Here is a 288358-nt window from a genome sequence, read left to right on the forward strand (position 1 = left end):
CAGCAGAAGTTATACTCTGCTGCAGGCCCATCTTTGAAATATTACATTCTGTAAATGCCAGAAACTATTGTTAGAATTGCATAGTGCACATCTCATCTCTGAGTCATCCTCCTTATCTTTTACCTTCGTTCTAATTATAGTATTACATTGATTAGAGGCTGTAGTGTCAACTGACTGAGTACAAAGTGTAGTTCTGGGTTGTAATTGTCAGAAGGACATTTAAGTGTTGCCATTGTATTTATACTTTCTTTGGATTGATTCTTTAATATATGACTAAACTTTGTAAAACTGTTCAGGGATTGCACACACTAAATGCCATCCTATGTAAAGACATAATAAAGCATGTTTCTTATTGTTGCAAGCGTTTTTAATTTACTGAACATCTTTGCTCATATGGTCAAACTGGAAGCATAGCAGATAGTGTTAAGGCTATGAGCTCTTAAATGGCTTCATTATAAATTCCTGACCCCCACCCATTCTTCTCTGGCTCTAAGCAGTCTACTTAAATATATTGTTTTCTAAGGTCACCCTGAAAAGAAGTACTTCTGGTTCCAGTATTTTATCTGTTTATCATATTAAACACAGACAAATATTTATCTTCTATAGAAATTGTCAACACTTGATTCGATAGCATTATAAAAGTTACTTATTACAATACATTCTTTCCTTTAAAATCAAAGTTAATAACTAGGTTTATAAATAAAACAGATCAATAGTTTTGAAGAAGGTGTCCATATTTCTGTTAAGGTATAAGAGTAATTAAAGACAGAATGGTTACTCACGCCAATTTGTTTTATACTTTTGTGAAAACCATTTTTATAAAGGTGCTTCTTCATTTTGTGTAAAGTAGCATATTAACTATTAACTGTCAGGTCCAATAATCTCTTCTATTTGATTTCAGTAACTGTTTTATCCCATGACAGGGCACATGAAAGCTGAAGCCTGTTCCAGCAAGCAATGGGAAAAAGGCACAGAACCAGTCCTAGCTGGCAGTAATCCCCCACAAAATGCAGACACTTTCACATACACACTTATGGACAAGTCGAAGCATGAGCAATTTGCCTATCAGCATGTCTTCAGGACATGAAAGGAAACCACAAACCTCAGTAAAAACTGAGACACAGTTAGGTAACATTTGTTCTTACCAAAACTAAACAAAAAGCAACTTTTCTGTCTGTACTTCGTCCCCCATGCATCCAACATGGTGGCTGTGCCCCCACACTCTCGGAAATTAAATATAGTAACTCCAGGGTACACAACCTCATAGAAGGGGGAAAAAACTGAATTATGTTAATGGTCAATCTGCTGAAGTTTAACCACTACATAATTTGACAAACTGTACCACCACCAAAAAAAAATCAACATTTCAGCACACAATGAAATGCATGCAGTAACAAATTATATAGTGTTCATATTCATAGTAAGAAAAATGCATACAGTTATTCATGAATTCAGTTTTAAAATGTCAAACCATGTTCAGCTTATTAATTGTTTTGATGCCACCATGGGAGACTTGCTACTTGCTACTTACATTGTGCAATGTTTTTTAACTGGATAACTCACTACATACCAATGCCTGGTGTGGGAGTACAGTGGCTTCTTCAGTCAGACACCAGAAAGCTTGTTAATATCTCATAACCTTAACTGCCTGTGTTGTACTGCTAGACAAATCAAAGACTTAAACTATATTGTACTGTTAATGACATTCCAAATGACAAACAAACTCCCACTGTTGCTAAATGTAATAGGCAACAAAACATACGGACTGTTGTGTGGTTTGGTAGCTAAATCATCTAGCAGCCTTTGAGGAAGATTATATATTTTACAAAAGCATTTGATTCTGAAAATCTTGCTGAATGAATAATGTTTTGGGTTTCTTAAGTGGAATCAAATAAAATATGAATGCAGTTTTGACTATATCACAGGGCTCTGTAAACTAAAGTTACTTGACAAGAATACAGTTCATTTGTGACCACCACAGAAAGGTGTAATCACAAAGGAGTGAAACCTCGCAGATGAGAAAAGCATCTAGGATTAAGAAAATCAAGAAAAGAAAATTGTAGAAAGCAAGCCCCTTCATCCCCAATATGGGAGCTGCACTGTCACAATAGAGGGTCTATATTATATCCTCGAGCGCTTAAAAAAGCGAACGCTGATTGATCAAACTTATTTTCGCGAAACTGCAAAATATCGAAGCAGCAGAAACTCTAATTTTTTCCTAGGGAAAGAATTCAGTTGTCCGTTTCTGTTGTTTCGGTATTTTCAGTGTTATGTGGAAAGTTACCGGTCGGATTCAGGTAAGTGTGCGATTGTGTGGATGCGAGTGTTAGGGTGATTTAGGTGAGCTAGGGTTAGGGCTGGGGTTAGGTGTGTGTGCGACTGAGTGGACATGAGGGTTAGGGCGGATTTAAGTGAGTTAGGGTTAGGGAGTGGGTGAGGTGAGTGTGCGATAGTGACGGACCTTAGGGTTAGGGTTTGGGTTAAGGTAAGTGGGTAGTTAGTGGTGTGTGCATAGTTTAGTGTAGGGTTAGGTATCAGATTTTAAATGTATGTGTGTGGATTTCTGTTTGTTTGGTGTGCTTATGTCGTGTGTATGTATTTTGGATCAGCGATTTTTTTCCCTGGGAAAAAAATCGCTGATCTGACAGTTTGAGATTGTAAGCTTTCGCTTAAATTAGGTCGATCAATCAGCGTTCGCTTTTTTAAGCATTCAATGATATAATATAGACCCACAATAGATATGCATATGACTCTAATTCACTACATCTCCAGCACACTACATTAACATTTAGTAAACCACCAAAAATTGTTGAAATTCAGAACTTCAGTATCAAATAATAAAAAATAATGTTTTTTTTTGTAAGGGAGCAAGCCCTTGTGCACCTCCTCATATCCCCTGACATTTATATATACCAACTCTGAGATCGCACAACAAAGCAGAAAGGGCAAAACCCCACTCCCCACTGTTATATAGATATCTACAACATCGCACCAACACAGCCAAAGGGGAAGTCTCTTGTATACCAGCAATTTCCAAAGAAAAGTTGGCCAGTCACTTATTAGTGATCACACAAATGAGTGATGATTACTAGTATTTCAAAAGCAATCCTGCCTACTGGGTGTCTTTTAACAGTGTAGTGTTATTAAATGCAAATACCCAGTACCTTCTTCCCTTTCTCAGGTTCATCACTGACTACATTTTGCATATTTTCAGAAATGTTAGTGGGTCAGTGCTACTGATGTCAGGGACTTATACTTAGTTTTATTATGATGAAAGCAGTTATTTTCATGGTAGTAAACATTTGTCATTTATGTTTACTTATATACATATCTCTGCTCTATACTTTTATATAATTTTCACCGGGGTCATGGCTAAAAAGTGCCTTAATGGTTCATAGTACTTCCCTATGTTAATGTTTGAATAAATGACTGATTAAATAAATAAATAAATGTAACCATTCTGAATATATTTATAGTATGCAATTAAAGTAACACCACATTACAACATACATGTAAAGCCCTTGTGACGACCCACCACTGGACCAGTAATCAAGGAGCTTCAATCCTTACCACTAGCACCAGAGGAGGATGTACATGGGAAAGATGACAAGGTACGCACACAGTATTTCCAAATGCAGCTTTCTGCTTCAAGTGCAATTTCCCTAAAGAGCACATAGAGATCACAGTCAGTCTGGGGCTGGTTTCTCCCTCTTTTTCCAGATCCCCAATAAGACTCTCCACTGGCAGAGCTATAGAGTTGAGATCTCAGCTGAGTGGCCAAGCCAAGACCTCCAGCACCCTCTCTGTCCAACCAGTGCTTCGTGTCCCTGCCCAAGTAGCTGACACACACACTCTTTGAGGTTTGATTAATACACACACACACACACACACACACACACACACACACACACACACACACACACACACACACACACACACACACACACACACCTGGGAAAGGCTGGTACAGGTTTACTAGCTATGCCCCCTTTTGCATAGACTATAAGCTAGTTATCACTGCCACCAGCCAGCTCCTTATCAGTAACTTTAAGGCCCTTAACAATGGGTGTCCAATCCTTGCTGTGTAATGTTATTATTAATATAAATGGTAGTTTGACCAAGAGCAAGGCTATTAGGAGTGGCCTACCACTAAATAAATATGCAAATACTCTCAGAACTTAAATATCTCTACACAGATCAGCCACAGTGAAAGGTGTAGATATATTTAATAATAAATAATAAAATGGCAAGACAATATACTAAATAAATAATTATATATATATATATATATATATATATATATATATATATATATGTACAGTGACATCAGTGTTCAAAACCACAGGAAATATTTACAACAACATTGCAGGGCAGTCTCAAATAAATAAATGAAAATATCTAAACTAAGCTTTGCTATATTCCTGACTATATCTAAGAGAACTTGATATATCCTAGTTAACTTACTTAAGAGCAAGGCAGATGTGGTGAATGGATCTTCTAGCTGATATTGTCAGGTCCAAGACAGAATACAGAATGCTGTGTCTCTCTAAGAGACCTCTCAAATTAATATCTCAAATATTACTGCTGGGCTAGCTTGCAGAATGACATCATTTTTAGTCATCTGACTTCTAGTCTCCAGACCCAAAATAACCATTATTAGCAGCTGTAGCATTTAGCATCTACCTGTGAAAATACATAGACCTCAGATCTTTGGCAGATACTGGAAGTCATAAAACAAGTTACATTCCTCCACATTTAAAGACAATGCAGAAAGTTCCCTAGTACAGGCATTATGTCTCCCACAGCACTGAAACTGAAAGATAACATCTTTTTATGGCCTAGCCATAAAGTTATTTAATTTTAGTTATTTTTCTGAAGTTAACCTCCTGTATTCCAGTTTCCACTGTTAAAATGTACATTTATACAGTTACAATAGTGCATGTACATTTCTGTTATTTTCCAGTAGGGTACACTGTGGATACATTTCAATCATTTTGCAAAAACCTTTTCAACACACACTTCTGTACCAGCAGTTTGATATATACATAACATACAATTCTAATCCATTTGCAATGCAAGCATCTTATATGCATCTTATTGATATTCATAAATGATATATAATTATTTACAATATTCCAGATAGCTGTGCTGGCAGTATCTCCTTTCATCACACTTCTTCCCCCTTGAAGATTTAAGCTAAGTTTTTAAGTGACCATTGAGAAATGTTGATTGAGATGGATAAGCCTATCTGAGAATTCATTACCCCATTCCCTGTCTTCAGAGCGCATCTGGGTTGGAATTGCAAACCCCACTGTGGTGCTGCACTGTCATATCATATACCTGCAACCCTAGACACTACCTTTGTAACTTGACATTTTATTGTCTGGCTTGCTGTAGCCATTTTAATGGATTGTGGTCTGCAACTACAGTGAATTTCCTTCCATACAGATAAGGCTGATGTTTCTGCAATGCCCACACTATGGCTAGACATTCCTTTTCTACAGCTGCATAGCATTGCTCCCTGGGTTGGAGCCTATAGCTGAGATGTACCACTGGGTGCTCTTCTCCCTCTGAGGAAACCTGGCTGAGTACAGCCCCCACCCCATGGTTTGAAGCATTCACCTGCACAACAAATTATTTGCTGTAATCTGGACTGGCTAACATGGGGGTCCTCTCTAAGCTCCTTTAAGCTTCTGGAATGCCTGCTTACATGCTCGGGTCCACACTACCTTATCTGGCTTGTTTTTCCTTGTCAGGTCTGTGAGGGGAGCAGCTATGGTACTATAAATGGGGACAAGCTTTCTGTTGTACCCTGCTATCCCTATGAATACCCTCATCTGCTTTTTGGTAACAGGGACAGGCCATGCCTGAATGGCTTTCACATTGGCAGGTTCTGATCTGATCTTACCGCTCCCCATTCTATCTCCCAGGTAGGAAACCTCTGACATACCCACCTGACACTAAAATAATGTCTTTCAGCTTTTCCTGGTTAGGGGTCGCCAAAGTAGAACTCCGATCAGCTAATGATTGTCAGTGGATTTTTACGGTGCCAAGGTGCCAGCCCAATGTCCAACCTTAAAAGAAGGCACACCTATTCACGCACGCACCCACCTGCATGTCTTTAAATGTCACCTGACCATGGGGAGGACATGCAGACTCCACACAGAAGGCGCTCTAGCCGAGAATCGAACTGGGAACCTCTTGCTGTGAGATGACAAAGCTAACCACTGCACCACCACCAGGGCCCTGCCATACCCACCTGACAGAGACTGTGCTTAATGGTCAACCCTGCCCTCTGTAGTCTTCCCAGCACCTCTCTGACATGCTGAAGGTGTTCTTGCCAGGAATGGCTTTAGATGGCAATATCATCCAGGTAAGCAAGGGCATAATCTCCTGCTTCTGTTAGGATATGATCTACCAGCCTCTGGAAAGTCACTGGGGCATTTTTCATCCCAAAGGGCATCTTCATGAACTCATAAAATCTGAAAGGAGTCACAAAGGCTGACCTCTCACTAGTGGTGGGAGTCAATGGCACCTGAAAGTCGTCCTTGGTAAGATCAGTAGTGGTAAGATACTTAGCCCCACCCAGCTTCTCTAGGGCTTCATCTGTCATAGGCATTGGGTAAGCATCTGATTTTGTGTGATTATTTCATTTCCTGTAGTCCACACAGAACCTAGTGCTGCCATCCTTCTTTGGTACCAGCTCCACTGGGGAAGCTCAGGGAATGCTGGACTCCTGGATTACCCTTAGTTCCAACATTTCCTGTATCTCCTCCCTCAGAGTCTGTCTGACTTTGTCAGGCACTCTATAAGGGGTCTGCTTAATATGCCTTTGGGGTCCTATATCCACATGGTGCTGCACCACGTAGGTGTGCCCTGGTTTCCCATGAACATGCCCGTAAACTCCTGTGACATAGCTTGGATTTCTCAAACCTGGGTAGGGGATAGCTGCTGGGACATTGCTACCCCTTCCACTGAGGTGTCAGTCTGAGCCTCACTGAGGAGATCAGTCACTAGATCCCCCTCAGACTCCTCCTGCTATCCACTGCAAATACTCACCACTTTGAAGAGTCTCTCTCAAGCTACCTGCAGCTTCTTTTGTCTGACAGGAATGAGAACCATTACCTGCTGCCCCACAGCATACTCTCTAACTCAAACATTCCTGTCATACCAGACCTTTTACTGCTGTTGGGCTTCTGCCAGGTTCTCCTGGGGCAAGCCTATGGGTTCCCTAAGCTTTGTCTTGCTGTTTAGGACATATACTGCAACAGACTCTTTGTGGGATTCACACTAAACCTCTCACTCATCACAAATCAAATCCTGAGGTCCCCTCACCCTATGCCCATACAACTCAAAGGATGAAAAACCTGGGGATTCCTGGGGGACCTCTCTGTAAGCAAACAACAGATGAGGCAAATATTTGCACCACTCCCTCTTAAACTGGTCTCCAAATGCCTGTATCATGGTCTTTAGTGTAGAGTTTAACCTCTCCAGAAGACCATTAGTCTGAGGATGGTAGGTGGTTGTCTTTAGGTATTTCACCCCACAGTGCTTCCACAGACAAGCCAGCAGGTCTGACATGAAATTGGCACCTCTGTCAGTCAGTATTTCTTCTAGGAAACCTACCCCACTGAAACTCTTTAATAAAACATTTGCAACCTTTTCTGCCTCAATGGAGGACAGAACCACCACCTCAGGGTATCTGGTAGCATACGTTACTACTAATAGGATATACTTCGTCCCTGTGGAACTTGGGGTTCTCAGGGGCACCACAATACCATAGCTACCCTCTGAAATGGCTCTTAAATCACAGGCAAAGAAATAAAAGAAGGTTTCACCTTGTCTCCTGCCTTGCCTACCTTTTGGCCCTACTCACAGGTCCTGCAGTACCCTGTTACATCTCTGGAAATCCCAGGCCAATAAAAGTTCTGTATAATAAATCTCTTTGTATGCTTTATGCCCATGTGACCTGCAAAGGGAATTACATGGGCTATGGCAAAAAGTGCCAGATGGTAGGCTCTGGGCACTACTAACTGCTGTAGTCTCTCACCCTCTAGCCCTCCCTCAGGGTCCACTCTTTATATAGTAACCCTTTGTCCCAGTATACAGAACCCCCTTTTCCTTGAGAATCAGGCACCTCTCTGGCTATCTGTCTCAAGCCCTGCAATGTAGGGTCTGAGAGCTGAGCCTGTCTCAACTATCTCTTTGTAACCCTCCCCAGCTTCCCTTCCACAGGAAGTCTGGATTTTCTGACAGCAGTGGCTCACTATCATCCTGGGTACTACTATTCACCTCTGCCCTTGCAATAACTCTGTCCAAGTGAACATCAGTACCCACAAGCAGCTGTGGCTCACCTTCAGTCTCACTGCTACAGGGTAGCTCCCTCCCTGAAGTAGCCACCTCACCAGTCCTGGCTTCAAGTGTGCGGTCTGTCTGGGTCCCACTCCCATGCTACGAGAACCACATGCTTGTCTCCAAGCTTTACTGTGTGTAACTGCATGCACACAAGGTACTGCATTATTAAAGCCATTCCCTATCAGGACATCTGCAGGGATATCCCCAAACACACCTACTTGCTTGCTTCCTTTTCTAATCTCCCAGTCAAGGTGAACCTGAGCCAAAGGTATTTGGAATGGGGTCCCTCGTATAGCTCTGACTGGAGTAGACTGCCCAAGCAAGTAGTGCTTCTCTTTAAGCATTGCAGGCTTCACAATGGTTAGGACAGAGGCTGTGTCTCTCTTATCAATGGAATGTTTCCATCTACTAAGATAGGATACAACCTAATTTGATAGTTGGTACCCTTGTTGTCTCCAGACAACTTACTGTTAGCATTCTGTCATTCCTTTTACTGGCTGACCAACCTTTGGTTCCCCACCTTGCCTCCATGGGCATCTATATGCTACATTGCCCCACTGGTTATATTTAAAACTCATTAAGAAGCTGAGTTCCCTCATAAAATCATCCAAATCTAGTTATGAAAATAAAATTGCCAAATATTCCAAAGACAACCACAAGGCATTTTATAACAATGTCAAGAATCTAAATGGCAATGCTCAGATATGCTCTGAGCTACAACAGAATGGCATTAAATATACTGATCCCAAGGATATTGCCAATATCCTGGCAGATCAATTCAGTGACAACTTCATTCCCCTCTCACCCCCTAAACGGCCCATATCAATACCGTAAGATTGTCAAATTCCGGTAATAACAGACACACAGGTAAAAAACGCACACTCTCCAAAGCTAAGAATACAGCATCCATGGAACCAGATGACATCTTGGGCTGTGTACAACTTGAACTACAAAATGAACTGGCACCTCACCTAAGTGTCATGTTTAATCATAGCCTTACCTCAGGCTTCGTGCCCACTGAGTGGCGCACAGCTACAGTTATCCCACTCCACAAGCAGGGATCCATCTTGGATCCCAGGAACTACCGCCCCATCAGTCTGACAAGCCTGATCTGCAAGGCCATGGAACGTATTATCATGGAACTTATAAACAAAGACATTGGCAATCTTCAATCACTGGACCCCACCCAGTTCGGGTTCATGAAAGGCCGATCTTGTCTCCTGAACCTGATTGACTTCTTTGAATCAGTCTCCAGAGCCATGGATGAGGGTAAGGTGGTCCACACAGCCTATATGGACCTCGCCAAGGCCTTTGACACCATCTCCCACTCTGGAATCATAGATAGACTTACTAAGCTGGGCATTAATCCCTACATCACTCGATGAGTTTCTAACTGGCTTACTGACAGAACCCACAGTGTAAAAGTAGCAGACTCCAAATCCAGCTAAAGACAAGTGACAAGTGGAGTTCCTCAGGGTTCAGTCCTGGGACCGCTCTTGTTTGACATCTACTTCTCTGAATTACAGGCCAACACTAAGGGACTCTGGCTAACAAAGTTCGCAGATGACTGCAAACTGGGAGCCATTACTGAATCCCCAAATGATGTGGCTACTCTAAAAAAGGGCCTTACAGAAAAAGATGCTTGGTGCCAGAGCCATGGGCTCAAGCTTAATGCCAAGAAATGTATAGTTATCCCCTTTGGGAAAAAACATGTACCTGTGAATTACCACATAAGTGACAGTACACTAAACACTGAAAGTGTGATAAGAGACTTAGGGACACAGGTGGACAGTGGTCTCACCTTTGATAACCACATTGCCACAACAGTCAGGAAATCCTTCTATGTGGCACACCTCATCACTAAGGGCTCATCCCTTATTAGACCCATTTTCGAATACAACGCCCCGTTTAGTATGTACCTCTCAAGACATCTGCAACAACTAGAAAGGCCACAGAAATACTTCACTAAAAGAATCACAGGCCTAAAACAGATGCCCTACACTGACCGCCTTAAAAAACTCCAGCTATACCCTGTCGTATATCGTCTACTCAGCGGCGATCTCTGCTTAACATACAAGGCCATGTCAAACCCAGAGCTGTTGAACATGCTACATTTAAAGAAATCCCAATCCTTCAGAGCCACATGCTCCAGGAATCTAAACATTGTCATCACAATAAACAAAACATGCTGGAGGGATAGGTTCCTGACTCAGAGACTCCCCAGACTCTGGAATAAACTGCCCATACATGTCAAGCAGAGCTCCTCTTTGGCCCTCTTCAAAAATAACCTTGACAATTGGATGGGAGAAAGGAAATTCACCTCGGGGATCACGTCAGTCACCCTGCAAGACAGGGGTCCAGGGAAGTAAATAGTGTGGGAAGAAATAGCCAGGGAATTGTTATGGCTAGCTTGTATAGGCCCTAGGGCTGATAACCTAGTACCAACCTATGAACCTATGAACTTTTAACCGTGGGTCCTGGCCATGTACCTGAACTTGTGGCTTCCCCTGATACTGGTGGACTCTGCTGGAGCAGTTCACCTATCTATAAAAATAGTGCTTAACTCAGCAATATATTCACACACACTTTCATCTGCCTTGCGTCTATGCTCACAAAACTTTTTTCTACATTGTGTATTTTCTATTACACTGTAATAAACAATTTTTAATAGTATTATAATTTAAGCAATCAGTATCAGACAATTTAGAAATAGCAGTTACAGCTTTACTATGCAGTAAAGGGGTCAGGAACCGTACCCAGAGTCCTTGGTCAACATCATACTGTTTACATACCCTTTCAAACATATGAATGAAACTATCAAAATTATAACCCTCTGTAAATTGTGGAAGAAATGTCCTGACTTTTATTGCTTCTGGGGTTCTGATATGGCTTTGTTGTACTGTATTAACCACCGTCCATTTCGTGCAGGAATGGGAGTGGCCAAAGTAATTGACATGCCTACTGGCTGTGATGTAGAATGCAAATGATCCATGATTGACATGCCATGCAGAATTGCATCTGACATCATGAATATTCATTATCTAATTGTACTTTACCCACTTCCTCAATGTAGTGCGATCTCGGAGTTGGTATATTTAAGTAGTGGGGTGCAGGGGGGCTTGCTCCCCTGAAAAAGCGAAGGGGAAAAAAATTAAGATTTTGTGTGTATGTGTGTCTTTGTGTGAACTCCTGGTCTGCACTACTGCACCATCAGCAAAGCACTTGTCAATTGTACCACCTAACAACTTGTGCCAAGGTCATCCTCCCACTTGGCTATGCCATAGTTATTGCTGTTTGGATTATTCAGAAGATAATTCAAAGCATATTCTGGCTGACTTATGAGCAAACACACCACACTGTAATTTAATAAGGAAAAGGGGTGTTTTCCAATAGGTTTAACTATACCGCACACATATGATCCTTTCTAAACTTGCTGAATACATGTCTCAGACAAGTATGTTGCTAACCTTAAGCAGCATTCTACTGTCACCCAGAATTATGCCTCAATACAAACAGAAAATATTGAGTTTAACATTTGGCTTAGTTTCTGGTGTCATTCCAAGGGGATCCAGTACCTGACAATCCTGGATGACATGATTGACAAACCAAGTTGCTTTGCCAGAGATGGCCAGCATCTGTCTCCCTTGGGTTTGAGACTCCTTGCAAAAGTTCTTGCCTCCCCCATATTGTCTTTTTTGTGCCATGCCATAAGGTCAAAACTACCAACATGAGAATTTCATCAAAATGCAAATTAAAGGTCATGCTGCTAAACGCTAAGAGTCTAAACATGAAACTGCACTCATTGCAAGCATTCTTAACCCTGGAAGATGTTGACATTTGTGCAGTCACAGAAACCTGGTTCAAAGCTGCAGAGAGCACCCCAGCCATACCAGGTTACTCATCCTAGCATACATTCAGACCCCGAACAATATATATATATATATATATATATATATATATATATATATATATATATATATATATATATAAAAGACATACACACCTGCAAGCTGGTCAAACAATATGATGCACAGGAGACACTCCAAGTGCAGTTAACAACTGATAAGACACCTATTCAAATCATAACTAGCTATAGGCCTCCAACTTTGACTCAAGATGCCCACTCCACCTATCTGGACCTCTTCGGATCTATCAAGATTCAACCCTTTACCCTGATCGTGGGCGACTTTGACTATCCAACCATAGATTGGAAGAAATACTCATCCCAAAACACAAATGCCCAGAGATTCCATGATTTCGTTAATGCAAATGTCTTTGACCAGTTGGTCGACACCACTACAAGAGGTGAAAATATTTTGGACTTGATATTAACCAGCATGAGTAACCACTGCAGCATCCCTACAGTGTCATCATCCCTAGTAAGAGCGGACCACAATGCTGTCACTTTCGAAGTTACCATCTCCCCTGCCCCCCCCCTCCCAGTTAGGGCCAAACAAAAAAACTTCTCCAAAGCTGATTACAACCTTCTGAGGGAAGGTATAAACAGCTTCACAGCCCCCTCCCCCACCATAGGAACAGGTACATATGTCCAAACCTACACCAAAGTACTATACAAGCATTTATATAGCTGCATGGAATCAGGAATACCTGACAGGGTCAAATCATTCTCCTCAAGGAAAATTCTATAGTAAAAGGAAAAAAATTGCTGTCCAGGATCAAGAAGGAGCAGGTGCCTAATTGGAAGCAATCTCTTCTTAGCCTGAATAAGCAAATAAGAGCACTAGTGAAATCTTCCAAAGCAAACTTCGAGTACAAACTGGTCACATATACTAAAGACAATCATAAAGCCTTCTTTACATATGTCCACAATCTCATAGGAAGCACCCAGATCTGCTCAGAACTGGTGGTCAAGGGCACCACATACACAAATGCCGTAGATATAGCCAACCTGCTGGCAGACAGGTTCAGTGAAAACTTCCCATTCTGTCCCCCCATCAGTAAATCAAGACATTCCCAGCACCTGCCCCACCCACTCCCCTTATCTCTAGGGAGCAAATCATCACTGCCTCTCAAAGGCAAAAAATACAGCCTCCATGGGACCCAGTAATAGCCAAGGCTGTATCCTGCATGAACTCAGACAAGAACTTCTAGCACCATTAGGCACCCTATTCAACCAAAGCCTGAGTACTGGCTTCATCCCAGCCAAGTGGAGGACAGACACTGTCATCCCTTTGCACAAAGGTGGAACATTCACCGATCCAGGAAATTATAGACCCATCAGCCTAATTAGCCTGATCGGCAAGGTCATGGAATGGATTATCATGGACCTCATTAACAAGGATATTGCCAACCTCCAAACACTCGATCCCAGACAGTTTGGTTTCATCAAGGGGAGGTCATTTAGTCGACTTCTTTAAGACAATCACCAAATCCAGGGATGAGGGGAAGACAGTGCACACCACCTATATTGAGCTGGCCAAAGCCTTAGATACTATTCCCCACTCAGGTATAATAGATAAACTCTCAAAACTAGACATCAATCTATATGTTACCAGATGGGTTGCGAACTGGCTTCTGATAGAACCCACCCAGTCAAAATAGGGGAAGCCACCACAAGCAGTAGACCAATAATGAGTGGGGATACCCCAGGAATCAGTCTTGGGCCCTCTGTTGTTTGGGATATAGTTTTCTGAGGTGCAGGCCGAAACCAGTGGTCTATGGCTGACCACGTTTCCAGATGACTGCAAGCTGGGTGCTGTCATCAATTCCCCTAGTAATCTGAACATCCTCCAAGAGGGTCTCACCCAAACAAAAAAACAAATGGCTGGTGCCAGAAACATGGCCTCAAACTGAATGCCAAAAAATGCATCATCATCCTCTTTAGGGAGAGTGATGTCCCCACAAATTATCACATAAATAATAAGGTCTTAAGCATGCAATCAGTCCTGAGGGATTTGGGCAACCCAGTTTATAGCAAACTGACATTTGACCACCATATTGCTTCCATTGTATGGAAAGCTTTATATATGGCCCACCTCATTAGTAAGGGTATCTCATCCAGGGACAAGATGGTCGTAACATCCCTGTATTTTTCCTTATAAGACCCATTATTGAGTACAATGCCCCTTTCAGCATGTACCTCATAAAGCACATGCAGCAGCTGGACAGACCACAGAGGTTCCTCACTAGGAGAATCCAGGGCCACAAAAATCTACCATACACAGATAGGCTAAAGGCCCTGTCCCTCTACTCAGTCTCCTACAGACTCCTCAGAGGTGACCTCTGTCTGGCATATAAAGCAATCTCAGACCCTGCCTTGATGGGACTGCTGCATATTTGCAAGTCAAGCTCCACTCAAGTAACTTGCACACGCAACCTCAACCTGGTTTGTGAGTTCAAAAGAATTTGTTGGCGGAACACATTTGTATCACAGAGATTCCAACTTTTGTGTAATAGACTTCCTCAACATGTCAAGCAGAGTACCTCATTAACCCTTTTAAGGCGCAACCTGGATAACTGGATGGGAACAGATGTACACCTCTGGGATTCCACCTGTGGCCCTGCTAGACAGTGGCATCAGGTGCTGACCTGTTGGAACATGGGCTAAATTCTTGGCTAGGCTTGTAAGGGTCTCAGGGCCAGTAGCCTCATAACTTCCTATGATCCTAAGTTACTACTGTCCCCTATTCTGCATGAAGTCCTTGATATTATTTTACTGAACTATTGCAATAATTATAATTATGGCAAATCACTGTGGATTAAAGTTGACCAATAATGCCATACATGTGCATATAAATAAAAATGACACAGAAGAAGACAAACATTAAATAAGTGCATGAAAGTTATGCAGTATTAATTGATCCTGAAGAACATTGTTAAATATCTTTGTGCAAAAATCACTGTAGTCCCAAGACTTGTTTCCTTTTGGTTCACTGGTAACAGGTGTCGAGGTTACAAGGTACACACACAGTATTTCCAGATGCAGCTTTCTGCATCATGTGCAATTTCCCTTAAGAGCAAAGAGACCACAGTCAGTTCAGGGCTAGTTTCCCCCTCTTTCTCCAGATCCCCAATAAGACTCGCCACTGGCACAGCTATAGGGTTGAGATCTCAGCTGAGGGGCCAGGCCAAGACTTCCATCACCCTCTCTGTCTAACCAGTGCTTTGTGTCCCTGCACAAGTAACTGACACACACACTCTTTGAGGTTTGATTTACACACACACACACACACACACACACACACACACACACACACACACACACACACACACACCTGAGAAAGGCTGGCACAGGTTTACTAGCTATGCCCTCTTTTGCCCAGACTATAAGGTAGTTATCACTGCCACCAGTCAGCTCCTTATCAACTGCTTTAAGGCCCTTAACAAAGGCTGTCCAATCTTTCTGTGTAATGTTACTATTAATACAAATGGTAGTTTGACAAAGAGCAGGGCTATTAGGAGTCGCCTACACAGTGCACCAAATAAATATGCAAGTACTCTCAGAACTTAAATATCTCTACACAGATCAGCCACAATGAAAGGTTTAAATATATTTAATGCTGTTGTTGTTGTGTTTTTCGGCTTTTCCCAGTTAGGGGACACCACAGCGGAACTCCGGTCCGCTAATGATTGGCAGTAGATTTTTACATACCAAGTTGCCGGCCCTGACGCACAACCTTCAATGAAGGTACGCTCTTTCACGCATGTCTCCACACAGAAGACGCTCCAGCTGAGAATCGAACAGGACGTCTTACTGTGAGCTACTAATAAATACGAAAAGAACAAGACCATACTAAATATATATATATATATATATATATATATATATATATATATATATATATATATATATATATATATATACAGTGACATCAGAGTTCAAAACCACAGAAAATATTTAAAACAACATATTGCAGGACAGTCTCAAATAAATAAAGGAAAATATATAAACTAAGCTTTGCTATATTCCTGACTATATCTAAGAGAATTACTATACCCTAGTTAATTTACTTAAGAGCAAGGCAGATGTGGTGAATGGATCTTCTAGCCGACGTTGCCAGATCCAAGACAGAATACAGAATGCTGTGTCTCTCTAAGACACCTCTCAAATTAATATCTCAAATATTACTGCTGGGCTAGCTTGCAGAATTATATAATTTCTTGTCATCTGACTTCTAGTCCCCAGACCCAAAACAACCATTGATGGCAGCTGGTAGCATTTAGCATCTACCTATGAAAATACATATCTTTGACAGATACTGGGAGTCATAAAACAATTTACATTCCTCCACATTTAAAGACAATACAGAAATGTCCCTAGTACAAACATTATGTCTCCCATAGCACTGAAACTGAAAGATAACATCTTTTTATGGTCTAGCCATAAAGTAATTTAATTTCAGTTATTTTTCTGAAGTTAACTTCCTGTTTTCCCGTTTCCACTCTTAAAATATACAGTTAGACAGTTGCAATAGTGCATGTACATTTCTGTTCTTTTCCAGTAGGGTACACTGTGGATACATTTGAAGCACTGTGCAAACACCTTTTCAACACACACTTCTGTACCAGCAGTTTGATATATACATGGCATACAGTTCTAATACATTTGTAACACAAGCATTTTATATGAATCATGTTGATAATCACAAATAGCATAATTATTTACTAAATTCCAGATAGCTGGACTGGCACTATCTCCTTTTGTTGCAGCCCTTATAACAAATTATTTCCTTTTCTGCATCAGTTCAGTTTGAAAGAGTTTATTAACCTCATTAGCAATAAATAGTTGGCAGATGAAGTGAATAAAAGTGAGAACTGTGCTTAAATCTCTTTCAGATACTTCATCTATTGCTCTTCCTCCTCTTTATGGTGACATCAGTACTAAACCACTAGACACATTTGTATAAGATATAATAGAGAATTGTAGTAAAATATCTCAAACAGTAATTTCCTAAACACTGCAACAAACAAGATGAAATAGCATTTGATAAAAATAAAGTTGAAAATGTAGTTGTTTGTTTTGCTTGGAGGATCAAAGCTCCCTCCACACAGCTATGAGCACTAAGGGATCTCCTGCCCTCTTCCATTTAATTGTACCCAGCAGTACAGCCACCTACATTGCAGCTCCTTGATATGTGGCAATTCAGTTGCATGACATTTTGATGAGTTTACTTAATTTTGTAAATCCCATTGCAATTTAATTATAATTGGGTCCTATATATACAAAGTAATGATTAACCACCATATTCATGAGCATAATGTGCAGCTACATAAAGCATCTGTGTGCATTGTGTGTAGTACATGATCATGTCATTAGCATAATTCATGAACACAGATCATGCCAATGACATAACAACACAAAGAAGTAATGAAGTGCATACTGTTGAGCATAATGTATGTATATACATATATATATATATATATATATATATATATATATATATATATATATATATATATATATATATGTGTGTGTGTGTGTGTGTGTGTGTGTGTGTGTGTGTGTGTGTGTGTGTGTGTGTACTACATGCAGTACTGGCAGGGAAGTTATTGCTTATGTGTCTGTACACTGTGTATATAGTAGGTACCCTACAGGCACAGCATGTGCCCCACAGTGTGTGTCCTGCTGGGGACAAAGGCTGACAGGCACAGTACAACCAGAAGGCACAGAAGCCAAACTTGTACAAGCAGAGCTGTTGTTCATTGAAGAGGCAACAATATACATTCCTCAACAGTCACAGGCAAGAGCATATCACAAAAAAACATTTAGCTCACTGTCCATGACTGTGAAGTGCACTGCATTATCCTATAGGATAAGGGAAGGGATCTAGTTGACCTATCACCCGTACTGGAAGGAGATCAACTGCATCACTGTGTGGTCAGGTGTGGTTGGGAAAGTGTGCTTGTGTGCACTGAACTGTACACTGGGAAATGCCATTGCCTTCCTTTACAAAAGGCCTTTATAACTGCTGCCTGGCTCTGCATCAGTGATGGTGACATAATTTATTGATCTTTTTTGTGTTGATTAAAATATCACTATTTGTTGGGTGCCAGGCTGCAATTTTTGTACTGTATATCTAGAACTGGATGCTTGCAAATCATGGACCATGCTCTGCAGTGCAGCCAGTTCACAATTCATACACTTGTTTATCATGGCCTATACTGTAGAACCTCATTTGTATGCCAGCTGCATACCTGGAATCCTCCCGGTACATGCTTGTGCATGTCATTACATTTGTCAGGTACATTCTTGTACATGTCATTACTCTTGACTCCTCCAGGAACATAGTTGTGTGTGTTGTTACTCCTGGACTCCTCCAGGTACATCCTTGTGTATGTAATTACTCCTGGGCTCCTCCATGTACATACTTGAGTGTATCATTACTCCTGGATTCCTCCAGGTACATAGTTGTAAATGTAGCCACTCCTGTGTGCCTGCAGGTACATACTTGTGCATTTAATTACTTCTGGACTGTTCTAGGTACATACTTGTGCATGTTGTTACTCCTGGACTCCTCCAGGTACATACTTGAGCATGTCATTACATTTGGACTCCTCCCGGTACATCCTTGTACATGTCATTACCCCTAACTCCTCCTGGAACATAACTCTGTATGTTGTTACTCCTGGACTCCTCCAGGTACATCCTTGTGTATGTCATTAGTTGTGGGCTCCTCCAGGTGCATACTTGGGTATGTCATTAGTCCTGGCCTCCTCCAGGTGCATACTTGAGTATATCATTACTCCTGGATTTCTCCAGGTACATAGTTGTATATGTTGTTACTCCTGGGTTCCTCCAAGTACATACTTGTGCATGCCATTACTCCTGGACTCTTCTAGGTACATACTTGTGCATGTCACTACATTTGGACTCCTTCAGGTACATCCTTGTGCATGTCATTGGCTCTTCCAGGTACATAACTGAGCATATCATTACTCCTGGATTCCTCCAGGTGCATAGCTGCATATGTTGTTACTCCTGGGCTTCTCCAGGTACATACTTGTTCATGTTATTACTCCTGGACTCCGCCAGGTACATACTTGAGCATGTTGTTACTCCTTGCCTCCTCCAGGTACATAGTTGTGTATATTATTACTACTGGGTCCTCTAACTACATACTTGCGCATGTTGTAACATCTGGACTCTTCCAGGTACATACTTGTATATGTTGTTACTCCTGGACTCCTCCTGATAAATACTTGTGCATGTTGTTACTCCTGGATTCCTCCAGATACTTAGTTTTGTATGTTATTATGTCTGAACTCCTCCAGGTACACCTACATAGCTGTGTATGCTGTTACTCCTTGTCCAGGTACATCCTTGTGAATGTCATTCCTCTTGGGCTCCTCCAAGTATGTAGTTGTGTATGTTTGTACTCCTGGACTAATCCAGATACATACTTGAGCATGTCATTACTCCTGGACTCCTCCAGATACTTAGTTTTGTATGTTGTTATGTCTGACCTCCTCCAGGTACACCCTTGTCCATGAGTCACACATTGTTGTGTTATGTAGCTTGTACCAAGCACCAGCACTGTACAACTGCAAATTGTGTCTATGATTCCTGGCCACTGCTACTACGTACTGATCTAGTTATAGTACAGCTAATGGAAGTGTGTGGTTCTTATATAAAAAGTAACCATTAGTTTACTTCTTTCTTACAAGATTTTAAGGATAGATAATGCACATATATGTTAGCTTTAGCAAGTTGTCGATGAGACTATATGAATCTCTTGCCCTTTAAATATTATAATAAACTCAGGGTGCATCATGAAAAGAACTTTATTGTAATATTATTACTTGATTTGTGGAATATAGTAGGAGCATTCCTCAGCAAAAGTAGTCATTTCCATTTGTAGAGTAAATAAACCATGCACCATGAGGCAGCAACTTTTCTGGTTGTACTTTAAATACTCCTGTGGTAATAACGTCCTTTCTCTCTATTACAATTTAGCAGTCAATTGAGGAAAAAAAATAACTGTTAAGCAATTATCAGTTCTGATTGCCTCATGCACTATAAAGGCAAAAACATGAAAAATAAAATTCATACCACATACATATCAACATTAACAGAAAACTCAGTACAAAGATTATTAGTGATGCATACAGGAATCATAATAATTTGTGATACACATAACACATTTTGTAACCTGAATTTCTACAAATGTAACAGCTAGTGAATAATAATGGATTATTTTTGAGGTCAGATCACTATCTGCTACAGTCATGTTTGCATACAATGGCTGGAACTCATAAAACGTCTTATGCCCAGAACATGGGACGTGAAATAAACAAAATACAGAATAATAAGGAAATGTGGGAATCAAAAATTCTCCCTACTACAGGGCACAACTAACTCTATACCACAGGTACACAAATCTGCCTTGGTTATATACAGCAGTGGTGTGCTGTTAATAGGGAACCTGCTCTATGCCAGGTATCCATGATAGTAGTACAGCTGCAGAGATTGTGTTGGAAAACAACCAACAAAAAAGCAATAACACACAAAATAACATAACCCCATGCCTATAAAGCTATGTTCTCAGAAATCAGCAAACTTGCACACACACACACACACACACACACACACACACACACACACACACACACACACACACACACACACACACACACACACACACACACACACACACGGGTGCACACATGCAATGGACCCCAGAAGCATAGCGCCACAGCACCCAGCAGGGAGCATTACTGCTCTTAGCAATCCCATGTCTTCCCACATTGATTAAAAAGCAGACATATGGCTGCCACATCCCACCTCCTTGGTTAACACTCCAGTACCAGGGATCCTAAAAGAAGCCAAGTGAATGGTAGCAGGGTCAGGAGAAAATCCCTATGCCAATTGTCTGAATTCATTGCAACATTATATGATACCATTAATATCTAGAACTTTAGGAACACAATTGACTATCCATTTTATCTTCCTGTTTCTTGCACCATAGTAGAAAAATATTCTTTTTTTTTTCATTCCCAGTTTTCTACTGTACTAATCTGAGTTTTAGCATCAAACACCTTAGATAATATTTTACCAGTGGCTTTATATTTTGAAACCTTGCTATAATCCTATGATCAGTACTTCTAAATATTAATATTTCTAACTGTATATTGTGATATACAACTTCACACGTTTGTCTTTTTTTAGAACATTTGGGCATAAAGTCATGCCATTGTTATTTTTTCTGTTATAACAGTTAAGTAGTTTCAGAATGTTCTCACAAAAGTAAGAGCTGAGCTGATTTCTTTTAGCAGACCAAAGAATAAACCCATCTATTTAAAAGTAAAACTACCGTAAAATATTTCCTAGCACTGTTAAATTATAAAAATGTAACTTTATAGCAATAAAGTTAAATTAATCCTTTACCGGCATGACCTATTAGGCTTATTAATTTTGCTAGTTTCACCTGACATCCCTTACTAGATTGTTTTTAATGTAAGCTATAAATTGCAATTACTTTTTTAATTTTTTAAATCATTCTCCTTCACCTATATCAGAAAACAATAAAGATAATGAATCCATCACTGTATTAATTTTGTTTGTCTCACCCAATATCCCTTATTAGATTGTTTTTTTTTAACACAAGCTGTAAATTCCAATTACTTTATAGGTTCATAGGTGTTTACTAGGCTAATGACCACAAGGGCCTTTTTAAGCCTGGCCATGCATCCCCAAATCTCTGACAAGCTGTGATAGATAAGTGTAAGCATGGGCCTGGGAGATGAACCATTTACAGGAGACATAGGTGCCAAGCCAGTTTCCCATCTAATTGTCCATTTTGCACTTGGATTGGGTTAGGGAGGAAATCTACTTCACATGGATGGGGAGGCCTGCTCCATAGATGGGATAGTCTCTGGGATACATACCTATCTCTCCAGCAGGTCCTATTTATATCACAGGCAAGGTTTAAGTCATTAGAATGGGTCATCCTGGTGCTCCTTGTTTTGTGAATATGGAGGAGGTCCATCAGAGTGGGGGCTGACAATGCTCTGTATGCCAGGCACAGATCTCCCCCTCAAAAGCCTGTAGGAGACAGAATACAGAGATAGGACATTGAGGCTGTCTGCATAGGACATTTGTCTTACGCCCTGTATTCTTTTAGTGAGGAACCTCTGTGGATGTTCCAATTGTTGGATATGCCTGGTTAGGTACATGCCAAAGGGAGCATTGTACTCAATGATAGGTCTGATGAATGCCGAATACAGTTGAACAATGACTTCCTTGGACCTAGATGTCGTAACTTTGTTTATAAGTTGCACAACATAGGATAATTTCCTCACCACTGTAGACACGTGATGGTCAAAGGCTAGATTGCTATCTATGTGTGTCCCTAAGTCCCTGACTACTAGGACAAGTCTAAGGGGTGTGTTGTCAATATGATAGTTACCAGGGATGAATGACTTCCCAAAGGATATTATTGTGCATTTCTTGGCATTTAGTTTTAGTCCATGGCTCTGAAACCAGTTGTTTGTCGGTGTCAGCCCCTCCTGGAGAACATTTGTGCCAGTATGAGATTCAATGACAGCTCCTAATTTGAAATCATCTGCAAATTTAGTCAGCCAGAGACCACTGACATTGGCCTTGACGTCTGAGTCCAAGGACTGATCCCTGAGGGACTCCAACTTTTGACTGGCCTCTTTGTAGAAGTGGACTCCGCAATTCTAACTTCCTGGGTCCTGTCTGGGAGCCAGTTGACTATCCACTGGGTGACATATGGATTTGTACCTAAACTCCTGAGTTTGTCAATAATGGCTGAGTGGGGTATTGTGTCACATGCTTGGCCAGGTTAAGGTAGACAGTGTGAACGATTTTGCCCCCATCCATTGCTTTGGTGACCTTCTCAAAGAAGTCCACCAGGTTAAGTAGGCATGATCCGCCCTTGACAAAACCAAATTGTGTTGTGTCCAGTGTCTGGAGGTTTACTATATCTCTGTTCATCATCTCCATAATAATTCTTTCCATAGCTTTACATATAAGTCTAGTGAGACTTATGGGTGTATAGATTCCAGGGTCTGAGAATGTCTCACCTTTGTGCAGAGGGATGACTATTGCCTTTCTTCATTCATGAGGCACACAGCCTGTTTGGAGGCTACAGTTAAATAGTAATTCCAGAGGCTCTGATAGGTCATGCTTCATGCTACTTAGAAGGCATCTGTGGATATTGTCTGGGCCCATTGATGCAGCATTCTTGGTCATAGAGAGAGCATTAAAGACCTGTTCCCTAGTGATAGTAGGGGGGAGTTATATTTCATGATAATAATTATTGTCATCCTCCTTTGTCTATATTACTGTACTTAGAATATGCATGTTCATGGTGCATTCTGTGATAAGGATTTTTCTACTATGTATTATAGACCCATTATCTGCTTTTTTAATTGTAGGACTATATTTGAAAGTTTGCTTATAGGTACTTACTAGATAGGCATGCAGTCTAAGGGCATTAAGGAGACCTGTCTAAATTCTTAATTGCCCCAAAATACTGTCATCTTAAGTAACTTACTCAAGTTCATAGAGTAAGACTGGAGAATCAAACCCTGTACCACAGGATGTGTTTTTTTTTCTTAGGTATTGCTACACTCCTTATAAATAACTTAATGCTAACCAAATTTCTCAAACATATTGTTACTGCATTCTCAAATGTAAAAATAAATGTAAAAAAAAGTAAAACTAAAATTTGTACTGTAGTAACAGCTGATAGCCTTAATCCCCTTCACTAACTATGACACTCTATACGTCCTGAGTCCAACCTATTTGAATCGACCTTGTGTTTAGGTGATTAAAAGCAAGGAACATGATTTGCAAGCATCCAATTACAGACATACAGTAGCTGTAAGCAAGGAACACCTTCTGATAAATAGCCAATTAAAATGTGACTAATGGCTTCTCCATTGCTGTCAGTATTTGAACAAGGCAAATTACAACTGATAAAAAGAATGCTATAATTTAAGTATATTTGCATAATAATGGTTTCCTAACAGTTTTTAACCTTTGATCGTTATAATTACACTTTGCGTCATGAGTAATCATATAACCATTAACTTTAAAGGCTATGGAAGAGCATATGGAAAAGTGAACAAGTGGTAGAGTGTTACATTATTTATTTTAATGCTGCATCTCCCTGTGTCAGTTGCTTATTTGTTTAAATGATAAAGGCTGTCACATCCTGATATGTTCGTTAATAGCTGTATTATGTGCTACAACACATACTCTCTCACATCACATCACTTGTGACGCAAACAAAACTGGTTAGCATAAAAATGCCAAAACACAGACTGTGAGTGTAGCTAAAAGCCACATAAGCCTCTCAGATTGCCTGTACTTCTACATGTTGTACAGTGTAGCAGCCATATGACTGTGCAGCAGCCTACATCCTAACATCGTTCACTGAACCTGACTTACTTGTGTCTGACTGTCTGTCATCTGCATCCATATCCTACATCTCTCCTTGATAGGCTAGTCATTATTTCCCCTATTGTCCCTTTCAGTGAACTTCAAGGGCCCGCAATCAGTGATGGCCCCTTACTTGATGCACAAGATAAAAAGAAAAAAAAAAACAGAAACCTAACAGTTTGCTCTCTTATATGGTAATAATTTAACATTTGCCTGCATTTCATGGTTGATTACAAAGTAGAGATTAACTCTGTTTTACACAAACCATTCAGTTTTGCAATAATCTTTTGTTACCATGCTATCATCTAACTGGAGAAAATATGCAAAAGCAGTCTGTAACTCTTTTACTCGAACTTTTACCAGATATACCGCAGAGCTATGTTCTGTTTTACAGGAAAGGCAGCAAATACCAGAAACTAAGTACCTGAATAGCAAATACAGAAAGTGAACAGACTCTTGTGGAATGAGATTAAAAACACCAGTGGATAAATAATATCAATACAACTTCATTATGTTCATAGGTTCATAGGTGTTTACTAGGCTAACAACCATAAGGGCCTTTTTAAGCCTAGTCATGCATCCCACATCTCTGACAAGTTCTGATACCCTTGATAATACGTGTAAGCATGGGCCTGGGAGTTGAACATTTCACAGGTTACCTGTGTCCCTTAGAGACATAGGTACCAAACCAGGGATGAATTTCTCGTCTCCCATCCAATTGTCCAAGTTGCACTTGAATTGGGTTAGGGAGGAACTCTGTGTATCATGGATGGGGAGCCTGTTCCATAGACGGGGTAGTCTCTGGGATACATACCTATGTCTCCACCAGGTCCTATTTATATCACAGGCAAGGTTTAAGTCTTTACAATGGGTAATTCTGGTACTGTTTGTTTTGTAGATATCCAGGAGGTCCATTAGAGTGGGGTCTGACAATGTCCTGTATGCGAGGCATAGATCTCCCCCCTCAAAAGCTCAATGTTTCTTAAAATTAGTATGTCTTCAGAGATATTTTAAAGGAAACTGCTGTGGTACACTCTTGAAAAGGATAAGACAGTATAAGAAAAAAGAGGTGAAAGACTGAAGTACAGAATATGGCTCAGGCTGTGGAAATACAAAAACAGTTAGAGGAAAATTGTACAAATGATCTATGTGCTGAAAACAATGGGATTAATAAGACTACTGGTGAGGAAGATTCTTTTGTAACAACTGAAAGAGCAGACATTATTGAATTAGAGGTGGGAGATTCTTCAGATTTGGTCAGATATTATATACTAGTGACTGGAGATTCTGTTTTTAAAGGGAGTGATACTGAACATTTGCAGAGAGAATAATGAACATAAAACATTGTTATGCTTGCCGGGGCAAAAATACTGGAAGTGAGTAAAGCCTTAGTACTCCTTTACATAAGAAAGTATGGAGCTATTTTCATTCATGTTGATTAAAATGATCTCATCTTTAAGGACTCACTGACTTTTAATAGGGAACTTTCAGCCCTCTTATATAACACAGCTTCTACAGGTGTTGGGACTTATTTTCACAAATCACATATAGGAAAGGGAGGCAGGTCAGCAAGAATGAAAAGATTTTGGGCTAAATACCTACATGAGAAAATGGCCCATTTTTTTTTAAAGGTGGAATTGTGTAGAAAATCCAAGTCTAATTTGGGCACACATATAGAATGGAGTCCACTTCTTAAGACAAAGGAAGAACATTTTTTCAGCAGATTGCATGAATTTGTCAGGTCAGAAATGTAAAAGTTCATAGGCAGCATTATTTGATTTATCTATGCTGGTTGTTCATGCTAGGAGTATTAGTAGTCATATTTTTATATTGCAAAATGTGCTGCATTCGCATAAAGTTAATGATGTTGTTTGTGAAACATAGTTAAAGAACAATGACTGGAAATCACATCTGTCATGCTATATATGCTTTTTGTGTAATAGACATTCTAACAAAAAGTCAGGTGGAGGTGTTATGATAAGGATTAAAGGTTATTATGAAACCTGTGATTATTGCATATTAGATGATGGTGCCAGTGCTGTAAACTGTGTAACTGTGATATTACAGAAACCTCTTAAACAGATTAAAATTGTTGGGGTGTATAGACCACCAAAGTCAAGTGCTGATGACCTAGAGGAATTTGTAAATTTCTTACATGAAATACAGGATAAAAGACCATTACAGCTAGGGACTTAAATTCATCAGAAACAGACTGAGATAATATTGATTCTACACTAGTAAGAAACTTATTTATAGTATATACTCAGGAAGAAACAGTTGCTGCAGATTGCGAATAAACCTATCAGGCATCCGGACATACTAGATATCATTTGTATTCCTAAAGAGATGAGTGTTACTTCATGTCATGTTTTGCCACCTTTGATGTGCAGTGACCATGGGGTTATTAACAATTACAAACCAATAAAGCCAGCAGCTGTTGGTACCAAAATACAGATAATTTATTACATGATAACTGAGAGACAAATCCCTCAGATGTCAGATATACAATACAGACCGGTTTCGGCTCAACAGAGCCTTCCTCAGTGAAAAAAATTTTTAAATGTCTGCTCACAAAAGCTCCAAACACAGTATATATATTGGCAAAAACCAATCACAGTAAATAATTAACCAATCATGATTAACAAGTCACAATTGGTCATTAAGACCAGGTGGAAACATTGCCCCAAGTTTTATTATCCATTTCCTCTCTTTGGAAGTCAGCAATTCATGCCACTTTATTTTGTCCTGACATTTACCCTTGATGTAGTCAATAATGCAAAACATAAAACTAGCTGTAGTATGTTTTAAACTATGCTTATATAGTGCATTATTACTACGCTTGTTTTTAATGTCACTGATGTGTTCACCAATTCTAAGACGAAATGCCCTAGAGGTCTGGCCAACATAAAACGCAGAACAGGTGCAGGTCACTAAATATATAACCCACCCAGAACTGCAGTTGGCCCAAAAATTGATCTCAAAATGTCAGGTGTATTTTGACTGCTAAATTCCCCAATACGTTGAACCTTGTTACAAAATTTACAGTGGCCACATGGAAAACATCCAACCACTGGAGCCCCTGTAAGAGTTGATTGAGTATAAACTTTTGAATCAGGCAAAGACTTCTTATAATGACTCAAATGTGACCCAATAGTGCGTCCCCTTTTGAAAGAAAAAGAACATCTGTCCCTAAGAAAATTATGCAATCTGTTATCCGCCAAAAGAATATTCCAATGTCTATCGATAATTTTCATAAAGCCTCGAGTATTGCGTCCATAAGAAGTAACTAACCTGAGCGGTTGCTGCAACCCATCTCGGTTATGATCTTTATAACTAATAAATCAGTTCTGTCAAATTTTGAAGCCCACTGTTTAGCCATATATATTGTCCCTGAACGATACCCCCTATCCTTAAATCTGGCGGCCAAGTCATCACTGGTCTTAGCATAAGACCCTTGGTTGGAACAAATTCTCCTAGCTCGTAAAAATTGAGACTTAGGAATATTCCGGATGATATGTTGTGGGTGGAAGCTGGTGGCATGCAATAAAGAATTATACTCTGGAAATTTCCTGAATAGGGTAGTAGAAAGAGGATTGTCCATATTCCTATGAATTTCAACATCCAAAAAAATTATTTTGCACCTATCAAAACTTATCTTAAATTCAATACCCCATATGTTGTTATTAAGATAATCAAGAAATTCCATAAGATACTTGTCATCAGCCTTCCACACCAACCAACAATCATCCAGATATCGACGCCACATATCCATTTCACACATGTAGATGTTATGGCTGGCGTCATAAATTATAATCTCCTCGATATATGCCATAAACAAATCTGCATAAATGGGTGCAAAAGATGCACCCATAGCAGTTCCCTTAATTTGCCAAAAGCATTTATTCTGATAATAGAAAATATTGCTAGTTAGCACATATTCCGTGAGGCAAACCAGAAAGGTGTTAAAGCCTGGTTTGTATAAATCAGATCTGACCAACCAATATTCTAATGCTTGTAGGCCTGCCCAATGTGGAATATTAGTGTAGAGGGACGTAATATCAAGGGTACATAATAGCCATTCGGGCTCCAATTGAATATCACCAATAATATCCAAAAATTGTGTGGTGTCTTGGATACGAGCTCTAATCAACCCTAATAAAGGTTTTAAATAAAAAGTCAGATATTCCGATAAGGGTTCCGTTAAGGACCCATGTCCAGAAACAATTGGTCGGCCAGGGGGATTACTAACATTTTTGTGTATTTTGGGAAGCATATAGAGATATTGTTTTTTGGGGACGACACCATCAATTGTTCCTTGGTAGCCTGTTGGATTATACCCTCCTCTACTGCTGATGTAAGAAACTCATCAATCTTACGCTGTAAATTGGAGGATGGATCCAAAGGCATAGCCATATAGTGGTCTCTATTCCCCAACTGTCTCATAGCCTCCTGATCATAAGAATCTCTATCCTGAATCACCACAGCCCCACCTTTATCTGACTGTGTAATCACCACATTTTTATTTTGAGCTAACTCATCCAAACTACACACTTCATCCCTGGATAAATTGTTGTAAGACAGAGGAAAATCCTTATAGTGATAGTGTAGATCATACAATACATTCCTTTGAAAAACACCCACCAATTGAGTCATAGGTGGACTAAAAGACGATTTCTTAAATCTAAACTCATGAGATTTGTCACTATCACTATCAGCAAATAACAGTTTTAGATTTAATAATCTACAAAAGTTAACCACATCCAAGGCTAAAGACTGTTCAGGTACAAAAAAACCCGGGACAAAGTTCAATCCTTTATTTAATAATGAACTCTGTGTAGTAGTTAACTCAATAGAAGAAATGTTATGAACATTGGAATGGCACATTACTGTGCTGTCATCAGTTTCAATAATGCCTCCATGCTTTGTTTTGGCGTATCCTTTCCTATGTTTCCGCCCCCCTCGTCTGTAAGTGCGGCGGGAGGGTGTGACAAATTGTCACGTTTTGCATTTGGCAAAGCATCAGACTGGTTCTCTTCAAATTCCCCTTCTGTATTAGATGAATTTTCATCACCTGAAGTAAAATTAGAAGATTCAGAAGTATTCTTAAGAATTGATTTAGGTCTTTTTCTTTTCGGGGTAGAAAATCTCTTAATCCCCCTATCATACTCTCCAGGTACCCTAAACGAAACGTTTTTGGAGCTATCAAAAGGTTTCCCCTTTTCGTAGTCCCCAACATCTCTAAAAAATTTTTTAATCTTCCTCTCCTTAAGTACCAATTCCATCTTGGAGAGATCTGATGTAAGTTTTTTAATCTGTGTTGAAAAAGAGTCACAAGTTTCAAACTTGCTAGCATCAACACATATTGTTTCCAGATCTTTAACCCCTTTCTGTACTTATGCTAAGACCAGTGATGACTTGGCCGCCAGTCTAAGGGGTGTGTTGTCAATATGATAGTTACCAGGGATGAATGACTTCCCAAAGGATATTATTGTGCATTTCATGGCATTTAGTTTTAGTCCATGGCTCTGAAACCAGTTGTTTGTCAGTGTCAGCCCCTCCTGGAGAACATTTGTGCCAGTATGAGATTCAATGACAGCTCCTAATTTGAAATCATCTGCAAATTTAGTCAGCCAGAGACCACTGACATTGGCCTTGACTTCTGAGTCCAAGGACTGATCCCTGAGGGACTCCACTTTTGACTGGTCTCTTTGTAGAAGTGGACTCCGCAATTCTAACTTCCTGGGTCCTGTCTGCGAGCCAGTTGACTATCCACTGGGTGACATATGGATTTGTACCTAAACTCCTGAGTTTGTCAATAATGGCTGAGTGGGGTATTGTGTCACATGCTTGGCCAGGTTAAGGTAGACAGTGTGAACGATTTTGCCCCCATCCATTGCTTTGGTGACCTTCTCAAAGAAGTCCACCAGGTTGAGTAGGCATGATCTGCCCTCGACAAAACCAAATTGTGTTGGGTCCAGTGTCTGGAGGTTTACTATATCTCTGTTGATCATCTCCATAATAATTCTTTCCATAGCTTTACATATAAGTCTAGTGAGACTTATGGGTCTATAGATTCCAGGGTCTGAGGATGTCTCACCTTTGTGCAGAGGGATGACTATTGCCTTTCTTCATTCATGAGGCACACAGCCTGTTTGGAGGCTACAGTTAAATAGTAATTCCAGAGGCTCTGATAGGTCATGCTTTATGCTATTTAGAAGGCATCTGGGGATATTGTCTGGGCCCATTGATGCAGCATTCTTGGTCATAGAGAGAGGATTAAGGACCTGTTCCCTAGTGATAGTAGAGGGGAGTTATATTTCATGATAATAGTTATTGTCATCCTCCTTTGTCTATATTACTGTACTTAGAATATGCATGTTCATGGTGCATTCTGTGATAAGGATTTTTCTACTATGTATTATAGACCCATTATCTGCTTTTTTAATTGTAGGACTATATTTGAAAGTTTGCTTATAGGTACTTACTAGATAGGCATGCAGTCTAAGGGAATTAAGGAGACCTGTCTAAATTCTTAATTGCCCCAGAATACTGTCATCTTAAGTAACTTACTCAAGTTCATAGAGTAAGACTGGAGAATCAAACCCTGTACCACAGGATGTGTTTTTTTTCTTAGGTATTGCTACACTCCTTATAAATAACTTAATGCTAACCAAATTTCTCAAACATATTGTTACTGCATTCTCAAATGTAAAAATAAATGTAAAAAAAAGTAAAACTAAAATTTGTACTGTAGTAACAGCTGATAGCCTTAATCCCCTTTACTAACTATGACACTCTATAAGTCCTGAGTCCAACCTATTTGAATCTACCTTGTGTTTAGGTGATTAAAAGCAAGGACCATGATTTGCAAGCATCCGATTACAGACATACAGTAGCTGTAAGCAAGGAACACCTTCTGATAAATAGCCAATTAAAATGTGACTAATGGCTTCTCCATTGCTGTCAGTATTTGAACAAGGCAAATTACAACTGATAAAAAGAATGCTATAATTTAAGTATATTTGCATAATAATGGTTTCCTAACAGTTTTTAACCTTTGATCGTTATAATTACACTTTGCGTCATGAGTAATCACATAACCATTAACTTTAAAGGCTATGGAAGAGCATATGGAAAAGTGAACAAGTGGTAGAGTGTTACATTATTTATTTTAATGCTGCATCTCCCTGTGTCAATTGCTTATTTGTTTAAATGATAAAGGCTGTCACATCCTTGATATGTTCGTTAATAGCTGTATTATGTGCTACAACACATACTCTCTCACATCACATCACTTGTGACGCAAACAAAACTGGTTAGCATAAAAATGCCAAAACACAGACTGTGAGTGTAGGTAAAAGCCACATAAGCCTCTCAGATTTCCTGTACCTCTACATGTTGTACAGTGTAGCAGCCATATGACTGTGCAGAAGCCTACATCCTAACATCATTCATTGCACCTGACTTACTTGTGTCTGACTGTCTGTCATCTGCATCCGTATCCTACATCTCTCCTTGATAGGCTAGTCATTGTTTCCCCTATTGTCCCTTTCAGTGAATTTCAAGGGCCTGCAATCAGTGATGGCCCCTTACTTGATGCACAAAATAAAAATAAAAAAAAAAAAACAGAAACCTAACAGTTTGCTCTCTTATATGGTAATAATTTAACATTTGCCTGCATTTCGTGGTTGATTACAAAGTAGAGATTAACTCTGTTTTACACAAACCATTCAGTTTTGCAATAATCTTTTGTTACCATGCTATCATCTAACTGGAGAAAATATGCAAAAGCAGTCTGTAACTCTTTTACTCGAACTTTTACCAGATATACCACAGAGCTATGTTCTGTTTTACAGGAAAGGCAGCAAATACCAGAAACTAAGTACCTGAATAGCAAATACAGAAAGCGAACAGACTCTCGTGGAATGAGATTAAAAACACCAGTGGATAAATAATATCAATACAACTTCATTATGTTCATAGGTTCATAGGTGTTTACTAGGCTAACAACCATAAGGGCCTTTTTAAGCCTAGTCATGCATCCCACATCTCTGACAAGTTCTGATACCCTTGATAATACGTGTAAGCATGGGCCTGGGAGTGGAACCTTTCACAGGTTACCTGTGTCGCTTAGAGACATAGGTGCCAAACTAGGGATGAATTTCTCATCTCCCATCCAATTGTCCAAGTTGCACTTGAATTGGGTTAGGGAGGAACTCTGTGTATCATGGATGGGGAGCCTGTTCCATAGACGGGGTAGTCTCTGGGATACATACCTATGTCTCCACCAGGTCCTATTTATATCACAGGCAAGGTTTAAGTCTTTACAATGGGTAATTCTGGTACTGTTTGTTTTGTAGATATCCAGGAGGTCCATTAGAGTGGGGTCTGACAATGTCCTGTATGTGAGGCATAGATCTCCCCCTCAAAAGCTCAATGTTTCTTAAAATTAGTATGTCTTCAGATATATTTTAAAGGAAACTGCTGTGGTACACTCTTGAAAAGGATAAGCCAGTGTAAGAAAAAAGAGGTGAAAGACTGAAGTACAGAATATGGCTCAGGCTGTGGAAATACAAAAACAGTTAGAGGTAAATTGTACAAATGATCTATGTGCTGAAAACAATGGGATTAATAAGACTACTGGTGAGGAAGATTCTTTTGTAACAACTGAAAGAGCAGACATTATTGAATTAGAGGTGGGAGATTCTTCAGATTTGGTCAGATATTATATACTAGTGACTCGAGATTCTGTTTTTAAAGGGAGTGATACTGAACATTTGCAGAGAGAATAATGAACATAAAATAGTGTTATGCTTGCCGGGGCAAAAATACTGGAAGTGAGTAGAGCCTTAGTACTCCTTTACATAAAGTATGGAGCTATTTTCATTCATGTTGATTAAAATGATCTCATCTTTAAGGACTCACTGACTTTTAATAGGGAATTTTCAGCCCTCTTAGATAACATAGCTTCTACAGGTTTTGGGACTTATTTTCACAAATCACATATAGGAAAAGGAGACAGGTCAGCAAGAATGAAAAGATTTTGGGCTAAATACCTACGTGAGAAAATGGCCCATTTTTTTTTAAAGGTGGAATTGTGTAGAAAATCCAAGTCTAATTTGGGCACACGTATAGAATGGAGTCCACTTCTTAAGACAAAGGAAGAACATTTTTGCAGCAGATTGCATGAATCAGGAATTTTGTCAGGTCAGAAATGTAAAAGTTCATAGGCAGCATTATTTGATTTATCTGTGCTGGTTGTTCATGCTAGGAGTATTAGTAGTCATATTTTTATATTGCAAAATGTGCTACATTCGCATAAAATTAATTATGTTGTTTGTGAAACATAGTTAAAGAACAATGACTGGAAATCACATCTGTCATGCTATATATGCTTTTTGTGTAATAGACATTCTAACAAAAAGTCAGGTGGAGGTGTTATGATAAGGATTAAAGGTTATTATGAAACCTGTGATTATTGCATATTAGATGATGGTGCCAGTGCTGTAAATTGTGTAACTGTGATATTACAGAAACCTCTTAAACAGATTAAAATTGTTGGGGTGTATAAACCACCAAAGTCAAGTGCTGATGACCCAGAGGAATTTGTAAATTTCTTACATGAAATACAGGATAAAAGACCATTACAGCTAGGGACTTAAATTCATCAGAAACAGACTGAGATAATATTGATTCTACACTAGTAAGGAACTTATTTATAGTATATACTCAGGAAGAAACAGTTGCTGCAGATTGCGAATAAACCTACCAGGCATCCGAACATACTAGATATCATTTGTATTCTTAAAGAGATGATTGTTACTTCATGTCATGTTTTGCCACCTTTGATGTGCAGTGACCATGGGGTTATTAATGGTTAAACTACTGCTAGATAATGGCAAACTGAAATCTAAATCAAAGCACAGGTTAATAGTAGACAATATGGAAGCAAAACAGTCATTATGTAAAATTAATTAGAGTGATGCATTCAGTTGAAGCCAGCAGAAGGAATGTGGCAAGTTTTGAAAGGGAAGTTGAATGCAAAAAAAAATCACAAAAGTATTTAACATCATTATCTAGGCACACAAGTGGGTGGCCACGGTGGTGCAGTGGTTAGTGTTGCCGCCTCACAGCAAGAGGTTTTCCGGTTCGATCCTCAGCTGGGGTGCCTTCTGTGTGGAGTCTGCATGTTTTCCCTGTGGTCGCGTGGGTTTCCTCTGGGTGCTCTGGTTTCCTCCCATATCCCAAAGACACGCTGTAAGTGGATTGGACACTCTAAATTGGCGTGAGTGCATGCGTTTGTGTGCCTTCTGTGGAAGGTTGGGTGCCGGGCTGGCAACTCAACGCTGTAAAACTCCACTGCCAATCATGAGCGGACAGGTGATATGCTGTGGCGACCACTAACCAGGAATAGCTGAAAGAAGAAGAAGATCTAGGCACACAAGGAGGAAACAGTTCCATAAGTACAGGATATTTAATTATGTTGAGAGATAAAAAAATATAAGAAATGGAAATGAGGTCAAACTATAACTTTGAAATTTGAAATAAATAAACAGGGTAAATTAAACATAAGCCAGGATTCAAAAAGCATCACAACATCATGCCAAGTGAAGATGTATGATGAGCAAGGATGAACAGGTGTTTGCAATACAGGAAACACAGCTACATAAGGAGGATGGCTGAAAAACAAGGCTCATCCAAGATATATGCTAATGACCATATAATGAACTGTTCTGTATGCAAATGAAGTAAAAAAATCATGGCAGAGCAATTCAGAAAGTATAAAAGATGCTCAGATATGCTCCACATGCATTAGCAATGAACACGGCTACATGCTTATGAACAAGCAGAGGAAATCTCAAAAATATGCTAGAGGTTGCCACAGCAATAGTAAACCTGCATCTGTTAAAGGTTCTAGTAGCATCTACTGCTCCTGATGATGTGCAAAATCACTGATGGAGGTGTCAGGTGCTCCATCCACTTATAACCTTTCATGAACTCCATGACACTAACATAAAAGGCTGCTACTGAGTGGACAGAGACACCATACAACAAATTGTGGACATGTGCCAGCCTCATTTGTAGCCCCATGGGATTCATGGAAAATATAATCCAGTGGATACAAAGGTATATGTGGCTTTACATATATTAATTATAGTCCTATGGGAGTCATGTGGTACCTATCCCAGTGGATAGCAAGATATATGTGGCTTTAAATATATTAACTACAGTCCCATGGGAATCATGGAGTACCTATCCCAGTGGATACTAAGGTATGTTTGGCTTTACATATATTAACTACAGCCCTGTGGGAGTCATGGTCTACCTATCCCAATGGATACAAAGGTATGTGCAGCTTTACATATATTAACTACGAGTCTATAGCATATGAGCGAATCACACATATTGCGAGCGCTCATAATATCGAATGTACCAGACTTCGAACTTTCTATTGTGGGGGGCTGTTACCCCCCACCCCACCCCACTAAATATATATTCCAACTCCGAGATCTCGAACAGTGAGGAAAAGGCAAATATCCCATTCTTCACTGTACCACAATCTCAGAAAAAGCACTTTGAGGTCCTGTACATTCGATATTATGAGCGTTTGCATTTTGTGCAATTTGCTCATATGATATAGACCCATTATCTACAGCCCTGTGGATGTCATGGAGTACCTATCCCAGTGTATACAAAGGTATGTGTGGCTTTATGTATATTACTTACAGAGACCTTTATGGGTGTAGCTCAAGCATCTGCATCTAGAGTACTCCACCAATTCCTTGATGACAGGTATCAGAATTTTCATAGGTTCATAGTACTAGACATTGCCTCAAGGCCCTTATAAGCCTAGCCATGCAATCCAATTGTGAACCACAAATTTGATTTCTATAGGGATGATTTTACTGACTGTTTCTATCCATCAAAGACATAGGCGCCATATCAGGTGAATTTCTGATTACCCATCCATTGGTCCAACTTGCACTTAAATAAAGATAGGGGGGTGCTCTGCTTCACATGGATGGGGAGCCTGTTCCAGAGAATGTGAATTCTCTGAGAAATTTATCTGTCTCTCCAAAATGTCTTATTTATGTCACAAGCAAAATTTATTTTTTTTAATCTAGTAGTTCTGATGTTGTTTGCTTTGTAAATGTGCAAAAGGTTCATCAAAACAGGTTCCAGGGGTGCCTTGTATGCCAGACAAAGATCATCTTTCAGAAGTCTGTTTGATACTGAGTAAAGGCACAGGGCTTTGCAATGATCAGTGTATGACATTTTGTTTACTCCCTGAAATAATTTTGTATGGAACTATTGTGGACATTTGCTGCACGTGTCTGGTCAGGTACATATAGAAGGGGGCGTTATACTCTATGATGGGTCTGATGAGGACCAAATACAGTGGTATGATGAACTCTTTGAACATAGATGCCAAGCTCTTGCATATAAGCTGAGCAACATAGAAAGATTTTCTTATTACCTTGGACACATGTTGAATGAAGGCTAGGTTACTACCTACATGAATTCCCAGATCCATGACTACTGAATCAACTTTTAGGGTTGTTGTATTGATGATATAGTTACTTGGGGTGGTCACCTTCCCAAAAGGTGCTATAATGAATTTCTTGGTATTGAGGTTTAAGCCATGGCTTTGGCACCAAGTGTTTGTCTGTTAGACCTTCCTGTAGGGTGTTTTCATCTTGGGACGACTCAATGACTGCTACCAGTTTGCAATCATCTGCAAACTTGGTTAGCCAGAGGCCTTTAACATTGGCTTTGACATCCAAGGAGTAGATGCTAAAGAGGAGTTGGCCTAGTACAGAGCCCCCGGGGACTCCACTGGTGACCGGCACCTTTGTGGAGGGGGGGGGGCGCTTCACTGATTATAACCTCCTGAGCCAGCTAGCTATCCATCATGTTATAAAGTGGTTTATTCCTAGTTCCATAAGTTTGCTGACAATGTCCAAGTGAGGTATTGTATCAAATGCTTTAGCCATATCTAGGTAGGCACTATTTTCCTCCATCCATAATATTAGAGATCTTTTCAAAGAAGTCCACCAGATTCAGTAAGCATGACCTTCTTCTGGCAAAGCCAAATTGGGATGGATCCAGTGTCTGCAGGTGTACTATGTCCTTACTGATAAATTCAATGATAATTCTTTCCATGGCTTTACAAATAAGACTAGTCAGACCAGTGGGTCTGTAGTTTCCAGGATCTGTTGACAGTCCTCCCTTATGAAGGGAGATGACCGTCACTGCCCTTCATTCTATGGCACAAAACTTATTTTAAGACTATAGTTAAATAATGACTCCAAGGGTCCTGGAAGTCATATTTTAGACTGTTCAGGAGGCATCCTGGGATGTTATTTGGGACCCATTGAGGTTGAATTTCTGGCTTTAGTGAGTGCAGCCAGTACATGCTGCCTGTCTGAGGATATTTCTTAGAGGGTGGTTGTGGATGGGGGGTGGTGGTAAAGCTGGAACTGAATTTGTCTTCTAACAGGTTTGCTATATTGCTATTCTCAGTAAATGTGACACCATTAATTACAAGTTCAGCATATTGCTGTGTGCTGCCCTTGGGGTTTCTGACCTAGATGAAGAAGGCCTTATGATTATCATTCACATGGGAGGATATCTTAACCTCAAAGTTGTCTTTGCTTGTCCTAATTAACCCTCTTAGTTGCCTATTTAGTTTGATGAGAGTTTTTATCTTTATTGGGAGTTGCCTTTCCTGATTTTTGCACAAGTTTTTTTTTTTTCTTTTGCTGTATATCTGTTTAATCTGGGACGCCATCAGGGCAGTTTGTTTCTGGTACTAGTCTTATGCTTACATCTAGTAGGTACAGAAGCCACTATACAGCCATTGACATAGTTGTAGAGTTTCTAAGAGCAATTCAGCACAGGCTGCCTTGTTCTCTGGGTTTGGAGGGACATTGAATTTTGACAAACCATCAGTTAAATAGAAGTAATTTACCTTGGAATACTTCCGAACTGTTACTGGTTTTAATGGGATTATGGAGTTGATTTTGATTTTAAATGAGACAGCTTTATGGTTGGACCTTACCGGGGAGGACGAGACATTGGGCGGTGTGGGGGGTGCAGCATTCTCCCATGTTTGTGAGCACAAGGTCCAGTATGTTGGAGCCTCTAGAGGGAGTATTCACTCTTTGGTCAAGGGTGTTTGCATTTACAAAGTCCAGGAAACTCTGTGCCTATAGATATGAGGCTGTGTAGAACTCCCAGTCTATAGAGGGGTAATTAAAGTCTACCATGATGAGTAGGGTATTAGGTTGGGTGGTAATTGTCTCCAGTAGGTCCAAATATGCATTGCAAGCTTCTTGGGAGATGTGGGTTGACCTATAACTGTCTAGGATATGGTAGGAGGTTTTGTCTATGGTAATCTGCACATGGAGAAACTCCAGCACATTTGTAGGGAGCATATGTGGTTCTCATGTACCCCAGAGGAAATAACCAACACAATGAAGGACTATTATGCTACTACCCATCTTCCTGAAGCACTTGGGACCATGGACTGTAACTACATCAAAATAAAGGCTGACCTGGTGAACTGGGAAGGAGGTACATGAACTGGAAAGGGAATTACTGCATCAAGTGCCAGGTGGTCTGTACTATATAGGGTATCATCTACAATGTGCTTGCATGCTGGTCAAGCAGTTTCCATGACTGACACATATGGCACACATGTGACTCTTATAATGATTTGAGAAGGGTGACTTTCCATAGGGATATCTAGTGGTGGATGCTAGAACCTTGTCTCATGACCTGAATGAGAAATCCATATAATTCAACAGAGCAAGGTTACAAGCACGCCCTATAACAAACAAAAAACATCACAGAGTGTGTGTTTGGGCTGCTGAAGTTAAGATTCCACTGCCTGGATACATCTGGTGGAGCCCTGCAGTACGATCCTTCCACTTGTGCAAAAATTCTGTTTGTGCAATTCTACATAACATAATACTGAGGAAACAAATAGAACAGAGTGGTGTTGGTGGCCACAAATCCCAGCACCCCAGAAACTTGCAACTGAGGCAGATGAGGAGACAGAGAAGGGACAGCAGCAACAAATTACCATGCCAGACAAAGAAAGGCACAATATGCCATGGTAATTGTGATGCCCCACCACTGGACTGGTAATCAAGGAGCTTTAATCCTCACCACTGGCAACAGTGATAGATGTACACTGGGAGGATAACAAGTACACACAGTATTTCCAGATGCATCTCTCTGCATCAAGTGCAATTTCCCTTAAGAGCACACAGAGACCGCAGTCAGTCCAGGGCTGGTTTCTCCCTCTTTCTCCACATCCCCAGTAAGACCTCCTATTGGCACAGCTATAGAGTAGAGTTCTTAGCCAGGGTTCTAAGCAAAGTCCTCCAACACTCTATCTGTCAAACCAGTTAGCTGACACAGACATTCTTGGAGATTTGTTTTACATGCACACACACGCACCTGGGAAAGGCTGGCACAGGTTTATTAGCTATGCCCCCTTCTGCCCAGACTATAAGGTAGTTATCACCACCACCAGAACCCCTTATCGGCTACTTTAAGGACCTTAACAAAGGGTGTCCAATCTTACTGTGTAATGTTACTATTAATACAATGGTAGTTTGACCAAGAGCAAGGGTATTAGGAGTAGCTTACACAGTGTCAACAGATAAATATGCAAGTACTTTCGAAACTTAAATATCTCTACACAGATTAGCCACAATGAAAGGTTGAAATATATTTAATAATAAATAATAAAAGAACAAGACAATACTAAATATATATTTACAGTGTCATCAGAGTTCAAAATCACAGGAAATATTTAAAACAACATTGTAGGACAGTCTCAAATAAAAGAAGAAAACATCTAAACTATCCTTCACTATTTTCCTGACTAAACCTAAGAGAATTACTATACCCTAGTTAACTTACTTACAGAGCAAGGCAGATGTGATGACTGGATCCTGGTGTTATCAGATCCAAGACAGAATACAGAATTCTGTGTTTTACTTAGAGACTTCTTATATTAATATCTCAAACATTACTGCTGGGATTGCTTGCAAAATGACACAATTTCTTGTCATCTAACTCTATTCCAGGTGAAACCTCTACTGCTGGAATCTGGCAGTATTTAGCATTTACCTGTGAAAATACATAGACAATGACTTTTCCTCAGATGTTTGGTAGATGCTGGAAGTCATAAAACAATAAAACAGTTCCAAGACAATACAGAAAGTTCCCTAGTTTTAGACATTGTATCTCCTTGCTGCCATAAAGTAATTTAATTTCAGCTATGTTTTTGAAATTTACTAGACTGAAGTTAACTTCCTGTGTTCCATTTTCCACTGTTAAAATATACACATTTAAACAGTTACAGTAGTGTATGTACATTTCTGTTCTCTTACAGCAGGGCACACTGTGGATACATCTTTAAGCTCAGTATTTTACAATCCCTTTGCAACACACATGTCTGTACAAACAAGTTTTATATACACATAACATATGGTTATAATACAGTTGTAACACAAGCATGTTACACAAATCATTTTGATATTCACCAATGGCATATAATTATTTACAAAAATTCCAGATAGTTGTTCCCCACTTGAAGACCCAAGCTAGTTTTTCAAGTGGCCCTTGAGAAACGTTACTTGAGAGGGATGAGTCTATCTAGGAATACCTTACTCCATTCCCTGTCTTGAGAGCCCATCTGTGTTGGAATTGCTAACCCCACTGCACTGCTGCACTGTCATATCATATGCCTGCAACACTAGGCTCCACCTTAGTAACTTGGCTTTTTGCTGACTGGGTTGATCAAGCCATGTTAAGGGATTGTGACCTGTAACTACAGTGAATTTTCTTCCATACAGATAAGGCTGAAGTTTTTGCAATGCCCATACTATGGTTAGACATTCCTTTTCTACAGCTGCATAGCATTCCTCCTTGTGCTGGAGTCTATGGCTGAGATATACCACTGGGAGCTCTTCTCCCTCTGAAGAAAGTTGGCTGAGTACAGCCCCCACCCCATGGTTTAAAGGATGTACCTGCACAACACATTATTTGCTGTAATCTGGACTGGCTAACACAGGGGATCCTCCCAAAGCTCATTTAAGCTTCTGGAATCCCTGCTTACATGCTGGAGTTCACACCACCTTATCTGGCCTGTTGTTTCTTGTCAGGTTTGTGAGGAGAGCAGCTATAGTATTATAACTGGAGAAAACTTTCTGTAGTACCCTGCTGTTCCTAAGAATGATCTCACCTGCTTTTTGATAACAGGAGCAGGCCATGCCTGAATTGCTTCCACTTTGGCAGGTTCTGGCCTGTTTTTACCACTCTCCACTCTATGTTCCAGGTAGGAGACCTCTGCCATACCCACCTGACATGTACTGGGCTTAATGGTCAAACCTGCCCTCTGTATTCTGCCCAGCACCACCCTAACATGCTGAAAGTGCTCTTACCAGGAATGGCTGTGGATGGCAATATCATCCAGGTAAGCAAGGGCAAAATCTCTTGTTCCTACTAGCATATGCTCTACCAGCATCTGGAAAGTTGCTGGGGCATTTTTCATCCCAAAGGGCATCTTTGTGAACTCATACAAGCCAAAAGGAGTCACAAAGGCTGACCTCTCTGCAGCACTGGGAGTCAAGGGCACCTGCCAGTATCCCTTGGTAAGATCAATAGTGGTAAAATACTTAGCCCCACTCAGCTGCTATAGGGCTTCATCTGTCCTAGGCATTGGGTAAGCATCTGACTCTGTGTGACTACTTAATTTCTTGTAGTCCACACAGAACCTGGTGCTGCCATCCTTCTTTGGTACCAGCAGTGCTGGGGAGGCCCATGGACTGCTGGAGTCCTGGATTACCCCTAGATCTAACATTTCCCATATCTCCTCCCTCAGAGTCTGTTTGACTCTCTCAGGCACCATATAATAGGCTTAACAGGCCTTTGGGGTCCTGTATTCACATGATACTGCACCAGATGGGTGCATCCCAATTTCAAAGTGAACATGTCCCCAAACTCCTGTAACACTGCTTGGATATCTCGAATTGGGTAGGGGATAACTGCTGGGACATTGCTACCCCTTCCACTGAGGTGTCAGTCCGAGCCTCACTGAGGCGATCAGTCACCAGATCCCCCCAAAACTCCTCCTGCCATCCACTGCAAATACTCAGCACAAGGGCCTCTCTATCAGGGCAAGGTTTCATCATGTTAACATGGTATGATTTGTGCCTCTGCCTTCAGCCTAGCAGTTCTACCATGTAGTTAACATCATTGACCTTCCTTACCACATTGAAGGATCCCTCCCAAGCTACCTGCAGCTTGTTGTGCCTGACAGGAATGAGAACCATAACCTGCTGCCCCACAGCATAATCTCTAGCTTGAGCATTCCTGTCATACCAGACCTTTTTCCTGCTGTTGGGCCTCTGTTAGATTCTCCTGGGCTACGCCCATGAGTTGCCTGAGCCTTGTCCTGAGGTTTAGGACATATGCCACAACAGACTCCTTGTGGGATCCACACTCATTCTCCCACTCACCATGAGTCAAATCTAGAGGTCCCTTCACCCTATGCCCATACAGCAACTCAAAGGGTGAAAAACCTGTGGATTTCGGGGCACCTCCCTGTAAGCAAACAACAGATGGGGCAAATATTTGTCCCACTCCCTCTTAAACTGGTTTGCAAATTCCTGTAGCATGGTCTTTAGTGTAGAGTTTAACCTCTCCACAAAACCATTATTTTGGGGGGGGTCTTTAGGTGCTTCACCCCACAGCACTCCCAAAGACAAGCCAGAAGATCTGACATTAAATTGGCAACTCTATCAGTCATTATTTCTTTTGGGAAACCTACCCTGCTGAAAATCTCTAACAAAACATTTGCCACCTTTTCTGTCTGAATGGATGACAGGGCCATCTCTTCAGGGTATCTGGTAGCAAAATCTACTACCACTAGGATATACTTCTTCCCTGTGGAATGTGGGATACTCAGAGGCCCCACAATATCCATAGCTACCCTCTGAAATGGCTTCTCAGTCACAGGCAAAGGTACCAAGAGAGCTTTCACCTTGTCTCCTGCCTTGCCTACCTTTTAGCAGTGCTCACAGGTCTTGTAATACCCTGTTACAGCTCTGGGAATCTCAGGCCATTAAATGTTCTGCATAATGTGTCTCTTTGTATGCTTTATGCCCATATGACCTGCAAAGGGAATGTCATGGGCTATGGCTAGAAGTGACAGATGGTATTCTCTGGGCACTACCAACTGCTGTATTATCTCACCCTCTAGCCCTCCCTCAGGGGAACATCTTCTGTACAGTAACCCTTTGTCCCAGTATACAGATTTCCTCCTTTCTTTGAGAATCAGGTGCTTTGCTGGCTACCTCCCTTAGGCATTGTAGTGTGGGGTCTGAGAGCTGAGCCTGTCTCAACTCTCTCTTTGAAACCCTTCTCAGCTCCCCTTTCACAGGAAGTCTGGTATCCTCTGGCAGCAGTGCCTCACTGTCAGCCTGGGTACTACTACTCACCTTTGCCCTTGCAGCCACTCTGTCCAAGGTAACATCAGTACCCACAAGCAGCTGTGGCTCACTTTCAGTCTCAGTGCTACAGGGTAGCTCCCTCCCTGAAGTAGCCACCTCACCAGTCCTGGCTTCAACTATGCAGCCTGTCTGGGTCCCCCCAGGCTACCAGTCCCACATGCCTGTCTCCAAGCCTGACTGCATGTCACTGCATGCACACTAGGTATTGCATTATCAAAATCATTCCCTATCAGGACATCTGCAGGGATATCCTCAAACACACATACTTGCTTGCTTCCTTTTCCACCCTCCCTGTCAAGATGAACCCTAGCCAAAGGTATTTGGATTGGGGTACCTCCTAATGCTCTGACTGGATTAGACTGCCCAAGCAAGTAGTGCTGCTCTTTAACCATTGCATGCTTCAGAATGGTGAGGTCAGAAGCTGTGTTTCTCTTAGCAATGGCCTGTTTTCCATCTACTAGGATAGGATATAACCTCTTGTGATAGTTTGGTAGTCTTGTTGTCTCCAGACAACTTACTTCTGGCAATCTGTCAGTCCCACTTACTGGCTCTCCCACATTTGTTCCCCACCTTGCTTCCTTGGACATCTATATGCTACATGGCCCCATTGGTTGCTCTTAAAACATCTAACCCTTGATCCTGACCATGTACCTAAACTAGTGCATCCCCTGTTACTGGCGTACTCTGTTGGGGTGGTTTAAGCTGCCCACCATGGGTTCCCTTAGACCCCTGAGCAGCACTGGGTATCCCTTTCCTGTGCAGTGATGCCCTGCTTGCTAGATATAGGTCTCCTTCTTTCCCCAACTCATCTGTGATATTACATTATCTATCTGCTAACCAGATTCTCATGTACTCAGGAAAAGTGTTGAGGGCTTGTTCTCTTACCAAAAGGTCTGCCAGCCCTTCAAAAGTGGGGACCTGACTCCCACTCACCCATCTATGAAAATAAATGCTTAACTCAGCAATAGATTTATACACACTTTCATCTGTCTTGCGTCTGTGCTCATGAACCTTTTTTCTATAAGCTTCAGGTGTTAACTTAAAACACTCTAATAAACAATTTTTAACAGTATTATAATTTAAGTAATCAGAATTAGACAATGTAGAAATAGCAGTTACAGCTGTACCATGGAGTAATGGGGTCAGGAACCGTACCCAGAGCCCTTGATCAACATTATGCTGTTTGCATACCCTTTCAGACATATGAATAAAACTATCAAGATTATCACCCTCTGTAAATTGTGAAAGAAATGTACTGACGTTTATTGCTTCTGGGTTTGGTTGCTCCCTTCCCCATTACCTCCATGACCTTGGCGAAGAATCAGCATCTCCTTTTCATGTTGCCTCTGCCTCTCATTTTCTTCAGCTTCAAGATGTCTCAGTCTCTGCTGCTTCTAATTTCAACCATTTGTCCTCCAGTTCAAGTCTTTAACTCCAGACAGATTTTTAAGTCCTCTGTGGAAAGGCTGAACTGTCCATTTTCTGAGAGGTGTACATCCCCAAGGCCAGTCTGGTTGTCCTCCTGGTTGCTGGTCTGTGATGCAGCTGTGACTAAGGCTGCAGTCATTTCTGCTTTAGTCAGGTTGACATGCACCAGTCCTTTGGCTTGGCACATCTCAGCCAACTGGCTCCTTTTCAGCCTTCCATAATCCTTTGCTGACATCCTTGCCTGCTCTCCCTGACTAACTAAGCTAACAAAAATTGATAAATAAATAAAACTGCTGTGATATGAAACTCTGAATGTTCACTGTGTGGCTGCTTGAGAGTACCTTCTTTAGTGACCACTGTTGATAGGCTACAGGAGTTCAATATCCACACCACTGAATCCCAATATGTGGATACCCCACCACTGTTTACCAATAAATGTGATGCCCCACAACTGGACTAGTAGTCAAGGAGCCTCAATTCCTCACCACTGGCACCAGCTGGGGATGTACATTGGGAGGATGACAAGTGCACACACAGTATTTCCAGATACAGCTCTCTGCATCAAGTGTATTTCCCTTAACAGCACACAGAGACCACAGTCAGTCTGGGGCTGGTTTCTCCCTCTTTCCCCAGATCCCCAGTAAGACTCCCCTCTGGCACAGCTATAGAGTTGAGTCCTCAGCCAGGGTTCTAAGCCAACTCTTCCAACACTCTCTCTGTCCAAGCAGTGCTTCATATCCCTGCCCAAGTATCTGACACACACACACACACACACACACACACACACACACACACACACACACACACACACACACACACACACACACACACACACACCCACACACCTAGGAAAGGCTGGCATAGGTTTACTAACTATGTCCCCTTCTGCCCAGACTATAAGCTAGTTATTACTGCCACCAGAACCCCTTATCAGCTAATTTAAGGCCCTTAACAAATGGCATCCAATATTACTGTGTAATGTATTATTAATACAAATGGTAATTTGACCAAGAGCAAGGCTATTAGGAATGGCCTACACAGTGTCACCAAATAAATATGGAAGTACTCCCAGAACATAAATATCTCTACACAGATCAGCCACAATGAAAGATTGAAATATATTTAATAATAAATAATAAAAGGACAATACAATACTAAATATATATTTACAGTGACATCAGAGTTCAAAATCACAGGAAATATTTAAAACAACATTGCAAGGCAGTCTCAATTAAATGAAGAAAAAACATCTAAACTATGCTTCACTATATTTCTGACTAAATCTAAAATAATTACTATACCCTAGTTAACTTACTTATGTAGTAAGGTAGATGTGGTGAGTGGATCTTGATGTTATCAGGTCCAAGAGAATATATAGAATGCTGTGTGTCACTCAGAGAATTCTTAAATTATTATCTAAAATATTACTGCTGGGATAGCTTGCAGAATGACATCATGTCTTGTCATCCAACTCTATCCCAGGTGAAATTCCCACTGCTGGAATCTGGCAGTATTTAGCATCTACCTGTGAAAATACATAGGCAAGGGTTTTTCCTCAGATCTTTGGTAGATGCTGGAAATCATAAAACAATAAAACACTTGCAAGGCAATACAGAAAGTTCCCTAGTTTTAGACATTGTATCTCCTTGCTGCCATAAAGTAATTTAATTTCAGCTATTTTTCTGAAATTTACTAGACTGAAGTTCACCTCCCGTGTTCCAGTTTCCACTGTTAAAATATACACATTTAAACAGTTACAATAGTGTATATACACTTCTGTTCTCTTCCAGCAGGGCACAGTGTGGATTAATCTTTAGGCTTAGTACTTTACAAACCATTTTCAACACGCATTTATGTACAAACAAGTTTGATATACACATGCAGTTCTAATACAGTTGTAACACAAGCATCTTACACAAATCATTTTGATATTCACCAATGACATATAATTATTTACAAAATTCCAGTTAGCTGTGCTGCAATCTCCCTTTGTCACAGTAATATCTAAGAGGCAGTGGACTGCACATAGTTTAACTACCTAACCATGCATGAGCTAAGTAAGAACAGACATTAAAATGATGTATACAAAAACACCAAGCTGTGCTTACCCTCTCATGAGCTGGCCTCTCTGTGCATCAGATGTAGGCAGCCCAAGTCAGAATGTGCAAAGGCCTGGGCACTCTCACCATCATTTGCAGAGGTAGGGAAGGAAGCTTAAATATATAACTTTATAATACCTAAGCAGATATAGACAAGTAACAATGATGCATACAAAGACACCAGACTGTGTTTATTCATGCATAAGCTGACCACACTATGTATCAGACAAAGGCAGCCCAAGTTAGAAGGTACAAATGCTGGGGCACTCCCATCATCATCATCATCATCATCATCATCATCATTTGCACAGGTGAGGGAGGAAGCTTTACTAAATACTATTCAATATCTAAGCAGATACAGACAATTAACAGTGATGAAAGCAAAAACATGAGACTCTGGTTACCAATATATAAGCTGGGCACTCTGTGCATTAGATCGACTCAGTTTAATCAAAATGTGCAAAGAGCAGGGCACAGTTATCATTATTTGCACCGGTAGGGGGGGGGGTACAGGAGTCTATGTCTTTCACTGGGACATGCATGAATGTGAGTGCTGAGATCTAACAAAATGAATAGGTGTACTTACAGGTTTATAGGTACATACTAGGCTAATGACCACCATAGCCTTTATAAGCTTAGCCGTGCAACCCAAACCAATTGAGTCCATATGTACCATGGGCATTTATTAGGAGGGGTATGTTAATTAGAAAGTTTCTAGAGGTTATGTGGGGGGAATGCTAGTTTGGGCATTACTGTCTGCCCATGATGGCCAGACCGAGAGTGAATTTCTTATTTCCCATCCATTGGTTAAGGTTACACTTAAATAGGGTTGGAGTGGACTCTGCTTCACATGGATGGGGGCTTGTTCCAAAGCATGGAGATCCTCTGAGACATATCTGTCTTGCCAAGATGTCTTATTTACATATGTCACAAGCAAAATTTCAGTCCTTGGATCTAGTGGATCTGATGCTGTTTGTTTTGGATCTCTGGATGCCTTTTATGCCAGACATAGATCTCCTCTCAATCACCTCAAGAAGACCAAGTATAGAGATAGGACTTTAAGGTCACCCGTATAAAATAATGTCTTAATACCCTAGATTCTCCTGGTAAAAAACTTTGTGGGCATTCCAGCTATTGAATACATTTAGTCAGGTAAATGCCAAACATGGAATTATACTCAATGACAGTATGATATGGGTCAGATAAAGGAGAACTGTGACTTCCATGGATCTGGATGCCATGCCATTACTTGGGTCTATGTCAGAAGATCGAAAGTTCAAAAGAATAAAAATCAAAATATCTAAAACTCAAAATATCAAAACATTTTTAATGCAGGTGAGAAGCCCCCCCCGCACCCTTCATGTCACGGACTGCACCCCCACACCCCCTGCTAATTGCATATACCAACTCAGAGATCACACAAGAGTGGAGAAGGAACAGATTCCATTTTAAATATTTTAAGTTTTAGATATTTTGATTTTCAATCTTTTGAATTTTTGATATTCTTAAGGGGACCCTATTACTTATATGTGGGGAGACATAAAATTATTTTCTTGCTACCTTGGCTATATGTTGGACAAAGGCCAGATTACTGACTACATGTGTTCCCAGATCCCTGACTACTGGGTCAACTCTCATGGGTGTCTTATGGATGGAGTAATTAGCCTGGGTGGCAGTTTTCCCAAAAGGTACTATAATGCATTTCTTAGCATTGAGTTTTAATCCATGACTTTGGCACCAGTCATTTGTCTGTGTTAGACTCTCTTGTAACATGTTTGTGTCAAGGGGGTATCTATGATAGCACCCAGTTTGCAGTCATCTGTGAACATGATAAGCCAAAGGCCCTTGACATTAACCTTTACCTCTGAGAAATAGATGCCAAATAGGATAGGTCTCCATACAGAGCACTAAGGTACTCCACTGGTGAGCAGTCTCTTAGTAGAGGTGGTCTTACCAATCCTGACTTTCTGGGTTCTGTCTGTGAGCCAGCTGGCAATACAGTGAATTATGTAGGGATAATGCCCAGTTTGGTGAGTTTGTCAAATATACCTGAGTGGGGTATTGTATCAAACTCCTTAGCCAGGTCCTGGTAGGCAGTATGCACTGTTTTCCCCTCATCCATTGTCTTGGTGACCTTCTCAAAGAAGTCCACCGGGTTTAGTAGATAGGATCTTCCCTTGGCAAAGCCAGACTGGGTTCCAGTGAATGAAGGTTGCCTATGTCTTTGTTGATCATTTCCATGATAATTCATTCCATGGCTTTGCATATTAGACTAGTCAGACTGATAGGTCTGTAGTTTCTGGGGTCAGTTGATGGTCCACCCTTGTGAAGTGGGATAACCACTGCAATCCTCCATTCTCATGGTACAAAGCCTGTTATGAGGCTATAGTTGTAAAGTGACCTAACTGGTCCTGATAGGTCATGTTTTAAGCTATTTAGGAGGCATGCTGGGATATTGTCAGGGGCCCATTGAGGCTATATTTTTGGCCTTAGCTAGTGCTACCAGGACCCGGTCCATGTTAATATGTGGAGGGTATGCTAATAGGTACTACATGGGGGAAAAGGGGGGAGTGGGAAGTGAAGTTTGAACTGAAATTGTCTGCCATCAAATTCACTGTGTCGCTCTGCTCATTAAGGGTGGCATCATTGAACACCATGCTTCTTAGCCTTTTAGTACAAGAACTCTAGACAAAAGCAAAAATAATGGGGAGACAAAGGACCAATTAATAGGAACAGGTTTTAAATATAACTCTTATAAATGTAGAAAGTTGCTAGAACAATAGGTTTTGCATTGGCATGCATTCTCTTAAGGATATGAAGTCTGAAACGCAAATGTCTGTCATTATTTACTGACTTCAGTTCTCTATGATTTTCCAGAAAACCAGAAATTTTAGGAGTAAGACCAAAGATATGAGGCAAAAGTCAGGGCATTCTCTAAAAGTCAGGACAGATCAGAAGTGCTGACCACCAGTTTGGCACACTGATGCATGTTGCTTTCGAGGTTTGTGGAAGGTTTTGTGGTTGTGTTTAGCCTATGAGGCTATTTTGATCTTGTAAATGACCTTGCTGAACTTAAATAGTCCTCTTAGTTTTGTGTTTAGTTTAATTAGAGAGCTCCTATCATTATGGGAGCTTATCTTCCTGATTTTATTCATGACATATTTTGCCTTTTGTTATATACCCTGTTAGGGTTAGGATTCCACCAGTGTAGTTTGTTTTTAGAATTTGTTTTGGGCTTACTTTTAGAAGGTACAGCAGCCTCTATACAGCCATTTACATGGTTGTATAGGGTCTCTGTAAGCAATTCTGTATAGGTTGCTGTGAACTCAGAGTTGGGGGCGGCATTTAATTTTGACAAACTATACTTAATAGGATGTAGTTTGCTTTGAAATAGTTCCTAACTGTTACAGGGTCTGATGCGGTTACCAAGCTGATTTTTATTTTGAAGGAGACAACTCTGTGGTCCAATCTCACCATTGAGGACGTGACACATCGGGTTCAGCTGTCTCCCATATTGGTGAGTATTAGGTCCACTATGTTTGAACCCCCAGTGGGTGTGCACACTATGTGGTCAAGGGCATTTATGTTAATAAAGTCCAGGAATCACTGTGCCTATGAGTATGAAGCAGTGTAAACTTCCCAGTGTAAGTCTCCCATGAATAGGGTATTTGGTTTAAGGGTGAGTGTCTTCAGGGATAATATGAATTATGGGATTCTAGGGACATAGAGGGTGACCTGTAGCTTGCTAGGATATGGTATTGTACTTTGTCTATGGTGACTTGCACGCAGATACATTCCAGGGCATCATCCTGTTTAACCAGGGTAGAGTTATAGAGTGAGAGTGCTCCATCTTTTGTCCCTGTCTGTGCAGCTCATGGTCTGAATGTGTGGAAGACACTGTAGCCTTCCACTGATGGAGTACTTTCTATGGATTTAAACAGCATCTTGGTAACAGCACAGATGTCTATATTCTCCAGAGTGAGTAGAGCTTATAGGGTGAGACGTTTCTTGTTTATGCTGCTAGCACTGAACAGTAATACCCTTAGATTTCTTTGGGTTTTATTTGTTTTGTTATTAGGTTTGTCAATTTAACATTGCCTAAAAAAGGCTTTCAGAAGTGGATAAAGTTTTGACAATATTTAAAGTCTATGGAATGTAGGTGCAAACCATCCTTTTCAGAGCAATGTAGTTTGTTAACCATATTCTCCCATGCTTTTCAATATTGAATTGTCCTAGAAAGACACAAGAAACTAAGACAATTATTGAAGCCAGTCATCTTTTGTTCGTAGTGAGACATCCTCCTTGGTGAAGTTAGAATGCTGCTCAAATCAAGGCACATACCTGCCTGAGACACATATTAAGAGATCAACAAAGTCTCTCTTCCTATAATCCAGGTAAGTACATCTCAGGTCATTAATACCCACATGGACTATGATGGACTCATACTGGAACCTGTGTTGTAGTGACCTGAGTGCATGCCTAACTTGGTGGATCCTGGCTCCAGATAAGCAACTAGTTCATACTGTGGTATCATCCTTGGTGAAGGTAGAATGCTGCTCAATGCAAAGCACATACCTGCCTGAGACATATTCAGAGATCAACAATGTCTCGCTTCATATAGTCCATGGATGTACATCTCAGGTCATTAATGCCACATGGACTATGATATAATCATTTTGGTAATGATAGAGTCATACTTATGGGCAATGCTTAGAGGTTTTAGGTTGGAGGGTAAATGGGTTACGTGCCTGGTTCCTGGATTCATATGTAAGTACTAGGCTAGCTGCCCTTGTGGGTCATTTTAAGCCTAGCCAATTTTCCTTAAAGGTAAGAATCAAATCTTGTACCTTGTGGATGTGAGGTAAACACCTTGAATGTTATGCCAACCACCAACCCCACTGTGTGCAGGGGGTGTCCCATATGGAGTTCATGAGGGCCTGCAGGGAGACAACCTCAGCATGTGGGGCAGGACTGCACTGTGAACTACCAGGCAGGTCAAAGGCATGCATAACAGAGAGTTCAGCTTCCAGTGTATGGCCCTGCCCATGAGAACTGTCTCCACCGAGAGTTGCACTGACTGTCCCACAGCCCTGGCTAGATGTTGGTGTGCTACATGAATATGGTGAATGTATGGTGGAACAGGTGTCAGCATAGCCACACCCACTGGGATGGCCTCTCCTGGGTGTAGACATTTCCTCAACCAATGTAGCAGTGGAAATGCTACCACTATGGCCATCCATGGCCAGGTCAGCTAACATCTGAGGATGTGACACATGACCAGTCTCAAGAACAATCCCTTGGACCTGATAGACAATCCAGAACAGTCATCCGATGTCCAATGGTTTATTCATCCTGTTCAATGAGTCACACACACAGTTCATGCAATCTTGTATGTCAGCATGCAATGCCTGGATGTCCCTCACATCCTCTGCAGAGTCCCTGGTGGAACTCCCCTTTGCCCCCACAATGGCACTGAACATGCATTGGATGGCAGCTACTAACCGAATGACATCAGGGGGAGGGCAGTAATCATACCTCCTACAAAGACTGCTACTGACCCCCTCCTGCCTACAATGCTTAGGGCCATATTCTGATATCTCTGTACCTGGGGCCACCATACATCCCTGATCTACAGTGTTCGCATCAGCCTGTCCATTCTCAAATGGTAGTGTGTCATGGGTATATACAGGCAAGAGATTCTGACCATAGTCTGAGAAAGGGATGTTTGTTTCACACTCCCTGTGTCCAGCTTATGCTCTGCAGCCCTGGACTGTGCCTGTTCACCCCTGCCGTCATCATCAGAGGTTAAGGATCCTCCAACTTCAGACAGGGGTAGTTATACAGTGCTGGTATCAGACAATACTTCACCTGTGAATACATCAAAACAAAACATAATCAGTGTAACCATGCCTAAGCGCGACAACTACACATACAAATTATATCATTACAGCATTTAATAAATAAAACTAAATGTAACTATGTCCATACCTTGTGCAGGAGGTTGTTTCACCACAAGCAAAATGTACCTATACACAATAGATGAGATAGGTTTTATAAACAATAATGTGACTAACAGCTACAAATGAGGGACATACTAAAGGTAGGACTACATACCTGGGATGTCACCTGCAGAAATCCTTTGGTGCCTATCCATCTCTACTCAAAATCTAGCTCCATAGTGTGGAACTCTGAGGTGGTGGTGCTGCCTTTGTCTGAGGCCAGGAACTCCTCCATCTCTTTAAGTGATGGCACAGTAGTCCACCGTTCCCATGCCAAGGCCTTCACTCTGAGGGTGTCATTATGGATCATTTCAGTGGCTCTCCATTGGACCATTTCATAGTTACAGCCCTGTCCACCTACTCCATTGACATCATTCACAACCTGCTACCATCACTATCACAAAGGGGCTAGCTGACATTTTGCAAACATGGAAACAGAGGTCCTGTAGTACAACATCATTCTCAGCATCAGTAAAATGAGGCTTTTGGCAGGATGTGCTCTTAGCCACCTGTGTCTTAAACATATCTTTGTTGGTATGGAAAACAGTGAAATTAATAGCCATGGTCCTACACTGGTAGTACACATCATAACGTTATGAAAATGCTACTAATAGGCCATATGACACGGTCTATAAGGGTCTAAAGGCAACATAGGTGTATCTAAAAAAACAACACCACAGTCTTAGTCATTTCCATTTGTCCTGCCCCTCCACCCCTGGTGCATGAGTGTAAGTTAGCAGGCACACAACCTCCCAAACATAGGTACAATATAAACACCCTCCACCCCTGGTGCAGGAGTGTAAGTCAGTAGGCAGACAACCTCCCAAACATAGGTACAATATAAACACTCTCTACCCCAGGTGCAAGAATGTAAGTTAGCAGGCAGGCACACAACCTCCCAAATGTAGGTACAATATGCACACCCTCCATCCCTGGTGCAGGAGTGTAAGATAGCAGGCACACTACCTCCCAAACATAGGTACAATATACACAGGCGTAACAAGACTTATCTCATAGAAGGATGTTTTAAGGTAGCCAACATTCCACTAGTACATAGTAGCCTATAGTCATAACACCCAACTTTGGCATGCTGGTATGCTACAATAGCCAGATAGGAGGCAATGTACCCTGCAGACAGAATTTATTAATAAAGCTGCACTTATAGAAAAACTAAACAGTCTTTGTAGCCCCTATAAGTATGCAACACACATAAAAGCTAAGCTTGAACAAAGAAACAGGTCTAACAAGTAACATATACTCTAAATTTTACAGACTCCTATAGTGCAGGAACAGCATTTTTAGTAGTATCTCATATAAAACAGAGAAATTCATCTTCCATAGCATGATGACTTCATCATTTAGATTCCCTCCTCTGGCCATGATGTGTATAGTAGTTAGGTATCAACTCATTATTGTTACTGAATCACTCAAGGTACATGAAGAACAAACCAGCTAAACCTCGTTCTAAATAATGTGCACATATCTAAGCAGCTGCGGTGAACTCTGTGCTTGTGTGGGAAGTTCATATAGCAAGGAGTGAGAAACTGACAGGCTTATAACTTCCAAATATACATCATTTGGAGTAATGTTAGTTCTTAAAGAGCCATGTTCCTAAAATGAATATTGAACACAAGGGTCCATCACACTTTCAAGTGATACAAACATTTAAGTAATAGCCAAGGAATGCTGTTAATACAACAAAATAACTTTGTAGAAAAGTATATTGTCACATTTGTATTACTCTATGAGAGTTCATCTTGTAGGTGTTGGTAAGATGTCAGTAGAGTTTTACACATATTGGCCATTTATTCAACAATTATCTGAGGTCAGGTGGGTATTCCACACTCTGTAGATGGAAGATTCATAATAATGGTCATGCTATCTATAATCACTTGAACATGGTGTCACTGCTGAGTATATATTCTCAGGGGTCTACCGGATAACACCGACAATCCAAAACACCACCAACAAAATAACCAACACGAAAAAAATGAAAAAAAAGAAAGTTCAAAAACATGAAACTTCACATGCCCGACAAACCAAAATCTCGACAATCAACAAAACAAATACCTTTTCCGAAAAACACACACACAACACAAGCACACCAAAAACCTTACAAACCTACACTAAACCTTACATACACAACTATCTATGCACTAACCTTAACCTAAACCCTAACCCTAAGGTCCGTCACTATCGCACACTTACCTTACCTGCACCCTAACTCTAACTCACTTAATCCGCCCCTAACCCTTAACTCTGTCACTATCGCACACTTACCTTACCTGCACCCTAACCCTAACTCACTTAATCTGCCCCTAACCCTCAAGTCCATCACTATCGCACACTTACCTGACCCGCACCCTACCCTAACATCCATCACTATCACAAACTTACCTTACCCACACCCTGACCCTAACGTCCGTCCCTATCATACACTTACCTTAACATGTCGGTGTTCTCAGTGTTGGGATTCTCAACTGTCGGTCTTCTCCATTGTTGATCTTCCGGTGTCAGTGTTCTCATTGTCGGCGTTGTGGAATTTTGGCGTTTTCAGGTAGACCCATTCTCAGTAGCAGACAGAGGGATGGAAGTCTGCTATGTTTCACACCTTAAAGTGAAGGCTGGGATCATGATTGGATAATACTAACATTTTATTAGTATGTCATCTCTGTCTCGTCTTCCCATTTCCAAACTTTAATTTGGTGAATAGATAGAGAAACATTAAACCCATATGTCCAAAAAGGACATATGCAATGAAATTCCTATCTTTATATTCATGCATAGCATGAGAGTTGGCATAGAGCAGCACTGCTGGTCATAGATGAACAGAGGGTAATGCTAGTTCACCTCTTATTGCAAAAAACAAAGAAAATTCCTATGCATGCACTAACACTTCACTACACCCAGGCTGAGCATTGGTGCATATCAGTAAGCAATTCTGACATTCAAAAAAATATAAGTCTTGTAGGGTGATCATGTTCTCTGCACCAGCTTCCATGACTCAATGTCTTAATGATGTGAGACTTCCATTTCAGTGCACTGTGTGCACTGTTCTAATCCACTGAGGGTAGGATGCTGTTGCACAATTTTGTTTTCAGTATGTGGCTGTTGTCCATTACACTGAATATCTTTTTACACCTTTGGCCTGAGAGTTTCAGTGGCATATCTGGCTTATGCTTTGATTAGAAGACTACGGCTGAGCTGTGGATAGGTTTGAATTCCATCAGGTGTGTTTCTTTCTACTTGATGTCCAGTGTTTTGTTAATCTGAAATGTACTTTATTGACACATGTCCTGTGAAAGATATGTGACGTGTAGTTATTGCTGTGCTTAGAGACTTTCAGCAGCATATATTCAAGTGTTCAGATCCAGTGTTATTTAAATTTTAGATGATGTTTGTGATGAAAGGAGATACTGCCAGCACAGCTAGCTGGAATTTTTGAAATAATTGTATATCATTGGTGAATATTGAAATGATTTATACAAGATGCTTGTGTGACAAATGTATTAGAAATGTATGTCATGTGTATATCAAACTGCTCTGTACAGTTGTTTTTGTTGAAAAGGTATTTGTAAAAGTGCTGTGTTTAAAATGTATCCACAGTGTGCCCTTCTGGAAGACAACAGAAATGTGCATGCACTATTGTAACTGTTTAAATGTATATATTTTAACAGTGGAAACTGGGATACAGGAGGTTAACCTCAGTCTAGTAAACTTTAGAAAAAATATCTGAGCTTGAATTACTTTATAGGACACAATAAAGAGGCTACCTCTCAAGTTTTCAATGCAGCTTGAGACACAGTGTCTGTGCTAGGAAGCTTTCAGTATTGTCTTTGGAGTAAAATACTTGCTACGTTTGAAGCATGAAGGAATACAATTGTTTTATGACTTCTAGCATCTGCCAAAGATCTGAGGAAAAGCCCTTGTCTGTATATTTTTACAGGTAGATGTTAAATGCTGCCAGCTTCTAGGTTTTGGCCTGGGAACTAGAAGTCAGATGACCAGAAGTTATGTCAATCTGCAAGCTATCCCAGCAGTAATATTTTAGATATTAATTTGAGAAGTCTCTGAGTGAGACAGAGCATTCTGCATTCTGTCTTGGACCCGACAACAACTAGAAGATCCATTCACCACACCTGCTTTGCTCAAATGATGTAAATTTCTAGGGAACAGTATAATTCTCTTAGATGCAGTCAGGGGTATAGTGAAGTTTAGTTTGGATGTTTTTCTTTATTTGTGTGAGCCTGGACTACAATGTTATTTTAAATATTTCCTGTGGTTTTGAACTCTGATGCAACTCTGAATATATGTTTAGTATTGTATTTTTATTTTATTATTATTAAATATATTTAAACCTTTTATTGTGGCTGATCTGTGTAAAGATATTTAAGTTTTCAGAGTACTTGCATATTTATTTGGTGACACTGTGTGGGCCACTCCTAATAGCCTTGCTCTTGGTCAAACTACCATTTGTATTAGTACTAATATTACATAGATTGGTCACCCTTTGTTAAGTGACTGGTGACAGTGATAACTACCTTATAGTCTGGGCAGATGGGGGCAAAACTAGTAAACCTGTGCCAACCTTTCCCAGGTGTGTGTGTGTGTTTTGTGTGTGTGTGTATGTGTGTGTGTTTGTGTGTGTGTGTGTGTGTGTGTATGAGTGTGTGTGTGTGTGTGTGTGTGTTTTGTGTGTGTGTGTGTGTGTGTGTGTGTGTGTGTGTGTGTGTGTGTGTGTGTAAATTTCAGCTACTTGGGCAAGGACATGAAGCATTGGTTGGGCAGAGAATGTGCTGGGGGTCTTGACTTGGTCACTCAGCTGAGATCGCAACTCTATAGCTGTGCCATTGGGAGTCTTACTGGGGACCTGGAGGAAGAGTGAGAAACCAGCCCCAGACTGACTGTGGTCTCTGTGTGCTCTTAAGGGAAATTGCACTCGATGCAGAGAGCTGCATCTGGAAATACTGCATTGTGTGTACTTGTCATCCTCTCAGTGAACGTCCCCCACTGTTGCCAGTGGTGAGCATTGAGGCTTCTTGATTACTGTTCCAATAGGGGGTCATCACAATGTTTTTTTAATATATTATGATGAAATGAAACATTCCTATTATCAATACATACATTCTGCAGTAGATGAGAAAATGTATGTATGCATGTTTGTTGCAGTCTTTTATCAATAACTTAATAATATGATTTGAAAAACAAAATATTTAGTGCTTTGACTATGTATCCCTAACTAGCTTAGTGTATGATGTTCTACAATGGTGAGTTTGCAGTCTATCATCAATAACTTAATAATAAGATGTGAGTAATAAAATATTTAGTGCTTTGACTATGTATCCTTTACCAGCTTAGTGCACGTTGTTCTACTATGGTGTGTTTGCCATCTGTAAATATCCTACATTTCCACAGTATGTGTACATCATGAGCCCTATGCAGTCTTACACCCCCCACACCCCCCATGGCTATTTGTTTAGCTTATATAGCTAATCCAATAGTAGTGTATCACAGTGACAGTCATGGGTAGATACCAAACATTCCTCCATTATGCTCATTCAGTATTTAATCACACGGTAAACCTTTAACATGTTGTAAAATGACATAAACACAATACTCACATGCACACATACACACAAATGCACACATACACATAAATGACTTAGGAATAAATCAAAGCAATAATTATATAACCATAAGGTGGCATTATTAGTTGAACTGTAACACCTTCTATGGCTCATTTTACTCCAAACTTGATGTCTAATTTGCCAGTAAGTTATGTGGAGGCTTTGGATCCCCAGATTATATAATCCTGTTTAACACTGCTTATTTTGCAGGATTCTCTACTGTTTTACAACACCCAAAAATCTGTGCTGCCTGACACGTTTAACGTTCATTATTCTGTGGCATCTGTAGGTACTAGACAGCTCAAAATATTAAGAGTTATGAAGGCAGGGTTTCAGATTCCTTGTTGTGTAAGTTGTAGTATTATGAACTGTGGCCCTGATGATTATGTTCATCTCATTTGTCTTGTGAATCATTCCACGTGCACTTGCTCTGGAAGCTAAATCAGTCAAGTTAAATATAACTGATATCTCATTATTAGCCAACTTAATCAGGAGTCACTGCTGAGCGTGTACTCTCAGCAGCAAACAGAGGGAAGGAGGACTGCCATGTTTCATACCTTAAAGTGACATTCAAGCTGTAACATTACAGCACAGTATATGTATTATATTTATTTTTGCATCTGTCATGCAAATGTGATTCTCCCTGGTCAAAAGTCTCAACTGTACAGATTTTAGCATCATATTATTGGTCTGCACCTCATAAAAATTGTGTTTTTTTTTTGAGAAATCACTGGGATAATCTAAGGATTAAAGTCAGTAAATAATGACATGTATTTGAGTTTCAGACTTCATATCCTTCAGAAAATGCATACTAACACAAATCCTGTTATTCTAGCAACTTTCTATATTTATAAAAGCAATATTTAAAATGTGTCCCTATTTTTGGGCCTTTGTCCTCCCATTATGTCAGGCTTTGTAAAGATTTCTTGTGCTAAGAGGTTGAGAGGTATATCCCTGGTTCCTGTTGTTGCATGAAGGATAGCAAAAGTGAGATTTGCTTTGAGCACTGATTCAGTGCCATTTTCCTGACATCTCTGAGGGAGAGACATATTGCCTGTGAAGGGAAAGGTAGTGCTCCTTTTCAAGCACTGAGGTGGTGTGAGGAGGAGACCAAGAACTTTCTGATCCTCCTCATACAGCATTACAGTGGCAGGCTCCTACCGGGGGGGGTTATACTGGGTCTCAATCCCCCATTATACTGGCATTCTACACATGAGAGAACTGTGCTGCCATCACTATAATAATATAAGCAGTAAAAGCTTGAACTCCTTAGCCGATGGAAGAGAGAGATTTGAGCTCAGTCACTACCTTCATACTGCAAGTATAACAGAATTTACCCATCCTTACATCTTGCCAATGCATGGCACCATACACATTTTCATTATGCTCACTCTCTATAGCTCCAGCTCCTGAATAGATTAAACAGAATTAGGAGATGCGTCAGGAGTAACTGGAGTGCCTAAGAGGGCACCAGGGTAAGTATAGTTTATGTTGTAAGACATGAGTGTTGTTTCAGTAGTGACAGTTGGTAATTAAAATATTGGTAAATTACATTCATACAGCAATACAACATCTGCCATAGTGACACTTCATGCAGTAAATATTATGACTGTGCAAAGGTTAAGAGTACTGATTCTGTGTGCCACCATCTGTAAAGATGGAGAGGTGGTTTATCATGTTACATCTGTGGACTAAATTGTTACGATGGCCATGGGTTCAATCCCCACCAAGTCAAAAACAAATAAGCTTGCTGTTTTCATGGCCTAAATTAATAATTTCATGATAGATAAATTAATACTATCATAAATAACATAGTTAAGATGTTAAAATAAATGTGTAGGTCCTATGTTGAAATTATTATTCTCCTTCACTGTAATGTATAATTATGAAAAAATACTTAAGGATGTAATTCTTATTATTTTTGTGTGCCTTTCCCTCACCTGCCTTGTCAATTTTTGTTTGTTATTTTCTCCTTTTCTGTTACTATTATGTACAGCAGCACAGAGAACTGGACGGACTATTCTGGCACAGCCTGTCATTCTCCCATCATCCTCCCACAGGTATTACCCCCACCACCACCACCACCACAAGAGCCACACAACTGAGTCACAGCTTGCTAGAGTTGCCTCCACACCTACCACCCTTCCTATACCACCTGCATTAGGTAGCTTTGCCTGGGCAATGATGCATCGGTACCCACCAGGACCTGTGTCAGCAGAGGTGTGACTTCATCACATGTTAAGACCTATCAGAGCTAGCTGGGGATATTATGGGTAGGAGGTTTGAAGCAATATGCTCAATGAGTTCCTTCCCTTCCTGCAGTTAACTGAGGCAGGATTCAGTCATGAAATCTTTAAGGGTTAGAAGTATTTTCCAAACTCTGTCAAAGCTAGTAAAGTATGCATCTGAAAACATCCCCATACTATCTCCAAACCTACTGTTCACTCACCCTTTTGTTTTTATAAGTACCCTTGTTATGCTATGCAATCCACCTTTTACCACTGTCTGCCCTCTGTTGGATGTCTCCTTCACCAATGTGTCCCTGTCAGTCATGTCTGCTTTCTCTTCTACCTAACTTCCTACTCTTATTACCTGTTACATCCCTGACATTCTTCCCTAACTTTCCCCGTCAAAGAAAAAAGTGGGCACCTGCCCCCCCCAAAAAAAATTACATCCAACTTATACCTCTCAGCTTCACACCTATGTGTCATTTACATGAATGATTCAGATCAACTGTTCAGTCTACAAAGTTTGTTATTTTGACACAATTTATTTACAGTCTCATCATCCAAAAACATTCAAAAATAATAAATATAATCATGATTATTTAGAGAAGAAGTTGAGAGATATGGTCCTATCCCTCATCCATCTTGATTGTTCCTGAATTGCTTACCTGATATTCTACCCTCTGCTTGCTTCCCATTTTAATCTCTGTCTTATCCTTCTATTTCCAAGCTTTAATATGGTCTATTAAATAAACACAATACACACATGGCCATGAATGGCTTACATGCAGAGATAACCATTTCTACACTCATTCATTACACAACAGTTGACAGAGAGGAGTATCACTGGTCATTGAAGAACAGACAGTAATGCTAGTTCTCCTCCTATGGCAAAACCATAGAAAATCCTTACACATGTGCTCAGGCTTTGCCATCTCGCACATGGGCTAAGCATCAGAAAGCATCTCTAACATAACTAAAATAAGGTAAGGTGAATCAGATTTCTATAACTGTTTTCATGACTCAATATATATATAAATAATGTGAGGAGTTTATTCCAATGCACTCAGTGCATCACATACAGGGGCAAAAAAGGGTGCTGTGATGCCCCCACTCTGGGTCAGTCATCAAGGAGCCTGAATCCTCACCACTGACACTGGAGAGGGATGTTCACTTGGAATAAAAATGGATAAACTCAGTATTTCCATGTACAGACCTGTCTGCATCTAGCAAAATTTCCATTAAGAGCACCCAGGACACACTCAATCAGGGGGGCTGGTTCCTGTCTATATCTGTCCAGATCTCTAGTAAGACTTGCCAATGGCACAGCTTAGAGCTGAGTCCTTAGCTAGGGTTCCAAGCTAAGTCCTCCCACACCCTCTCTGTGAAACCAGTGCTTTGTGTCCCTGCTCCAAGCAGCTGACACACACACTCATTGAGATCTGATTTGCACACGCACACACACACACACACACACACACACACACACACACACACACACACACACACACACACACACACACCTGGGAAAGGCTGTCACAGATTCACCTGCTGTGCCTCCTTCTGCCCAGACTATAAGGTAGTTATCACTGCCACCAGAATCCCTGCCAGCTTTTTAAGGCTCTTACAAGGATACCCAATTATACTGAGTGAAATTAATATTATTACAAATGGTGATGTTGACCAGACAGCCAGGCTTTCAGGAGTGAACAGAGTTATCACCAAATAAATATCTACAAATACTCTCAAAACTTAAATATTTTTTTTAAAAAGGACCAGTCACAATGAAAAGTTTAAGTATATTTAATAATAAATAATAGAAAAACAAGAAAACACCAAATATCTATTTAGAGTAAAAAACAGAGTTTCAGTCACAGGGAATCTTAAAAATAACACTGATGGAAAGTTTCACAAAGTTATAGAAAAACAGTATTTAGCTAATCTCACTATCTATTCCTGATTGACTAAATCAATTACTGTTCTTACTTACTGAATAGAGCAAGGCAAGATGGATGAGTGGGCCTTAGTAGTCTGACTCTGTTTCTTGCATTGTCCCCTATCATTAGAAGCTGCCAAGGTTTAGCACCTATGTACTACTGTACACACAGCTAGAGCTTTGCTCAGATATGGTGCAGCTGCTGAAAGTCATAAAACCGTAAAACCATTTAACTCTTCCTACAGGCACTGCAACCTCTTTTCTAGCACATACATTGCATCTCTGTCTCCCTTCAAAGCTGTGGGATAACATATTTATGGCTTAACCCATAAAGTAATTTAATTTCAAGATTATTTTGCAAAATTGGATGGATTAAGAATAACCCTTTCACTTCCAGTATATGCTGTTACAATGTATACATTTTAAACAGTTACAATAATGTGTGTATATTTATTTTCCTTCCAGAAGGGCACACTGTTGATACATTTTAACACAAGTAAACCTCACAAATACATTTTCAGCACAAGCATCTGCACAGATCAGTTTAATATACAAATGACTTATAATCATTTACAAAGTTCCAGTTAGCTGTACTGGCACATATTACAAATCCACTGCCCTATTTTTCCTGGCATGGCTGGCAGTACCTCCTATTGTTACAGGTGTCACAATGCAGCAAATCATCTATCTGTGGTGTCATTTGCATTGCAGTTGATGGTGAGCAACTTGGCTGTCCTAAAGTAAGCAAAGAGGAATGACAATTCTCATTTTACAATAAAAATGAGGAATATTCCTCAGATGCACTAAGAACTCAGCTTTCATGCAGTTGAAGTAACTACCAGTACACGATACCAGGCAATAGTAACATAAGGTAACATTAATAGTCGCATTGCTACACCTTCTCTGTGGTTTGTTGTCATAATGTGAGGACCATGAGTCCATGATTGTTAATTGTTGTGTACAAGGATCATTTTATAGTCTTCCACAGTGTACTAACATTCCCTGGAAATGTGTGTTTAAGTATAACCTCATAATAACTCCTTCTGTGGCATCACTTGCTAATGTGCTGGTCTGAAGAGTGTCAGTTAGAGAGGCAGACATTCAAATCCACGATGGTCTACCTTGTATAATACTAGCAAATACCATTGTCATGTATCATAACCTCAGTGAAACTCGGTCCAGCAGCAGGAATTCAATAAAGGCCAACACACGACTGTAATAAACTATAGAACACTTTAATAAAATGATTTAGCGCTTTCGTTCCACTACAAACCGAAACTTCATTAGAATAAATTCCCCGCTTCCAAAACCCCACTAAATAGTACATTTGCAAATTCTATTGGTTAATTCCCTTTACAAACTAACAAATAATTGCCCTTTCAACTGTTTACACTATTGCTAATGGAAACAAGGAGTTATCCATAGTCACACACACACACACACACACACACACACACACACACACACACACACACCTATATATAAAAAACAGTAAAAACACTTGAAGGGTGTAAAATGACTATACAACTATTTAAGGTAATCCTATCATAATTTAATTTGGCAGCCTTCCTTTTCAATGCTGGCACCAGTGATACATGGTTGTTTAAACCAGGGGGGTGTATGCTTCTAAACATATCTACCACATTAATTCTTGATACTCCAAACTGGTTTCCCAGTTACCCCTCCCACTCTAAAGGTTCCACTTGTTCTAGTACCCAAAACTTAAAAATTGTTTGTGTACATGTAAGGGTGTGTCTATACAAAGTGTTTGTGTCCTTCCTTCTACCAATGTCATAAAGATGTTCATATATCCTCAGTGTTTCAGCCTTCTCTCCATCTTCCCAACATAATAACGCCAACATGTTGTACAATATGCTAAATATATCACCCCTTTTGAAAGACAATTGAAACACCCACTTGGTTTGAACTTATAACTACTTCCCTAGGTCACCAATTCATGAGAATTGGCAATAAAAGGGCATAGTATAACCTTAACTCCAGCCACAGCATCTGCATTACTTGCCTTTCCATTGCACATATCTTATAGGTACATAGGTAAGTACTAGGCTAGTTGACCTTGTAGGCCATTCTAAGCCTAGGCAGTTTCTCTTCAAAGGTGAGAATCAAACTTTGTACTTGTATCTGTGATATAAACACTTTAACCATTAGGCCAACTCTCCCCCCTTAAAGCTAGTTTCATTTTAAAATGTTTTACCTCCCATTAATAATTCATAAGTTCATAAGTAAGTACTAGAGTAGCTGCCCCTTTGGCTATTTTAAAACTAGCCAATTTCCCTCTAAAGTGGGATTCAAACCCTTTAACATGTGTCTGTGATGTAAAGACCTTAACCATTATGCATTTGTTGCTATTGATTCCATCAACATTAAACAACTCTGATTGTTTTATCTTACCTTGGACAACAAAGCAAAATGTCGACTGCAAGAACATTGACCACAAAAGGTCGACAACCCAAACATAGATAGTCAAGTGCCCCAGCATAAGAAAAGTCTTTGCCATATGCAAAAAGATACAAAAAAACATAACTTTTTGCATGGACCAAGCCCCTGCTGCACCCCCATGTGGGGGGCTGCACCCCCTCACACCCCCTGCTAATTGTATATACTAACTCTGAGATCACACAGTCCCTGGGAAAAGGAAATTGATCAACACACCGGAAGACCATCTGCATATTGTGACCAGCTATGGTCGATCAAGCAGCTGTTGACAAATTCAGGAGTCCCATATATTTTACATATAGATGGATAGATGGATAGATATTGGAATAAATACATACAAATCAATAAACTGTGCACAGATACAAAATGTATCCTCAACATAACAGATTGTAGATATATTTACAAAATATTATGCAAAACACTGTAGCACCATAAGAGACTTTATTCAGGTGTATAGGACATTTGCACACAATTAAGTCTGGGAATGGATGTGGTTATCAAAGAATAATAGAGAATAATCAGACAACTTGTAAAGATGATTATACAGAAATAAGAGATATACTAATTGGTTTTCTGACAGAGTAGCTGATACCTGGAATGGGCTATCAAATTATACTAAAGCAATTGTTTAACATTGTTTAAATGATTAATGCTGTTGTTTCTTGGCTTTATTTGTGCATTTAAATGAGTATTTTGCAGAAAAAAGTAGGTTTCTCTCACTGTTTGCTACTTATACTGTTCATCTTGTAATTGCCTTGTAGAAGGGCTTTCTAGCTACTGTTTAAATTTGTTTGTTGTATTTGTTGTATTTGTTGTAGCACTGTAGTTGTAGTTGTGAGATTTATTTTTGTTTTTACATTAGGATGACTGGCATTACTCATCTTGTGACAGGAGTTGATTGCCTGATCTATCTTAATTGGGAAACACACTTAAGGGCTCTAAGTCTAGTTATATTGGCCAAAAAGGTGAGTAGTTAATTTTCTGTTGTTTCACTGGTTATATAAGTTTGGTGCATTTGTGCAGAGCTACTTACAGTGCGGTGGCAGTTAGCAGTGCCCTGTACAGAAGCAAACATCTAGGAATCAGATTCCCCTTATAGAACTGTTAGAATAATGGTAGAGAGACTTAGCAAGTGTAGAACAGCAATCTTGTGGGTGGTCAAGCTAGTTTGCATGTAGAGCAGAACTACTACTATTATTTAGTATTATATAATCAAATTTAGTCCCAACCTTCATAGGAATCCTCTGTCAACTCCCCATATGCACCCCACTACAGCATGCCAAATTACATGTCCAGAGAACATGGATATACAATTTCCTAATGCCTCTGTAGCCAGCTTGGTTGGTATGGATACCTTGAGACAATGTAGCAATTCTCTTATGTTCACAGACAGCTGCTTAATTCTGAAGGAAGCAAACGCAGTATGGGAGAAGCATACATACGCAAATTCATTGGCAGCAAAAATCTTGCATACAAATAAAGTTGTAAAAAACACACACACTACATCCACCACATATAGAGTTCACCTCATACACAAACCAACTTACAATGAGGCATTTAAATGCAGTTTTCCAAAACCACAATGATTTCCTGAACTCACAAAACTCTTATCCTTAGCAAGCTCAAAAGCAGTCACCTAAAACAACACCTAACATCTGACATACACCCACACATAGTGGAGTCCTCAAAACAAAGTCCATAAGACAAGCAAACACACTAATAAGGACTCTATAGTCATAGAGGACTCCATTGTATGACACAGTAAAATACCAATTCTGATGACCCTCTACTGGACCAGTAATCAAGGAGTCTCAATCCTCACCACTGGCACCTATGGGGGGACGTTCACTGAAAGGATGAAAGGTACATATGCAATATTTCCAGATGCATCTCTCTGTATCAAGTGCAATTTCCCTTAAGAGCACACAGAGGCCACAGTCAATCCAGGGCTGGTTTCTCCCTATTTCTCCAGATCCCCAGTAAGTCTAACCAATGGCACAGCTATAGAGTTGAGTCCTTAGCCAGGGTTCCAAACCAAGTCCTCCAATACTCTCTCTGTCTAACCGGTGCTTCATGCCCCTGCCCAAGTAGCTGACATACACACTTTTGGCGATTTGTTTTACACACATACTATATGGTAGTTACCACTGCCACCAGGACCCCTTATCAACTACTTTAACAAAGGGTGTCAAATTTTTACTATGTAATGTTGTTGTGCCTTTCGGCTTTTCCCAGTTAGGGGTTGCCACAGCGGAACTCTGGTCCGCTAATGATTGGCAGTAGATTTTTATGTGCCGAGTTGCCAGCCCTGACACACAACCTTCAATGAAGGTGCGCCCATTCACGCATGTCTCCACACAGAAGATGCTTTAGCTGACAATCGAATAGGACAATGTCTTACTGTGAGGCGACAATGCTACCGCATATTAATACTAATACAAATTGTAGTTTGACCAAGAGCAAGGCTATTAGGAGTGGCCCACACAGTGTTGCCAAATAAATATGTAAGTACTCTCAAAACTTAGATATCTCTTCACAGATCAGCCACAATGAAAGGTTTAAATATATTTAATAATAAATAATAAAAGAACTAAACAATGCTAAATATATATTCACAGTGACATCAGAGTACAAAACCACAGGAACTATTTAAAACAACACTGAAGACAGTCTCAAATAAATAAAGAAAAATAATATCTAAACTGAGCTTTACCATATTCCTGACTATATCTAAGAAAATTATACTATTCCAAGTAAGTTACTATTAGAGCAAGGCAGATGTGTGGTGAATAATTCTTATCAGGTCCAAGACTGAATAGAACATGTTCTGTCTCACTAAGAGACTTCTCAAAATAATATCTAAAATATCACTGCTGGGATAGCTTGCAGAATGACATCATATCTTATTATCTGACTTCTAGTTCTTATGCAAACCCCCATTGCTGTAACTGACAGTATTTAGCATCTACCTGTAAAAAATACCAATTGAAGGGCTTTTGCTCAGATCTCTGCAGCTGTTAGAAGTCATAAAACAATAAAACACTTCCAAGACAATACAGAAAGCTTCCTAGTACAGACCTTGTGTCTCTGGCTGCATTGAGAACTGAAGGATGTCATCTTTATGGCCTAGGCCCATAAAGTGATCTAATTTCAGATATGTTTCTAAAGTTTGCTGGAATGAGGTTAACCCCCTGTATCCCAGTTTCCACTGCTAAAATATATACATTTAAACAGTTACAATAGTGCATGTACATTTCTGTTCTCTTCCAGTAGAGTACACTGTGGATACATTTTAAACACAGCACTTTTACAAATACCTTTTCAACACAAACATATGTATACAGCAGTTTGATGTACACATGACATACATTTCTAATACATTTGTAACACAAGCATCTTGTATAAATTATTTCAATATTCACCAATGACATATAATTATTTACACCATTCCAGCAGTATCTCCTTTCATCACATCAATCACCAGACTGAATAAGGAAAAGATATTTGTTGCTTGTATGTAGCTAGGATCTGCCAAGTTACACACACACTCAAGTCATTGCACCACAGGAACTAGTATGATTCTATCATAGTCCATGTGAGTGTAAATGACACAAGACATACCTCCCTGGACAATATGGGAACAGGCTAAAGTGATCTCTCTGCATATGTGTCTCAGGCTGGTATCTGCCTTGCACTGAGCAGTATTCTACCTTTACCAAGGATGATGCCACAGTACAAACAAATTATGATTGATTTCAATAATTAGCTTAGTTTCTGGTGTCATACTAGAGGATACAATATTTGAAAGCATGGGAGGACATCATCAACAGACGATTTGGCATTGCTTTGCCATTGATGGTCTCAACATGACCCCCCCCCCCAGACTTCCAAATATCGGCTAAAACTTTATCCTCTACGTTAGCACCTTTTTAGGCAATGAAAAATTGACAAACCTTCAGACATAGCAAATACAGCCAGAATAAACATTAAAGTTTTACTGCTCAATGCCAGCAGCTAAAACAATAGACTTGACATCCTTTAAGCTTTCCTCACCTTGGAGAATAGAGATGTCTGGGTTGTTACCGAGACTTGGTTTAAAGCCACAGAAAGTAGTCTGTCAGTGCAGGATTACAGTACCTTTCACACATTTACGCCATCACCTATACAGATAGGGACTAAAGGTGGAAGTATTTATGTCTACATAAACAACAAGCATACCTGTAAGTTGGTTAAACAGGATGATGCTCTGGAGATTCTCCATGTGCAAACCACCATAGACAAAGTCCCATACCATATCCTGGCAAGCTATACGTCATCCTTTATGTTCAAAGAAACTCATAGCTCATACTTAGAGCTATTAGAGACACAAACCAATCAGATACCCTACTCATGGGGGACTTTGACTACCCCTCTATAGACTGGGAAACTGCCTCAAACTTGCATACACAGAGATTTGTGGACTTTGTAAACACAAACACCTTTGACAGGATGTGGCACACACCCAGTACAGGTTTGAACATAGTAGACCTAGTGCTCACAAATATGAATGAACACTGCATTCTTCCCATGTCATGTCCTCACTGGTAACATCTGATCACAAAGCTGTTGTCTTCAAAATAAAAATCAACTCGGCAACCCCAGTATACCCTGTATCAGTTAGAAATGATTCCAAAACAAACTACCTTTTATTGAGTGATAACTTAAATTCCTTGCCTCTCCTAACCCACAGTTCACAGCAACCTATGCAGAATTGTTCACAGAGACACTGTAAAGTCATGTAAATGGTTGCACTGAGGTTGCTGTACCTACCAGAAGTAAAACCAAAGCTAACTCAAAAACCAAACCACACTGGTGGAACCCTAATCTGAACAGATTATGCAGTAATAAGAAAAAAGTTATGGCTAAAGTGAGACAGGGCAACTTCCATAAATACAAGTACTCTCTCATCAAACTAAACAGGAAATTAAGAGGACTAATAAAGTCAAGTGAAGCCAATTCTGAGGTCAAGATGGTACACAGGAAAAAGACACCACAAGACATTCTATAGCTATGTCCAAAACCTCAAGGGAGGCACACAACAATGTGCCAACCTGGTGGTCAATGGCACCACCTTCCCTTAACTGAGGGACATTGCAAACCTCCTGGCTGACAATTCAGCTCAAACTTTACCCCCAACTCACCCCCAGCCACCCCCAAGAAATAGCTACAAACAGCCCCCCAAACCTCAAACTATTAATTCGGTGCAGGTCCTGGTAGCACTTGCTAAGGCTAAAAATGCAACCTTTATGGGACCCAAAAACATCCCAGGTCATCTCCTGAAGAGCCTGAAAATGATCTATCACAGCCATTGGGGTCACTATTTAACTATAGTCTCAAAGCAGGCTTTATGTCACAATAGTGGAAGACTGCAACTCCACAAGGGAGGATCATCAACAGACTCCAGAAACTACAAACCCATCAGTCTAACTAATCTTATATGCAAAGTCATGGAATGAATTATTATGGAAATGATCAACAAGGATATAAGCTATCTTCAGACACTAAACCCAACCCAGTTTGGCTTTGTCAATGGAAGGTCAAGCCTGCTAAAAGTGGTGGACTTCTTTGAGAAGGTCACCAAGGCAATGACTGATGGGAAAATGGTGCATACTGCCTACCTTGACCTGATTAAGGCATTTGATACAATATCCCACTCAGGCATTATCAACAAGCTCTTTAAACTAGGCATAGACTCCTATATTACTCATTGGATAGCCAGCTGGCTCACATACTAGACCTAGGAAGTTAAACTTGGTGAGACCATCTCTACACAGAGTCACCAGTGCGGTCCCCTAGAGATCTGTTGTGGGCCCACTCCTCTTTGGCATCTACTTCTTGGAAATCAAGGGCATCTATCTGGCTGACCAAGTTCACAGATGACTGCAAACTAGGAGCAATGATAGATTCCCTCAAGGCATTAATATCTTGCAAGAGGGTCTAATACAGATAAATAACTGGCGCTAAAGTCACAGTTTAAAACCCAATGCTAAGAAATGCATAATACTACTGTCTGGGAAGCTAGGCACGCAGGGTTACTACGTCATCGATAAGACATCCCTAAGAGTGGACCTGGTAGTCAGAGACTTGGGAATGCATATAAAAGTAGCCTGGCCTGTGACCAGCTTTTGGCCAAGATGGTAAGAAAATCATTCTATGTCATTCAACTTATAAATAAGGGCATGATATCCAGGTCCAGGAAAGTCATTGTGACACTTTATTCAGCTCTCTTCAGACACATTATTGAGTATAATGCCCCCTTTGGCATATACATGACCAGCCACTTGCAACAACTGGAACATCTGCAAAGGTTCCTTACCAAAAGAATTCAGGGTATAAATACATTGTCCCATCTGTATCACCTTAAAGCCCTATGTCTATATTTGGTCTCCTGCATACTACTGAGAGGTGACCTATGCCTGGCATACAAGGCATCAAAGGATCCCGCAGTGATGGACCTGTTGCATAGATGCAAAGTGAGCTGCATCAGAACTACTAGATCTAAGGATCTAAATTTTATTTGCAACATAAAAAGGACATGTTGGAGAGAGAAATATATTTCTCAGAGAATCTCCATTCTCTGGAATGGGCTCCCCATCCATGTGAAGCAGAGTTCCTCCCTAACCCTTTTCAAGTGTAACCTAGATCAATGGATGGGAAATAAGAAATTTACCCCTGGTCTGGCCCCCATTTCTCTGATGGACACAGGCAGGCAGTAAATCATGTCAAAATGAACATACTCCCTCTATAACCCATAATAACATCTAAACTAACACACCCTCTCCCAATATAAACAGGATACAGTATATAAAGGGACTCATTTGGGTTGAGTGACTAAGCATATAAAGCTTATAGTGGTTGTTAGCCTAATATACACATATGAGCCTATGAATATATTTGATTTATTTTGTTCTGTAAATAAATGAAGCCATCTCATGTACTAAAGCTGCAACTTGAACTATTCTTGGTTCTTCCCAGCCAGTGTTTTTTACTTCTTTCCTGGCCATTTATCCCTTACTTTTCCAAACATCTTCTTTGCTGGCATCCAGACAGTGTAATAATAAGCCAGTAGCTTAATTTTTCCCAAACTGACAAACTTTACTGGCTTTTTAAACAATGTCTCAGTGTTCACACTGCCAAAGCTCTAATCAGTATGTTACTCACTCAGCCATTATCTTGGAAGTTCATCAAGATGGCATGCTAAGGTGTGGTCAAACAGGTAAGAGCCTCTGGCCCCCCACAGCACAATTAAGCTTGTTGTTTCTAAAGCTACCTAAGGTATGCTTTATATGTATAAGCTAAATGAGAAGTCATTTCACCATTTTAATTCATTGTCATCACCTGTTATTTATTTTTGGGTTAGGGCCTTACTATGCATCTCAGGTAAGCTGTCTGCCTCTCTCCTGATAGTTATTTACCTCTTTCTCCTTTTCTACTGAACTACTTTCCACTGTTTCCATTTTCTTTCTCCTGATTTCTGTTTTTTTTATTGGCCCACTGTGTGTCTTAATGCTATGGTGGTCAAATAGCTGCAGCACCCCCTCTACAACATAGTTAGGATTATAGCTTCTAAGGCTACCTAAGGTATGTGCTATATGGCATAAACTCGTTCAGGATTCATTCTGGCATTTTATTTCATTGAGATTGTTAACTGTTATTTATTTCTGGGTTAGGGCCTGCTTTGTGTCTCACATGGGTTGCCTACATCTCTACTGATATTTAACTCTGTCTGCTTCTCTACTAAAGTTACTTCTGTTCCCAGTGTTTCTCTCTTCCTCTCTCTCTCTCTCTCTCTCTGGCAGTTGTTTGCTAGTGGCTTACTGTGTGTCTCATACACGTCACGTGCCTCTCTTTTGATTGTCATTTACCTCTGTCTCCCTCTGTACTGAAATTACTTAATTCCGCTCCCTCTCTTGCCAAATACAACTGTATATCTGACCATGGTAAAGTCATCGGTCATTTCTAGGTCATTTTGGTGAATTAATAGTAAAGTATTCCTTCGACTTCTTTATATTTTTTTTCCTTCATTTTTGAATATAGCTTATGATTTAGACAGGTGTAGCAATGCACTGACTTGCAATTGCTAGTAGCTGATTTGTACAAGCACAGACTGTTTGACTCCCATACAGCAGGAGGTGTGTTTGAATACACGGCTCCTTGATTTCCCTTTTCAGATTCCAGTACTAGGTAGCAGTCAGAATATTCCATTCTCATTGCACTGTTAATGATTCTGTTTTATCAAGCATCTTATGTATGTCTGTGACATTAGCTCATCTTTCTCTGTGCTTCTCTATTTTCCTGTCTTCTGTTGTGCTTGTCAGAGGATAGGGTTTTGAACGGAATAGCAATTTTATGTTATGTAACATCTTACTTACATTTATGTACTCTTTATTGATATCAATTTCATAACAAAAGATATTTTCTCTGTTCTGCAAGGCATAATGTCTGTGGATCCATGTTACAGTGCTGATTTTAGTTTATTGACAAATCCTATGCAAATGTTGTTTTAGGTAATCTTTATTATTACTTACTGTCATGCATAACTGGAAAAATTTTATTTCACACTGAATTACAAGTAACTGGTGACATGCATTTCTGCCATATTCACTGCAACATAACAGTAGGAAGTGGAACAAACTCTCATTCTTGTAAGCATTGTGATACCCCTGCCTTATAAGGTAACCTAGTTTATATAGTTTCTAGTACTGACAACAAGTCAGTGTCTTAAAGAGGGAAGCCCTACTGCAGCAATGGTCATATGGCTGGTGCCCCCTCCCAACAACACAGTGAAAGGTGTTGCTTCAAAAGCTAGTTAAGGTATGCTTTATATGGAGCACTTTAAATAAGAATTCATTCTCCCATCTTAATTCACTGGTGTTACTTGTTATTTAGTTTTCGGATGGGACCTGTTGTGGATCCCATGTAGAGTCCATATCTTTGTACTTATAGTTATTTACAAACATACATTAATGTTAATAATATGTATAATAATACTGATTGGTAATGTCGATTTAAACCTTGTCCCTACACAACTTAACAACAATAAGAATCTAAACATACATTACATGAATATCTGTGGTATCAGTAATAATTTTTTTCAAATCAAAACATGTTTTTATCAGTGCAACCCACACAGCCACAGCAAGAAAAAAAAAACTCTTAGAATTCACCTCCTATTAGCCAGCCGTATCATTCTTTCTTTGACAATACACCAAGTAACTGAATGAGTGGAGGTGTCCTAATGGTACATAATAGTACCTGGTAAAATGTAATAACATGCAATTCTACTACATTAGTCGTACTAATCACTAACATTCCTGACAAACTGAAAACTTTACATTTCCTTCTGGACAATATCATTAACCACCCTCCTCTTCTTTCCTTCTGGTCCATAAAACCCCCAGGGCAGTGTTAGCTTTCTAGATCCATATCTGAAGCTTCAGAGTCAATTGTACTAAGACAACTACAATGCATTGAATGGTCTGCACTGCTTCTACCTCGGCCTTCTCTGTCTTCCCTAATGTGTTCCTATTTAAGATAGTGTTAAAGAGAAAAGAAGAGATCAGTCAGAGATGAACTGGAAAAATGACCGTCAAGAGAGACATTCTGTATGCTTAAACATGAATCAAGAAGAAAAAAACTGTCAAAAGTCAGTTACTACAGAAATCTGCAAGGCCAGTTTCTAAGGCAACATAAACAGGTCTACCAAACCACTAGAACCTTGAATGTCAATAAGGCATACCCAAAGTCGACTAAAAGAAACAATATAAACAGCAATATGCTATTCAATCTCAAAATGTTACCTCCTCTCTAACTATGTCAGCAACAATTGATTTTAACAATGTAGCAAATGGCACCCCCACAGTACAGCTTCATATCTATCTTAAGGTTCCTGCTTTCCATTTTAAAACCATCAACAGTAAATGGGTTCTTGAACTACTAAACAAAATAGACTGCACCTACAACCATCTCATTCATATACTACAGTGAAAATATCCTGAAAATGGGGAGTTCAATGCTTTATAAGCTATAGGATAGGTTCATAGTAGGTTACTAGGCTAGTGGCCCCAGAGCCCTTATAAGCCTAGTCATGTTAATCCCTAGTATCCCCATTTGTTCTTTTTTATTTTTTTGGATAGTTCACAGAAGGAATTTATGAACAGAGGGGTCTGTGATCAACACCAGCTACCCCTGTCCATAAGGGACATGGGTGCCACCCCAGGGGCAAATTTACAGTCTCCCATCCAATTATCTAGCTTGCATTTGAATAGGGTCAGTGAGGAGCTCTGTTTTACATGAATAGGGAGTCTACTCCAGAGAAGTGGCAGTCGTTTGAGATATATATATATATATATATATATATATATATATCTGTCCAGCAGGATCTGTTAATGTCACAAGCTAGGTTGAGATCCCTAGAGTGAGTGACTCTCTAGCCATTTGACTAGCAGATGTGCAGAATTTCCATTAGGGTAGGGTTGGAGATTGCCTTATAGGCCAGGCACAAGTCACCTCTCATTAGCCTGTAAGATACAGAGTAAAGTGACAGGGCTTTCAGTCTGTCCATGTAGGTCATATTTTGGAGTCCCTGTATTTCCTTAGTGAGAAACCCCTGAGGTCTCTCTAGCTGCTGCAGGTGTCTGGTGAGGTACATGCAAAAGGGTGCATTATACTCTATTAGTGGTCTAATGGGGACAAGTACGGTGGCGTTATAACATCCCTTTACCTGGATGGTACGCCCTTGCTTATGAACTTCACTAAGTAGAAGGCTTTCCTTACCACTGTGGAAACTTGGTGGTCAAAGTTCAGAATGCTATCAACCTGTGTTCCCAAGTCTCACACCACTGGGTTGGAACATCTGGGGGTACAGTCAATATTGTAATTTGCATTGAATTCTCTTTTGCCAAAGAGAATAATAATGCATTTTTTTTGTATTTAGTTTTAGATCATGGCTTTGGCACCAATTATTTGTTTGTGTTAGCCCTTCTTGTAATATGTTGACATAGTTGGGGGACTCAGTGATTACTCCCAGTTTGCAATCATCCACGAACTTGGTGAACCAAAGGCCATCTACTTTGGCCTAGACTTCTGAGAAATAGATGCCAAACAGTAAGGAGCCCAGCACAGACCCCTGTGGTACTCCACTGGTGATGGGTCTACTGGTGCAGGTGGAGTCATCAGCTTTGACAGAGTGTCTTCTGTTGGTGACCCAGTTGGCTACCCATCTAGTAACATAAGGGTTAATCCCTATCTGGGAGAGTTTCTCAATGATACCAGAGTGGGGAATTGTATTGAAAGCCTTGACAAGGTTGAGATAGGCTGTGTGCACTGTCTTACCTTTGTCCATGGCTTTGGTGGCATTCTTAAAGAAGTCTACCAGGTTTAATAAGCATGATTAATAAGCATACCCATTTGGTATGTACCTCACAAGACATCTGCAATGGCTGGAAAGGCCCCAGAAATACCTCACTAAAAGCATTACAGGCCTAAAACAGATGCCCTATGCTGACAATCTAAAAAAACTCCAGCTATACTCTGTGGCATATCGTCTACTCAGAGGCGATCTCTGCTTAACATACAAGGCCATGTCAAACCCTGAGCTGTTGGACATGCTCCACTTAAAGAAATCCCAATCCCTCAGAGCCACATGCTCCAGGGATCTAAACCTTGTCATCACAATGAACAAAACATGCTGAAGGGATAGGTTCCTGACCCAGAGACCCCCCCAGATTTTGGAATAGACTGCCCATACATGTCAAGTAGAGTGCCTCCTTGGGCCTCTTCAAACGGAACCTTGCCGATTGGATGGGAGAAAGGAAATTCATCCCAGGGATCACATCAGTCACCCTGCTAGACAGGGGTCCAGGGAAGTAAATATTGTGGGGAACAAATATCCAGAGAATTGTTATGACTAGGCTTGTATAGGCCCTAGGGCCGATAGCCTAGTACCAACCTATGAACCTATGAATCTATGATGTAGCCTTAACAAAGCCAGGCTGGGGTTGGGTTGAGCATTTGGAGGTTGCCTATGTCCTTGTTAATAAGGTCTATGATAATTCTTTCCATGGCCTTGCAGTTAGGGTGGTTAGACTTAAAGGTTTTTAGTTCTCAGGGTCAGTTGATGGCCCCTTTTTGTGCAGGGGGATTACTATTGCTGTTCTCCATTCTGCAAGAATATAGCCAGTTCTCAATCTATGATTAAAAAATGCCAAGTGAGTCTGCTAGGTCTTATTTTAGATTTAGTAAATAACCAGGGATATTATCTGGTCCCTTTGAGACCATTTTTTGGCCTTGGTGAGAGCAGGGATGACCTGTTTTCTAGAGATACTAGACAGAGGGCTGTTGTCAGGTATGCTTTGGAGTAAGGTAAGTGGGGACAGGGAGTGAAGTTTGTGCTGAATCTGTCAGCTAGTAGGCTGATGATATCTTCTGGTGTAGTATGAGTGATCCCATCCACCGCCAGTTCAGCACATAGCTGGGCATTCCCTTTTAGACTTCAGATGTAGTTAAAGAATGCATTATGATTATCCTTTGCTAGGGATGTGATTTTAGCTTCATAATTTGCTTTAGAAGACTTTACAAGAATTCTGATTTTCTTGTTTAGGCTTAGGAAGGAACTCTTCCTCTGAAGAGTGATATCCCTCTTGCTTTTGGACAACACTTTCTTCCTCTTGTCATATAATGTGTTTGTACTTGAGGTCCACCATGGTGGCTTGTTTTTATGGGAAGACCTGTTTTTGATCCAGTCAGGTACAGCAGAGTTTATGCAGTCACATAAGTATTTGCACAGGGTATTTGCATACACTTCTGCATAGTGATCGTTGATGTCTGTGATTGTAGGTGGTATGAAGCTTTTTATACCATTGCCTAGTATGCTGTAGTTAGCTTTGGTGAAGCTTTTTATAATTTTTGCTCCTGTGAGGGTGTCAGTTCCAGTAGTTACAAAGAGCCTAATTTATGGTCTGACCTAACCAGGGAGGGCATCACACATGGGGAAGTACAATGATCCCCCATGTTGGTGAGTACTATGTCTAGAACATTAGAGCCCCTAGTGAGGGTGCAGACTATCTGTTCCAGAACATTTGTGTTAACGAAGTCCAGGAACCTCTGGGCAAGTGTGTTGTTGCCTGTGTATGTCCCCCAGTCTATAGAAGGATAGCTTAAATCTTCCATGCCTAAGGTGTTGGGCTGTATAGCAAGGGAGTCTAGTAAATCGTGGTAGGCGGTGTGCTTATCCTGGTTCATGGTGGTGGATCTATAACTAGCAATGATGTGGTATGCTACTTTCCCAATAGTTAATTGGACAGGGAATAGTTCAAGAGAGTCATGCTCTTTGACCAGTCTCAAAGTGTATTTGGTTTTGATAAAGATGGCTACACCACCACCTTTGGTTCTTTCATGCTCATTTTGAGGTCTGAAGGTGTAGAAGGTATTGTAGCCTTGCATAGCTGGAGTGCTCTCAGTGGTCTTTAATCATGTATCAGTAACTGCACAGACATCAGCATCCACCAAGGTGAGGAGTGCTTCAAGGGAGTGCAATTTTATGTTTAATGTTTAAACTCCTAGCATTAAGCAGCACAACCCTGAGTTTATCTTGATTAGCTTTTGTTACACTGGAAAATTTGTTGTTTTGACATTGCCTAAAAAAGGCATTATGAGAGAGGCAAGGGCCTTTGCCAGTATCCAAAAGCCTAAGGAGGACAGGTGCAGACCATCTCTAGCAAAGCAGTGAGGTTTGTCTACCATATCCTCCCAGGCTGACAGATACTGGAACCCCCTGGACTGACACCAGAAGCTGAGCCATTTGCTGAAGTCAATCATTTTTTGTTTATATTGTGGCATCATCTTGGGTGAGGGTAGGATACAGATTAGGGCTAGGGACATATCTATCTGGACACATAATCAGAGAGTTCTGTCATGTCTGTCTTCATATAGTCCAGAGAGGTACATCTCAGGTCATTCACTCCAACATGAACTATGACAGAGTTACAATGGTACTTGTTGTTGAGTGACTTGAGTGCATGTGTGATTTGTCAGATCCTGACATCTGATAAGTAGCTGACTGTGAGCTTTCTAGAGGAATGTTCCATATTAGAGGAAATGTTTCTGGAGAGGGGTTACCCCAGGGACCTTATTTAGTAATTAGAATGGAGGTTTTGCAAGGTAAGAAGGACAAATATCCACCAATTGTAGGTGTTGGACTTATTTTTTCCAAAACCAGTACTAGACAGACATCAGCTGAATCAGGTTTTAATAGAAAATGTGTTACTAACTTTAGTGGAGATGCTTATCAGATTAGGAATATTGTTGAGAGAGATTGGAATAGAATTTCAGGGCTCACTGATTTGAGTAACTTGAAAAATAAACCTATGAAGGTGGTTTTTAGAAAAGGACAAAATATTAAAAATTTATTAGAAAAAACTAACAATCTCAATGTTTATTCACACAAAAGGAGAGGTACATATAAATGTGGGGCTTGCTCCTAGTGTGCCCACATTTCACAAGGTGAAGAAGTCTTTATTACAGCTAGACATAATTGGCTGACTGGTAAAACTTATTATAATTGTAACTGACAAGGTTTAGTATATTTAGTAACATGTGGAGCATGCAAAGGTTTTTATGTTGGAAAAACTGAAAGGCAGTTGAGACACAGGATTTATGAACATCTAAATGATGTTAGGAAAAAGAACAACAGTAATGCTCTATATAGACATACACTAGTTTGTGTTAAAATTTTTTATTTTTTTGTTATTGAAACAGTTCCCAGGGATGCCAAGGGTGGCCCCCTGGGGAACTAAGTTAGAAGACATGGAGACCTTCTGGCAGGTTACACTTGAGGCTAATAGAACCCCTGGGCTTAATGACAATATTTCTTTGGTACCCCTGCTAAAACTTAGATCTGTCAAACTTTAAGTATGATGCACAATGTGTAGATATAGACTTAATACACACAACTTTTAAGGTATTTATTAACAACAACAGTGTATATGTATATATATATATATATATATATATATATATATATATATATATATATATATATATATATATATATATTTTTTTTTAATTATGTAAGCTAGTAAAATTATTTTGAGATTTTTTAATATTTTTAAACATATATATTTTTCACTAGTATTTAGGATGTTTGTACCTTTAACATTTCTTAATTATCTTAACCATGTTTAATTGATTTCAAATAGTGGTATAAAAGGAAGTGCTCATTTTTGCTAATTTATTGTATCTGAAGAAGTCTGAGGGATACTTGGACGAAAATGCATTTTGTATTGTGTGTAGCGTTAATACTGTTTTACTGATCTATTAAAGGAGTCAACTTCAAGTGTGGTGCCCTTCTTCTCAGTCCATACAGTTTGGTTAGTTAATTAAAAACAGTTAACAAAGTGTAGTGCTGGCTTAAAATATGCTTATTTTTCATTTTTTTTTTCAATGAGTGCCTTGGATTTCAGTGCAGATGCACTCTAGACCTCTGGCTAAAGTTGCCAAAACATTGAGCAGCTCCAGTAAACTGAGCACAAACCTGCAGAAATGCAAGCCTTATATACAGATAAATTTAAACAGTTTTAACACAACCACCAATTGGAAACCTTTAAACTGAGCCTTTCTGCAGCAATCTCCACCCCAGATGGGTCCTGAGCTACACATTTCTGCCACAAGTGTGCAGGGAGGTCCTCCTAATATAAGATGGCTGGTCTAAGAGCACAGTGATATCAAACAGTCTAGACTCAGTAGGTCTAAATCTAGCCTATGCTATGTAAGCAAGGAAATCCAATTTCTAGATGGAAAGGAGTAAGGGAGAATCAATTAAAGGTCAAAGTGAGACTGTTTAGTAGTAGACTATTAGATAACCTGCAGTGGTACCACCCTCTGCACAAACTGGCAGCTATTAGAGCAGCTGTGAACAGTGGGAGACTATGAAGACCATTTCCTACAGAGGATTTTAAACAGGAAATGTTTGTTTATATGCAAGTACGGGGAACAATGTTTGTACACCGAGCAAATGTGAGACCTTCATACAAGTAGCATGAAAGACTTTTATGAAGTTAAACCCTCAGGCCAATCAGACAAAAAACACAATAAGCTATCAACCAGTAGTTCCCGCCTTGGATGGGTTGAATTTAGCCCTCTACTCTCAACAGATTGCGAATAACCCTCCCAATGTAAAACAAACTGGCTTTGAGCTCAGGTGCAGTAATAAATGCTTTACAACAGAAGTAAGAATTCCTGCAATATCAGTAATCCTTGGAAATAAGTTCACCAACCCTGAAAAATGTTCACAACACAGAAAAACTTTTCAAAACTTAGAAATGTCTTGGCACACTCACTCAGAACAGCTGTTGTAGTATCAGAGGAAGTTAGGAAGTATCAGAATATTGTTAAAACAACCTAAGAGCAGCACAGTAACAAACAGATGGAGTTTATTTTACAAGTGCAGGTTGAAAAACAGTGATAAACAAAACAGAATAAATAAATGCAGCACAGAAGTGTTAAATATCACTGAAATAGCTACAGCAAGTGCAAAAATATACTTATGTCAGCTTTGTAGGTCCAGATGATTTTAGAAGCAATTCATATCTCACAGTCACAGGTGTCCAAGCCAGGCACAAGGAAGCTCTGAATAAATGAGCACAATCACAAAAAAATGTAATTCTTTTATACGAGCAGGATGAAAGACTTTTATGCAGGATGAAAGACTTTTATAATGTCAAACCCTCAGGCCAATCAGATAAAAAATGATAAGGTATTGAATAGTAGTTCCCACCTTGGATGGGTTGAATTTAGCTCTCTGCTCATACCAGAGTGCAAAGAACCCTCTCACTATAAAATAAACTGGCTTTGAGCACAAGTGCAGTAAGAAATACTTTACAAGAGAAGTAAGAATTCCTGCAATATCCATAATCATTGTAAATAAATTCACTAACCCTAAAAAATGTTCACAAATCACAAAAATTTTGCAAAACTTTATATTTTGGCAGACTCACTCACAACAGCTTTTGCAGTATCAGATGAGGTTAGGAGACAGAATATTGTTAAAACAACCTAAGTGCAGCACAGTAACAAACAGATGGAGTTTCTTTAACAAGTGTAGGCAGAGAAACAGTGATAAATTCAAACAAATAAATAAATGCAGCACAGAAGTGTTAAATATCACTGAAACAGAGTAAGAACAAAAAATACACATATCAGCTTTGTAAGTGCAGATGATTTTAGAAGCAATCCAAGTTTAGCAGTAACATCTGTCTAAGCCAGGTAGAAGGAAGCTCTAAATAAATGAGCACAATCACACAAAAATGAAATTCTAAGACCAGGATGAAAGACTTTTATAAAGTTAAACCCTCAGGCCAATCAGATAAAAACACAATAAGCTATTGACCAGTAGTTCCCACATTGGATGGGTTGAATTTGGCTCTCTGCTCCAACCAGAATGCAAAAGAATCCTCCCAATGTGAAACAAACTGGTTTTGAGCTCAAGTGCAGTAACAAATGCTTTACAACAGAAGTAAGAATTCCTGCAATATCAGGAATCCTTGGAAAAAAGTTCACTAACACTGAGAAATGTTCAGAATACACAAAAACTTTGCAAAACTTAGAAATATTTTGTTAGACTCACTCAGAACAGCTTCTGCAGTATCAGATGAGGTTAGGAAATATCAGAATATTGTTAAAACAACCTAAGAGCAGTACAGTAACTACTTACCCATATTCTAATCTAGCACTATGAAAGTAACTCCATCAAGCTTCTAACATGCCACAGTCATACATCTACCAAAGGTCTTATCATCTTTAAATGTAACAGGTTATATAGACCAATAGCAAATGCATGTCTAATGGCCAAAATCTTGGAATTTTTTTGTATATGACCAAACACTTGAATAAATCCAAAAATATGACATGGTAACTGATAACCAGCACGAGTTTAGGCCTACACATAACACAGTCACTGCCATCTACTACCTTACTGATAAAATTCATACAAATATGGACAAGGGTATGTATATAGGTGAAATATTTTTAGACTGTAAGTGTGTCATTGAAACAGTAGATCACCCTTCCTACTGCGAAAGCCAGCTAACTCTTGATTCTCCGAATAAGCAATTTCATGGTTCAGCAACTATCTAATGAACAGAAAGTTCATAGTATTATTTTCTAACATACCAACAGATATCAGCGCTATGCTAAAGCGATTCCTCAGTGGTCAGTGCAATGACCACTGTTTTATTTTCACTTTTCCTTAATAGGCTGCCTTGGAATCTGTTATAGGCTTCTTGCACCATGTATGGAGATTATATATTTATCAGCAGAACAAACAAAAACAAAACAACATTAAATAATGAATTACAAAAATACTTTGCCTTGTATTTGAACTTAGCTGGTCAAAGCAAGCTTGCTATTAATGCACAAAAGTCTACAGTCATGTTATTTGGTATAGACAAGTAAACTGTCATTATACCAGCTATAATAATTAAAGACTCAGCTGGTATTTCCTTATCTTATTTCACATACCAAAAATACATTGCAGTAGGAACTGCAGCAACTAGATGGGGCCAGACTTAGTATCAAAACAGGTCTCATTTACAATTGTTATATTCATGTCCTGCAACAAGTCTAAATGCCTATCTTGTTGCAGACAACCCATGCATTTAGGCATTATACCCTGTACAGTTTCCATGGAGCTCAGTTCCCACCAGTCAGTCTAAGATGGAAAATAGGTTCCCTGGGTATCATCCATTACCATGGCGGATTCCTGTCATCTGATTTCACCACATGGCACAATTAAGTAATACTAAAATAAAATGAACCAACTCACTGTAGGGATATTGCAGAGGGTAGTGTATGTCTGGCTTCTGCTTGGTATCGCCTCTAGATCCCTGTTTCTTCACCTCAAAAAGGTACTGATGTGAACCCCAGTAAGAAGAAAATGGCACAGAATGAACAATACATAAGCTAAGACCTTATTAGATATTCTGCAAGTTAAAAGATATAGCCAAAAATGTAAATAAGTGTCAGTGCCTTAGAATTACAAGGTTTATCTAAGATTACCCTAGTCAAGAGAGTTAAATGGCAAAAATACGCTAATGCAAGACAATATGAATTGCATAAATGTTTTATAAATTCAGCACATAGCTGAAGTGCTTAAATGCTATCAAAAGTAAAAGTGTATAAACAGCAGAGACCTGAGCGGCCATTGTACTATATATTTTGAAATACTTAGGTAAGTCAACAGAATGAATACGCACAACCAGTGAAATACAAAAACAAAATTCTAGTAGATGTTGTCAACAGAATGAATATGCACAACCAGTGGAATACAAAAACAAAATTCTAGTAGATGTATATGTTGCAGGCAGGTCAGTTGAGAAAAAGTTGCACTACTAAAACATTTATCAATTTCCGGAAGGTAAAATTGAGTAAAATCCCAAGTGCCCTTGAACAAAAAAGATCAGAGAGGTAACAATAAATACAGGTTGCATAATGTTGTGAAAAGTGGATGAAATAAGGCCATTCGCAGAACAGTACCTCTCAGAGGATTGCTGTAAACTCCTGTAGCTGTTAATGGAAAGCTGTACAGTAAATGATGAAATTAGGATTATAGTACACTGCACCCAGCATCTCACTAAGTGAACAAAGGGGTGCATAATCAGATGTGATCCATACTGTAGGCAGGTGGTCAGTTAAATGCAAAGATAGACCTTATGCCCACTTCAGAACTCCAGAACTCTATAATAAAAAAAGTTGCACCACTTTAGTAACTAAGAGGACTACAACTCATGAAAACACAAGGGAGCTGATGAGACAAATATGTCTGCAACCAACATACAAACCTGAGTGAAAGAACAGACAGACATGAAGGGCATCCCAGCAGTCTGCTGCTATCAGGAATCCTCAGACTCTACAGGCCATGTGCATTCTCATGAGTGCTACAGGAAGACATGGTTAAATGTTTTGTCAGTGAGCAAGTGGAGGTCCCAGAATTCCAACAAAGTTTAGTATGCAGCATCCTGATACATCAAGACAGTAAACCAACATCCCAGCCAGAAGCATTGATACGGATGGGCAAAGGGCCTAGCTTCTCTGAGTGCAAGCTGTAGATTATGTTCTAGTTATTCAAGTTATAACATTGTATGACCACAATGGAGTTAAACTTGTAAACTAGACATACTAACAAAAGAAGCAAGCAGATAAAAACAAAGACATGTAGTTGTTATGTGTGTCTAACAACTTCTAACATATTGTGGAATTAATGCAGAAAGATGCATTCACAACACACACACTTGTAGACAGACAGAAATACACAGACAAGTGTGTGTAAGTTCTGATGTTATATTTAATTTAACAAATGTAACTAATAACATTCACAGTTTAAATATTCTAACTACTGTCTTGAAATGTAGATGTTTAGTCAGTGCATATCATGAATGTGGCAGATGTCATTTCCCAGTGTGGTACCAAACCTTTGTTTACTCTTACAGCAACTTTCAGACTACTGCTCAGTGCTAGCCCTTTGGCACAGTAGAAGAGGCTCTGTGTGCATCATTGATGACAACAGTCAAAAAGGTACTATAATAGTGACTGGAAAGAGAGGCTTAAACATGCAGTCACATGTGGGTAAAGATTGATAGGACAAGGTGTTGTAAGCAAGAACCCTATCAATGGCTGAAACTTTAGTTTAGCATATGTATAACTTGCCATTTTTGAATGCCTTTGTTCACTCTTTATTTCCTACTGTGGCTTTCACCACCAAATGAAACCAAATATGCAACATAAAGCATTGTCTATCCTGGACACTTTCATATCTCCATTTAATCAATAAACAGTATTCCCAAAAAGAAAATACAGCTATATGTTCAGGCTTCTAGTATTCACTTATGGGTTAAAGGAACCCATCAGATGTTCCAGTAATTAAGAAAGAAATTCTAATTCTACTGACACTCATGTTTCACGCTTTAACCTGAACCTCCTGCCAATACTTGTCATATGGACCACTGTCTTCCTGGATTAGTAGTATCCATTTGCTAACTGTGCACCAAATGTTAGTAAAAGATACATGCCTGTATTGGCTTCCATGAATTTGCTGGTACTATATATTTCTACTTGATTTTCATGAAATAGTTATAACTTGACCATTTCTTAAAAGTTTGGACCTAAATTGTCAACATTCCATCTGACATACATTCCCTTGTGTATTACTGTTACAACTGCTTTTTCTCACAAAATATGATTTTTGTAGAGCCAATATAAAACCATTATTTTTAAATGAACTGTACAAAGATGCTACCATAAATACCTAATGGAGTCAAAAGATGAGTATATTAAAAAGTGACAAAAAATGTGTATGCATCTGTCAGACTTATGATCCTGTATTTAATTGTTGAAAATAATTTTATAATTTTCAAAGCTGCCAAAATTTGAACCTAAAAATGAAATAACTAACTTCTTCAGTTCACATCAAAATGTCCATAGCCATTATTTTTAGATCAAGTCCAATATCGTTCACAAAAACAGACAATTTTGTGTTTGATATGCAAAATCATCTTTGGGCAAAATATAGCATTTTAGGCATTTTTGTTCATAAGTAATACTCATAATGGCATAGAAGATCATTTATTTTATAAGAAAACATTTAAGTTGGCAGGCACAAGGAGTATTCGAAAATAAAAAGTGCAGTTTTGCAAGAAAATTGCACAGTAAATGGCAATATGCCGGGGGGGATTCAGAGACCCCCACATCATGACCTTATTACTGGAGAGATAGTATGGTATGCATCTTATGCTAATGACTGCATAATGCCATGTCAATGAGTGTCAATATGTTAATGAGACCCTCCCCATAAGCAAATGATGGGATCAAATATAGCAAAGCAATACAGATATATATAAAATCAGCATGATGGGCTGTAGCAATCAATAATGTCAAACACCAGGTTTTCTGGTATATAGGAGCTGTACTCACATTATGATTCTTGGAGTAGCAACATCATTAGCAGGGCAGCATGTGTTGAGGGATGTTTTTGGAACTTGTGTCTGCAGTGTTGCATGTCATTGTCTTCTATGTCACAAGTATCAACCTCATTGATCGTGTACCAGCTTCTTTAGATGATGCTGCAGCATGTGAAGGAGTATATTTGGCTTCCACAAACAGCAGAAGAGAGAGTCACCACTATCATATACCTTTTCTTTCAGGTTCTGGGGATAATTAACAGCACCCCGTTATTATCAACACTGCATCTGCTCCACATGGTGTTCGGTATATAAAATGGAGGATCTTCAACTCCATCACCTATTAGGTGGCATGCAGTCCATAGGTTCATAGGTTCATAGGTTCATACTAGGCTATCTGCCCTGGGGCAATTATAAGCCTAGCCCGATTCTGTATGGCTTATGCCACTCCTTTATTTGAGTATACTGTGCCCTTTTTAAGGTTTAGTTTACTGTGCCTCTGTCTAATAGTGACACGGGAGGGATGCCACAGTGTTGTATTATATACAATGTATCTGTGCATCATCCAGGCAGGTACAATGATCTCCACATTTGGCATATGTATGATCTATAGCAGTGTTTTGTGTGGGGTGAATTTTTACAGGGTCATCTAGACAGCAGATGCACACAGTGCCACCCATTGAGTCCTCAATATGTTAATCCCATAAATGTAGGAAGGAGGCAAGTACTGGGTTGCAGATGATGCAGAATATTTCTTGGAACTGTGGTTGATGACCCCATGTTCACAGCCTCCAGACCATGGTGGAGGTGGCATATAATACTGCAGTCATAGACAGGAAACATCATTAATCCTGTGTGTCCAGAGTACTGAAGTACCAATCCCACTACCTGGAAGCCTATGGCAGTACAATGCAGCATTGCCGCAAAGAATTGCAGCAAAATATTTGTGGTCTGTGCCATGTTACACAGTATGATGTTACAACAGTAGTTAAAATGTGGGGGTACTGTGGCATTGCCAGACATATCTGTTTCAGTAGTGGAGGAGGAGTTGAGTGAGGAGATATTGGAGAAACTGGCTGCAGAGACCCCTGTGTGAGGCCAAGGCAGATGTTAAATGTTGTAGCAGGGGCAAAGAAACTGCATTTGGTCCACTACTATGGGCCATAACAAGGACAGTATAGCATAAATCTAATACATATAATAAGGCACCCAGGCCATACATTACAGTACATTGACTGGCTATGATATTACCAGACCTATACAGCCCAGAGGGGTGTGCAGGGCACACAGAAGTAAGGTGGGTCACAATGACAGGATACAGTGAATCTAGAATTGGTGGTGGAGTCATGGATAATGGATGCATTTAGCCATGTACTTGTATAGGGGAGTGGGGGTGGCAAGCATTACATCCTTATGTGATGGGGTGAAGTTTCCATTTGTTGAATGCTGCCTAGCTGTACTATGTGTCCCTGAAGTGTCAGGACTGGTGATTTCCTGTCCATGGGATGGTATACCACATCAGGCACATGTACAGAGACCACACTGTGCCCTCCCCATGTGGTGTAGCCATAGAATGTCATACTCTGCAACCATGTGAATGGGTACAGGTAGGTATTGCTCTGCAGGGCTACTGAGGAGTTTAATGACACAGAACTATGGAATCTTGAAACCCCTAGCCTAGTGGGGTGTCCCTGCAATGGAGCCAAAAGGTCATTGACTATGACCATTGGAAGGTCCATACCTAGAGGCACCTGTGGACAGTGATGGCATCTCAAGAATGGTATATGCCATCTGTGTAAATCTGATGTGTGACTATACAGTATACATCCATCTCCTATCATAGTCATACTGGTCAATTTATTCAATACTTATGCCTGTAGCAATGGCTACTACTGGGTCACCAGTGCTCTCACCAGACATCTGCACTTCAAGTCCTTTTATGCCATGTCAGTCTGCATGCATTGCAGGATGTCTCACAGTACCTGAAGTTGTTCCTCATGCAGGCTATGTGGCATACGCAAAATTTTTGACAAGGTGTAAGTAGTGGCCATCTGGCGTATTGCAAATTTTCACCGGATATGCAACAGAAGTCTGTTTAATGGAGGCATGTTGTTAGTTTCCCACCAGTATTTGGTGATGTAGCTAGACTTCTCAGTGATCTCCTTATGTCCTAACCTTAGTGAGAACCTATGAATCTGGGCCTGGATCAGTGACCTGCACATTTGCTGAATGATGCCAGTGGTGACACCTAGGTTTGGAAATGTCTTGGAGCCATGATAACGATGGTCACCTAAACCTTTCTCCTCTAGGCTGGGCGCATGTATCGTCAAGTAGTGCAGCTCTCTGATACCATATATGATGGTGATACCTGTGTGGCTTGGGTGGGTGGATGTGAATAGAGCATCCAGCACTAGATACAGAGGATGCCAGAGGTTACTCTCTCAATATGCAAAAGCTGAAAATAGGGACAAAGACTCTTGAAAAGTAGGTACATCTGGCCAAACATATGTATGCATAATTAGCACTGAATTTGCAAATTGTACAGTGTATAACTTCTCTACCTTCCAGCATGATTGTGAAATACTATTCAGAAGCCCAAGTTTAAAAACTGAGAGCAAAATTATGCAAAAATACAATCATATGCATTTCCAAGACATTTCAAAGTTTCATTCCAAGGTAAATAAAGTTAACATTTTTAAAATTATGGACTTCACCACCAATAAATAAAAACATTTCTGAAACTTTGGACTTCACCTCTAAATTATTAACTTTACAGTAAGACTTAGAGAGTAACAGAAATGGTCTGTGTTCATCTTACGACTTTTACAGAATGGTCTCCCTGAAATTTAAAAATAGGCTCCATTTTACAAATCCAGGCTGAATAACAGATCCTCAGATGACAGCAAAGCAGACACTGACAATCAAGATTTCAAAAGGACTATAGCAGCAGACATTGAAAGAACCATCAAAGAGTCAGTTATATCCCCAACGCAAGACGACAACAAATGTAGCGTTGCTATACAAAAAGCCTACCATACCACTGTGGATTGGTTTTTTTACATTCCAGCTCAGCTGTGTCTTTGGTTCCCATTCTATCCCTCCATACCAAATGTGTCTCAACAAGAGTCAGCACGGCAAGTGAATGAAAGGCAGCTAAATTAATTTAATCTTTTCTGTATTAGTCATAACAAAATAAAATATGAATAAAGTGCACTTCAGTAAGACAGCTTATTTCTGAAAAAAAAATTGGGGGGAATGAAATAAAACATAACTTTTATATTTAAGGACCATGTCACAATATAAGTGATAAAGGGCACAACAAATAACATAAAATAAAAAAAAGCATGAGAAGAATGCATCAGATTTATTAATCTGAATATCAGAAAAAAGTAAACTAAGTATGCCATGCCAAGCCAAAGCATTTGTTGCACACTATGTAGGATTTAACATTAATAACAGAAGTACAGATTCATTGTTTATGTCTGCAAGCTTTGTACATCTAGAAGAGTTAGATTTGTTTCTCAGAATCTCTAATTACATACTGTTGGGCAATGTTTATTTTAGGTAGCAAGTGCTCTGTGTTTGCCCTTTGAACCACATGCCTGTGTTTAATTGGTATTGTAAAGTTGCTGGGAACAAAAAAAAAAAACAAACAAACAGTATCTGTAAACTGCCTTTTGTCCTACTGCAACCTGTTCATTTACACTTGTATATGTGGCCCAAATAAACCTTGGCTTTCCAGTTGCTATGAACAAATATGATGGCATATGTAATGTCTGAGCTATCTTGGATATGTCCAAGAACAAGTGCTTTAATCTACCATGAAGACACACATGAATACATAGAGTGAAAGAAACTTTAATTAGTCATTCTTACCACTCATCAGTATACACAAACAAGCGAAGTTCTGGTCCCCTTACTACTAGTGTTGTAAATGTCAGTCTCTTGGGGTTATCATGTCTATACATATATTCTACCAGAGAACAAAGTGCCTTTTCACAGTGAGACTCTGCACATTTTTGACACTCTAAATTCAGGGCTTCTCTTTCTACTCTCTTGATGACTATCATCTAGCACAATGTTCTTCTGTCATGCCCCAATAATTTTGCCCTCTTGCCATTGACCTTTCCTCTCCACCCTGTTATTCTGTAACACACTTTATTCAGTAACTCATCGTTATATCTGTAAAAAAAATACATATCATACCACTCAGGACCGGCCTTTGGTCAACTGGTGCCCTAGGCAAAAAGTCTCCACAGCACACCCCCCCCTACACACACACACACATCCCAGTGCCCCCATCCTGGTCTACCTATATCATCCAAATTACTAGAAAAGGACCCCTGCTAGAGCAGTGTCCTGGGCAGTTGCCTAGTTGGCCTATACCTAGGGCCGGCTATGACACCACTGCTTGCAAACCAGTCAGCATGTCTGAACTTGCAAGCACATTTTCTTTCCTGGAATCTTATTTGCTTCTGTCCCTAAGCATTCACAGTCCACTTCTATTTATTACATGCACTCTTAAGTTCAGTGACAACTGACAACTACCTAATTGTGTGGAGAAATTCTTCATCATATTTCCACACTGAATGAGCTCCCAGCCAAACTTCATCTCATGCTATGTGGTACTGCTGCTTACAGACACCTCATAATAAATGTGAGATATAAGCCACAATGGTACAGAGGTAGCATTGTTGCCGCACAGCAAGAGGTTCTCCTGTTCGATTCTTGGCTGGAGTGCATTCTGTGTGGAGTCTGCATGTCCTCCCCACGGTCGAGTGGCCTCCAAAAGACATGCATGAATGGGCATGCCTTCGCTGAAGTTTGGATGTTGGGCTGGCAACTCGGCACCATATAAATCTACTGCCAATCATTAGCGGACTAGAGTTCTGCTGTGGCGACCCCTAACTGGGAAAAGCAAAAAAAAAAAGACAAACATAGTAAATGTGAGATATGCTATTCTGCAGTGTATAGCCAACTCCCTGCAACAGAAAACTAACTCCCACCTCTGTCTCCATCTCTCTACTTCTGTGCGCATATATATATATATATATATATATATATATATATATATATATATATATATATATATATATATATATATATATATATATATATATATATATATGTGCTTTCTCTCTCTCTCTGTTGCATACAGTTCTTGTTGTTATATTTTACAAGATAATATTTTCCTTGCTAGATGACAGCCCCTAGCAGTTTTATTTGCTAAATGGATTCATACCAGCTCAGCTATATACCATTTAGTATGTTGTTCATGTAACCTGAATGCTGATCCTGTACTATTTTGAAACACTAGAACTGGAGGGCAGGAGAGGCCTTGAAGGTCTTGTTGTAGTATAACGTTTACCAACATATCTGGAGAAATTTAAAAATTACATTGTATCTTTTTTTCCAGACAGAGACATTATTGATAATGATTGTAATAAAGCAGTGCATAGAATGTTTCCCTTCCAGCTGCTCTTGCATTTCTGATATGCAGCGTTCTGAATTATACATTAAGCAAAAATAGCCGCCACAGTCAAGAACGCAACAGCAACCAGAAAGAGATCGATATGGCTGTTCTGTCAGATAACAGAAGCGCATTGTATGAGGCTTTCATTCTGGGAGCCATTCGCAAGATCAAGGCAAGTGCCTTAATTTGAATTTCCCACAATACATTCATGTATTGTAGCTGAAGAAGTGAAGAAACTAACTGCATCAAGCTGAACAGATTTTCAAGTGGTTAAAGCTGAAATCTGTTTTTGCAAGGTGTAGTTATTTTTTTATCTTTGGGGAAATTATATTATAGCTATACTCTCACTGCAAAAGTCTTAAAACAATGCATTTTCAAGAGACAACAATATTCAGTATAAAAATCACAAGTGGTCAATAGATATACTTCAGAAACATAATTAATAATTTGTCATAACATGCCTAAATCAGGGGCGGCTTGTGCTATAGGACTGCAGGACTGCAGCCCTCCCACCTAGAAAACAAAAAAAACAATAAGTAAAGAAACACAAAAACAAACAGTAAAAAAAAACACATTCCTGTAATTCCCGGAAATACTCCGCGCATGCGTGCACACTCTCAGACTGCTTTCTCAGCAGTCTAGATAGGGGGAAGGCATCTCTGCCCTGAGGTGCCCAACAGTCTGTGTGGTGGTGATGTCACAGAATGGAGGCACTCCGAACTGCAGCAGGCTGGACCAATTGCTCAATGGATATCTAAGCTAAGGTGCGCTGGACCAATCACGAATGCTTGCTCATCGGCAGAGAGGATTACAGGGTGGATTTGCAATCACGAGCACTTGCCCATCGGCAGTGACGATTACAGGGCTCAATGGATACCAATGCTCGTCGGCAGAGTGGATTACAGGGTGGATTTGCTCGTTGGCAGAGATGAAGTGAAGGTGAGCTTCTAGTGTTTGTGATTTGCTCATCGGCAGAGATGAAGTGAAGGTGAGTTTCTAGTGTGTGTGTGTGTGTGTGTGTGTGTGTGTGTGTGTGTGTGTGTGTGTGTGTGTGTGTGTGTGTGTGCGTGCGTGTGTGTGTGTATTTCATTCCACTTTCTTTTATTTTATTTAACAAGCTAAATTAACTCAATTAAGAACTAGTAGATTCATAGGAAGCATGTAGTCCAGGAGAACATTGAAGAGCCTAGGCCCACTTTCCACTCGTCCCAAAGCCCTGTCTGGTTAACTGACTTGCTCAGTACCACACAATTGGCAAATGGAAGTTGAGAAAACCAAATCCTGTACTACAGGAAGCAGCCCATAACAAGTCATTGGCTTAATCCTCTATGCTAACTCCAGACCTCTAAAAGCATTTTGCAATGGATTGAGCCCAAGGCCTCAAACATGCAAAGTATGCCCTTTAACATTCAACCATATCCTACTTAGCTTTGTGATTGTCCTACCATTTTGAAAGACATTGCATGTCACTGTCACCTGCTTTGGTTGAAATTCATCCATTTAAGCTCAGAGTGCTGTTTTAGGTTGTCAGTTGCTTCTGGATTATTATTTGAAGAGCACTAGATTACATAGTTTAAGGCTCCTAATGCAGTTAATGTGTAAACATCACTGTTTATTTATATGAATGCCTACTGTCTATGTTCTCTGCTGTAGTTGTACAATAGCAACACAGCCTCTCACTCCTACCATTAAAAAAACTGCGTTGCAGTTTACATTTTATACTATTGATATATTTGATGTTTTTCTGTATGCTTCCAAATTCACTGAGGATTACCCTTTCTAGTCAAATCAGGCAAAGTTGAACTCTTGTGACAAAACATAAGCCTTATTCGTGTAGTTTTGGTTCATTTGTGTTTGAATGTCTGCAAGTTGATATTGCCTTTTTGCTACAGCATTATTATTTTAAAAGTGCAAGGAACCCTATGTTAAGATTTCTAATTTTTGTTGTTTAAATGCAGCTATATTTATTTATGTGGATGTTTCCTGCTTAAACTCTCCTATTCAGAGTTTGTGCAGTCATTACACAGTCCGTTACCATCTAGCTGATATGTTACTACTGCTGCCGCTTAACATTCATGAAGTTTAGTTGCGTAATTAAACAGCTGTTTCAAAGTTACTTTCTGGTTAAGTGCACATGTTTTTAGAGTGAAGTATATTAATGTTGAATCTAATCAAGACGTATCATTAGGTAGATCGCAATAGCTGCTGCCTGTGATAACCTGTCTCACATTCCCCTGCTCACTCTTTGCATACATGCACTAGAAGGTTGCCATCTTGAGCAAATGGAACAATTCTCATATGCCGTACTCCCTGACAATGAATATTGTTGTCAGTGATGTTGAAAGCTTTTTGCTCCAGAGAATGATCATTTATTCATTCTTTTAAGGATGTTTTCTGTGACAAATGCTGCAGCATTACAACTGTACTAAGTCCTTCCCTGAAATTATACTTTTCATACCATATTTACTAAGGCATTTTGTCTCTGGTAGGTTGCTTCTGAGACAGGTGAAATAGGGCAGCAATCATCTGAAGTACAAAGATTGGGGAAAGACAGAGATGGATGGATGGATGGATGGATGGATGGATGGATGGATGGATGGATGGATGGATGGATGGATATGTGGAAATATGTAAAATAATCACTGCTGAAAAATCATTGTAGCAGTGGTTATGGTCCACAAAACTTAGAAAACTAAACTACCAACACTAAAATGCATATGCTCCAAGACATAAACATAGAGCATGAAAATCACAAAATACTGTTTTCTGGGGGGGGGGGGCTCCTCTGCACTCCCCTCACCCCTTGATACTTAAATATACCCACTCCAAGATTGCACAATAGCAGGGAAATGGAATGTTCCCCAACCCGGTATTACAGCAGTCTTGCACCAACATTGTTGATCAGCCATTCTGTAAACCAAATGGAACCGACTGAAAAACTGTCAATAATATGAGAGTTTAATAAAGAGAAGGCTGTCAGCAAAATGACACAGAGAAACTCACACACACACACACACACACACACACACACACACACACACACACACACACACACACACACATGCATACATTATATATATTATACAAAATGCATGACTTGAGGTTAACTATTATTGATGAAAATGTTCAGCATTTATAATACTGCTTCTGCTAGAGTCTAGTAGTTTAGCAAAAAGATGTCTGAATGACTAGGCAGTTTTCCTGAAACAATACATAAAAATGTCAAATAGTTCTACAGGCTGGAATGGATGTACATAGGAAGTTGTAGCAAGGGAAGATTTTATAATTATGGTGGATTTAAGGAGCTCTGCACAATGAACTGGGCTTTGATCTTATTTTATTCTTCTGACCAAAGTTGGGAGTGCTAAAGAAACACAGCTTTGTGCTTCCAGGGATCGCCTGATGTCAGACAAGGAATTATTTGTTTTGCTCAAAAGGAACATTTTGCAGTGGATGCAATTTATGGCTGATACTGCTCATTGTCAGCTCAGACCAATCTATTTCTATACTTCTGAACATCTGGTATACTTTTAAAGTTCTACCTTACTATTTCATCAAACCCACCTATATATTTATAGCTTACTATACAAAAGACTACTAAATACAAAATATAAAGACATGCGTCTGGAGCATTTCTCCCTGGGCCTCTGCTGAAAACAGGCTCTTTGGAACCTAGTCGAACTTTCCCAGTCAACAAATGTTAAATAAATAAAATAAATAAATAAAAATTCCAAGCAGTAATACCACCTTATCCTAGCTGCACTTTACTCTCCCTGACTATACTCACAGCAAACTGCCCCATCACTGCATACATAATCTCCATTCTGCAACTATGAATAAACTGCCCCACAGAGTAGGTGGATTTAGCTCCTTCTCTGAGACCATCTTATAATTAATACCTCCCAGCTCACCTATTCATAACAAAATATACACGTACTGATGAGCCTGCATCATACTATTGCCATCCACAATGACACTTCCTCTGCACCTGCTGTTACATCTACAACAGTTCTTACATTCCAACTCTTACATCTGTACAGCTCTCTTGCATCTACTAAGCAACTAAGCAGAGTATTCCCCCGTCCAAGGTCGACACAAGTACTACAGTGACTTTTCATCTGTCCTTGATTTTGCAGAATGTTCTGGTTTTGTGTCATATTTTGTACTGTTGATTTATGCTTCTTATTATTCAGAAAGTGCCTGCTGATCTGTGTTTAAGTACCAATGCTTTAATGACCATCAGGTAAGCTTGTCTGAGATTGCAAGATGCAAGTAAGCTTTAATAAGCATACTGTTAAAGAATACCAACATTGAAAGCCTTTTTGTTGTTGCCATGCAGAGAATATTTACATAACTAGATAGTGTATAAGCCTTAGGTATTGAAATGCATATGACAGTATTTGTAATAAAGGACAGGATTACAGTATTTTCAGAACCTCATTACATTTGTTGGAGACTTGCAGTCATTTTTGCAGGCTTTACCCGTAAACTAAACAGAATGCCAATCTCATATGTGGTCCATAACATGTGCAGTAATCCTTTAAGCAATTTATCTTGAGCTTGTTTCTTGTTTGCTGCTCATTTTTTACTTTGATCATGTTTTCCCCATGAAACAAGTAGATAGTTGTTGTTAGGCAGCAGGTCTTTTTTGGATAAGAAACATTTTTACAAGTGGGGGTATCACAGAGACTGCTACTTTCAGCATGTTACTTGGTATTTTTATAAAGCTGAATATAAATTATAATTAGAACTGCAGTGCAATGAGAAGTGTTTTGAGTTGAGTGCTGCTTGTTTTTTTATACTTCATTTTGACTGGCATTCCAGTAATGTATTTAAAAAGTAATTTATTTTTTCATGCCTCACAACCTGTTTGTTTTCATCTAGATATTAAGTAAGCTGTCATGTAGCCAATGCATTGAAATATTTTTTTCTTCTACACTTAATTTTGTCTTGCTTGGACTCTCATAATGACGGCTTGGTACCCAGGGCAGCGTATTTAATTAAAGTACCAGTTTTTGTGGTTTTTAGCATAGCACCACCCCTTTCTAGTTGACCCCACCCCTTTCTAATTGGCCACACCCCTTCCCATTGGCCCCACCCATTCAGCTGTCTCCTGCAGCCCCCCCTTTGACTTGAAGTCACCAGCCACCACTGGCCTAAATTAGTTTGTGTGCTGTATTGTGATTAATTGGGCTTGGTGAGACTACCAACAAATTCATAATCTGGATCATATTTCTGGGTACTTCTTTCTCAAATACCAGTAAAACTAAGATAGTGAAACACATATTAACAATTTCAGTAAAGAGGTTTGCTTAAGAAACACTCTGGAGTGTATGTGGTGCATTACAATATTATTGCCAAATTAATGAGCACCAAAAATTTAAAGGGTTATAACAAAATTCAACATTTTCTCCCAATCATTGGAAGCTTCATGATAGTGAATACATGAAACTTTGACAGCCATTATATCAGTGGTTGCATCCAGCTGCATAAACAATTAGTGACATGGCTAAAATGCCTTCTGTTTCATCATGACTTTAAAATCTGTTTAACTGCTCCTCTCCTTTTTAAGGACATAGTATGCTCTTTTCACTGTGTATGTGACTTAAATATGTTTTGTTTTAACACAGAGATCATGGTTCTATACCAGAAAATAATTGAGTTATTAAGCAAACAAGTTGCTTGTAATTCCATATCAAGTATGGAACCATCTTTTGGTTTGCTGGTGTTTTCTTAAGGTGGTTACCCGTAGGTCAAAACAGCAGGTGGATTCAAGTGGCTGTTTTAACCTTTGTGAACTGGTTATACTTATTTACCTGCTGGATATCAACACCTGGGATAGCAGTAATTTAGTGACTGACTTTGTGATAGCTTTTTTTTTTAAAGAAAATAACTATTTTGAAAGAGAACAGGAACATATTTAATCATTTAGTTTTATGTTACCATTGACTTCACCAAGACTGTTTCTGTGCATGTCAATATAAGTTTCATAGTAGTAATTTTTATAATTGTAAGGAGGCATTAAAAACTCTTGGGTCATGCCTGTTAACTATTCTTAATGTGATGAATTGTTCCTCCTGTTATTTCATGACAATTCACTGTTCTGTCCTTGAAGCCTATGTTACACAATAGCCACTTAGTGAGAATCCCTGTTCCATATTTGAATGATTAGTTACACATTCGGCATTAAGGTTTCCAAGGAAAGTCCATGGTAGATATAACAATGAATCATACTGTTCAATGAACAACACGTCAACCATACCATAAGTTTCCTAGTTAAATCTCTTACATTCTGCCTTCTTAAAGAAACATTTTTCCATGTTTGGGTGACTCAAAGGTAAAGGCTGGGAGCTATGTACTTGGGCGTGTAGTATTTTGCATGTAGTTAGATCACTTATCAGCATTATATGTTACCATGTCAAACTGTAGAATGAAGAAACTGATTTATTTTTGATATCCAGATTAAATAAATGGTTTTCCAAGAAATAACTGAATGTTGTAGCTGTTCAGAAGCAATTATTTTATGATATATTTATAGCAACAATTGATTTATTAGATTTTAGATAAAGGAGTGAATTTGTGACTGTTCTCTGTGAAACATATGATTATATTTTACTGATTTAGGAGTCCAAGCCTTGAATTTGAAAGGACTAAAAGAGATAATATTTGCAAGTGTAGTGGATCTTTGCTTACTTAGTTAAGGTTAATATTGCTGCTATCAGAGAGTGAGAGTTGTGGAAAGTATGAATGTGTTAAAGGTTTCACAACTCTGACTGTTTACCCAGAAAAGACTAGCTTGTGCATAACTATTTAAATGTTTAAGTAAACAAAAATGATAGCAAAGATCTGCTGCATACCTCTCAACTTCTCAGTACAAGAAATCTGGACAAAACCAGAACAAATGGGGGGATAAAGGCCCCAAAATAGGGACAGATTTTGAATATTGCTCTGATAAGCTTAGAAAGTTCTAGAATAACAGGTTTTTAATTATTATGTATTTTCTGAAGGATATGAAGTCTGAAACTCAAATGTCTGTCATTATCTAGTATTATTTAGGGACTTTGATCCTCAATGATTTCCCAGAAAACTAAAAATTTTATGAGGAAGGAAACAAAAATATGAGGCAAAAATCTGGACATTCTGCAAAGATCTGGACCGTTGAGAGGTATGATCCACTGCAAGAAACTGGAGATGAGACTTGGCAAAGACATTTACTTATACTCAAAACTTTGTGTGTTTTGTCAGACTATATCAGGCTTTTTTTTGTGTGTTGGTCATCTATAACCTTGTCCGAGGGCCCCTTGGTTAAGCAACTGGGTATTAAATATTTAGTATATGCGTCATTTGAATGTTAAACTGTTAAAGTGTCTGAAGGTATTATAAATCAGATCTGCCTGTTGTCTAATACCTTACTAGTAATAAAACTAGAAGGCCAAGATTTTTGGGCTGTGTCATTTAATTTGCTCATTTAATACATACTGCATAGGTATCCTTCTGTCTATATTTCCAAGGCACATGGTGTTTACTTTTGAAGATAAGATAACCCTCCAACTTAACATTTTTAAGGCTGATACTAACATTGCTATAAGGTTCATTATAGGCACATGCCTTCAAACATGCTTTGTTTTCTTTTCTTTTTTTTTTTTTTTTCATTATGATTCCACTAATAAAAAGTTCAAAAATTCAAATGGAGGGTGGAGTACTGTGGGCTGTGTGGATTAAGCTAGTTTACTATAGGGTTAAGACAGAGCAAATCAGAAATCTGAACAGGGGCTGTAAATGAGCTAAAATTGTTAAATACTGAAGAAAATGGCTGACAGGTGCCCATTCATTCCCCAGGCATGGCAGGAACCCCACAGCTCATTCATTCATGGCTGGTGGTGAGAGCCAGGCCCATTCATTCCCCAGGCATGGCAGAAGCCCCACAGCTCATTCATTCATGGCTGGTGGTGAGACTCAGGCCCATTCATTTCCCAGGCAGGGCAAGGAGCCTACATCACATTCATTCCCTGCTGATGGTAAGAGTCAGGCTCATTCATTCTCCAAGTGGGAAAGGAGCTCCAGAGCTCATTCATTACCTGCTGTTGGTGAGAACCAGACTCATTCATTCCTCATGCACTAGAAAAATAAATAAATTACTTTAATATACATTATTAGATGCTATAATACACACAGAGTTCTTTCCATAACCATGTTAAGCCATACAAATGCAATGATATAGTGTCAGATACTTGGAAAGTGATTTCTTCATCGTATTATTTTTTTCCTCAAGCTGCCATACCTTATTTACTGTGGCATAAATTCAAACTCTATCTTGAAATGCAAATTTCAGAACACACTGATACACACATCAGCACAAAGAAGCAAACAATCAGAAATAACATGCAGGCATATGGGTTCCTATCACATAATTGAACGTTTACAAGTTTGAACCACATATGCTCGAGACCATACGTTCGAATTTGTAAAAGTTTGAGGGTGTGAATGGAAATCTCCATAGGCGGAAATTTCCATTCTGTTCAATGTGGTGCGATCTCTGAGTTGGTATATTTAAGTAGCGGGGGGTGGGAGGTGCAGGGGGGCTTCCCCCCTGCTTACAACAGTTTATTTTGTTGTCCATTGTGTTTTTTTTTTTAGGTAGTCGAAGTTATGTAGCTTTGCACATAATGGTTCGACCATTAGGTGTTCGAAGTTACGTAACTTCGACTATGCGATATAGACCCCAGGCATACCTTTCAATTGTCCAGATTTTCTCAGACTGTCCATATTTTTCCCTCATATTTTTGGTTTGTTCCTCATAAAATTTGAGGTTTTTCAATAAATCACTGAGGATTGAAGTCACTACATAATGGCATACATCGGAGTTTCATTTCAGTTTTAGACTTCATATCCTTCAGAAAAATGCATGCTAGCACAAATCTTGTTATTCTAACAACTTTCTAAGTTTGTAAGAGTAATATTTAAAAGCTGTCCCTATTTTTGGGCATTTGACCACCCATTATTTTAGGCTTTGTCCAGATTTCTTGTGCTAAGAGGTAGAGAGGTATGCATGCAGGCTTTTCTGCAGGTGTGGTAGAAGCACGCTGGCCCTGGTCCAGAGTACCAGGAAATACATACAGCCTGCAGGATATCTGATAGTAGTCAGGGGATTTAAGCAACATTTGCATAAGCTAGGAAGGCAATAGTTTCTATTTCATTTTTTTATCTGTGTGACCTGAGTCAGTGACTATTATTATAGTGACTTCATTCAGCTGTAAGTTTATTTATTGTAGCCCTACTTTGACAAATGAAAGAATGTCACAAAACAAGACAGCAAATCAAAAATGAAAGAGAAGAGGAAGCAAACATGAATAACACAACTGTTTCATGGATCAAGTAAGTACTAGAATAAACATTGAGGGAAAAACTGTACAACTTCAAAAGAAAGCCAAGTGGTATCTAAAAGTCCTGTCTTCACTGGATAAGAAAAGACAGCTGCAGAATATCCGAAAGTTAAAACAGATGGGGATCTGAAGAGGTTTCAGCATATTTATTAGAAGAAAATAATGCTAGAACTGTGAACCATATAACCTGGTGACAAAAACAGAAGCCATTTCTTCTGCACAAATCATTCTTTTCAGAGTTCATTACAAAATTATTTTGTATAATAAAGAAGTACAACACATGCCTCTTGACTTTCACACATTATGAGGTATGTCACACATACCAGTTCTAAAAATCCTTTGCACTACAGAGGAAATACAGTTCTACTCACAATCCAGTCGTGTATTAAAGTATAAATTCAGAATTATCAGCTTGATGATAGTCTGCAGTACACAAACAGTACACAGAACTAATACCTCTCAACTGTACAGATTTTGGCAGAATGTCCAGATTTTTGCCTTATATTTTTGGTCCGTTTTTCATAAAATTGTGGCTTTCTGGCAAATTAGTGACAAATCATTAAAGATTGAAGTTAGAAAATAATGATAGACGTTTGAGTTTTAGACTTCATACCCTTCAGAAAATTCATGCGAATGCAAAACCTGTTATTCTATCAACTTTCTAAGTTTGTAAGAGCAATATTTAAAAATTGTCCCTATTTGTACCACTTTGTTCATGGCTTTGTCCAGATTTCTTATTCTAAGAGGTTGAGAGGAATGGTTCAGTTCTGAAGTTTAATCTCTTGGCACACATTTTGGATACTTGCTACTCTGTTTCACTTTATGTTGAAAAAGGTAGGAGAACCATGCAGTATATGATAAAAAAGGCATAAAAAGAAATTAGTGGTCCCCTTTGCTGAAAGGATTAGAAAAATGTGTGATAGCTTAAATATCTTTTGACCTCATTGGAACCATCAAACCCACACGAGACCTAAATCTTAATCTAATACAAGACCTGGTAACTACAACACAGTCGGGCTCAAGTATTTGTTTAGCAGCTGTAAGCTTTGATTAAACAAAACCTGCTGCACAGCTTACATAGCTTTTAATAGCAAGATAGCAAACACATTGGTTTCATGGCAGCCAGGTCATACATGACAAGCCAGTCTGTTCTGTTTGACTGCATAACCAGGTAAAAAAATAATGCCAGCACAAGGGCTTCCTGACTGCTGACTAAAGCAGAGCCATCTCTCAGTCAGAGACAGAGACACAGTTGCTGAAAAATGCATTCATGGCAAGGAGAATAAGTAGATCTGACAAAGAGAAGCAGATTTAAGGCCAGGACGACAGATGATAACAGAAAAAAAGTGAAGTCCTACAGTGCTTTTTGTCCAGGTCCATTTATTCATATAACTGCTGTTACATGACATTGTTCTGTTCGTTTCTTTTCTTTCCCCCCTATTTTTCTGTATTAGCCCTTTCTTAAATTTAATACTAAGTAGTATCTGTCATTGAACTATTGTGTTTCTACAGCATCTTTTTTTCCCCTGCAATAATGATAGTAAGTGCTTTGTTGGAGATAACACTTAAAGCAAGCAGTTGTGAACATCTAATGTACCTTTAAACAACAATTAATGCATTTTTGGTACATTTTCCCTGGGACTCTGTGAAAAATGGGCTCTGCACAGTGGGCCTTTCCTGGTGAACAAATAAAAAAAAAATAAGAAAACCAAAATAGGAGAGAAACACAGTGAAAGGCAGGCCTAGTGTTGGGTTCCTAGTTAAACAGGCAAATCAGAGAACTAAATGGAACGGCCAGGCAGTCCGTCTTAACAACCAGTATAACATGGCACAGTACAAAACACAGCCAAACCGCATAATACACCCAGAAAACACACATTAAAAGTACAGCATAAAAACATAACATGTAAAGCTCAAACACCATAATGTAACAGTGTAGCTTATGACAAAAGCAGCAAAATGCTGAAATGTATACAAAACCTATCCCGCTGTAATTAGTCACAGGGAGTAATTCAAGTATAGCCATCCAGAGACAGCAGATGTATGTGGGGTCTGTGAATCATGCTCAAAAAGAGCGAAGCCTTGTGATTGGTTATGAATGTCAGAAGTACGTGCACATCACCGCTAATATCAAAATATGCATCGGTATATGGATAGTGTGTTACAGAGTACGTGTTGCAATGTTTGAGGAAATATATATATCTGATAAAATAATGCATGCATCAGCAAAAGTATGCACACTATGAAACATCTGTTGTTTAAGGAAGGATGGGAAAGATGAGAGTACAGATGGCCACATGAGGAGCTATGGCTGGAGAAGAGAATAAAGAGGATATGACAACAGGAATGAATAATCCAGGAAGCAAGCAGAGAGGATATGCTCAGGAAAAGGCAGTAATGGACAGCATACAGAAAAATGTCTGTATTTTATAGTTCATTTTTTTTATGTTAAATTACGAAGTAACACATGGTATACACAGTACAAGTATAGGCTGATGGGAAGGCTGTGTAGGACACCCACTACCTGTAGACACACAGGGCACACATGAAACAGAGTAATGCAAGTGACTTATGAAGTAAGGATCACACTGGATAGAAAGATATACTCAGATGGTGAAAGCAAAACAAGAGAGTTCTGGAGGCAAATATGGCATGGTGTTAAAAGATAGCCCTGAGCATTAAGGCAGATTATTGGACTAGCAGGCTTACCACATGTGCCTGTCATCACTGAGAGAGGGACAGGTGCATTATTAGCCTCGCTTTCATTAGCTTCCCTCACAGGCTCTTGTCACAACTTCATCAGGTAAGCAGCTGACTCTTGCAGGATGGAAGGAACAATCTTTTACTCATTTCTATATTCACAGTCAGCAAGATGGTGATGCCATATGCATTCCATAGGTTCATAGGTTGTTACTGTTACTTTATAAGCCTAGTCACGTACCCTAACTCAATTTTGGCCTCAAGTACCTTTGGTGTCTATTAGGAGGGGGGATATGTTAGTACGGAGGTAACTAAGGGTTTTGTAGGGGGGGGGTAATTGGAAAATATTTTACTTTCTGATGTCCTCTGTCCATCGGAGACATGAGAATCTGACCTGGGGTGAATTTGTGATTTCTCATCCAATGGTCGAGTTTTTGCTTGAATAGGGTAAGGGGTGAACTATGCTTCACATGAATGTGGAGCCTATTCCATAATGCAGGGATCCTTTGAAACACATATCTGTCTCTCCAGTATGTTCTATTTATGTCACAAGCAAAGTTCAAATCCTTGGCTCTACTGTTTCTGGTACTGTTTGTTTTGTAGATGTGCAAAAGATCCATCAAGGTTCCCTGACCGGGATGCCATACCCTTACCTATAAGTTGGGTGACATAGAAAGATTTTCCTTACTATCACTGCTACATGTTGGTTAAAGGCCAGATTACTGTCTACATATATTTCCAGATCTTTGACTACTGTGAGTTTGAGGCTGTGCATGTTTCCTAGTCTATAGAAGGGGAAGTTAAAGTGACCCATGTATAGGGTATTTGGTTGGATGGTGAACACCTCTAATATGTCTAGTTAAGAGTTGTGAGACCCTTGGGGCATAGATGTGATCCATAGCCAACTAGGATATGGTGAGGGACCTTATCTATGGTGACTTTTATGTGGATGATCTCCATGTCATCATCCTATTTAACTAACCTAGAGGTATAGCTGTTGTTAACATAGATCAAGACACCTCCACCTTTAGTCTCTGTCTCTGCAGCTGTTGGTCTAAATGTGTGGAAGGCACTGTAGGCTTGCACTGCTGGAGTATGTCATATGGCTTTAAATCAAGTCACTATAACAGCATATATGTCCAAATTCTCCAGAGTGAGAAGGGCTTGTAGGGTGTAGTTTTTTATTTAAGTGTAAAGCATTGAGCAGTAACACCTTAAGGAAGCTTTGAGTCTTTTTTGCTATGTTGGCAGTTTCGTCATTTTGGCATTGTCTAAAAAAAGGCTCTAAGGGGGTACATAAAGTTTTAACCAATATTCAAAAGCCTTGGTGGAAGGGTGCAGACCATCTTTGGCATAGCAACATGATCTGTTTAGTATTTCATCCCATGCTGACAGATATTTGATCCCCCTGGAGTGACACCAGAAACTAAGCCAATTATTAAAATAGGTTTGTACTGTGGCATCATCCTTGGTGAAGGTGGAATGTTGCTCATTGCAAGGATCATATCTGTCTGTGACACATGTTCAGTGGGACCCATGATGTCTCTTTTCATATAATCCAGTGAGGTATGTCTTACATCCACACAGACTATGATAGAATTATATTAGTACCTGGGATGCAATGACTTGAGTATATCCATGATATTGTGAATCCTGTCTCCAAATAGACAACTACCATTATCTTCTTCTTGTCTAAACTGGTGAGTGTGGCATCTGTGTGCCATGCAATGGAATCCCCAGTAACAAGAGGATCAGGGAAAGTGTTTTCTTGCAATATGGGCTTCATTCTTTTTGGACCATTGGATTTAAGCTTATGTGTGGCATTTGGTGTTGCTTTGGTGTGTAATTTAATGATTGCTGAGGAAAACTGTTTCTTTTAGATGGTTTAGGAGGTCTTTGAGGTTTGGGAAGGTTTCTTTTAAGTTCTTCAGTATAACAAGATGTATGTGTGTGATGAGCGGTACCTGTGGGAGATGTAGTGTGTGTGTTCTTGACTACCTCATTTGTAAGTGAGATATTTTCCAACAAGAAACTTGCGTATTTACATTGTGCATACTGTGTTAGTTTCTTTAAGTACTAACTGGTTGTCTGAGAACATCAGGCAATTGTCTCAGGATGCCCATATCTACTAAGCTGGCCACAGAGACATTTAGCTGCTAGTGCTGTTTGATACGTAAACTAGCTGCTCTAAGCTTAACTCTGTGCAATGCCTCACTGTGTAACCAGTTTCAGTCCTGATCCTTGCTTTACAGGTAAATTTTACTGTTTAAGCATTTGCTGCTCTACTGTTGCCGTATATCCATATTTTGCTATCATTACCTATCAGTACCTTTGAGTCCCCAACATAGGCAATATCTAAAGAATGCTGGACTTCCACTTAGCAGAGACAAGATAGCATGAGAACTTCCAAGTCTTCTGTCTGTAATGAGATGATTCTCTGCTTACCAGAATTTTATGACGGCATGGGAAATTATGGCTGTGCAGGCCTAAGAGATCTCAGTCAGTTCACTAAGTACAGTGGATTCCCCTGCAGAGGACTCACACGGGGAAAGTTCAGAGTTAGGAGATATATAGAACATTCAACTTTAGCTATTGATAAAAATATGTACAACACAATATCATGGAACAGTACATCTTCTTACCCCAGTATCCCAGGCAGCCATAACCTACTATGTGCTACCAACAGCAAGGAGTACACAGGCAACATAAGGTATCAGGCCATGAAGCACTGGGCTGCAATACCATAAGCAGAGTGTGTTTGTGTGTGTGTGTGTGTGTGTGTGTGTGTGTGTGTGTGTGTGTGTGTGTGTGTGTGTGTGTGTGTGTGTGTGTCTGTGTGTGTGCATGTGTGTGTGTGCGTGTCTGTGTATACAAGTGCTACACTGACATAACAACATCATAATTGTGCAAGATGCAGAGGTACAAATATCTAGACCAGGAAGTGAAACATGCATCTTAGTTGCGATATTCATGCAGACAGACAGACATGAAGAGATTGAAGGGTAGACTCTATGTCATAAGGCACAGCAGTATTCTGACAATATCTCTGAAATGACCTCAGAAGGAATTACATATTTTATGTAGATGTAGCATGAGAGTGTTGTTCTACAAATGCATGCAGCAGTGTATCACATGCAAGACAAACCTTGATGTTCTCTGCATGTCATGCACAGAGAAGTGTAGATGTAAAAATATGATATCACATGTATACAACATAGACTATCCTTTCAACAGTAAAAAGAAAACAGTTTGGCGATGATGAATTCCTGAACACAAACCACAAATTATTGTCTGCATAACTGCATAATCTGAATGGGTTAAGGAAAGAAGAAGAATATGGTTACCAAATAACATGTGATGTTTAAGTATACCAGTATCAGACAACCACCACAGACCCCTTTTTCAACTCCCGGGAATGCACACAGTGCTATATGTGTTTGTAGTTTACAGAGAAGCTCCTTTTTGGAGTGCTAATGACACGAGATCCAGACTGCTACTGATGGAAAACACTTCCCCTGTATATAATGTCCCACAGGAAATCATATTCAAGATTGTAAGGAAAATGAGAAAAACAGGCAAAATATGAAGCTTCATGTCTGGAGAGAGTAAAAGACAACTGGTTGGGTTGTTTAGGCACTGAGGTAATGTAACGAATTTTATGTTTAAACATAGTTCTGCCTTTGGGGTGGATGGAATAAAGGGACAGTGGACACACAAGAGTGAGCAGCAAGTGAGAGATGATCAGTGCATCACTGGCTGTTACCTGAAATTGGTTAAGCCAACTGGAATTTTAGAATAGCTGTATCAGTAATTCAAAGGCAATGAGTACAATGTGCCAAAGGGAGGGAGGGATAGAAAGACACACACACACACACACACACACACACACACACACACACACACACACGCACACACACGCACACACACAAAACGCACTCCTCCAAAAACAAGTTTGCTCAGGTTCACGGAAGCACTCAGTCACAGACCTTCACTCTCACTCCAGTGCAAACACATCCAGTCTTGGCATTTCCTTCGTACCTACCTACCATACTGTGACAACCTTTGCCAAGAGAGTGAGATAGAGAGAAAGACACACACACACACACACACACACACACACACACACACACACACACACACACACACACACACACACACACACGCACACACACAAAACGCACTCCTCCAAAAACAAGTTTGCTCAGGTTCACGGAAGCACTCAGTCACAGACCTTCACTCTCACTCCAGTGCAAACACATCCAGTCTTGGCATTTCCTTCGTACCTACCTACCATACTGTGACAACCTTTGCCAAGAGAGTGAGATAGAGAGAAAGATACACACACACACACGCACACACACACACACCTTAGAAAGGAATGGGAGGAAAGTGGAAGAAGCAGTTAAACTAAAAAAACTCAACAGAGTCTTACTCAATGAATACAAGTAAGAGAGCAGTCAAGAATGTAATTAGTAGTGACAGAGTTTAGATCCAGAACACAAAATTACTGCCTGCAGTACCATACCTTTAATTGTTATATAGTTCTTAGTGGTTAACTTACACCAGTCCTAAACACCACAGTATTTCATACGAAAAAAATTGAGTTGTCTAGGTAAAGCTATGTAAATGTATTATATAAATATTACGTATGCTCAAGTATAACTAGAGATAATACTGTGTTCTAATTAGTCTTAATACTACAGTACTTTGTAGAGCAATTCCGATGAGTGCTGCCAGTAACCAAATGGCGCTGTAGAGGAATTTATCATTCCATGTTACCTTAATATACTCACTAAAGTGGGCCAAGACTAATACAGTTATAAGCAGGACTAAATGTTTAACTTCTAGTACAAAGCTAACAGCTGCATGGCATTTATATTATGCAGGAGATAGCAAGGAACAGCCTCAGTTCTCTAATCAAACAATGGGCTTTAACAGTAACTTGAACCAAGGAAATTGTCTAAAATTCACATAGTAGGTACAAGGTGATTTGACTTGGTCCTGAACACTACAACACGGTGCTGTTCCTAGGAAATTACAATACCTCTGCAAGAGAAAACAGATTCAGCATATAAACAGGATTATTTCACTTCAGGTTGCACTGAACATTTAACATGCAACTGTCTTACATGATGCACTGTTTTTCTTAAAATTATAATTATAAGAATGAAAAAAAAAATCAAAATGTAAATAAGAAGTTACTATCAGTCACTTGACATTAAATTGCCATGATGTATCAGGGTGCAGGCAGTTTTATATCATGCTTAGCACAGTATAATCTATTTGACACATACGAGTGTGAGTGAGTAAGCGCTCGCACACACACACACACACACACACACACACACACACACACACACACACACACACACACACACACACAAGCATGCACATGCACACACGCACACACACATGCACACATAGACACACTCATCCACAAGCAAGCCATTTCTCACTTGCTCATACTCAAGGGAGCTCTCAGGCATGGACCTGCACTCTCACACCAATGCACATGCATCCAGTCTTAGCATCTCCTACATACCTACCTATCTACCCACCATACTGCCACCCCCATGGGCAGAGACACATACCCACATACAAACACTAGAAGTGAGCAAGCCAGAGCTGGCTTGAGCTTGGCTCCAGCCTGATTATAAGCTCAGCTCGGGCTCATGATCTAGCAGGTTAAACAGCTGAGATAGAGCTGTGCTGCAATCACAAGTTATTTATTTATTTTTTTGAGTAACTGCTTACTGTTGATTCAGGCCAGACCTGCAGGCAGAGTGCTTTCTATTATGTCTGGTCTGTATAGCTAAGTATTGTGGTTGACTGGGACTCCTGAGAGGGTGGTGCCACAGAACTGAAAAGGAAGAGGATTTAAACATTTTGCACAGGAGAGGACTATTGCATGATGTTGTTGCTAGGTAATTCCTTTTAGATTTGCAGCTCATTTTTAAGATGGGGGTACTTTATTTCCTTTTCTGCAGAGTGCTTATGTAGCTTTGTCATGTATCTAGTGAAATACATGAAAAAACTAGAAAAAAAATGCAGAGGTTCTAAACAAAAAGGATCGCTGGTCTCAAAAATTCATAGCTACCAGGAGACACTGGAGTCCTTTGCCCTGTACTTTGTGTTATATAGGCTCCTGAGGGATATCTGTGGCTTACTTACCAAGCCCTCAAGGATTCAGATATTCATGACCTCCTTTTTCAAGATAAGCTGATTAGTATAGCCAATACTAGAGCAAGCGTTGAAAATTATAGTGTCATTGGCACATAGCATAGCACACTCTTTAGTGCAGAAGGTTGTGGGTTCTATTCCCACACCAGGTAGATCAATTACTGACACTACAGTGCAGCATAAAGGGAGGTTCTGCACTCTTGAGAGTGTCCTCCTTCAAATGGGATGTTAAACTGAGGCCCCATCTACTTGAGCTGGTGGTAGCTCAAGCAAATGTAAAAGATGTCACAGCACCTATTAAAAAGAGTAGGGGAAGTTCCTTGATACCCTAGCCAAATTTTCCCTTAGTAGTATAAATACCACCTCAGGGTGGCCCTGATGGTGTAGGGCAGCCGCGGTGGTGCAGCGGTTAGCGGTGCCGCCTCACAGCAAGAGGTTTTCTGGTTCGATTCTCGGCTGGGGTGCCTTCTCTCTGGAGTCTGCATGTCCTCCCTGTGGTCACGTGGGTTTCCACCGGGTGCTCCGGTTTCTTCCCACATCACAAAGACATGCTGTAGGTGGATTGGCCCTAGGCATGAGTGTGTGCATGCATGTGTGTGCCTTCTGTGGAAGGTTGGGCATTGGGCTGGCAATTCGACACTGTAAAACTCCGCTGCCAATCATGAGCGGACAGGTGATCCGCTGTGGTGACCCCTAACTGGGAAAAGCCAGAAGAAGAAGTATAAATACCACCTCAGTTCTCCCCTGAAAAGAGGCCACTACTCTAGTGGGACTAATTCAGTTAACAAAGGATGAATAAAAATAAATAAAGGAAACCTCAACCTACATCAGGAAAAAATAAAACTAGATGTTTCATCACCCAACATCTCCCCTTACTCTGTAATAGGTTCCTTTATAATTCATCCTATGTGACTCCCTGTCATCTATCAAACATAACTTGAGCACCTGGTTGGGGGCTCTTACAGGCTCTACTGTCCTGGTAAAGGATGTTAGAGACTGAGGGTAGTTATTGGCAAGGCACACATGACCCTTGGACTGCCTGTTTGTTTTGTATTTCCAATGATTATATGATCCTATGTATAATAATAAAATCTGACCTGATAGTGACAAAAAGCCACTGCAAACCCCACAGCAAAGAAGTAATATTGCAACTATTAGAGCAGTCCACAAACAATCTTATTGGCAGGATTCTGCAACAACTGCAGATGTGCCAGATCACTATCTGGGAGCCACAGATAAAGACGACTGAGTTAGCCAAACAAGATAACTCATAACGTATAAGATAATGCATGTATCACCACATAGCAAGGTCCACTGATGGATGAAAATTCTACGTCTATGCTATATTCTTGGAGGAAAATAAGATGTCCTAAAGAAAGACAACTCAAAACTTTTCAATATCACCCTGGCATCACAAACAATGCCCAGATCACAGACTTGCTAAACAAATTTGAATTAATCCACCCTGTATATACTAATGGGAGAAAGGACAGAAAGATGAGAAGGGTGAACAGTGACATGGACCAGTACACCTCTGTGATGAGTTGAGTTTCAGATGATTCCCAGATAATCAAGTGAAAACCAATTTTAGGTTGTGTTCAACCAGGGTAAAGTCTATCATTGAGTCTTGGGAGAAAGAATGATAAAGCTGAATAAACCAATCATAAGACTGACTGGAAATAACTCTTCCTCCTCTTAGGATCCCTCTTAGGGTAGCAGATACACAATCAATAACAACAGGACCAAGACAGAGCCCTGTAATTCCCTGCATTTCAGAGGGTAACAACTAGAAGAATGTATTTTTCATACTATCCTCTGGGAATGGCACACGAGGTAGGGTGCAAACCAGTTCATCTCCATTCTGAAGTAACCAAAGTAGATTTTTAAAATGGTCAGTCAAGATCCCATGATCTATTATATCAAATACTACTGTGAGATCAAGAAGGAGAAAGACAAACCATACCCATTCATACTGAGCCATTAGGAGATCACTTACAACCTCAGTGTAGGTTGCCTTAATACTATGCCAAGATCTAAATCCAGATTAATCTAAATCAAAGAGGTTATGAGAGGAATACGGTCTTACCTTTTCTATGACACTACCTATAAAGGCAAGGATAGAGACTATGTGGCACTCCTTGAGGCAGTCTGGATTTAAAGATGGATTTTTTTGAGGATGAGAGTGACCAAGGCTTCTTTTAAAGTAAGTGGAAAGAGCCATAGCCTCAAATAAAAGAAAACAAGCTGGAGAACAAGTGATCGAGGAACCTACAGGAGAGATTTTCCCAATCTGGTTGTGCCTTGATCTAAGTCTGCAATATGTATGACACTGTGATGAAACTGTTGTCGAGACCTCATCACAATCAACATACCCAACCTCTGCACAATCAAACTCTTAGGTCTTAAGCAAGGATTGACTGTTGCTCTTTAACTGTTGCACTTTTAGGGAAAAAGCCCCCAGTCTTGCCAACTGTATATGGGAAAATTGTTTGTTATCCCCATAAGAGTAGATAGTTTTCTAGCCATACCTCTCAACTGTCCAGATTTTCACAAAATGTCCAGATTTTTACATCATGTTTTTTTCTCTTCCTCATAAAGTTTGTGGCTTTCTGGCAAATCACCGTGGACTGAAGTCACAAAATAATGACATACATTTATGTTTCAGATTTCATATTCCTCAGAAAAATGCACGCTAACACAAATTATGTTATTCTAGCAACTTTTTAAGTTTATAAGAACAATATTTAATATCTGTCCCTGTTTTGGGGCTTTTGCCCCCCCCCATTATTTTAGCCTTTGTCCAGATTGTTTGCTCTAACAGGTTGAGAGGCATATTTCCAGCTGGTAAGGCTGGCTGGGTTGGACAACCTATCACCACTTGGAAAAGCATAGCTAGATGTGTAACTGCAGCATAATTCTCACTGGATGGTTAAGCTGCCTTCTTATGATATTTCTGTTTATTATACAGCATAATATCAATTCAGACTAAGTTTGGCTTTGCAGGTATGTCTTTCTCCTGTGGTGCTCCAATGTTGATCCAACTGCTCATAATACTTGGAGCTGATGGTCAAACCATGGCTCATGATGAATGGAAGATGCTTGGTATGGATGAACAGAGGCAACATCATCCGGTGCACTAGACATGCATTATTAAATAATGCAATAGGCAAACTGGGATCATTAGCACTGTCTGCACTAATGAGCTGATCATTTATGCACTTTACAATGTAATTAGTAATATTTCTTACAGTTAACAACCTATCAGGTGATTTTACTGGTGGGAATCCAAGATAAAAATAAAGCAGCTAGCCATACAACTAACAGATAGATTGTACCATCAAATTCCTGGCTACAAAACCAAGTTGGAAGATCAGATTGTCCATGCATTTAGGTAGTAATAGAAACAACCTGGTGGAAGCCAGAGCCATCAAAAAACTCAAAACCTCACTGATGAGTTCACAGGTCCTGTTATAGTCCCAGGTACTAAAATCCCCTGGCACAAGTCATCTGAGAGATTCATTGACCAGGTCAATGAGGAAATCCATTAGCTTCTGCAGAAAATCCCTAAATAATCCATTGTATGGTAAATGAGGAGAAAGTTGTAGTTCACTCCTCTCCCAAGGACAAACTCAGAAGTGTTGTTCCTTCCAGCATGTACCTGATTCAACTCAAGGTCAGCTTCAAAAACAGCAAATAGAAACTCCTCACTGATATTGTCAGCCCTGATAACACAGAGACCTAACGGAATGGCTACAGTCAAACACTGTTCACTGTTTTCATCCATCCAGTCTTCAGTAATAAACACCAAGTCAACAATATGAAGAAGAATGGAAACAATCCAATATTTGTTTTGATTGACTGGCATTAGATAACACAGTCCTAATTAAGACATTAGCAGGGCAGGTCCTGCGTAAAGTTTGAGATGGTAACTCTGAGATACTGATACCAGTCAGACAACACTACTATCATGAGGGTGGCTTTTCCTATGTTAGTGGCTAATGACTTTCTTTGCCACTAGAGTCCTCACATCTGAGTAGGAAACAAAGAAAAGCCTACCCCCCCACACACACACACAATGACATCTACAGCCCCTAGTTTCTGGCTCTGGCATCTAAGAGATCTTAGGGCCCAAAAGAAAATAAACAAATTAATGGAGGGTTAAAAGAAGGATGCTATGCTAATAAAAGCCCATTTTTAGCAAAATAGTAATTAGTCAATGAAAAATGAAATGCAATACTAAAATATCCATAATAACTAAAAATAAAGCAATGCAAACAAACTTGCATATTTGGGGTAAAACCAAATTATCGCTACTGATCATAAAATGCAAGCAGTGCATTTTACCAGGACTAACCTTGTCAACAGAAAATTATTTGTAATAAATGAAATGAAAACATGATTAGATTGCTATTCTTGAAGTAAATGGCTTAATTGTAGTTGTAGTACCTAAGCAAAGTTTGCACGCCCACTCCCTTGCAAGACAAATAATCCATTGTTCAAAAAAATGAAATTAAATGAAATGATGAATGAAGTCTTTAAAATATCCATGCTCAAAGGATGATTTTTCAAATCTGATGACAAAAAAAAAAGCAAACGTAGCAACCCTGTCCAACACCATCACTGCTATGTAAATAAAAAAAATGTTAATCACCAACAAGGCTCAGGAAAACAATGGAACCAAGTAAATTAGTCCTAGCCAAAAATAACTGAATCCCAGAATAATACAAGGCTCGTGAAAACAATAAAACAATGGGACCCATGATAACCCTGCCAATCAAAAGTTAATAAACAGTTGATTCAGAAGACCAAATCCCCAATTAAAACATATTATAGTCACATAATAAAATATCTTATTAAATGTTTAATGATTCTCTTCAACAGTCACTTGTAGCTAAATAATCAAACAAATTTCCAATAAGCAAGAGTAAGGTTTGCAATATCTCTAAGCAGGCAAAAATGGAAATAGTTAAGGAAGAGAATGATTTGAAGTAAATTTAAGGCAGTTGCAAGTTAAAAGTCAGCCACAAGAACTCACATTGTCCTCTGGCTCTGGGCAAATATATAAGACCAAGAACCAAACAGTTTCAAATTAAATTCAATGACAACTAGTCTGTGGCTGAATTATAATGCTGAATCCTGATCATGGAAATCTCTTTGAAAGGGCAGCAAAGGAACAGCAGCAAAACAGCCAATAAAGTGTACACAACAAATAATACAATGTGACTTCTGCTGTTGAAGCTCTTTAATTGTTATTGTGTCACTGGGTATTAAAATGTACATCTTTATTCCTGCTCACCCAAATCCCAACTAAGTGTCAGTGTAGCAAAACAAACAAAACATGTTTTTGTGCTATGTGGCATTAGATACTTTTTTTACTGCTTATGATGTTTATTAATGTATATTATATACAAGCCAAAATGGGTACAGTTTACAGAAAGTACAGGAACTCAACAATGGTAGGAAGACTATTTCAGTGTTCTTAGTGTGCTAACCTCATTCTAATTCCTCCAAATGACAAGAAAAAAATAAAGTGAGTTTCACCAATAGTAGCAACAAATACAAAAGAACAGATAAAAAGTTCCTGCTGCATTTCTAATAATTTAGCCCATCAACTCCATGAATATTTATTTATTAACACTTTGTTGACCAGGTCATTCCCCCCTAGGCCAATGGCCAATTTTCAAGGGAGTCCTGAGGTGATATTTATACTGACTAGGGAAAATTTGGCCAGGGCTTTAGAGAAATTCCCCTACTCATTGGAGCTGCTAGATGGGGCCTGAGAGCTCCTACAGCAGCAGGGAAGAGGCCTAAGGGAAGTAGCAGCATGGAGGAGGAGAAAAAATATATGGAGCGTATGGAGGAGGAGAGTGAGAATTTGGAGAAAAAATTTGTTTGATATGGAGCTTCAGAATATAAACAAAGATTCCTGTTTGGTGGGTGTTACAAATGTAGAGAATTTAGCTGTCTCCATGGAGAAGTATGTAAGTAAGTGAATCTTTTGAATGGGTTCAGATAATAGAACTGGTGTCAGGAGGGCCTGCAGATGATGCTCTGTTAATAATAATTGGGCAGAATGATCTAGGGAATAGTTCTGCTGTTTCATGGGGTGAAATGGCAGATAACTTTTTTGGTAGCGCAGAGGATAGTAAAGTGGCCGAATCACCTATGTGGAAAAGGAACCAGGTAATGTGGCAACAGAGAATGCAGCAGTTAAAACTTATGCAGCAGTGACAGCAAGTAAAAGAAGAAAGCAGCAACAAACTGAGGAGTCTGGTTTTGTAGCAGCATAAAATGCATGTAAGTAAAACAGATGCAGTAGTAACATTGTGCAAAACGGAGAGCAGCAACAAATTATAAGTAAACTTTTTAAAAAGAAGAGAAGATGAACTGTGAGAAAAATAACTGGGAAATGACATTGTAATAGATACTAGGTATGGATCAATGAGTTTTAAAGTTCATGAAATTCGGTCCTTTATACATATTGGGACAGAGACTTTTTTGAAAATCATGGACTGATGATGAAATCTGTGGAGCTGTGTAACAAAAAGGACATTTATCCATGGAACAATTATTTGTTTTCTGGTAATAACTTAAATGTTAAAAAATGTTATTTTGCACTTTAGAACTGATGAACTGGAAGAAGAAATTAAAAATGCGTGCAAAGTCTATGTGAAACTGTTGATAATATTGTGAAAGCTAGAGATGAGAGAATCAAATGGAATACAACATGGAGGTTGGAAGCTGCTTTGAAATATGAAAAAAAAACGTGGTGCAACACTTGCCAATGGCACAATATAAATTGTGTGGGAGAAAGGACATACAGCAAGAATGCATGTGCCTGAATGCAAGTTGTGCAAAGAGGGAAGCTTTTGGATGGATTGTCAAGAGTCAAAAGTAAATGATGAAAAATAAGGCGAGAGGGAAGAAAACATGCATAAAGAAAGACAACAGGAGACCTGGGGGAAAGGGTGAACTAGGTGAAGAAGAAACTGTAGAAAAAGAAGAAGAAAAAATATGGCAGGGGAAAATGAGGCGCGAGAGAGAGAGAGAGAAAATGCATGCAGGAAAAGAGATCAGGAGAAAGGCTTGATGCTAACATTCTTTTGAAGTTCTAGCCAGTGAAATATCTTATTCTGAGGATCAAGGATTATGTGTGCATAAATCCAGGAAAAACTATTCTGTTAGGGAAAGAGTAAAAATAAGAAAACAAACATTTTAAAAATACTTCCCTTAAACTTAAAACGTAGGAAAAGAAACTAAATAAATATAGAGAGCTTTCAGTAAATGTAAACAGTTTTATTAGCACTAAGAATGATAGGGATACTGGAATGGTGTGCTAAATGTGATGTTGATGTTATTCTGTTAGAGGCTGTAAGATTCCTGACAAGTGAAGAAAGACTGCAAACAGAAAAAATGTGGTGTGGAAATATAATATGGAGTTTAGGAAGTGAATGTTGTTCTGGAGTGGATAATCTATGTTAAAAAAAGTGAAAATACCAAGATGGAAGGTTAACTGTTGTGGATGTGAGGTGGAGAGAACATGTTTATAGTGTCATAGTATTATGTACATATATAACTAGCAAGGGAGCAGAGAATCCATTTCATCAAGTATTTGACTATGTAGTGGTTAACTTGAAAATTATAACTGTAGTACACTTTAATTGTGACTTCAATGGAAAATGTAAAAAGAAATGAAAAGATGTAAAAATATACGAAGTGATAAAATGTATAAATAATGTGTGGAACAGAAGTCATTTGACTTATAGAAGCGGGCACTTGGATCTGAAATTGATTACTTGTATAATCAGAAGGCTTGGTGGTAGTAGATAGTGATACAGTTTTGATGTGTTTTTCAGACCATTCAGCAATATGGATGGAGGTAATGGAAGAAGGAGTATATTAAAATATTAAAGGGAATTAAAAAAAATTATGAAAATTTATTAGATAAGATTGCAGAGTTGGAGGTATTACAGTTATGGGAGGTTATATAACCAAGAACTTCAATAACAACTGGTGTGAATGTTGGACTGAATTTAAAAGGAAGAATAAAAAGTGTTTTGTCAATGGCAGAATGTTGTAAGAAAGGAAGATAAAGTGAAGTAGAGTGAAATGTATAGAAATGTATTGTAGAATGTAGAGAATATTACAAGTCAGCATTATGAGACAGAAAAAGAAATAGAAAGAAAATGAGAAAAAATCAAGGTATTACTGTTTAGGCAGAGATATTAGTTACATGGGAGAAGGGATGAGCTATCTGCATATTTGGGTAAAATAGTAAAGGATGATACTAGTATGACAAGAGAAATGAAAACTGTAAACGAGAGATTAAAAGAATACATGAGCAAATTCTGAGTGTAGTAGTACTGCATGTGGAAAATAGGTATAAGACTAAAAAGAAGAAAAATAAGAGAGAATGGAAAGTAAAAACGATAAAATAAAGAATGAGTTAAGGGACAATTTGAAAAAGAAATTACTATTAGTGGATTGGATGAAGTACTTAGGAAAGTAAATGCTGATTCACTATCAGGCCCAGATATTATAAGTTATGGAATGCCTAAAAAATTAATGGAATGGCAAAAAGAGAATTTTGTAAATGTACTGAATGAATGGTTGAAGGAAAGGTTTGTTTATAAAGAGTTATGTAGTGGCATATTAAAATTTATATGGAAGAAAGACAAGAAGAATGAAATTAATTGAAGATACATCAGACTAAATAACAGATGAAAATAATACAGAGGAGAATGGAAGAATGGATGGAGGATATTACAGAAGAAAGTATGCGGGATACTATGGAAGAAATCATATATGGTGTAAAAGGGAAGGGAGGTTAAGACTTGTTATTGGTTGCGAAAGAAAATGTAGATGATATTGTAACTGAAAGGGAGAATGTAAAACTTATAAGTGATACCAACAAGGCATTTGATACAGTGAGATATGATGCTTTGTGGGATATTACGGAGAAGTATTGAATTTGTAATAGAATTAGAAGAGTGTATATGTCACATATCAAAATAACAGAGTGAGACTGTTAGTGAATGGGTGGCTGACTAAAGAAATATGCATGTAGTGTGGTATAAGACAAGGATGTCCCATGACTGGATTATTATTTGCATTGGTAATGGTGGTGCAGCGGTTAGCATTGCCACCTCACAGCAAGAGGTTCTCTGGTTCGATTCTCGGCTGGGGTGCCTTCTCTGTGGAGTCTGCATGTCCTCCCTGTGGTCACGTGAGTTTCCTCTGAGTGCTCTGGTTTCCTACCACATCCCAAAGACATGCTGTAGGTGGATTGGATACTCTAAATTGGCCCTAGGTGTGAGTGTGTGCATGTGTGTGCCTTCTGTGGAAGGATGGGAGCCGGGCTGGCAACTCGACACTGTAAAACTCCACTGCCAATCATGAGCGAGCGGGTGATCCGCTGTGGCGACCCCTAACCGGGATAAAGCCAAAAGAAGAAGAAGAAGAATGAATGCAATAGTTAGAGAAGTAGCTTATAAAATGAAAGATGCTAGATATGTGATGCAAAAGGATGTGGAGATTCTTTGTAGTTACTGAGAACAAAATATGGATGGGGGAAGTGTTGGTTTGTCTGAATGGATATTTAAATAAAATGGGAATGACCTTAAATAAAGATACAAAAAAGGGTTTGGGTGATATGGTGGAAATTGGATGTGTGTATTTTTCAATGAATGAAGTGTCTGCTAGGGATAAAATTTGGGATAAATGATGCAGTTATTATGTCATGGGAGAGTTTGATAAGCTTAGTGAAAGAAATATGTCTCTGTGGGGGACATATATTTTAGCCTTCATGAAAAATATTTATCTGATGAATTCTGTATTAATTGGAAAAATAACTCACATGTCAAATGTTTATGTGATCCCAGGAGAATATGAAAAGGAAATTGTGCAAAGTACAGTCATGTAAAATCTTACCATAATGATAGATGTCCTTGTCTTCACTGCTGCAATATTCTTAACAGATGGGATTCCCTGCCATGGAATCCCAAACGACTGGATAATCTATCAAAGACTACTTGTTGCTTTTAAAAGACACGCTGAACATCACTCAAATGCCCCATGCATAGAGTAGGCCATAAAGGTAATGTTTAGGCCTACCACAATCAGAGCTGAATGCCCAGTAGGAATACAGTCTAAGAAACCCAATCTGTACATCCAGGAAGAAAAAAGACTAGGGGGATGGAGTGAGTGAGTGAATACTGCAGCAATAAAGGCAAGGACATCTATCATTATGGTAAGATTTTACATAACTGTACTATGTCCTTACATTCACTGCTGCAGTATTCTTAACAGATGGGACAGTGCCAAAGCTCAAGAGGAACTTTGGGAGGGGGAAGGCACAGAAGAGCCCCCTAAAAAGCCATGAAGAATGGCACTAGCAAAACTATCCCTAGCTCTAGAGATACCATCCAGCTTGGAGTTCTTGGTAAAGGTATGCACAGAAGTGCAGGTATCTGCCTCAAGAATAGAATAAGTATCTAAGCCCTTGAAAGAAGCACCCAAATAAGCCACAGCTCTAGTAGAATTAACTTTAACTGAAGAAGGAAGGTTCTTGCCATGAAAAGTGTAACAAAAGGAAATAGCTTTAGAAATCCAAGAAGAAACAGTTTGCTTGGATACAGCATGTTTCAAAGATCTGGGATGAAAATAAACAAATCAGATTTTCTAATAGCCTTAGTCTTATCCAAATAAACCCTTGAGTCGTCTATGCATGTCCAAAGTACGCAGCACCCTCTCACTGTCAGATTAAGAACTAGGGAAAAAAGTAAGCAGATTAATAGACTGATTCAGTGATAGTTCATTAACCACCTTAGGCATAAAAGAAGGATTAGTGAGTAAGGACACCCTGTCCTCATGAAAGTCCAAAAAAGGAGGACAAGCCATAAGGGCCTGCAACTCAGAAACCCACCTGGCAGAAATAAGAGCTAACAAAAGAACAGTCTTCCAGGAACAATATAGCAAGAAAACTGAAACAGCAGGCTCAAAATGAGCCTGAGTCAAGTTCTCCAAAGCAAAATTAAGATCCCAGGGAGAAGGAACAGGCTTCCTGGGAGGTCTAATATGAAGGACACTTTTAAGAAAATGTGTAACCTTGAATCTAGAAGCTAAAGGAGGAGAAAATGACAGACAAGTAGAGATAGCTGATAAGTGGGCCATAATACAAGAATAGGCCAAACCAGCATTGAACAACTCACACAAATAAGAGAGAACCAATGACACATCCACAGTAAGTGGGTCCAGTTTAAGAGAGAGACACCAAATAGAAAACCTCTTCTATTTGGATAGGTAGGATTTCCTAGTAGTAAGTTTCCTGGCCTCCTGTAGGACTTGCAACATGTCCTCAGAAAAAAAGAGGTCTGTGAGGAATCACATTCCTGTCACCCACAATGTCAGCTGAAGCATGCACAGGTGGGAGTGCATGAGAGATCCCTTGTCTTGTGTGATTAGATGCACCCTGTCAGGTAACTTGTAATGATTGCTTCTGGCTAGATGCAGAAGTAGAGGAAATCAGTGCTGTCATGGCCAAAAGGGAGGCACCAACAAGATTTTGGGAGCATCCTGTTGAATCTTGAACAGGACTTCTGGAATGACAAGAAGAGGAAGGAATGGTTAAATAAGCACCCCCTTCCAAGAATACGTGAGGATGTCCACCTTCCACACCAGAGGACCTGGGACTCTGTCTCAAAACAGAGAAAGCTGTCTGTTCAGAGGGGAGGCAAAAAGATCCACTTGAGGAGTACCCAACTGATGGATAATGCCCAGAAACACATAACTATGAAGCATCCATTCTTGGGACTGAGTTAAGGATCTGCTCAGAATGTCTACCACAATGTTCTGACCAGAAGAGATATAAACTGCCTGAAGAGTTGCTTGATACTTGACAAAAAGATCCCATTCTAGAAGTGCCAATGAACAAAGAAGATAAGATCTCCTTCCTCCCTGTTTGTTGATATACCACATCGCTATGGTATTGCCTGTGAACACCTTGAGAGGCCCTGGAGAGAAAAGAGGATGAAAGGCCTGAAGAGCCAGCAGAAGTGCTCTCATTTCTTTGACATTGATGTGCTCCTTCTGCTGATGAGGTGACCACACCCCCTGAACTTTTAGAGAGCCAAATGTCACCCCCCCATTCCATATCTGAAGCATCTGTGAACAATTCCTGAGAGGGATGAAAAGGAATCCCTTAATTCAGAGACAACTGCTGAATCTACTAGTGAACTTCCTGTCTGAGAAAAGGAAGAAGAGGAACTACAAAATCTAGATGATGTGCATGTTGGAGCCACACTGACTTCAAAAAACAAAAAAAAAAAAATACTGTCTCATGTGATGTTTGGCCAGAGGGGACAGCATAATGCTGGATGGCATGAAACCCAGAGCTCTCAAAAACTTCCTGGTGGTAATGGAAGCCAGAGGAAGAAGAGTTTGAAAGAAAGAAATGAGAATTAATTTTGGCTGGGGCAGTGATGCAAGCAGTGGCACCTTCTGAATCCTGCAACCCAGAAAACATGATCCTGAAAAAGATTCAGAAAAGACTTTTTGAAATTTATAGTGAGCTCCAGGCTTTGAAGACGGGAAATGGCAAAATGAAGATTTTGGAAAATGGTTTTTAGAGAGGACATCTAAATCAACAGGCCATCTAAGTAAGGGAATATTTGGATACCTAAAAGCCTGCAAAAAGCAATCACAGGAGCAAGGCATTTGGTGAACACCCATGGGACAGCAGAAAGGCCAAAGGGCAAAACAGAGAACTGAAAATGCCAGGAAGCAACAGAGAAATACAAAAACTTCCTGAAAAGAGGATGGGTTGTAATATGGAAATAAACATCTTAGAGATCCAGAGACAACATATAGACCTGACGGAGCAAGACAGGAAACAGAATCTGAAGGGACAACATCCAAAAGGAAGGCACTTTTAGAAAAGTGTTTATATGAGAGCGGTCTAGAATAGGTCTCCAAGTACCCTGCTTTCTGGGCAATAGAAACAGTGTGGAGTTTGGGACACAGGCACCTCTTGAATAGTATCCTGAGGTCAAGAGATTTTGAAGAACCTCTGGGAAAAAGGGAAGTTGTTCCCAAGGAGGCTGAGGAATGCCCATAAAAGGAGGACAGGATTTCCACACCATGAAGCACCCCTGATGAATAATCAACAGAACCCAAGAATCCTGAGTGATAAGAAGCCAAACAGGAAGAAAAAGAGAAAGGCAAAGAGAAAGAGGAATGTGGCTGGAAAGAGGCAGAGAGTCATACAGCATCTGGTTTGTCTGGAAAAGAAAGCTTTGGAGTCCCTGAAAACTGAGTAGCCTTAGCAGGAGGAGCCCGTTTGCCACTCTTCCAACCATTAGCAGAAGGGCGGTAATGCCTACAAACATAGGCAGCCTTAGAGGGGTAGTTTCTCTGAAATGCAGGCACAGGAAAACACACATGCATTTAGGCTCCTGTAAGGCCTTACCATTATCCTGAAAAGACTTAAACAAATCAGCAGCAGCTTCCCTAAACAAAAGTTTAGAACCCAGAGGAGCATCCATCAACTTAGCCTTAATATCATCAGGTAGAGGCTGAAGCCTAAGCCAAGAATATCCCCTCATCACTGAACCAAAAACAGCAGCCCTAGAAGAGACATCTGCTGCATCATAACTACATTTAATTGAATGATGAATGACTTGAGAGGAAGTCCCTAGCAAAGAAAGAACAGAAAGTTTCCCACAGAGTATGGAAAATCATAAATAAGTTGACAGACCTGTGAAAGAAGATCCAACACATACCTAGACATATGGGTCTAATAATTAATAGCCCTAAAAGCTAGGGTAGCAGAAGTGTAAACCTTCTTACCCAGCCTTTCCATGGTTCTGCTATCCTTGTCAGAAGCCAATAACTTAGGTGAAGGGAAATAACTGAGACAGCTTATCAAAGGCTACATACACAACAGAAGGGTCACCAGCAGGACATTTTTATAGGAAAGAACAATCCTCAGGCACCCTATAAAACCTGTCAGGCTTTTGGGAGCAGGGGGCAGAGAATAAGGTGCATAAGAGGTATTAGAAAAAGCATCCAGCAAAGCAGCCAAAACAAGAGGTATAGCCGCAGGTTTAGGGGATTCCATCTGTATTAACTCATAGTAGCTCTTATGAATATCAGAGACCTGAGCATAATCCCACTTAAAAAAAACATCATCCTAGAGAGTGTGTCCTCAAAGCAATTTACTCAAAACATCACTTTTATGTCCTACCATGCACAAGGAGCATTTGGATGACATTTGATGTACCTTTTAAAAAAAAATTAAGTCTTTGGTAGGATGGTCAAAACATTTGGGTTTCCACAGCAGGGAATCACATTTGTTAAGAATACTGTAGTAGTAAATGTAAGGACATCTGGTGTTTTCTTTCATTTGAGATTCAAGATTAAACCCAGTGAAAAGAGATGTGTTGTATATGAGTGAAGATGAAGGGGGATTGGGGTTACTAAATCCATTTGTTTATTCTGCTTCTTTAATTTTGTCCAGAGGATTACAGTGGGTAAAGGAAGGGAATGAGAACTAATATTGAGAATACTTAAGTTTGTGTCTTTCAGCTTTTCCCGGTTAGGGGTCGCCACAGCGGAACTCCGGTCCGCTAATGATTGGCAGTAGATTTTTACGTGCCAAGTTACCAGCCCTGATGCACAACCTTCAACGAAGGTACGCCCATTCACACATGTCTCCACGCAGAAGACGCTCTAGCTGTGAATTGAACCGGACAGCGTCTTACTGTGAGGCGACAACGCTACCGCAGCACCGAGTACAAAAAGGTTTAGAAGATAATGAGAATAACAAAAAGAGGAAAAAGGATATGTAAATGAAGAAATTAAAAATTATCAAGAAAAAGTACTAACATGGAAAATAAAAATTGATAATACACAGAAAGATAAAAGGTTGCGGCATAATAATGTAGTGAAACAATATTTTTATTATATAAATCTATTAGAAAATTTACCAGAAGTGATTAAAGCCATTAAAGTAAGGAAAAAGTGTCATACCAAGATAGTAAAGGGTCAGAATTTCATATGCAGACTAGTAATAAATAAGTTACCAGTGAAGGGGAATGTGCCATATAAAAAAGAATGTTGAAATAGTGTGTTTATTTTGTGGGGAGGAAGACACAACAAAACATATTTTTTTTTTTTTTGAAATATAAGAGTGGTGAAACTCTTGAAAAAGTGTGAAGAATTATTTTTGAGAATATTAATGGCACAAACAGCATAGATATGAATATGTTTATAAATTGATATTATAAAGAACAAGAAGAAAGAAAACGTGAGAAGAATTGATAAGAAGTCATATTATGTAGTATGGGTTATTTGAAATGAAAGACTGAATGAAATTTTGATTAATGGGAAATGGATTTTGTCCGATATTTTGTGAAAAATTGGATTATGGTTATGGAAGAAAGAGAGGGGGTCAATTATGGAAGAATAATGGGGATGTTATAACAAAAATGATAACCAGTAAAAAAATAGAAATATGTATATGTGTGCATGCAAATGTGTGCATTTTATAAATACATAAACACGTAAATAATTTTTTATGCTGTGTTAAATACAGGCTGCCACCATCATGATTAGTTCTATAGTATTTCTGTAGTACTAGGATTGGATGGCTTATGATACTTAGTCATCAAATCAGAAATACCTTCTTCTGAAGAAATACACTTGAATTAGGCATAAATGAAGGGGTATTATAATTTTACTCAGTGTAGCATCACAACTGGTGACATAAAATTGGACACTTAAGAATAGGATTTTTTTAATCTTTTAAGAAATTAATAGCTTGTGATCTTTCTGTTTGGGATCCATCAAAATGGAACCACATGCCTCTGAAGAATGACATTCCTTGACCATTTCTGAAGACAATCCTTCACATTTCTCAGTTTATTAGATCTTTCATTCTGATTTGAAGCAGTGCCATTAGCTTTCAGCATATATAACACTTAGTAAACTTCGTAAAAGAATTAAGCATTATTCATAAAAGTATGTATATAATGTTAAGATTTAAACAGAATTTCTGCTTCTAATAAAGCACTTAGGCAGACACTCATAGATAAGTGTTGAATGTCTATTTAGAGCTAATATTGAAGAATTTCACAGCATGAGGCAGCTCACAACTAAGCACATATTCATTACCCTTATCCTAAACCTTGCTCATGGTCTCTAAAAGAGCTAATTAACACTGTGCTATGAAATATATTTTTAGGAATTCTAGTCCATCAGAGAAATTTTAATAGCTATTTCCTACCACAGATGATCTATTAAACTAAGAATAAGACAAATATTTTGACTCAAAGAAGAGGATGTGTTTAAATTATTTTAAAAAGTAAAGAAAAAATGCCAAAGTTAGACTAACACAAGTCACTACACATATGAAAAATTCCAGCCACAAAGTAGAATTTTGTGCAAATACAGTGAAATGTGCAAAAGCACCATGGAATGCTGGCTATATATGAGTGTCATAATCATAGACTTAAATACCTTCTAAGGCAAAGCATCAGTCCTCACTGGGAATAATTAGCAGCTACAAAAAAATAAATAAAATAAAATCCAACCAATCCAAAAGGAAGAATAAAGTGGGTAAACACAAGCATTCCAATTTATTTTAAAATGACCCTCCACAAATAAGATCCTTGAAATCACTTCTTGCCTTTTTGGTTACGACCAAGTATACTACTTTCAAATCAGAAAAGAAAAAACTAAATTAGATTTTAACATGCTTGAGTGAATTGCCCTAAAATGAAACAAGATATCATAATATGGTTAATTTGAAAGTTAGTGCTTTTGTTTTATTTTATAATATAACTTCTTCAGATCTGAAGAAGTTTTATTATAAAATAAAACAAAATAGCTAATATTACGTTTCAAGTTGTTGAGCTGGATTTGTTGGACTTGCTGTGGCCTTGCATGTGTTTTTTATCAGTTTGTCTTCTGTTTTGGTTAAATTTGAAAGTTATTCTAGATGAAAATATAAACAGAATGATTGGTCATCAATCAATAGTTTTTATTTTATAGAAATATTTTCTCCCTTATTCAACAAGCACATGAGTAAAGTTAAGCCAAGTGTGATTATAGACTTCAGTGTACATGAAATAGTTTCCATCTAAAATCATTTACATACAAGTGATGTTTACAGTCCTGTAAGAGGACAACATTATTAACAAGTCAAGTTATACATATTTAAGCAAATAACTGTTAAAAATTCTCAAATAAAATATAATTGTAGGATAGTATAAGTGTTAAAAGTTTGCAGTGCACAACCTCTACCAAAATGAATGGTGTTTAATTTACATTATCTTTTATATTTTGTGCTATTAACATAAGAAAACAAAATAAATCACGTATATATGCATTCTCTCTTGCACAGATAGAATATTTTTCCACGTCATATAGATGGTATTATAAATATAAATTTGTAATAAGCAATGAGGACTATAACATTATTACAAATGTTTACCTCCTAATGAATCTCATCTTGTAATCTCACTAGTAGCTTGACCATTCATGAGTCCATAAGTTAGCAAGGAAAAACTACTTTCAGAGAAAACATTCTTAATGTGGTCATGATATGTATTTCATGTACTCTGTTAAATGAAGTATGTGTTTTATACAAAGGTGTGTGCAAGCACTAATCAGTCATCACATATGGATATCACCTATATGTCACCTAATTCCTTCCAGACAAATTGCCTGTCACATGATCAGATTACTCCACCAATGAAAAATGGACCACTTTCTCCCAGTGGCATCATACTGATCACATTAGGTAAAATAATTCTGCAAAGAATTGAGTATATGCTCATGGACATGGGTTCATCATGACTGTCAAAAGAAAAAGTCTGTTTTGCAGATTCTTGAATTTGTTTTATAATGGTTCGAAGTAGGCCATATTCCATTTTTACCAAAGTTTAATTGAAACCATACCATTAATGCCATTTATGTGATGTTTATATTTTCCTTTACTTGAGCTGTTGTACAGTAGATCTAACTTTAAAACCTTTAGAATCTCTTTTGCTAGTACTCCTTTGTGACATTTCCATGGTTCTTTGTATGTACACCTGCAATTCATTAACTTTGTATACATCAAAAACACATTTGCAACATAAATGAGCTGATTGCATGAATAATTTGAAGTCTGATATTGCAAGTGATCTTTTTCAGTTACTTAAATTATTATCCTTATTCAAAAAAATAATTCAATGTACAAAGTACAAGAATATGACACAGAACCATATACAACAAGCTTTAAGCAAAGGAAAAAATAAAAATGGCACTGGAGAAATTGTTAGCACTGAGCCATTTGCATTGCATTTGGCAACATAAATTGACAAGCTTTCATGAAAACAATCCAGTGCACAAATGAACTTCAAAGAGAAATTCACTGGACAAAAAAGTCTTTATGAAAAAGTTTCTCCAGAAACGAATAACAAGATAGGGCCAAGGTTTCATGACAATCAGCGATGTAGTCTTTTTTCACATAATGCTTATTTTGTGATAAAACATGACCCAGCAGATATGAAAAAAATAAAAACTCGACTTATGTATATGTCTGCAGTGAGGTATATTTGCATTATTGGTTTGCCAGTAATCTCAGAGAGTATATACTTGGGTCAAGGTTATGTGATAGTATCTAGAGCTTCAAGTGATTGTGCACATATCATAAAAAGGTGTGGCTTGTTGCACCTCAAAAAAGAAACGGCAATTCGGTGACAGCTGTCTGGGCAGATAAATGAAACAGTGCGTAGCCTTTACCATTGGCTCAGGCTACATGACATGACTGATGTATGATGTAGCTTGACTCAAAAGCATGCAACAGGACTCAGTACTATAAGTGCAGGAGAAAATTTTTTTTAATAAATGAGATTTCTGTTAATTAAATTGTACTCTTCTAGTCAGTCATCTCTTGAGCTGCCACTGCCAGACAGACCTTAAGGCAGTATGCATTGTTTTAATTTTTTGATATGGTGTGTGTGTGTGTGTGTGTGTGTGTGTGTGTGTGTGTGTGTGTGTGTGTGTGTGTGTGTGTGTGTGTGTGTGTGTGTGTGTGTGTGTGAGTGTGTGTGTGTGTGTGTGTGTGCCTATCTGTGTCTATGTGTAAGGAGGTTAAGAATGGGTTGTATGCATCTGACAACACTAAGCTGAAATACATTATTGTGGCCATTTGTTTATAAATGTATTCATTCATTTGATCACAACAGCACACTTGAAGTGCACACAGATAATAAAGTGGCTTCAACTTATGAGCATTGAGGTAGCCTCAGGATGAATAACTCCCAAAAAGTGCTCCATGGATGTGAAAAGTGTACCAAAAGGATGACCAGTAACCAACAAAGGACACAAGACCACCACAGGATCAACAACACCAATTTATTGAGCACTTTTGTTGACAGCAATATGAACTTCTTCAAGTGTCTTTGATCCTGGGAGTATGTGGATGAAACTGACTGTGATCTATGTTGTCATTTGATCACAATTAAGCAGTCTTTGATCTAGGCAGATAAGGCTACTATGCATGTTTGAGTAAAACAAGCTGGAATAGATTTCTATGATTATTATTATTTTATTTGATCACAATTGAATGCCTGACATATACACAATAAACAAAGGGCCTATACTGAAAGAGTAATGATTAAATGTGTGGATGAAAGAGAATGATCTCACCACTTATTTTACCAGAGTTAAAAAGACCTCTCATAACATAGCATCACCCCATTCCAGTTATCCTCACCATTCATTTGCTGTTTGTGGCACCTTTGTATTGAAGTCACCCAATGGCTTTATACTTGACACCAGGATTGTAACACATTTACACACAATTATTTTGTAACAATTTTCTTCATTGTAATGTAATGCGCAAAACCTTAATCAAAGGGCCAGTGTCATGGTATGCAAATGTTTGTGTGGATTTGCATACTAAGCACATGTAACATACTTGCTGAGCTAAAACTAACTGAACAATGGTGAAGTTAACAACTCACAAAAATTAAAGCATTAATCAACAAGGTAGTATTGGTTTAGCATAAAGATCACACTTGCCCACCATTATATGACACTACCAGTTGAAGTCAAGAAACTCTTCTGTAGTGTACAGGTAGGTGAAGACTAGGAACCTCTTGCCTCAGAAGGCTGCTGAATGTGAATGCAGTTCAGTAATGCCATTGAAACGTAACCAGCACATGAGCACTGGATATTTTTCTGCCTACTATTTACCTCAGAATCAAATAGTACTTGAGACAAACACAGGGTCTACTTCATGTTGTGCTCAACTTTCCCACAACACAGGATCCACTCTCCAAACCTCTTGGCAACTACAGCAACTGACCATGAAGCTCCTACAAGTCAGGGAAAGAAATATTCTGCAGAACCATCACAACCATATAGTCCCTGTTGAGCCTAGATAAATGCCCTTTACATCAATAGTCTAGCATATTAATTCACTTTGCTTCAGAAGGGATTATCATATGCAGCCTGATAACCGTTAAATAATAGTCATTACAGAGGCCAAAAGGGATGATGCAGATACAGAGAAGGAAAAATACCAAAGTATGTGTAATTTGTAGAACAGTGTCCTATTCAGACAGACAAGAGGAAACATAAGAGCTTCATTCTGTCAACATATTTTTGTTCCTAAATTCAAATTAACCAAACATACTGCCTAGACCAGTCCCATCTAGTGCCTGAATATTATAAGTTTAGTTTTCTTGTTCATTGTTTAATTCAGTACAAAATTTACCCAGTACAGTAAAATATAAAACATAAATAAATAAATGTTCCTTATAGAATATGTAAATGCATGTATATATAAATAAATATATATATATATATATATATATATATATATACATATATATATATATATACATATATATATTTTTTTTTTGGTCTCTGTTGACAATGGGGACTTTAAATATGGCTGAATGCAGTGTGTTGGATTTTGTTGTGAAAAAAATTCCGGGTGAGATGTCTTTTTTGTCCCAAATGTTTATTCATCTTTGTGATGACTGAATAAACAGTTCATGATAGGTTTGTTTCAAAACGATCTGTTGAAATACAAAACATATGATGAATGCTAACAAAACTATTTATGTTATTATAGTTTATATGTATCAGTAAATGAATAAGGGTCTAGTTCTAAGGAAAGCAAAATATAGAAAAAGAAAATATTTGCAACACGAGGAAAAGAAAAGAAACTAACTTTAATACCATGAATCTGATTAAAAGAAACTCCCATTAACTCACTTTCAATAAAATGATTAATTATTCATAGTGTTGCAGTCATATTTATCTAATAATAATACCACAATGTATATTGCAAATATTTTAATTTCTTTATTATAAATGATGGAAAGAATAATTAAGAACTGCAGAAAATTGGGAGAAACACGTTTCCAGTTAGCACTGACATTTTTCTTTCTATAGCTGTTAGAGTAAAAAACTAGTAATTCTGAAAGCATCTGGCCATAAATATTGACTAATATGTGTGACTACTGTACCAAAATGTTTTGCCTTATAGCATCTGTAAAATGTATAAATGTATTATACTGTACCAAAATGTTTTGCCTTTGACCATCTGTAAAATGTATAAATGTATTATATCTACAATAATGAAATTAATTTTTCTCCATTTTACAAACTCCATGAGGAGTAAAGAAAGATCTGTTTAAAAATAATAACATAAATTATTCAAAACGGATAAAGAAATGGTCTCCACAAAAGATCTCACGATCACAGATTTTTCATTATCCGTCAAATCTGGATATTGATCATATAGTTCAGATAATAAATATATTTTGATATCAAGTAAAATATTGTATAATGTTGACAAATACTAGTTAGAAGATAAATAACTGTTCAAGATCATAATAAAAAGAAATACATTTAGGAAAACAGCTAATAGAAGTTCTCAAAGTTTCATGATTTTTTGAGCTAAACAATTCCCTGATTTGTAAATGCACATCACAATCACTCTTCAGAAAAACCGACTCCTAGAGAATGTAAAAGTATTACTTATGTTCTAGGCATTGTAAGGCTTAGAAATTACTCTGTGTACTTTGGTAGGAAACTGCATTCCTGATGGTTACAGCCATCAGTGGATTGAGGCATGCAGCTACCCATTCCTGTTCCACTAACTGAACTTGTGATATCTGAGAGTAAGTCCAACGGACTAAAGTTCTGCTTTCAGTGCTAAGAGTACATGGGTTGAGTCTTCATTTTCTTACTATGTGACCTTGAGCAAGTCACTTAACCTGGCAGTGCTTTGGGGCTATTGGGAATCTGAGCTAGACTCCAATGGACAACATGCATAACAACTTTGTATGACCCTATGAACCTACCTTTTTTTTCCTTTTTTTCAGTACACATCACAACTATCACAGTACTGTTTCTATGTTATGCTTTTTCAGTCTGTTATTAGTTATGGTGGCTGTGAGTTTCAATAAGTGTCCAAAGAGATTCATAGCTTTTCACTGCATGTTAATCTTTTCTGTAATGTTTTTCCCAGTCATAATTGCAGTGGTGATGTGTTTAATGTACCAAACATTTCCTTTCTGCAATGTCTTTTCCTGCTCCATTCCATTTTCAGCCCAATTCCCACAGTTGACAATACTATATTACATTATCTGTGATATTCTCCTGTTCAAGTACTCTTTTACATTTGTTTGTCATCACTGTATGTTTTGCCTTTTGCATGGTTTCTCCAGGTTACTGACTGCCAAACAGTTTTGTAGTCACCTCATGTGAAATGATGTGCATAGCTACTTTAGCAATGTTTACTACTATTAAAGAGGGTACTGGCCACCCACTAATATGTCACTCTACCTCTGGTAAACTTCATAACTGTCAAACTATAAAATTTATATGTTTTTATGGCCCATTACAGGGTTTTCTTTCTGTCTGACACATCTTGACATGTGCTGCAAGTATTTGTTTTAACGCAGTCGGCACAAGTTAAAGAAGATAAGGTTGGCCATAATGTAATGAATAATAGATGGCTGTCCATATTTTAATGCAAGTGCATTAATTTTTCAAATAGGATTCCTTTATATTGTGTAACACAGCCGACTTAAACTTTCCTTGAAAACATACATCAGCACTGCCACACATTAACCATTTTCAGTATAATGGTTTGGTGACTAATATGAACAAAGACAATGCCAATGAGACAAGCACAACATGGCTGCCAAATAAAGATGCTCTAGTCACATTTCCTTCATACAATGTTAAAAAGAAACAGTGCAAATTCAAGAATTTTTGCTCTACATCTATTTCTCCATCCACTGCACAGCCTTAGGAAGCATGATATGTTGTTAATGCACTTAGCATTTTTAAGAAGCACTGTAGTGTACTTTGTCAGTCCATTTTCTCCTGTTGTTTTTCCTAGTGTTGCACAGGAACTGCTGCATCACCTTGACTCCTGTCTTTCATGCACTTTAGCCACATCTTCTCCATTCTTTGCTCTGTGCTTTTCCCATTCATTTCATATGTCAATTATTTTCCATACACGGCACTGCTTCCTATTTTACATACGTATTGCATGAATGCCACAATCAAAGACCCTAAGGTACATAAACTGATTAATAAAAAAATGGAATGTTTGGTTTCCTTGTGCCAGTGTTTCACTTTCTTTACTTTGTAGTTTAGCTATACTCTGCCTCACCTGCACTCAGTGCTGGATTATGTGTCTACTTTATATGGAGCTGAAAATTATAAGTGGACTGTTTAGTGTTTCAATAGCACAGGCTTTCAGTCTAAAGGGGAAATAGAAATGGCAGGGCCTGTTTCATACATGTGAGCCTAGAGCTTCAGCCCCAGTACTCCCATTGTTTATTTACTTATTTATTTACATTTGTTTACTGGGAAAGTCCGACTGGGAATTAAACCCCATTTCATTGGATACCCATGAAGAAAAGCTCCATGATTATATATACAAAGTTATTGTGACAATGTGCAAAAAATTATTAAAACAAAAGCAGTTATATATTTGTAACAGAGATGTCTCAGGATTTAAAAAATGAATTAACCGCACTGTGCAATACACATACATTAAAGTTGGTGTTTTATACCAAATTAGTTGCCAGTTTTGGTGGTTGCAGTGTACAATACATATATTTTGCCTTCTTTTGATTCCAAGGCAATGAAATGAAAGTAAGTACACATAAGTTTCTGGTACTTACAGAATCCTGGAACCATGTAGTAGGGAGAAAATCATCAAAGGGTTGAGTTAAACTGTAGGAGAAGATAGATTTTTCCTTTAATTTTCATTAGTAATGATTATAGAAAAGTAGAGCAGTATCATTTAATAATTTTACATTACTTAAAAATGCCTACAATCACACCACCACAGTAAACATTTATGCACCAGTTTACCATTAAGTAGAGGTTTGACTGAGTTAGAGAGAACAAGTAATACCACAGTCAATCTATTTTTGCAATTTATGATAGTAAGTGTAGAGTACATGTCACATATGGGAGTCTAGTTAATTGTGGTCCAAAGTATGTTTTTTCAAGTCTCGATATGCTGCAGCATGGTTATATATTTATTTATTGCATTTGTTAACCGTGAAAGTCTACTGGGCCTAAGTGAACCCATTTTCAGTAGAGGCTCGGGGAGAAAAGCTCCACAATAACATTAATAGTACATACAAGAAAAAGCACAATATGCAGTGTTTATATGCTATAATCTTGCATGAAAGAAGCATTCATCTGTAGAATGTGCAGATTACAAAATGCACCAGCAACAGGGAACAAGACACAGGAAAGACAAATGTAGGGCAACCATATTATTATTATAGATGCTCTGAGGACATATGGGAGATATCTATTTGGCAAAGGGGATGAAATCAGGTAGTGAGAGAGAGAGAGAGTTAAGGCATGGAATCATATATTGACCAGCATCATTGGTGTAGGGGGTAGGAATCATACATTAACACAGTATAGGAAAAAAGAAAATGACCTAGTGGGACATGCAAGGAGCAAAGCTAAGCAGAATGCAATTGCTTATAGCAGCACTGGTGAGGACCCTTCCACATTGCAGCTATTGACATCTGATAAAGATTATCTGCTCTCCATAAGGGAAGATGACTATGCTGCAGATGATGGTGCCAAAGGAATCATTAGAGGTGTTACAGATACTAGTACTTTCAGACCACTGCAGCAGCTGCAGTCATGCAGTATGGAAGAGAATTGCATAGGTGATGGAAATACTTCACAGGTTCATTGGTAAACATAGGTAATTACTAGGTTAACAACCTCAGGGGATTTTTTTTAAGCCTAGCTATGCTTCTCAAAGGTGGGAATCAAACCCCGTACCTTGTGTCTGCAAGGTAAACTCCTTAACCATTATGCAACCCACAACTCTTTATGCCAATCCCCAAACCTTATGCCAACCCCAACCTTTACACTGGAATAAATTGCACAGCTTATTTGTGTATATATATAACTTATACCCTTTTCATTACCAAATGTTCCATCTACTTCAGGCATACAACAAAGTATCACCTGTTTTCAAGGCAACTGTGTGCACCATCTGATTATAGATACATCATTTTTTTATTTTCAAAAGGTCTGCACCAGAAAGAAACACTTCCACTATGCAAACACAACCAGCTAATGTTAACAGCAAAATGGCTGTCATTGATGAGATCACAGCTCTCATATTCATGACACAGCCTGAGGATAGTGGTACACAGTTGCAAAGTATACTAGCAGGACCCCTTCCCTCAGGGCAGGTTAATAACTCCATAAGCAGTGACACATGACACACAATCAACAGAATGAGGACATAACATTGCAACTGGGGGGGGGGCATGACATATCTTAACGCCAATCACTTGTGAACAGCCTAAGCACCTCAAGAAAAATGCTACCACATCAGAGTTTGCAGCAACCACTGTCATGCCTGTGAAAAGGGATGCCAGGCAAAAGTATACCTCACAGCTAGCTCCTGGGATATAGAAGGCCTTGACTGGCCAGCAGTAGATGTGTTGCGACATTGTTCAGGCACAAATCACTGCCATGGAGAGTCAGGTAAAGATGGTTAAAGTATTGCAGGGTATACATGAGAATGATGGCAGCAAGGGAGACTGCCATGATGATCCTCATGTGCAGTATGGTGGCACACACAACGTTCATGTCCGCCTTCATGTGCACACTAATAAAGACTTAACAGAGTCACATAGGTAGCACTGCTGGCGTGGATGGGGGGGGGGGGGTCTGTCTGCACCCATTGGGATCCTGACAGTGAAACTAGCACTGTTGCCAGTTAACCCTCAGCACTGCACAACTGATGAGCAGTATTACTTATAATGACACAAGGATTTGTGCCTATGACTGAAGTAATTAATCTGATGTGCAGTCTAACAGGACCGTGCACCACAAAACAATAACCCATAGTACAATATAGGACACCCTATAACTCATGTTAAAATCAATATTCAGTAAAGCAAAGCAAAGCATCAGTACTCACCCAATAGTGACTTTGCAGAAAAACAAACTGCTTTATTGTTATAGCTGAAAAACAATAATGAGACAGCAGAACATACAATGGATCTGATACTGCTTTCCTTTCAGGTAACTGAACTCATCCTAATCAAGGTGAAAACAGCATCTCTACATGCTGCAGCAAGACAATATTTTCTGTTACTACTTGCAGTCCTGTCTGAAAAAATGTCAGATGATGATCAGTCCTGCTCCACTGCTGCTACTCCTGAAAACTATAGGTGTGTGCCACTACAACAAATAAAGCAAGCAACTCTCAACATTTTTCTTTATGCCTTCAACATTAACTGCACAGCTGCAGTTGATAATTAAACACTAGAATGGTGGTATACAAAAATCAAGCTATTAATTATCTGGGCATAAAACATTTGTTTAAAAATAAATAAAAATGTCTGCTGCACAGTCACAGTAGGCCATGCACCGCACAGTATACTCCACACATAACACTGCATGAATCAAGCATTATCTGTGTGATTTTTTACTAAAGGCACCATTACCTGAATGTCATGGCCTAAAGTTGTGGACTAAATGCCACCTCTTTGCATGCACAGCCATGTACCATGCACAAGCCTGCTGCATGCGGTTCCATGTTACTGCCAATGGCTGCCAATAATCGCTAACTCATTAGTGGAAGGAAAGATATTGGGAGCTGCATTACCATCAAGGAGTACTTGAGCACCATACCAGAACATGATTGTGTTGTGCAGAATGCAACAGCTGGTAAACATCCTGCATGTAGTAGTAGGGTCATGATGAAGGGCAAACCCAGATTCATACATGCAGTAGAAACAGGCTTTCAGTTGGCCAAACACTCACTCAGTGACAATCCTTGTCCTGGATAGGGCAATGTTGAAGCTTTCCTGTGCAGCTCCCCAAGGGCTACAGAGTGGTGTGATCAGCCAACGTTCAGGTGAGTAGACTGCATTACCTGGAAAAGAAAAAATGGGGGCAAAACAAAGGAAGTTTTTGTTCTTAATACATTTAACATAATATACCTACAGAGATTACTATAAATAGGAAAACTTTGCACTTACTAACTGGGTGATCGTGGGATATCCTACCATGGAAGAACAGGGGGTAGAGTGAGTTTTTGCTCCAAATGTGAGAATCATGGGCACTACCAGGATGCTTGGCTAACACTTTGGTGGTACATCCCCATACATCACACACTACCTGGCAGTTGATGGAACAGTAGTCCTTTCTGTTCTGGTACCACTCCCCCAGTGGTAGAGATGAAGCCCTAATGGCAACATGGGTGCACTCTATCAAATGAAGCACAGTCCTGAGGTAATACTGTTAAATAAATATACTGATTGACATGTGCCAAGAGTATATTGAGTAACTATTGAACTATCCAAGATGCAGAAGTCTAAAAAATGCCCATGCCACCAGTTTATCTCCGGAAGGTCCCTTTAGTGAGTATAGTGAGAGCTATGAATACCCTGTCATCCAAAGTTATAGGAAGAAAACACATCCTCCTAGTCCTCATCTGTGAGCAATGAAAACTCACTAAAGCCTTTACTATATCCCTACCCACTCTAAATCTATCAGAAATTTCTTGGTCAACAAAGCTGAAATGAATTAGTCTTTATCTATAGCCACTCCTTCTTGATCACCAGATGCCTGTGATCAGGTTAAATAATCATTGTTCTCAAGGAATTTGTATTGGAATATAAAGTGATCTGGTTCAAAATGGACATCTGACAGACTCCTTTACATCACACAGTGACAAACTATTGGTAAACATTTCATTATGGTAAAACTTCTAGAAAATGTTCCTTGATCAGTTGCCATTTGGTACACTTGCATGCACATTGTTGCATCACTACTAAAACTGAAGGTAAGATAGGACAGCTGGAGAAGCATGCTAATTATTTCAAATTGTCTATATTGCCAAAATGAATGCAGTAAATCACAGAAAGAGAGAAACAAATACAAGCCCAGTACACGCACATCTTTGTCAAAGTTATAATAACAATGGAATCAGAAATGTTTAGAATACTGTTAATTTAGTCAACCTTTTTGACCAGTTAGATCATGAGCATTTGGCTCCTCCTGTTTGGGTCCTCAGGTGAGATTTATAATAATAGCAAATTCAGCCAAGACACTGGGAAATCCTGAGCTACAACATCAGTAGCAGAAATGGCAAGTAACTTCTATTTACAGCCTTCAGATGGTCCGACCATCAAAGGCTGCTGTGTAACATGGTGAGGTAGTACCTGATTTCTTCATGGCAAAAATTAGGAGGTAGGGCACCTAGTAGGATAAAAGCACTCTCATCAAACTAAACAAACAACTCAGAGGACAAATAAAGTCTACCAAAGCCAAATCTGAGGTATATTTGGCCTCCCAGGCCAAGGACAGCTACAAGGCATTCCTTAGCTATGTCTGCAACCTCAAAAGCAATATCCAATTGTGTGCAGAGCTAATTGTAAATGGAGTCATCTATACTGAGTCAGAAGTCATAGTAAACAAACTGTCCAATAAATTCAGCTGCAACTTTAACCCTCTCTCCCCTTCAACCTTCCCTCAGGAAATGCCATCAAGTATAACTCCTCCTGCAATCACTAGGGACCAGGTCCTTAATGTTCTCTCTAAGGCCAAGAACTCTGCATCAGTTGGCCCAGATAATATCCCAGGATGCCTTCTAAACACCATGAATCATGAACTATCAGGCCCTCTGGAATTGTTATTTAACTGCAGCCTTCAAACTGGCTTTGCTCCTCATGAATGAAGAACAGCAACAGTCATTCCTCTGCACAAAGTTGGGCCATTTACAGACCATGGAAACTACAGACCCATAACTGTCACTAGTCTTATATGCAAAGCCATGGAAAAAATTATCATGGAAATGATCACTAATGATATAGTAAACCTCCAGATGCTGGACCCAACCCAGTTTGTTTTTTTCTACTTGTTGGACTTCTATGAGGAGGTCACCAAACAATGGATGAGGTAAAATGGTTCACACACTGCCTACCTTGACCTGGACAAGGCATTTGATGCAATACCCAACTCAGGCATTGTTGATAAACTCAGGAGATTAGGTACAAACCCGTATGTCACTCTGTGGATGGTCAACTGGCTCACAGACAGGACACAGGAAGTTAGAGATGGGGAGTCCACATCTACAAAGAGGACAGTCAGAAGTGGAGTCCCTCAGGGATTGGTCCTTGGAGTGCTCCTTTTTGGCATTTACTTCTCAGACATCAAGGCCAATGTCAATGGTTTCTGGCTGACTAAATTTGCAGATGGTTACAAATTAGGAGCTGTCATTGAATCTCACACTGACACAAATGTTCTCCAGGAAGGGCTAACACAGGCAAACAACTGGTGTTAGAGCCATGGACTAAAGCTAAATGAGACAAAATGCATAATAGTATCCTTCGGGAAATCATCCACCCCTGATTGCTATCATATTGACAACACACCCCTTACAGCTGACCCAGCAGTCAGGGACTTAGGGACAGACATAAACAGTAATCTTTGACCAACACATGTCTACAGTAGTGAGGAAATCATTCTATGCGGTGCAACTTATAAACAAAGTTACGACATCTAGGTAGAAGGAAGTCATTGTTCCACTGTATTCGGCATTCACCAGACCTGTCATTGAGTAAAACACCTCCTTTGGTATGTACCTAGCCAGGCATATCCAACAATTGGAATGTCCACAGAGGTTCCTCACTAAAAGAATACAGAGCATAAGTAAAATATCCTATGTAGACCACCTCATGGCCCGATCGCTGTATTCTGTCACCTACAGGCTTTTGAGGTGAGATCTATGCCTAGCATACAGGGCATTGCCAGACCTCACTGTGATGGACCTCCTGCATATCCACAAAACAAACAGCACCAGAATTACCCATTCTAAAGACTTAAACCTTGCCTGTGATATAAATAGGACCTGCTGGAGAGAAAAGTATGTATCCCACAGACTACCTCATTTCTGTAACAGGCTCCCCATCCATGTGAAGTAGAGTTCCTCCCTAACTCAGTTCAAGTGTTACTTGGACAATTGGATGGGGAATGGGAAATTCATCCCTGGTTTGGCACCTATGTCTCTAATGGACAAGCAACCTGTAAATGGTTCATCTCCAAGGCCCCTGCTTGTAAATGTTTTATCTGCCAAACCCCTGCTTACACTTATCAAGAGTATCAGAACTTTTCAGAGATTTGGGTTGCATAGCTAGGCTTAAAGATTGTAGAGGTGGACAACCCATCTCTAACTTCCGCTGTCCTGTCTGTGAGCCAGTTGGCCATCCACAGAGTGACATATGGGTTTGTACCTAATCTCCTGAGTTTATTAACAATGCCTGAGTTGGGTATTTCATTAGCCTGGTAAACACCTATGAACTTTTGAACCTATGAAAAGATTCAGTTATCATCCAAGCAACTAATGACTGTATTTATAATGTTAGTCTTTCTCCTACTAAACATATGCCTATGACAGAGAGTAATCTGTGTGTCGGTTTGTCAACTTATTGCCTGAATGAATGTATATTTCAGGATTTTTTCCAGGGTAACTGTGCCCTGTGAAGCAGTTGTCATAACTCTCAATACTGCATTACTGCTGTTTTAATTAAGAAACAAGAATCCAAATCACGCTGCATGGACTCAATATGGGGGGAGGGCATTATTTTATCAGTTATTTTATTTATTCTGGTATCTACAAAGTGAAAGTTAGTAACACCATGCTTTATTTAAGCAATAACCCACACCTGGGTGTGGGTAATGCTGGATTTACCCATGGTTAGTGTGGTTTGGTCACGAGGGCGAAGCCCGAGTGACCAAACAAAGACAACAGTGGGTAAATCCAGCATTACCCACACCAAGAAGTGGGTTATTGCTATTATGCAATGATATTATTTAAGAAAAAAAATACTTACTTTTCTTAAATAATGTCCTTGTATAATGGCGCTGTGCTGTCCTTCCGCCACTGGACAGCTCCGCTTTGCCATTGCTGATGTACTGCGCATGCATTTGGAACTTGCGTTCCCACGCATACCTAATACAAAAGAAAAGAAGATCTCCATTGCTACGTTTTTTTTTTTAAAACCCTTAAAATTAAAGAATATATCAACAGAAAAAAGTCTGGGCGACCGGACCTTTTCCATTGTATATTCTCAATGGGCACGTTGGTTGGGTTGGCCAATCAGCGTGCTCATTTTACGATGTTACCGGCCAGTCATTGTATTATTGTTTATAACTTCTTATATACTTACTGAGTCACTTTGTTGTGGGGTCATCTTCTTACAGAATACTGGTGGTCCTCTTATGTGCTGTGTAGGTGGGAATTTTCATCAACTAATGATAGAAATACAAGCTTTTATATTATATAATGTTCTCTTAGATATGTATGATTCATCTAAAACTATTGTGCACATACACATGCAATCATCTAGCACTCATGCCACAGCCTTATTATGTACAGTTGTCATACTGAAACACACACACACACACACACACACACACACACACACACACACACACACACACACACACACACACACACACACACACACACACACACAGACACACTTGTGTGCAATCATATATGATGCTAACTCATATCTATATATAAAACCCTAAAAAAAAATTGTAAAAATAATTTTGGATGTAGATTTAGTTTCCACGGTGGTGCAGCGGTAGCATTGTTGCTTCACAGCAAGAGGCTCTCCCGTTCGATTCTCGGCTTGGGTTGGGAGTGCCTTCTGTGTGGAGTCTGCATGTCCTCCCCATGGTCGAGTGGGCATTCGAAAGACATGTGTTGAATGGGCGTGCCTTCATTGAAGGTTGGGTGTGGGGCTGGCAACTCAACATCATAAAAACCAACTGCCAATCATTAGTGGACCGGAGTTCCGCTGTGGCGACCCCTAACCGGGAAAAGCCGAAAGACAAACAACAACAACATTTAGCTTAAATTTAATTTTGATGAAAATGTTAATACCAATGTTACATGCGCTTTCAGATTACTTGGTCAACAATTTCCTTTCATTCCAGAAAATCCACTTGGAGAATATAGCTCCATTTGTGTACCATGCATTAACAACCGTTCCCTCACTCACACTAATTAGTGTCATGGCTTCTGAAATTATGTTTCTCCCACCAAAATAAACTACTAATACTGATGGACCTAGCCAGCAAGAGTGTTTCATTGTTCTTTTTTAGCAGGTAAACATTTTTTTATCTAAAATGAACTAGGACAACCCAGAAACATTAGAATTTATAAATGAATGTTTTAAAAGATGAGTGCCAGTGTCTCACACTCTGTTTTGCACAGTTCATTCAGTTTTTCTATTAAACACATGCAGAAGTTGACTAGATTTTGAAGTTACTCACTTCCCTAACCAGACTGAGCTACCAGTCCTGAAGCAATTAGTTTCAGAGGTTACGTTTTTATTTTCCATTTGTGCATTTTGTTTTACATAGAAACAACACAGCCATACCAATCAGACCTCACAGATGTCCCTAATTTCATACAATATCTGTGATTTTGTCTCATATTTTTGCCCTGTTCTTCATAAAATTTTTGATTTTCTGATAAATCTCTACAGTGTTAATAATGCCAATCATAAGAGTTTTATTCATCTAATTGTTCAAAAGTGAATGCTGATGCAAAATTAACTGTTCTTTTAACGTTTTAAGTGAATTTGAGTAATACTTAAACACAGACCCTAATTTTGGGCCATTTTCCACCCATTCATAGGTTTATAGATTCATAGGAGGTTACTAGGCTAATGGCCCTAGGGCCTTTACAGGCCTAGCCATGTAATACCTATGTTCCCTAAATGACCACTGTTAAATGGTTTGATTATTTGGAGAGCAAATCTATGATCAGCACTGACTGCTCCTCTCCATGAAGGACATAGATGCCATCCCAGGGGTGAATTTATGGTCTCCCATCCAGTTGTCCCGGTTGCATTTAAATAGGGTCATTGTGGAGCTCTGATTAATGTGAATTGGGAGTTTATTTCAGAGTAGGGGCAGTCTCTGGGAGACATATCTGTCTATCCAGCATGTTTTGCTTAAGTCACAGGTTAGGTTGAGATCCCTGGCGTGAGAGTGAATCTTGTCCAATTTGATTTGCAGATGTGCAGAATTTCCATTAGGGTAGGATCAGAGACTACACTTTAGGCCAGGCATAGGTTGCCTCTCAGCAGCCTGTAGGACACAAGAGTATAGTGACTGAGCTTTCAGTTTTTCCATGCAGGTCATGTTTTGGAGTCCCTAAATTCTCTTAGTCAGGAACCTCTGTGGTCTGTCCAGCTGCTGCCGGTGTCTGGTAAGGTACATGCAAAAGGGAGCATTGTACTCTATTAGGGTTCTGATGATGGTGGAGTACACAAGCGTTATAACATCTTTGGTCTTTGATGCAATGCCCTTACTTATGATGTGTGCAATGTAAAAGGCATTCCTTACCATAGTGGACTCATGGTGATCGAAGTTTAGACTGCTATCAGCTTGTGTTCCCAAGTCACACACCACTGGGTACAAACTTAGGGGGGTGCTGCCTATAGTTTAATTTGCAGGGGCTACCACTTTGCTAAGAGGGACAATTATGTACTTTTTTGCATTTAGATTTAAACCGTGGCTTTGGCACCAATCATCTGTCTGTGTTAAAACCTCCTGTAATATGCTAATATCTTTAGGGGACTCAATGATTGCTCCCAGTTTGCAGTCATCTGTGACCTTGGCAAACCACAGGCCATTTACTTTTGTCCGGACTTCCGAGAAATAGATTCTAAACAGTAGAGGGTCCAGCAAAGTACCCTGTGATACCACACTGGCAACTGATGGAATCCCCAACTTTGACAGTATTTGTTTTGTCTGTGAGCCAATTGGCTATCCATCTAGTGACATATGGGTTAATCCCCAGCTGGAAAAATGGTGCCTGAGTGGGGGATTGTGTCAAAAGCCTTGGCTAAGTCAAGATAGATGGTATGTACTGCTTTGCCTTTGTCCAGGGCTTTGATGACATTCTCAAAGAAGTCCACCAGGTTTAGTAAGCATGATCTACCCTTAACAAAGCCAAACTGGGTTGGACTGAGAATCTGAAGGTTGACAATGTCCTTGTTGATAAGGTCTCTGCCTTTTAATTTCTCCAAGTCTTTCGGGTTTCTAATATCATGATGGAAATGGACCCCATTCCTAAATCAAAGTACAATTAGAGTTCATGAAATTAGTATTGTTTCAATCTTTGATGTCTGCCAGTAGTGCTCTTCTCAGTACCCTCAATGTACCCAGCAATGATTCCTTCTGCAGTTCATATGGAGTTACATGTATTGGTAACATATCCAAATATGATTATAAATTCTTTTTTATAAGACCCTTTGCTCCTACTACTGTTGGAACTGTCTGTGTATCTTTCTTCCACATTGCTCTCGTTTCTGTCTGCAGATGCTGATATTTTATGACTTTGCAAGACACTGTAGTCACTGGGTGTGGCAATTTCAATGATCAATGTTACTTTTGTCTTCTTTTCTTGGACCACTATATCCATTTTTCTTGCATCTATCTTTTGAACTGTTGGTAATGGGTGATCCCATGTGATGTAAACTTCATCATTTTCTATGATGCTTTGTGGCTCATGTTTCCAGTGTTTTTCAGCCACTTCAATACCATAATGTTTGCACAATCCCCAGTGCAACAGTCTCGCCACATTATTATGCCTTTCAGTATACAGTCCTTCTGCCATTGTGTGTTGCAACCAGCAACAAGGTGAGTGACTGTTTCCAATTTGGTTTTACACAACCTACATTTGTCTGTTTCTCCCACATGTTCAATGGATTTTCTAACCCAGCATGTACGTAGCCCACTATCTTGGGCTACCAATATTAACCTTTCATTTCTTGGTTTGAATTCGCCTCTCCTTAACCATTTCTACGTTTGTTCCTGATCAACATGAGGTTCTTCCAGAAGTTTTCTATACTTGCAACTATGTTTATGCTTTTTCCACATTTCTTGCATTCTCATCTGGTCCTTCACCTTATATTCTTTCTTTTGATTTTGGCACATTCATTTGCTGCCTGTTTTTTATCCACTTCTGGTTTGATTTCCATTCCTGCTTGATGTCGATATGCTTCTGCTAAATTAAGCAGAGAAGTCATCTTAGATTTATTCTCCTCATGTTTCAAAACTTTCACTACATTTGGATCTTGTGAGGTCAGTAGATATGTGTGGAATCCCATGATTGCAGATCTATACATGTAATCTATTTCAAGGAAGCCCATCCCTCCTTCGGAATGGGGAATATATAATCTTGGTATACACTGATTTTTATAAATCATTTGGTGAGCATGAAGCATTGTTCTTGTTTTAATATCTAATCTATCCAACACTTTTTGGGGTCAGTCAATTGCTCAAAAACTGTAAGTTAGGACAGGAAGAACAAACTGATTTATAGCTTGGATCTTGTTCCTAGATGTCAATGCAGTCCTTAGGATTAATTTAAGTCTTCTAAAGTATTCCTTACTGAGTTTTATTCTGATTGGTTCATGTTTTATTGCTGATCCTTCCTCAATTCTCAAGTATTTATACACTCCCTCTTGCTCAAGTTATTTTATATCACATTCTTGTCCCAAACTAATGTTTTTCTGGTGCTGCAGTTTTCCTGCTTTAAAGGTTGCTTTTGCACATTTATCAAGACCAAATGACATTCTAATATCATCTGAAAAAGATTTTACAACCTGTAGCTGTGCTTTCAGTTCTTCATCGGATGAGCTATACAGTTTTAAATCATTGACAAAGAGAAGATGAGAAGTAATTAGACTTTGTTGTTTTCTAGAAGCCAAATTATAGCCATGGCCTAAGCTGTTAAGTAAACAGCTTAATGGGTTAATGGCAAGGAGTCATCCTGGAATATCCCCCTTTGAATTTTTATCCCTGGGATAATAATCTGTCCTTTATCATGGCTTAATTGCAAAGTAGTCTACCATTGTTTCATGGTTACTGTAATGTAGTCAACGTAGGGTGTATCATACATTTTTAAGCACTCTTTTATCCATGAATGTCGGATACTATCAAATGCTTTTTTGTAGTCAATCCATGCCATACTTAGATTCCTCCCCTTTTTACAGTTCTGCACTATAATTTTGACAACAAATGATCCTTTGTTCCACATGACTTTCTTTTTATTGCCTTTTTGTTCTACTGCCATAATCAAGTTTTCTTCTGAATGACTGTGAACTCTGTTGGCGTCAATTCCCATGTATAGTTTATACGTCGTTGGAAGGCAAGTTATTGGTCTATGATTCTTAGGGTAGCTTGCAGGTTCTCTCTTACATAAGAGCATTGTTTTGCCTGTTGTTAGCCAGTGTGGTGTCTGTTTAGGGTGTGCATATAAATAATTCTTACTCACAGCTAAATCCTGGTGTAAAGATGTTAGTACTTTTAAACAAAAGTTAGGTACTGCATCTGGGCCTGGGGTTTTACAGTTAGAGGCTTTTCTTAACTTTGTTTCAATCACTCTGGCTGTTAACTTCATCCCATTTCATACCCTGTACCTTTAAACTTCTTATTCTTTCTTTTAATTTTTCTATCCATTTAGCATCTTTGTTCCACAAGATCTTCATAAAAATTACTCAAAAATGTATCTACTTCCTTTTTTTTTGGCGGTCTTTCAATTCCTTTTACCTTATTTCCCAATTCTCTATAAAACTTTTTTGGGTCATCAATAAATTGCTTATTTTGCACTTTTTCCTTATATTTATCTGCGTATCTTCTAAGTTTTTTTCTGCCTGTGCTGAAATTTTTAGTTTGTTATTTGCGATAGTGCATGATAGATCCTGGTCTGTTCTAATACTATGCATTGCTTTAATAACATTTATCTTTCTTAGTATTTTTGCTGATCTATTCCCTCCTCTATAATATTTTAACAGTGACACTTCTTGTCTTAACTACTTTATAGTTTTCTCTATTCGATACTTCCATGATGGTATTCACCTTCTACCCTTTCTTTCCCTCGCTACCCTGTGTTCTTGTGGTAGAACTTTATCAGTTATTAATTTAACAACACAGTAATATATCCTGTTTACTTCTATTATATCACATGGATCTCTATGGACAGTCCTAATTACTGCATTCATTTGTTTTATCGAACTGCTTACTTTTTGGGTTTTATTGACCTTCTGCAGTCTATTTCTCTCATTGATCTTAATATATCTATCCATGTCTATTAAATCAAACAACTCTTCTCTTAGCTCATTTTCTTCCAAACTGAGGCACATCCCTTGCTTTCCATTTCCTGCAGGCATTCTATAGAAAGTTCTATAGCATCTTCCTATGGCATCATCTCTTCAATTTCATCTTGTGCCATCTGTTGCTCTGTCATATGAGAACTCACTGGCCTATCACTTCTCAGCATTGACTGCATCAGAGTTTCCACAGTTTCCTGTTCCTTTCCTTGCTGTCTAGCTTCAAGTGAACATTTATACTGGTTTCCGGTGAAAGGCTCCAAAATATCTTGGTTCAGCATCTGACCAGTTTGCTTCCTGTTCAACTGGTTTCCCCTTAATTTGGATATCAATTGCTCTTTTCTGTTGTGGTGCTTTCTGTATTGGATTTTCTACACTGAATTCTTCTTTTAGCAGATGCTCCATAACCTCAGTTTCTATTTCTTTGACTTCTCCGTTACTAATCTCTTTTTCTACTTTTCCTCTTTGTCTTCTTATTTTTTGTATTGTAAAGTTTTCCATGTCTGGATTCCTTTGCCTGTGCTTCTCTTCAAATATCTTTGGTGCTGCTCTTTTTGTATTAGTTAATTTTGCTTTCTCTTTTGCCTAAATATTACACCATAATAAATCTCATTTCCTTTCCCATGTCCATATTTCTTTTTCACATGTCTCCTGATCTTCTTGCTTTTCCTTACTCTGGGGACTCATACATGCTGTGATGTAGTCTGTGTTAGACCTACTACACCAAAATCTTCACTTCACAGGCACTCCATAACTTCAACCTCTGTTTCTTTAACTTCTTTATTAATCTTATTTTCCACATTCCATCTTTATGATATTGATTTTTTATTGTGAAATTTTCCATATCTGGATGCCTTTGCCTGTATTTCTCTTCAAATATCTTTGAGACTGCATTTTCTATATTAGTTAACTTGGCTTTCTCCTTTGCATAAATATTGCACCATATCAAACCTCTCTTTCTTTCCCATATCCATATTTCTTTTTATATTTTTAAATATCTCTACGTTTTGTTGTTTATATTTTCACACTCCCTTACATGCGTCTTTTTCTAAACAGATCAAAGTTTCTTGATCTATAAACTGTTTTTCAAATATCTGTTCTATTAATGAACGCAAATTTTTATTTGAAGCTTCTGACAGTTTTTCCTGCGGAAGTATTTTTCTTTCCTCTTATTTTTCTCTTAATCGTTTTGTATATCTTGTGTCTGGAAGTTCTGGCTTTTTACATAATAGTAGCAATACATAATTTCTTTCTTATTCTCAATAGTCCACTCTATCGTCTTTATGGCTCTTCCTTGGCCAATCAATTTTTGTGATTTATGTGGACTGCTACTTCCTTCTACAATGGGGGGAGAGACATCCATCCCCTGGGCCTGGCCTAGCTCCATTGTATGAATGTTTCTGTATTTGGAGGATTCCACAGTGTCATTTTTTCAAGTCCTGGCACCAGTGTGCCTACCAGGATCGGGCACTTTTTTATCCTCGATCTTGTGCATCCAGCTATCTTTTTTTATTTTTAACTTACTTCTGTCCATGATATATGCTATATAAATACAGTCTATATATTAGTGTCACCTTGGTGAGATTTTGTGAAAAACAGGGTCCATCTCACAAAGGTACTCACCAAGACTTGAGGATGAATTCAATTTCAGCACTACTACTCTCCTTTGCTTGCTGACTTTTCATCTCTCCATTAGGACCCCTAATGATGATTCTTCTCCTGGCCTTGCAGATAAGGCTGGTTAGGCTAATGGGTCTATAGTTCCCAGGGTTGGTTGATGGACCCTTTTGTACAAGGGGTTTACAGTTGCTGTTCTCCACTCTGCTGGAACAAAGTCAGTACTCAGGCAATGGTTGAAGAGCATGCCAAGTGGATCCACTAGGTCATGTTTTAAGTTGTTTAGTAAGCAGTCTGGGATGTTATCTGGTCCCATGGAGGATGTGTTTTTGGCCTTGGAGACCACAGATATGACCTGTTCATTGGAGATACTGGGAATGGAGAGGTGTCAGGTATGCTTTGGGTATGGCTGGGGGGGACAGGGGAGTGAAGTTTGTGCCAAATCTGTCAGCTAACAGGTTGACAATTTCTTCAAGGTCAGTGTGAGTGGTATCATCCATTATGAATTTGGCACATAGCTGGGTATTCTCCTTTAGATTTCAGACATAGCTAAAGAATGCCTTATGATTGTTTTTAGCTAGGGAAGCTAATTTAGCCTCATAACTAGCTTTAGAGGACTTTACCAGATATCTGCTTTGCTTGTTGAAGCTGTGGAGGGTATTCTTTCTCTGCTGACTAAGTTCCCTCTTGTTCTTAGATATCAGTTTCTTCCTTTTGTTATATAACCTGTTTATAGTCGAGGTCCACCAGAGTGGCTTGTTTTTACGGGAGGAATTGGTTTTGTTCCTGTCAGATACAGCAGAGTCAATACAGTTGGTTAAGTGGTTACACAAGGCATTTGTATACTCCTCTGCATGGGAGTCATTGTTGGCTGCATTCGCTAGGGGTTTGAAACTTTTCAAACCATCATTTAGTAGGCTACAGTTTGTTTTGGAGAAGTTTTTCATTTTTATTGCTCATGTGGAGGTGTCAGGTCTGATCGTTACTTTGAATGAGACAAATTTATGGTCTGACCTTACCAGGGAGGGCAGAACACAAGGGTTAGTGCAGTGACCCCCCCCCCCACATTGGTGAGTACTAAGTCCAGAACATTTGATGTCCTTATGGGGTACAGACTAACTGTTCCAGAGCATTTGTACTAACAAAGTCCAGGAACCTCAGGGTGATCGATCTTGTGCTCATATACGTAGCCCACTTGCTAGAAGGATACTTTAAATCTCCCATAACCAAGGTGTTTGGCTGTATAGTGAGTGACTTAAGCAAGTCCAGGTAGGCAGTGTGCTTTTCATGGTTTATGGTAGGGGACCTGTAGCTAACAATGATGTGGTAGGGTGTTTTACCTATAGTTATTTGGATCTGGAGTGGCTCAAGAGAGTTGTACTGTTTTAACATGTCTCATGGTGTATTTAGATTTATTTTTGGATTTTTGGATTTGTCCAGAACTCTTTAGCAAAGAAACTAAAATGTATAAATACAGCCAAAACAACTAAAATGAATAGAAGATAAATTAATTTTAAAGTGTAGTAGTATTGTATCAGTCTCCACTTCACTCATTTCATCCATTTGCTCTTATGCTAATTTAATATATAACTCATTGAAAAACAATTGAAATAAGCAGATGCTAACAGACAAAGCACATCCAGTCAGAAAATGCAGATTGTAGAGTATGAATTGCCATTTTTAATTTCATGAATTTGTACGAACCTTACTCTCACTCAGATAACTTTGATTCATGTTGGAGTATGCTCCCATTGCGACCTTAGACACTCACTCTGGTTTATGAAGATAAAGTACTTTTAAAGGACAAGGGTAGCAACTCTCAGAACTAGAAGAGTGTTCTTCAGTAGACTCCCTCTTATCCAGCCTCTCTTTATATGGCCTCCTCTTTAACCGGCCATCAAATTTCTGCCGTTGTCCTTGCAAAAGACAACAGAGAAGAACAGCACTTCTGCCTCCACTAGGCTAAATAATGACAGACATTTGAGTTTTAGACTTCATATTTTTTAGGAAAATGCATACTAACACAAATCCTGTTAATCTAGCTAATTTATAACCTATAAATGCTATTTTACATGCTTTTTCTGTTTAACCAGCCATTCGATTATCCAGCCTAAAGTCTGGTACCAGCGAGACCAGATAAGAGGGAGTCTACTTACTAATACTCTGGGAACAAATACGGAGAGGAAAGGAATGCAAAATGCTTCTCAATCCAACACCAAATCAACACAGGACAATTACACCCCCAATGTGGTACCTCAAACCGTTATGGAAAGGGGATGTAACTAGGTTCAAAATAATTCATCATCTTGAAGACTATGCTATTAATTCATGCCTTGATCAATTCAATGTAGGACCATGCAGCTTAGCTACAAGTGGTTAGCTGGATCAACAGCCTGGTATTAACATGTGACCCAATGAGCCTATGAACAGTCTGAACCTGAAATAATCACATGACCAATATCAGGAAACAAAATCAGGGCCAAAGACAATTGCAGAGAAATAACAGCAACTAAGTAAAATGCACTGCATTATAACGGATTCTGTCAAGTGATGAATACAGTAACTATAATGATATATCCCAATGTAATTTGCATGATAAACTGTGTTACTCTTCCACAGCATCTAAACATAAAATAAACATCAGGTTAAATGTTGAATAAATAAGGTACACTAATGACATTAAACTCTGAATATGTGCAAATATACACCACAACCTCTGAATATTAAAAATCATAGGAATTGTTCTTAAAAATCGTAGCAGGGGTCCAAAAGATTATCACATTCCTATGTTTCAGGTAGAAGATATTTGGGTACTAGAGCCTGCATAATTACTGACAATAAATCTTTAACTATGTATATATCATTAAACAGGGCTGACATTGTGAAGAAAATAATACATCTGAGAGGGTCAGAGTTAAATCTTTGGACCGACATCATAATGCCATGCTTAAATCATTGCAGTCGACAGGAATAGCTGCAAATTGTTTCTCATTACCATAAAGACAATTATTAATGCCCTGCTGTTTGGATTACAACTGAATAAGTTTTTAACTTCTATTAAATTTTTTTATGCAGTTGGCAGTGCTTTCCGTAGCACAAGAACATGATGATTAATAGCCTGACTTGGTAATGCATAGTAAATACGGCCCTGCGCTTTACTGACAAGCATTGCTTCGTGTTTGGGGAGTTTCACTGGTTAGAGCAGAGGGAAATCAAAAATGACTGCATGTGTCAGTAATCCAGCTGAGTGTCATCTTTGCATTTTCTATAAAAGGATGTGTCAAAATATTTAATATCCTAGGTGATATGTGTAAAGAATGAACAGAGCTTGTGCAGACAACAACGTGTAAAGAACATTGTTTCCATCCGACTTAGACTACAGTTGCCAAATGCTGCTTATTATAAAATGGAAACTAAGCTTCCCTGAAGCAACTATTAGGTCACAAAACAAACATGCCTTGAACAGGGCCAGTCATATTATTTTTAATTATAGTGTGATGCAAGTAATCCTGCTGCCACTGTTTTTCAAAATGGATTTGTTAGTTTATACATAGCAGCTTAACTCATTGTCAGGCACGTGTGGAATGTTTAGAGATGTCCACCCATCATGGGCATAGAGCATCAACTAGAGGGTTTTTTTTTTCAGCTTTTTTTTTCCAGTTTTTGTTTCCTGTCTAAAATCCAGTATCTGCTTGATGTAAATTCTGATTTCTGCAAGAGGTCATAATAATCTCTTCTGATATTTTTACAGTTTTAACACTAGCAGCATTTTGATCTCACACTGGAAAAGCTTACCTCACTTTTTATAGGTGGCAGTTGTAATGCACTTCTAGCTTGAAATTTAGTATATGTCAACATGTATCTTTGTAAGTGAGTGAAGAATGAATAAAGTTTGAATAAATAAAAAAGGCTCTGTTTTTTTAAGTCAGACTATGCCACTTGCTGGGAAGATTCTAACAGTATTTCTGGCAGCAGATCAAATCAATTACTTGCTGCAATATATGCAGGAAAAGTAACTGATATATTTATTCACGTTTGAAAATGGCATTATTTGGATAATTCATAAGATTCAGGATCACCACCCTAAATGAACAATTATTTGGAATAAAGTAGCAGCTGCTTACCTTTGTATACAACACACAAACACTGTACACTCAGATTACATGAAACACAACTTTAGCATAAAGGACATACTTAGAATAATGAACAGCTGAGTTTGAATACTTGTGAAATAATGTCACATTCCAAAAAGCTGAACCATCACATTATAAGACAGGAGTTTCCATCCCCTTAGGTGTTTTGATGCTAAATATATTTATTTACTGTACATTATTAATTTTTACAGATTCTTGCTGCTGATAAAAAATAAGCAAAAAAGTCACAAAAAAATACATTGCTTATAAGGGTTCCATTGTCACATGACTATTTTATTTTCAGTATATATCTGTGGGGACCACCAACTCCAAATGTAAATTGGAATTTTCAGTGTGTTCCTAGCACACCTTATATCTCCTTCTTATCCCATACAAAAGCAGACGTGAATCTTTCCTTTGGTGAGTTTTGTATGTAGATGTGGGCATATTCCAAAGTGACTATTCACTAGCTGAGCAGAAAAACAGCAGGAGACAATGTCTTGCCTCTCTACCCCCCACTAACATGAGACTGATTTCCTTTTCTGGCATACATATTGGTCAAATATTAGCAATAAAAATGTATTGCACTGATAGCAGTTGTCAGCTAAATGTTAGGCAAATGCATCTGAATGGAAAACTATGAGCTACCATGCCAGTCAAAGGTAAAACGTATTCCAGACACGTTCTACAGTTCGAATGCCTTGATCAGTCCATGAAAAACACACTTACCTGACATATGCAAATATATTTTCTCTTCACTCATAACTTACTGCTCCTGCTTTATGTTAGTGTGTGCTGCAGTCACATTCTTTTTTTTCCTTAAAACATCATATACAGAATAAAACCAAATTATTTATGTAGCGGTGCAATTGAGTCTCATTTACAACGAATGCTACAGTCACTCAAATAGTTCTGTTGAAGTAAAAAAAAAAAAATGAACCCTGATATCTGTGTCATGTCATAGATGTTCCCTGTCTTTGAAATTCAAGCCATCTGATGATATCTCAACAAACTATTGGACACAGGTTGGAGAGAATAGTTAATTATTGCATCTTTGATGAATCATAATGCTCTTATTTGTAGTGTTAATCTTTATACCCTCCCCAAGCAGTAGGATGTCTTTTTCAGCTACTGCCTGCAGTGTAATTGATTGTTTGCATACAGTTATTCATATTTATGAATAAGGTAAATACATATGTATAGATATCTGTGCACCAAGTGTGGGTGGCACAGTGGTGCAGCTTATAAACAAAGGAATTGTGTCTAATTCTAGGGATGTTATTGTCCCCTTTTAGTCATCCTTCATTAGGCCAATAATTGAGTATAATGCCTCTTTTGGCATGTATTTGTCCAGACACATGCAACAACTGGAACGTCCACAAAGATACTTTACTAAAAGGATGCAAGACCTAAACAATATGTCATGTACCTCAAAGCCCTGCTACTATAGATGGCATTCTACAGACTGCTAAGAACTTATCCTGTGTGTGGCACACAAGGCATTCTCCGACCGAGTACTGATGGTCCTACTTACATTAGAAACTCATATGGCATAAAAACACTCTGTCTAGGGATCGAATACTCTTCCACAACATCAATGGAATGGTTTGAATGGACAGGTATATCTCACAGAGGATACCACTACTCTGAAACAGACCCGCCGACCATGCCTAAAACGCTAACCTGCATCCCACCTTCTCCCTTTCCCTTCCCACAACTAAGCCTGCCCAAACATGGGTGCAGTGTTCTGGTGAGGTGCATTAGCTACACTCTCTTGCCATGTAAATTTACTTATTTCCACTGTAGTGAAAAGGAAATATGTCTTGTGTTATCATTTTTTTCTTATTTTTGCTTTTTTTCTGTTAAATAAAGTATGCATTCAAGTTCAGGACAGTTGTTTTTGGTGTCCAAGATTGTTTTGCATGTACAATGTGTACTTTGTTTTTAGTAAGAACTGTAAATATGGTGGATTCAGGGGAATTTAAATGGTGTTGACCTATGAAGAAGGTGGCCCAAAGATTTTAAGTGATGGAGGGTGCAGGTGATCACCCACTGCCACCAGATTTTAGTATTTTATTGAAATAATATTCTCCAAATTCATTTTAACATAAAAATTAACACTACATACAATTCTTGGAGAATATGGTCTAAATGTGAATCTGTAGCAATATACTATAGATTATATAATGATCTGACTACTAGAAATATGTTGAAATAAGTGTGGTTAACATAACTTGTGCATATGTATAAGGCAAGATGACCACCCACACCTGACCTCAGTATTTCTATACTAGTATATATATATATATATATATATATATATATATATATATAAAGCCCTAACCCTAACTCACTCATCCCTACCCCCCAAACTGATCACTGCCCTAAACACTTACCTGAATATATATATATATATAGTGGCAGTTAAATCGGCTGATATTGAATTAAATTACACAATCACAGTGCATAACTCAACATTGAGTCTAAACATGTGCAAGCATGCTACAACATGATATATCTTGACAAAACAGTACTGCTATATGTGTGTTATGGAACAGTCCTGTGTACTCATGTAGTGTCAACCCAGAAGGACATTTTAAGTGCGCTTCATTTAGCAGTCTGTATAACTGCAGATTGAATACTTTTTCTCCATCATCTTATATATAACATTAATGAATTTGCAGTAATTTTCAAATATATATTTACTAACTGCAATTATACAATCTAGACAAATGAATCCTGCCCAAGTGGTTTTGTGTATGCCAAGTTAACAATGTTTCACATAATGTAGCATAATTAATAGATTATAGCAATGTTTAAGCTACAGAGACAGTCATGATGTAAATGTGACTCAGATGCATACATACATAGCTTGCAAGATGCAGTCCTTGGAGATATAGCTTCTGTGACCAGAAAGGAAGTTATTTCAACAACTGAGTTCAGGTATTATAGTTTACACAACTTCCTTAGTTATTTATATATGACCTGCATGTACTTTTCCCAAGTTTGCTTTCATTTTAAAGTAATCTTTGTGTTTGATGCTACAATCATTAGAGAAGGAAATGTGCCTTGAAGTAGCCAAATTAATTACTATAATGTACAGTTGTGCTGCCGATAAGTTTAGAAAGGTATCACATCCATTGCTGAAATCTGATATGCACACTGCTAAGTAGTATAGAAGAAAGAAACAATCATCTCATGCAAATACAGTATCAAGCTACAGTTTTACTGTAATGATAGGCGTTTGCTGTACAGTTATGACAAAAGTTAAATAATGCTATATGTATCAAATGTAAAATTTTTTTCCAGTGGTATACTTGCATGTTTTGCAACATCACAGTTTAAGGAAGGAAGTAGTTCATGGGTACCTCTCAGTCATGTAAAGTGGGACCCAATAAAAATGGAATATGCATTACAGACCACTGATAACCTGTATTAAGTCTGACTACATAAATAATCAATGTGACATGACACACACTGATGATAGAACGTAGCCATCATAGTATTGCACAATAATGACTGTACAAGTCAGCACTGTTATCACAACTGCAGCCATTGATCTATTTCAGCATAGTCACTGCAATGTCTATGGGCCTCCCTTATAGATAAAAACGTTCATGCTAACCCCCCCCCCTAGAAAATAAGCAAATGCTTTACTGTTCAGTGGCAGAATGGTCCTCCCAACAGACTGCAATCCTAAAAATAATAGGTTTGTTTGTGTCTTTTGGCTTATCCTGGTTAGAGATTGCTACAGTGGAACTCCGGTCCGCTAATGATTGGTAGAAGATTTTTACATGCCAAGTTACCAGCCCTGACGCACAACCTTCAAGGAAGGTATGCCCTTTCACGCCTGTCTCCCCACAGAAGACGCTTTAGCTGAGAATCGAACGGACGTCTTACTGTGAGTCAACAACACTACCGCAGCACCACCACCGCAATTATAGGTGCATTCTGTTTTTACACATCTAGGCAAATTTTCTTTATAATGCACAATGTGCTTATATACAGTAAGGTGCAATTAATGCACAATAAGTTAGCCACATTTGTGCAGCATTTTACCTTGGTATTTGGCATGCAATGTAGGATTATAATCTTTAGCCATTAGTTACCTTATAACATACAAAACATTTGAGAAGTCTGGGCTATATAGCAGTCTGGCACTCAGACGCCCACGTAAAGGTTTGTTAGGTGAGATGTGCAGACTGCAGTAATGGTTTGCATCATTTGTTATAGTGTAATATTTATTTTTCATTCCAGTCATTTATTAATTTTTTTTATTTTATAGTTGTGATACATGTAGGCTGAAACTATTTTCAGTTTTAACAAGCAAAACCAGTACATAACTAAACACAAACTCAACAAAATGTTCACTTCATGTACTGTTATAATACTTTCCTTAAAATAAAACTCACTCACTGTACCAGAAACATACTTAAAATATTTCCTTCTGTGGCAATAGCTCTAAAAAGAATGACTTCTATGATATGCTTCGACATATAAACGAATATCTTGCCAATGAGTACATTCAACTAATCCAAGCTATCGGGTATGCTGGTATATAAACATTACTTCACTTATTGTGCTTGTGATTAATGTCACGCAATTGCAAATGATGACCTTCTTTGTTACTAAAGTCAGTTCACAGGTGTGATGGAAGAATGCAAGGACCTTTTAACACCACCAGAAAAGAACTGGACAAGTAGTACAAAGTAAAAATTTTTGGGCAAATAGGATGTTATCCTTGTAAAGTAAGAATGATTTTGTCTAAGACCTCAAAGAGTGAAACAATACTAATTTCATGACCTTTACTCATACTTTGACTTAGGAATGGAGTCCATTCCCATCACTGTATTAGAAACACAAAAGATTTGGAGGAATTAAAAAAAGAGATGGTTCTCAGACTAAGTAGTAATGTTTGGTACAGATCTGATGCTCAGTGATCCACATGTCAAGTAGCCTCTCTTCAAAGTCTTGAGATGCTCATATAAATGCAGCCCCTGAACTCCTACCCCATTCCCACCATATAAGAACAGCTTTTGATCATAACATAGAGGATTATGATTGGGTCACCAATCATAACCTGTTTATTATGTGTTTGAGACACAGATGTCAAGAAATTCAACTCAAGAACAAATCTCAAGTGAATCTTGGCATCGATGTCAAGAGCACATAATTTAGGGTTATGATCAGTGACCCAATCATAATTTTTTGTAGTGCATGGAGCTTTATGTTCTCCATATATGTAACAGTAAAAAAGAAACAAAATGCTGTTTTACTGGATTTAAAAAGCCATAAAGTACATGGCATTCACTATTAGAAATGCAGTCTGTTACATTTGCATACACCTACCATACTTCTCAACTGTCCAGATTTTCCCAGAACATCCAGTTTATTGCTTCATATTTTTAGTCTGGACTCATAAAATTTGTGGTTTTCGGCCAAACCACTGAGGATTGAAGTCGCTAAATAATGGAATACATTCAAGTTTCACAGCTGTTATTTTTTTGCAAAATGCAGACGAATGAGCATTCAGCTAGTTTCTTAGAGGAAGGGACACATTATTCCGATGGACAGCAGGCAGAAATAAATGTCTTGTTCTGCCACTATCATTTGTTGGTCAGCACAGACAGATTTTACTACCTAGACCTAGACCCAACCTTAACAACTTAAGCAATTGTTAAGGTCAGGTCACCTGCCACTCTGGTGATTAATTGGTTTGTCTTTTTCCAAATATTGATGTGTAATTACAGTGCTCCATTCACTACAAGTACATTGAGATGGAAACAAACAGGTTACAATAAAGTATGCATTACTCAGTTCAGACCTCTATTTAACATTTCAACTTTGCCCTGAAAGGTTAACAAAATATTCTGGTTTGTATTACAGATGTTAACAAAGCATTACACATCATAACAGTGGACACTTGTATCCAAATGCATGTCCTACATTACCTGTTAAATACCCTGCTGTTGTGTGTCATGCTATAATGTCCTGCATAACATGCTGCACGTGGCTCTTAGTATTATGTCTTGATTTTCACAGCTACAGAAATATAATGAAGGGTATGCAGACATTCACTGGTGCTTATTTAAGGAAAAGCTCATTCATGATGATGTGGCCCAGAGCAATGACTGGTTGTTTCCAAACTGTTGTGCAAGCTCTGCATATGCCCACAGGACACAACTGTTTACAGTGACACTTTAGTTTCAGTATTATGTAAATGTAAAATAGTCTTCATAAGCTCATGCTACATATTTTCTATGAAGAAAGAATTAAGGTTTAGATTCCTTATCTCTACACTTTAAGCTAGTGTGCAAAGCAACTCATGTCGGTTACACTTAATATCTACAAGGGGTTTGTATCCCACTGGTCGGTAGGAAACAAATCACATAAATATAATCCAGTTCAGAGAAGGTGACCTTTAACATTTCCAGTCAGATAACAATAGATCAAACCAACCTGGAATTGATAAAACTACATGGTCCCCTTTTATTCTACATACCTTTGACCCATGGGGTCATGTTATCAGTTGTAATGATTCTAATAATTATTATGGTGTTTCCTGTTTGTTTGCATTTTAAAGTAGTCTTTGTCTTTGATGTTACAATCATTGGAGAAAGAAATGTGCCTTGAAGTAGCCAAATTAATTACTATAATGTACAGCTGTGCTGCAAGGGCGGCCGCAGTGGTGCAGCAGTTAGCGTTGTCGCCTCACAGCAAGAGCTTCTCTGGTTCAATTCTCGGCTGGGGTGCCTTCTGTGTGGAGTCTGCATGTCCTCCCTGTGGTCACGTGGGTTTCCTCCGGGTGCTCCGGTTTCCTCCCACATCCCAAAGACATGCTGTAGGTGAATTAGACACTCTAAATTGACCTTAGGTATGAGAGTGTGTGTGTGTGTGTGTGTGTGTGTGTGTGTGTGTGTGTGTGTGTGTGTGTGTGTGTGTGTGTGTGTGTGTGTGTGTGTGTGTGTGTGTGTCTTCTGTGGAAGGTTGGGTGCCAGGCTGGTAACTTGACACCATAAAAACTCTACTGCCAATCATGAGGAGATAGGTGATCCGCTGTGGCAACCCCTAACTGGGAAAAGCCGAAAAAAGAAAAAGAATGTACAGCTGTGCTGCAGATAAGTTTGGAAAGGTATCACATGCATTGCTGACATCTGATATGTGCACTGCTAAGTGGTATACAAAAAGAAATAATCATATCATGCAAATACAGTATCAAGCTACAGGTTTACTGCAATGATAGGTGTTTGCTATACAGTTATGACAAAGGTCAAATAATGCTATATATATCAAACGTAAGATTTTTTTCCAGAGGTATACTTGCATGTTTTGCAACACCACAGTTTAAGGAAGGAAGTGAAGTGGTTAGTGGGTACCTCTCAGTCATGTAAAGTGGGACCCAATAAAAATCAGAATATGCTTTACAGAGTACTGATAATCTATATTAAGTCTGGCTACATAAATAATCAATGTGACATGACACACACTGATGATAGAACGTAGCCATCATAGTATTGCACAATAATGACTGTACAAGTCAGCACTGTTATCGTAACTGCAGCCATTGATCTATTTCAGCATAGTCACTGCAATGTCTATGGGCCTCCCTTATAGATAAAAACGTTCATGCTAGCCCTCATAGAAAATAAGCAAATGCTTTACTGTTTAGGGGCAGAATGATCCCCCCAACAGACTGCAGACCTAAAGATAATAGGTACACTCTGTTTTTACACATCTAGGCAAATTTTCTTTATAATGCACAATGAGCTTATATACAGTAAGATGCAATTAATGCACCTACCTAAACATAGTTAGCCATCTTTGTCAAGCATTTTACCTTGGTATTTGGCATGCAATGAAGGATTATAATCTTAAGACATTAGTTATCTTATAACATACAAAATATTTGAGAAGTCTGAGCTATATAGCAGTCTGGCACTCAGACGCCCACGTAAAAGTTTGTTAGGTGGGATGTGTAGACTGCAGTAATGGTTTGCATCATTTCTTATAGTGTAATATTCATTTTTTATTCCAATCATTCATTCATTCATTTTTTTTATTTTATAGTTTTGATACATGTAAGTTGACACTCTTTTCAGTGTGACAAGCAAAACCAGTACATAACTAAACACAAACTCAAGAAAATATTCCCTTCACATACTGTTGTAATACTTTCCTTAAAAAAAACTTACTCACTATACCAGAAACATACTTAAAATATTTCCTCCTGTGGTAATAGCAGTAAAAAGAATGACTTCTAAGATTTGCTTTGACATATAAATGAATATCTTGCCAATGAGTACATTCAACTAATCCAAGCTATCGGGTATGCTGGTATATAAACATTGCTTCACTTATTGTGCTTGTGATTAATGTCGTGCAATTGCAAATGATGACCTTCTTTGTTATTAAAGTCAGTTCACAGGTGTGATGGAAGAATGCAAGGACCTTTTAACACCACCAGAAAAGAACTGGACAAGTAGTACAAAGTAGAAATGTTTGGGAAAATAGGATGGTATCCTTGTAAAGTAAGAATGATTTTGTCTAAGACCTCAAAGAGTGAAACAATACTAATTTCATGACCTTTAATCATACTTTGACTTAGGGATGGGGTCCATTACCATCACTGTACCAGAAACCCAAAATATTTGGAGAAATTAAAAAAAGAGATGGTTCTCAGATCTGATGCTCAGTGATCCACATGTCAAGTAGCCTCTCTTCAAAGTCTTGAGATGCTCACATAAATGCAGCCCCTGAACTCCTACCCCACTCCCACCATATAAGAACAGCTTTTGATCATAACATAGAGGATTATGATTGAGTCACCAATCATAACCTGTTTATTATGTGTTTGAGACACAGATGTCAAGAAATTCAACTCCAGAACAAAGCTCAAGTGAATCTTGGCATTCATGTCAAGAGCACATCATTTAGGGTTATGATCAGAGACCCAATCATAATTCTTTGTAGTGCATGGAGCTTTATATTCTCCATGTATGTAATAGTAAAAAAATGCTGTTTTGCTGGATTTAAAAAGCCATAAAGTACCTAGCATTCACTGTTGGAAAGAGTGTAATGCCGTCTGTTACATTTGCATACACCTTCCATACCTTTCAATTGTCAAGATTTTCCCAGAATATCCAGATTATTGCTTCATATTTTTAGTCTGGATTCATAAAATCTGTGGTTTTCAGCCAAACCACTGAGGACTGAAGTCACTAAATAATGGCATACATTTGAGTTTCACAGTTGTTATCTTTAGGAAAATGTAGACGAATGAGCATTCAGCTAGTTTCTTAGAGGAAGGGACACATTATTCCGATGGACAGCAGGCAGAAATAAATGTCTTGTTCTGCCACTATCATTTGTTGGTCAGCACAGGCAGATTTTACTACCTTGCCCTAGACCCAACCTTAACTTAAGCAATTGTTAAGGTCAGGTCACCTGCCACTCTGGTGATTAATTGGTTTGTCTTTTTCCAAATATTGATGTGTAATTACAGTGCTCCATGCACTACAAGTACATTGAGATGGAAACAAACTGGTTACAATGAAGTATGCATTACTCAGTTCAGACCTCTATTTAACATTTCAACTTTGCCCTGAAAGGTTAACAAAATATTCTGGTTTGTATTACAGATGTTAACAAAGCATTACACATCATAACAGTGGACACTTGTATCCAAATGCATGTCCTACATTACCTGTTAAATACCCTGCTGTTGTGTGTCATGCTATAATGTCCTGCATAACATGCTGCACGTGGCTCTTAGTATTATGTCTTGATTTTCGCAGCTACAGAAATATAATGAAGGGTATGCAGACATTCACTGGTGTTTATTTAAGGAAAAGCTCATTCATGATGATGTGGCCCAGAGCAATGACTCGTTGTTTCCAAACTGTTGTGCAAGCTCTGCATATGCCCACAGGACACAACTGTTTACAGTGACACTTTAGTTTCAGCATTAGGCAGATGTAAAACAGTCTTCAGAAACGTTTCTATGTAGAAATAATTAAGGTTTACATTCTGTATCTCTGTTTAAGCTAGTGTGCAAAGCAACTCATGTCAGTTACACTTTATATCTACAAGGTGCTTTGTATCTCACTGGTCAGTGGGAAACAAATCACATCAATATAATCATAGCTCTCATCCTCAAATATAGAAATAATCAGGACAATGTTCCATGTCAGGGACACTTTTTAAAATAAAATTACTATTAACTTAAAAAAGCTTACAGAATAACAGAATGTGCATTAACCTGCATTTTAGCAAAAGAAGTCAAGGGTAATCCACCACTTTTCCCAAATCACTAGTTTTTGGAGGGATTAAGGGGAAGGAGAGTGTAAAATCAGGAAGAGTTGAGAGGTATGAATATAATCCATTTCAGAGAATGTGACCTTTAACATTTCCAGTCAGATAACAATGGATCAAACCAACCTGGAATCAATAAAATTACATGGTCCCGTTCCATTCTACATACCTTTGACCCATGGGGTCATGTTATCAGTCGTAATGATTCTAATAAATATTATGGTCTTTCCTGTTGAACCTTCCCTACCCCTTCCTTACATAATCACATTGAATTCTCCAGAAACAAGATTGTTAGCACAGACTGTCTTATAAACTTAATAGCCAGCTTACACCTGAATCTCAATTCTCACAGTACCTGTTGCAAAAAAGGGTCGATTTCCAAAATTAGAATATACCCTACTTTTACTTGTTCCAGGGAATTCTCAAAGAACTGTACTGCCAATCTGATCACTATCTGCTTCTTAATTTCATACTCTTTCCGTAAATGAAAGGATCACATTCAAAGTCTTTGCTACTGTATACAGGTTATTATATTCTAACTTCTACCTATAATTAAATATCTAATAAACCATCCATTGCTTTGTCTCATTATCCTGTGAGATCACAGCAATCAAGCACTATTATATTATGGGGACCACCAATCATAATGACTACCACAAAAAGAGCTTTCCATAAACTTGTACTTGCAATCTGGTTCTCCATTTCCGAAATTAGAAATCTCCCAAGTATTTCTCTATTTAAGTAAGCTCTCCCAATTCACTTGCTAACATCCCATAATGTCATTACTTCAAAACTAATCCAGCCTAATTTTTGCATTATTCATACTTCCCTTTAAATCTATTTCCATTCTCTATGCAATCTTCAATAAAGTCTTTGATCTACCTCAGCTTATTTCTTTATTAGTAAGGGCACTTACAGAGATTGAATTTCACTCACGAGACTGATAATGCTAGATTAATACTGTTTATGATGTTTATGACTCCACTGGTGATTTTCATTTCATTCTTTTTGATCTGTTTTAGTCACAGATATGTATTTTACTGCATCCTTGTGAAAAATATCTAGTTAAACTATTCTCACTGCCTAGACCCTATTCAAATAGCTCCACAAACTTCAAGCCCTCCTTACTCTGAAGAATGTAGACATCTATGCTGTGACCGACATTTGGTTTAAAGCAGTATAAAGTACTCCAGCAGTGCAAGGATATACTGCCTTCCACACATTTCGAACAGCACAGACTGGGGCCAAAGGTAGAAGTGTCTCGATCTACATTAGCAGCAAATATACCTTTAAGTTAGTTAAACAGGATGATACCATGGAGCTCATCCACATGCAACTCACCATGAATAAGGTCCCCCACTGTATCATGGCTATAGCTACAAATCACCATCTATACCCCTACAGTCTCATAGCTGTTATCTAAACCTACTAGAGGTGCTTACCATCCAACCAAACACTCCATTCATGGTTGATTTTAACTGCCCCTCTATAGACTGGGAAAACTACAGTGCCCCAAACTGACAGGCACAACATTTCCTGTACTCTATTAACACAAACATCCTGGAACAGATAATGCTTGCTCCAACCAGAGGCTCACACATTCTGGATCTGGTGCTCACCAACATGCGAGAGCATTGCACCCCCAGCTCCTGTGTCTTGTCTTCACTAGTGAGGTCAGATCACAAAGCTGCCTCATCTGAAGTAAAAAATCAACCTGAAAAATCCAGCTAAACCAATAGCAGTTGTGAACTATTCAAAGGCAAACTCCATTCTATAATAATGACAGCTGTCAAAATTCAAGGGTTTCCCAACCCAAAGACCACAGCTACCTGTGCAGAATTATTCAGAGAGTCCCTATACAAACATGACTGGCTGCGTACAGGTTGCAGTACCTACCAGAAATAAAAGCAAAACACTAAAAACAAACCCCACTGGCAGAATCATCACATAAACAGGATATATAATGATAGAAGAAAACTAATGTCTAAAATCAAGAAGAGCAACTTCCTTAAAGACAACTGTTCTCTTTTACAACTAAACAAGAAACTAAGAGGTCTAATTTAGTTCAACAAGGCCACCTACAAGGTCAGCATAGATTTCTGGCTAAGAACAATCACAGCGCCTCCTTCAACTATGTCTGGATCCTTAGAGGCATCACAAAGTGGTGTGCTGAACTGGTGTTGAATGGTGCCACCCTCACTGATCAGGATGACATAGCAAATCTACTGGCTGATAAATTCAGTTCAGACTTCACCCCCCCCCCCACTTTCCCACAGCTCCATCAAGTGAAAACCCCTCCAACATACTTGCCCCAGCTATCAGCAGGGACCAGGTGCTGGCAGCACTTGCTAAAGGCAAAAACACCACTTCTGTGGGTACTAACAACATCTCTGGTTGCCTCCTGAACAGTATAAAATATCACCTATCAGGACCACTTGAGGCACTCTTCAACTACAGCATCAAAACCGTCTACATTTCAAGTGAATGGAGGACTGCAGCTGTCATTTCCCTCCACCAGGTCAGACCATCAACTGATCTATGGAACTACAGACCCATCAGTCTAACAAGCCTAATATGCAAAGTCATGGAATGAATTATCATGGAAATGATAAATAAAGACATTGACAACCTTCAGACGCTGGACCTATCCCAATTTGGCTTTGCTAAAAGGAAAATCATGCCTATTTAATCTAGTAGACTTCTTTAAGAGGGTCACCAAGGCCTATGGATGAAGGTAAAACAGTGAATAGTGTGTACCTTGACCTGGCCAAGGACTTGATACAATATCCCACTCATGCAATGCGGACAGCCTCTCTCAGCTAGGTATAAATCCTTACATAATTCACTGGATTACCAGCTAGCTCACAGACAGAACCCAAGAAGTCAAGATCAGTGAGACCACTTCCACCAAGAGCTCAGTCAACATAAGAGTACCCCAGGGCTGTGTGCTGGACCCTCTCTTGTTTGGCATCTCCTTTTTAGAAGTCAAAGCTAATGTTCGATGTCTCTGGTTCACCAAGTTTGGAGATGACTATAAACTGAGAGTTATTAGATACCCCCCCCGACACAAATATCTTGCAAGTAGGTTTAGCACAAACAAATGACTGGTGCCAAAGCCATGGCCTAAAACTCAAGGCCAAAAAATGCATTCTAATGCCGTTTGGAAAACTGTCAAACCAAATTAGTTACTCCATCGATAAAATGTCCCTAAGAGTCAATCCAGTAGAAAGGGATCTGAGAACATATGTATACAGCTATCTGGCCTTTGACCAACTAAGCTACGATAATAAGAAAATCATTCTATATCACTCAACTTTTAGGTAAGGATATGGCATCCAGGTCCAAGGAAGTTATAGTACCACTCTACTTGACCCTTATCAGACCTATGATTGAATATAGTGCCCCCTTTGGCATGTATCTAACCAGACACTTGCGACAGTTAGAATGCTCATGAAGGTTTCTGACAAGGAGAATTCAGGGCATGAATACCCTGACCTACACTGATCGCCTAAAGGCTCTGTCTGTGTATTCAGTCTCCCCCAGGCTGCTGAGAGGGGAATCTTTGCCTGGCTTGTAGGGCTTCCTCATACCCAGCCCTGATGGATCTGTTGTACATGTGCAAAACAACTAGATCCAGGGATATGAACTGTGCTTGTGACGTAAACAGAATGCACTGAAGAGACAGATATGTGTCCCATAGTATCCCCACACTATGGAATAGGCTTCCCATCCATGTAAAACAGAGTTCATCCCTGACCCTATTCAAATGAAACCTTGACAAGTGGATGGGAAATCACAAATTTTACACCAGTCTGGCCCACCCATGTCACATGTAGACAGAGGTCATCAATAAGAAAATTATTAAAAAAATACTACCCCCTTTAAAAATGCATAGTTACCTCCCTACTGACATGCTCCTCCCCCTAGCATAGATGCTCATGATACTCAGGATCCAAATGGTTTGGAATGCACAGCTAGGCTTGTAAGGGCCCTAGTGGTCATTAGCCTAATAACAACCTACGAACCTATGAATCTAAGAACCAAGCAGCAACATTGTATGTTATACCTTAGGAATCAAAGATTGTGCAGGAATGAGGATGAAATGTTTGTTACTACATTGTATCAAATATCTTCTTTCCTTTTTGTGTTTGCATTCTCAACTTTGGCATACATAAACAGCAAGAGGTGCATAAACATAGTCCACACACTGCTTAGTTGCTTGTTTTGTTTTTAAATTTAAGACAGCCTCGGTGGTCAGGTGGTCATTCAGTCAGGTGTTGTTTCACTGTGTGTGCGCATGCGCACGCGCGCGCGCGTGTGTGTGTGTGTGTGTGTGTGTGTGTGTGTGTGTGTGTGTGTGTGTGTGTGGTTGTTTCATGGTAGTATAACTACAGTTTCTGATGTGAGTGTTGTTAGTAGTCAGGTTACAATTTATTGGCTGCCAACTACATGTTCAGCAATGAGTTGTCCTCAGACATGACTTCCTGTACGTATATTTTGGTGTTGTTTCAAAGCAATAATTTGATTATTACTTTTTTTTTTCTTTTTAGCACAGGCCGGTTCTGCTTTGTATGGAATTCATTCCTCTTCAGATGATGAAATTATTCCCCTTTGGCTTTAGAGAACATTTAAGAACAAGACAATTTTTCTTAGAGGGGTGGGAACTGACAGATGTGGGTGTCATTTTAACTAAAATCACGGAAGGAAGTTGTTAAACTTTTGTTTAGCAGATAAATATCCCCAAGCCTGTGGATCATCTAAGGACATGCTATTAAATGACAAAAATTAACAGCAGGGTTTCAAGCAACTACAAAAAGTAACTGCATTTAAATCTAGCTAAACCAAGATTTTTTTCTTCATTTTCAGCTATTACATTTTATATTCAAAATTATAGGGATGGAATTCTCAAAAACTAGCATGTTTCATTTATGGTCAGAAGAAAATGTTACAGTTTTTGCCAATAAAAACCACCATTGTGTGTACAAATTGTGCAAGTTTAGCATGCCTCCTAACAGGTAATGCATAAAAATAATAAAAGTGACAAGACCCAAGGAAGTAGGCAATGAGACCACATGAGAAATGGAATTTGCACACAAACTGTGAAGTGGTAAGAAATAAACTAAACTAAAATAAAATAAAATAATGAACAACACTTTTTAAGGGAGAGGAAGTTTCCTTGATAAAGTATGAACTTGGTTTATTGCTTGTTGTGACCCTGTGGCTTATATCATACTGATCAGACCAAACATACAGTCACAATGGATAAAAGAACACATAAGAGATATTAAATGAAGTAATCTTCGAAGTCATAATGTACCATATTTTGCTTCTTAGTGTAACAGGAAGGATTTCATGATGAAATTCATTGTAGAGTTGTATCTGAATTTAGCCTCTGAGGTGAGTTGTTTCAGGCACCAGCATACAAGAAGACAACTTTGGTAATAAGTCGTGCTTGCATGCACATCTGGTAATAAGTCGTGCTTGCATGCACATCTGGTAATAAGTCGTACTTGCATGCACATCTGGTAATAAGTCGTACTTGCATGCACATCTGTCTGAAGACTCTTTTGAATAAATAAACACTTTATAATTCTGGACAATGCATTTTAGTAGATAGTCCTCCATCAGTCTGGACACCCACTCATGTTTGTATGTATTAGCTACAACAACAGCTCTTGACGTACATGTTTCCACTTACTTTTTCAAAAGTATGTTACCATGTTGCTTGAATTTTTGTTGCTTGACCTTCCTTTGACTTGCATGTGGTTCCCTTGAAAGGTCCAACTCCATTGAATTCTGTTTGTTTTTTCAGATGGAAGACAATACTACACTTTATGGTGTACCTTGGTTTGCCTGAATACTATAGTCTATTCACTGAGCAGTGTGTGGTCTGAAACAGATTGACATCATTAAATTACCAGTAGCTTGAAATGACTTTACTTATTGTTGTATACTGAATGTTTCTCAGTTACAGTGGATTTGCCATTTAGATAGTAATCATTTTACATTGTTTGTCTGTGTTGTATTTTAACCTCTGTCTACAGCTAAACTTTGTAACTTTATAGATGACATTGCTATAAAATTTAAATATTGAAATGATACCTCATTTATTATTATATGCATTGTATATTAATGAAGGTACTTGCAATTAGAAAATAAACACTTAAAAGATAAATGCTATTTATAGTAGATTTTACAGCAAGTATATATTATAGCAATAACCCACGCCTGGGTATGGGTAATGCTGGATTTACCCACGGTTGGTGTGGTTTGGTAATGAGGGCGAAGCCCGAGTGACCAAACAAAGCCAACCGTGGGTAAATCCAGCATTACCCACACCCAGAAGTGGGTTATTGCTATTATACGATGACATTATTTAAGAAAAAAATAATTAATTTTCTTAAATAATGGCATTGTATAATGCCTCCTTGCTGCCCTTTCGCAGCTGTCTGGTATTCTGCGGCAGTTCTGATGTACTGCGCATGCATATGCCTACGCAGTACATCAGAGATGTGGGCAAAAGCAATGGAGAAATTAAGATCTCCGTTGCTTTTTACAAACTGTTTCGCTATGTTAAATGGGTTTAACATAGCGAGACAGCTTTAAAAAAAGCAACGGAGCCATTGCTTTTTTTAAAGCTGTCTCGCCATATTAAACTCATTTAACATAGCGAAACAGTTTCTAAAAAGCAACGGAGAAAGCAAGATCTCCGTTGCTTTTCACAAACTGTCTCGCTATGTTAAACGAGTTTAACATAGCGAGACAGCATTAAAAAAAGCAAAGGAGAATCTCTGCTCCGTTGCTTTTTTTAAAGCTGTCTCGCTATGATAAACCCATTTAACATAGCAACACAGTTTCTTTTTACAAACTGTTTCGCTATGTTAAATGGGTTTAACATAGTGAGACAGCTTTAAAAAAAGCAACGGCTCCGTTGCATTTTTTAAAGCTGTCTCGCTATGTTAAACCCACTTAACATAGCGAAACAGTTTGTAAAAAGCAACGGAGATCTTGCTTTTTCCGTTGCTTTTGCCCACAGCTCTGATGTACTGCGTAGGCATACGCATACGCAGTACATCAGAACTGCCACAGAATACCAGACAGCTGCAGAAGGGCAGCAAGGAGGCATTATACAATGCCATTATTTAAGAAAATTAATTACTTTTTTTCTTAAATAATGTCATTGTATAATAGCAATAACCCACTTCTGTGTGTGGGTAATGCTGGATTTACCCACAGTTGGCTTTGTTTGGTCACTCGGGCTTTGCCCTCATGACCAAACCACTCCTACCGTGGGTAAATCCAGCATTACCCACACCCAGGTGTGGGTTATTGCTATAATATTGCCGATCATTATGTATCTGTCATGTTTTATATGTAACCTAAACCATTTTAAAGTGCTTTACAAGACTGGATGCATAGTCACTGGCTTTTGAGTAAATATAATACATTAAAGATTTAATAGTCTCTCAGTCTTATATAAGCACCTTTGATTTTCCATTATTTTTTCTGTACATAAGACAAAAACAGAGGTGACAAAGGATTGTTTATCTGTAAGAATAAATACTTTTTTCTATTAATTTAATGGTGTTTTTTTTTAGGTTTATCCGCATATAAAGATATCCAGAATTATTTTACCATTTTATCAGTAATAATGTACCTTCAGAGAGGAATTTTCTCTTCACAGAGCCAAACTAGCAAAGTGCATACAATTCTGTAAATAATAATTTCCTGGTAAATTACTGACAAGGCAATGGCAGCTCTCCCTACCACCAGTAAACTTTTGAAATTTCAGGATTCAGAATGCAGAGTCTTAAAATGTAGAGTCTGAATGACCGCAAATCTGGACTTGTAGATAGTGCCAGTTCTTGGAATATTCTCTTTTATCCATGGCATGACAGTTTTGTAATAGGTATATATATATATATATATATATATATATATATATATATATATATATATACGTTTGGGGGTATGGCAGGCTTGTCCCTCACATTGAGGGGGTGCAGTATGTCTTAAAACAGACAAGCAATGTTCAGTATTTGCTCTTTTGTATTTTCTGGAGTGTTTTGTTTCATTTATGTTTCATTTGGGAATGCAGACCACTTTTGCAGCCTTGTTTTACTATTTGGAATCTCTTGGATTATTCCCAGACTTGCTACATGAGGTTTGTCACTGAGAATTTATTTTTTCAAGTGTTCAGTGAACATCAGGGGGTTAGGGATCAGCAGAAATACTTTATTGTCACTACCTTGATCTTCCTTCTGCATGTGACACAAACAAGCATGACGTTTGGCTCAAGCAGCTGCAGTTCCTGTGTGGATTCCCTGGTACAATGTTTGAATGGGTTTGGTCTTTTCTTAAAAGCAGGTTCAGAGGACAGTCTCAAAATTACTCAGAATTACTTTCTCACTTGTGCATTGCTTCAGGAATCAGTTTATCTCTTTTTTTCACTGTAAATTTGACACAATAGTAACATGATGTGAAAATACACAAGCTAAGGCATCGATGAAGTTGTCTGGTTCTCTGAACAACACCATATCAGAACTAATCAGTACTATGTCAGATACAAAGCACAGGCACAAACACTTTTTACTCACATAAAATATAAAACTCACTTAACATTTTCACTAATTCGTGTTCTTGCATACAAAATAACATCACTGTTTCATGAAAGTCATTTATAAAATGACAGGATTATGATCAGGTCACCAGTTGTAAACTACTTATTATGTGATCGAGCCATGACTGCCAAGACATTCACCTCTAGGTAAATGTTGGCATCCATGTCAAGAACACATAATAAAGGGTTATGATTGAAGATCCACTCATACTTCTTATGCAAGGAGCTTTATCTGCTCCATGTACAACTAGTTACAGAAAAAGAAAAAAAGTGCTAAATGTTTTGTTGGCTTTCAAAGCCATAAAGAACGTAGCAATCACTGTTAGAAATACAAAATAACGTATTTTCTTATTTTACAAAGAAAGTCAGGGATAGATTACTAGCAAAGACAGTAGGCAGAAAGAAGGCTGCGTTTAGCTCTGCTGTTATCTTTTGCTGGCTAGTACTGGCAGGTTTAACTGCCTACCCTGATACCCAGTCTTAACAACTGAAGCAGGTGGATGCTTAACAATTGTTAAGATTGAGTCTTGCCCTATAGAAGCACTTAACTGATTTATCTTTTTCCAGGTATCAGCATGTAATCACCACTCTCCATGCACTACATAAGTATTCAAATATCATTCACAAGTTTGTAACAAAACAATTCCTGAATGTTTTATATTGCAAAGTTATGTGAACCAAATCTTCTCATTGATTGTAACTAGAAATTAGTGTGGATGATAAATCAAGGCATTATTACTGGTAGTATATTAATTTTAAATATGATAGTTTATTTTTGCTGCTGCAGAACATCATCATAAGATCAATAACCTAAGCCAGCTGACCATTTACTGTAAAGTCTGAAACTTAATTTATCCATTATTTATATGTTTTCATTTGATAAATAGTGCATAGACAATACTCACACTTACAACACCCTTTAAATTTTTGACTTATAGGATAATATTAAAAATCTGTTGCAGCTTATTGCTAAGGAGCCACTGTGCTTTACTTAAAAAAGCTTTCTAAAGAAGCTGTGTGATATAAAATGTATGCATGCTCCAATTCTGTATTTCAAGAAACACTCAAACATTTATTGCACAGCATTATTAACTTATACACGTTGATGACTTAAGAAGGCATAATGACCAATTTTTATTCCTCCAATTTCTCAACCCTCCAAGCCATAATTATATTCTTCATATTAAGCCTAAGGAATCTGGAACAAAATGTGCCCTTCTTCACGTCAACCTATGCTCTACAGGACAAGAATTTCAAATTCTACATATAGTATAAATCTATGGAGCAGGATAAATAGATTCCTTGTATACATTTTTCTTACTAGCCCAAACATATATTTTTAAGTCTGCATTATTTTTGTAATAGCTCAAATAATAATGGTAAATATTTGTGATAATATAAGGTTTACTATTACAGTCAGGACCTTAATAAAAGTTGTTCAAAGTTTATACTACAAAAGTTCATATCACACTTGTATAGATATAAATAAAAGTTATTTTCAATTTATTTGTGAAGTCTCCACGTGAGGAAACAATTTTTCAAATCTTCATGAAGAAATGCAATGTCAATGCACACATCATCACAAACACGCCCCCTAGTGGAAGAACTCAACAATCCAATGCATCATTGTTTTGTAGCAGCATTAACAATGAATGGATGCTAAGACACAACTATGCTGTTTGCTGAAGTAACGGTTCTCTTATATCTTGGTTTTGTACTTTTGGCAAGGATTCATCTATGTACTTCAGGTAGAGATTCTCTAGTCTCTGCCATATCAATTTCAGCTTGCAGGCTAACCACAGAACTGTCTACCTCTTTCCGTTAGTATGCTAATATGATACACTTGCTCTTTTGTTTTTCATGGTTGTCCAACTCTGTAGTTCATTTCATTTAGTCTTTCATTCCTCTTAAGCGACCTTACTGTTTAGCCAAAAATGTGTACTCCACGGAGGGTAAGAATACAAATACCTAATCCCCTGGATTAAATTTTCTAAAGTGGGGATTCTTATTATAGATACACGGATACATCTCTTGTGCTTTCTGCATCTGGTCCTTTCCAACAGGAATAACAAGTTTTACTCTATCCTGTAAACTAATGTAATGCTGTAACATGCTTTTAAATGGGGTGTCATCTTTTTTTCTCAAGGGTCTTTAGCAATATCAAGAAGACATCTGAAATGCCTGCTATGCAAGCGTTCATATGGCAGCTGTCATAAAGGATCAAGGAACTGTTTCCTGTGGCCCAGTGGTTCAGGGTTTGAGACCCTCAGCCTCTGTTGCTGAAATGTGTGACTCTGAGCAAGTGACTTAATCAAACAGCGCTCACAGGATGAATCTGAAAAAGGTCCATGGAGATCAGCAGTAAATAAATTCAAATAGAAAATAGGGTAAACTCACATGAAGTCTGTTTCACCTCTCTTTGTGTGAACACAGAGTAGGGTAAGAACTGTTCACAGTTCTTACCAGTGTCATCAGTGACTTTTCTTAACATAAATATCAATATTTTGTTAATTTTCTCTAGTAAGCCATCAGTTTGTGGATATTACATTGATGATTTTAATTACTTAACCTTAAAACACTGCACAGCTAATGCAATACAATTGACATAACGTGTGTGCTTTAGTCAGTAAATATCTCTTTAGGGATACCTATTCTAGAGAATAATACTACCACTTTATTGGTAATAGCCATAGCATCAGGTCATTTATGTACCCTATTACTATGGTGCTGTCTGTAATCTTTTGTAATGGTGTTAAGAACCATAGATAACTGGCAGGGTAAACAGCATTTATGACTCAAAATCTTTTTCATGTTTATGTCTTTGGTCTGCCTTTTTTGTTTCAAGACTCTCAACTTTTCTCCCCAATGATACTGCTCACCAAGTAAAGTCTTAGGAGTCTGGTGTTAGACACAGTGCTGGAAGGGAAAACAGGAGACTTGGATTCAGATAAAATTGTCTCCACCAAAGAAGCTCCCTTCTCTCAAGCCCAAAGACTGGAATATGGCATGTCAGGGGATGCTACTGTTGGGACCATACTAATTTTAGATACCATTAAATCCTTGTCATGTGGAGTCTTGCTAGATGAATCATAAGAATCATAGAAGCCAGGAATCATAGTATCCTGAGAAATTACTTTACCAAAGCTTTTGTTTGAGTAGAAAAGCTCATGAATAGCTGTAGATATAGATCTGCTTTTTACTGTGCAAGAAAATCACTTTGAACTAAGGTATCTAGGACCCAAGAAAACAATCCCGTGAGAAAGAGTCAAACAAGACCTTTGAATATTCACCTGAAAACCAATAAAAGCAGGCAAAAAACTGAGCGAGATCCAAGTAGTATTAAGAATTCCAATTTCAATGTTCACCTGAAACCCCAGTCTGTGCAGGAGATCTTTCACTCAAGTGAAGAGATTCCTGGTGCTTTGAAAAAGGCTCTGCAAAGATAAATCATAAATAAGGAAAATGTGAATAGCTAGCAGTCTGCAGTAAGCAATCACTAGATACTTAGAAAATACCTTTGGACAAGTTGATAACCCAAAGAGTAATACAGAGAATTGAAAGTGTGATCCAGACACAGAAAGTTAAAAAACGTCTGAAACCTGGTGCTACAGGAATGTGATGATAAACATCTTTTAAATCTGGGGGCACCAAAAAAAAAAAAAACATAAAAGGGGAATAACAGGTAACAGGCCATGAAGAGATAACATTTTGAACTTTGGAAGTATCACAAACTGGTTTAGAAAGAAAAGATATATGACTGGTCTCCGTGAAGCTTCATTCTTTGTCAACAGAAACATTCTTGAAATTCCACAGATTTTTCAGCCGTCCTTCTTGAAGTCTGTCAAGAGGTTTAATGGTACCTGTGCAAGGAGGAACAGCTTCTGTCACCCTACTGAGATACCAGATGCTGGATGACAGGATAGAAAAGAAAGAAGTTTGATCTGGCGAATAAGGAGGAATCCCCTGAGAAGGAGGGAGAGATTCCCAATGCCATCACTCTCAGAACCATTTGTCTGAGATTATCTGTTGACAAAGAGAAAAAGTGAGGTTCAGATTTTCTGGAAGAATTGCAGGATTGCCAGGGTACAGAGGGAGGTTCTGGAGATAGTCATTCAGATTTGTTGGACTGTCCTTTATTTTGGGGAGCTTCTCCTTTCATCTTAAAGTCTCCCTACCATTGATTGTTTTTTAAACTCTGCTTACCTGCAGCTTGCTGTGTCTGTTTATTAATTTATTTTTTAATAAAGTTTGTAGAAATAGCATAAACCCCTTGATAAACTTGGAGAATGAAGGCTGAAAAATATCTATGAAACTCCTTGTATCTGCTTCTCTTTGCTCATTACAATTTTTAGGACATCTACAACAGATGGTCCAAAGACTACTTCTGTCTAAGGAACAATCCAAAATGTCAGCTTTACCACCCCTAGGAAAAATTTTTGAGTACACAATCAAGCAATTCTCCTTAGAGCAGTTCTAGTAGCAGCAGCTCTGGAAGTGGCATCATCCGAATCATTTCAAAGAGTATGTAATCACTTGAGACACAAAAGTAGTAAGATTACACAAAGATGATTTTTACACACCTGAGGGAAAATATGCCATAATGTTCCATATAAACTCAAAGCAGGTAAGCATAATCTTTAACATATGAGCTTGACAACTGAGAATTCTAAGAATGTGTTGCAGAAGAAGATGCTTCTTCCCAAATCTTTCAAAGGCTTTCCCATCATTGTAAGAAGGGGAGAAAATGACATTAACTGGTTTATCGGTAAAATCATTGCTGGGTCTGATCTGGGGTTAGAAAATAACCACTTTAAAGACTGCAGAACGTTATACAATCTATCTGCTTTCTTGGGAACAGCAGTCTGGCTGTCAGTCAAGTTCCATGCTGTAACACATACATCCTCCAATGATGGGAGAACAGGAGGAACTTGAGTAGATTCATGAAATTCTAGTTGCAAAAACTCAGTACTTCTTCAAAGACAGTTTAAGATCATTATATTCGCAATGGCACAGATGATTAATTCTAGGTATGGTCTCAGAATAAGAATAAGAAGATCCTTCCAAGAGATTGTAAGAAGCAACATTCTCCTCAGAATTGCAATAAAAAATCTGAGGAGAAAGAACAGAAGTTGTCCCTTCACAATCATTTTATTGTTCAAATTCTTGAACTTCTTCAGACAGTGAAGAATGTATTTTCGAGCTAAGCCTAACAAATCACTCCTCTTCAATATAAATGAGATGTTCAATATAAATGAGACAGGTGAAGACATGTCACCCATATGTGGCAGAGAAGCTTGCTGAAGTGGCAAAGGTTGCTTAGAAATCTTTGGGACTGGAGGAAGAAAGAAAGAACTGGAGCTCCCCAAAAGATGTCTGATTTCTTGAGAAGACAGGCAGCAGTAGTTTTTTTTTCCAAAACATGCACACACACACACACACACACACACACACACACACACACACACACACACACACACACACACACACACACACACACACACACACACACACACACACACACACACACACACAGTGAAAGCACTTTACATATTTTCCTCAAGGCTGAAGAGCTTGGTATCCAAACCATGCTTTTTCTTCAGCTCTGCTTGAGCTGGTTAAAGGTCTGTGTGGTGTGTAAGCTTTGTAAGTTAGCTGGCTGTTATAACCTTACCAGGAAATAGTCAATATAGTTAAGACTACTGCAACAGTAATCAAATGATGAACATTTGAAATTCCTTTTCTTTCCTTATATCTGGCCAATAAAATGTGGATAACACTCACTTTAATTTAGTCCATCTCAAGATGACCTCCTAACACACAACATTGGGCTAACCTTATTAATACCATGTAATGTTTTGGCACTAACAACTGATGCAGAATTTCTACCTTATTTTTACTTACTGTGTACAAGAGATCATCTTTTAACTCAAATTAGAGGTAAAAAGTAATAGGGATGTCCTGTTCACCATCTTCCCACATAACCTTATCTGTATTCTCTTTTGCTGTACATAAAGTTTCATCTTACCATTTTTAAGTTATATGACTTACCGATAAACCTATTAGTTCAGACTTACTTTGTTCACTACAAAGGGTAGTTCTAGAGAAAAGTGTTCTTCATCTTTAACTTTTCTGCCATTTATGCAAACCTCCTGACAGTTCACTTTTACTGAACTCTGAGCTTAGACCAAGAAATCACTCATATTCAACATAAATAAGACAGGTGAAGACACTTGCCTAACTTTTTGCTTCTTTTGCACAGGAATGTCTGAAGATGTAGACCTACTTTGACAGGCAGACATTCCAGTTCAGCTAGTCAGGGAGATGTTCTCTGTTCCTTATACAAAGACTGATATGAGTGGTTTTCCCTTGTCCACCAAGGGTATTTCAACAAGCACAGAGGACGTATCTAACCCCTGGTCCATGGTGGCTATAGGGATTACACCAGAAGCAGCCAAGAAGAACATGAATGGCCTGAGGTATTAGAAATGGCCAAAGCAGAGTCATCCATCTGTGACTAAGGCAGATTACAAGCTTGATGAACTGTCAAATGCTGCTTATAAGTCTTTTTCTTTTTGTGGCTGGAGGAAGGAAGGAAGAACTGGGGATTAAAAAAACACACCAGAATCATGGGGAAGTCTGGCAGCAGTAGTCTGTGAAACAGGTAATTTTTTGCACACACACAAAAAACAGAGTGAATGCACTTTAAACACTTGATCCAGTCCCAAAATTAACAATACAAAACTTTTATCCAAGGAAAAATAGTTTTAATTTAGTTTTAAAATGTTTTCCTCACAACTTAAAAGTAATGCTCCTGTTAATAGTCTGTAAAAGTCAAATGACAGTCTATAAAACACTTTTCCTAGCTAAAAATAAATCATGTCATAGAAAAAGTTCACTTTTTGTCAAAATATAAAATGTGGAAGTTTTTTTTGTCCAAGAAGGAAATTTATCTGTCCACCAATAAAAAAGCATTAGCTGATTGTCAATCCTCAAAAGCCTGCAAGAAGCTGGCAGGCTGTTTATAACTTTATCAAGATATAGCCCATATAGATAAGGCTACTGTGGCAATGACCAAATAATGAACATCAGACATTTTCTATTTTTTTCATTACATTTGGCTAATAAAATATGGCTAACACTTCCCTCAATTGTGCCCATCCCAAGATGACCTCCTAACACACAACCATGGGCTAACTTCATTACTACCATGCTATAAGGTTTCGGCACTAACAACTGATGCAGAATTTCCTCCTCATCTTTACTTATTCTATGCAAGAGATCATCATTCAACTCAAAATAGGGTTAAGAAGTAATAGGTATGTCTTGTTTACCATCTTCCCCCATAACCTTAACTGCATTCTCTTTTACTGTACTTAACATTTCATCTTAGCATTTTTTAAAGTTTATGTGACTTACCTGTAAACCTGTTAGTTCAGTGCTACTTTCTTCAATACAAAGGTAATTCTAGACAAAAGTATCCTTCAGCTTTAACTTTTCTGTGACTTGTACAAACCTCCTGAGAGTTCACATTTTCTTTTACTTTCTTTTACCAATGACAAAAATGGCTTTAGAGTTCAGTATTTTTGTACATATCTCACTTTTAATACCCACTACTATTTATTTTTCTTACTTAAGTGACCGCTTTTTGTTCCCTCTGTTTCTATGCTAACACATTTTATAAGTCTCTGTGCAGATATCTGCCTTATTGAGTTCTGCTTCAGAGTTTTTTGTCAGTTCACCTTCAGTTCATATACTGATATCTCTTAGTTTAATTTCCTCAAATGCTTAGGTTTTTCAGGGGGTAGCCACCTGGTGGTGTAAACCTTGGCTCTAAATTATTCTCACTGTTGAAGTGACACCCTGACCCTATGTGCAAAAATGGGAAAAATGAGTTGTGGATGGATGGATGGATGGATGGATGGATGGATGGATGGATGGATGGATGGATTAGGTTTTTACATCTCTCAACAGGAATGGAACCCATACCTAATTCAGGGCATAATTAAAGTTCATGAAATCAGTTTTACTTCAGTCTTTGACATTTGATACCTGTGCTCTTCTCAGTACCTGCAACGTACCCATAATTGTCTCTTAGCAATTTAAAAGGGGTTACTTTTATTGGTAGCATATCTAAATATGCATGAAGATTCTTTCTGAGTAGCCTAGTTATCCCTGCTACAACTGGAGCCATCTGTGTATCCTAATTCCACATTGCTCTAGCTTTTGCTGCTTCATTGAGACAAGTTTCTGGTAACATATGTGATCATTTTTTACCATTAAACCATAACTAAATTATAGTAACTTTTGTAGAGTCTATGCTAATTCCTTCTCCTGATTTTGATGTTGGATCTCTAGAAGACTATCACTGCCCCCCCCCTCACATTCTTGTATTGTCATTTGTATCTCCTTATTAGATGTGTAGGCCTCCCATACTATGTCTTTAGATGCATCATTTTACCACATCTTCCACAATGTTGCAAACTGGGTAAGGTTCTTTCCTGTTGTAACATCATGAGTCCAGCCATGTACCACAGTTACAGAGTAACACCTATTTCCTAAAATTTCTTGACTCTCCACGTTTAACTGGAGTGTGATTTTTATCACCATGAATACGTATCACCTCCACTTTCTGCTTGTTACTAACTTTATGTTTGCATATATAGGTCCTCTAACAAGGATAATCAGGCTTCCATAATCCCATAAGTCATTAACTTCTCCATTTTCTTAAAATATAGTATACATTGTTAACTTAGTTGCATTACAATGAAAGAAGACTGACACAATAAGCCTTGCTTCAATTTTATCACATTACATAGAAACAGTTCCATCCATAGCATGTACATTAATTTACACATTACTAATCCTGCTGTTGCTCTTCTTAGTACTAGTGGAACAGAATATAGTTTTGTAACTCCTCCCACCACATCCAAACAAGTTAATTCATTGTTTAATACATTTTGCATCACAGAAGACTGCTAATTTCTTACTATAATTTTAGATTTAGAAACAGACAATTTATTTTAACAATGGGTTATTAATTCACTTTTAAATTTGATCAAAATGGAATTGATTACCTAGATGTTAGGCTAGATAAAACTAATGAGGGTATGAAATCTAGTATTCATAGAAAGAGTACATTCAGCAATTCCTATCTCCCATTTAACAGTGATCACCCTTGGAAACAGAAAAAAAGTATTGTAAAAGGTCAGATGGTCAGGGTGGCCAGAATGACCTCTGAAAGGGAAGATTTTGAAACTGAAATTAAATTTATTTCTGATCATTTCAAGGTAAGAGGCTACCCAGTGACTTTAATTGAAGCAGTTGTTGATGAGGTTAAAGCGGGGTGGGGTGTAAAATACCTGCCATTATTAGGTAGTGCTGTAACAAGTGGTCCTGTGGTGTTGACAGGAGACCAAAACAGTTTCAGGAAATCTATGGTACTGGAATACAACTGTGGCTCTAAAGAGGTTAAGGACTTGATTGAATCTAATTGGAAGATGTTGAAATTCAACAAGGATACTGTACACAATGTGGGTGAGTGCCCCAACTTTGTTTTCAAAACAGGAGCCAACTTAAGGAGGGTATTTGAAAGGAAAAATTATTATGATAGATCTGGGGGTGAGCAAGGAACAAGAAAATGTGGAAGATGTGGGAACTGTAAATATATATCAGAATGTACCAGTATCACCTTGGATAACTAAGAGGGAAGTACTGTCCACTTTAGGAAGTACCTGGCCTATTGCAGGGATTGTATGTGCTTCTATGTGGGTAAATCAGAAAGGGCACTTGGTAAACATATTTATGAACATGTTTACAGTATTAGAAGAGGGAACTTGAACAATGCATTGTCTAGGCATTTGCAAACGGAGCCTGCACATTCGGATTTTGTATTCGGAATTCTGAAACAAGTTTTTCCAGACTCAAGGGGTGGGGACTGGGAGAATTGGTTATATTGCAGGGAGACCTTTTGGCAACTGAAATTAAATTCTTCCCAGCCACCGGGCTTGAACGAATATGTGTCAATAAAACCACATTTAGTGAATAGAGCTGAGAAGTCATAAGCACCTATAGATGTAGATAGGTGCTGTTGTTGTTTGTTTATTCACTTCCAATATATACTTCCCCTATATATATGGATATAAATACTTTGGACTTTAGGAAGTGGTTATGAATTGGTCTTTATTACTTTACATATATTCTATATATGTTTCGGATTTTACATTTCTAAAAGTGTTTTATTGTTTATCTTGTTAAAGTGGATTTTTTATATGGAAGGTTTGAAATGTGTGTAGCACTTTAAATATTTTGGTGCCTTTTATGAAAGGATTTATTTAAATAAGGTTGAATACAATGTATTTTGTTTTTCACTTGAAAAAGCCCTGCATTTAAGTCAGGGTGAAAGCGCTTGTGACATTCGAATAAAAATTTGACTGCCATCCTTGTTCTTGCCTTGACCGTTTTTCTGGATTGTGGTATTTTTTGTAATGGTCTTCTGTCTGTTTATTATTAATTCATTATTTAATACATTTTGCATCACAGAAGATTGCTAATTTCTTACTATAATTTTAGATTTAGAAACAGACAAGTTATTTTAACAATGGGTTATTAATAAGCATTCTACAAGGGTATTACTTGTCAGAGTTATTGAGATCATTTTACAACACTCAATCTGTCCATTGCTGACTTTTCTAATATTTTCATTTCACTATTACTATGAGGATATAGTAAGCCACGGTGGTACAGCAGTAGCATTGTTGCCTCACAGCAAGAGGTTCTCCTTTTCGATTCTCGGCTGGAGGGCCTTCTGTGTGGAGTCTGCATGTCCTCCCTGTGGTGGAGTGGCCTCCCAAAGACATGTGTGAATGGGCGTGCCTTCGCTGAAGGTTGGGTGTCGGGCTGGCAACTTGGCACCATAAAAAAAATCTACTACCAATCATTAGTGGACCGGAGTTCTGCTGTGATGACCCCTAGCTGGAAAAAGCTGAAAAGACAAACAACAACAACAACATTACTATGACGATATAACCACAACTTTACAACATGTTTTAACTGAGCAATCTGAGTACTTACAGGCTTGCTAGCATTAAAGGTCCACATGTGAAATTTTACAGCTTGCACTTCAGAAGTTAACCCAGCCATGGCCAACAGTTTCTCTTAAGCGTTTCATAAACACCGTATTTAGTCCTCTCCATGTCCATATATGTTTTCAATGCTTCTTTTGTTAGCAGGGGAAAAGGGAATTTCACCTAGTTCTCCAAGTATCATTGCTTTTTTTCTGTTTGTTTGTTTAAGACATGTATAGATCTACAATAGGAATCGCATTAGCCAGTATTACTCGTTGCTGCTGCAACTGCTTAAGTTATTGACTAATTCCTACCTTAGAACATACTAAGGCTTTCAGGAACTTCTACATGATTGTAGGGAAAAAACACAGCCACAATCATCTCTTGGTTACAGATTTCAAATAAGCAATTTGATCAAGCAGTCCATGCAAATGGCAGCAGAACAGTAGCAAGGTTGTCTTGGCACTTCATTGGCCAAACTGACTGCATTTTCTACAAGTGCCGGCTCTTAAAAAGACTCTGGAAGCAGATATACTCATTTTACTTAAAGGATACAATGAAAATATAGTTAATTCAACTTTTCATAGGTCTGAAAATATTTACATAATTTACAGTACCTTTTATGTATGTTGACACTCTACAGAGGTAACTCTACAAAGTTTATATTACAGAGGTTCGATCCTATACAGACTTTCCAACAATCAGGCAGTAAAAGTTAAGGCTGCAAGCCTTCCTTCCATCTCCACAACATATCTTACTTATTTAGCATTTTCTTACTGGGAAAGAGCTCATTTTGAGGAGAGGCTCAGGGAGAAACACTCCATACACATGTCCTTGGAATGTGGGAGGAAACCAGAGCGAACCCACACAAATGCAGAGAGGCATGCAGACTAAACACAGAAGGCACCACAGCCGAGAACTGAACCAGAGAACCTCTTGATGTGAGGTGACAATGCTAACTGCTGCACCACCCTGATCTTCTTTCAGATCCCATCCACAACAGGCTTTAACTGGCCCATCCAATACCAGGAACCACAAATCTTTGTGTACAGCGTCCACTCCACCCCACAATGATCCTCCGAGTACAGGGACCATTTCTGACTTGCATTCAACAGCCTTTTATGAATCACTAATTAGGTAATTAGTTTCCCCTAATGTTATGACTAAAGCCATGAGGCAAATACTCCCAAATTTCCAAACATAAACTGTCAAAGAACCAAAATCAGAAAGAGAAAATAATAATTTATGAGAGTCTAACATTACCATGGCTCACACAGCATTTTATAATACTCAGAGAAAAATAAACCAAATTAAGAAATAAATGTGCCCTGTGCCCTGTAGGATATTTGTAGGCCAAAAGTCTGAAAGATAATGAGCGATAACATGTATAAGCCAATGATTCAAATTCGTAAATAAAGTGATGTGTAACATGGTGTTCACTGAGATGCTGAGCCCAACAGAAATGACAAGCAAAGGGAAAATCAGTTAGGCCATGCTCTGTATGTATATGGTAATGATAATTTTATGGGAGCTAAATGTATACAGTGCTAGTGGGGCAACAGGTAGCACACTTGTCTATGCTACAGAAGGCTGTAGGTTTCATTCTCATACCAAGTAGAGTGATTGCTGATACTGTAGTGCAGCATAAGGAGGGGGCTGCACTCCTGAATGTGTAAAGTGAAGCCCCATATGCTTGAGTGGTTGGTAGCTCAGGTGGATGTAACCCCCCCCCCCCCAGCACCTATTAAAAGAGAAGGGGTCCTTTATTTATATACAAATTAACACTTATTTACAAAATATTTACAAGTATTTACATTTGTACAAAATATATAAATATACAAATCTGTTTATACATATTCATGATTTCTTTTACAATCATAATAAAAAATGTTCATCCTATTAGACCCCCACTCCTTTTTCCATAACCACCATCTTATTTTACTTAATATTATTACTAAACTCCATTTACAGTTAAACATAATTTCATTTATTCTTTCATTCCATATAACCCATATAACATAAAATAACTTTCTAACTATTCTTTTAACATATCATTTGCTTCTATACTTGTAATTTCCATATTTAATCATATCCATGTTTATTTTATCCACTAATTTTATATCTTCAAAAAATTTTCTTTACATTGTTTTTCCCATAACCTTTTTACTCTTTACATTTCAAAAACACATGTTCCCTAGTTTCTTCTTCTTGACAATGTAAACATATTCTAGCTCTTTTCTTTTCATATGGTATATTTCCTTTTGTTGACAATTTATTTATTAACAATCTCCACAAAAAATCTTGACATTCTATTTTTTGATTACACCATATGCTTCCTATTTTTGTAGCTTTATTTTCTTCATCTGTTAGATATTCCTATGGTACACAGATGTACATATACATACACATCCGTTATCATTTGCAGAATCCATCATAATCAGCAAAAAAATAAAAAAAACTATTAATGATGATGTTGTGCTGATGTGTACTGTGGTGGTGGTGCTGCGGTAGCGTTGTTGCCTCACAGTAAGACATTGTCTGGTTCGATTCTCACCTAGAGCGTCTTCTGTGCAGAGACATACATGAATGGGTGTTCCTTCATTGAAGGTTGTGCATCAGGGCTGGCAACTTGGCATATAAAAATCAACTGCCAATCATTAGTGGACCACAGTCCCGCTGTGGTGACCCCTAACTGGGAAAAGCTGAAAGACACAACATTAATGATGATGATGTGGCATTCATAGGCACATTGCCAATGCTAACCATACCTAACTATGGGTGTGGGATGTGTGGAGAACACAAGATACATGCACATATTGAAATATGGTTACAGCAAAGCAGATGTCTGGTGAAGAAAAGGGGCACACAAGAGGGATGACTGAATAAGAGGGGCATGGGCAATTTTTTATTTTTTTTTGGCTGAAATAGGTCTCTTTTTTTTTTTTCTTTTGTGGAATAGACATGGAAAGAGAAGGTGGGGAAAAGTGTGGGTGCAAACATATAAAACGTATCACAAAACATAATAGACAAAGGTTGGTAATATACATAAAGTATTGGTGAGGTACACAGACAGCTCACATATGGACTGTACAACATTGGTTAAGGATAGATGATAAAGAGGGTTGGGATACATACAAGAAATGGTGTACCTCAATAATACATTATGAACTAATGCACAAAGCAGTGCTGAGATGTTGCAAACTGTGTGACAGTCATATCAAAAGGAGTATGGCTGATGGTAGGCACACAATGCAGAATACTAAATGGGAATTGCTCTCATGGCAGTACACAATGGACGGCAAGCATTGTCACTAGTCTGTTGGCAATGCAAGTGTAAGCCATGCAACCCTAAGGCTGAACAAGTCCAGCAAAGGAAAGGAAGCAGTAGAGGTGAGATTAGAACCTCCACTTTTACATCCAACAGGCAAATAACTAAGCACATTGTCAAGCAACAGTAGTGCAGCAAAAGTGTAATGTGGCAATGTAATAAACCACTAACTGTACACACCACAAAATAGAATAGTAGAAATGGTATTCTAATGTCAAAGAAGACATTCCATTCCAGAGGCAACACAGATAGTGTTCAGATATGCAATGCAGATATGTGACATGCAATGAATCACAGAAGCCATACATACAGAAGGCTAGTCACACATAAACTCACCAATGACATACAATGTGAAATTGCCATATAGAACCCAAATGGTGATACTTAAATATTAACACATAGCATATGAATAATATACACTGAGACTGAGTGTCAGATGTAGTATATGAGAGAAACAATGCCAGAGAAACTGAAAAGTAAAGTGTAAAAAACAATGGTGTGACCAGTACTACTGTATGGTACTTAAAACTGGGCAGTAAAGGCAAAGCAGATGAGAAAGCTAGAGGTGATGGAGATGAAGTTCCCGAGACAGGTGGTAGGGTGCACCCTGTGGGACAGATGAAGAAATGAGGACAAAAGCGCAGAAGCCAAAGTAGCTCCAATTGCAGAAGAGATCAAATGGAATAGATTACAGTGATTTGGGCACAAGTGCAGAAAACTAGGAAAAGAAGAAAAACCACACTGAGTCAAGGAAATGATAAAGTAAGTGCTTTCATGTACTTATAATCAGCAAACTTCGTCAGTCTAGAAGTTTGCTGATTATAAGTAAACAAAAGTGCTTACTTTATTATTTCCTTGACTCAGTGTGTTTTTTCTTCTTTTCCTAGTTTTCAGTTTGTTTTTACTTGGTTTGCACAAGTGCAGAAAAGCAGAAGACAATCTGGTGAAGAAGATTTGGTATATACAGGAAGCAGGCAAGTGGAAACAAGGGCATCCAGCAAATAGGTGGATGGATTGTGTGAGAGAAGCCCTGTGACAGTCAGGCATGAGTGTCAAAGAAGGCAGGAGAGTGGCATTGAATAGAGAGAGATGGAGACAGTTGACATGACATATTGACCCCATGTAGAAAATGGGAAAAGGGGGGGTTTGATGATGATGATATGAATAATACAAAGGAAGATATGTAAGCCTGTGCACACATGCCTATGCATGAAGCATGGAAAGTATGTCTGGGGAATCCACAACACACAAGTAAAATATAAGAACAGATAAAAACATCACAATAATCACCACATTGTGTGTATATGTCCTTCATGTGTATGATAGCCTATCATGGTACCAGAGTGCCGTCTAAGCCCAGTATGACCAATACAGAAAATAAAGCCAGCACCTCGAATGGTTCCAATGAATAGGATTTATTGCACCAAAACTAGACCGGTTTCAGCTGTTAAGCTTTCATCAGTAGTTACAAAGACAAAATAAGAACTGCTCCTTATATACCCTACAAGGAAGCAATGACATCACTTCCTGTCAAGGGAGAAAAATCATTAATGAAATTACAAATAAAAATAATTAGTTATAAAGCATACAAAGAAAGTTTACAAAGAAAGTTATTGTCCACCTTAAACTGTACCAAACTATCTTAATATCAGTTGGTTAGAAAATAAAATGTTACCTTGGTGTGGTGAAGAAGATATGTGCTGTATAGAATAAAAATGGTTAGCACAATTAGACATAATTTCATAAAATTCACTGTAATAATGTCAATAAGTCATATTGGGGTGACAATGTAAACACACATCGATGTGAAGTGAGAATGCTTGAGAAAAACAAATGTAATAAATAAACATTTTAAGTAAATCACATTTTATCATTAAGCCCTGGTGGGAAAAGCCCACCGAGTTTGACTATCCATCTTTTCTCTTTTTTGTTAAGAATGTCATGCCATCCTGTTTTGAATGCCCGATTTCCAATGATGTTATCAATGATACAAAATGAAAATTTGGCTGTGGGATGCTTAATGGTGTGTCTGTATAGTGCGTTTGTTGGCCTACAATTTCTAATATCTCCCAAATGTTCCGATACCCTGATACGAAATTGTCTAGATGTTTGACCTACATAGAATGGCTGGCACGTGCAGGTAGCTAGATAAACAATCCAGTCTGAACTGCAATTTCCAAAAAATTTAATATCATGTAACTGACCAGTATTTTTGCTTGTGAAACTTTTAGTTTTGAATATATAACCACAAAAACTGCAGTGGCCACAGGGATATGTACCAACTAGTTTGTCCCCTGTTAATGTTCTCTGCATACAAGAGTTATCATCCATGATACTCCTTTTATAATGAGAAAAATGGAAACCTAGTGTTTTACCCTTCCTATATGAAAAATAACTTCGTTCTCCTAAATATCCCTCCAAAAGAGGGTGAGATTTGAGTATGTTCCAATGTGTATTAATAATATTGATAAGATTGTGACTGTTTCTTCCATATGTGGTGACAAATCTGCATATATCTGTATTATTGGATCTGGCTTTTTTCTTGTAAACTAGCAATGAATCCCTGGGTTGGGTGTTACTCCATTGTGCAGCAGAACTGATTGTATCCCAATGATATCCTCTGGCCAAAAATCTATTGGCTAAATCCTCATGATGTATATTTAAATCCTGTTCTGATGAACATATTCTTTTTATTCTCAGAAACTGAGATTTCGGAATGTTCTTAATAATGTGTTTTGGATGAAGACTGTTGGCATGTAGCAGGGTATTATATTGAAGAAATTTACGATGTACAGATGTTTTGAGTGTATGATCAGGTTGTCATTGTAAATGGACATCTAGAAAATGAATGTCATTCAGATCATATTCCACAGTAAATTCAGTCCCCCACATGTTTCCATTAAGATGTTCCATAAATTCTTGAAGGTAGTTGGGACCTCCTTTCCATACAAGCCAACAGTCATCCAAGTATCTCCTCCAAATGTCAATTTCCGGTAGATACACATTATGCAATTCGTCATAAATGATATGCTCTTCAATGTACCCCATATATAGGTCTGCATAAATTGGTGCAAAAGAGGCTCCCATGGCCGTACCTTGTATTTGCCAGTAACAATCTTGTTGGAAATAAAATACATTTTTAGTCAGAACGTGTTCTGCCATACATACAAGTAGTGTGTTCAATCCAGGGGGATAGATGTTGGCTTTATTCAGCCAAAAATCCAGGGCCATCAGTCCTGCCCAGTGTGGAATGCTAGTATATAATGATTTAACGTCCAAAGTGCATAATAGCCAACCGGGTTCAAGTTGCGATTCAGAGACAATTTGTAAGAATTCCGTGGTGTCTTGAATTCTGGCTCTGATACATGATAATAGTGGTTTAAGTTTCTCAGTCAGAAACATAGATAAAGCTTCCATCAGGGATCCAATGCCAGATACAATCGGTCTGCCCGGTGGTTTATTAATAGATTTGTGAATTTTAGGCAGCAAATAAAGGTATTGTTTTGCAGGATCCTTGACCATGAGATGTGTTTTTGTTTTATCAGAAATGATGCCAGCATCAACTGCTTCTTGTAGAAAATCACCAATTTCTTGTTGAAAAGAGGGTGTAGGATCTGTGCTCATTTTCATGTAATGATGATGGTTGGACAATTGTCCATTTCCCTCATCCCGATAATAATTGGTGTCCATGACAACAACTGCACCCCCTTTGTCAGCAGAGAGTATAACTATATCCTTGTTGTTTTTAAGTCTGGTCAGGGCAAGTTGTTCCTTATAGGATATATTATTTCTTATATTGTCAGAGCTATTAGAATAGAAATGTAAATCTTTCATGACAGCCTGTTGAAACACCGCAACATGTTTGTCCATAGGGGGATTAAAAGTGGATTTGTGAAATCTAAAGTCTGTAGATCTTTGAGAGAGGTTAGAGTTGTCCTGTTGTTTGAAAAATAGGTTAAGATTAATTTTTCTACAAAACTCTAAAATGTCAGATACATGTGAACTTTCGTCAATAAAGAAACCAGGAATAAAACCCAGACCTTTATTCAATATGGAATATTCATCAGGTGACAAAGTGTATTTTGAGATATTTAACACATTTTTATCAGATTGAGCTATTTCACTACTGACTTGAAGAGTTCCTCTAGACTTTTGACCCCGATGCTTTCTCCCTCCCCTATGTTTCCTGCCCCTAAAGGGCTAACCATGCTTCTACCTCTTTTGTTGTGTGGTGATTCACCAGTGCTGGTTGATTCATTATCTGTTGTGGAGGACTCCTCACCAAGAGTGTTACTAGAAGATCCTGATTTTTTGAGAATTGATCTCGGTCTTTTTTTGCGCACAAAAGTGAAATTTTTGGTCCCTTGGGCAAATCTCACACCTCTATGGGATTCAAATTGTCTACCCCTGCTGTAATCTTCTTTATCCCTAGCAAACTTATGTCGTTTTTTGGATTTAAGATTATTCTCCAATATGGCTAGTTCCTTGGATAGTTTATTCAGACAGCTCTGGAATTGTGAATTATTTTCAAATTGTTTTAAATTATTACATGTTTTTTCAACATCCAGGGTATTGGCATTGACTGTCCTTTCATAAAAGGAAGCTAATACATTAACCAGTGCCATAGCGGCTTCTTGCTGTGCTACATTATTACAGTGAAGTTTGTGAAATTATGTCTAATTGTGCTAACCATTTTTATTCTATACAGCACATATCTTCTTCACCACACCAAGGTAACATTTTATTTTCTAACCAACTGATATTAAGATAGTTTGGTACAGTTTAAGGTGGACAATAACTTTCTTTGTAAACTTTCTTTGTATGCTTTATAACTAATTATTTTTATTTGTAATTTCATTAATGATTTTTCTCCCTTGACAGGAAGTGATGTCATTGCTTCCTTGTAGGGTATATAAGGAGCAGTTCTTATTTTGTCTTTGTAACTACTGATGAAAGCTTAACAGCTGAAACCGGTCTAGTTTTGGTGCAATAAATCCTATTCATTGGAACCATTCGAGGTGCTGGCTTTATTTTCTGTATTGGTCAAACAAGCTTGGTTGCCGAGCACCAGCCGTACTTGCTAGCTTGCTGTTAAACTAAGCCCAGTATGCCTACATTCCAGTGAAGATAAGTTACACACGGGTATACATACCCATATACATATGCCTTACATATGTGAAACCTATAGCTCAAAGCTATCAGGGGGGTAAGGAAATGGACAACACAATGGACATGAAAAAGCAGGTGCAGACAAACACAGGACAAGCATATCTAAGCAAAAACATTGCAAATGCATGTGTCTCCAACACAAGAAGTACCACATGTTCCCTGCAAGGTATATGCAGCAAAGGGCGACCATCTGACACATGTGCAGTTCGCACTGGTGATAGCTACTAACATGTTTGTGTACAAATAATGCAAACACACAGTAATATGCTAGAGTTAAACAACAATTGGCACAGTTTCATAATGAAAGTAGGGTTAAATATCACGTACCAATATATAATGCCATACACATATAAGACAACAAGTGGCACATACCAAAAGTGATAACAATATAACATGCAAATGTGTATTACTGATCAAAGGACAGTTCTGTATATCTGCAAGAGAATTACTCATTCATTTTATTGAACTACAATGGATGATTTGTGTGTTGGTGATTTTAGGGGCATACAAATGTACAGTCATACAAAGTAATGCAGGCATAGTATACTTAATGAAAACTGAACATGAATGTTAACTTGTGTAGTATACCTCAAATGTGTACATGTGTTAGAAGATAAGCTATAAGCACAATACCATGGTGTTTTCCATAATAACATGGCTGCACAATACAGGTATTAATTACTTCTGCTATTCATATAATAACATCATGAATTTCCAAAAGACATTGTGGAATGTCAATCCTTGCTGTTAACGCCATTTAGCAAGGTAATAGGCTATGCATGTGTTAATGCCAGAGGCATAAATTATGACATTAGAAGAACTGTGCACTACATGGCACACAAATTAGCATTAAACTTCACCCACAAAAGCAGATTGCCAATGGGACTTCCTGACACACCAATGTCCCCAACAGAGCAAATAGAATGATATATCAAGCATGTAAACGTATACTAAAACCAGAAATTGACTCACCAATATGTGCAAAATATGCACATATATCACCTATGTGTATTTAGTCGCAGGAGAATGGCACTATAGTGGTATGTGTGTGGAATGTTATTAAACTTAGCATGTGCAATGTAGCATATTTGCTTATGTCATCACCTTTCAATGTATTCATGTAATTACAGCCAGCAGGACCGGTATGTCACAGTGACAGAATGCTAACTGCATCATACAGATCAGTCACATACAAAGGCAAATTGGATCAGAAATATCAATGTTATGGTTCACTGCATGCAGATGAGGCAAGCCACATACAGAGCCCAGGAATACTTTTTCTACTTGTTTGTAACACTGTCTATTGGAATGTCAGCATCTGATGATCAAGTGGCACAATATTGATAATGCCCAAGACATATTTTAACATGTGTCATAATGCACGGATAATATACAACCCCATACAAGCAGAATTGCGAAATGTGTGTCTTGAAGTGCATTGTAAAAGCATGAGCAATATGGGATGTTGGCACAAATGTGTGCTTTATAATGAAAGATAGCCGAAAAGTAACACACCATGGTGGCAGCATTACATGACTGCATCACACAGACAATGCTAACATTCCATAGGGCCTTTCCTGTTGGGATCAAATGTCTCAAAATGATCTCCTATATGATCTCTTAGAAGAAGTCATGCATGGCCAGGGCCATGCCCTGCAAGAATTTATCCATCACGTCCTTAACGGAGTCTGGAATATATCAGTGACAACATCCCAAATCCGGTCTCTTCTGGCTGGCATGGTGGAGGATGTCATCACTGTTGTTCTGCAGGAGCAATGGCATGTGCTGGTCCTTGTCCCTCGTCATTGTCATCATCATCCTGGTGTCCGCCCTGGTCCTCAGAATCAAACTCTGCTAGAAGCAGTCAAACACATTGTTGTCTTCTTCGGTGGACTGTTGGACTGGTATGGGTCCCACACTCTGTAACATGAGAAAAACTGTACATACTTACATGTTTCTACAAGAATATTAACAAAAAAAGCAGTAATATACATAACAATATAAACAATTCAGACATCATGTACAGTATCTAAGTCATATATATGTGATGTGTTACCTAGGAGAGAATGAATCCATCTGTACTACTTACATTAAAACCTGCGAAACTTCTATCCCTAACATATAACAAACTTGTCTGTTATGTAAATCAGACTGTTATGGACAGCAGATTTGCAATGTATCCATGTCATCCATAATGCCTTCACATAATTGAATCAATATGTTAAACAATATTACCATATGCTTATGTACAAACACACATTTTGTACATCATGTGACAGTGCAGTGTCCATCACTATCAAAGATGTCTTAAGAAAGCCTGACAGTAATAACGTGCATTGGAAGGGTAACAGAACAGATTTATGAGACATCAAAGTACATGTCAGAGAAGCATATGTGTATTAGATATCTATATGTGTATTTTTGTATCTACAGACATATACATAGAAAGATGTAAGACAGGCAGGGATGTGTGTGAATATGTACATTTCTGTTATGTAATTAAAATAAATGACACATGCCTATAAACAAGGAGACACACACATCAATATAGTAACCTTTCAGTATGTAATTCATATGGCAAGGATTATTATAGTCCAAGGTATAACTACTATATTACATTATGTAGTTATATGTAGGAAGGTATGCAAATATCACTAAACAATGATAGCTGCACCATGTAGTGAGTATAATTAGTTGGCATGTGCATACAAATAAACAGAAAAAGAAATACATGATATGTGCAGTCACCAAAATCAGCATCCCTATACAAGATGTGTGTAGTGATTGTCTACCTAACATTACTGTCCTGTAGGACATAGTGCAAGTGTAAGTGTCACATTACTGGATAGTAAAGGTAATTTAAAAATGCAGAAGAAAAGGTAGAAAGTGTTATCCATTATATGCTGATATGAGGGCATATGCAGCAATGACAATATCACAACACATATATAACAATATTCTAGGTAGACTCACATGAATGATTAAGCATGCCCATCACAATGTTGAACCAAATTACACAGTGACATCAACTGGAATAAAGTACACGGGAGATCATAATAACATCTGTTGTTATATGTGCATGTTTGGCAGCAGCATCATCATCTTGTTCATCTGCATAACACTCATACAAAGGAATAAAGTATATCTACATCAATAAATAGCATTACAAATATGGCATATCACTCTGTGCAGGCTGTGAGTAGCATTAGACATAATAGTTAGTACATAAAGAGACTCTGACTACAAGGATTAACACACAGGTATATGTTGAGGTGTCACCATAACAGTAGCATGGAATGATAAAACAGTAATATTTGAAATGTCTAATACATGTGAAGATAACTAGCTTCAGATATATGATTGTATGAAAATCACCTTATATATTCATGTAAGTATATTGCTGAAATATTTACACAAATGAGTTTAACAGGCCTTCATGGGTAATAGAGGACATCACAATATACTCACATTAGAATGGGAATTGAATGTATGGGTCCCATCAGTACACACTGTCACTTCAAAAAAAAAAAATAGCATGGCCTTGCTATGCTTTATGTACATAACAGACATATATAAATGTTGTCAAATCATATAAGTGTCACTGAACCAAGGAATATTATGCTGACATGTTTAGATGCAGTACTGAAAAATGATAAGGTTATTCAGGCAGTGCCTGGAAAATGGCCCACTGACATCAGTGCAGTACCCAGTAAACAAATATAAAAAAGTAAATAAATAATAAATAAAATGTATAACCCCACTAACTCAACACAATAAAGACTGACGTGAGACAGTAAGGTGCAAGTGTTTATATAAGGTAGGGTTCTAACAACCATACTTGTGCACTTAAACATCACTGGAAGTAAATAACTCAATCAACACACAACAGTACAACCCTGTCAACATCACTGAAGATGTACGACTGCAGGCACCCATTTAATACATGAACAAGCAAGGCATGTCCACCGAAATTCAACTAACAACCATTTCCATACATACAATTTGCTTGAGTGTCGCATGCAATCACTAACAAGTATCAATATAACAAGTACAAATAACTTAAATGTAAGACATTCAAAATATTCTACAAGTAGGTCACATATGACTACCATTTTGGCTGGTAAGCAAACATCCTGTAATCTCAAAAATAAACCATTACATTTTGAAAGACATGTACAAATGCAGTTCACACAAGGTCATTTCACAGTAAAAGGTATACAAACTACATTAACACTTAGAAGATATTTCTTGTGGTTGCATTATGGCAACCTTGCCATCAAATTTGCATGCATATCTGCCATCTGTATAAAAATCTCATGTTGTAGCTACAGACATGTTTGTGGCCCTACAGGGGATATACAAGGCTGAAGATAATAACAAATATCTCTCTCCCTTGACTACTTCTGAGTTCTATGCATTCTCTCAACACAAAGTGTGCAGTTTGGGGCCCATCTCTCAGCATCTGCAAGAAGAAAATTGTAAGAAATATTAATTAACAACAATTAATATGTGCTATGAGGTCATATGTCAGTTAATGTTATATTAAATCTGTTCAGAATGTAGTCAGAAGAAACAAGCCATGTGATCAAGTAGTGCCATACAAGCCTAGGTAATAGTTTGCATAGACAGATATTTATTCCAGAATGCAGCTGTATCACACACACACTAGGATAACTGGCTGCTACTAGCAGAAGCTGGGTTCAGACCTACAGCATTCACTGGTGCTCACACCAAAGTCCAGAACCTTACCTTCCTAGCTGCTTGTTTTCTGCTATGTACGAAGAAGTTACTGGAATTCAAACATCTTTGATCAGTGACTACACAGTTAAAGCATGGCATATCATGAGTCGCTGTTTATTCATACATAATGATATACAAGTTGACTTTTGGACAAAATATGAGGCAATCACAATGAAATGTCAGATTAATGATGCAATCAGCATTGTGCAAATTTACAGCGATATTAAACAAGGTTAGTGCCATATGCACATTAAGTATTGGAGTTTGAGCTTAAGTCCCTCAATAATATATGAGAATTGTAAGTACTCTCACATAACACACAACACATAAAGGACAAATGCTGCAGAAACAGACACTTTTATACAGTAAAGTACATATTAATGCTACGTAGATGTACACTGTTGAAAAAGTTAGATTTCTTGACATATATGCAAACAGATGAGGATAATCAAATATAAACATACACAAAGTTATGTAAGTCTATGCATATGTTTGTGACTACATTGCTATATATGTGCAGAAATGCATATGTAAGCAAACTACGTATAATATCTCTGCATATCTCTCTCCCCATATGTATATACATATGCATAGAGAGATAGATACACATATGTGTATATGCATACATTTATATACGTGTATATATATATATATATATATATATATACATATATATATATATATATATATATATATATATATATATATATATATATATATATATATATATATATATATATATCGAAAAGACCCAAAGGCGAAGAAGCAAATAGACTGAACCAAATAAGTCCAAATAAAAATATGTTGCTGTAGGCCACTTGAATGAAACAATGTCTAAAACACAACTAGTTCATACAGCAAATCGGTTCATACAGCAAATCGGAAGCCAAGAGGTAAAGCACAAACCCTTCAGTTGACTCCCATCAACTTGTACGTCGAAGCAAAAGTCAGAAAATATAACATAAACCCTTCGGTTGACTCACAACAGCTTAGACATGCACAAATAAACTCCAAATCGAAAAAGCAAAGCTGTATGCAGTACACAAACCCTTCGGTTCAAAATCCAACTTTCATCGATGCAAAGACGCTTGTAATAACTCCAGGACCAATATAAAAGAATATATACTTCCCCTATATATATGGATATAAATACTTTGGACTTTAGGAAGTGGTTATGAATTGGTCTTTATTACTTTACATATATTCTATATATGTTTTGGATTTTACATTTCTAAAAGTGTTTTATTGTTTATCTTGTTAAAGTGGATTTTTTATATGGAAGGTTTTCAAATGTGTGTAGCACTTTAAATATTTTGACGTCTTTTATGAAAGGATTTATTTAAATAAGGTTGAATACAATGTATTTTGTTTTTCACTTGAAAAAGCCCTGCATTTGAGTCAGGGTGAAAGCACTTGTGACATTCGAATAAAAATTTGACTGCCATCCATGTTCTTGCCTTGACCGTTTTTCTGGATTGTGGTATTTTTTGTAATTGTCTTCTGCCTGTTTATTATTAATTCATTGTTTAAACATTTTGCATCACAGAAGATTGCTAATTTCTTACTATAATTTTAGATTTAGAAACAGACAATTTATTTTAACAATGGGTTATTAATAAGCATTCTACAAGGGTATTATTTGTCCGAGTTATTGAGATCATTTTACAACACTCAATCTGTCCATTGCTGACTTTTCTAATATTTTCATTTCACTATTACTATGAGGATATAGTAAGCCGCGGTGGTACAGCAGTAGCATTGTTGCCTCACAGCAAGATGTTCTCCTTTTAGATTCTTGGCTGGAGGGCCTTCTGTGTGGAGTCTGCATGTCCTCCCCGTGGTGGAGTGGCCTCCCAAATACATGTGTGAATGGGCATGCCTTCGCTGAAGGTTGGGTGTCGGGCTGGCAACTCAACTTGGCACCATAAAAAAATCTACTACCAATCATTAGTGGACCAGAGTTCTGCTGTGGTGACCCCTAACTGAGAAAAGCTGAAGAGACAAACAACAACAACAACATTACTATGAGGATATAACCACAACTTTACAACATGTTTTGACTGAGCAATCTGAGTGCTTACAGGCTTGCTAGCATTAAAGGTCCACATGTGAAATTTTACAGCTTGCACTTCAAAAGTTACCCCAGCCATGGCCAACAGTTTCTATTAAGCTTTTCATAAACACCGTATTTAGTCCTCTCCATGTCCATATAGGTTTTCAATGCTTCTTTTGTTAGCAGGGGAAAAGGGAATTTCACCTAGTTCTCCAAGTATCATTGCTTTTTTTCTGTTTGTTTGTTTAAGACAGGTATAGATCTGCAATAGGAATCACATTAGCCAGTATTACTCGTTGCTGCTACAACTGCTTAAGTTATTGACTAGTTCCTACCTTAGAACATACTAAGGCTTTCAGGAACTTCTACATGATTGTAGGGAAAAAACAAAGCCACAATCATCTCTTGGTTACAGATTTCAGATAAGCAATTTGATCATAAACAGTCCATGCAAATGGCAGCAACAGTAGCAAGATTGTCTTGGCACTTCATTGGCCAAACTGAGTGCATTTTCTACAAGTGCCAGCTCTTAAAAAGACCCTGGTAGCAGATATACTGAATAAATACAATTTTACTTAAAGGATACAGTGAAAATATAGCTAATTCAGCTTTTCACAGGTCTGAAAATATTTACATAATTTACAGTACCTTTTATGTATGTTGACACTCTACAGAGGTAACTCTACCAAGTTTGTATTACAGAGGTTCAATCCTACACAGACTTTCCAACAATCAGGCAGTAAAAGTTAAGGCTGCAAGCCTTCCTTCCATCTCCACAACATATCTTACTTATTTAGCATTTTCTTACTGGGAAAGAGCTCATTTTGAGCAGAGGCTCAGGGAGAAACACTCCATACACATGTCCTTGGAATATGGGAGGAAACCCACACAAATGCAGAGAGGCATGCAAACTCCACACAGAAGTCACCCCAGCCAAGAACTGAACCAGAGAACCTCTTGATGTGAGGTGACACTGCTAACTGCTGCACCACCCTAATCTTCTTTCAGATCCCATCCACAACAGGCTTTAACTGGCCCATCCAATACCAGGAGCCACAAATCTTTGTGTACAGCGTCCACTCCACCCCACAATGATCCTCCGAGTACAGGGACCATTTCTGACTTGCATTCAACAGCCTTTTATGAATCACTAATTAGGTAATTAGTTTCCCCTAATGTTATGACTAAAGCCATGAGGCAAATACTTACAAATTTCCAAACATAAGCTGTCAAAGAACCAAAATCAGAAAGAGAAAATAATAATTTATGAGAGTCTAACATTACCATGGCTCACACAGCATTTTATAATACTCAGAGAAAAATAAAGCAAATTAAGAAATAAATGTGTCCTGTGCCCTGTAGGATATTTGTAGGCCAAAAGTCTGAAAGATAATGAGCAATAACATGTATAAGCCAATGATTCAAATTCGTAAATAAAGTGATGTGTAACATGGTGTTCACTGAGATGCTGAGCCCAACAGAAATGACAAGCAAAGGGAAAATCAGTTAGGCCATGCTCTGTTTGTATATGGCAATGTTAATGTTATGGGAGCTAAATGTATACAGTGCTAGTGGGGCAACAGGTAGCACACTTGCCTATGGTACAGAAGGCTGGAGGTTTCATTCTCATACCAAGTAGAGTGATTGCTGATACTGTAGTGCAGCATAAGGAGGGGGCTGCACTCCTGAATGTGCAAAGTGAAGCCCCATATGCTTGAGTGGTTGGTAGCTCAGGTGGATGTAACCCCCCCCCCCCCACAGCACCTATTAAAAGAGAAGGGGTCCTTTATTTATATACAAATTAACTCTTATTTACAAAATATTTACAAGTATTTACATTTGTACAAAATATATATATATATATATACAAATCTGTTTATACATATTCATGATTTCCTTTACAATCATAATAAAAAATGTTCATCCTATTAGACCCCCACTCCTTTTTCCATAACCACCATCTTATTTTACTTAATATTATTACTAAAATCCATTTACAGTTAAACATAATTTCATTTATTCTTTCATTCCATATAACATAAAATAACTTTCTATTCTTTTAACATATTATTTGCTTCTATACTTGTAATTTCCATATTTAATCATATCCATGTTTATTTTATCCACTTATTTTATATCTTCAAAAAAATTCTTTACATTGTTTTTCCCATAACCTTTTTACTCTTTACATTTCAAAAACACATGTTCCCTAGTTTCTTCTTCTTGACAATGTAAACATATTCTAGCTCTTTTTTTTCATATGGTATATTTCCTTTTGTTGACAATTTATTTATTAACTATCTCCACAAAAAATCTTGACATTCTATTTTCTGATTACACCATATGCTTCCTATTTTTGTAGCTTTATTTTCTTCATCTGTTAGATATTCCTATGGTTTTCATTACAAAACACAGATGTACATATACATACACATCCGTTATCATTTGCAGAATCCATCATAATCAGCAAAAAAATAAAAAAAACTATTAATGATGATGATGTGATGATGTGTACTGTGGTGGTGGTGCTGCGGTAGTGTTGTCGCCTCACAGTAAGATATTGCCTGGTTCGATTCTCAGCTAGAGTGTCTTCTGTGCAGAGACATGCATGAATGGGTGTTCCTTCATTGAAGGTTGTGCATCAGGGCTGGCAACTTGGCACGTAAAAATCAACTGCCAATCATTAGTGGACCACAGTTCTGCTGTGGCGACCCCTAACTGGGAAAAGCTGAAAGACACAACATTAATGATGATGATGTGGCATTCATAGGCACATTGCCAATGCTAACCTTACCTAACTATGGGTGTGGGATGTGTGGAGAACACAAGATACATGCACATATTGAAATATGGTTACAGCAAAGCAGATGTCTGGTGAGGGTGAAGAAAAGAGGCACACAAGAGGGATGACTGAATAAGAGGGGCATGGGCAAATTTTTTATTTATTTTTTTGGCTGAAATAGGTCTCTTTTTTTTTTTCTTTTGTGGAATAGACATGGAAAGAGAAGGTGGGGAAAAGTGTGGGTGCAAACATATAAAACATATCACAAAACATAATAGACAAAGGTTGGTAATATACATAAAGTATTGGTGAGGTACACAGACAGCTCACATATGGACTGTACAACATTGGTTAAGGATAGATGATAAACAGGGTTGGGATGCATACAAGCAATGGTGTACCTCAATAATACATTATGAACTAATGCACAAAGCAGTGCTGAGATGTTGCATACTGTGTGACAGTCATATCAAAAGGAGTATGGCTGATGGTAGGCACATGATGCAGAATACTAAATGGGAATTGCTCTCATGACAGTACACAATGGACGGCAAGCATTGTCACTAGTCTGTTGGCAATGCAAGTGTAAGCCATGCAACCCTAAGGCTGAACAAGTCCAGCAAAGGAAAGGAAGCAGTAGAGGTGAGATTAGAACCTCCACTTTTACATCCAACAGGCAAATAACTAAGCACATTGTCAAGCAACAGTAGTGCAACAAAAGTGTAATGTGGCAATGTAATAAACCACTAACTATACACACCACAAAATAGAATAGTAGAAATGGGATTCTAATGTCAAAGAAGACATTCCATTCCAGAGGCAACACAGATAGTGTTCAGATATGCAATGCAGATATGTGACATGCAATGAATCACAGAAGCCATACATACAGAAGGCTAGTCACACATAAACTCACCAATGACATACAATGTGAAATTGCCATGTAGAACCCAAATGGTGATACTTAAATATTAACACATAGCATATGAATAATATACACTGAGACTGAGCGTCAGATGTAGTATATGAGAGAAGCAATGCCATAGAAACTGAAAAGTAAAGTGTAAAAAACATTGGTGTGACCAGTACTACTGTATGGTACTTAAAACTGGGCAGTAAAGGCAAAGCAGATGAGAAAGCTAGAGGTGATGGAGATGAAGTTCCCGAGACAGGTGGTAGTGTGCACCCTGTGGGACAGATGAAGAAATGAGGACAAAAGTGTAGAAGCCAAAGTAGCTCCAATTGCAGAAGAGATCAAATGGAATAGATTACAGTGATTTGGGCACAAGTGCAGAAAACTAGGAAAAGAAGAAAAACCACACTGAGTCAAGGAAATAATAAAGTAAGCGCTTTCATTTACTTATAATCAGCAAACTTCTTCAGTCTAGAAGTTTGCTGATTATAAGTAAATGAAAGTGCTTACTTTATTATTTCCTTGACTCAGTGCGTTTTTTCTTCTTTCCCTAGTTTTCAGTTTGTTTTTACTTGGTTTGCACAAGTGCAGAAAAGCAGAAGACAATCTGGTGAAGAAGATTTGGTACAGACAGAAAGAAGGCAAGTGGAAACAAGGGCATCCAGCAAATAGGTGGATGGATTGTGTGAGAGAAGCCCTGTGACAGTCAGGCATGAGTGTCAAAGAAGGCAGGAGAGTGGCATTGAATAGAGAGAGATGGAGACAGTTGACATGACATATTGACCCCATGTAGAAAATGGGAAAAGGGGGGGAGGGTTTGATGATGATGATATGAATAATACAAAGGAAGATATGTAAGCCTGTGCACACATGCCTATGCATGAAGCATGGAAAGTATGTCTGGGGAATCCACAACACACAAGTAAAATATAAGAACAGATAAAAACATCACAATAATCACCACATTGTGTGTATATGTCCTTCATGTGTATGATAGCCTATCATGGTACCAGAGTGCCGTCTAAGCCCAGTATGCCTACATTCCAATGAAGATAAGTTACACACGGGTATACATACCCATATACATATGCCATACATATGTGAAACCTATAGCCCAAAGCTATCAGGGGGTAAGGAAATGGACAACACAATGGACATGAAAAAGCAGGTGCAGACAAACACAGGACAAGCATATTTAAGCAAAAACATTGCAAATGCATGTGTCTCCAACACAAGAAGTACCACATGTTCCCTGCAAGGTATATGCAGCAAAGGGCAACCATCTGACACATGTGCAGTTTGCATTGGTGATAGCTACTAACATGTCTGTGTACAAATAATGCAAACACACAGTAATATGCAATAGTTAAACAACAACTGGCACAGTTTCATAATGAAAGTAGGGTTAAATATCACGTACCAATATATAATGCCATACACATATAAGACAACAAGTGACACATACCAAAAGTGATAACAATATAACATGCAAATGTGTATTACTGATCAAAGGACAGTTCTGTATATCTGCAAGAGAATTACTCATTCATATTATTGCACTACAATGGGCGATTTGTGTGTTGGTGATTTTAGGGGCATACAAATGTACAGTCATACAAAGTAATGCAGGCATAGTATACATAATGAAAACTGAACATGAATGTTAACTTGTGTAGTATACTTCAAATGTGTACATGTGTTAGAAGATAAGCTATAAGCACAATACCATGGTGTTTTCCATAATAACATGGCTGCACAATACAGGTATTAATTACTTCTGCTATTCATATAATAACATCATGAATTTCCAAAAGACATTGTGGAATGTCAATCCTTGCTGTTAATGCCATTTAGCAAGGTAATAGGCTATGCATGTGTTAATGCCAGAGGCATACATTATGACATTAGAAGAAATATGCACTACATGGCACACAAATTAGCATTAAACTTCACACACAAAAGCAGATTCCAATGGGACTTCCTAACACACCAACGTCCCTAACAGAGCAAATAGAATGATATATCAAGTTTGTAAATGTATACTAAAACCAGAAATTGACTCACCAATATGTGCAAAATATGCACATATATCACCTATGTGTATTTAGTCTCAGGAAAATGGCACTATAGTGGTATGTGTGTGGAATGTTATTAAACTTAGCATGTGCAATGTAGCACATTTGTTTATGTCATCACCTTTCAATGTATTCATGTAATTACAGCCAGCATGACTGGTATGTCACAGTGACAGAATGCTAACTGCATCATACAGATCAATCACATACAAGGGCAAATTGGATCAGAAATAACAATGTTATGGTTCACTGCATGCAGATGAGGCAAGCCACATACAGAGCCCAGAAATATTTTTTCTACTTGTTTGTAACACTGTCTATTGGAATGTCAGCATCTGATGATCAAGTGACACAATATTGATAATGCCCAAGACATATTTTAACATGTGTCATAATGCACGGATAATATACAACCCCATACAAGCAGAATTATGAAATGTGTGTCTTGAAGTGCATTATAAAAGCATGAGCAATATGAGATGTATGCACAAATGTGTGCTTTATAATGAAAGATAGCCGAAAAGTAACACACCATGGTGGCAGCATTACATGACTGTATCACACAGAGACAATGCTAACATTCCACAGGGCCCTTCCTGTTGGGATCAAATGTTTCAAAATGATCTCCTATATGATCTCTTAGAAGGAGTCATGCATGACCAGGGCCATGCCCTGCAAGAATTTACCCATCATGTCCTCAATGGAGTCTGGAATATATCAGTGACAACATCCCAAATCTCGTCTTTTCTGGCTGGCGTGGTGGAGGATGTCATCACTGTTGTTCTGCAGGAACAATGGCATGTGCTGGTCCTGGTCCCTCATCATTGTCATCATCATCCTGGTGTCCGCCCTGGTCCTCAGAATCAAACTCTGCTAGAAGCAGTCAAACACAATGTTGTCTTCTTCAGTGGACTGTTGGGCTGGTATGGGTCCCACACTCTGTAACATGAGATAAACTGTACATACTTACATATTTCTACAAGAACATTAACAATATAAAAGCAGTAATATACATAACAATATAAACAATTTAGACATCATGTACAGTATCTAAGTCATATATATGTGATGTGTTACCTAGGAGAGAATTAATCCATCTGTACTACTTACATTAAAACCTGTGAAACATCTATCCCTAACATATAACAAACTTGTCTGTTATGTAAATCAGACTGTTATGGACAACAGATTTGCAATGTATCCATGTCATCCATAATGCCTTCACATAATTGAATCAATATGTTAAACAATATTACCATATGCTTATGTACAAACACACATTTTGTACATCATGTGACAGTGCAGTGTCCATCACTATCAAAGATGTCTTAAGAAAGCCTGACAGTAATAACGTGCATTGGAAGGGTAACAGAACAGATTTATGAGACATCAAAGTACATGTCAGAGAAGCATATGTGTATTAGATATCTATATGTGTATTTTTGTATCTACAGACATATACATAGAAAGATGTAAGACAGGCAGGGATGTGTGTGAATATGTACATTTCTGTTATGTAATTAAAATAAATGACACATGCCTATAAACAAGGAGACACACACATCAATATAGTAACCTTTCAGTATGTAATTCATATGGCAAGGATTATTATAGTCCAAGGTATAACTACTATATTACATTATGTAGTTATATGTAGGAAGGTATGTAAATATCACTAAACAACGATAGCTGCACCATGTAGTGAGTATAATTAGTTGGCATGTGCATACAAATAAACAGAAAAAGAAATACGTGATATGTGCAGTCACCAAAATCAGCATCCCTATACAAGATGTGTGTAGTGATTGTCTACCTAACATTACTGTCCTGTAGGACATAGTGCAAGTGTAATTGTCACATTACTGGACAGTAAAGATGATTTAAAAATGCAGAAGAAAAGGTAGAAAGTGTTATCCATTATATGCTGATATGAGGGCATATGCAGCAATGACAATATCACAACATATATAACAATATTCTAGGTAGACTCACATGAATGATTAAGCATGCCCATCACAATGTTGAACCAAATTACACAGTGACATCAACTGGAATAAAGTACACGGGAGATTATAATAACATCTGTTGCTATATGTGCATGTTTGGCAGCAGCATCATCATCTTGTTCATCTGCATAACACTCATACAAAAGAAAAAAGTATATCTACATCAATAAATAGCATTACAAATATGGCATATCACTCCGTGCAGGCTGTGAGTAGCATTACACATAATAGTTTGTACATAAAGAGAATCTGACTACAAGGATTAACACACAGGTATATGTTGAGGTGTCACCATATATGGAATGATAAATCAGTAATATTTGAAATGCCTAATACATGTGGAGATAACTAGCTTCAGATATATGATTGTATGAAAATCAACTTATATATTCATGTAAGTATATTGCTGAAATATTTACACAAATGAGTTTAACAGGCCTTCATGGGTAATAGAGGACATCACAATATACTCACATTAGAATGGGAATTAAATGTATGGGTCCCATCAGTACACACTGTCACTTCAAAAAAAAAAATAGCATGGCCTTGCTATGCTGTATGTACATAACAGACATATATAAATGTTGTCAAATCATATAAGTGTCACTGAACCAAGGAATATTATGCTGACATGTTTAGATGCAGTATTGAAAAATGATAAGGTTATTCAGCCAGTGCCTGCAAAATTGCCCACTGACATCAGTGCAGTACCCAGTAAACAAATATAAAAAAGTAAATAAATAATAAATAAAACGTATAACCCCCACTAACTCAACACAATAAAGACTGACATGTGAGACAGTAAGGTGCAAGTGTTTATATAAGGTAGGGTTCTAACAACCATAGTTGTGCACCTAAACATCACTGGAAGAAAATAACTCAATCAACACACAACAGCACAACCTTGTCAACATCACTGAAGATGTACGACTGCATTCATCCATTTAATACATGAACAAGCAAGGCATGTCCACCGAAATTCAACTAACAACCACTTCCATACATACAATTTGCTCAAGAGTGTCGCATGCAATCACTAACAAGTATCAATATAACAAGTACAAATAACTTAAATGTAAGACATTCAAAATATTCTACAAGTAGGTCACAGATGACTACCATTTTGGCTGTGTAAGCAAACATCTTCTAATCTCAAAAATAAACCATTACATTTTGAAAGACATGTACAAATGCAGTTCATACAAGGTCATTTCACAGTAAAAGGTATACACACTACATTAACACTTAGAAGATATTTCTTGTGGTTGCCTTATGGGAACCTTGCCATCAAATTTGCATGCATGTCTGCCATATGAATAAAAATCTCATGTTGTAGCTACAGGCGTGTTTGTGGCCCTACAGGGGATAAACAAGGCTGAAGATAATAACAAATACCTCTCTCCCTTGACTACTTCTGAGTTCTATGCATTCTCTCAACACAAAGTGTGCAGTTTGGGGCCCATCTCTCAGCATCTACAAGAAGAAAATGGTAAGAAATATTAATTAACAACAATTAATATGTGCTATGAGGTCATATGTCAGTTAATGTTATATTAAATCTGTTCAGAATGTAGTCAGAAGAAACAAGCCATATGATCAAGTAGCGCCATACAAGCCTAGGTAATAGTTTGCATAGACAGATATTTATTCCAGAATGCAGCTGTATCACACACACTAGGATAACTGGCTGCTACTAGCAGAAGCTGGGTTCAGACCTACAGCATTCACTGGTGCTCACACCAAAGTCCAGAACCTTACCTTCCTAGCTGCTTGTTTTCTGCTATGTACGAAGAAGTTACTGGAATTCAAACATCTTTGATCAGTGACTACACAGTTAAAGCATGGCATATCATGAGTCGCTGTTTATTCATACATAATGATATACAAGTTGACTTTTGGACAAAATATGAGGCAATCACAATGAAATGTCAGATTAATGATGCAATCAGCATTGTGCAAATTTACAGCTTATATTAAACAAGGTTAGTGCCATATGCACATTAAGTATTGGAGTTTGAGCTTAAGTCCCTCAATAATATATGAGAATTGTAAGTACTCACATAACACACAACACATAAAGGACAAATGCTGCAGAAACAGACACTTTTATACAGTAAAGTACATATTAATGCTACGTAGATGTACACTGTTGAAAAAGTTAGATTTCTTGACATATATGCAAACAGATGAGGATAATCAAATATAAACATACACAAAGTTATGTAAGTCTATGCATATGTTTGTGACTACATTGCTATATATGTGCAGAAATGCATATGTAAGCAAACTACGTATAATATCTCTGCATATCTCTCTCCCCATATGTATATACATATGCATAGAGAGATAGATACACATATGTGTATATGCATACATTTATATACGTGTATATATATATATATATATATATATATATATATATATATATATATATCGAAATTAAAGAAGAAGCAAATAGACTGAACCAAATAAGTCCAAATAAATATATGTTGCTGTAGGTCACTTGAATGAAACAGAACACAATCTTTCATACATAAATGGTTATACATCATCACGAAGTAATATTAAACGGTTGATTACTGGCCGTTAGATTACGCACAGTCTCCAGTCGAAGCGAGCGTAGTACAACATTTCGTTAAAATTCAATTGTCGATATCGCTCGAAGACGTTGGTTACAGATCGGACCACATTCTTTTATATTGGTCCTGGAGTTATTACAGCCGCCTTTGCATCGATGAAAGCTGGATTTGAACCAAAGGGTTTGTGTACTCGCACAGCTTTGCTTTTTCTCGATTTGGAGTTTATTTGCATGTCTAAGCTGCTGTGAGTCAACCAAGGGTTTATGTTATATTTTCTGACTTTGCTTCGACGCATGATGGAGTCAACTGAAGGGTTTGTGCTTTACCTACCTCTTGGCTCCGATTTGCTGTATGAACCGATTTGCTGTATGAACTAGTTGTGTTTTAGACATTGTTTCATTCAAGTGGCCTACAGCAACATATTTTTATTTGGACTTATTTGGTTCAGTCTATTTGCTTCTTCGCCTTTGGGTCTTTTCGATATACATTTTTGGGTCTTTTGGTTTTCTGATTTTATATATATATATATATATATATATATATATATATATATATATCTCCTATACAGGCATCACATGATGTGTTCAGAAATAATGTTGAATCTGTTGAATTCGTTCAGCTGATATGACATTTTGAGTTGTTCTGTATTTTGACTTTTGAGGTTTGCTTTAGATATGTCAAACAGAAATTATTTTGCCATTCGACATATTGCTAGTAAACATATATATATATATATATATATATATATATATATATATATATATATATATATATATATATATATATATATATATACAGAGAGAGAGAGAGAGATAGAGGTAATCGAGAGAGAGAGATGTATAGATATGGATATCCATATGCTTATTTTTGTATCCATGGACATATACATAGAAAGATGTTACACAAACAAGGATGTGTGTGAGTATTTACATTGTAGCATGTAATAAAAAAAAAAAGTAATAAAAATAAATGGAATATGCTGACCTGTGTTATCTGACAGATGACAGTCTCATTTAATATCAGACTATTATTATTCACCTACAAATTAGGGGTGTGGACAAAAAATGCCAATATCTACAGCATAAGTGGATAAGGTAATATAATATAGAGATTACCTTACACAAGTTGCAAGTATAAAAATATAGGAAACACAAAACTGGACATTACAAGAATTAAATGTACGATGTGGGATTTGAACACACAAATGAAGATGGATTGCAGGTGATTATATTATCTAGAGTGCTAATCCTTCAGCTATACCACAGTCTAGGGGTTGCATATCCAGATTACAACACTCTCAAATGAAATGCATGGTCCCCTGTGATGTTCATATATTTTTCTAACATAGACAAAAATTAATTTATGCCGTTCAATAGTTATTAATTAACATTTAATGCAGAGCATACATATTTTTTTTTTCAATAGAAGTCACAATGGAATCACATGGATATCAGATGTAACAATGTAAACGGTATGGAACTGCCTCTAAGTATGGTGGATAACAAAGAAATGTGTGATCATCCACGCTCTGTATGCTGAAGGCATTAATGCACGTCAACAAGGAAATGTGTATAGATTGTTTCATACCTCAGCACACAACCATGCAACATACTCATATTATATGAAGTAAGTCAAAAAGCTTCATTCATAACTGTTCTGCATATCAATGATTTATTGAGATTTGAACCAGCAATCAATGATAACTACTGAGCATTTGCACTTACACTGAGGTATTGGTTAATACACTGAGATTTGAGAACTTATGCAGTTGTTCACTGTTGTGATTCCAAAACATTGTATGCTAATGATGCTTATTAATTATGTATTAGCTGTTTGCGCTGAGTTAACCTTACTGTTAGGTTTAACTACCTGATTGCAATTATCAGTGAGGGAGGAAATCAGTGGGTCAGCTGCTTCTATTGCTGTTTTAAACTACAGTGCGCAGTATCACTTGATGTTCATACTGTCCTGTGTGAACCATCTAACCCGTACGTCATGTATTATTTGAAAGTGTCTGCATATCAACATGTCAGTAGAATAAAGGGTGGGGGTAGTCTTCCCCAATATACATACATATGGATACATGTGCATCATTATCATGGAGATTTTTCCCATATGCGGGTGCATGGCTATGAGCAAATTGTCCCAGTGAACAGATATGTACAGAATCTATCCATATATGTTGGTGATGCAGTGTCACCTGTACATTTGTAGTATTGTTTGTTGATAATGATGATTTACGGGGGTGTCCATAAATTCTACATTCAAATTATGATTTGTGGATATTCCCTGATGCTTATTCCAACACTGGAAGCTGTTATACCATTCAATGAGATTGGGGGACCATAAAAATAGCTTAGCATGTAACGTGTTTGTTGTTTTCACATCCAGCCATTGCACTGAAGTGTTTATTTTCATAAGCTCCTCTTGTTCTGCCTTGCTTTTTAACATGTACAAATGCATTACGCGTGTTTGTGGCCCTACAGGGGATATACAAGGCTGAAGATAATAACAAATACCTCTCTCCCTTGACTACTTCTGAGTTCTATGCATTCTCTCAACACAAAGTGTGCAGTTTGGGGCCCATCTCTCAGCATCTGCAAGAAGAAAATGGTAAGAAATATTAATTAACAACAATGAATATGTGCTATGAGGTCATATGTCAGTTAATGCTATATTAAATCTGTTCAGAATGTAGTCAGAAGAAACAAGCCATGTGATCAAGTAGTGCCATACAAGCCTAGGTAATAGTTTGCATAGACAGATATTTATTCCAGAATGCAACTGTATCGCACACACTAGGATAACTGGCTGCTACTAGCAGAAACTGGGTTCAGACCTACCGCATTCACTGGTGCTCACACCAAAGCCCAGAACCTTACCTTCCTAGCTGCTTGTTTTCTGCTATGTACGAAGAAGTTACTGGAATTCAAACATCTTTGATCAGTGACTACACAGTTAAAGCATGGCATATCATGAGTCGCTGTTTATTCATACATAATGATATACAAGTTGACTTTTGGATAAAATATGAGGCAATCACAATGAAACATCAGACTAATGATGCAATCAGCATTGTGCAAATTTACAGCGATATTAAACAAGGTTAGTGCCGTATGCACATTAAATACTGGAGGTTGAGCTTAAGTCCCCCAATAATATATGAGAATTGTAAGTACTGTCACATAACACACAGCACATAAAGGACAAATGCTGCAGAAGCAGACACTTTTATACAGTAAAGTACATATTAATGCTACCGTAGATGTACACTGTTGAAAAAGTTAGATTTCTTGATATATATACAAACAGATGAGGATAATCAAATATAGACATACACAAAGTTATGTAAGTCTATGCATATGTTTGTGACTACATTGCTATATATGTGCAGAAATGCATATGTAAGTAAACTACGTATAATATCTCTGCATATCTCTTTCCCCATATGTATATACATATGCATAGAGAGATAGATACACATATGTGTATATGCATACATTTATATACGTGTGTATATATATATATATATATATATATATATATATATATATATAGGTTTACTATTATAATTTCAAGTTGAGATGCACGCAGATGAAAAATATGAAATACAGATGTTCGAATTTTCATCTGGTTGAACATCTTAATGTTTCAAAGTTTATATTAGTGAATGTACTGTTCATTCAAAGAACTGTACAGAGAGCACAGTACAGTGCAGCTAGGGAAATTCATCCCTTTCCTCACTGTAGTGTGATCTCGGAATTGGAATATATAGGTAGCAGGGGTGCATGGGGGGCTTGCTCTCCTGCAAAAAACGTGATGTTAGGTATAGGAATTTACTTTACATGATCTCCTATACAGACATCACATGATGTGTTCAGAAACAATGTTGAATCTGTTGAATTCGTTCAGCTGATTTGACATTTTGAGTTGTTCTGTATTTTGACTTTTGAGGTTTGCTTTAGATATGTCAAACGGAAATTATTTTGCCATTCGACATATTGCTAGTAAATATATATATATATATATATATATATATATATATATATATATGTATACAGAGAGAGAGAGAGAGAGAGATAGAGGTAATCGAGAGAGAAAGAGAGAGATGTATAGATATGGATATAATAATAATAATAATAATATAATAATAATATAATAGCATAATAATTTATGCTTATTCTTGTATCCATGGACATATACATAGAAAGATGTTACACAAACAAGGATGTGTGTGAATATTTACATTGTAGCATGTAATAAAAAAAAAAAAAGTAATAAAAATAAATTGAATATGCTGACCTGTGTTATCTGACAGATGACGGTCTCATTTAATATCAGACTATTATTATTCACCTACAAATTAGGGGTGTGGACAAAAAATGCCAATATCTACAGCATAAGTGGATAAGGTAATATAATATAGAGATTACCTTACACAAGTTGCAAGCATGATCAAAAGTTGTAAACGGTGAATGTGTATTGAGCGAACCCGATTGGTCGAAATGTCAAAACATTGCACGCGTAACACAGAAATCGCCATAGGGAATATTTTTCCTTTACTTCAATGCAGTGTGATCTTGGAGAAGGAATATTTAAGTAGCGGGGGTGTGGGGTGTGCAGGGGGGCTTGCCCCCCTGCCTACAGCGTTTAGGTAAGTATATTTTTTATTTTTATTTTTTTATTATATTTTCAAAATTTCAAAATTTGCTCATATGGTGTCAACAATATGGTGTTTGATGTTTGAAACTTTCGAAAATATAATATAGACCTCTCTCCTACCATTTTCAACAGTCATGCCTGTCACATGTCTTCAGACAATCTCTCCACCTCTTTGCTGGATGCCCTGATTTGCCCTTGCCTTCTTCCTTTCTGTCCAAAATTCCTTTTACCAGCTTGTCTTGTGTTTTTCTGCTCATGTGCGTGAACCAACATAATCTTTTCTCTTTGACTTTCTCTACAAATGGTGATACCTTGGTTTCTGCTCTCATGTCCTCAATTCTTCATCTACCCCCCAGTGTGCATCCCACCACCCATCCCAGGCTTCACTCCATCACCTCTAACTCTGTTTTATTGCCTCATTTCTGTGCCATACAGTAGCACTGGTCACACCACTGTTTTGTACATCTTACTTTTCAGCTTCTTAGACATTCTTCTGTTATACACTGCACCTGATACTGCCAATTCACTGCAGCCCCTCTGATTCTAGCTTTGATCTCCTCATTCAGACTTCCCTTCTCTTCAACCACCCCTCCATGTTACTTGAACCTTTAACCTGTTTCACTATTCTCTTCAATCTCACTTCTCAACTTCTTCTGATTTGCTGCCATTATAACTGTTTTATCTGTACTGAGTTTCATTTAATGTGCCTTCAGTTTCGCATTCCATTCCCCTACTCTTTGCTGAAGTTCTTGCTCAGAGTCTGCCTGTAATGCCACATCGCCTGCATATAAAAGCTTTGTTGATCTGTCCCCTCTGACCTGATTGCTAATGTGGCTCATCACCAGTGTGGACAGCAGTGGGCTCAGAAATGAACCCTGATGCACACACACAACCACTAGGAACCACTCTGTGGAACAGAGCACTGCTTGTACTTGAGTCATTGGGTCCTTCTACATAGTCTGCACTAATTCTACCAGCGTTTCTGGGACTTTGAACCAATACATGATTGACCAAAGCAGCCTTCTTGAGACCTTGTCATATGCTTTCTCCAAGCCTAGGAATGCCCAGTTAGACTCTTTCCTTATCTATAGTTTCTTCTCAACGATCTGGTGTGCTGCATCCTGATGTGAGTCCGAACTGCTCATCTCTCATCTTATTTTTCACAACTTTGCATATCTGTCAACTTCTCCAGACCTTTCATGCAGCTGCTATTATTTTAGATTTTAAATGAATTAAAATAATATTGAAAAAATGCCTCATTTTGGAATTCTTTAGCAAAGAAGTTGAGAGTTATGCTCTTCACTTCTCATGCCGCCTAGCTAACAGGTATTCATTATAAAGAATTTGTCTGCCTTCTTTCGGCTGCTTGATTATGGCTGTCACTAATCTGACACAGAGTCATAGTGTTGGCAGATATTTTCCAGATACCCCATTCTGGCATGACCATTCATGTGTAGTTCAGAGTTTGTCAAGCATGGCCTTAGGAAGGTCAATATATAAATTAAGAAGTCACTTAGGGAACCAGCTTTGGAAGATTTCTGTGAAAAAGGTACAAAAGTTTTGCAGATACACAGTTGCTGTCAGAATATAGTGTATTATCACTGACACTTTTACACTCAAATGTCACCTCTGGTATCAGTGTACTATTTAAAGCATCAGAGCTTGGACAGTACAGGCAGAAAGTGAATCAGCGGAGCCCAATGATTTTATTTTTTTAAGAAATATTCAAACCAATTGCTAAATTCCAAATTTTAGAAAACAAAGGCTATAACTGAGCCCAAATACTAATATAAATGTGTACCTGATGTGCTATTGCATAATTTTAAACATCAGAAACAGAAAAAAACAAATCAGTCAGTCATCCTTTAATACTGCTTCTCCTAAAAATTTGTTATAAGTGTTTAGACTTTATTGGAATGCTCCCTAGATTCAATAATGATGCAGTGGATTTTTTTTTATTAGAATGCAAGTAAATAACAGCTGTTTTATTGTAAGAGTAGAAGATTGAGTAAACTGCTTTAACTTGTATTTATAAAGCAGATAAAGTCAGATAAGATTTCCCTGCTATGAAGAATGTACACTCTTTGGGAGGCTGCTGGGATCAGCATATCACAGTTTGGAGCTGCAGAGGTGTTAAGAGTTGAGGGAGGAGGGGCACAACTGTCAAGGTCTATATCACATAATCAAAGTTTTACAACTTCCAACACTATATGGTTGAACCCATATGTTTGAAGTTGTAAAACTTCGAAAATGTTAAAAAAAAAAAATAATAAAAAAATTACCTGATGGGTAAAAGCAGGGGGCAAGCCTCCCATGCACAACCCACACCCCCTGCGCTTTAAATATACCAACTCCAACATCGGACTACAGTGTAGTAAAGGGAAATCTTCCCTTTCCGCACTGTACTGCATTGAAGTGCGGTCTCAGAGTTGGTCAGGTAAGTTTTTTATTATTTTTATTTTTTTTTAATGTATTCAAAGTTTTACAACTTCAAACATATGGTTTTGACCATATTGTGTTCGAAGTTGTAAAACTTCGATTACGTGATATAGACCCCAACTGTCAGAGGGATATACCCAGCCAGTTTTCAGATGGGAATTACTTTTCTAAATTATATGTAAAGGACATCTGTTGCCAGCTGCTGACAATGTAGTCTTTAAGCTAATGTTCTGAGATATTTGAAAATTATTTGCAGTTTATGATGCTGAGTAAGTCTAGTCTTCAGATGTTGCATTTCAAAAAAAAAAGAAAGATTACTTTTTTTCATGAACATTACATGGTAAACTAGTTGTCAGCTACTATTTTGTAACATTTTCCTCCATTTTCTTAACTTTTATAAACTAATAGTGCTGACTTGTGCTGCAGTTGATGTCATGTTTGATTTTTTTATGGCAGGGAATGTTGTCTCATGACCTGGCCTGTCTAAGAAAACACTAATGTTTTTCCTGCTTCACTGTGAAATGAAGTCATTTCCTTATATAGCCATGTAATTTTCTCCTACAGTTCTTTGGAAGCAACTGTCTCACAGGAAAACAGCACCCTCATTTACATCTTCTTTCTACATTTATGTCACAGGCTCTAAGTATTTAAATGGTTTGACAATGAATAGTTATTAACAGTGTTATGTTAAAATAAACACACACACATACACATGCACACATGCATACCAAGGAAAACTGACTGAACTGTTAGAGACCATTGCCCTTCGTAACCACAATCTCTTATGTCAGCTAAAATGTCGGTTATTGAAGCACAGCACTTTCAAGGGAGTTCAGTCACATCCTGAGTTAAAGTAAGCTGCTAAACGGATCTTCCTGTTAGGTAATCAATGGACCACAGGTGGTCTACTCATAAGGTCTGTACCAAGTATTCCACAAAATGAAGATAGTGAGAAGTTCTAAGTCACTAGATATTCTACTAAGGTTGTTAAATTTGTCTACAACAAATTTTACAAATGCAGTAAGTTGAAGTGGAGCTTAGCTGGTCAACTTTTCCATTCACTTCACTTTGCTATCATCAGGATGAAATTCATGCAAAATATTCTCTTTCAATATTTGATTCATATCTACAGATGCTTAAGTGAGAGTCTTTTTAATATGGGTAGTAAAAGGGTTTTCTCTGGAGTCTAGCCAGAAAATGTTGCTTTGTCATTGCAACCTATAACCCAGTCCCACATTTTAAACCAAATGCTAGTATGCAAAATGCCATTTACAGATATATATGTCCTTTATAACCTGTATTTCTGAAAGATGCCTAGCCAGAAAATGTTGCTTTGTCATTGCAACCTATAACCCAGTCCCACATTTTAAACAAAATGCTAGTATGCAAAATGCCATTTACAGATATAGATGTCCTTTATAACCTGTATTTCTGAAAGATGCCTAGAAGCAAAATGTACCCTTGGTTCTGTTTCGTTTTTCTTCACTGTTGTTACCATCCAACTGCTCTGAGTAACATCAGCACCAGGTTCACATTAATTACTACTTAACTGGGTATCTCAACTGGTTATGTGAATGCCATGGCAAGTTAATACAACTAGCTATAAGCAATCTATGTTTTGGAGACAGAAGACTGAATTTTTTTTTTTTTTCAAAACAAGTTTATTGTTTTAACATATAAGAGAAATATCATAACAATTTTATACAAATAATTAAAAATAGTATTATTATAATATTCAACAAAACAACTAAAGTATTTACAAAGACATCCACTACAATCAGATCAATTAATTAAACTAAAATACTGTGCTATTGAAATAAGAATTTTTTTAACAAATTTTGTAAATTATCCCATACAATAAAATGTGATGTTTTTCTAGTTGTTCTCATTCTAATTGTGCTTATTTCCATATGACACATTATATTCATAACATTTTAAATTCATTGAATGAAGGAGGTGTATCTGAAATCCAATTTCTAGTTATTATTTTCCTAGCCACTGCTAGGATAGACCATAACAAGGGAAGCTTAATCTTTTAACACATTGAGGTACAGGTGTGTTGAATAATATAAGAGACTTAGAAATAATGAAATTATCTGTAAAAGAGCCTGCAAAATTCATTAATTGACTTCCAGTATTCTTTCAACTTCATACAGTCATAAAACATATGAGCCCAGTCAGCATTAATTTCTACATTACATCTCTTACATAGATTATCTTTATTATTAATTTTATTCATCATCAAAGGTGTATAAAAGATCTATGTAAAATTTCCATGTATAAAGTCTCCAGACAATGGAAGATGTAGTTCTATAAGCAGATTCCAATATATATTGTTTATCTTGTTGAGTTGGTGGGTCCCCATTAACAGAGGTGAAATAATTCCAGTATGAATCTACATTGTAAAAGTTTCTTGTCTGATAATTTTATGTATATATGAAAGTTTACCTTTATCAGAAACTTTATGCTGTAAATTTATTATCAAGTAATCAATCAGTTTTGGAATAGATTCTTTAACTGTTATAGACATTAGATCTATTCTATCAATGAGATGTTGTCTAAAGATCTGAACCTCTAACCAGCAAGTTTCTCTTAGATCAAATTCTTGTTTTAAGAAATCTAGATTTTTAACTTTATTATCAGATATCAGCTGATACCAGTACTTTAGATTATTATCTATAGCTAAATGAGCTCCTTCAGAAGTAGATGACATAAGCATACCCTGAGTATAAATTATAGGGAATACAATAAAATTCCATTCCCTATACTTAGGGTGCATGAATATAAAGTTACGATAACTAATAATAATATTTAATGGGTAACAGACCATATGTTTAGGTGTAATAGGTGAGGTACAAAATTCCTTTAGCAACCACAACATGGAGTTATTTATAATCATATTTTCATGTGTTAAGGAGATTTTCATGAAGTGTATACTAATTAGCTCCCAATAATCTTTCCATTTTGCGACATATGACCGATCTATTAATAAAGTAATAACTTTTATAATAGAAGAGATAATATATAAATTAAAATCTGGAAAAGAAATACCCCCTTGAGACCAGCTATTAGTATGTTTCTTTAATGCAATCCTAGGTCTATTAGGTGCCCATAAGAAATTTAACATTAGTGTATTCAGTTTCTTGATAGTTATTTTTGTAGGTGAAAGTATTATTGATTGTATTAAGTATAAAATCTTGGGGAATATTATCATTTTAATAATTGTAAGTCTCTCCTCCATAGTAAAAACATATTATTCCAGGTATTAAAAGATTTTGTATATTAAGAAAACAGGTATTATAGTTATTATATATAATAGATTTAATATCTTTAGATAGTATTATACCTAAATAAGTTATCTGATCTGAGTTGGGTACATATTTAGTAAAATCACTAATGAGAGTATTTTTTTGTATATATAGGTAGTATTTTAGTTTTTCTTCATTGAATATTAAACCAGAAATACTTTTAAAATTCATCATTTTATCAAATAAAGACTGCATAGAAGAATTAGATCCTGCTGATGTAATTAGAACATCATCTGCAAAAGTTGAATTGTTGATGTTGTATTTTGTTCTATTTCAAAACCCTCTATGTCAGTACTGTTTCTAATCAAATTAGCCCAAGGCTCCATTACTAAAGTGAATAATAGTGGAGAAAGTGGACATCCTTGCTTTGTACCTTTAAGAATGGGTATTTTTGTGAAACATATGTTCCTACCTTAATATAAGCCAAGCGTTCCTTTGTATAAATGCTCAATTAAATTTACAAATGCATCAGAGAAATTTGTGCATTTCAGTAAGGTAAACAGATAGTCCCAACTTACTGAATCAAATGCTGAACCTATATCAAGACTAATAAGTGTTAAATCTTTCTTTTTCCTATTTGCAAAATCAATTAATGTTAAAGTTCTTCTTATATTATCAAAAGTATTTCTATTTACAATGAAGCCCGTCTGATCTATGTCTATAATGCCGGGATAATTGTCTTCAATCTATCAGCAAAAATACTCATAAACATTTTATAATCAACATTAAGTAATGAGATGGGTCGATATGAAGAACATCTAGTTGGATCTTTATTAGGTTTTAAAATTGGTGAAATAAATGTATATTGCCAAGATGGGGGTTATTAACTCAGTTTGGGCCAGAATAAAAACCTTATGTATTAATGAATATGTAGTTTTAGAAAGGATTTTATATATCTCTGGTATAATACCATCATTACCCGGTGCTTTGTTTGATTTAAGCTTATTTATTTGTGTAATAACTTCTGTATATGAAATACTCTTGTCCAATAGTTTAATCTGTTGTTTATTAAGCTTTTATTCATGTTTGTGGTTATAAACTCCTTTATTTTATCTTTAGGTTCCATGTTAATGTTGTTATGGTTAATCTTGTGAAAGTGATTTCTAAATTAGTCCAGTATTTCTGGTATACTAGAAACATTCTTCTTTTCCTTAGAGAAAAGATTTCTTTGATATGGTTTTGTTTATTCAATCTTTTTGTTTTATTTTTAAGTCTATGTAAGTATTTGGGGCTTATTGAATAAGACAAAACTTGTATTCTCTAAAGTTATTTTAACTTTATGAGTTAAAATTTCTTTGTATTTCTCATTTAGTTTGTTTATTTCTTCAATAACTTTCTTGTCCATAATATTTTCTTTATTATTATGCTTATAAGAGTCCAGTTTACTTTGAATATCTAACAATTCCTTATCCCAAGATTTCCTTTTGTTATTATACCATCTGATACTTTGTCCATATAGATATGATTTTAAGGCATCCCAAACATAGACAATGGAGACTTCAGGAGTATTATTTATGTCTAGAAAATGTTGTACTTCTGAAAGTATATATTCTTTATAGTCTTTTAGCTGAGTTAAGTATGCTGGTATCCTTTTGATCTGAACATTATGAGTATTTTTATCATGAATTCAAAACAATTGAGTTATGATCAGATATAGGACATGAAATGATTTTGGAATTAATTAAATCTGTTACCATCTGGTTAGAAATAAAGACCCTATCTATTTTTGAATAAGTTTTGTATCTGTTAGAAAAAAAGTGTATGGTAATGATTTTGACTCTATCTGATTATTAATATCATTCAAATGATAAGAATTAGCAAAATCATTTAAATGTTTTGCATTAGATGTAATTCTTCTTTTCTTTATAGTGGTAGTATCACTTTCATGTAGTATACAATTAAAATCACCAGCTAAAATAATATCCCTATAGAGAATGATATGATCTTATCAATATGATGTTTCACTGTATTAATACCAATTCCAGGTATCCAATATACATTAATTAAAGTGTAAGTCTTCCCATTAATTTGTATTGTAACCATACAAAACATTCCTTTGTCATCCTGATAAGACTTAATGGTTTTAGGAATGGGCATACTTTTATTCCATAAAATAGCCACTCCTCTTTTTCTGAGTGTGCTCTGAACTAACCAATACTGTATACTTATTAGTGGCTAGTTTATCAATATCTTTTTTCAAGAGATGGGTTTCTTGCAGGAAGACTAGATTGGCCTTGTGTAGATTAATGTATCTTATTAGGCTTGCCCTTTTACACGGATTATTCAATCCATTAATGTTTAAAGAAATTCCTTTTAAAGATGTCATTTGGCATTTTTAAAACTCAAGAATCTTATGATCGAAATAACAAATAACCAGATAAATAATGTTACATCTCCTCTTTAGGTGTACCTTTAAATATAGCTGTATTTATTAAATCTCTTATGGGATTTTGTATAGGATTCAGTTTTGTTTGTAGTGACAATGAGTGTACAAAATATATTGTGGATGTCAAAACTATATACATATAACAATGAACAAGTGAAAATAATGTAAGGATTAAACCTTGCATCCCGCCTGGAGTTGAAAACTCCAACTTAGAGCAGTATTTACTACTCAAGTTAACCCCCTACCCTAAGCAGCAGTACCTCAGCTACCACCTTATCAATTTAATACTAGTTATATTTAACTGAGGTTAACAGTTTTCAATTCAATTATCTATCAAGACAAAACTACACATTTGGTAAAACAGCATCATATAAACTAAAATAAACTTTTTTTTTTTTTTTTTCCTTTTTTAAAAACTGTTCATACTATTATATAGATCTATGTAATATATAACACTTGTATTCTAATAGTATTCAAATAATCTTAATGTTAGAAATCAAGAGGAGAGAAAATTATGTTCTAACATTCATTTAAATCAAAAACTTTGGCTAATATGATTCAGACATTACATGCATTAAGATGCATCTATTTTCTGTCATGTGAATTCTATCAACAGCTTCCAAAAATCTTGAATTGTTTGTATATGAGCATTTACTTAAACTCATTATTGTCAATAGAGTAAAATATTGTATTCATAAAATTATTATAAATCATATTGCATAGTTATGCAGATTCTCAGAAACACCTGCGTTATTACCTAAAAAAAAAAAGCCATCGCACACATAAACACAGACACACACACATACATATACACATATACACACACACACACATCCACACACACACACACACACACACACACACACACACACACACACACACACACACACACATATACACATACACATATATACATACATACACACACACACACACACACACACACACACACACACACACACATATATATATATATATATATATATGTATATATATATCTGATCTCACTGAGTTGTGTCTTTGTAGAGCACAATCCTACTTGTTGTCCCTAGAATAAATCTGTCTGCTTTATACAAAATAATGCACAGCAAACACATATTAGTAACCAGATTTTACAATCATGCTAACCTACTGCTTTAAAATATATCACATGACATTTCTTCCAGAATAGAGTTATAAGATTATTTATGCTTGTCAATCAGATGAATTAAATGAGTTATAGTAAAGTATATGTTTGGGACACAAGTTTTAACACAGATTATTATGCTACTGTTGAGTAGATTTTCAAAAACATTTAAATAAATGTTTCATTTTCTATGCCTTCTAAAATAAGATATTTACTTGCTACAAGAAACTACATCATCTAAACTCATCATAACTGACATATTTTATGAACAGAGTATTTTTCCTGAATCTGTGGTGTGTCAGTGTGATAACCTTGTCAATGTTTATACTAACTGCTTTCAGTTTCTCTGTGAAAATTCTGTGAGTGAAGCTTCTGAGGAAACTCATGGACACTATGCATGAGACAGCCCACATCCCAGATTGTCTCCTTAACATTTTGGCGGAAACTTATTAAAACTTGTGGCAAACATTCATTTTGTCAATAGAGTAAAATATTGTATTCATAGAAATTATTATAAATCATATTAGATAGTTATGCAGATTCTCAGAAAAAAAGCCATCACACTCATACACACACACACACACACACACACACACACACACACACACACACACACACACATATATATATATATATATATATATATATCTGATCTCACTGAGTTGTGCCTTTGTAGAGCACTGTCCTACTTGCTGTCCCTAGAATAAATCTGTCTGCTTTATACAAAATAATGCACAGCAAACACATATTGGTAACCAGATTTTACAATCATGCTAACCTACTGCTTTAAAATATATCACATGACATTTCTTCCAGAATAGAGTTATAAGATTATTTATGTTTGTCAATCAGATGAATTAAATGAGTTATAGTAAAGTATATGTTTGGAACACAAATTTTTAACACAGATTATTATGCTACTGTTGAGTAGATTTTCAAAAACATTTAAATAAATGTTTCATTTTCTATGCCTTCTAAAATAAGATATTTACTTGCTACAAGAAACTACATCATCTAAACTCATCATAACTGACATATTTTATGAACAGAGTATTTTTCCTGAATCTGTGGTGTGTCAGTGTGATAACCTTGTCAATGTTTATACTAACTGCTTTCAGTTTCTTTGTGAGAATTCTGTGATTTGAAGATTCTGAGGTAACTCAAGGACATTGTGCATAAGACAGCCCACATCCCAGATTGTCTCTCTTAACATTTTGGCGGAAACTTATTAAAAACTAGTGACAAACATTCATTTAGCAGTGTAAATGCATCTAAACATGACAGAACCTCCACAATGTATTCCACAGATCATCACAGCCTCTATGCAAGTGAAATTAAACTCAAAATTACCAACAAGTAATAAAACTCAGCATTCTTCTCCCAACTCAATTTTCATACAAATCCTATTATTCACTGTGCCCACACAGTCAAAAGCATTCATATATCTTAATAAAGAAACGAAGAGTGAGTAGAAAATAAAAGGGAGTGAGGCAGAAATAAAAAATGTAAGAGAAAGCTGTAAGAAGTATATACAATGGAATGTTACTTACTGTTTATATTAATAGAGTTAAAAATAAAACATATTATTTACTCTTATTTAGTTCTGATTATTATTAGTTAAAGCATGACAGATTATTTACAAACAAGCATAAGCAGTATAATCAAGAAAGTATAATTAGAAATAGCATTTGAAGAACTTATAAACTTTTACAAGAAATAAATATGTTATTATTCTATTAATGATATTTTCATTACTGTTCTCTCCCTGCCCTCCCCACCCTTTACCCACTACATAATCTAAATAGAATGTTATTGTTTAAACAAAGAAAATAATAAAAGAAGGGAAAAAGGTAAAGACAAAAAATGTATCAAATTACTAACCTTACTTTTTTCAGAAAGAAAACAAATCGAGTCACAGCCTGCCAGTAAATCCTCAGGCATTTTGACTGGTTATGAAACAAAACATTTCTTTGCACATAGAGAATAACTTTGATTAAATCTTTTCCAAAATATTTGTGGCTTTCTGGAAATGCAGGAACTATATTCAAAAAGATTAATAATGAACTAAAATGATGAGAGAGAAAAAAACATATAACAAATCATTTGTTTTTAGTCTCTTCTTCTTCTCTGAAGTCTTCCAGGAAGCTTCAGTTGCCAATCTCTTTAATGAAGAACTAGCCCATTCCATTTCTTCTATTTTATCCAAAATCCTTTTTCTTTGACAAATAGTAAAGCAGAGTCTAAATCATCAAGACCTTAGGACCATCAGGAAGGAAGATTTTAAGCTTGGCAGGAAACAGAAGGTATGTTTTAAACTGTGCTTTTTTAAGCTCCCTTATTAGTGGCAGAAAAACTTTTCTTTTGGCAATTACCATGGAAGAATAGTCATTGTCAAAACGCACAGTTGTCTCATTAAACTTAACAGGAGCTTTAGCCCAAGCAGATTTAAGAACCATCTCTTTATCAAAAGATGATAGAAATCTAACTATAACTGATCTAGGATAGTTTTTGTTAGAGTTAGTATTAGCTATAGATCTATGTGCTCTTTCGATACCAAAAGAGAATGCTTCTGGTAAATCTAAAGTTTTATGGAGCCATGTTGTTAAAAAAGAAGTAATATTGTTACCTTCAATATTTTCTGGCAGTCCAAAAATCCTAATGTTATTGCGCCTAGATCTATTTTCCAGGTCACCCAGCTTTGTTTGTAAATGTGTATTTTGTTTCAGCAGAAACTCAATGTTGATTTCCTGTTCTTGTATTTTATTTTCCATGTCATTCACAGCTTCTTCTATGCCTGTCATCTGGATCTTCTGTTGTTGCAGGTCCATATGTAACAAGTCTATTTGTTTTGTAGTTTTTCTATGAAAGTGTCTATTTTAGTATCCATTTTATCCATCTTAGCAGTAAGTTGCTGGACTATAATTATCAGAGACTGAAGTTCTTTCTTGATGCTGGAGTCTTGAGAATTTGTCTTACTGGAACTCATTTCAGACTGATAAACTGACAGGAAAATTTCCAAAGTAATTTCTGACAGGAATATTATTAAGATTTCCTTTCTTTTTTAGATATAGTTCAAGAACTATATGAAACAAACATATTTAGAAAGAAAATTACTTCAAGAATTAATTTTTTAAGTAATTAATTCCTGTCAATGTAATGAAATTGGTGGAGCTGAAGAAATCTGCTGCTATCCTGTGTTCATCCTTTCAGAAGACTGAATTTTCACTGCCTAATTTTCACAGTCTATACTTACTGCAATGTGGAACTGAGCAAGCTGCTTAGGTTTGGTTAAGTGGCTTACTCAAAATTGTAGAGTGCTTAAACATGGGTCATCTGGATGCAGCTCTTTGCCTTAGATTAACATGCATAACTGCCGGAAAGAAAAAAAAACATCAGATCAACATAAAAACTAGAAATGATTAAGAAACACTGATTTCTAGTGGGTCCAAACTGTTTATGACATTAGAATGAAAAACATTAACATGAGAAGAGAAGATATGGCTTATATCATATTACTCTGCTCACTCAGTCTGTCAAAAATTGATCATTGTACTCCTTTCTTTTTATATATTACAAAACAGATTTTTTATTACTGAGTATAAAAGAAACAAGCACCAAACGTTTAAGGACATTAACAATAATATTCTTTCTGAATCATTTTCTCCACGGTGCTTATGTCTAGGTAAAGCTGATATGTCAATTTGCAAACTGCTAAAGGTACTCATGAACAGTAATAAGAAAGGAGATACAAGTATATCCCAGCAATTAGATATTCGTTGTCATAACTTGGACAATGAAGTATTAAACAGAAAAAACAGCAATTATTCCATGAATCAGCTCTTTTGATGTGGGATAAAAAATGTATTCCTTAAAGTATGGTGTCCAGTTTCATAATGGAGTGAATAGATTTGAGCTTGTAGCAGCACTGTGAAGCCAGCCTGCCTAGTTCCTTACAAGTGTGTTAGCTGTTTATGTTTTACCTACTTCTGTGAAGAATTTGTATGCATGTCGTAAACATTTTGTTATGTTTAATCCATAAGCTCTGGATCAGTAATCCAGTAAAGTTCAGTATGAATGACATTTCATCTGTATTTAGATAAGCAAACTATAATTCAAACTTAAATTTGAAAACAATTGCTTCTCAGGGGAGCAAGTCCTAAACATCCCTTATAGAAAAATTGTGTCCGTAAACACTAATGTATTATTATTACTATTATTATTATTACATCAACATTATAACTAAATCTGGAGTCACTGCACCTCAGTGAGAGGAGATTTGCTCTCTCTTGTTTTCCTCCACAGCCTTTACCCCATTCTGAGTTCTGTTTCCATTAATGCATGTGGAAGTACTGAATCACTCCACTCCTGCTATATTTTTTAGGAAGGCTAATTACCCATTCCTTTTCTGTGAAATAAAACATATTCAAAGCTCTCTCAGCTATCTATGTTTCATCTTTGATTGTGCCCTCTTATTGTTGTAATTCTTTTTGTACATTTGAAGTGTTCCCTTAAGGTTCTTAAATGTTTTCATATGACTACTCTCAATCACTTTTCTTCAAAACGTAATATGTCCCTGTAACCTCTCTTTTGATGGTTTCTGGAGCTGACCCAGGTTTTACAGTATGAATGAAGATACATTTTTTTTAGACATATACATAGCCAGTAGACTAACCACAGCCTTCACTGTCACAACTACAGTAAAACCTAAAGGTACATTTAGGGTTACTGCACTCTAAGGGGGAAGTCTAATCTTATGAGGGAGACTAAATACTGAAAGTGCAGAAATATTTCAGGCATATCCTAGACCAGCAGTGTGACATTATCCCTCCAACTTGAGAGGGTAGACATACTGTTAGGGATTTCATTTTTTATTAGTTTGTTAATTTGTTAATGGGGAACTAAGTACTAATGGGATATTGTTGGGGTTAGAGTAGTTAGGTAGGCATGCAGTTATTTCATATACTATGAATCTCAATCACCATAAACTTAATGGAAATGATGATGTATTTGATTAACAATATCAAAAATAAATTCATCTAAATAAAATCTCATTTTAATTTAGTGTTATTTAGGGTACTATTTCCTCGTTTTGTTGTATACTTTCATCCTCATATTTCCCAGATAACTCTAGAAAGTACAGCTGTGAGGGCAGTCTCCTTCACCAAAGCAGAAATTGATCAAATTGTAGGGTCACTGCTGCATGAATTCATTAAATGCCTGGAATTAGTAGAATGTAGAAATCAGTCTTTCAGGCAAATCCTTTCCACAGTGAGATGTATATACGAGCTCATGGTGCATGGCTGCAGTATTGTGTCATTGCCATGAGGATAGGTCAGCTATATAGCAGAGAGCACCACACTCCCCATTTTGTTCTTCTGTTTTTTTCTGCCCAGGAAGAGGCATACAGAGCTACTATACCAACTAATACATTTCTACCCTAGGAAAACAGTGAAATGAAGAATACATACTCCATATAATGTCTGACTGGAGATGAAGTATAACAATACAAAACATAAGGGCAGATAATACACTAGTCATCACACTCAAAATAGGTGCAATAACTGGCTGATGAAAGAAGGAGATCCACACTGCAGCAATTATCCAACAATTTAAACATCTGCTGTTGTGGTGAGCATACTTACACAGTTGTACTTTGTTTCATCCTAAGGATCATTGCTGCAGGAAATCATATAACAAAGAGTGTCATGCAGTGTAACCTCATCTGTCAAAACAAGGGTGGAGGGCCGAAAGTATGCTCTGCAGGACAGCCATACTGAATTCTTCCCTAGCACTGGAATGGTCAACATGTCTGTAGTATTTACCAAATATATGTAAGGATAGCCAAATAACAGCCTCACAAATAGTTTAGGTATATACAGTCTTGTCAAAGGTCACAATGGTTACTTGTGACTTGTTGGAATTAGTCTTAACTGCTCCAGACAAGGTTTTATTGCATCTGTAACAAGAGAAGGTAATGCAATTAGCTAACCACTTAGAAATGGTCAGTTTAGTAGCTAAGTGGATTACCTTGTTTCACTTACATAAAGAAAAAATAAATCAGTTGCCTAATATATTTTGTTCTTTCAGTTTAATATCTGAGTGAGCTTTTGGCAAGCATGGAAGGTAAAAAAAATGTTTTGCTTTGTATCTTGATAGGGAACATGGCAGGCAATTGTGCTGATTAATTTGATATTAATTCAAAGACCACTTTTGGCATAAAACACAGATTTATTCTCAAGGATACTCTGTCATTGTATAAGGCTCCTTACATTTGCAATTCAGAAACCTTAAATGAGGTGACAGCAACTAAGGAAAAGTGGTTTCCAAAATAAACTTGATTTGTTTATTAAAATAATAATCGCAAAACAAGTTAGTCATTTTTTTCAGTATCAATTATTAAATCCCAGCATGAGACAGTGGTGTCAAAGTGACCTTCTAGAAGCTGTTTCACAACTATAAAAGAAGCTTTAGACAAGGAAGGTCTTTGGCTAACAAAGTTTGCAGATGACTGCAAACTAGGAGCCATAATCGAAACTCCTAACGATGTGGACAAACTACAAAAGGGCCTCACTGAGACAGATACCTGGTGTCAAAGCCATGGCCTGAAGCTCAATGCCAAAAAGTGTATTGTCATCCCCTTTGGTAAAAACTCTGTACCCATGAACTACCACATAGCTGGTAGTCTACTTAATGCCGAAAATGTGATGAGACCTTGGGACACAGGTGGACAGTAGTCTCTCCTTTGATAATCACATTGCCACAGTGGTCAGGAAATCCTTCTACGTGGCTCATCTCATCACAAAAGGATTCTCATCCAGAAAAAAATAGGTCATTGTTCCCCTCTACTCATCACTCATTAGACCCATTATAGAGTACAACGCCCCTTTTGGTATGTACCTTACAAGACATCTACAACAACTGGAAAGACTACAGAAATACCTCACAAAGAGGATTACTGGCCTCAAACAGATGCCCTATGCAGACCGTCTCAAAAAACTACAGCTTTACTCCATCGCATATTGCCTACTCAGGGGCGATCTCTGTCTAAGATACAAAGCTATGTCAAACCCAGAGCTGTTCGACAGGCTCCACTTAAAGAAATCCCAATCCCTTCAAGCTACACGCTCTAGGGACCTAAACCTTGTCACCACAATAAATAGAACATGCTGGAGGGATAGATTCCTGTCCCAGAGTCTTCCCATACTCTGGAACAGACTACCTATCTATGTCAAACAGAGCTCCTTATTAGCACTCTTCAAGAAAAATCTTGATGATTGGATGGGAAATGGGAAATTCACCCTGGGGATCACTTTTGTGGCTCTGCTCGACAGGGGCACAGGAAAATAATTTTCTTGGGTAGGAAAGCCAGTGTACATTTTTTGGCTAGGCTTGTATGGGCCAGAGACTTCCCATACTCTGGAACAGACTACCTATCTATGTCAAACAGAGCTCTTCATTAGCACTCTTCAAGAAAAATCTTGATGATTGGATGGGAAATGGGAAATTCACCCTGGGGATCACTTTTGTGGCTCTGCTCAACAGGGGCACAGGAAAATAATTCTCTTGGGTGGTGAAAGCCAGGGTACCTTTTTTTGGCTAAGCTTGTATGGGCCCTAGGGCCGATAGCCTAGTACCTACCTATGAACCTATGAACCTATGAACAGCTAAGATGGCAAGCTAACAGAATGGATAAGAAATACATCTTGTAGAAAAATAGGTTAGGCCATTGTTAACTAAAGCTACCAGATATTGCAAAATCTGAGATAAGTAGGATCAAAAGTAATCTTGCTACCCTATTGAGAGCATATCATCTACATTGAAAGATGTTATTTACAAAGTATTAGCTGTTTTTTCCTTCTGTTACACTGCTAGGATCATATAATCTACATTGAATGATATTATTTACAAGTATTAGGTCTTTTTCCTTTTGTTACACTACTGAGAACATATAATCTATATTGAAAGATATTATTTACAGGTATCAGATTTTCTTCCTTTTCTTACACTACTGAAAACATAGTCTACATCAAAAAATATTATATACAAGTATTAATTTTTGTTTTGTTACACTACTGAGAACATATAGTCTACATTGAAAAATATTATTTACAAGTATTACATCTTTTTCCTTTCATTACTGCTGAAAGCATATACCCTGGGATTCAATAAACCCCGTGCAGGAATACTGCAATTCCTGCATGGAGTGGTTCGTGTCTGTGTAGCACAGCACTGCGCCTTGCATATTCACAAAGGGGGGCTGCTGTTCAACCTACACGGATATGAAACATGAACGAGTGCAGGGGGCATGTTCAAGTAGTGCACGGACATTGAACATGACCCCTGCACTCAGAAAGTGCCATACAGCACTTTCTAATACAATCTGGCATAATAATAGAGAATTTCTCTAATATTATGTCAGTATTTCAGAGTCCGCGGACACTGAAATGAAATAAATGATCATTTCAGTGTTCACAGACACTGAAATACATACAGCAGCAGGAAAGCAATGCAGGGGGTGTGTGACAGGTTCTGTGACACACCCCCTGCATTGTAAAAGTGCCATATGACACCTTGCAACCTGCTAAAGCAGGAAATGTGTATAAAGGCACAAATAATGGGGGATAAAGCCCTGAAAAGGGGCACATCATGCATGTTGCCCACACAAACTTAGAAAGTTGATAGAAAACAGGTCATGCATTAGCACGAATTACCGAAGGATAAAAGTCTGAAAGCAAATGTATGCCAATATTCCCCTGATGGCCGTCCATGTGGACAAAGGCACAAATAATGGGGGAACAAAACACTAAAAACAGGGATGTAGAGAATAGAGAAATGGTGGAGCCAAGATCCCAAAAATATAAGTATAAATGTAGATAAAGAGACTTGAAGGCTGGAAATTAAAATACTTGAAATTTATTACAAAACACAGATTTAGGTAAGTGTTTTCGAGGCAATCCTCTTCTTCAGACCTTAATACAGAAATAAATTAGCACACAAGGTTTAAATAAAACCAATAACCAATAAAAATTATTTAAAAATCAGTGACGCAACCCTCTTTTTTTCAAGAGAGGTTTTAAGGATACAGTACTGTTACGACCAGGTGATAAGTAAGTCTTAAAGTCCACTATCCCCCTTAATTCGCATATTCAGTTTCATTGTTAGTATCACCTTATCTAAGGCTCACATTCATTTTTTGCAAGACCAAGAATTTAAAATTGTGCTGATCACCACAGTCTAAGACATGCTTAGCTAATGCATTAGTACGTTTGCTGTTCCTGATATCATTAAGATGTTCCATCACCCTTTCCATCATAGTTCTATTGGTTTTACCAATATAGAATGCACTACAAAGATTGCACTTAGCAAAATACACAATGTTTTTAGTAGAACAATCTGCATAAAATAAAAACTCTCGGATTTCCAAGCTGGGAATGTCTTCTCTTGGTCGAGGGAGATTCGACCTATAGGAATGCAGGGGAATGTTGAAGGGGCAGGACAAAGAGCACTTCCTCCTGATTCAACTGTAAATAGCAGTCTGAGAGCAGATGCACGCACCTCATGATCAACTGAAGCAGGCAGCAGCTTTTTAGGCTTGGGAGCAACAGAAAACCATCTGTGCGGAGTAGGAAATACCCCTGGCATAGCCGCTGTTAATAATCATCAACATGAAGGTAAAGTGAACATCGTTCTTCCTAAACACAAAGACTGTTTAACTAATCCTAGTGAAATGCCACCAGTATTTGGCACTGTAGAGATAAACACCGAAGTTGATGTTATTACTTCTGAACAGAATATGCCTTCACCCTCTGCTTCTAATGTTGCAGCTGTTTCTATGGATAACAGTGTAAATACATACAGCACCTGCGATAATGATGCTGTAGTAGTATTATCTAACAATACTGACAATGACTCTATGACTCAAAACGCTGCAAAAGTGCACAGCGGTCAGAATTCAGTTAATGATTTTAATATGGCAATGGACACAGTAAAACAAGCTGACAATGCACCTGTAGTTAGACTGAAAACTTTTTCTTTCAACAACGGTAATTCAGTAAGCATAGGATTACAAGACAAAAAGGAGGCTGAATGTCTGCGTAAGTCAACCGTTTTTTTGGACAACGCTCTGCCTATAAGGCAGGATGTATGCAAGAGCAGGTCTAGGAGTTGCAGGAGACGGGGAAGGATAGAATCCAACCCTGCACCTCAGAACAGAGGCCCAAACACATGGGCTCGCAGATAAATGATCTGGTTTTTAATCTATCTTCTGTTGCTCTTACCAAAGAGGAACTTTCGGTCCTTAACAAAGGATTATTCTTCATACCAGCTTGTGGTATGAATTTGGTAGATACCATCTTAGATATTAATTTGTTTGCTAGGAATACAATGTTGAAAGTTATCCATGATGATAATAATGTGAATAATGTTGATGGATGCATTTTTAAGAAACCAAGTTGCTTTGTTCCTAATAATTCCCCTACTATGAATGCCTTTGTAAAGATGTGTGAAGATGACCTTAGGAAAATGGCTACGTTGAGATCTATTAATAGATTTTATAATTTGACTATCAAAGAGAATGAGGCTCTACAAACACTAACTAATGCAGAATATTTAGTCATTAGACCTGCAGACAAGGGGGGTGGAATTGTCGTGTTTGATACTGAAGACTATATGGATAGGATATTTAGTATGCTTCATGATGAGAAAGTGTATAACATTTTACAGAAGTTTCAGGTCAATGGTATTATCAACAGACTGAATTTCTTTTTATATGATTTTCTTATGACTGATCAAATAGATTACAGTCTTTTTAACTATTTTAGTGTAGAGCATCCAACTATACCAACAGTTTATGGTCTTCCAAAAGTGCACAAGGATACACGTAATCCTCCCCTTCAAACCATTGTATCAGGAAGAGGTTGGCTCACAGAGCCAATGTCTATATATGTTGAAAAACAGCTAAGGTTTGTATTGAATAAGATAACTACTGTCCTTTGTGACAGCAAACAGTTTTTAGAACACCTTTATGACTGGGCTGAGAATCAACAAGCTGTAAATTTAAGTGATGTGATTTTTGTTACTTTAGACGTGAACTCTTTGTTCACGGTTTTCCCAATGATGAAGCGATTGAGAATATCAGGCAGTTCCTTATCAAGGAGAGCAAGCAATACCAAAATTAATATGATATGTGCTCTTCTAGACTTGATTCTAGAGAACAATGATTTTTTGTTTCAAAGGTTTGCTATGGGCACGGCATATGCCAATACATATGCCAATATTGTTTTGGCTCAATGGGAGAAAGAAATGGTTTATACCTCTGACATGTACAAGCAGCACATTACATTTTACAAACATTTCGTGGATGATATCTTTTTTGCTTGACATGGTGATGAAACACAATTGGACACATTTGTTAGGTTTCTTGATAACACCACTGGATACCTTTCTTTCTCCCTTAGTTACTCCAAAGAGGAAATCAGCTTTCTAGATGTAAATGTTAACAAAAATATGTTTGGTAACATCTCGACAAGGATACATAGGAAGGACTGTAGGAGGAACAACATTTTTCACCGTTTCAGTATGCATCCTAGGCACATTACTAAGAATATAGTCAAGAACCAAGTCTTATGTTGTAAGGGACTGCATACAGACAGGGAAGAATTAACAGATGCTATGTGTCATCTCACCACAGAGTTTGTTGAGAGAGGATACAAGAGGGCTGATATTGATAAAGTGATAGTTGAAGCAGACTTACATGAAAGTCACAAAACCAAACCTTACTACTCAGATGAGCACTTAATGAATGTACCCCCAGATAAGCAAGTCTCCTCATTACCTGTCAATAGGCTATGTCTTACTTTTTCCAATGATGTCTACAAGACATGTGACATCATTAAAAAGAACTGGTCCATTCTTCTTACTGACCCCGAGATTAGCTGGGTTGTTGGTTCTACACCCAGTTTTAGTTTTAAAAATAGCAAGAATTTGAAAAAGAAACTCTGCTATAAACAGAATAAAACATGTGACAGGTTTGTCTCACAACGTAGAGGGACTTTCCCATGTAGAAACTGCAGAATATGCAATAACATTTGGTCCACCTGCATACTTTTACACCCTGTGCATCAGAAACCTTTAGAGTTTTTATTTTATGCAGATTATTCTACTAAAAACATTGTGTATTTTGCTAAGTGCAATCTTTGTAGTATATTCTATATTGATAAAACCAATAGAACTATGATGGAAAGGGTGACGGAACATCTTAATGATATCAGGAACAGCAAACTTACTAATGCATTAGCTAAGCATGTCTTAGACTGTGGTGATCAGCACAATTTTAAATTCTTGGACTTACAATAAATGAATGTGAGTCTTAGAGAAAGTGATATTAACAATGAAACTGAATATGCTGAATTAAGGTGGATAGTGGACTTTAAGGCTTACCTATCACCTGGTCTTAAAAGTACTGTATCTTTAAAACCTCTCTTGAAAAAAAGAGGGTTGTGTCACTGATTTTTAAAGAATTTTTATTGGTTATTGGTTTTATTTAAACCTTGTTTGCTAATTTATTTCTGTATTAAGGTCTGAAGAAGAGGATTGCCTCGAAAGCGCTTACCTAAATCTGTGTTTTGTAATAAATTTCAAGTATTTTAATTTCCAGCCTACAAGTCTCTTTATCTACATTTATACTAAAAATAGGGACACTTCTGAAATATTTCCCTCACACACTTAGAAAGTTGATAGAAAACAGGATATGTATTAGCAGGAATTTCTGAAGGATAGAAGCCTGAAAGCCAAATGTATGCCATTATTTCCCGACTGCAGTCCTCAATGACTTGTCAAAACACCACAATGCTCACTATTTAACATAATAATATAATAATATAATAATAATATTATATATTTTTCTAGGCTAAGGAATGTTTAAGCGTAGCGAAGCGGGTGTGCGTGTTATGGCCTTCCACTTACCATCAGACATGGTGAACATCAAAGCCCATGGTGACAGACTGTTGAGACTGTGCAGACAGGCTGGTGAGTACACATTTATTTTGCACTATATTGTTAAAATAGCTAAGAAGGAGTACATTGCTTACTACTAGTAGGTATACTGTTACTGTGTGAATTGAATAAATAAAAATGTTTGACTGATGAATATTGAAGTACAATAAAGACCCTTAAAAAAGACTGTTGCGTTTATTCTGGTATGTTGTTGTAGACATATATAGAATATATACAGGCTCTTCACAGCAAATATGGTTATGACAGCATACATTAACTGAGATGCATCTGTGAACAAACTTTTAGGAGAAACTGTAGATGGTGTAGCTGTAAAACAATATATAAATGTGTGAAATATATACTGCATTAAGTTCTCAACCCTGAATAGTAATGTGTAAAGTATCAAAGTGTGATCCATGCAGCATTGCCTTGTGTTAACTTTTGCTTTCCAGATTGTAATAATCCAAAGGAGTAATGCATAGTACAATAACTATCTGTCATGCATGCATCACAGGATTACAAGTTCAGACTGTCTAATCGAGAGACTATTAGGCAGAAACCAGTGAAACATAAAACAGCAGTTTCCTAGTAGCTCAGTGTGATGAGAAATTGCTTAGTTGTTAATTTTGCACACCCAGACATGGTTCGAATCCAGGGAGTGGTACTAAGATGTGTGCATATCTACACACAAGGAATCAGGAATAAATGTAAAAACAGTCAGGTAGTGTTAACAGATATTTTCTCCACAAGTTTTGCAGGTAAGTAAATGTTGCTAGTAACTGTATGAAGGGTATACTAATAAACTGTATACAACTGTTGAATTGTCTCACCACATGCCTGCAAATGACAGCAGGGTAGGTACACACGATATGAACTCTTCCCGACTCATACCTTTCAACTGTACAGATAGTCACTGACTGTCTCTATATTTGTCTCAGATTTTTGGTCCATTTTATATAAAATAGTGGTGTCATGGCAAATCAGTGGCAAACCATCATTGACTGAAGTTAGAAAATAATGATAGACATACAAGTGTCAGACATCATATCCATCAGAAAAGCCTGTTATTTTATCAACTTTCTATGTTTGTAAGAGCAATATCTAAAAATTGTCCATATTTATGGACCTTTGTCCCACTCTTATGTATGGCTTTGTCCAGATGTCATGCTTTAAGAGGTTGAGAGGTATGTTCCTGATACATGTCTCTCAAGTGTCATGCTGTCATGGCTAGTGGTCACTGCTGCAAATAATCCTGGACACATATAGGAAACCAGTTGACGTATGCTAGTAGCACACTCACATAACAGCAGTTCAGGGTACCCCTCCTGTGCCAGATATGTAACTTTGACATGTAGGAGTCCCCTCTAGTCATGTATCCAGAGTTGTCACAGTTTGCCTCATACCATTCCAAGCTGACAGGTTAATTGGTATGTTTTTACTACAGAAGCTATGTTCATAGGTAGATGTAAAGTGAGGGCAGACCCATAGAGTATTGAGCAGTACTGTTGTGGACAATAGAAGCATAAACAGTTGTTAATGGATTTTTTGTCTCTCACCCCACTCCTCATCTGCATCAATAATTATTACTCATATACTATGGGTATGTTGTGCTCCAACCCTAATGTCGGGACTTATGTTATATTATTGTTAATATGTTTGATTGCTTGCATGTTAGCATACCTTGTTCAAATACCATTGTTGGTGGCCTGTTGCCTTCAATGTTATGGCATGCTGTTACAATGCATACTGTTATTCCATTTATGCATGTATTCTGTTTGCTATGCAACTGTTTCAAATCTGTTTTATGGGGTCAGTTGAAACATCCACACATGCTGTTATAACTAACCTTGAAATGTGTTGTTCATGACTAACCAACATATTTTGTAAAAACTCAACACCATAGCACATTTGGGAAGGCAGATCCCAGTGGATCCACCTGTCCCACCTCATCTGGCTGTTGCACCAGGCCCCAGCATGTCTGGGACCCAACCTAAATCTCCCATGTCTGCTGGTCCTGCACTACCTTCAGGTGGAACTGCCACAGGGGATGGGGCCTTCCCCCCCTGGGAATGGGCACAGACAGGAAGCTGTCATCCACAGTCAGGTCTGGGGTTTGGTGTGCAGCACCCTTGGATCTGAGTTCAGAGAGCAGCTGCACCAAATTGAGGGCTGCCTGGTGCACCTTGAGGGGCAGGCTGACACTCCTGTGCAGCTCCCAGCACAGCCATCTTTGGGGTGTGAAGAAGTAGTGGTGACTGCACATGGGTGGGGATCTCAGTCCCACTGTAACCATATGGAGGCCCATGGGCTTCAGATTACCAATGACCCTCCCCATCAAATGTGTTTATCCTCCCCCCTCATATGTCATATACCACCCCTGTCTGCTGTCTTGACTGCCTTGTCTGTCTCCCTACCCAACCTAGCTCCCCAGACATACCTACAATCCTTCTCTAACATCCAATTCTCACCTTAAAAAAAAAGAAAAGGGCATCTGTCCCAAAAAAAGTATTGCCTCATACATAGCTGTCCATTTCACACACATGTCCACTGGACACATGTAATCTAGTCCAATTGGCTTGACAACACATTTCTGTTGTCCTCACCCCTCTTTCTGGGGTTTGAGTGTCCAAATTCAACTCCAAATTCTGTACAAATGCACAGCTGTTGCTGTATAAGAAATGGACAGCTATGGACCTTCCCTATACCCATCCTGCACATCCCTAGCTATCTTTCATATTGTATATCCCTCCGCATGCCCCTTTTTCACCACTTTCCTATCACCCCTTTTTCTTTTCGATTAAATAAATTAGAACAGGTGTAAGCTGGAGTAAGCGGGGTTGCACGATGCTAAGTGAAGCCAACACAGATTAAGCATCTCTACAGTTAACTGGGTGTTGGCATCGCTTAGTACCACACAAACCCACTTAAAGCCGCTTAAAACTACTTTAATCACTCTGTGCCTGTCAGCCACTGTTCTGCCTAGCAACAAAGTAATCAGCCCTTGCCAAGTTGCAAACCCAGGGCCCTGTACACCATAATCAGAGCAATCTACCACTATACCGTTTAAGCTGTAGGGATGTCTGATGCCGTTTCAAACATATCATGGAGTAAAGTCTTTCAACAGTAGGAGAAAGAGTCTGTAGAATCAGTCAGGTTTTGTATATATACATATACACATGTATATATGTATGGAGATGCATATATATGGACAAATATATACATAATATATATAGAGAGATATACATATAAAATATATATGTGTATGTGTGTGTGTGTGTGTGTGTGTGTGTGTGTGTGTATATATATATATATATATATATATATATATATATATATATATATAGTTTCACTTCATATATTCGAAATGCTGAAATCTCGAATTTCAGCATTTCGAGTCCATGAAGCCGAAACTTTAGAATAGCAAAAGTGCATAAGTGCAAATGCGAATATGTGAATCCACACTTATACAGTGACACTACGTTATGGGAAATGTTTGTTTGGGATGTTTGTGTTCGAACTTTCAGGTGAGTGAGTGTATGTGAGCGTTTTTGTAACTTATGTGTATGTGTGACGTGTGTGTGTGTGTGTGTGTGTGTGTGTGTGTGTGTGTGTGTGTGTGTGTGTGTGTGTGTGTGTGTGTGTGTGTGTGTGTATGTGTGTGTGTGTGTGTGTGTGTGTTTTTTTCTCTGTTTGTGCGATCTTGGAGTTAGTATATATGAGTGGGGGGGTGCAGGGAGACTTGCCCACCTGCTTTTATTTAGTGTAGGTATGTGTATGTGTGGTGTTTTGTTGTGTTTATGTTTTTTGTGGTGTAGGTGTTGTGGTTTGTGTGTGGTGTAGTGTTATGTGTGCTTGGGTTTGTGATTCCAGCTTTGTGGGGTTTCATGTTGTGATGGTTTTGGCTTCATGGACTCGAAATGCTCAAATTTGAGATTTCAGCATTTCGAGTATATGAAGTGAAACCATATATATATATATATATATATATATATATATATATATATATATATATATATATATATATATATATATATATATATATATATATATATGGAGTCATACCTCAGAACCATATCTCTCACTCAACCTCTTAGTGCAAGAAGTCTGGCCAAAGGCTGTCAAAATGGGAGGACAATGGGCCAAAACTAGGAACATATTTTAAATATTGCTCTTATAAATGTAGAATGTTGCTAGAGTAACAGGGTTTGTTTCAGAATACATGTTATGAAGGATGTGAGTTCTGAAACTGAAATGTATGTCATCATTTACTGACAGAAATCCTCAGATCATTACAGTGCTTTACCAGGGAAATAAAAATAATGAATCTGTGGAACAGACCAGAAATATGAGCAATAAACCTGGACATTCTGAAACAATCCGGTCAGTTGAAAGGTATGCTCAGAACCCCTTAGTGCAATGAATCTGGACCAAGCCTGACAAAGTGGTGGGAGAAAGCCATAAAAATACAGACATATCTGAAATACTGTAGTAGATAAGCTGACACAGTTGCTGCAGTAACATCCTTCTGTCTGTCCTAACATATATTGACTGAAATAGCACGTCCAATACTCAATTACTTCTCACTAGTTAGTGACTTAAATCCTCACATCATCCCACTGATGTGTCAGAAATACACAACACTTATGGGGCCAGGCAACAGTACATCCTACAAATATCTGGGCATAATATCACATTAGGGAAACTATGCTCAGCTGTTAAGCATGTCACCAAGCACCGTCCAAACTACAGTCAGACTGACACAACACTAACCCAAATCCACTATGGGGAATTACACAGGGATGTAACAGCACTGAGAAACAGACATCAGTGTGAAAGTGCATACCCACAACCACTTTCACCACAGTCACAATGACATACCAGTAAGCCAAATGAAAAGTGGAGTATAAGGACTGTGTGAACAAAAACAACATGTCTGCCACTCACACACTGCCCCTACATATACTGGCCCAATTCACAATGTAGTATGATGCCTGACCGTGGTACAGGACATGTCTCAGTCTACCCCTACAAACATATACAGCTGATAGACCACTAGAAACTGGAGCAGCATGCACAGTCAGATAGAAAAGAAGCCGTAACACTTACATCTACCCCCTCCCACCACAGGCCAAATAACATTTACACACTATACTGCTACACAATCCTGACAGTCTGTCAACAATCACCAGAACTACACAGACCTCTCAACTGTACAGAGTTCTACAGAATGTCCAGGCTTTGTCCTTATATATAAGGCCTCTCCCACATAACATATCTGGCATTCTAATACATCACTGAGATGGTATCAGGAATGAAGGCACTAAATAATGATATGCCATACCTATCAACCTATTACTGCATAACATCTGAACAAAGCCTGAGATACTTGGGGGACAGAGGCCCAAAAACAGGAGCATATGTGAAATATTGCTGTTATAAACTGAGACAGTTGCTGGTGTAACAGGGTTTGCTGTAACATATATTTTCTGTGGGATATGAAGTCAGAAACATAGATGGATGATACAATTTACTGACTGCAATCCCCAGAGTGCAAACTCTGGCCATTCTGCGGAAAGCCCTACAGTTGGGAGTTATGTCAACCACATAACACTGTCAGACTTAAAATCATGCAGAAAAGCCATGTCCACACAAACCCTTTTAAACTAGCATTAATTCAACATTATAACAGCAATACTTACATTCTGTCCCTATGTCTGTAACATTCTCCCCCAGTTTGTTGGGCTGTCTCCATAGTTTTCATTGTAAGAGGTATTTCCAATTACCCTCTTTGATGTTGTTGTTCACACACCTCCATGAAGTCCTCCTCACAGGCAAGAAAAAAGGGCAATGCCCACATAAAGTACTCAATTATAGGAGTGTGTTTCCATGCTATTGGCTATAGGAATAACAACATTGCTATTCTGCATGCAACTAGCAAGTGGAAGACACCAATTGGTGCACAGGCCACCAGCTGCTCATGAGCATCACCTACAAAAGGCAAGCTGCTGCCTATGCAAAACAGATGTATACCCTACATCTTGGAGAGAGAGAGAGAGAGAGAGAGACAGACAGACAGACAGACAAACAAACCAACCAACAGAAATCGGAATCAAACCAACTATACTTGGAGAAAAAAAGGTATGTCAAACAAGTAAGCATACAATGGAATGCAGCAGGGGGTATGTAATAATGGGAAATAGGAAGTTCAACAAATATGTCTCAACAAGACTTGCTGTACTGATATATTGCTTATCAGAACCTATGGCCATAGCATCTCGGTCTGTCTACAGTGACATAGATCACAGCTCAGACCCTTGAGTCACCCCAGGAAAGGATGACTCACATATGACTACTACTGGAGTGTGTGTGGAACAATACTGACTGTGACACTGCTAGGCCAGCTACTGGGATATTGTAGATATCCATATGTTAATTGTGAATACAACTATGATATACATGTTTGTCTCAAAAATGTGAGAGACCTATACAGGGTATTTGCATAGTAAACTACTGTTGCAGATGTGTGTATTGAACTGCATGTGATATACTGACCTCATACCATTCAACTGTCCAGTGTTATGTACACTGACCATATATGTGCTTTATATTTGTAGTCATTTATGCATAGAGTTGTGTTATGTCTGGCAAATCATTGGCAACCTGTGAAGACTGACATTGCAACATCTCCTTCTCTTTCTTTTGGCTGTTCCCGTTAGGGGTCACCACAGGAGGTCATCTGTCCCCTATTCTTCCTATCCTCTGCATCTTGCTGTGTCACACCAACCACCAACATGTCCTCTATCACCACATCCATACACCTTATCTTAGGCCTTTCTCTTTTCCTCTTACCTGGCAGCTTCATCCTTACCATTCTTTTCCCAATATACTCAGCATCCCTCCTCAGCACATGTCCAAACCAACATAATACTGCCTCTCTGGTTTTGTCTCCAATCTGTCCAACCTGGGCTGACCCTCTAATATACATATTCCTAATCCTGTCCACCCTCATCACACCCAGTGCAACTCTTAACATCTTTAACTCTGCCACTTACAACTCTGATTCCTGCCTTTTTGTCAATCCCACTGCCTCCAACCCATATAACATAGTTGATCCCACTACTCTTTTTTAGACCTTCCCTTTCACTCTTAATGGTACTCATCTGTCACAAATCACTCCTGCCACTCTTCTCCACTCACTCCACCCTGCCTGTACTATCTTCTTCACCTCTCCCCCACACTCATCATTACTCTGAACTGTTGATCTCAAGTATTCAAACTGATCCAAGTTTGCAAACTCTACTCCCTGCATCCTCACCATTCTTCTATCCTTCCTCCCATTCACACATGTATATTCTGTCTTAGTCCTGCTGACCTTCATTCCTCCCCTCTCTAGAGCATATCTCCACCTCTCCAGGGTCTCCTCAACTTGTTCCCGTTTCTCACTACAGATCACAATGTCATCTGCAAACATCACAGTCAACGGGGACTCCTGTCTAATCTTGTCTGTCAACCTGTCCATCACCACTGCAAATAAGAAAGGGCCCAGAGCTGATCCCTGATGTAATCCCACCTCCATCTTAAACGCATCTGTCACTTCCACCGTAGAACTCACCACTGTCATACTACCCTTGTACATATCATGTAGCAGTCTTACATATTTCTCTGCCACGCCTGACTTCCTCATACAATACCACAACTCATCTCAAGGCACCCTGTCATATGCTTTCTCTAAGTCCACAAAGACACAACGCAACTCCTTCCAACCTCTGTACTTCTCCATCAACAATCTCAGAGCAAACATTGCATCTGTAGTTCTCTTTCCTGACATGAAATCATACTGCTGATCACTAATCATCACCTCCCTTCTTAACCTAGCTTCCATTACTATTTCCCATAACTTCATGCTGTGACTGATCAATGTTGTCCTTCTGTAGTTACTACAGCTCTGCACATCAGCCTTATTCTTATAATCAGTACTCAAACACTTTTTCTCCACTCCTCATACATCCTCTCACTTTCCAAGATTTCATTAAACAATCTGGTTAAAAACTCCACTGCCATTTCTCCTAAACACATTCATGTTTCCACAGGCATGTCATCTGGACCAACAGCCTTTCCATTCTTTCTCCTCTTTATAGTTATCCTTAATTCCTCCTTGCTAATCCACTGCACTTCCTGATTCACCATACCCACATCATCCAACCTTCTCTCTGTCTCATTCTCTTCATTCATCAGCCCCTCAAAGTACTCTTTCCATCTGCTCAACACACTATCCTCAATTGTGAGTACATTTCCCTCATTATCCTTTATCACCCTTATCTGCTGCACATCCTTCTTAGCTCAGTCCCTCTGTCTAGCTAATTGGTACAGGTCCTTTTCTCCATCCTTAGTGTTCAATCTTTCATACAACTCTTCATACACCTCATCTTCAGCCTTTGCCACCTCTCTCTTTGCCATGCACATCATCTACTCATACTCCTCTCTACTTTCTTCATGTCTCTGACAATCCCACTTCTTCATCGCCAACCTCTTTTTCTGTATACTCTCCTGTACTTCCTCAGTCCACCACCAGGTCTCCTTGTCCTCCCTTCATCTGACCAGATGTCACACCAAGCACCTTTCCAGTCATCTCCCTTACTAGCTCTGCTGTATTTACCCAGCTATTGGGTAAATCTTCACTGTCACCCAGTGCCTGTCTTAACTCTTCCCTGAACTCACCTCACAATCACCCTTTTTCAGTTTCCACCATTTGAACCTTGATACTGTCCTCACACTCCTCTTCCTCTTCTTGATCACTAACGGCATCCCGCAGACCAACATTCTATGCTGCCTATCTGCACTTTCCCCTGTTGCCACTTTACAGTCTCTAATCTCCTTAAAACTGGCCCTCTTACATAGGATTTAATCCACCTGTGGGCATCTTCCTCCACTCTTATATGTCAACCTATGCTCCTCCGTCTTGTTAAAATACATACTCACCACAGCCATGTCCATCCTTTTTTGCAAAATCCTCTACCATCTCACCTTCTACATTCCTTTGCTTAACACCATACCTACCCATCACTTCTGTATCCTCTCTGTTCCCTTCACCAACATGCCCATTGACATCTTCTCCAATCATCACTCTCATCCTTGGGTACAGTCATCCCCACTTCATCCAACTCACTCCAAAATTTTTCTGTCTCATCCATTGCACACCCAACTTGCAGAGCATATGAACTAACAACATTCATCATTACACCATCAATTTCCAGTTTCATAAACATCACTCTATCTGACACTCTTTTCACCTCCAAAAACACTCTTGGCATACTGTTCCTTCAGGATAACGCCTACACCATTTCTCACCCCATCAACACCATGATAGAACAATTTGGACCCACCTCCAATACACCTAGCCTTACCCCCTTCCATCTGGTCTCTTGCACACACAATATATCAACCTTCCTTCTGTCCATCATATCAGCTAGCTCTGTCCCCATACCAGTCATACTGCCAACATTAAAAGTTCCTACCCTCACTACCACACTCCTAGCCTTTCTCTTCTCATCCTGCCATATGAGTGTCGGACATTCTCCAGGGTATGTCTGTGAATGCAAAGGCTACCTTGCCATCAAATGACTTGTGTGTTACAGCAATGTTAAGAAAGTGTCACCAATGTTGGCCCATCACCCCCCATGTATGTGTGGCATCCTCCAAATGTCCTGCTCTAACAGGTTGACAGGAATGACTGAGCAGCAAGAGCGTAAACACAGTTTGCCATACTGACATAGAACAGAAATGTATATCGGGTATTACCTGTGCACACGTATGTATGAATAGGTGTACCTGGCTGCCTCATAACAACAGACATGGGATGCAAAATGTCAGTTAAATAAGCTGTACATGTTGTACACATGCGTAATCTTAGTTTCTGTGCATCCAACAGAGTTAGATTTCTACAGCTACTGGTTGTTGCATTGCCCTGACACAGACATGGGTACTAGAATAAGCATGATTATCAGGTTGAAATTGGAGATGTGTCCAACTGAGTTATGACCCTGTGTCCATGCCTACTACAAATAGCTATATGACCACCTACATAGCTGTATGGACTCAGCAATACCTTACCTGTCTCCACCAAGGTAGAGTAATCCCCTTTGCTGGACAGCAGCAATACACAAACCACATGATTGGCCGCTATATTGGCTGCACAGGGCAAAGTAGGAGCAGGCACCAACTTGGCAGCAAGTCAGCCTTTGTCTGAATGAGCATATAAGGTCACAGGTAGATTACTGTAAGGCTAACTACGAGTACAAATTGGACACATTCACCAAGGGCAATCACAAGGCCATCTTCACATATGTCTGCAATTTCAGAGGCAACAACCCAACCCACCCTGTATTGGTGGTCAATCACACCACATACACACACCATAGCTATAGCCACCTGCTGCAAACAGGTTTAGGGCAAACATCACCACCCTGGCTCAACATCAGTATAGGTGGATATGCACAGCACTTGCATCCCTCCCCTCATCATCAGGGAGCAGGTACATACTGCCTAATCAAAGTCAACAAAAGCAAGTCTCCATGGGACCTGATAACATTCCTGTCTACATCCTATATGAACTCAGACATATGCTTCCAGCTCCATTACACACTGTATGCAAGCAAAGCCTGAGTACCATTGACATCCCATCTGCAAGGAAGACAGCCACTGTCATCCCTCTACACAAACGTGAATGATGAATGCTGGTTTATGCAATGTACTGGCCCTCATTGGGGGGAACATGACACATCAGGACCAGGAGTGCAATGCAGGTTCATACTGTGCTGATGGATGACAGGGGTATGATGTGGTTGTAAGTGGTGGCTAATGATAGGAAATGTTGACGTGTTGGCTCTGGAAATAATTCTGGGTAATGTCTGAGGTCCTGTGATGTGTTTCCCTGTTTATGTCTTCCAGGTGGCATGCAGCATCAGCCAGCATATACTCCAGATGAGAATGCAGCTATCACTGATGCCATAATCCAGCACCATGCGGTGCTGTTCGGCAGTAGCCAATAAAATCTGTAGGAGCGGACTGCTCTGTGGGATGACCTTGTCCACAGAGTTAACACCTTGGGCCACCATGGCCGCAAATGCGATCAGATCAGGCATTGGGCAACTGACCTGATACATCGTGTCTGGCAAAGGGCTGCTGCCGTGGCCAGGGACCATACTGCTACAGGTGGAGGTCCAGCCACACAGGCCCCACTTATGGCAACAGTGGCACTCCTTGCCAACCTTGGGGCAGCCCCCATACAACGGACAATGCAAGAAACACAAACTGTGGAGGTGGGTGGCACCCAAGCAACAAGTGAGGAGCATCCAGGTAAGACCACTGTGCACATCAATTTAATGATGTAGCAGTCATACTGTCTTCTATAGAGTATCTAGATGCATATGTCAGTTCAAACTGCATTTATGGGTGGGGTTTAGTAATACACATAAGTGCACATCTATGGTGAGGGACAACAAATTGGGTACTATGAGAGCTTGTACTGTACCTGTGTAGAAAAGTAGCATTCATCTTGTACCAATGCTAAATATGAGCCTGCTGACAATACCTCTGCCCCACAACTACATAGGTACCTCTGGTCTGGATGTAAGACAGTAGTCTGAAGCCGGTGAGTATGGAATTTCCCTGTTGTGGCTCACCAGTACCTCAGGCATGTTAAGGTCATGCATGTGACCATGCAAACAACTGTTACTCTCAGCCATTTTGCAATATCTGCATGTTCACCTGTGGTGGAGTTAACCACATTGCATCACAGTGGTCATCACAGGGGCCTATTTGCAAGAGATGCCACATATCTGTAGCATGCCTCACAACCTGTCATTGCAATAAATCTGGACAAGGACTGAAAAAATGGGGGGACAGAGTATTAGTTTAAGGGTGTGCACAGTCATGCAACCAGCCTATTGTACGTATTTCAACTTCTACGTTATCCCTAACTAATGTGTTTGTTCTTCAATTGGATTGCACATGTTATAGGTCACATTAAAGGTTGGAAATTTTAGCACATGATTTTTGAGGTCTCATGTTATATAGCAGACAAACCTGGCATGTTAACAGGGGTGTCTACACTTACAATATCCACTGTAAGCTTAGAAGGTTGTTAGTGTTACAGGTTCTGTTGTAACATACATGTACTGCAGGTTTTGTAGTGTGAAACTCAAAATATGTCATTAATTAGTGACACCAGTCCTCATATCATCCCAGTAATTTGTCAGACATAGGATTTAAGATGAACAGACCATAAATATGAGCCATACATGTAGACATTCAGTGACACTCTGCACAGTTGAGAGGTATGTTCTGTAGGAGTTTCCACTGTGCTATACAGGCGAACAGCAATTATGTGTACATGGGTGCAGTGTGTGCTACTTGAAGGCCCATCACCTACTAACATTATTCACGTATCACAGAGGTCTATATAAGTAGTAGAATTAAGTGGAAAGGGCTGCACTGCATGATGTTGAGGGCCTGTCCAGGGTGTGTATGTAGTGGTCTGACTGTGTTGTGAATGTTAACAGTTGGCTATTGTGAGGTCTGTATAATGCCTGTTTGCCACCTCACCTGTATGTGTGTTCATGTGTTTGCATGTGTGTGCGTGTGTGTGCGTGTTTGTGCATGTGTGTGTATGTAGCAGTAAACATTATAGTGCAGGTATTAATTTACATATGTTGTCTTCCCCCACAGGTGGTTATGGTGGTCATGGTCCCTCCCGCTCAGAATCTAATGTCAGTGTCTCTGCAGACTCTGACAATGATGATGGTCATAGTCAGGCACAGGTGGGGTTGTCAGGGGCTGAATCTGTGCCATTGGTTGGCATCCCACAATCATCCACAATGTCCCTGCACACTGTCACAATGCTCATACATGCCTCATCTCCAGCAGCTACAGATGATGGACAGTTGACAGGTGGTGGCATGGAACAGGCTAGTGTGGTGACTATGGCAGGTGTGAGTGTAGACACTGGTCATAGCCAGAGTGCAGGTGAGGTCCCACACAGGCAGATGGACAGGGATGCTCATAGGAGGACTGCTGCTCGGCAAGCCACTATCACAAGTGCCACAGCAAGTGCCACCAGATGCATGTTTTGAGCTGTCATGAATGCACAGACACGTAGTGAATGCAACATCAGACAAATACTCAGGGTGTTGGATGCAACTCTTCCTGATTTACATGGCAACATACATGACCTTGTTGAGGCCACATGCCACTATACTGAGGTTCATAGGTTCATAGGTGGGTACTAGGCTATCTGCCCGAAGGCATTTATAAGCCTAGCCAGAATGTGTTGGCTTTCGCCGCCCCTTTAGATTAGTTCCCTGTGCCTCTGTCCAGCAGAGCCACTGAAGTGATCCCCGAGGTAAACTTTCTGTTTCCCATCCTCTCGTCAAAGTTTCTTTTGAAGAGTGTTAGCGAGGAGCTCTGCCTAATGTAGATTGGGATCTTGTTCCAAAGCATGGGAAGTCTCTGGGACAGGAATCTATCCCTCCAGCATGTCCTATTTATTGTTGTGGTGAGGTTTAGATCCCTAGAGCATGTGGCTCGAGGGGATAAGATTTTCTTTAGGTGGAGCATGTCCATCAATTCTGGGTTGGACATGGCCTTGTATATCAGGCAGAGATCACCTCTGAGTAGGCGGTATGCAACCGAGTACAACTGGAGTTTCTTCAGTCGAGCTGCATAGGGCATCTATTTGAGGCAATTGATTCTCTTGGTGAGGTACTTCTGTGGTCTTTCCCGCTGTTGCAGGTGTCTTGTAAGGTGCATCCCAAATGGGGCATTGTACTCTAAGATGGGTCTGATGAGTGATGAGTAGAGGGGCACAATGACCTCTTTTAATCTGGATTCAAACCCTTTTGTGATTAGGTGGGCCATGTAGAAGGATTTTCTAACCACTTTGGTAATGTGATTATCAAAGGTGAGATTACTATCTACTTGGGTCCTCAGATCCCTTATTACGTCTTCCATATTTAGGGGACTACCACCTATGTGGTAGTTTGTGGGTACTTTGTTTTTTCCAAAGAGGATGACTATGCACTTTTTGGCATTTAGCTTGAGGCCATGATTTTGACACCAAGTATCCATCTCAGTGAGACCCTTTTGTAGGATGTCTTTGTCAGCCACTAGTCCCTAGTTTGCAGTCATCTGTGAACTTTGTCAGCCATAGTCCTCCTGTGATTGCCTGTACCTCTGAGAAGTATATGCCGAACAGGAGGGGTCCTATGACTGAGCCCTGTGGAATGCCACTTGTAACAGGTTTAGAGATGGACATAGTTTCTGCAACTCTCACCATGTGGGTTCTGTCCGTGAGCCAGTTGGCAACCCATATTGTGATGTAGGGGTTTATGTTCAGGCTGGTGAGATTGCCTATAATACCAGAATGGGGAATGGTGTTGAAGGCCTTTTCGAGGTCTAGGTAGGCTGGGTGTACCACCTTTCCCTTGTCTATAGCCTTGGTAACTGTCTCAAAGAAGTAAATGATACTGCTGAAACGCCAATAACTAGTCCACAGGAAATCAAGTAAAAAGTTTATTCAATCCACATAGATAAGCGCTTTCGTCGTACAGACTTCAACAGATCTACAAAATATATTAAAATCCATGCTTTTTATAGGAAAACCTAAAACATGTGACAATGCATCTCATTAATATTAATTAAAACATTCCATATACCTTATGTACTATATATGTAAAAAATCATAAAAAATATATTAATATATGCACATTTACTCAAAATATCCATAATGAACAGGGTATCATTGTTCCTATATTTCAAAATAATCAAAGAACACTGGCCCTATATTTAAGTTCCGGTTTGATACTAATAGCCTCATTCAAACCTGGAAAATATGCTGCATTTAATTTAAACTGCCATTTAGATTCAGCCTGAAGCAGTTTATTTTTCCAGTCACCCCCTCTTGGATCCATCTTGACCATCTCCAAAATCCCAAAAATGAAACTATGTGTGGGGTTAGCTATAATATGTTTGCTTAAAGCATTCTTTTCTTCCTTTTAGGAGATACAATAACAATGCTCATAGATTCTATGATTTGATTTTCTCTCTGTTTTGCCTACGTAGAAACATGTGCAAACTTTACAAGTGGCCAAATATACTAATCCCATGGATGTACAAGAACCATGAATTAGTTTAATCGGTATGTCATAGGGAGGTAATAAAAACTGTGCCTTTTCATTAATATAAGAACATTGTTCACAGCATCCACATTTATGCGTCCCTAATTTAATACCAGCCAAATGTGTTGTCTTATGATCTAACATAAATTTTAAGTTATTGTCTACTTTGTAAGTAAAACAAGGTTCGGATCCTATATATTTATAAATATCCTGATTACATTTGAACATTGACCAGTTTTTAGATATAATTTTCTTTACTTCCTTGGCAGTTTCCCCATAAATAATGAACATAGACTGAGAAAAATCTTGGGTTCCTTTGGGCCTCATATCCACTTCTTCAATCCCTGCTCCTAGTAATGCCATATATTTGACATTCCATGATGATAAAACTTCATCCCGAATGTTATTAACAAAATCAAGAGGGTACCCCCCTCTCTAAAAACATATTAGTCACTTTTTTGATTTCTTTTTCCACTAAGTCTATCCTAGAACACATTCTAACCACCCTCACCATCTGACCCTTAACAATATTTCTTTTCACATGTGGTGGGTGGTTACTAGAATACTCCAGATAATCATTGGAGAAGGTAGATTTTCTATAAATACAAGAGGAAAAACAATTATTAACATAATCCTTCGCTATATTGACATCTAGATAGTGTATTTCATCTTTGTTACCATTCCCTGTGAACTTGAAATAGGAGCATATATTATTTATATGATTTAAAAAGGCGTCAAAAGATTTTTCATCTTTCCATAAAATAAATAAATCATCTAAAAATCTAAAATATTTAACCCATTCACCATTAAATGGGGAAGAGAAAATAAATTGATTTTCCCATTCATACAGCATTAAATTAGCGAAAATAGGGGTGCAACTATTACCCATTGCCACCCCTTGTATCTGTTTATAAAATTCACCTTCAAAAGTAAAGAAATTGTTTTTTAAAATAATATCCATCAGATCAGTGATGAAATTTATCATCTTGCCCCCAAAATTACTACGTCTAACTAAAACATCACTAAAAAACTGCAAGCCTATTGCATGGGGTATGGAAGTAAACAAATCTATTACATCGATAGTGGAAAAATAATAATCTTTCTCATAGGAATCATTATTAAATTGTCTTAAAAAGTCCCATGAGTCTTTTAAAATATATTCAACCGGGGTTACTGAATTTTTTACTATTCGATCAATAAAAATCCCCAGAGAATTTGTTATACTATTTCTTCCGGAGATAATTAATCTATAAGGTGGATCCACAATATTTTTGTGGGTTTTAGGTATCCCAAAACATACTGGTATAGTGGGATGTTCCACATTTAGAAAATTATACAGTTCCTCATTAATAACACCTTGTAACATAGCATATTCCAGGAAATATTTAATCTTCCTATAACTAATATTAATCTCATTCTTAGAAATAGTTTCATATTTGTCTGAATTCATAAGTATACTAGTAATTTTATTATTATAATCCACTTTTTTTACAATAGCCATACCACCGCCTTTATCCGGTCTCATAAATCTCACTTCCTCATTATTCCTAAGTTCTTGCAATAGTTCTTTTTCTTCCAGAGTTAAGTTATGCTTTCTATAAGGGTAATCATGTAACTTTTTAAAAATCTCTTGTTCCGTAACTTTCTCAAATGTGTGTATTAAGGGTAAGAGAGGAGGATTCCAACAACTTTTTTTATAAATAATAGAGTTGGAATTTTCAAACTCTTTCTGGTTGTCCTTAAATATACATTTAAAATTTAATTTTCTATTAAATAGTCTAAAATCTGTTAAAATTCTACTAATATCCACTCTTCTTGATGGTACAAATTTAAGTCCTTTCATTAAAAGATTAAACAAATTCTTAGTAATAGGAAATGCTGCATAATTAAATATTTTAAAACTTTTATACATAAAAATTATGTCATCAGACACCTTAATATCATCTCTATTCTTACTCATTATTTCATCAGACACCTTAATATCATCACTGTTCTCATTCGTTATTGGTAACTGTTCTTTCTCTGAAGGGATGTATTTGTGTATCTGGGCCTTACCGCCCCATCCCCTCTTTGACCTAAAAAAACATTATCTTGTCTACTTCCATTCCTATTCATTAACCTTTCCGATCTTCGTAATTGTGGAAATTCAGAATCATAATTATTTCCCCTATTATTAAAGTTACCAGTCTCCCTACCTTCCTGTATAGGGCTGGAATTCATATTATCATCAGTCCCATAATAGGCTTTAGGAAAAACATATGCTATATCATTCTTATACTCAAATTCATCACGTGATAATTTTTTTCTTTTTCCTGATAATATTATTATTTAATTCGTTTTCCACTTTATCAAAAATTATGTTATATCTGTAAGCATATTGATTAAAATAAACATCATCCATGATATTACTATTTAATCCATCCACTTCACTTAATAATGTGTCAATCTTTTTGTTGTTAATATTAATAATAAACTCCATTAATTCAATTCCGTGACGATCAAACATTAATAATAAGTCTTTACATTCAGGGTCTGTTTTTTTCAGACCATTTAGAAATTTGAACATTCTTAGTCCCTTAGGGACCCTTTTGCAGTTTATACACTCATTTAAATATGAATTGTCACACTGTAACGCTCTAATTTTATTCATTTTACTCTCAAGTGCTACTAACCTAAAGTCCATACTGTTTTTGTCCCTTGCTGGTGCATTACTGCCAAAAAAGGAATGAGTACGACTAGTCCAATCTCTTAATCTGTCCATAGATGTAAACGAGTTACCAGGATTCATTTTAGAGTTTACCATACGAAATGTGTTTCCATTTTCATTCTGAATGTCATTGCTGTCCTTTTTGGAAGTTAAATCCACTCTTGACAACGCTGCTAACCCTCCACGTTGGGAAACGCCATCCAAAACGCGTGCTTCAGCTGTCGTTGTTGCATTAGTACGTGAAACCGGAAGTGCTGCTTCGTTAGAGTTCCCCTGAGCCCCAGAAGCTGCGTTTTTACTCTCCAGGTTCTGTTTTTGCAGTTGTAATACTGATTCCTGCAAAACGGAAACCTTTTCCGTTAGGGCTACAATTAAATCAACCAAGTTATCATTATTTGAACCAGATTTCTGTCCACATGGGAAATCTGAAAAAAAACAATTCTTCCTCGAAAACGGGAGACAAATCATTGCTCTCCATCCTAAAATTGAACTGTGGTGTTTAGTAGGCAAGGCAAGGAAACCAACAAGAGAAAAAGCCACCAGCAGTAAAGAAACCAATAACCAAATGATACTGCTGAAACGCCAATAACTAGTCCACAGGAAATCAAGTAAAAAGTTTATTCAATCCACATAGATAAGCGCTTTCGTCGTACAGACTTCAACAGATCTACAAAATATATTAAAATCAATGCTTTTTATAGGAAAACCTAAAACATGTGACAATGCATCTCATTAATATTAATTAAAACATTCCATATACCTTATGTACTATATATGTAAAAAATCATAAAAAATATATTAATATATGCACATTTACTCAAAATATCCATAATGAACAGGGTATCCTTGTTCCTATATTTCAAAATAATCAAAGAACACTGGCCCTATATTTAAGTTCCGGTTTGATACTAATAGCCTCATTCAAACCTGGAAAATATGCTGCATTTAATTTAAACTGCCATTTAGATTCAGCCTGAAGCAGTTTATTTTTCCAGTCACCCCCTCTTGGATCCATCTTGACCATCTCCAAAATCCCAAAAATGAAACTATGTGTGGGGTTAGCTATAATATGTTTGCTTAAAGCATTCATTTCTTCCTTTTTGGAGATACAATAACAATGCTCATAGATTCTACGGTTTAATTTTCTCTCTGTTTTGCCTACGTAGAAACATGTGCAAACTTTACAAGTGGCCAAATATACTAATCCCATGGATGTACAAGAACCATGAATTAGTTTAATCGGTATGTCATAGGGAGGTAATAAAAACTGTGCCTTTTCATTAATATAAGAACATTGTTCACAGCATCCACATTTATGCCTCCCTAATTTAATACCAGCCAAATGTGTTGTCTTATGATCTAACATAAATTTTAAGTTATTGTCTATATCTAAAAACTGGTCAATGTTCAAATGTAATCAGGATATTTATAAATATATAGGATCCGAAACTTGTTTTACTTACAAAGTAGACAATAACTTAAAATTTATGTTAGATCATAAGACAACACATTTGGCTGGTATTAAATTAGGGAGGCATAAATGTGGATGCTGTGAACAATGTTCTTATATTAATGAAAAGGCACAGTTTTTATTACCTCCCTATGACATACCGATTAAACTAATTCATGGTTCTTGTACATCCATGGGATTAGTATATTTGGCCACTTGTAAAGTTTGCACATGTTTCTACGTAGGCAAAACAGAGAGAAAATTAAACCGTAGAATCTATGAGCATTGTTATTGTATTTCTAAAAAAGAAGAAAAGAATGCTTTAAGCAAACACATCATAGCCAATCCTACTCATAGTTTTATATTTGGGATCCTGGAGATGGTTAAGATGGATCCAAGAGGGGGTGATTGGAAAAACAAATTGCTTCTAGCTGAATCTAAATGGCAGTTTAAATTAAATGCAGCATATTTTCCAGGTTTGAATGAGGCTATTAGTATCAAACCGGAACTTAAATATAGGGCCAGTGTTCTTTGATTATTTTGAAATATAGGAACAAGGATACCCTGTTCATTATGGATATTTTGAGTAAATGTGCATATATTAATATATTTTTTATGATTTTTTACATATATAGTACATAAGGTATATGGAATGTTTTAATTAATATTAATGAGATGCATTGTCACATGTTTTAGGTTTTCCTATAAAAAGCATGGATTTTAATATATTTTGTAGATCTGTTGAAGTCTGTATGATGAAAGCGCTTATCTATGTGGATTGAATAAACTTTTTACTTGATTTCCTGTGGACTAGTTATTGGCGTTTCAGCAGTATCATTTGGTTATTGGTTTCTTTACTGCTGGTGGCTTTTTCTCTTGTTGTCTCAAAGAAATCCACCAGGTTTAGGAGGCATGATCTGCCCTTAACAAAGCCAAACTGGGTAGGGTCCAGTGTTTGAAGGTTCCCAATGTCTCTGTTAATGAATTCCATGATGATGCGCTCCATAGCCTTGCAGACCAAGCTAGTCAGGCTTATAGGGTGATAGTTCCCAGGGTCTGTTGTGGCTCCACCTTTGTGAAGTGGAATAATCGTTGCTGTGCACCACTCTATGGGTATGTAGCCTGTGGAGTGGCTGAGTTTGAACAGTGTGTTTAGGTGAGGGGTTAGTTCATCTTTGAGCTCATGTAGGAAACAGCCTGGGACACGATCTGGTCCCATTGATGCTGTGTTTTGGGCTTTGGAGAGGGCTGTTTTAACCTGATTGTCTGTGATTTCAGGCACTCTACATTCTTCTGGTATGGTTATGGGCCCTTTTGGGGGTGAGAAGGGGGGGTGTAGTTTACGCTGAACCTGTCTGCCAGGATGTTGGCGATATCGGTCAGCTCATTGTATTTTGTGCCATTCTGCACTAACTCGAAGCAGATCTGAGCATTGCCACTTAGACTTTTGATATAGCTAAATAATGCCTTGTGGTTATCTTTGGAGTCCTTGGCAATTTTTCTTTCAAAGCTCACCTTGGATGGTTTTATGAGGGATCATAATTTCTTGCTGATACTGATCAGGGATGTCTCCCCTTCTTGGGATTTTACTTTTTTCTGTACTAGTTTCCTCCTTCTATTGTATAGCTTGTTTATGGCAGGAGTTCACCAGACTGGTTTCCTTTCCTTGGAGGAGTGAGTCTTGGTTTTGCTTGGGATGGCACGATCCATGCATTCTTGTAGCTGCCCATAGAATACATTAGTAAAGGATTTTGCAGCTTGGACAGTGTTATCCTTCAGCATGGGGGCTTTGAAACTTTCCACCTTGTCTTAAATAATGTGGTTTGCTTTTGAAAAGTTTTTCATGGTGGCTTACTTGTCCAGGGGTGGGGGCAGAATATGGATATCCAAAGTGATTTGTTTATGGTCAGATCTAACCAGCGAGGGATTGACCTCTGGTGTGGAACACCGGTCACCCATGTTGGTGATGACCAGGTCCAATATGTTGTCACCTCTGGTGGGAGTGTTGACCAGTTGAACCAGGGCATTTGAGTTTATAAATTCTAGGAAAAGTTGGGCAAGGGAGTTAGTAGTTGAGTAGTTCTCCCAGTTAATGTTTGGGTAATTGAAATCACCCAATATTAGGGTGTTTGGTAGGACCTTTATGTTTCCCAGTGTTTCCAGAAATGTAGAATGGAGGTCCTGGGACATGGTGGGTGATCTGTAGCAAGCTACAATTTGAATTGCAGTTTTGCCCATTGTTAGTTGCACGTGGATGATCTCTGAAGCATTGTGCTGTGATACTAACTGGGAGGTGTGGGTATCCTTGATGAATATGGATACGCCCGCACCTTTTGTATTTCGGTTTGGGTTCTGTGGTTGAAATGTATGGTATGAGTTGTAGCCTGGTAGTTCTGGGGTGCTCTCTGGAGCCTTAAACCAGGTTTCTGTTACTGCACATATATCGATTTTCTCCATACTGAGGAGTGCCTCGAATGCATGCATTTTGAGGTTTAGACATCTGGCATTGAGTAGCATTACCCTCAGTTTTTTGTTACTTGTGCTATTTACGGCAGTGGGTTTGTCTTTTGAGCTTGCCTAAAAAAAGCACTATGTGGGGTGGCAAGAGCCTTGGCAAGTATTTGAAAGCCTAAGGGTGACAGGTGCAAGCCATCTCTAGCGAAGCAGCGTGGCTTGTCGAGCATGTCATCCCAGGTGGACAGACACTGGATCCCCTTTGAATGACACCAGAAACAGCCAATTGTTGAAATCGAGAATTTTTTTCTTTATACCGTGTTATCATTCTTGGTGAGGGCAGGATGCTACTCAAGGTCAGGGTCATACCGGCCTGGGCTATGAGATCAGAGTGCTCTTCCATGTCTCTTTTCATGTAGTTCAGGGAGGTATGGCTCAGGTCATTCACACCAACATGGACAATGACAGACTCATATTTGTACTTGTTCTGGAGTGACCTGAGTGCTTGTTTTATGTATGGATCCTGGCACCCGACAGGCAGCTAACAATAACCTTCTCCTTATTCAGCCTAGTGAGTGGGATGTCAGTGCGCCTGACTATAGAGTCACCTATTACTAGTATGTTGGGTATGTTATTTTGCCTTAAGGTCTGTGATTGCATGGCACACTGGTTTTGTGAAGTATGTGTTTCATGGTGTGTGTTGGGGGGGTGGAGGTTGCTTGGATGTTTGCTTTGGAGGTCTCTGTTGGTTTTGCAGATTTTTTATTTAGAGCCTCCGAGTATGTTTCCATGTATTTATGTGTGTTTTTTGCCGGTGCTGGTTTAATGGGTCTATGTAAGACTGGTGGTGTGATGCAAGTATTTCCCTTCTCCTCTTGACTGTCTGATCCAGTCTTGGATTGAGAGAGCTTAGCCTCTAGTTTGGCTGTATAACTGCATCTCTCACATGTATTAGTGTTTGGTGGTTGAGGAGGGGGTTGTCTGTGTACATGAGGCAGTTGTAACATTGCCTCAAAATGCCCAGATTCACCAGTTGAGAGTATACCTGAAACTGCCCTTTGGACATGCCTGGTTAGGTACAGTGAACTGTTTTACTGGATGGCTGGTAAGGTCGAATAGAGCCTTGTCCTTCTGTACAGTACAGGAGGGTCTAGTGCTAGGGTTTATAAGTTCTTGTTACAGGTCATGAATAGACAGTGGGGTGAGACCTTGGCAATCCTCAACCATGGCATGTCTGTGCTAGAGCATGTGGTGGGAGATGGGTGTTGGCCACATGAATGTAGGTCAGCACCAACACCATCTGAGAGTCTACGGGGCCATGCACATTCACACTCCCGTAGTGGCAGTGACACCAGCACTACTGAAGGAAGTTTTCTGTCTACATCACAATGGAGCAGGCCATGGGCACGTGATCCTGGTCGGTCCCGTCAGGGACACAGATCCAGCAGACAGCAGTCACCATCAGGAAGCAGTACTACATCTGGAATTGCTCCTGGTTGCACCAGTGAGACCCCTGGTAGGACCAGTTCCCATATCCATGGCCGGAGATGGTGAACTGGACACCATGCCATGTACAGTCTACAGCTGTCCAACATACCCCTGGGTAGGGCAGCCACATGGCGTGACTGTGTGCATACATACACACACACACATCTGTATCACAGGCAGGTCACCTCCAGACACACACAGCACCTCTGCACAGCCCATCTATAGGATACCCCTCCAAACATTCACACAATGTCAACCGTATGGCCCAGCTTTGGCCTCTGGCAAACCCACACCACACCCTATGCATATGATGATACATGTGCCACATCTCTCTCATCCATACCATTGAGGCAGGAACATGCTAATATGGGTCTGATGCACAAAGTGAATATAGTACAGTGTAGTTATGTAATACTATGTAAGGTGCTGTCTGCTTGCATTTGTTATGGGTATACATAAAGGTGTATGTACCTTATTAGCCATCATGCATTATTGCTGTTAGTACCACTGACTGAATGTAGTCTGACATGCTGCATTCTGTTTGTGTTCCAGGTGTCTGTGTCTGTAGGCTGTGGCCCTGCAGACATTACCAACATGGAGTATGGCAGAGTGGAAATACACCGACCGTTTCATAGCCAAGGTAAAGCTTTATATATACGTTTACCAGGTGTGTATGCATGCAACAGTGTGTGATAGACACTGTTGTCAGACAGTTTGAACTTGCATACATACCCCTTCTCACAGACAGGTAGTCTTCAGATATGTCACTTCAGGGTTGTGTAGTACCACAGGCTCTTACATACAGAACAGGTTACTGGAGTGCTGTCAGTAGGTCCCTCACAAGCTTAGCCATTAGATTAACTGCAACAAATTCACCTGTCAGCACCTGTTGCCCCTACCATTTCTTTCCCATACACTCGACCCTGACACATTTGGTGAAGGTATGCATGGTACTGTGTATGACAGGTTTGTGGTATGTATTCCTGAGTTCTCAGGGTGGAATAGGGAGACAAAATGGTATATGCTTTGCATACAAACAGTAAAGACAGATACAGGGGATGTGCATACAGTAACACAAACACAGTTGGCAATTGACAGATTACTAAACCTATATATCCACTTTAATGTACTATAGTGCTACATACACATGACATGCCTCACATTGATTATAGGTGTGGGACATAACCCACTATCTCTTACAACATGTAATGTTGTGAATGCCTTCATGGATGGTGAGATAACCCACCAGAAATAGCAACTGGAGTCATCTATTGCTCCTACAAGCCTGGACAAGTGATAGAGTAACAGATGTTTCAGCAGGATGTTTCAGTCAGTTATGATATTTGATGCTGCCATGTGTGTCACTACAGTAACTCTGACCTATTTGGCAATAATATCACATACATGGCCATTGTCATGCCATGACATGGTCAACCGTGAACTTCTCATTCTTTCTCTGAAGTCAATTTCCCTCAATATGCACGCAATCCAGTGGTCCCAGACCTACCTGGCTGGTAGATAACAGGCGGCATTATGGCAGGGCAAACTGTCCAGCCAGCTACGTCTCACACTTGGTGCCCCTCAAGGCTCCATACTAGGTCCACTACTCTTTTCTATTTTCATCAATAACCTTCACACTGCTATCCCTAAAGCTACCTGCATTCAATATGCAGATAATACCACTCTGATCTGCTCAGCCACCTCCCCATCCGAACTGCAAATCTTAACCCAAAATACATTTAACACTACTGAAAACTGGCTCACCAACCAATGCCTACTGCTGAACCTCAATAAAACTAAACTTCTACTCTTTACCCCCACTAGTAGATCCACCACACTCTCATTCTCTGTCACGTCTAACAATGGTATCACTATCTCCCCAGATACCCAAACCAAGCTTCTAGGGGTTATCATAGATAATAATCTTAAATTTGACCTACAGGCAACAAAACCATACAGACCATCAATAAGAAGCTTGGATCTCTGTATAGAAACAAGTCATTCTTAACCCCATTGGCTAGAACTGCAATCGCCTGGTCACACCTACTCTCTACTCTTATATATGCCTCTCCTGTACTCTCAAACGTTAATACATCTGAACTGAGTGAGCTCTCCCATAGCTACAACCATATTGGCAGATTCACCACTGACTCCACCTATAGAACCCATCACTGCCAGAACCTGAAACAACTAGAGTGGCTAGAACTGCCCAGCTTAATTCAATTCAATCAACTCTTAATAGCACACAAAATTCTATACCACCCTGAGGATATCCCCTCACTTATAAATATTATTAAGTCATATAGCAACTTGAGATCCCTACGATCAGCCAACAAACTACTGATCCTAACCCACAAAGCTAATAAGTCTGCTGGTAAATCCCTGTTTGCCAACTTTGCTGGCAAAACCTGGAATTCGTTGCCAAACTATATAACCCTTCAATCCTCCATAAGTTTCTTCAAAAAAGAGCCTCAAACAGTATTTCAAAGTGAAGTGGCTTTGCCCATGTACCAACCCTGATTAAGTTATAAACTGAAAGCATATCTGTAAATATCGTAACATTTAATTACTTAACCAAGCTCTGTTTCCAATCTGATGTCTTTTTGCTTTTAACTGTATCACACCATGAGAACTGTGAGTCCCTAATGGGAACATTACTAAACCACTGCACAAAACACCTTGTCTTACATTTTCTAATGTTATCTAACTTGTTGTGTAATCTATGTAATATTGTCTATTGGAGCTTTTCTCCCCGGGCCTCTGCTGAAAATGGAAATGTATCCAGTCAGACTATCCCAGTAAACAAATGTAAAATAAATAAATAAAAAATAAATAAATAAATACATGGCCATTGTTAGGGGACACAGACCACATATAGGTTGCAAACATCTGAATATTCTGTAGACATCTGCACAGATGACAGGTATGGCCTGTACAATGTTTTAACATGCTGCATGTGAGTCAGATGCCATTAACACACTATATAAAGTAAAGCCATCAGGTGGTGGTAAACAGGCATGGATGGTACACACATCAAGATGGTATAACCCACACAAGATATGATTCTCACCCGAAACACACTCCTACATATTGTGAACATGCAACATGTTTTCATGTGCATTGGGACAGGCCTGTCAATTTGGGCTATGCTGCTATTTCCCTGCAAATATACATGTTACTGCATTTCTGTGGGTATATGGGAGGGCACACCTGTCAACTGTACACATTTGCACAGACTGTGCTAATATTTGCTTTACATTTTGGTTTCATTTAACATACTATTGAGCCCTGTCTTGGAGACTAGAGGCATATCAGTAAAGATCAAAGGTCAGATTGTAATGGCATACATTTGAATTTTGGACTTCTTACCCTTCACAGCCTTAATGCAACTGTGAGACCTGTTGTGCCATCACTATGTGAGTCTGAAGGGGGGGTAATTCAACAATGCCACCATTTGTGGGCCTTTGCCAGACATTTCTCTCTGGTTTTCTATAGCTGACTTGCTGTGTGGGTCTGAGGGATGGGTATGGGACCCCCACACTGACATCCATGCCTGTGACCTTTGACCCTCCCAGTTAGTTGTCCCCACACATAAGGTGCAGTGGGATTTGACACCTTGGGTACTACTGCATAGTGTGGGAGGCCAATATTGGGCCGACATTTCCAGGTGTCCCACATAGCTGTCAGTTGTCTGCTGCAATCCCAGTAGGCCACCCCATTCCCTTGTATGCATGCAGCATTACCATAGATATGCTACCAAAACATACTAGTCCATTCATTTATTGTTAAAAAGACTGACTTACCTTGTGCTGCGGCAGTTGTGAGGATGGTGCTTGAGAGCCGCTTATGTTGGATGCACACAGTACACTGCCTATACATGGTAAGTTACAGGTAATGTGATCTGGGTGTCATCCATTTTACTGCATGTGCGAGTCAGAGAGAAGTGTCAGTTCCTAGGGTCCCTATAGTGTCAGTGTGTGCTATGCATTGCCTCTTTGCCATGGACTGAGCATACTGGGCACACCTCCGTCTGCCTGCAGGAGCAGGCTCAGGAGCCTCTTCTTCTGAGTCCCTTGCCTGTGGGGACCTTGGCAATGGTGGTGGGCTGTGTGCCCCTTCCCCATCCTGTTCCTGCTGCAGCTGTTTCTGGAGAGTACTGCAAGGCTCCATCACATATGTAAAGGCAGCGGAACCATGACTTCAGCATCCCAAACACACACTCTGTAATGATCCTGTTTTGTGCATGTGCCTCATTACAGTGTTTTTGTGTGGGTGTGTGTGCATTTCTGATGGGTGTCATCATCCACAGCCCCAGTGCATAGCCAGCATCCACCACCATATGGCCATATGGGATGTCTCCACTGGAAAATGCCTGGTACAGCTGTGATGAATGCCAGATGTGGGAGTCATGATAGCTTCCAGGGCTGCCAGCACACACATTCATGATAATGGCCTGGGCATTGCACACAACTTGACAGTTGATGGAGGGGAAGCCCTTGAGGTTTATGTAGACCCTACCCTGTTCACCGAGTGGTGCTTTGATGTGGATGTGCATGCAGTCTATTGCACCCAGTACCTCTGGGTATTCAGCTACACGGTGGAAGAGACGCATATTGCTGGTCCTCTCCTCACAGGTGTTGGGAAAGTAAATGTGCTCACTGGCATATGGTAGAATGGCATCCAGTAACTTGTGGAGTAGTCTGGATCCTGATGCCTGTGAGACCTCCATGATGTCCCCAGTAGGTCTCTGAAAAGTACTTGTAGCTAATATTCTTAAGGCTACACATACCTTGGTATCCACTTGGGTGGGTTCCCCTCTGTTGACTTTGGGTCTAAGTTGATGCCGGCACAGCTCGATGATTTGCTGCAGTATGTCTCTGTCCACCCTGTAGCACTCTACTATCTCCAGATCATGTAGCCCCTGGTAAGTTACCCTGGGTCTGAACACTCTTCTCCTCCTCCTCAGTCTGTGGCAGTTGTCAGCATTATCCTACTCACCACCCTCAGCCTCTAGTACATACTGATGGATCAAATCAATGGCAGCCCCTAACATTTTTCTGGTTAAAATTCCCCTGCATATGTACACCAATGGTGCAGGGTATGTGGTAAAAAACAGACTGTAATGTGTTTCCATAGTTTATACTGTTGTTATGCAGATGCTGCCTGTATGATTGGTTGACTATGATGCATTCCACTTGCTAGCTATGTAATTTGTTAATTGCTTTTATTCTGCTATTTTCCTTTTTTCCTTCCCATTTCCTCCCCTTTTAAGCCCTGAGGCGTGCTGCGCAAACCCAGTGCCCAAATGTAAACAGTCCTGCTATTTCCAGGTTTTTTTTTTTATTTGTTTTGTTTTTGAAACAGTGTGTGCTACGCAAACCCGTTTAGCTAATGTAAACACTGAGAAATGACCCTCCCTGGATGCAAACACGCTCTTCATTTCATGGAATAAATCAATACCGCCTCAGACACACCCCCTTGCTTAGCTGTGCTTAGCTAAGCTTATCTGGAGGCCATGGAGCTCCAATGTGCTTACACCATGCATGACACACCCCCTTTTCATGTCTGCTGCTTTTCCTACTTACACATTCATGTTATAGCACTTGCACGGTTCCGTGCAGTTTGGCACTTAGAATATTTTTGGGATTCAGTACATTTTCCTTCATTTGCATACCCCGCTGCCTTAGTCCACAGTTACTGCACTACCCCAGTGCCTTTCCCCTTAGCAACCACTGTTCCCTGGTATTGTTTTCATTCTGCATGCCATAGACTATAACAGCAAAATGCTGATTTCCCTTAAAATTGTATTTTCGCATTTGTTTTTCTATTTTCGGCATGATTACATTTGTGTGCCGCTGCCCTATGCTTAAACGGCCGAGATCTGCCAAAAAAAATATATTTTTAGAAAAATGAATCACTTTTCCTTGCCAATGGCCATATATTTGGCCATTGATATGCCTAAAGATTATAATACATGCTTTTATTTGAGCTGTCATGCCTCCGTTTTAATTTTTAAAGAAATGATTTTGGCTAGTAGCTGAATACATTTCTGCAACTAACACTATTCTTGCACGAATGCCTGCCTGCTTGCTGAATTGCTAATTCACCTCAATGCATGGTTTTCACCAGCAAATGAGGTAATTAGCATTATGTAGTAGTGTCCATGCAGGAATAGTGTAGGTAGGCTCGCGCACGTCAAAACAGTAGTTTACTGGATCGCTCAGCGGCCATATTTCATGCAGAAACAGCTACACTGTTCCTGCATGGAGATTTCATGTTATTGAATCCCAGGGATAGTCTACATTGAAAGATATTATTTATAAGTATCAGGATTTTTTCTATATGTTACACTGCTAAGAACATATAGTCCACTTTGAAATGCATTCTTTTTACTATGAAGTCTGATTGCTTGTTTTAGATAGATCTTCAGCAGAGAAAAAAAGATAAACCGAGCTGTTAGAATGAGAGATTTGAGGCTTGGATATAATATTTTGCCTTTCTCTTGCAAATAAAAAAAAAAACTATGTCAAGAACTGTACCACTGAGTAATGGTTGCCTTGGTCAACAAGGCACAATCTATTCAAAGGTCATAGGTTCATAGGTGAGGTTAACGACCTGTAGGTACTATATAAGCTTAGTTACAGATTATTATACCAATGATCTGACATATAAAATACTTTACAAACAAGTTTTAGATGTGAAAGAACAATAATCACATCAGATTCATCAGGTGTGTTAGACAACTTGGTTGTTTTATCAGAATCCCTGCTTCTAAAACCAGGATGGCTTTTCTGAGATTCCCTGGAACTCCTTCCCATGATGTGAGTTTTCCTGTCCACAGTGGCTTTTGTCCTTTCTTGCCATTGGTACTCCTCAGTTTTGTACTCTGAAGAACATCTCCCCTTTGTGTTCACTGTTCTCTTTTTACTGCTCAATGACGTTCTTTTTATAGCTTGTCTTGGAGAATGACCAGAAGTTTTCAGTAAGATTTACTTTCTTCTCATGCTACTGTTAAGAATTACACTTACTGTCCCTGTTTCCTGAGACATTACATCAATCCTTATCATGCTTTGCATACTGTAATTGTGTTTTTAAATCTGAAAGACTTTTATACTACAGATGTAGTTGGAGAAAAAAAGTCAGCTGTCTGTTATGCTCAGAGAAAGTTTGCACATTTTAGCTCTTTTGGTGATTTTTTTCCTTTTTCATTTCTCTTTTGTAGCAGAATGTTTACAGTTACTTTATCATACCTCTCCCCTATATAAAAAAGGCACTTAAAATGCTAGAAGTAATTTGACAGCTACAAAAAATAACGATGCATACTTTTCCTGAGTGGCATTAGAATAACCCCAATTTTAAAGTAAAACGAAATTCACTTACTTGTTAATGACAAGTGAAAAACAGATTTTTTTTCTCAACACTGCTATAGATGTCAATGCTGTTCCCCCCTAACTAAATATAGCAACTCCAAGATCGCACTACAGTGGGGAAAAGGGCAAATTCCAGACGATGGCCAAGCGTTTTTTTTTCCCCAGAAAAAAAATTTGCTGAAGTGGCTGTTCAAAGATGTGTGAGTTCATGGTTTATTGGTTGGCAAACAGGTGTTCGATGATGAGGTTTTTCGATAAGGTACTGTAGACCCGCTAAAAACTGGGCATGTGGTGTTATTTTCTTCTCAGTTTTACTTTTGTTCTGGTCAGGTTGTCCTCTAATGTCCATAGTATGAGAATGCAATAATAAGCCCTTATGGACAGCTATCTGCTGAAACAGTATGGGTGGAGCCTGATATATCCTGTGTTAATCCAAATCACATGATTTCCTGCAGCTGTGAGCCTTATGGTCACCAGCTTTGCTTAATATTATCCCTCATCCTTTTCTTAAACATAACTTGAAGAAACCAACAAATAAAAAATCTATGTAATAAAGAATGATAAAAAGTACAAAAAATATTAACAAAAATGAAAAAAAAAAACAGAACTTTCTCAATCATTCTAACAGGTTAATGCCACCAGAGTTAAATAATATAAAACTATATTCTAAATTACAGGCACATCTAGGTGTTAATTTCAGCCTAGTGACAGAAATAATATGAAACACGCATTATGTTATGAGTTAAGAAAGTTGACTCAAATTGTATTTTATTACTGGGAGTTGCATAATCTACTAGTTCCCTCTGCAGTGGAGGAAAGAATTCTGAACAATAAAAAGGAAGAACTTTAATTTATTTAGAATACAACAAATTAGATGCATTCTAGCTTCTGTCACACTGTCAACTAAGGAAATTTGTATAGGGGTATATTTATCCCTTCAGCGTGAGTGTTGTATAGTACAATAAACACTCAGGATGTACAATCTGTCAGAAGGTAAAATTACTTTATATTCCTGAGGCTATACATATTTAGATTGCTGTTATAGACTTCAGAAGTAAGGACACCATTGTGTGGTTTTATTTATACATATAGATAATTAATAGTGTTATTTCCCAGCCATAATGTCAATTCCTATACTTTTCTAAGCTCTTTTCAAAGGTACACAGCCTGTTGTGTTATCTTGCAAGAAATCAGTATATAATACAGTTTGTCTGAAACTGATCAAAAGCATTACAAGGTTAAACCTAAATTGGCACTTTAATCGTTGAAATTTATTGAAGGCATCTTTACTTAATGTTTATGGTAGAGACTTTTCCCTAATATCATTTAACTGGTTCATCTTTTGGTCAGGATTTATTTTTGTTCATTTTATTTTTATTTTACTTTGGTTTTGTTCAGAATTTCAGTTCTGTCTGATGTGTTTCACGTTTCATTATGCTCTTCTTTATTCAGGGCCTCCTTGTTGTGCTCTAACCATATGACTTGCCAATGTTGTCTTTAGCTGTCTCCTTGGTTTGTCATTGTTTGCTAGAAGTAATCAAAAATTGTTTTATTATTACCTTGGCCCTTTGGGGAGTCCTGCATTCTACAACCTTGCCCAGGACTCCAATATTTAATGACATGTATATGGAAACTAAACCATTGCACTGTTAGACCTGTTTTTGGAAAGATGACTTGGCATTCATCATGAATTCCTGTTACAATGACAATTTTGAAGCCTACCTTGTAGCTTGCATTCTTCCAGGACGCCATCTTATCCAGATCCATAGTCATGGGAATACTGGTAGTGAAGTTGGCATATGCTTAAAGCACAGTTTGAGCTCACTCAGGTTTACTTAAAAAGGACAGATTCCTTTAAATATGTCCTGATGTCAGGAATGAATTGATCATCTTCTTTGCATGCTATCTACCTGACTACATGGAGCATTTACTGCAAGGATTTATAGATTTCCTTGTCATCTCAATATCTGATCTCCAAAGATGGGTGCTACTGAATGCTTCTTGATTCTTCATTTGACAACAGATCTGATGAACTCTCCATAGAGCATCCTTATTATGAAGAGCCTTTGCTGAATATAATATGTTTAACAAGTATTCTGACAAATAACTGACACAATACTGGTTAGCAGTGTTTGTAGAACTAGGATATTATTTTTCATTTCCCTAAAAATGTAGTAAAGCACAAAATGCTTGGCCATACCTCATAACTGTGTCACACCCTTGCTCATGCCGAGGTGTAGCATTTTTATCATTCTGGCCACGTCTTCCATGTCCTGCTTTGAACGTCTGAAAAGGTGGCAACTCTACACATCACACTCTTAAGTTAAGAAAGATACAGCATTTTATGAATAGTACCTACATAATCTAATACTTCTTACTGTAGTGGAAGATGAAATTCTGAACAATGCTCAGAAAAAAACATTAATTTCTTAAAAATACAGCTATTTATGTGTTTTCTAGATTCCAACATACTGCCATCTAAACTATTTTGTATATAGGTTTTAGTTTATTCTCCCAGGAATGATAATTCTGATGAGTAGCATTTCACAGTAGAATAAACATTCAAACGTTGCTGTAGCACAGGTTAAACATGCACAACATGTAGTTTTTCCACTGTTCATATGTGAAACTCTTGATTTCTGATATGACTTGCTATTTGAAGGTCTGTCAACTTTAAATTTCTGAGATAGGAGAGTATACCTGCCTTTAACACAGAGCAGGGCACACAAAAGTGAATTACAGATGTATACAAAAGAGAAGGGAAATTAAAAGAGGCTGTAGCCCTATAAGTCAGTGATGTTGAGAACATTGATTAGAAGAGATGCTTGCCCCTGAGTACAGAGGAAGGACTGCCTGGAAGGAATGTTTGCCTTTTGATGCAGAAGAAATACTGTTAAGAGAAGACATTTCCCCGTTGACACAGAAGAGTAATCTTTCTAGGAGTAGGGAATCCTGATGATTAGAATTTGACGGATTTGCTGGAAGTAGAGAACTATATGAACAGTGTAACACTGTTGTGTTTCTTGTTCTTAGATACAGTTTTGCTTACATTTGATTTTGATTATTCACTGTAAATAAAATACACAAGACTTGAGACTTCTGTCTCCAGTTTATTATATCTACTACACTGGTAATTTTATCAGAGGGACAATATTTGGTCACATATCAAGCAAGCTACCGTATTTCATTCCTCCTTCAATGCCTGAAAGTACATTGCATTAGAAATTTGCTTCCACAACCAAGAAAAGAGAGTCAGACTTGTTTCCATAACCAATGAGAGAGACAGACACTTTGAATGTTTGAACTGTCATTTTGTTGCTCTTTCCAAAATGGTGATATTTTTGGAAACTCTGGTACAGTATAATGCAGTCCTAACACAGTCCATGTTGTCTTTCCAGGAGAGGAATGAATTCACAAACATACAGCCATTTAGTATACAAGATCCAATACACCTGTCAACAATGATGCTGGCCATTCTCAAGTCCATTCAACCACTGAAAATCTCAACAAAGATGATATATAAACAGAAACTTTAGAGGAGAATAAAGTCTGGCAATGGCTAGAAGGTATGGCCTTCAGGAGGTATGCAACCCAGGAGGTTTTTGGCTCAGGCTGACTGGAACAAGATTTTATCTTTCCAAGTAAAAGGGAGTTCCTAAAGGTTTATACGAACATGGAAGATACAGACTTTTTGGACTATATTAAATGAAAAAAAAAAGAACTGCTTGCTAGGACTTCTCCATCTCCTAAAATTCAAATGTCTGATGTAAAGTAGGTTATAAATATATGGCTAGTACCTGAAGTAAATAGTAAAAGCAAAATTATGTTTATATTATCCGTTGAAATTTTCAGGGAGGGGAGTCACAGCTAAGTTATGTAAATGGGATTTATAGAATACTCAAAGAGTACTGAAAAAACTAGTTGTGTTAACTACTGCTATTCATAGGATCATGGGAGGTTACTTGGCTAATGGCTCTAAAGCTTTTTTAAATCTAGCCATTCATGCCCCAATTTTCCCAATTATTAATGGCCATAGACTAGACTTGCTTTGGTATATGCCTGTGCCTTAGGGCGTCTACAAGCTGTCCCTGTTCATAACAGACAAATGCAACAAGCCAGGGAGAATTTGCAATTTTCCCATTCATCGGTCCAGACTGCATTTGAATAGGTTTAGGGAAGAAAAATGTTTCACGTGAATGAGGAGTGTGTTCCAGAGAAGGGGTAATGTCTGTCCTTCTAACATATTTTCTTTATGTCACAGATGAGATTTAGATCCTCAGATTAGGTTAATACTAGTGCTGTTTGTTTTCAGAATGCGTAGCAGATCCATCAGGGCTGTATTGAAGAGTGCCTTGTATGTCAGACATAGACTGCTTCTCCGTAGTCTGTAGGAGATCAACTACAGGGATAGGGCCTTGAGGCAGTCCACAAAGGACATGTTATTTACACCCTGTATTTTTTTAGTGAGGAAATTCTGTGGCCATTCCAGCTATTGCAAATGTCTGGTCATATAGATGTCTAATGAGGCCTGAGTATAGTAGAAGCATGATGTCCTTAGATCCGGATGCTGTGCCTTTACTTATTTGTGCTACGTAAAAGGATTTTCTCACTACCATGGACACATGGTGATCAAAGTGCAGGTTACTGTTAACCTGAGTTTCCAAGTCACATACCATTAAGTCTGCTCTTAGGTGAGTATTATCAGTGCTGTAATTTGCAGGGATGGTCATCTTCCCAAAGGGTTAATTATGCATTTTTGCATTGGATTTTAGGCCTTGGTTCTGTCACTAATTATTTGTCTGTGTCAGACCCTCCTGGAGGTTATCTACATTGCACTCAGCTTGAAGTTGTCAGAAAATGTGTTCAGCCAACAGCCCACTACATTTGCTTTGACTTCAGAAAAGTATATTCCAGACAGGAGAGGTCCCAGTACTAAGCACTGTGGGATACCAAAAGTAACAGGCCTCTTGGTGAAGGTGGATTCCACCACCCTAACTTCATGTGTCCTATCTATGAGCCATTTGCCTATTCATTGGTTTACAAATGAATTTATGCCTAAATATGTTAGTTTGTCTGTAATACCTGAGAGAGGTGCTGTGTCAAATGCCTTTGCCAGGTTGAGGTAGGCAGTATGTACTGTTTTGTTTTCATCCATAGCTGTAGTGACTTTCTCAAAGAAGTGTGTAGAGGAATGACTGTTACAGTTCTCCATTCCCTAGGGACAAAACGTGTCTGGAGGTTGTGGTTGAATAATGAGCAACATTATTAGTTAAATGGTTAGTTGCAGTGTGTCCCATCTTCCCACATTTAAGTTCATTTGGTATCATTTTCTGACATTTTATTTATTTATTTATTTGCCATTTGTTAACTGGGTTAGTCTGGCTGGGCAGGTGCCCTTTTTAAGCAGAGACCCGAGGAGAAAAGCTCCAGATACAATGTTTACAATTAGTTACAAAAGTGAATTACAGATGTATACAAAAGAGAAAATACAAATATAAACAAAATCATAAAATGAGAATATATATTGTGTTAAACATTCTTAAAAAGGTGCAATTAATAACCTTACAATAACTTGTAGTTGAATATAGTTGTATGGTAGGAAATAAGGGAAAGAGGAAAGGAAGGACTAGAGGATAGGCAAGTCCTACTTATAGCATAGAGCTAAGTCCAGGAAAATCCTGAGGAGGCAGGGTAAGAGCAGGAAAGACATGGGTGAGAGTTGTATGATGCACTAAAAGTGGTTAAAAACAAGTTGCATAGATTACTGAAAATAGAGGTAGTAAATTTACAAGCAGGGGAGTCTAGGATAGAGGAAATAGAGGCAGTGGCTTGATGGGAGAAGAGGGCTGGGGAGGAAAATTGCTTCAAATAGGGTCTTTACAGGTGCAGGACCGGGAGTTGCGTAGGTAGTCCTTTATGGCAAATTTAAAGTTGAGTGAATTTTGGAGAGATCTGATGTGGAGAGGGAGCTTGTTCCAAGATGTGATGACTACATGACTGTAAAGACTCTTACCTATGGTATTATTAGGTTTGGTAACTTGGATTAGGAGTTGGTCAGAGCTACGAAGCTCATGGTTAGGGATGTGGGGGAGACGTGAGTTGTTAGTGAAGGACAAGCTAGGGGTTATAGCAAGATGGAGTGCGTCATGTTAAGCTGAGGTAGAAGGAGTTGGTTATGGAACTCTAGCCAGTTTAGTTTTTTCAGGGCAAAGCAGTGGTGTGAGCGATAACGGAGATTTGTGGCAAACCTTGCAATTTTATTATAAGTTAGTTCAAGTTTGTTTAAGAGATTTTTTTGAAAATAGGGGCAGCATATAGTAAAGTATGAAGTAGGAAGGCTTGGGCAAGGGATACTTTGGATTCTTGAGTAAGGAATTTTTTCTTTCTGTATAGCAGTCCAAGTTTCTGGTGGGTCTTTTTGATGCAGTTGTTGATGTGGGTGCCGTATTTTAGTTCGTCATCTATGAGTATACCAAGAGGTTTAGTGTGCGACTCGGCCAGAATAGTTGTATTAAGTAGGAGTTGTTTGGTAGTGAGCCACCTTTTGACAGAGTGTAATGTGTCCTGCGTGAGGGTATGTAGGTGGGTTAGAGGGTCAGAAGTAGAGATGATCATAGATTCATCAGCATATTGTATACATTTAGAGTGGGGGCAGGATTGGAAGAGATAATTAGTAAAAACATATTAAATAGTAGGGGACCCAGGATGGAGCCTTGGGGGACTCAAGTAAGAACGGGAAGGAATGGAGAATAGCTAATATCCATTTGACAGATTGTGCTCTATTTGATAGGTATGAAGAGAACCAGTTAAGAGTGGAGGTAGAGAGGTTGAAGGAAGAAAGCTTAGAGAGCAAGAGGTTATGTGAAATAGTATTGAAAGCCTTAGAGAGGTCCAGGAAGAGGGAATATACTAGTTTGCTGCTATTGAGAGAAGTAGAGATGGTGTTAGTGAAGGACAGTGGATTGGTAGTCATACTATGGTGAGGACAGAAGCCATGTTGGATAAGGGTGAGAAAATTTTCTTGAATTATATGTGCCAAGAGTTGTTTGTCAATACACTTTTCTAGGATTTGTGAGATAAAGGATAACATAGTGATAGCAGACTAAACCAAAGATACGCAGGGTAGACTAAGTGCACGGATCAAACCATTGTAACCAAAAGTCCAAAAAGAAATCCAGCACAAGGGAAAGGTAAAAATTCTTAGAAGTTTATTGTGGCAAGCCCCATAAATAGAATATCCATAGCAAACCGGTTTTGGCTGAAAGTTCAAGCCTTCTTCAGTGGAACAAAATATATTCATTAGAGCAAACCCTGATTACTGCTTATATATACACAGATTAGCCCCAAAGGGCTTAATACCTTAATTGAAGTGATTCATCAGTTAGTCAGTTGATCCAAATCAAAAGTTAGCTTAACTTATTCAGGCCTGGTTTAAATAGAGCACCTAGCCTGATTATCTAGGAAGACTCCTTATTGTTTAATATATTATGCCATCCAACTTTGGTTGTCCTGTTCATTTGTATTTTATCTATGATAGTAAAGGTGAATTTAGCAGTTTTTTGTGTTAGAGTGTGTTTGTAAAGGGCGTTGGAGATCCTTTTATTTCTAATTTCACTTAAGTGCTCACTAATTCGGTATCTGAAAGGTCTGGACGTTTGTCCAACATAAAATGAGGAACAGAAACAAGTGGCCAAATAAATAATCCAATCACTGCTGCAATTACCAAAACATCTTATTTGGTAAATTTTGGATGTGTTACAGCTAGTAAATTCCTTGGTTTGAAGTATGTGTGAACAAGCACTACAATGTCCACAAGGAACACATCCTAGTAGTGTGTCACCAAATAGAGTTTTCTGTAAAGTAATAGGTGGATTATAGCGTTAATAATGAGTTAAGTGTGAATTAATAGTTCTACCTCTATGGTAAGAAAATGAACACCTTGAATTGAGTAGTCTATTCAGTTGGTCATGGGCAAGCAGAATGTCCCAATGATTATTAATAATGTTTTTAAACCTATAGGTGTTAGCCCCAAAGGTAGTAACTAGCCTGATGGGTTGTGAATTCTGTGTGGTAATTTGAGTGGTTCTATCCTTATATTCTAAAAGTTGAGATCTCTCTAATTGATCCACCTGGGTTATTGTTCGAGAAATGCAGTCCTCATGATATCCTCTGGTAAGCAGCCTATTAGTTAGATCCTGTTGGCATGCTTGAAGACTTTGTTCGGAGGAACATATGCGTTTAATGCGTAGATACTGTGACTTTGGAATGTTGTTGATGAAGTGGTGAGGGTGATAACTAGAGGCATGTAATAGGGTATTGTATTTTGGAAATTTCCTGTGTACCCGTGTCTCTAAAGTGTGATCTTCCTGTCTAGTTATGCTGACATCCAGAAATGTAATTTGGTGGTACTCAATGTGTAATGTAAACTGAATGCCCCATTTATTTTCATTAAGATATCGAATTAATTCATGCACATATGGTTGGGCCCCCCACCACATCATCCAACAATCATCCAAATATCATCTCCAAATATCAAGCTGATCAAGGAAAAGATTGTGACTGTCATCATATATTAACTGTTCCTCCAAAAAGCCCATAAACAAATCAGCATAAATAGGAGCAAAAGATGCTGCCATTGCTGTGCCACAAACCTGCCAGTATGATTTGCCATGGAAATGAAAAACATTTTTGGTCAATACATGTTCAGTTAAGGATATAAGGAGTGTGTTGAAACCAGGAGTGTATAGTTGTGATTTTTCAAACCAATATTGGATGGCCTGTAATCCGGCCCAATGTGGTATGCTTGTATATAGAGAAGTGACATCAAGTGTACATAAATACCAGTCTGGTTGCAATTGTGCATTCTGAATGATGTTAAGAAATTGCGTAGTATCTTTTAACCTAGACCTAACCATGGATAATAAAAGTTGCAAATATTCAGTGAGGAAGGCAGATAAAGGTTCAGTTAAAGATCCCCTCCCTGACACAATGGGTCATCCCGGAAGACAGGTGAAATGTTTGTGTATCTTTGGAAGTAAGTATAAATATTGGGGTATGGGACTTGACACCTTAAGTTGTCTACAGGTCTTCTGATTAATTATGCCTTCCTCTGTGGTGGAATGTTTGTGTGTCTTTGGAAGTAAGTACAAATATTGGGGTATGGGATCTGACACCTTAAGTTGTCTACAGGTCTTCTGATTAATTATGCCTTCCTTTGTGGCTAGATCTAGAAAAGAATAAATTTCTTTTTTAAAATTATGAGTTGGATCCACAACCATATGTATGTAAAAGCGGAGATCGGACAGTTGTTTTTCAGCTTCCACCTGATACATGTCCCAATCCATCACCACAATGCCACCCCCCTTGTCAGCTGGTAAAATGACTATATCATGATTGGAACTAAGATCCTGTAGGGCTTGTTGTTCTACTTTAGTTAGATTATGTCTAATCATCTGATATTCATGAGAAAAATGTAAATCTTTGAGAACACATTCCTTAAAAATGGCAACATGCTTGTCCATGGGGGGGCTGAAAACTGGATTTCCCAAATTGGAACCCAGTAGATCTTTGAGTGTTGGTTGTATCTGAAAAAAATATTTTCAAGTTAAGTAAACTACAGAAGTCATTCAATTCATTAACCAAAACATATTCATGCACCACAAAAGTCGGTACAAAGTTTAGACCCTTGTTCAATACTTTAATTTGTGCATCAGACAGCTGGTATGAAGAAATATTATGTGCATTGTTTAATGTGATACAATCTTCTCTAGTAATTGTTGAATGTTGTGTGTGTTTTTTTCTGTGTTTTCTTCCCCCCCCTACATTTATTGTGCCTAAAGGGTCTACATGAGGTTTCCTTTTTGCTAGTGGAGATTCTTGGGTAGAAAAGGAGTCTAAATCAGTGGCAGAGGATGAATCCTCCTCAGAACTGCCACTATATGTCTGTACTGTTTTTCTGAGTATTGATCTTGGTCTCGTTTTTCTATTAGTTGTTTTGAAACCTGATTCAGAAAAATGAACACTTTTTTGAGTAACAAAGGGTTTCCCCTTTTCATAATCTGCAATCAGCCTTATGTGCATGAATTCATTCGATATCTTAATGAGAATAAATGGGGAATTCAGTTTACATTACACATTGAGTACCACCAAATTACATTTCTGAATGTCACCATAACTAGACAGGAAGATCACACTTTAGAGACATGGGTAAACAGGAAATTTCCAGAATACAGTACCCTATTACATGCCTCTAGTTATCACCCTCGCCACATCATCAGCAACATTCCAAAGTCACAATATCTACGCATTAAATGCATATGTTCCTCTGAACAAAGTCTTCAAGCATGCCAACAGGATCTAACTAATAGGCTGCTTACCAGAGGATATCACGAGGACTGCATTTCTCGAACAATAACCCAGGTGGATCAATTAGAGAGATCTCAACTTTTAGAATATAAGGATAGAACCACTCAAGTTACCACACAGAATTCACAACCCATCAGGCTAGTTACTACCTTTGGGGCTAACACCTATAGGTTGAAAAACATTATTAATAATCATTGGGACATTCTGCTTGCCCATGACCAACTGAATGGACTACTCAATTCTAGGTGTTCATTTTCTTACTGTAGAGGTAGAACTATTAATTCATACTTAACTCATTATAAAATAAATGGGGAATTCAGTTTACATTACACATTGAGTACCACCAAATTACATTTCTGAATGTCACCATAACTAGACAGGAAGATCACACTTTAGAGACATGGGTAAACAGGAAATTTCCAGAATACAGTACCCTATTACATGCCTCTAGTTATCACCCTCGCCACATCATCAGCAACATTCCAAAGTCACAATATCTACGCATTAAATGCATATGTTCCTCTGAACAAAGTCTTCAAGCATGCCAACAGGATCTAACTAATAGGCTGCTTACCAGAGGATATCACGAGGACTGCATTTCTCGAACAATAACCCAGGTGGATCAATTAGAGAGATCTCAACTTTTAGAATATAAGGATAGAACCACTCAAGTTACCACACAGAATTCACAACCCATCAGGCTAGTTACTACCTTTGGGGCTAACACCTATAGGTTGAAAAACATTATTAATAATCAGTGGGACATTCTGCTTGCCCATGACCAACTGAATGGACTACTCAATTCTAGGTGTTCATTTTCTTACTGTAGAGGTAGAACTATTAATTCATACTTAACTCATTATAAACGCTATAATCCACCTATTACTTTATAGAAAACTCTATTAGGTGACACACTACTAGGATGTGTTCCTTGTGGTCATTGTAGTGCTTGTTCACACATACTTCAAACCAACGAATTTACTAGCTGTAACACATCCAAAATTTACCAAATAAGATGTTTTGGTAATTGCAGCAGTGATTGGATTATTTATTTGGCCACTTGTTTCTGTTCCTCATTTTATGTTGGACAAACGTCCAGACCTTTCAGATACCGAATTAGTGAGCACTTAAGTGAAATTAGAAATAAAAGGATCTCCAACGCCCTTTACAAACACACTCTAACACAAAAAACTGCTAAATTCACCTTTACTATCATAGATAAAATACAAATGAACAGGACAACCAAAGTTGGATGGCATAATATATTAAACAATAAGGAGTCTTCCTAGATAATCAGGCTAGGTGCTCTATTTAAACCAGGCCTGAATAAGTTAAGCTAACTTTTGATTTGGATCAACTGACTAACTGATGGATCACTTCAATTAAAGTATTAAGCCCTTTTGGGCTAATCTGTGTATATATAAGCAATAATCAGGGTTTGCTCTAATGAATATATTTTGTTGCACTGAAGAAGGCTTGAACTTTCAGCCAAAACTGTTTTGCTATGGATATTCTATTTATGGGGCTTGCCACAATAAACTTATAAGAATTTTTATCTTTCCCTTGTGCTGGATTTCTTTTTGGACTAAAGATAGTGATAGGCCTGAAATTTGAGGGGTCGGTGGAGTTGCCACCATTGTGCAAGGGAATAATATATGATTTTTTCCATATTTGAGGGAATAGGTTTTCCTGAATTGACCAGTTAATAATTATGGAGACTGGATAGGCTATGGAGGGGGCTGCTATTTTGAGGCAAAGGGGAGGCAGGTTATCTGCTGAAGGAGAACAGGGTTTATTTTTAGACAGTAGATAACAGTTGTGGGGATAGGTTTGATAGAGAAGGTGTGGTTGGAGGGAGGGGGTGTCATGATTAATGTTTGTGTTAGATTTGATTAGTTTCTGTATGAAGTCTATGAAGAAGGAGTTGAGGGGTGTATCAGTTTCTAGTGGGGACCAGTTTGGGGAGGGGTTGGGAGGGGAAGGATTACCTGGGTGCAAAAGCTTATTAATGGTACTCCAGAAACTTTTGGGGTTGGAGTGGGTTTTCTTTGAGGGTTCAGGTAAAAATTTTTCTTATCAAGGGTGATTTTTTTTGTAGTGTTATGAAGTTCTCTATAGACTTGGAGGCTGGAAGGGGTTTTACATTTGTTCCAGGTTTTCCATTCAGAGTCTGTTTTCTGCATGAGGGAGAGAGTGGCTTTACTTATCCAAGGAGCAAAGTTTGTTTCAACACAAACTTTTCTAGTAGGGGCTAGGGAGTTAAAAGAGTGTTAAGGAAGATGTTGAATGTGAGAACAGTTTCTTCAAGGGGGACGTGCTGGAGAAAGGAGTAAATTATTGATAAGAGTGTTTGGTTAAATAAATCAGGGTTACATTTGGATAGATTATGACAGTCCCTTTATATGTGTGCTTTAGATGGTTGGGATAGGTGATAATTTATAGAGATAGAGTGATGATCACTTATTGTGACAGGGAGAATAGAGAGGTTATGATAACAGTCTGGGTGGGAGGTAAGTATCCAGTCTAGATTGTTGCTGGTATTGGATTATTGATTAATACATGTTGGGGTGGTGATCAGTTGGGTGAAGCCATATAGGTTAATGCTGGTATTGGGGGAGTAGGTGGTGAGAGAATTCCAGTCGATATTGACATCTCCAATAATAAGATACTTTTTATTGTATGTTTGGGGGTGACCACACATTTTTACCTATGACCTCAGCTTACTTGCTTTTCAGCAAGGCAAATGTGTAGTACTGTTGGATGGGAAGGGGCAGAAGACATTACTAGAGTCTGGGAGCATGGTCGCACTTGTTAAAGAATCTTACATCTGCAAGCATCAAACCTGTGACAGGTTGTATTTCAAGCTATTTAGGAGCCATACTACAGTATTATCAGGACCCATCAATGCAGTGTTTTAGCTTTGGAGAGCACAATGAGGGCCTGTTCTTTAATGATAGTTGGGAAGAAATCATTGAGAGTATTTTTCTGGTGGATAACTGAAGGTGATAAGGGAGTGAAACTGTAACTAAATTTATTTGCCAGTAAATTTGTTATATTCACCAGTTCAGTATAGGGAGGTCCATTTGCTATTAGTTCATCACACTGTTGGGTGCTCCTGTTAAGGTTGTGTACATAACTAAAAAAAATGCCTTATGATTATCCTTAGCCTGGGAGGCTATTTTTGCCTGGAAATTGGCTTTGGTACACTTGATTAGTCCCCTCAGTTGCATGCTAAGACCAAGAAGAGAGTTTTTTTGCCATTTGGGAATAGCCATTCCTATTTTTGGACAGGATTTTTTTCTTTTGTTATACTACCCATTTATACTGGGAGTCCACAAAGGGGCTTGCTTTTGGAGTTTGTTCTAAGTTTATTTCAGTTTGGTACTGCTGTTTCTTTGCAGTTATTTAAATGGTTGAACAAGGATTTCATAAATGCATCCACAAAGACCACAGTGTTTTCTAAGTTTGGGGTGGGGGCTTGGAATTTAGCTATGCCATCTCTTAATAGGAGGTAGTTAGCCTTGGAAACTTCTTAAATGTTCTGGGGTTTGCTGGGAGTTTGGGCTTTATATTAATTTCAGGAGTGACTGCCTTGTGATCTTTTCTGAACAGTAAGGACATTCAACAGAGCATTGTTTAAGACTGAGTAAACTAAGCTTACGACTTAAATACGTGGTTAACTGCAAACACACAGAAAATGTCAGAAAATTTCAGCAAATAATATTTTTAAATATGGAAAGAAGGAGCTAATTATTTAACTAACAATGTTATTCTTTACTCAACCACAGCCACCAGACAAGTCTAATGCCTAGGGAATGGAGGACTGCAGCAGTAATCCCTCTGGATATATTTTAGTAAAAAGAATACAAATTGTAGGTATAATATTTAGAAGTTATGAAGACATGAAAGAACAGTGGAAAGATTGTTTAAAATAACTAAAGGGTATTATTAACTTATGGAAAATTTTTAATTTAAGTTTAAAAATGTATTTATTAAACAGTTATGTAACTGGTGCATTAAGATATTTGGGTTCCATAATAGTTTGTCCATGTGAATTAATAAAAATACATTTTGTTAATGTTTTCAATTTCTTTTGGAGATCAAGACTGAATCCAAATAAAATAGGAATATTATATAATAAGATGGAAGAAGGGGGAATGTATTTAAAAATCCTAATGTTCATTTAGCATTTTTCTACTTATATACAATATTAAGAGGTAAAATATATGAAAAAGAAAGTATAATAAATGAACTAATACAAAAAAGATATGAATATGTGTGGCAATAAAGAGAGAGGGTAAGGAAAAGGGGAAATGGAGAATAAAAATAGTGCAATAGAAAATAAATGTGACAGGTATTAAAGATTAAAAAATGTATGGTATGAAGAGATTATGGGGAAAATATTTTATGTTAATCCATGGGAATACTTAGGTAGCAGTGTTAAAAAGGCGATTAAAGAAAGAAGGAAAATATTTAAATGGGCGGGTTGAGGGACAGGAATTTCTTTGGAGACTTATGATTAAACAGTTATCAGTAAAAGGGGAAATGAAATATCAGGCAATGGAATACAGAAGTTGTTTGGCATGTGGTGAGAAAGAAACAATGGAACATGCTTTCATAAAATTATTAGGGATAAGAAATTGTAGGAAAGAATATGAAGGAATGAAGAAGAGGAGCAGTTAACAGGAATAAAATTAAATAATACTGTATATCGCATATATGTCCAATGAAAATTTTACAAAAAAGACAAATTGTGTATGCCTGTGATATATCATATATTAAGTATATCAATTGTGGCAGGCTAGAATAAAAGAAATGTTATTCAGCAAAAGATGAGATGAGAGAGAGAGAGAGAAAGAGATAGATAGAAAGAGATTTCTAAAAGTATATATTTTGATTTTTTGTTTTGTTTTAAAATATAGATAAATCAATTATAAAACAAACAAATGACTATTTACATAGGTCCACAGCTGATCAATACATCAAAGTTATATATATCAACAACAATTAATATTTTTCAAGCAAGTCTTTAAGTTTAAGCTAAGATTGATATGAATGTGTAATATCAGAAGTTCTCATCTTTATAGTATACAATTCATCACTGTAAATAATGTTTTGCCATACTAAAAAATTCAACACTAGAGATGGTAACTTTACTTTTCTATTTTTTTGTACTTACTTTTCTCGCTATGGCAAGAATAGACCAAAGAAGAGGCACTTCGGTTTTTGGAATTATTTCAGGAATTGGAGCATTAAATAAAACTAAATATTTTGAAATATTACAGCTATCTGACCATAGAGCTTTAATGAAGTTATTAATTTCTTTCCAAAAAGGGAAGATCACTTCACATTCATATACCATATGTGTCCAGTCAGCAATTATCAGTGAATCACATCTTAGGCATTTAATTCTATTTGATTTAAAATATTTGTAATTTTGTTAGGAGTGATAAAAGCCCTGTGCAAGAATTTCAAAGTGAAAATTTTCCAATATAATGAAGATGTCAGTTTATGTGTAGATTTTAATGTTATTTTCTTGTATTTTTCAGAGAAGTCTTCATTATTAATTTTTGAGGAAGAATTCCAATAGGAATTGCATAAATATGTGAAATCTTATTTAAGAATTTTATAAATTTGTGACAAATATGATTTATTCTTCATTGCATTGTTATTGATATTTATTAAAAATTCCAATAATTTGAGGAGTGATTTCGTATTTAGGTTAAATAGCTTACTTATCTCTGTGTTCACAAAGTCTCTAAATATTTGTAAAATTAACTAATTCTCAGAATCGTTATTGCATTTGAACATTATTTCAATAGTATATATATATATATATATATATATATATATATATATATATATATATATATATATCAGCATTTATGAATTGATGCTAAATAGGAAAAGGCATCTTATCCAAAATATACAAAATAATATAAATAAAAAATTAGGGACTACTATAGATCAATAAGTATTCAACTCCTTAGTGAAAGTGGTAACAAATTAATACTAGTTTCTTCAAAGCAAACTTCCAATTCATTACAATGGAAGTTGTTTTCTTGTAAATTTATACATAGAATTTATATTCCTCATCTTAAAATTGAATTACTGTTTAACCAGGATATTGGATGTTGGAGATGCAAATTAAAATTGAAAGCAAAATGGAAACATGTTTATGACTGTAAAATCCTTAAAATATTTTGGGAAAATTTAATTACTTTTTGCAAACTGTTTTTAATGAGAAGTTTCAGTTGACTAAATCTTTGATTTTGTTTAATGTCCCTATACCTAAGTGTGTTCCCAGATCAAAATATTCATGTTTATGGACTTTACTAGCTTTTGCAAAAGAATAACTATGAACTGGAAGAGCAAGACTTCTCCTTCATTTAAATAATTCAAGAATATGGCACTTAAGGATTCTCAAATGGAATTGTCTACTCTCAAGAGAGGAACCAATAGAATCACTTTGTATTACAACTTTTGGCTAAAAGTGGTGTAGATACTGGAGAGAATTGATTTTAACATGATATGAAATAGAATTGTATCCTAATGACTAATTTGTGTTTGTTGGGCTAGACAACTTTGTTAATAGCTTTATTTTATTTTGGTTTGTTGTTATGAAGTTTTTCTATTCTGTGTGGTTGATCCAATATATTTGTATGTTTCTTTTTTCTTTGTCATGAATTGCTATATTCATCTTTTACCACTTTCACTAAGGAGTTGAATACTTATTGATCTATAGTAGTCCCTTTAAAAAAGAAATTCAAATTTAAGAACTGATGCCAATAAATTAAGGTACTTTGTTGTTTCAATACAAGTATTTTGTAGAAGTTATGAATGTCTAACCAGTCATTTGTATATGCAGTTGGAAACATAGAAAATATTAAGTCTTTAGCACAATGGTTAGAATATGTGAACTTTTGGAAAGAGGAAATTATGTTATTTAAATAGGGAATTTGACAACAGGGAGTGATTTCATTTAACACAAATCTTTTAAGTAACTAGATAAAACTATTAGGGACTATGTGTTTATGACTGATTGTAATATATTTATTATTTAGTAATAATATTTCTTAATATATTTGTTTCCATTATGAATCATAAGATAACTTTAGCCACAAAGCTATAACTTTTACAGTTGTTGAAGTAGCATGCAATTGAATATCAGGGAATCCTATTCCACCATTATAGGTTCATAGGTTCATAGGTTTATACTAGGCTATCTGCCCTAAGGCATTTATAAGCCTAGCCCAAAGTTTTGTGACTTACACCACCCCTTATATGAAAAAATACTGTACCCATTAGTTTGTTGTGCCTCTGTCCAGCAGTGACACAGAGATGATTCCCGGGGTAAATCTACGATCTCCCATCCACAGGTCAAGATTTCTCTTGAACAGAGCCAGCGAGGTGCTCTGCCTCACATGGACCGGGATTTTATTCCACAGCATAGGGAGTCTCTGAGTGATAAATATATCCCTCCAGCACATCCTATTTATATCCGTGCTAAGGTTTAAGTCACTTGCTCTAGTGGTTTTGGTGGATTTGGATTTTTTGAGGTGGAGCATGTCCATTAATTCCGGGTTGGACATGGCCTTGTATGTCAGGCACATGTCACCTCTGAGCAGACGGTATGCGACTGAATAGAGCTGGAGTTTCTTCAATCTGGCAGCATATGACAGATTTTGGAGTCCCTTTATCCTTTTGGTGAGGAACTTTTGGGGTCTCTCAAATTGCTGCAGATGTTGGGTGAGATACATCCCGAATAGGGCATTGTACTCGATCATTGGTCTGATAAGTGAAGAGTACAGGGGAACAATGACCTCACTAGATCTGGATGTGAATCCCTTCATGATCAGGTGGGCAATGTAGAAGGTCTTTCTAACCACTTTAGCAACGTGAGTGTCAAAAGAAAGGCCACTGTCAACCTGGGTCCCCAGGTCCCTGATAACCTCTTCTGTACTTAGTGGATTGCCACCTATATGGTAGCTTGGGGTTACCTTGTTTTTCCCGAAGGGTATGACTATACATTTTTTGGCGTTTAACTTCAGGCCATGGCTCTGGCACCAGCTATCTGTTTCCGTGAGTCCCTTCTGAAGGATATCTGTGTCCGATGCACTTTCCACTATGGCCCAGTTTGCAGTCGTCTGCAAACTTTGTCAGCCAAAGTCCTCCCATGTTGGCCTGTACTTCTGAGAAGTAGATGCCGAACAATAGGGGGCCAAGGACCGAGCCCTGTGGGACACCACTTGTGACCGGCTTGGAGTCTGACATAGCGCCAGCAACTCTAACCCTGTGGGTTCTGCCCTTAAGCCAGTTTGCAACCCATCTTGTGACATATGGGTTTACATTTAAGCTGGTAAGTTTTTCTACAATACCCGAGTGAGGTATTGTATCGAAAGCCTTTGCAAGGTCAAGGTAGGCTGTATGGACTGCCTTTCCCTCATCAATGGCTTTGGTTACTGTTTCGAAGAAGTCGACCAAGTTCAAAAGGCATGATCTGCCCTTGACGAAGTCAAACTGGGTCGGGTCCAGTGTCTGCAAGTCCCCTATATCTTTGTTTATGAGCTCCATTATGATCCTCTCCATAGCTTTGCAGACTAGACTTGTTAAGCTTATGGGGCGGTAATTACCAGGGTCCATAGAGGCACCGCCTTTGTGGAGTGGGACCACAGTTGCCGTACGCCATTCCTTGGGCACGTATCCTGTGGTAAGGCTGAGATTAAACAGCTGCCTTATGTGCAGGTTTAATTCCTCGTTTAGCTTGTGTAGCACACAGCCGGGGACACCATCCAGTCCCATTGATGCTGTGTTTTTAGCTTTAGAGAGAGCAGATTTCACCTGCGCATTTGAGATGTCTGGGAGGCTACACTCCGCTGGGATAGTTATCTCTCCTTTAGGGGGGGAGAGGGGGTGAAGTTTGCACTGAACCTGTCTGCCAGTATGTTGGCAATGTCTGTGGGTTCAGTGATTTTTGTATCATTTTGGACTAATTCTGAGCATATCTGGGAGTTTCCACCCAGGTTCCTAACATAGCTGAAAAAGGCCTTATGATTGTCCTTTGAATCCATGGCAATTTTTCTCTCAAAATTGGCCTTAGTTGATTTTATGAGTGCTCGTATTTTTTACTAATAATGATCAGGGTGACTTCCCTTTTATGGATTTTGTTCTATCATGTAATAGCTTTCTCCTCTTATTGTAAAGTTTGTTAATGGCTGGGGTCCACCAGACTGGGCGTTTGCCCTTTGTGGAAAGAGTCTTGATTTTATTTGGGATTGCCTGATCCATGCTGTCCTGGAGGTGTTCATAGAAGGCATTTGTAAGGGCTTCCGCAGCTTGGGTTGTGGTTTCCACTGGCTCAGGGGCCTTGAAGGATACCACACCAGTCTTGAGTAGTGTGAAGTTTGCTTTAGAGAAGTTCTTCACTGTGGTCTTTTTGTTTGGGGTGGGGGCGGGATGTGTATTTGCAGTGAGATTAGTTTATGATGAGATGTCACCAATGAGGGATATACTTCGGCTGTGGAGCATTTTGACCCCATGTTTGTGATAATGAGATCTAGTATATGTTCTCC

This window comes from Protopterus annectens, chromosome 17.part0 (genome assembly GCF_019279795.1).
Source record: "Protopterus annectens isolate FY-2018-M chromosome 17.part0, PAN1.0, whole genome shotgun sequence".
Taxonomy (NCBI): Eukaryota; Metazoa; Chordata; order Ceratodontiformes; family Protopteridae; genus Protopterus; species Protopterus annectens.